At 38.3% G+C, this 288,358-nt stretch overlaps 1 protein-coding gene across 1 annotated transcript; it reads left to right on the top strand.

The window, feature by feature from the left end:
- Nucleotides 1-74,961: 74,961 nt before the first annotated feature.
- On the top strand, nt 74,962-195,394 carry PAPSS1 (3'-phosphoadenosine 5'-phosphosulfate synthase 1). Its single transcript, XM_036920939.2, has 12 exons — nt 74,962-75,228; nt 97,178-97,292; nt 109,682-109,917; nt 115,415-115,553; nt 126,515-126,633; nt 138,553-138,666; nt 141,121-141,232; nt 142,899-143,104; nt 146,079-146,214; nt 158,502-158,770; nt 172,911-173,140; nt 194,680-195,394. Exons 1-12 carry the CDS (start codon nt 75,034-75,036, stop codon nt 194,816-194,818), a joined length of 2,010 nt encoding a protein of 669 aa, XP_036776834.2. The 5' UTR covers nt 74,962-75,033; the 3' UTR covers nt 194,819-195,394.
- The last annotated feature ends 92,964 nt before the right edge of the window (nt 195,395-288,358 follow it).

Here is a 288,358-nt window from a genome sequence, read left to right as displayed (position 1 = left end):
CTGCTGTTTTCTTTGTTAAATAAGAGGTTGAGTTGTGAGAGAGGCAGGATCTTGGTATAGGGTCTTCAGAGAAAGATGAAGGTTTGACTACCACTTCAGCATTTTATTAAAAATAATAATAATAAAGAGAGAAATGTGGTATCCACATATAAATCAAGTATAAAAACCAAATGAGTATTCATATTTGAACTGACTGTTTAGAGTTCATAATGCATGAGCAAAACCGAAAGTTTCTGTGATGACTGCCCTTGTACTGTTCACTATGTAACTTATTCATTATGTAAGAATTTGTTCTACATGTAAGAACTTGTTTGTTATGCCTCAGAAGATTGGAGACTGACGAAAATTAGGCTTGGGGTGGATTAATGATTGTGCATTGAGCATTGACTCCCCTATACAGAATTATATTGTCGTTAACAACCATTTGATCAATAAATATGAGAGATGCCCTCACAAAAAAAAAAAAAAAAAAAAAGAAGGACAGACTTCCAATGGTAAAATAAATAAGTAACCGGGATGTAATGTATAGCATAAGGAATATAGTCAAGATATTGTAACAGCTTGGTAGGGTGATAGCTGGAACCTAGAATTATGTATATAAATGTTCTACCACTGTGTTGTACACTTGAAACTAATGTAATGTAATACTGTGTGTCAACTACCCTTCAATAAAAAATAATTATTAAAAAAAAAAAAAAGATGAAGGTTTGAAATATCTGCTATCAGAAATGAGAAAGGAAGCTGGCAAAAGATAAGTAAACATTTTGCCAGTGTTGAGAGCCAAGCTGAGAATGGAGCTTATAAATTTATAATGAAATTAATCAGCAGAGCTATATGTTTAACTCAGGTGTGCCAGGACACCTGGGTGCTTGAGTAGAGAGTGGTTAGATGGAAGAGCAAGTTTAGTAGAAGGATAAGCTGGCAAGAGAATCGAGGCAGCTGGTAATAAGACAGGTAGAACTTGAACTTAGAATATGAGCGCTGCCTCTTTTGCCTTGTTCGTTGCTGTATCTCTAGTATCTGGAGCAGTGGTCCTTAACTTTACCTGTGGATCAGCATCACCTGGAGAGCATTAGAAATTCCTAATGCCTAAACTGCTCCATGAACCAACTAAATTGGAATCTCTGGTGGGTCCCAGGCATAGTATTTTTTAAAGGTTTCTGAATGATTGCAGTGTACAGCCAATGTTGAGAACAACAATGTTTAGCATAAAATAGAAGCCTAATACGTTTAATTTAGCAAATGAAGGAATGGAATTCAGGTTAGATTACAGAGCCCCTAAAGCTAGGAAAAGCATAAAGACCATGAACTTGAAATGTACGTACTAGGCCAATGTTTCCAGGGAGAGGGATTTGTAAGTTTATTATTTTGGAGTGGGCACAGTCCCAAGTGATATGACTTAGCCCAATTCTGGCCAAAGGGAATTTTTGCCTAAGTACCATGGGGGTGGAGCTTACTATGGCAGTGGCAGTTAAAAATCTGACATTAGGCTTTTAGAAGGTTTGTGAAGTTAAACGTTCAAGTTGCACAGGGGACTAAAGGAGGAGAGGAGGGGAGGAAGACTTGCTGTTCCTGGCTCCCAGACTGGACACTGACCTCAACTGAACTGGTTTTTGACTTCATCTCTTGTTATCTTCATGACCCCAAATTCATGTTTTTCAGCAAATTCCTCGGGCCTTCTGAGTCTAAGGTCACTTTGGCTTCCTGGGACTGGGTCCACCTTACACTAAGACACACTGAACTCTTATTGTGAATTAGTTCATTCATTCTCCTGCTTCCAAGGAAGTAGCAGGTGAAGGCATTGAAGACTGCTAGTGCAAAGAGTGGTGCAAAGTGGAATGTGCTGTCCAAATTCACCCCCTTTATGCAATATTTTGCTTGAGGCTATTCTGATCAGGGTTTCTAATGAGCAAAGATGACAACAGAAACAAAAGCAAACCATGCACTTTCTCCTCCCCGAATCCCATAATGGCTTAGGAGAAAAAAAGGCCAATAACTTCTAAAATGGCTTTTCTTTATTTGAATAAGATATTTATTGTTTGCTTATCTTATCACAACCCACAACCTCTGTATCAGATTATGCCGAGTCACATTGAACTCTGATGGTGAGTTAGGTGATCAGCGTAGGTTGGGCTCCTATGAAAGAGCTAGCTTACACATTCCCCACTGCCCAACACCTAAATTATTTCCAAGGAATTACTCTGAAGTTAGTTTGTTAAGTGCAGTCAGGCGGTGAAGAAATTTGTATTTCACTTTATTTTGTGAAGAAGTACTTGCACTTCTCATCCTGGCACAGTAAACATTAACTTTCTAGGTGGAAAACTGCAGTCCTAATCATGTCTGCAGCACACGGTCACATGACCCATCTGGGGGAAGCTCCAGATGGCAGCATGCAAAATGAATGGTACGAGCCTCAAGCAATACTGGATTAAGAATTATTCACTCTGTGGGAGCAGCACGCAAACTAGCAAACGCTGGTGAAGTTTCCTCCAGCACCTGCTGCTGTGGCAGGATATTTTGGGAAGTTTCAGGACAAAGAATACCCCTCCCTGCAGGTAACAGGAAGTGAGCCAAAGAAACCATCACAGTGCAGCCTATGTACGAAAAAGAAAATTCCCAACTGAAGACGTGGAGTGCCCATCAAAGCAGTAGCACTGAGGAAGGACACCAGGTCTCTCCTTCCCATTGTCTCCCCGCTGTCCTAGGTCCCCACCTTCCATCCTTCACTGAGAACCTAGATCTGGCAGCAGCTTCCCAGCTGATGTCCTGCCCCCAGGCCTGGTCCCCTCCATCCCCTCCACTCCATTCTGTATCCTGCAGCCATCAGTCAGGCTCTTTGGAAAATACCATTTCTGGTTTTATCACTCCTCTACATGAGCCCATTACATGGCTTCTCATTTCTCCCATTTCTCAGGATAAAGTACCCCTCTAAGTACAGCTGAAAAGGTGTATTATGACCTAATTTTTGCCTACCACTCCATTAAAAAATTTTGCAACTCCCAGCTCCCACTCTTCACTATATTAAATTTCTCATTTGTTTAAACTGGTGAAGCTCTCAGGCTTCCTCTTCTGGGAATCTTCTTCCTCTTCTTCTGCTGCCTAACTCCTCTTTATTTATCAGGACTCAATATAGATATCCTAGTGGGTTCTCCTGTAACACCCTAAACTCCTCCTATTCTAAGTTATTACATCCCATAGGCTGTTTAATAATCTGCCTTTCTTGCTAGTTAATATTAGCTCACATTAAGTTCTTAATATTCATCACACCCATTAAGCATTTTCCTTGGCATATCTAAGTGATTCCCACAGCAATCCTGTGAGGGAGACACTTGATTACAAATAATTAAACTGAGGTTTATGTTAACATTTGCTTAAGTCCCACAGCTAGAAAGCTCCATAGGGTAAGATGGTCCTGCCTATCATTTGATCCCTAGCAACAAAAGTACACCTAGTCCCTAGCTATAGCTAGCCTTTACATTGCACTTAAAGTGTACTGGGCGTATCTCAAACTTATATGGCAACAGTATAGGGAAACTGAAGGATAAAGGCTAAGTGACCTGCCAGGGTCACACAGCTAAGGAGCAGCCAAGCTGGAATTTAAACCTAAGCATCTGACTTCAGAACCACTACACTGTTCTTCCTTTGCATGAATAGAAATGCTTCAAATTACAGAAACATTAAGAAATGAATGAAACAGTCAATGAAGCAAAGCAAATTGAGACCACCGTTCAATCAGGTGGTCCTTAAGACTGCTCCCATGAAGTCTTCCACAGTACCAATGACCAAAAGGTAGATGCATAGTTCCAGCAAAATGAAAACATGTCTGAAAGAATTATTTTTTATCTTGGGGCAACATGGCTTCACCGAGTAATAGTGATAAAAATTTTGCTCAACTAAAATTTTCTTCATCTTGGGGGCACCAAAATATGCACTCAAATGACATTCTCTAGAAAAAACAGGGAGAGAAATCCAATGTGATTATGATGAAAAGCAAAAGGCAACCAACTAGAAGAGGACTGCTGTGGTCTGGGAAAAAAAACAGAAGAATGGAAATATCCCTGCAGTTCCCAACAAGGCAAAAATGTTGTTTGGCCTTGTCCAGTACAAATAGAACTTGGGTGGTAGAGAAGAAAAGCGAAGGAATGCTTTAATAGTTGTGTTTTTCTCTCTCTCTCTCCAAATGGAAAATTTTATTGCTGTTGCTTTTGATGTTTGTATTGTTTTGGTGGTTTCCACCACAATGAATTGTTTTAAAAGATCATTCAGCATTCCCCCCCAGCACACTTTTTATAAAATAGAAGAAAACTGAATAATTAATGGGAAAATTTTTGCTTTTTTGGAGGCTGGTGACTTGAGGTATACAAAGGCAAAGAGTCTCTGAGTAAGCGATCTCCCCCAATCATCAGAAGATATGTCCCTGTAGCTGTTGGGAGCTGCAGTGCAGGAACCCCTAGTAATTGTCACAGATTTGATGCCAGGACCTTATCTGATTTGTTTGCTATCTTTTTTTTAGAAACAAGAGACAATGGTTGTTGACTGAGGATGATGGTTTATAGATGAGGAGGAGCTCACAGATTAGGGATAGGATTTATGAGGATTTAGGGAGGAGGTGATAGCAAAGGAGGAAACAAGCATGACTTACAGGTGTCTAGCCTTAGCTTCTGTGCAGAGTCAATTATTGACCTAGGGAAGACTGCAGGGAAGAATAGATTTAGGGGAGAAAATTTAAAAATTCAATTTTGTATATGTTAAGTTTGAAATGTGTTCACTAGGGTCCCACTTGATCTTCCTTGTGTCACTGTGGATAAAATGAGAGTTCCTGTGGCCAGGATTCTCACCCGGCCCTGGTTGACTAGCTCACTGCACACCTGTGGCCAATACATGGCTGTTGACTCTATATAAAGAGCTCCGCCCAGTGCTCTGGGTGTGACATGGTGGCAGGGCTGCAAGACTGCAGGAGAGCAGAGCAGAGGCTGGAGTGGTGGCAGCACCGAGGACAGAAGCCCTGAGGACGGCTGTGTGGGACAACTGTGCAGAGAGGCCTGGAGGATGGCTGTGCAGACAGAGGGGCCCAGAAGCAGAGACCCGCTTGCTGCATGCAGACTCGCTCTGAGTGCATGGGATTCTAGTGACTGACCTGCCACCTGGACATAAAGTTGGGTATAACCCTTTCACCCCAAGAACGTTTTGCTGTCAATTTCTTTGGTCACATTGAATCCATAGTGAACTTTCCCGGGGCTGAAACCCATTGGCAAGACAGTCACTAATATGCCATTAGAGTACCTATTCACTACAGCAAGAGAATCCTTAAAATTGAAACTCAGAGTCATCCAGTGACTCCACGTTTTACTGAGTAAAGGCCAAAGTCATTGGCTCATCTACATGCCTCCTTGCTCACTCTGTTCCAGCTGTGCTGGCCTCCTGGCTGTTCCTTGACTATGTCAGGCACACTCCCACCTCAGGCCTTTGTAGTGTCTCTTTCTCCTGCCTGGAATGTTTTTCATACAGATACCATACATATCTTCGTGACCTTTCCTCTTTCAAGTCTTGGCCCAAATTTCAGTACCTCAGTGAGGTCTATGTTCACCCTGTTTAAAATCACAACTGCTCTTCCAACCCCAGCACTCCATTTTTCTTTTTTTTCTATAACCTTCTATTATACTATGACTCTTTCAAGGTTATTGTTAATCTTTGTCTCCTCTCACCGGAATATAAGCATCATGAATGAGAGACATTTGACACTAATATATTCCAAGAACCTAGATTATCCCCTGGAAAATTGTAGGTACCCAATAAATATTGATTGAATAAGTAAAAGTAATTACTAGATGTGTAGAAGATGTCAATAGGCAGTTGAATAGATGAATCTGTAGCTCAGAGGCAAGGTGAGGACTGGAAATATAATCTGGGATTGGATAGTAGTTAAAACTATAAGAATGGATGAAATTACCCATGGAAAAAGCATGAAATTACTCAGGAAAAAGAAAAGTTCCAATATTAATATCTTGGAAACTCCAACATTTGACATCATGTAGACATGGAGAAGCCAATAAGGAGGCAGATAATTAGGACCAGTAATGTAAGAGAAAACCAGAAGAGGCTGGAGAGGAGTGCTGTGTGAAGGAGAGGGGGTCACCAGGGTCACCTCCCACCATGCAGCTGGGTAAGGTGAGGCTAGAAAAGCCTCTAGCATGTTGGCAACAATGGGGATCTTTGCCAACCTTGGTAAAAACACTTTCTGGGGAGATGGAAACTAAGATTGAGTCTGCCAAAGTGGCTTGAGGATATACTAGGGGACAGCACCTTAAAACGTCTCCACCAAATCAGAAAAGAGGACTAACGGGAGATAATCACCCACAGGGTCAAAACTAATGGGAAAGGAGAAAACAGTGGCTAAACAATGTCAGTACAGTTTTGGAAGATGGAAAGCACACGGATAAGTAGAAGGTGACTTGACTCGGCAGAATGAAAGGATATACACCTAGTACCCACAGGCAATGGCAGGGTTGAGGAATTTTGATGAGGAACAAGTCAGATTTCCATGTAGAACTCTTTAGATGTTCTGCACTTGGATTCAGCAGGTGCTGCAGAAGGTGGAGGGAATGTGCCTGGATGAAAACAGCTGAAAGTTTTTATGCAATGATTGAGTTCACTGATCCATTTCCTTACATGACCCAGTCAGAGGACTACATCGTCATGTGCCTCCAGACTGCCCAGAGAGTTTTATTCTCTGGAGAAGTTTGATTAGAGAGAGACTCTTGACTTTGGGACCCCAAGCCCAGTGAAAGGTCAGGACAAGGCATGGAGTCATAAAGATGGGGATTAAAGGAAAAGTTTCATAGTGAATTATAGTTCTTGGACTCCCTTCCCCTGCTCTATTCCTGGAATTCTGTCAACACAATGGATTGTAGATTGGAGGATCTTTCTTTGGAGAACCTAAATTAAGAAAAGATTGACAGATACTAATATTTTCAGAATCACCCATAAAAAGGTACTACCTTAGTCCTGCTCAGGCTGCTATGACAATATACCACAGACTCAACATTTATTTCTCACAGTTCTGAAAGCTGAAAGTGTAAGATCAAAGTGCTGGAATATACAGTATGTAGTGAAAGCCTTCTTCCTGGCCCTGACAGCTGCCTTTGCACTGTATTCTCACATGTGGGAGAGAGATCTTTCTCTTTTCCACTTCTCATTAGGCCACCAACCCTATCCAATTAGGACCCCACTCTTATCACCTCATTTAACCTTTGTCACCTCCTTAAAGCCCTGTCTCCAAATGCAGTCACATTAGGGTTAAAGCTTTAACATATGAAGTTAGGGGGGAACACAATTCCAGCTATGGCACTGAGCAAGAAATAAAAGTTGATACTGTGCCTTTGCATACATTTTGAGATTTGTTGATAATAGTAGTTATCCCACCCTGATTAATAAAAGGCGGATCCCAACAGAGAAGAAGAGCCAGGCACCAGGCCTCTCTAGATGGCGGCCAACCTCCCTCAGCTGAAGCAAAAGTCAGAGGGCTTTAGGAGGGGCCATTGTGGGAAAAATGGACCTGATGTGTTCAAACATTTGGTGAAAATTATTGGCAGAGGTCCACAGACATATTAGGACATTAAGAAAAAAAAATAAATAGTAGACATATGGGAAGTTAAGAAATAGAAAAATTTCAACGCCAGAAAAAATAAAATGTATGAAATAATTATAATGTTCAACTTGGGTTGAACAGTGAATATTTACTGATTATAATATGTAAATGACTGTTGACTTATCCAAAAATTATAGTATGGCTATATTGAAAGGATGAAGAAGACAGGGAAGTATGTGTGTGAGTATGTCTTTCATGACACGAAGTGTATAGAGAACGCTTTAGACAGATCAAGAAACAGCAGTATAATCCCATAATTAAAAAATATGTAAATAGTAGCAACAACAAAAAAGCTGAAAGTGATTTTTCTCCTGGGAGGGGCTGGGGAGGAGGATTGTGGGCTGGCAGAGGAGTGTTAGTTCTCCGTAAAGCCTTTTAGTGACAGTTGAATATTTAAGAGCTGTGTGTGTATACTGGATAAAAATCAGTCACACATTGTAACTTCTAAAAATACATTGAGTGGGAGGTGAAAGGGGGAGATGTGGGAAAAAGGGAAGTGTGGAAGGCTCTTTTGGGAAGTTTTGCCTGCAAAGGGGAGCAAAGGTTGGGCAGCCTGAACATTCAATGGTGCATTTAAACATTAAAAAAAAAATTAAAGTAATAAAACTCCCATAACAAATTAAAATACTGCAGGGTTTATATTGAAACGCTAAGTTTCCTGCCCCACCCATTTCAACTCATCACTCTCCATTCACTTAACAAACATTTAAATGTATGGCTTCTCTGAGCACAGTACACGGGAACATGGTTTCCTGTCCTGGGAGAGGAAGGCAAGGTTTAGACAGCATTTCTGCACAGGCAGAGGAGTGTCTGCCTAGCCTGTGAGCCAGTCAGCTAACACATTGCTCTGCCCAGGCCTTCAGAGGCAGGGAAGCTAGGAAGTGTATAGCTGGGGGTGTTTCTGTGGCACAGTTCTGCAGAATCCTATGATCTCTCAGAATTACAGGGTCCTCACCAGGAAAATGCCTGTGCAAGTGGAAGAAAAAACCAGTTCTATTTGCAGCATAGCTTAAGGCTGTGAGGTCTGAATTCCATCTGGGGAGTGAAAAGAATGATTTCCTATCTCTGTCCCTCTTGAGAAGAAGAGAAAAGAGGCTCACAAAAGCTTTCTGTAGGTATCTTTGTCCAGACCTTGTATGACCACATTTATAAAGATGCATAAAAGAGTTCTTGTGGTCACACCACTACAAAGAGTACTGTAGGTAGGGGTAAATTTTTTTGCACTCAAATGCCTATAATGATAATGTACAGTGTTTGCTTTCTGTACATTAATGAGACAACCATACTAGAACAGAAGAATAACCAAACGTACTATATTTCAAAAGCAAATATACAAAGTTCCTAGGGAAAATGACTTAGCTGGCCTGCAGATCATATCTGATGATTTTTAAAGATTATGCTTTAAATTTCTTGGTATCCTATGCTTCTCCTTTTCCCAGTGTATTTAAGAGAATGACAGATCTGCCGAGTTTAATGTGGTATAATCCATTATCAAATTCCTGAACTCAAATGCTATAGGCAGGGCTAAAGCACAGACATATGCCACTATCCTGGAGACGGAATTTATTTTGGAAGGAGGTTGTGGTAACTAACTTGGAAAGAATCAGCCAACCATTTCCAGAGGGATGTTTCGTAAGTATTCCCCATCAAGGACCTAACTCGCTGATACCATTCATCTTACTGACCTGTTGACAGGGAGCGAAGCTGCCGCATCCTTTAGCTATGACCTGTGGTTATGCCAGCCAAGAGGAGAAACTGATGCTTCCAGGGCCAGACAGGTAGTTAAAGTGGGAGTGATGGTGGGACCCAAAAATACATGGATTAAATTAAACCTTCATTTATACAAACATATATACATGTACATGCACACCAGCTACACTGTGCTGGCCAAACAGAAGTCCTTTGGTCACATTCTTCCTAGGGGCTACCAATTTGTGATTTCTGCTTGGCTGTAGGAATAACGCCCCAGTGCAAATTCTAGGATCACTATAGACTTCTAGAGTCTCCAGGGTTTCTGATCCCATCCTGGAGCAGAACTGATTTAGACTTAAAGTAGTTAGTCCAGAATGATTGCTTGAAGTTCCATCTATCCTTCAAGGCCTGCTCAAACCCCAACTCCTCTATGAAATTGTTGTTTTTCCCTCTGAGACTGAACCTTTCCTTCTGCTGACCTTGTGTTGTGCCTCTGGTGTAGCTGTCTTGTATTGCAATGGCTTCAATATGCATCAGCTTCAGCTCCTGTATCACAAGGCCCTGCCTTACCTATGTAAACATACATAACTCCGTGTAAAATTCAAATGAAGATATTTTTGAGGATTTTGATTGGCATACAGAAAATTTTAAAATCCTAGAACTGTATTAAAAAAAACAGTACCACCCACCCGAAATATTCTCTTACAGTCTCCCAAAGTGGTATTCCTCAGAACACTGGGCCCAAGAGATAATTCAAAACTGCTCTGTGTCAAATGTTGTACTCCATATGTTAATGGAGTCATAAGGTACATTTGCATTGTAAAAGTTCTGAGAAAAATCAGGAAAGATTAAATAAAAGTTTACTTTTTTTCACCTAGGGTTCTCTTTGTATATTTGACCATGAGATGCTTTTAAATAGAGCCATTTAATGGCTTGCTCCTTGAAATGTAGCCTTTGCAGATGCCACAAGGACAGACTCTGGCCTCAGGCCACCTACAACCCAGTCCCAGGATTCCTTATCCATTTGTGAGTTACTTCATCTCTTCATGACTAAGGAATGGGCTTAATAGGACACACCCTGATAGGACTGTTATGAAGGTTAAATGAGTTAATACATGTAAACTAGGTGCCTCAGCCTACATTTGGAGTTTAGCTTAGAAAATTAGGCCTGTCTCACTACTTCAAATTCAGAAACAGTTGAAAAATAAGACACCAATCAGATTATTAGCTTTATTACCAATAAAAGCTGTTTAGAGAAGGAGGCTTGCTAATGGGTTTGTTAATAGGACCCACCCCCTCTGCCTTACCCACCTCACCCCCATTTGATTCAAGCTTGTCAGTCACAGGCTAAGATGGACATGCAGGCTTTCTTTGTAGGGGCAGGTCATTTACAGCAGAGTGAGCAGAGAAAGGGTTTGTCTTGAGTATTAGTTTACTAGCGCTGCTGTAAAAAAATACCTCGAACTAGGTGTCTTAGAACAACAGAAATTTACTGTCTCTTAGTTCTGGAGACTAGAAGTCTGATATCAAGGTGTTGGTGGGGCCCTGCTCCCCTGAAACCTGCAGGGGAAAGGTCTTTCTTGCTCCTTCTGGTTTCTGGAGGCCTGAGATGTTCCTTGGCTGTGGCAGTATAATTCCCATCTCCGCCTCCATAGTCACATGCTGTTCTCCCTGTCTCTTCACACGGCCTGCCCTGTCTGTGTGCTCATCTGTGTCTAAATGTCCCCTTTTATAAAGACATCATTCACATTGGAGTAATGATCCCATTAATGACCTCATTTTAACTTGATTATGTTGGTAAAGACCCTATTTCCAAATAAGGTCACGTTCAGAGATACTGAGGGTTATGTCTTCAATGTATCTTTTTTAGAGGGACACAATTCAACCCATAACATCCTGAGACCAGTCATCTAAAATAGAGGAAAAGAAACTGAAGATAAGTTCTGATCCTTCTTCTGCACATCACCAATCAGAGACATCATTTCTCCTTGCTGGGGGAGGGTGTTGGGGGGTGGTGAACAGGATCCAGAAGGGTTCCCAGTCCTTTCTATTCTCCTAGGGCTGGAATTGAGAAATTTCCCTCCTCCCTATAGAAAATGAGGAAGTGTGAAAATGCCCCCACCCCATCCCCAAAATATAGCCCAAGTTGGCTTTGGTATTAGATAGGTCTTTGAAACTGCTTGGGATCCTGCCTTGAAATTTGCCAGTTGGAGTCCCTGCATCTCTCCTGGGGCTCAAGGGTATAGCTCTGTGTACTGAAAGAGCCGGTTACCTAGATGCTGGGAGACTTGAGTGCTCCCTGGTGTTGCACTTGGGGCCACTTCCAATTGGCCATGCCCTTGGGACCTAGGCTTTTTCAAACCTGATTTGTTATTTTTTTGGAAATATCCTCATTAGTCTTGGAAACAACTTTCAGCAGTTAATGCACAACAATAATATGCGGTTAGATTTTTAATAAAGACTTGGGGGAGGAGAATAAATATCCAATAATGAGGAAAAAAATGGAGTTACACATGGGGCAAAGTAGTGTTTCAAATAGTGATAGAACAAGTCAGATATCTTAGTTTGTGGGGAGGAGCTAACAAGTGTTAAGTATTTACCAAGTACTTGACCTGTATTAACTCATTTTTTTGATGCTCATACTTTATGAGGCTTGATGGTGGGCTGTGGGGTGGGATAATCTGCCCTCAGAGCTTGCACTGAGCTAACATAGCCACCTTTGTGTGAAATAGAGGTTGCTCTTATCTTTCTGCTTTGAGAGCAATTTGTATAAATTCTTCAATAGCACTTAATTTATTTGGAATTATTCCTTTTTAACTGTGAGTCCCTCCAGGACAGAAACTGGGTCACATTCACCTTTATCTCCTAATTTGTTGCCTGCCACTTTGTAGGTACATTTTTAGTTAAATGAATGAATATTTTTTTTAATCAAAGAACCCTTTGAAGATTTTTCTTTTCCATACAGTTATTATAGTCTTGATAGTCATATGATTTGTGAATTGTGATTGCTTTACACTCAGAAACAAAAATATCCAGGCTAATGATCTATATCAGAGAAGTGACTCTATGTTGACCATTCTTTTTCATTACTTAGAACTTTCCCCACAGTTTAAGTTGAGAAAGCCCAATTTCTTCTTGAGACTCTTTGGGAAAGGGTCCAGGGAATGGTGCTCGAAGCTGGATGCCTTGGTATCTTTGGAGACCTGATGAGCAGTCACTTACACAGGCTCTTCCTAGACTCAGTGGGATAAGGTGACTCTCAGTCATTGTTGGTAGAGAACCCCAGACTAATTAGGTGTCCCATTCAAACGTGGAGTTCATTTACACCATGGATTTTGTAATACAAGGAGTTGATTGATCTTTGTTTTACGTCTGCTTCCGAGGATGCACCTGATTTATGGAGCCTCTGAAGTACAGTTTTGGTTTAATAAATTCACAGAAAGAAATGCATAAATTGAAAGAGTCTTAAATCAAAATATAACATTAACTGACTGTGACTTGCTTTGGGAAATGGAAAGGAAGGAACCCCTGGCTAATTAGCTGCTTATTTAATCAAATGCCCCAGTCTTTATGCTACTCTAGACAATTTTCTTTTTTTTTTTTTATTATTATTATTATTATTTTTATTATTATTATTTTTTTAAATAATTATTTTTTATTGAAGGGTAGTTGACACACAGTATTACATTACATGAGTTTCAAGTGTACAACACAGTGGTAGAACATTTATATACATAATTCTAGGTTCCAGCTATCACCCTACCAGGCTGTTACAATATCTTGACTATATTCCTTATGCTATACATTACATCCCGGTTACTAATTTATTTTACCATTGGAAGTCTATCCTTCTTTTCTTTTTTTTTTTTTTTGTGAGGGCATCTCTCATATTTATTGATCAAATGGTTGTTAACGACAATAAAATTCTGTATAGGGGAGTCAAAGCTCAATGCACAATCATGCACAATCATTATTCCACCCCAAGCCTAATTTTTGTCAGTCTCCAATCTTCTGAGGCATAACAAACAAGTTTTTACATGTAGAACAAATTCTTACATAATGAATAAGTTACATAGTGAACAGTACAAGGGCAGTCATCACAGAAACTTTCGGTTTTGCTCATGCATTATGAACTCTAAACAGTCAGTTCAAATATGAATACTCATTTGGTTTTTATACTTGATTTATATGTGGATACCACATTTCTCTCTTTATTATTATTATTTTTAATAAAATGCTGAAGTGGTAGGTAGATACAAGATAAAGGTAGAAAACATAGTTTAGTGTTGTAAGAGAGCACATGTAGATGATCAGGTGTGTGCCTGTAGACTATGTGTTAATCCAAGCTAGACCAGGGCAATAAAACATCCACGTATGCAGAAGATTTCTCTCAGAACGGGGGGGTGAGGTTCTAAGCCTCACCTCTGTTGATCCCCAATTTCTCACCTGATGTCCCCCCTGCGACTGTGCCTGTCTTAGGTTGTTCCTCCCTTGAGGAATCTTACCCGTCTCTGGCTAACCAGTCATCTTCCGGAGCCATACAGGGAAATGTGAAGTTGCTAAGTGAGAGAGAAGCCTTATTGTTTGAAAAGGTTAGCTTTTTACTTCTTTGCATATTTATGCCCTGTGGCTTCTATGCCCAGCATTTGTCTTGAGGTATCTTTACCACTTGGAAGAATTATGATACTCGGTAAATTTGATATGAGGCACGAATTCTATTTAAGGGTTGTAATTAGGAAGGAAGAAGAAAAGCTATAGAAGTAGCAGGCGGAAGAAAACATGGGAAGATTGATTATTTCTTTGACAAATCTTCTTGTAGAGTAACTTCAGCATATATAGGTTTTAAGCTACTACTTAAATTGCGCACACACATTAACATAATAGGAGTATAGTTACATAACCAAAGCATATCTGTAATTACCAGCCATCTGCAGTGAAACCAAGAAAACCAGTTAGGCACCTTAGGCATTTGTGAAAACTTATCTATGATATGGTGGATATTGTCCAACTGAACTTGAACAGTCAGAGAAATCAGACAAATTAAAACAACCCATTCCTGGGGACTGTTCACATGCCATATGTTCTTTTAACAGTAAATAGTCTGTAGTTGTAAGACTTTGGAGCGCTACAATTTGCACTTCTCCAAATTCTTGGTTGAGTTCCAACAGTATAGATCCAGTCAAATTTGTTGTTTTACTGTATGCACAGGCCAGCTTAGATATCTCCTTCCTCATTCCCATGGCAAGTCCAGGAACTGGTGGGATGAGTGCATCTACAGCTGTAGCAGTGCGTGGATCTTTGTTGGGGTTTTTTGATGATCATCTTCTGGCATGAGTCTTCCAGAGAGTGCAGATGTTGGAAGTTCTTTTTCATATCATATCTTAGTTCATTTTCGGGTTAGCACAATTAGGCTTTGATCCTCTGTATAAACACAAACAGACCCTTTGCCTACACTTTTATATGCCCTTTATACCCTTGTGTAGAACTCGTTGGAGGTTACCACACAGGAACTGCCCTTTTTTTTTTTTTTTTGCTATCACTAATCTACACTTACATGACGAATATTATGTTTACTAGGCTCTCCCCTATACCAGGTCTCCCCTATAAACCCCTTTACAGTCACTGTCCATCAGCATAGCAAAATGTTGTAGAATCACTACTTGCCTTCTCTGTGTTGTACAGCCCTCCCTTTTCTCCTACCCCCCCATGCATGTTAATCTTAATACCCCCCTACTTCTCCCCCCCTTATCCCTCCCTACCCACCCATCCTCCCCAGTCCCTTTCCCTTTGGTACCTGTTAGTCCATTCTTGAGTTCTGTGATTCTGCTGCTGTTTTGTTCCTTCAGTTTTTCCTTTGTTCTTATATTCCACAGATAAGTGAAATCATTTGGTATTTCTCTTTCTCCGCTTGGCTTGTTTCACTGAGCATAATACCCTCCAGCTCCATCCATGTTGCTGCAAATGATTGGATTTGCCCTTTTCTTATAGCTGAGTAGTATTCCATTGTGTATATGTACCACATCTTCTTTATCCATTCATCTATTGATGGACATTTAGGTTGCTTCCAATTCTTGGCTATTGTAAATAGTGCTGCAATAAACATAGGGGTGCATCTGTCTTTCTCAAACTTGATTGCTGCATTCTTAGGGTAAATTCCTAGGAGTGGAATTCCTGGGTCAAATGGTAAGTCTGTTTTGAGCATTTCGATGTACCTCCATACTGCTTTCCACAATGGTTGAACTAACTTACATTCCCACCAGCAGTGTAGGAGGGTTCCCCTTTCTCCACAGCCTCGCCAACATTTGTTGTTGTTTGTCTTTTGGATGGCAGCCATCCTTACTGGTGTGAGGTGATACCTCATTGTAGTTTTAATTTGCATTTCTCTGATAATTAGCGACGTGGAGCATCTTTTCATGTGTCTGTTGGCCATCTGTATTTCTTTTTTGGAGAACTGTCTGTTCAGTTCCTCTGCCCATTTTTTAATTGGGTTATTTGTTTTTTGTTTGTTGAGGCGTGAGAGCTCCTTGTATATTCTGGACGTCAAGCCTTTATCGGATGTGTCATTTTCAAATATATTCTCCCATACTGTAGGGATCCTTCTTGTTCTATTGATGGTGTCTTTTGCTGTACAGAAGCTTTTCAGCTTAATATAGTCCCACTTACTCATTTTTGCTGTTGTTTTCCTTGCCCGGGGAGATATGTTCAAGAAGAGGTCACTCATGTTTATGTCTAAGAGGTTTGTGCCTATGTTTTCTTCCAAGAGTTTAATGGTTTCATGGCTTACATTCAGGTCTTTGATCCATTTTGAGTTTACTTTTGTATATGGGGTTAGACAATGGTCCAGTTTCATTCTCCTACATGTAGCTGTCCAGTTTTGCCAGCACCACCTGTTGAAGAGACTGTCATTTCGCCATTGTATGTCCATGGCTCCTTTATCAAATATTAATTGACCATATATGTCTGGGTTAATATCTGGATTCTCTAGTCTGTTCCATTGGTCTGTGGCTCTGCTCTTGTGCCAGTACCAAATTGTCTTGATTACTATGGCTTTATAGTAGAGCTTGAAGTTGGGGAGTGAGATCCCCCCTACTTTATTCTTCTTTCTCAGGATTGCTTTGGCTATTCGGGGTCTTTTGTGTTTCCATATGAATTTTTGAATTATTTGTTCCAGTTCATTGAAGAATGTTGCTGGTAGTTTCATAGGGATTGCATCAAATCTGTATATTGCTTTGGGCAGGATGGCCATTTTGACGATATTAATTCTTCCTAGCCACGAGCATGGGATGAGTTTCCATCTGTTAGTGTCCCCTTTAATTTCTCTTAAGAGTGACTTGTAGTTTTCAGAGTATAAGTCTTTCACTTCTTTGGTTAGGTTTATTCCTAGGTATTTTATTTTTTTTGATGCAATTGTGAATGGAGTTGTTTTCCTGATTTCTCTTTCTGTTGGTTCATTGTTAGTATATAGGAAAGCCACAGATTTCTGTGTGTTGATTTTGTATCCTGCAACTTTGCTGTATTCCGATATCAGTTCTAGTAGTTTGGGGTGGAGTCTTTAGGGTTTTTTATGTACAGTATCATGTCATCTGCAAATAGTGACAGTTTAACTTCTTCTTTACCAATCTGGATTCCTTGTATTTCTTTATTTTGTCTGATTGCCGTGGCTAGGACCTCCAGTACTATGTTAAATAACAGTGGAGAGAGTGGGCATCCCTGTCTAGTTCCCGATCTCAGAGGAAATGCTTTCAGCTTCTCGCTGTTCAATATAATGTTGGCTGTGGGTTTATCATAGATGGCCTTTATTATGTTGAGGTACTTGCCCTCTATTCCCATTTTGCTGAGAGTTTTTAACATGAATGGTTGTTGAACTTTGTCAAATGCTTTCTCAGCATCTATGGAGATGATCATGTGGTTTTTGTCTTTCTTTTTGTTGATGTGGTGGATGATGTTGATGGACTTTCGAATGTTGTACCATCCTTGCATCCCTGGAATGAATCCCACTTGGTCCTAGTGTATGATCCTTTTGATGTATTTTTGAATTCGGTTTGCTAATATTTTGTTGAGTATTTTTGCATCTACGTTCATCAGGGATATTGGTCTGTAGTTTTCTTTTTTGGTGGGGTCTTTGCCTGGTTTGGGTATTAGGGTGATGTTAGCTTCATAGAATGAGTTTGGGAGTATCCCCTCCTCCTCTATTTTTTGGAAGACTTTAAAGAGAATGGGTATTATGTCTTCCCTGTATGTCTGATAAAATTCCGAGGTAAATCCATCTGGCCCGGGGGTTTTGTTCTTTGGTAGTTTTTTGATTACCTCTTCAATTTCGTTGCTGGTAATTGGTCTGTTTAGATTTTCTGTTTCTTCCTGGGTCAATCTTGGAAGGTTATATTTTTCTAGGAAGTTGTCCATTTCTCCTAGGTTTCCCAGCTTGTTAGCATATAGGTTTTCATAGTATTCTCCAATAATTCTTTGCATTTCCGTGGGGTCCGTCGTGATTTTTCCTTTCTCGTTTCTGATACTGTTGATTTGAGTTGACTCTCTTTTCTTCTTAATAAGTCTGGCTAGAGGCTTATCTATTTTATTTTCTCGAAGAACCAGCTCTTGGTTTCATTGATTTTTGCTATTGTTTTATTCTTCTCAATTTTATTTATTTCTTCTCTGATCTTTATTATGTCCCTCCTTCTGCTGACCTTAGGCCTCATCTGTTCTTCTTTTTCCAATTTCGATAATTGTGACATTAGACCATTCATTTGGGATTGCTCTTCCTTTTTTAAATATGCTTGGATTGCTTGGATTGCTATATACTTTCCTCTTAAGACTGCTTTTGCTGTGTCCCACAGAAGTTGGGGCTTAGTGTTGTTGTTGTCATTTGTTTCCATATATTGCTGGATCTCCATTTTGATTTGGTCATTGATCCATTGATTATTTAGGAGCGTGTTGTTAAGCCTCCATGTGTTTGTGAGCCTCTTTGCTTTCTTTGTACAGTTTATTTCTAGTTTTATGCCTTTGTGGTCTGAAAAGTTGGTTGGTAGGATTTCAATCTTTTGGAATTTTCTGAGGCTCTTTTTGTGGCCTAGTATGTGGTCTATTCTGAAGAATGTTCCATGTGCACTTGAGAAGAATGTATATCCCGCTGCTTTTGGATGTAGAGTTCTATAGATGTCTATTAGGTCCATCTGCTCTACTGTGTTGTTCAGTGCTTCCGTGTCCTTACTTATTTTCTGCCCAGTGGATCTATCCTTTGGGGTGAGTGGTGTGTTGAAGTCTCCTAGAATGAATGCATTGCAGTCTATATCCCCCTTTAGTTCTGTTAGTATTTGTTTCACATATGCTGGTGCTCCTGTGTTGGGTGCATATATATTTAGAATGGTTATATCCTCTTGTTTGACTGAGCCCTTTATCATTATGTAGTGTCCTTCTTTATCTCTTGTTACTTTCTTTGTTTTCAAGTCTATTTTGTCTGATATTAGTACTGCAACCCCTGCTTTCTTCTCACTGTTGTTTGCTTGAAATATGTTTTTCCATCCCTTGACTTTTAGTCTGTACATGTCTTTGGGTTTGAGGTGAGTTTCTTGTAAGCAGCATATAGATGGGTCTTGCTTTTTTATCCATTCTGTTACTCTGTGTCTTTTGATTGGTGCATTCAACCCATTAACATTTAGGGTGACTACTGAAAGATATGTACTTATTGCCATTGCAGGCTTTAAATTCGTGGTTACCAAAGGTTCAAGGTTAGCCTCTTTAGTATCTTACTGCCTAACTTAGCTCGCTTATTGAGCTGTTATATACACTGTCTGGAGATTCTTTTCTTCTCTCCCTTCTTGTTCCTCCTCCTCGATTCTTCATATGTTGGGTGTTTTGTGCTGTGCTCCTTCTAGGAGTGCTCCCATCTAGAGCAGCCCATGTAAGATGTTCTGTAGAGGTGGTTTGTGGAAAGCAAATTCCCTCAGCTTTTGTTTGTCTGGGAATTGTTTAATCCCACCATCATATTTGAATGATAGTCGTGCTGGATACAGTATCCTTGGTTCAAGGCCCTTCTGTTTCATTGTATTAAATATATCATGCCATTCTCTTCTGGTCTGTAGGGTTTCTGTTGAGAAATCTGACGTTAGCCTGATGGGTTTCCCTTTATAGGTGACCTTTTTCTCTCTAGCTGCCTTTAACACTCTTTCCTTGTCCTTGATCTTTGCCATTTTAATTATTATGTGTCTTGGTGTTGCCCTTCTTGGATCCTTTCTGTTGGGGGTTCTGTGTATTTCCGTGGTCTGTTCGATTACTTCCTCCCCCAGTGTGGGGAAGTTTTCAGCAATTATTTCTTCTAAGATACTTTCCATCTCTTTGCCTCTCTCTTCTTCTTCTGGGACCCCTATAATACGGATATTGTTCTTTTTAGATTGGTCACACAGTTCTCTTAATATTGTTTCATTCCTGGAGATCCTTTTGTCTCTATGTCAGCTTCTATGCGTTCCTGTTCTCTGATTTCAATTCCATCAATGGCCTCTTGCATTCTATCCATTCTGCTTATAAACCCTTCCAGAGTTTGTTTCATTTCTGCGATCTCCTTTCTGGCATCTGTGATCTCTTTCCGGACTTCATCCCATTTTTCTTGCGTATTTCTCTGCATCTCTGTCAGCATGTTTATGATTCTTATTTTGAATTCTTTGTCAGGAAGACTGGTTAGGTCTGTCTCCTTCTCTGGTGTTTTCTCTGTGATCTTTGTCTGCCTGTAGCTTTGCCTTTTCATGGTGATAGGAATAGTCTGCAGAACTGGGACGACTGGAAGGACTTCCTTTCTTGTTGGTTTGTGGCCCTCCTCTCCTGGGAGAACAGCGGCCTCTAGTGGCTTGTGCTGCGCAGGTGCGCGCAGATAGGGTTCCTGCTTCCTGCCCGGCTGCTATGGAGTTAATCTCCGCTGTTGCTGTGGGCGTGGCCTGGCTCGGGCAGCTACTCCAAAATGGTGGAGTCGCGTTGGAGCAGGAGCTGCTGGGAGGCTATTTATCTCCGTAAGGGGCCTCCCTGCTCCCTGCAGCCCAGGGGTTAGGGTGCCCAGAGATCCCGGATTCCCTACCTCTGGATTAAGTGACCCGCCCTGCCCCTTTAAGACTTCCAAAAAGCACCCGCCAAAACAAAACAACGACCAAAAAAAAAACAAGAAAAAAAATTTTTTTAATTAAAAAAAAAAAATTTTTTTTAATTAAAAAAAAAAGGTGGTCGTTCGTTTTTCTTTATTCTCCGGTGCCAGCCTCAGGCCTCTGCTCACCGGTCTTTCTGCCCTGTTTCCCTAGTATTGGGGTCCCTGTCCCTTTAAGACTTCCAAAAAGCGCTCGCCAAAACAAAGCAGCAAAAAAGCAAAAAAAAAAAATGGTCGCGCACTTTTCGTATGTCCTCTGTGGCCCAGCCTCCAGTGCCTGCTCACTGTTGTTGCTGCCCTGTTTTCCCAGTATCGAGGGCCCTGCACTCTGGCCCGGATGGCTGGGGCTGGGTGTTCGGCAGCCCTGGGCTCCGTCTCCCTCCCGCTCTGCCTGCTCTTCTCCCGCCGGGAGCTGGGGGGAGGGGCGCTCGGCTCCCGCGGGGCCGCGGCTTGTATCTTACCCCCTTCGCGAGGCGCTGGGTTCTCTCAGGTGCGGATGTGGTCTGGATATTGTCCTGTGTCCTCTGGTCTTTATTCTAGGAAGGGTTGTCTTTGTTATATTTTCATAGATATATGTTGTTTTGGGAGATTTCCGCTGCTCTACTCACGCCGCCATCTTCCGCCCCTCCTACAATTTTCTTTATATATAGAACAAATGAAAGAACAAGGGGAAATAATGTGTTCATGGGAAAATAGTGACTGAAGGCTGGGTGGGAGTCAAATGGTGGGAATGGCGGCAAAGAGTGTCTCTTCCATTTCCTAGACTCAAAGAAGAGAGAAAAATGAATATTACTTCTTGGTCTGGTAGTCTCTAGGGGACCTGGATCTTTAAATACTTAATTAAACATTTGTTCAGTAGCTTCTGTTTCTTAATTATTTATTAGTTTATCCATTTACTAATTTATTCAACAAGCATTTATTGTGTACCTACTGTGTGCCAGGCACTCAGTATACCCCTGAGAACATAGAGATGAATGAAACCTATTGTCTACAGTCCAAAGTTTAGGGACAAATTTAAATGTGGATGTGGAGTAGACCAAAAACACCTTGAAAGCAGGGGTGGAGACTTATTCATTGTGGTAATACCAGTATTTGGCATGGTTACTGGCCCATAGTACGCATTTAATAAATGTTTACTGAATGACTTAATGAAGGTATTGGTCACACATTAATAAAGCAATTACACATTGTAATGTTAAATTACCAAATATATGTAACATAGTCAAAGACTTCAATATACATATAAAAAAATATCTAAAAAAAAGACTTGTGTGGTAGTAACTTAATTAGATTTTCTGGTTGGAAAAATATCCCAACAAAAATCCATAGTGTCTTTAGTATATTGAAATCTCAACTGTCCTACAGTACTGCTGAATTCTAACTATGCTTTAATTTACTCATCCTGGGTTAAAAGTCCCAGGGTAGAGTATTCTTCCTGAACACTAGCTAATACTTCACTCAGCTGTGACTCAACCTGAACAAAACAACTGACATAAAAAGGACATCAATTGTTCTAGTTATGTATATGAAAAAGCACGGCACGAGATGACAGTTGCTGTGAGGACGTTTATAACAGGTGCTGTGTTTATATTCTTATTGATTTCTGATAGCACTTTTAAAATAGAAGCCATAAATTATGTATGGCCAAGACCTATTAGGAACTGCAAGGGAACTATACTTAAAACAAATGGCCCAAGAACTGTAAAGTCAGCTGGCTTAGAGCAAGAATTTCTAATAATAATTTATTTGTAACTGCTACTAGGCTTGCAGGATGCTAAGGGGTGTCTCTTGTGTGGCTACAGCTCTGGGTCAGAAGCCAGCTGTGGACAGGGAACGCGTGACCCAGTGCCTGCTGAGGACTAGGAGTTATTAATAGGAGCAGTTCCAGGGTTATGCTCATCTCCACAGATGACTGCCCACAGAGGGCCATGAAGTTGCTCTCACAGGTTGTGTTCTTTATAACTGAGCAGCATTCTCCTTAGGTTATGATATGGGCAGAAATTTCAAAAAAGAAAGAGACAGGGTTCCATGTTTTCAATATCAGCCTTGCGACACTGTTAGCTTGAACATGCTCCAGCTATGTTTGTCCCTAGCTACATAAGGTCTTGAGGCAACAGCTATCCTGCAACAGAGTAGTGGTCTGCACATTAAGCTCTCCTAGTTACAGAACTGTGTAGATAAAGGATTGGATTTGGCATGTATATAATGTGATCTCCTAGTTAGAGAACTCTGTAGATAAAGAAACGGACCTGGCAATTATATAATGTGGTCTCCTTGGAGTTTAGGCTTAACAATATATGACAATTTGATTTGAGACATTGCAAATGTAACATTCCTTGTCTCCACCTAACAACATTTGAAGACATAAATACAGTTATTGGGAATCCTTTAATGTCTTCTAATTGTACAAGTGGAGGAAAGTGTCTATAAGAAAGTGAGGAAAGTATTCAATCCATGCAGAGAACAGAAGGAAGTATACAAATATATTCTGACTATAGGGCACAGGGACTTTCTGACTCCCTATACCTAGCCTTCTCCTGCTAGGCAGGGAAACAGCTAGTTGTTCTTCTGAAGAATGGTTGAGTGACCAAGACTAGATATCAATATCTGGGTATAAGCTGGCTTCCATGAAAATTAAAAGGCATATCTTGGCCCTTTTCAAAAACTTCATCATAGGCTAGTGAGAATCTGGAAAATGTTTGCCCCATGTTCTGAGACTTTTCCTCTTGATGTGCAATGTGGAAATGAAGTTCATTCTTTCAACTAGTAATTATATATTGAGTGTTTGCTATATGCTAGTTGGCAAGATTTACAGTGGTGAGAAGACTCAGACTACCTTGGTGGAGTTTGCTTTTAACCTAGTGAGGGGAAAAAGCTTTAAAACAAAGTTACAAAAGTAAACAAATAATTTCAAATAGTGATATGGGTTGCAAAAGAGAAATACAGAATAACTGTAGGCATTTTTATGGCTGAGTCTCATTTAAATTTGGAGTTGGGGAAGTCCATATGTTGAGTAAATGACATTAAGCTGTGAGTTGAAGCCTGGTGTGGGAGATAGCACAGAGAGAGAGTTTGTGGGGTGGGGGTTGAGCACTGGGGAGTTGGGAAGTATTCTGGACTGAAGGAACAGAAAAGGTCTTGTGGGAGAAGCTTGGCCCTTTCAAGGAACTGAAAGAAAGTCAGGGTGGTTGTCCTGTGGTGCCTGAGGTGGAGATGGTTATGCGTTGAAACTGGAAATAGGTAAGGGTCATGCCACTCAGGGGTTTGTAGGTCAGGTTGACCATTTGTGATTGTACCCTAAGGATAGAGCATGTGTCATAGTGATCTATAGGGGGCAGATGGATTGGGGTGTGCCCAGCTGCCAACCTGAATGATAGTGCTTCTTAGCAGCGGCTCTTTAAAGTGAACAGGGATTGGAGTGTGACCTTGGTGCAATGACAGAAACAAGGTTACATTTCAGGACACATTTTGTAGGTCATCACTGATGGTGACAGTGTTTTATCAAGGTTGTGAGAAAGGAATGCAATCATGCAGGCAAATAATTCATGTAGATTGGATTTTCCTCTGACCTCAAATAACATCAACACATGTGGAAACATCCAGGAAGGCAGAGCCAGATACCGTCCCTGCTGAAAGGTGACTCTGAAGGTAGTTGTTCGCCCAACATCTTGCCCTAACAGAACTTCTTTTTGCAAGCTCTTCCCTCCCACTCCCAGGCACAAGAAGTAGGCAGGGAGTTTAAATAACTCACTCGCTGGACACTTCTCTTAAGCTTGAGAAAAAAATTTTGCCTACATGTTTCTTTGGAAAAAGTAATCAAAATATACCAAGCTATAAAATCTTTAACACTGCAAAGAATGCCTGTGGTGCTGCCCACATTTGGAAAGCCTGGGCTGTGGTTTTGTTTTTGATAAGATCCTAACAATAATCCCAAGGAGCAAACGCCTCATAAGATGCTTTTTGTAAGTACGTAATTCACCATGTTTTGCATTTCACCTGGGAGGTCATTTCTTTTTCTTTTAAATTTGGTGTGTAGGAAGTAAAAATACCATTATGTGTCAAAACCTATAACCCCAGTGAACCAGGGGAAACCTCAAGGTTTAGTAGAGAAAAGGGTTATCATTTCAAACTATGTTTTTATGAGTTCAACCATCAAATATTTAAAATGGAAGTTGTTGTCTTAAAGCATTATTTACAGACTACCAGATGGGTTATATGATCAGATGTATTAGGTCAGAAGAATAATAAATTCTTGGCTTTGTGTAAATATTACAGATCACAACCACAAACTGAATCTGAATGGGTGGGAGAGGCAATGGACTAATTGTTTCAGAAGATTGAGAATGAGAACAAAAATGTGCTAGGAATGCCCAGTGTATGTGAGTGAACTCTGCACACTGCTCAAAAGATGACCGACAGAGTCCAGTTCTAAAAGAGTAAATCTGAATTAAGCACATACCTATTATGTGCTTATTTCACAAGAAAATAATTTTGCTTTCCTCTTAAGAAAAATGGGTAAATAGTAATAACCTACTTAACATCTAGAAGTATGGTTACAAAGACAAATGATTCTAAAGCCAATAGCAGATGGGGACTGGATCCATCAAACTGTACATGTTTGAACAAATATTTCTCAAGTCCCATTTGCCAAAGTATTGTGAAGCTGGTTGTCTAGACATCACAGTCAGGCCATTCATATACCCAGGCTAGTCTTGGGCCATGGAGAGTGGATATAGCCAGTTAGACTAGTCTCTGTAATCATAAGATGTGATATAAACAAAACCACTACAGACCAAGGGTTACATCAATATTTCATCATTCTACTGATTCTTCATTGCCCACTGAATCCCATTTTAAAAATCCAGATAATTCTGTACAAGAGTACAAGGAAAATGAGCACTTCTCAGCTGTGAAAATGGCACAGAGGTAAGAAGGTAAATTTGATTACCATTCAAAGCCCAAATGATTACAAGTGCATTGTATTATGTTTAATTGTTTCAAAATTAACTTATTTTTGAAGTTACTTAGTTTTTAAGAAACTTAAGGACCCATTTAGATAACCTGCTAATATTTTAAGGAATGAATGATCCCTAAAGTGTTGTTCCAAGAGTTTATTAATTAATATTCAAGAAGTACTAAAAAGAAGTAAAGTGTTTGCCCACACTAATCATTTTATTTAGCATTGCATAGAGATCTCTTCTGGTTTTTGCAGTTTGTGTTGGTGCTTTGTTTGGTGTTACAGTTAAAATATATTAGAGTATCATTGAAATGGAAAACGCTCTTTAATTTCTGTTGTTTTGAGTCTTACTGTATGTAAAGATTCTTTATAATCTCCCCAAAACAGGTTATGATGCCCTTAAAAATAAAAAGTAAATGCTGAGAGCATCAAGGTGTATAGTTCAATAAACTGAGATTTCTTATATAGCTATAATCAGGAAAAGAAACTTCTAAAATAATAACTAAAAATTAACTTTGTATATCCTATATGTTAATATTTTGCATATTAATAAGTTAAAATCAAAGGAAATCCAAGATTTAGTTGGTTATCTAAAAAGTCCCTTCAAAAGGAACTTGAAAAAATATCTAGAAGGTGATATATTTGGAGTTATGACATTTATTAGTTTTGTGTGTATAATTTACAGGCCCCATCTTCCACTTTTTCCCACCAGCTGCCTTTATTTAAATACACTTCATGGGATACAGTGAAAAGTGGAGGAAAAGCAGTTGATTTAAAATTATTTCTTTGGATTCTTTGGCAGAGTAACAAACATACTGCATAAAATATAAATTCTTGCAGTGAGGCAATAATAAACCTTTCTGATATGAACCATGGTTATTTTCAGGTATTAATACATTTTATTTGCTGAAAGAGTAGGCCTCATTAACAAATGCTTTTTTGTGTTATGTTACTATTTTGACACTAAAGAACATAAATTCTATCTGCTAACTGTGAGAATTAACTTCAATTAAGTGATTTTAAAAGACTTAAAAAGATTAAGTGTTTTAAATTTTACACAAAGCACAATAATGTTATTTCTAGTCTTTCTGATTAATTTCAATACCTGAGATTATGTTTCCTGCAAAGATCTATGCTTGAACTTTGGACTGTAGGTTTTCCACACCCTATGCTTCTACATCATCCTGTTCTCTGGGGGTCATTTCATAGATGTCTACGACCCATTAAAAGAAGAGTTAGTCCATTGTTTTGTTATTTTAGGAGTTCCAGAAATTGAAGAGGTAAGAATAGAAAACGCAGTCACAAATTTCTTTCATTAGACAATCTCAGGGATTTTCACCCACACTTCTCTTTCCCTTTGCTCTCAATATTATTTTTGCATAGCTTTTGCAGGTTGCACTAAGCAATAAAACAATAAAAGTCTGAAGATACAGCCCATGTATTCTTGGCAGTTTCTGTCTAAAGCAATTAGTAAGAATATCTGGGACATGGCAGAGTGTTTCAATTTCAAATGGGATTTGCCTTAAACATACTTTAATGAGCAAAATGGTGATCAATGGCTTTTAAAATACTCTTCTGAGTTTGCACACTGTTGAACAGCTTGGTCTACCTTCAACCTGTAATTTATTTCTGGTATTCCAAAATGGGTTGAGTAGTCATTCTGGATAAAATGAGCTATGTAAATAACAGGTAAGGTAGAGAATGCCAGTTGTCCACCAAATTCTGTTCCACCCTTCTAAATTATAGAGTTGTAGGTGGGCCCGTGGCTTATAAGCTAGGAGTGCCATTTCCAAACCTCCTTACAACTACATATGGCCACATATGTAAGGTTGCCCTAATAGACTATAAATGGAACTGATGTGTGTAATTTCCCGTTTCAGACCCTGAAGCACTACACATATATTCCTCTATTCTCTTTCGCATTTCTGGGTGCTAAACATGGGCCATCCTGGGACCAAGTCTCAACCATGCAGGTAAGAAAAACACCCTAGATGATGGAGGTTAAACAAGAATTATTCATTATTGCAACTAATATTACTGAGAGTCTACTCCATACAGGTAGCATTCTAAATGCTTGGGGATACATCAGTGAACAAAATAAACCAAAATTCCTGCCTCACTTAAGCTCAGATGAACAATAAAAAAGGTAAATAAGTATAATATATAGTTTGTTAGAAATAAATGCCAAGGAGAAAAATAAGGCAAGGAAGGGAGATTTGAAAGGTTGACTACATATTAGACAACTATAAGGAACTAAACGAGACCAAATAGTGGTATAGACAAGCAACAGGAGAAGAAGTTGTGATATTCTGGATGTATGTTGAAGGTTAAACCAAGAGGAGTTGCTTAGGGACTGGATGTGGGGTGGGGAGAGAGAGAGAGGGAGGGAGGGAGAGAAGAGAGTCTAGGATAACACCAAAATTTTGGCTTGAAGATCTTGAAAAATGGGGTTGCTGTTAATTTAGATTGGGAAGACCACTGGAGGGATTGGAAGAAAACATCCAAAACTCAGTTTTGGACATGTCAAGGTTATGATACCCATTGGATACCAAATGAGGTATTAAGTGGCCATACTGTATGCTAAGGAGGGAGTCCATTCAGTCTGCTAGAAAGAGGTTATCTATTCATGTTGCCAAGACTGAAGGGATCAAAGGCATTTCTCAAAGCCCAGCTTGTGTAACCAGAAATGTGAAATTTGAGAGGAGACCAAGGGCAGTGAGTTGAGTGCTGTCAAGAAGGAGGGAACATTCCAAGGAAATTGTCTAGAGCAGGTGTTTGCCAGAGACTACTATGGGCCAGATGTGGGATGTTCCTTTGGGGTGTACACCCTTAATGAGACAATAAGATCTATCCTATTTACATTGATTCTTCCTTTGCTTATACACTTATTCATTCATTTAACAAACACCTTTATATAAAAAGACACAGAACTAGGAGTGGACATAAAATGTTAAGCAGAATAGACGTGATTTCTTATCCTCAGGGAACTTATAATCTAGTGGAGACCACAGATTTTAATCAAATCATCTATTTAACTTACAAACACATAATGCTTGGTATTTTAGTTACATTGTTGTAATCACTTTATAAATATTAACTTATTTACAACTCATAACCTGTGAGGTAGGTACCATTGTTATCTTCATTTCATAGATGAGGAAGCTGAAATATAAAGAAAACTTGCAGAAAGTCACATGGCTAGTACATGTTAGAGCAGGATTTGAATCTGGGCAGTCTAGCCCCAAGGTCCAAGCTCTTAAGCATTTATTCATTAACTCTCATTAGTGTTCTGTAGGAAAAATAAATGGTAGCTATAATAGTTCTACCTAGGGGACCTGACCTAATTTGGAGGTGATGGTGGAATGAAATTAGACCGAAGTTCAAAAAATGTGTGGTCACTAATGCCAAGTGCTCCAGGTACTTCAGACAACATGGAATTCAAAACAGGACACTGATTCTTTGCAGTAGGGAGGTCAGTGGCAAACATGGTAAGCACCGTTTCACAGGATATATTTCTGTCAGCTCACACTTAAATGTTAGAGCTGCACAAGGAGGAATGGGCAGCTGTGGGAGGTGGGGAGTTCCTCCTTGTGGACATGTTCCTTAGAATAGGCTAAAATCACCTATTACAAACTCGGGACATAGTATGTGCTCAACAAATATATGCCCACTAACTGGTGGGAATGCTATAGAGTGTTGGACAGTTTGACCAGATAAATTTTAAGATCTTTTCCAACCTTAAGATTCTACATTTTCACTTATTTTGAATTTGTGGTAATACAGTAGATTTGGTGATGCTGACGTGTCCTTTTGCCCTATCGAAATGGTTTGATATAGAAATGTATAGCGGATGTAAGATATTAGGGGTTGTCCTGGACAAATTGTTTTCAAGCTCTGGGAATCCAATTTGCATATAGTTAATGCCTTAGTCTAAAATGGGATATTCTCTATTCTTTGTTAAAATTTTTAGCATGATTCTTATGTTAGTTACATATAGATTACCATATAAAATACAGTAATAATAATGTATTTGTTTAAAGTAAATATATAGCCAAACATTGATTTTTATTTGATCTTTCCCATCTTCCCCTTTAGTGAAAGGGGTAGACAATTTCTAGGAAGTGCACACAATGACTGGCTGTAATCCCTATTCATAGATTTATAATAGATAATGCACCATTCCCTTCCAAAATCTATGTTTTGTTCATGTAGAGCATGAGACCCTTTGGACTGAAGAGAAGATTCTGCTCTTCTCTTAATTACCTAGCAAAATCTAAACTGGGGCTTTCCAGAAATAAGAGTTATCACCAAAATAGTTTATCTGAGTGAGCCGCCCTTAAGGCAGGGCAAACATCTAGTCACCAAACACCTGCTTTTCTCATTGCCCTGGAATTGCCCTCCTCCCCTTTGACGCCACAGGCCCCTGTCCCATTTCTTAGCTCAGGATGGCACATATACCTCCTTTAACCTTTCTGCTTTGAACCTCTCACATATGCAGGGTCCCCAAATGTATGAAATTTAATTTAATTTTCTCCTGCTAATCTCATGTCTCATGTCAATTTTATTCTTAGGTCAGACAGAAGAAGCTTTGAATGGCAGAGAAAAAATTTTCCTCCCCAGCAGTCATGTTCTGAAATGTTTGATGTTCAGTGTATAGCATGTACTATAATCCCCGTCCCAGAACCTCTCTGCTTGTGGAGAGAGACTATGGAGAAATTTCACTCTTTGACACATGCTTCCATAATTTCTAAAAGCTAGGGAAGTTCTGGAAGGACCCAGAGTCTGGTGTTTTAAAATATGATTTGGATAGCCAGCTGCCTCTGTCATTGCAAGAGAATCTAGAAGGTAGAGGATGTGAATTCCTTGCCACTTTGGGAAGAGAAAAGCATATTTTAGGAGCTCCTTTAGAAAAAAGTTTTTTAAGGTGCATTTATTTTATGGTACTCTTGGAATATTTAAACAAAACAAATAATGAACCAACTTAGCTAGTCCTCCATTTATTTTTTCTGCTATGCCAGCATTTTTAAAGAAAGCTAATTTTATGATCTGTCAGTGATAGTATCTGAGGTAGCAAAGGAGTGGTTCCAGAAAGCAAACTCAGAGAGTGTGCTTTAGACTAAGACGGCTACTGCTCGGTAAGTTAGACATCTGCTGGAATAAAACGTCACGAGGGCAGGTACTGCTTCTGTGTCACCTACAATCGTTCCTGACTGAGGGACACACAAGCAGTTTCTAGTTTTTCTCAATTATGAACAATGCTCTATCAATGTCCTGGTACATTCTTTTTAAGTACTTTTTGAGTAGGTGTGAAGAAAAAACTTCTAGAAATAAGACTGCTGATTAAAGAGTAAGTATACTTTACATTCTTATAGCTATTTCCAAAATACCCTTCAAAGAAGTTACAGCAATCTATACTTGCTGAAATTTGTGTTTCAGAAATATTGACTCAAGAAGAAAGTCACTAGGGAGACAGTTATAAGCTCTGTGTGTATGTGTATTTATTCGAGACTAAAGCATACTTCATTAGATTCTTATTGAACTTTAAAGATTTCATCTTGCATGTGATCCATTTCCCACAGACTTGGGTTGATGACAACTTGTAACTCAACACTCTTTCTCTACACTCAGACCTGAGATATGGGTTCTCAATGATTCTTCATGTTACTTTGGTGTGTTTTGAAGAAAGCCTTGGTTTGTCTGGTCATTTGGATTCTGCGTATTTTCCACTACCAGTTTTTTGATAAGGAATAACAGGCCAGAGGCAATGGTGATCATGGGCAGATAGGAAGGGAGATGTAATTCCCTAGGCATTTGTGCGCACTTCTAACTGGAGCCTAGGTATGGGGGACAGAGAACAACCAGGGCACCTCTAAAAAAGCAGACTTGAATACACACAGAGGGAAGCATAGAGGTGTAGCAGAGCTTGGTGAATAAGATCACAGACACTGGTGTAAGGGCACAGCAAAAAGAAGGGTAGGAAACACACTGAAAATTCTTCAACAGTTATCCTTCAGGGCAGTCTTTTTATTCTTTTTGACTTTTCTGTACATTAGAATTTTCCTACAGTAAGCATATATTATTGGAATGTCTTAGATTTCCAAATTGGAAAAAAATTAAAAAGAAAAAGAAAACGGAACACATTTGTTTTTAGTTCTCCACTTTCTAATTCTGTCACCTTGGGCAAATTTTAAAATCTTGCTTTGCCTCAGTCCTCTCATTCTTAAAAATATGAAAAATAAGTTAATTGTGAAGTTAAGTAAGATAAAATATAAAACGTTTAGTATACATTAAGGACCTAGCATATAATAGGGCCCAAGGAATTGTCTCATCATAATCATTATTATTACTAGCAGTGCTGATGGTAGTAAACAACTTATATATACGAGTAGTGGACTTATTCCAAAGTTATTAGATGATAAGAACTCCTTTAGCTAACCCATAATTGAAAAAGCATTGTAATTCTCAAGAAATCAAGTGCAAGGAGAGTAAATATAAATGCTACAGGTTTCTCAAAAAGAATGATTTTTTTACAGGTGGCCTTTGAATAGAGATTACTTTTAAATCAGAGGAAAGAAAACTTTCTGTATTTTAATCAATATTGTATAACGGGTGATATGTACTCTACAGATTTTCTTCATGAAACATAATGATTAGCTCTAACTTTGGAATCAGACCAATATATATATATGTTACTGCTGGTTGTAATGCCAGCAGTAGTATTTATTATTTGGAAATTCAAATAAAGTCCAAGATATTGTTTATGCTTTTTAAAATTAACCTCTCAGTTTTTGTGAAAGCACTCTTTTAAAGGATCAAATTAACTTTTTAATTAGTTTTTTAATAATCTACATATAATTTCTTTTAACTTTGGAGTATGTTTTTAAAACTGAGATACATACAATAAAAAGCACAGATCTAGTGTACAGCTTGTTGCATTTGGACATATGTATATGCTCATGCAACCTCACACAGATCGAGACAGCAGATATTCTCACTAGCTTTTCCCCCTTCGTCTGTGCCACCCATCCTCAACCCACCTCCCTATGGCTACCACCAGTTTGTTTTCAGCATCTGTGAGTGTATTTCCATTTTGTTAGTTTGCTTGCTCATTTGTCTTGTTTTTTGGATTCCACATATAAGTGAAATCATATGGTATTTGTCTTTCTCTGTCTTATTTCACATAGTATACCCTCTAGGTCCATCTGTGTTGTTGTGAATGGAAAGATTCCATTCCTTTTTATAGCTGAGTAATATTCCATTGTACACAGGTATGACATCTGACCCATCCATCTATTGATGGACATTTAGGTTGTTTCTGTATTTTTGACTATTGAAAATAATGCTGTGATAAATATAGGAGTGCACATATCTTCTCAAATTAGTGATTTTGTTTTCTTTAGGTAAATTCCCAGAAGTAGAATTGCTGGGGCATATGGTGTTTCAATTTTTAGTTTTTTGAGGAATTTTCATACTGCTTTCCATTGTGGGTGCACCAATTTACAATCCTGTGAGCAGTGTACAACAGTTCCCTTTTTTCCACATCCTTGCCAACAGTTGTTATTTATTGTCTTACTAATGTCAGACATTGTGACTGGTTTGAGTTGATATCTCTTTGTGGCCTTGATTTGCATTTCCCTGATGATTAGTGATATTGAGCATCTTTTCATGTGTCTGTTGGTTATCCGCATGTCTTCTTTGGAAAAATGTCTATTCAGGTCCTCCACCTCCAATACATTAAACTCCTCTTGGTGATTTTTAAAAATGACAGTGCTCAGGCCTCATGGTAGGACATTAAGACAGAATATTATTTAAAAGCTTTCCAGGTGATTCTAATGTGTACTGGGGCTGAGAAACACTTATACAGGTCAGATTTTTGGAAATCTATGTTGACATTCATCTGATTACTTTTTTTTCATTTTTCAGTCACTGCATTAATAGCTAATTACCTAGGCTTCCTTTGAGGTTTAATGTAGACACTTGAGCAATCTTTTATAAGCCAAGAGAAAAACAGTTTCTCCACCTTCTCCTCCTTTCCATTTTATTTAGCACATTTAAAATTTAGACATGAGAAAGACAGAGATCTTGAAGAGTTTTGTTCTCTTGCATTTGTTCTACCTGCTTGGTTTATTATGACCTTATCCTTTGGTCACTAGTATGGAAATTAGCTCTAGAAATGGTAGTTGGCAAGTACATACACATAATTAGTGAGGGGCCTCACTTACAAATGCTATTGTAACCCGACAAATAGTGGCTTTGAGATTTGAAAAATTCAGTAAGAGAGTAGAGTTAAAATTTACAAGCTGTTTAAAGTTTAGGGAGTTTTTGCCTTCAAAGGCAAAGCAAAGCTAAATTAAGGTGTCTAAAATCATAGTAGAAGACTTACTTTTGTAGCAGTTTAGGGTATAGTTTTGCCTAAGATAAACATTGCCTTCTAATCTTTTCTCTTCATAATCCTAGCCTGTTTTTATGTCTCAAGGGTAAGACATATCAGAATTAAAGGGCTTTTGGTGACCTTTTGTAGTAAAACACTGTATTCTTTCCATGGTAAATGATACAGCCACAATAATTATAATCCCACTTGTCAAATAAATATATGGGTAATTAGAGTGGTTTTAAAAAGAACTATCCCACACAAGAATATAAACAAGAATATGTTTATTTAGTGAATAAAAATATTCTGAGAAGTACAAAATTTTGAGAAACTATTTGAAAAAATCTTAGCAAATATTTGTTTTATAGGGATTAGCATTACTGGGAAATCATGAAAATAGGTCACTTCAGTTTATAAACAAGTACCTCTGTACTAAGTTTATCAGGTGCAAGGTGAAGAGAAAAATTGACTATATTATTAAGGGAAAATCTAGTCAGCAGAACTAGATCATTTAGACCATTCAAATTCATTCTAATTGGATTTAGTTAAATTAGTAGGATAATTAGCAGTTTTTAATTTATTTTTACTATTTATATTTATATTATCACTCTTTTTATTACTCTGTATGATTATATTTTCACAATCTAGTAAGCAGTTGAGCCCCCCAACTTTTTTCACTATCTTAAACAAAATTGCAATCTTATTGTCTCTTAAGATTATAAAACTTTTAAATCAACAAATTAAGCTACTTAATTGTTTAGTTAATATCAACTCATGGAAAAAGTTTGAGGTTAACACGTCTTAAAACTGAAGTGAATTAGCCTGTGTACATGAGCTTAGGTTTCTTCCTTCTGTTTTTTCTCACACTCTTCAGTGTTTGTGTGTGAACTAAATGAATGAAATGCTTTAAAATTTTGAAATGTTGATTAGAAAGCCTGTCTTTCATTTATTCAAACTGTTATGATTGTATGATTGTACATATATGTATCAAAACTATTAAATAAGTAGATTCAGAAAAATAACAAGTTACTTATTGCATTAATAGAAGAGTTCTACTCCCAAATATGAAATCATGACAGATTGCTGGATTTGTACTCCTGACCATAAATTTTCTGATTTACTACTTTCTTTTCTTCTCTTCTCTTTTCTCTCCTCTTCCCCTTCTCTCCCCTTCTTTTCTCTCCATTTTCTTCTTCCTCCTTCCCTCTTTTACTTTTCTCTACACTCCCTTCCTTTGTTCATAAAACATGTAGTGAATTCAGGCTAGGCACCAAGTATTGTTCTAGCTGTGGGGATATGAGAAAAATGACCTAATCCCCACTTAACAGGCATGTTATATTCTTAGTTGGAAGACTTACACAGATAATTGGAAAACTAAATCAGGAATTGCAGTAATATTAGATAATAATAATAAGCCAGTATTTTCTGTGTCTATGTTGTTCAAATCATTTTACTTTTATTTTCTGATTTATCCACAACAACCACATGAAACTAGTAGTGTTGCTTCCCCTCTTCTACAGAAGGTGTAACTGATGCTCTGAGAAAGTTAAATAACTTGGCCAGGATTGCAGAGTTAGTCAGTGGTAGGAAGTATGATTCAAATGCAGGGAGTCTGACCCCAGAATTGTGGTCTTAACCACTGAACTACACTACACACGAGATAAATTCTTCAGTTTAAGAGAAGGGAACAAATTAAGCAGTTTGGTTGGTTTATTTTGACCATAAAATTTTTTTTAAATTTTCTGTACCTTTTATATAGTTTTAACCTGGCTTAGCAGTGAACCTTTCATCTTGACTATGTGGTTACTATGGGCTGTTTTACTAAGGTTTAGTTCATAGTTATGTTTTTATATATGAGATCCAGTTGTGCTTGAAAATATGCTCTACATTTTGACTGTAGGACTGGAAGGTGTCTTGGATTTGAAGTAGATTGATCAACCAACCTTCCAAATGAATGCCTGTTCAAACGGGTTTGGCAAGGATATTGGTATAGTGAAGATAAATGTGATGTCTAAGCACTGGTAAAGTGTTCCCTTAGGAGAGATGGTTAATGCTGCACAACTAGTATTTCCTATGGCAATTTTGAGATAAATAAGGGAATCTTTCAGTTGGGGAACTGATGTGCTATCTACAGCTACAGCTTTATCCAATAGCTCATATTTCAGATTCTAAAGATAGAGGCTTCACTTATAGTGTGTGTGTGTGTGGCTTCTACTTTTTTCACATGTAAATGTGTCAAATGATCCTTGAGGGGGAAAAAGATTTCTTTGAATATTTTGGATAACAATTTTTTATAGATGTGTCTTTTGGAAATATTTTCTCACAGTCTGTAGCTTGTCCTTTCATTCTCTTGATGTAGTCTTTTATACAGAGTAAGTTTTTAATTTTAGTAAATCCAGCTTATCAATTATTTCTTCATGGATTGTGCCTTTGGTTTTGTACCTAAAAGTTCATACTCAAGGTCAATTAGGTTTTATCCTATGTTTTCTTCTAGGAGTTTCATAGTTTGCATTTTACATTTAAGTCTATGGCCTTTTTTAGTTAATTTTTGTGAAGGGTGTAATTTTCTGTAATTTTCTTTTTTTGTGGTGTCTTGTCTGATTTTTGTATTAGAATGATGCTGGCCTAACAGAATGAATTTGGAAGGCTACATATTATCTTGAACTACCTGCCACTTTACTCTCCTATTTCTGTGAACATTGAATTCACTATAAAATAAGATGTTTAACCAACAAGGTCATTTAAAATTGCTATTATTTTTAGAGTGACTGGAAATAAATGAAACTTCTCTGTGTTCTTTCTCCTACTCCCAAGAATTTTTTAAAAATAGGCACAATTTCGATGTCACTTAGTTATCTACTAACACATAGATTTTGATTATTTTAGCAGGATAGGAAAAATAGCTGCTCAGAAGTTTTGATCTATCTTTTAAAAAAAGAACACATGTTCATGAAACCTTTTTAAACCAAATTATCTTTTTTAAAATGTTTGAATAAATACCAGTAGAAAAAATTAAAAATCCCTAAACAGCATCCAGTGTAAACTATGTTTTCCCAACCCCCAGTCACATCTTTGCCCAGAGGAAACCACTGTCACCAGTTTTCTTATATGTCTTTCCAGAGATAGTCTACAAATATTATATTTTCACAAATGATGGTAAAGATGATGATCACAAATAACAACATTTATGCCAGACACTCTTCTAAGCATTTTACATAAATCAATTCAATCCTCACATTACATATGATAATCTACTTACCCCATGACGGTATCTTTTGAAAATAAAGCAATGGAAGAACAGAGAGATTAAGTAATTTGTCCAAGGTTACACAGCTAGTTTGGAAGAACTGGAATCCCACCCAGACAGTTTGACTCCAAAGTCTAGGCTTTTTATTTATATTCATATTACATACTCGACACACTGTTTTGGACCTTTCATTTTTCACTTAATATTTTGTCTTAGAAATAATCTTTATCAATACATATAGAATCAGTTCATTCTTTTTGGTGGCTGAATACTATTGCACTATATCAGTTCCCAACTGGGGACAATTGGCAATGTCTGAAGATATTTTTTCGTTGTCACAACTGGAGGTGAGGCTGGCTACTAGCATCTGGTACGTAGAATTTAAGGACATGCTGCCCCATCAAAGAATTATTTGGCTCAAAATGTCAATAGCACTAACCTTGAGAAACACTGCAATATACCTTTATTTAGCCTGTTACATATTTTTCTGAACTAAAAATTTAAGCTAAAAATATTCACAGTCAGAAATCTGATTGTGCACAACTGTACTCTAATTTCCATGCAATGAAAAATTAGAAAAAAGAAACAAATCTAATATTGACACTAGATAATTTTGAGTATTAATAGAAACTTTTGCCTATTTGTAAAACCTTAAAGGCTTTTGAAAAGGGCAACATTGAGAAGACCTAAAGTCAAAGCCATATTTGATTGATCTGGTTAAACGTCTTTGTTACTTGACGTGATAATACATTAAAGTACAAACTTGACTTTCATTTACCTAATGAGCATACTGATGATTCAGAATGAGTTCAATTCCAGAGAAAATTGGGCTTCCTCATTTCTCCTTCAGTAGAGAGAACTGACCAGCCTGGCTGAGTCTTCTCTTCCTGCCAGAGCAGTTTTTAAAAGCTGCCACAGTGAACCATCAATGAAAGATAAAATTATAATTCACTAATGAGTTTTATTTAGATAAATTATATTTTTTGTTTTTCAAAAATAACAAAAGTAACACATACTTCGGAATTCAAATAATACTTTAATAAGGAAAAAAAGTAAGCTCCTTTTACTGCCCAATCTAATCCTACTTTTTAAAAATAATCACTATTGAGAGTTTCTTATGTAGTCCTCCAGATCTAGTTCTTATGTATGTGCAAACATCTCTATATATTCATTATAAATACACACGCATAGTATTTTTCCTTTAACAATTAGCTCTATTTATCTGAAAGTTATTTTCCCATCCAGCCCCATCATTCATCAATTTATCATGTATATCCTCCAAGTCAACCCAAACAAAACTAGCTCATTATTTTTGATGACCATATAATATGTTTCACATAAGTATACCAAAATTTATTTAGCTATCACTCTATTGTTGATAATTAAGATCATATCCAATTTTTACTATTAGATAATGTAGAAAATAGAATATATATGTTTACACACTTCTGTAATTACCTCTTAAGGATGGATTCTAAGAGAGGTAGATTTGCTAGGTCAGAGGTCTTGTGCATTTAAAATTTGCTAAGTATTGCCAGTGTATAACAGGGCCTATTTACTCACAGCTTACTAAAAAAATTGCAAAGAATTATAACTGACTGAGAGACACACAAATAATTATGGTACTGCAATAGATGAATTATTATACAGATACTAATGGATTATTGCAAAAATACTAAAATGTATTCAAGAAGGTTTTACAACATGAAAATATTTATAACATAATACCGAGAGTAAAAAGTAGAATGATTTGTATGTAAAATTATGTATGTATAGGGATAAGAAATGAAAGAAGACATGAAAAAGTAAGAACAGTTGGGTGGTGGAAGTACAGATAATTTTTTTCCTTTTTCTCTGGTAGTATTATTATTATATTTTTTGTGCAATAAATACAACAAAAATGGTAACCTTTAAATAACCAACAGGTAAGATCAATATAAAAATACATTTTTATCATATTTATTGACTTAATCTTGAGCTGGCTTTGATTTGCTATTTATCCCTTCAAAGAGACAATGACAAATTCTGTATGTGTTCATACTTTTGGGACTAGGTTCCTTAAAAAGATAGTCCTTCTTTGACAGAGAATGCCATAATGCTGGAAAAAAATCACTGGTGTACCATGTTGTGAAAATTGCTGGTATTATGCCAACCCAATAGACTTAGCACAATATTTGAATTTCTTTAAATTTCAGTTCTAAAAATTTCCTTTTGCCTGAAAGGTCATAAAGGATGACTTTCATTCACTCCTTTTTCTCCTCTGTGAGAAGTATTTTCAAATTTTAATGATAAAGTTCCAAAGATGATAAAATAGCAGAATTATGATAAGAAATGTCTGTCAATCCTGAAGCAGGTTTTGAAGGACAAGAAGGCCTTGACCAGGTACAGAGGTATTCAGGTAACATTTAGGTATTCAGATAATAGCTTGACCCAAAAGATAAAAGCAGGATGGCCCAGGGTATGCATGGTTCTGAGAGATCCATCTAGCTTGAACAGACAGGGCCTGTTGTGATGTACTGGAGAATAAGGTGGCATAGGTAGGTGGCTAGGAGATAGAAGAGCAGGCATTGAAAGCCAGGCAGAAAAGATTTTGGTTTGAATGCATTACATTTTATTGATTGAAAAAAGGAGACATGCTAAGATCCTCAGTCTGGAAATGAGAAAAAGTGAACAGTTGTGTTCTTTATGAGGATGGGAGGCATGTTCTTACTTAATATGGGAGTAGAGGCAAGAGGGGCATGTTTATTTTGAAAACAAAACAGCATTTTGTCTCATTGCTTTAAACTGTTTTTAGTCACAAAATTTGCTTTATTCAAATCTCCAAATAATATTAAATGAATACATGATTGTTGATAATTTGTTTTGTTTTCTGTTTGTTTTGGTTTATCACATGCAATCAAGGGCTAAAACTTGTTGAAAAACATGGAATATAAACCCATGTATAAACTCTTCACTTATATAATTAAAATAATGGGATTTAATAAACGTAATTTTTAAAAAATGACCCACATTCCAGTGCCCAGTCTCACTTCTCCATTTCTAATCCTTTCCCTGTGTTTTCTGGTATTTATCTTATGTTTAAGAATGCTATGTGTATGCTGTGTATATTTGGATGAAGTGGCTGCTCAATACATATTTGCTTCTTTTCTCCTTGTTGCTTTTTTGTAATTTGTTTAAAACTGTTAGTATGTAAAAACTAGGTAAACTATAGCAGAATTTATCCAACAGGTAGGCATACATCATGTAAGAATTATTTTTTATCTGATGGAAAAAGGTAGGAATGAATTCACTTATCCTGTACCGGAAAAATCATTATTCTGCTAGTTATGCTTTCATACACTCTCTAATTAATCTCCTAAATAATCGTATTATTTTATATCTTCCACTCTCCCTAAACAGTGGTGCCCTTCTCAAAATTTTGGATAAGAGAAAGCTTACTTCCGACACAGGATGTCCTGACCGATTATATCTGCCCCACTCTCAGCAGCCCTTTCTGCTTCACTGACCTTTCTCTAGACCTTCCAACAAAAATATCTGGGCTCTTTTTCCAAGTCTTATGTTCAGATTATGGAGTGCAGCTAGGAAAAGTACACAAAGTTCACTGGCTCAGTAACTATTTAATGATTTCCAATTTTTACTCTATTTTACTCCCTAGATGATTTCCTTATCAATTGGCCATAAAGCCCATTCTAAACTTCTATCACATTTAGCAAGCCTACCACTGTAAGTGTACTCCCCTTATCTCTGTCCTATCGGAAAAAAATAATAGCGGCTGCCACTTAATAAGCATGTACTGCCAAGCACTTTACAACGAAACTACACAGTAGATCATTTATTTTCTTTTTGTAACTGAGGAAACTGAACCTCAGAGAAGAAAAAAATCATACTCAAGGGTACACAGGTCATTCATACACAAGCTCATTAGATACATATGATTCATGCCTTGTTATCTTTTTTCTTTGTTTTTCCCTTATCTTTTAAAATATAATTCTTAATTTGTCAAAAATAAATAATGTATATGTAATTGTTAAAACTAAGTAATAACGTGAATGTCCACAATCCTATCATCTAACTTCCTCCCTTTCCCAACTTCTGGCCTCCTCTCACTCCCAGAGATAACCATGTTTTCAGTTTTGTGTTTATCATTCCCTTGTTATTAGCTTTTTATTTCAAAATTATTTAAAGCTTAAATAACCTTACAAAAAAATCCCTGTACACCCTTCACCAAATTTAACAATCGTTATCATTTTGCCACATTTGTTTTCTTGTCTCTTTAAGAATGTTGTTATTGTTGTGTCTAAATTGAGAACAAATTGCAGATATCATGCCCTTGTGTATATTTTCTAAAAACAAGATCATTCAGTTATCAAAATCAGAAAATTTAACACTAATACATTAATATATATATATATTTCATTTCAAATTTCACCAGTTATCCTAATAAAAAATGCTTTATAGCCATCCTACTGCACTCTCCTTTCCCCCTAACTCGGACCCACTGCCACTTATTTGGCTTATTTGAATATTACAATTAGTTTTCTCTTTAGTCTCACTTAATCTGGAATAGTCCCTCAGACTATATTTGTTTCTTAATCTTGAAATTTTTTAACAGTTCAGGCCAATTTTCTTGTAGAATGTCCCTCAGTGTGGATGTTCTTCATGGGACTTTCTTCATAATTAGATTTAGGTCATGAATTTTTGGCAGGAATGTTATATAAGTAAGGTTGTGTTCTTTTCATTGCAATGCTCAGGAAGCATATAATGTCAATTTTCTCCATTTCTGGTGATGCCAACTTTGATTACTTGGCTAAAGTAATCTCTTTCAAGTTTATTCATTCAAAAAGCACTGTTCCCCCTTTGTAATTAATAAATAATTTGTGGAGAGATACTTTGAGACTATGTAATTATCCTATTCAGATTTTGACCCAATAGTTGTGGTATCTAGTGACAATTTTTTCTGAATCAATTATTTCTATGATGATTGCTAAATGGCAATTTTTCTTCTTCATTAAAGATTCTAAAGGGGGAGGTTTTCCTTGTTCCCTAGTAATTTATTATCAGTAGAAACTCACCTGTTGTTTGATCTCAATATGAACTTGCCTCACTGATCAGTTTTGCCACCTCTGTCATGTGTCAAGCTTCCTTATCTTCTTGGATCTTTCTGGGTACTCTCTTTTGTTCAATTGGTCATTTGCCCCCACCCCTATCCTTCGGCCCTACGCCCCATTCCAAAACAATATTATCTTAATTATCATGGCTCATGATTAGTTTCAATGTCCAATTGGCCCAACTTCCTCTTTCTGTTGAGGAATGCCTTGGATATTCTTGCTTTTCTATATAAATATCAGAATCAGCTGTCATGTGCACAAAAACCTCTGTTGATATTTTGATAGGAATTACATTAGCTCTGTAGGTCAATTTAGGAAGAACTTACATGTGTGTGTGTGTTTTAATCCAGCTTTCCTTTCCATAAACATAGCACATTTCTCCATTTACTTTAGTATTCTGAGCATCTTTTTATAATGTTTTGTAGTTTTTTTCTATATAGATCTTATGCATCTTTTATTAGATTAATTTTAGATATCATATGTTAGAACTATTAAATGAAATTCCTTTTTAAATTATGTTTTCTATGGGCTTGTTATAGAAATCTTTGCTGAGTATTTAAATTTTATAGAAATGCAACTGAATTTTGCATTTTGCTCTTATGATAAACTCTTAGTATTTCTAATAAGTTATCTTTTAGATTTCTAATAGAGACTATCATATCATTTGTGAAATAGTGAAGTCCTTTGTCTTCCTTTCCAACCTTTTGTCTTTATTTTTCTTGTCTTTCAGTGTGAGATTAATAAAGTAAGTGGAAGAGCCTTACAGACCTGGCGCTGTTGCTTCACAATCCAATTCCATCTGAGTCCCCACTACATTTTGGCACCATCTGGTGATTGTCCACTCCAGCATACCTACTAACGGGAATGACTCAGGGTCTGTAGTTGACTGCGTTTTAGGAAAACATCAGTGATTCCAGGAAATTCCTAGCTAGACAACACCACTGAGCAAACAGGATTCAAACTCAACTTCCCCTCTGGGTTTTGTACTATTTTTCCTGCCTCACTCCCTCCTCCACTCTGTGTCTTTTTCATTCTCTAACCTCAGAAGATAAGTTCTTTTCTTACCCTTCATTCTGCCTATGGAATTGAGTGGTAGATGGTAGCAAATCATCCATTCTATAATCTCAGAATTCATGATATCCTGGGTGTATTTTTAGAATTTTATTGAGTTTATTTGTAGTTTCTCTCTCTCTCCTTTCGTTGTAATATAAACTTCAAAAGCTTGAGATTTTTATTTCCTAGCATGGAGTTCCTAGCATTCAGGCACTCAAAAATACTTATTGAATAAAATTAGTGAATAGATATTAAAGCTTTCATTATGTGGTAAATTTGTTAATATCTTCCAATAATTCTATCAATTATTGCTTTATATTTTTAAGGCTCTATTATCAGATGCATACAAAATTTAAATTGCTATAGCTTCTTGATGAGCTTAGTCTTCCTTAATAATGTTTTGGGTTTTTTAAAAATCATGAAACCTATGTCAATACTAACATGCCACCATGGTTTCTTTTGGTTAGTACCTGCCAAGTATATTTTCCAATTACTTTTATTTTCAACTTTAAATGTCTATATGCTCTATATCTCTCTCTTCTAAACAGTATTGAATTTAGATGGATTTTAAAAAATATAATTGTATGACTTCTGGGAGAAAAAGATGGTGGAGTAGGAAGGCAAGGCAGAAACCTCCTCCCAAAACCATGTAAAATACAAAAATACAGCAAATACAACTAAACCTGAAAATGGCCTAAAGACTGCAGAACAGACTACTTACATCTGGAGAAGAAGAGAAGACCTCACAGAAAAGGGTAAAGTGGCAAACCCATGATCCAGTGGGCCCCCAGCCCTCCCCCAACCCCAGCCCACAGACAGGAGAAAGAGGAACAGAGTGGCGAGGGGGTAGGAGCCCAGGACCCTGAACACCTGGCTCTGGAGATCTCTAAGAGCATAAGCCCACATTACATAGGGTTCTGGTGTTTAGCAGGGTTGGACACCAAGGACAGGTGGAACACTCAGAGAGGCTGAGATTCCAGCCAATTGTGGAGAACAGGCATGCTCAACTGGTCCCCCTGAGACAAAAACAAAGTGGGCAGTCTGAAAGATTTCTCAGCAGTGGGAGGGGTGCCAGAGTGTTGGACAGAGCTCTCTTCTCAAGAGAAAGGGCAGGTGGATAAGACCTCCCCAGTTCTCCTTCAGCCGAACAGGTTGGGAACTCTCAGGAACCCCAGACACTCCATCTCACTGGCAACACAGCCCTGAGGCTTCTCCCAGTGTGTGCTGCTGGCAGACAACCCACTTTGCTGCCTGGTAGACAGAGGGACACTCTCCCAGCTTTCTAAGTTCCATTTCAGCCCAACCAGGGAGGTATCTGCAAGAGCCAGCCCCAAGAGCCCCTTCCTCCCTGCAGGTGTCCAAGCCTCGTGTTGCACATTGGGCCTGGATAGAGCCATACATCAGCCCGCTCACCCCATTAACCGTGCAGCCCCACCACTGCTGTAGGCCAGACAGAGGGTGGCCCATCCACAGCCATTCCCAAAGAGACTTCTGTGCTGATCACAAAGGTGTGGCCAAAGCAAACTGCCCAACCAAACTCAGACTACTACAGAAGCCGGACAGAAAGGTGGCCCCACCCACTGCACACCAACAGCTGGGGCTCCCACACTGGAGAGTAAAGAGTCTTGAGCTTCTGAGCACCAGAGGATGCTTCCTTCATAAAGCTATTACTCCATAGGCCAGAGAGCATAGCAGAGCCATCTAATACAAAGGAACAAACACAGAAATCCTAACAAATGAGGAGGCAGAGGAATATGTTCCAAACAGAACTACAAGACAAGACTGCAGAAAGAGGGCTAAATGAAACAGAGATCACCAATCTTCTTGATAAAGATTTCAAAGTAAAAGTCATAAACATGCTCATGGATCTACAGGAAAATATTCAATATCTCAGTGAGGATGTCCACAAAGAGATAGAAGATTTGAAAAAGAGCCAGTCATAGAAAACAGTATCTAATGAGACATACAATGGAGGGATTTCAGAGTAGATTATTGCAGGTTGAATAAACTGTGAATGAAGTAGAAATTAGGGGAACAGGAAAACAATGAAGCTGAAGGAAAGAGAAGAAAGGATCTCTAGGAATGAAACAATATTAAGAGAGCTGTGAGGACAATCCAAATGGAACAATATTTGCATAATAAGATTACCAGAAGGAGAAAAGAGAGACAAAGGGATAAAAAGTCCCTCTGAAAAAGTAATTGCTGAAAACTTCCCCAATTTGGGGAAGGAAATAGATACTCAAGGTCATGAAAGCACAGAGAGCCACTAACAAAAGGAACCCCAGGAAAAAAACACCAAGACATATAGTAAATAAGAGAGCAAAGATAAAAGATAAGGAGAGAGTATTGAAAGCAGCCAGGGAGAAAACAAAAGAGCACTTATAAAGGAAACCTCATCAGGCTATCAGCAGACTTCTCAGCAGAAACTTTATAGGTCAGAAGAGGGTGGTATGATATATTTAATGTAATGAAACAGAAGGACTTCTACCCAAGAATCTTCTACCTGGCAAGATTATCACTTAAATTTGAAGCAGGGATTGAACAATTTTCAGATAAACAAAAATTGAAGTAATTCATCACCACTGAGTCAACCTTACAGCATATGTTAAAGGGACTGTGCAGATAGAAATGTTATTAAGGCTAAATAGCTTTCAGTAATGAAAATAAACCCACAGTAAAGGTAGCAGACCAATTAATTACCAAGCAAGTACAATATTAACAAAACAAAAGAAGCAAAATCAGCTACTCACAAAATCAGTTAAGGGATACTGAAAAAGTACAGATTATGACATTTAATACATAAAATGGAGGAGGAAGAAGAAGAAGAAAGAACCTTTAGATTGTGTTTGAAATAGAGCAATCAGCAATTTAAGATAGACTGTTATATAGTAAGGAAGATATCCTTGAACATTGGTAACCACAAAACTAAAGCCAACAATAGATACAGTAAAAAACAAACAAGTAGAAATCCAATCACAACACTAAAGAAATCCATCAAATAACAAAAGAAGAGTATAAGAGAGGAAAAAAAAGGAGCAGAGAGGAGCTATAAAAGCCAGAAAACAATAAAATGACAATAAGTACATATCTATCAATAATCAGCTTAAATATAAATGGACTGAATGCACCAATCAAAAACAATACAATGAAAATAAGTACATATCTATCAATAATCACCTTAAATATAAATAGACTGAATGTACCAATCAAAACACAAAGAGTGGTGGAGTGGATAAAAAACAGGCCCATCTATATGCTGCCTACAAGAGACTCATTTCAGACCCAAAGACATACACAGACTAAAAGTGAAGGTATGGAAAAATATATTCCATGCAAATAATAGGGAGAAAAAAGCAAGAGAACCAGTACTTATGAAAGGAAAAATAGATTTCAAAACAAAGAAAGACATTACATAATGATAAAGGGATCAGTCCAACAAGAGGATATCACCAATATAAATATTTATGCAACCAATATGGAAGTACCTAAATATGTGAAACAAATACTAACAGAATTAAAGGGAGAAACAGACTGTAGCACATTCATTTTAAGAGACTATAACACACCAACCATATTAATAGATCAACCAGACAAAAAATAAGGAAGGAAACAGAAGCACTGAACATTATTTTAGATCAGATGGGCCTTCCAGAGATCTACAGAACATTCCAGCCAAAAGCAGCAGAATATTCATCTTCTCAAGTGTACATGGAATGTTTTCTAAAATAGATCACATACTAGGCCACAAAAAGAACCTCAATAAGAAGCACTACATGCTTGTAAATAATCAATGAATCAATGACCAAATTAAAACAGAAATCAAGCAATTCATGGAGACAAATGAAAACAAAAACACAACAACCCAAATCTGTGGGATGCAGCAAAGGCAGTTCTGAAAGTACAGTATACAGCAGTACAGGCTTACCTCAAAAAACAAGAACAATCCCAAATAAGGAGTTTAGACTCACAATTAAAGAAACTAGAAAAAGAAGAACAAATGAAGCTCAAAATTAGTAGAAGGAGGGACATAATAAAGATCAGAGTAGAAATAAATAAAATAGAGAAGAATATAATAATAGAAAAAAATCAATGAAATGAAGAGCTGGTTCTTTGAGAAAATAAACAAAATAGATATACCCCGAGCCAGACTTATCAAGAAAAAAAGAGTGCACTCATACAAACAAAATCATAACAAAGAAGGAATAATCACAATGGACACCATAGAAATACAAAGAATTATTAGAGTACTATGAAAAATTATATGCCAGTAAATTGGACACCTAGAAGAAATGGACAACTTTCTAGAAAAATACAACCTTCTAAGACTGACCCACGAAGAAACAGAAAAACTGAATAGAGTAATTACCAGCAATGAAATCAAACTAGTAATAAAATCTATCAAGAAACAAAACCCTGCTCCAGATGGCTTCACAGCTGAATTTTACCAAACATTTAAAGAAGAGCTAATACCCATCTTACTTAAAGTATTCCAAAAAGTAGAAGATGAGGGTACACTTCCAAAGTCATTCATAGAGGCCAACATCACTCTAATACCAACAACAGACAAAGACAGCACAAAAAAAGAAAATCATAGACCATGAACACAGATGCAAAAATCCTCAACAAAATATTAGCAAACCAAATAAAAAAATATATAAAGAACATGATCCATCATGACAAAGTAGGATTTATTTTAGGTATGCAGGGATGGTAAAATATTCACAGATCAATTAATATCATATATCACATTAACAAAAGGAAGGATAAAAACCACATGATCATCTTAATAGATGCTGAAAAAGCATTTGATAAAATTCAACATCCATTCATGATAAAAACTTCTAATAAAATGTATATAGAGGGTACGTACCTCAATATAATAAAAGCCATATATGACAAACTCACAGCAAGCATCATACTTAACAGTGAAAAGCTCAAAGCATTTCCTCTAATATCTAATAACAAGACAAGGATCCCACTCTCACCATTTTTATTCAACATAGTACTGGTGGTCTAGCCACAGCAATAAGACAACACAAGGAGATAAAAGGCAATGATATTGGTAAGGAAGAAATTAAACTGTCATTATTTGTAGATAGCATACATAGAAAACCCTAAAGACCATCAAAAAACTATTAGAACTAATAATTGAATCCAGCAAAGTTGCAGGATACAAAATTAATACACAGAAAGCTATTGTGCTCCTGAACACTAACAATGAACTAGCAGAAAGAGAAATCAGGAAAACAATTCCATTCATATTTGCATCAAAAAGAATAAAACACCCAGTAATAAACCTAACTAAACACATGAGAGAAATTAAAGACACCAATAAATGGAAATCTATCCTGTGCTCAAGGATAGGAAAAATCAATATAGCCAAAATGGTCATCCTGCTCAAGGTAATTCACAGATTCAATGCAATCCCTATCAAAATACCAATAGCATTCTTCAATGAACTAGAACAGATAGTTCTAAAATTCTCACAGAACCACAAAACACCCTGAAGAGCCAAAGCAATCCTGAGAAAGAGAACAAAGCTGGGGGGCATTATGCTTCATACAAAGCTCTACAACAAAGCTACAGTGATCAAAACAGTATGGTACTGGCACAAGAACAGACTCTTAGTTCAATGGAACAGAACAGGGAGTGCAGATACAAACCCACACTTACATGTTCAATTAATACATGATGAAGGAGCCATGAATATACAATGGAGAAATGACAGCCTCTTCAACAACTACGAAAACTGGACAGCTATATGTAAGAGAATAAAACTGGATTATTGTCTAACTCCATACATAAAAGTAAACTCAAATGGATCAAAGACATGAATGTAAGACATGAAACCATAAAACTCATAAAAGAAAACATTGGCAAAAATCTCTTGAATATAAGCATGAGCAATTGTTTCCTGGACACATCTCGTCAGGCAAGGGAAACAAAATAAAAAATGAACAAGTGGACTATATTAAACTAAAATGCTTCTGTAGAACAAAGGACACCATCAGCAGAACAAAAAAGGCACATCCCACAGTATGGGAGAACATATTCACAAATGACTCATCTCATCAAGGGTTAACATCCAAAATATATAAAGATATCATATACCTCAACACCCAAAAAACAAATAACCCAATTAAAAAATGTGCAGAGGACCTGAATAGACAATTCTCCAAAGAACAATTGGATACAACACAAATGGCCAACAGACACATGAAAAGATGCTCCACACAGCTGATCATCAGGGAAATGCAAATTAAAACCACAATGAGATATCACCATTTTTATTCAACAGTTAGCATGGCCACTATCCACAAGACAAGAAATAAATGCTGGTGAGGATGCAAAGAAATGGGAATCCTTCTACACTGTTGGTGGGAATGTAAATTGGTGCAACTGCTGTGGAAAGCAATACAGTTCCTCAAAAAACTAAAAACAGACATACAGTATGATACAGTAATTCCACTCCTAGGAATTTACCTGAAGAAAACAAAATCCCTAATTCAAAAAGACATATGCACCCCTATTTTATTGTTGCATTCTTTGCAATAGCCAAGACATGGAAGCAACCTAAGTGTCCATCAATAGATGAATGGATAAAGGAGAAGTGGTACTTATACACAATGGAATATTATTCATCCATAAAAAGAAAAGAAATCCTCTCATTTGCAATAACATGGATAGATCTAGAAGGTATTATGCTTAGTGAAATAAGCCAGGCAGAGAAAAACAAATTTCATATGATTTCACTTATTCGTGGAGTATAAAAACATAGCAAAACAGAAGGAACAAAATAGCAGTAGACTCATAGACACTGAGAAGTGACCTGTGGTTACAAAGTGGGGGGCGGGTAGGGACAGGTGGAGGTGAAGGGTGAATTGGATAAAGTGGCACAGTAATTTGCAATCACAATATAAGTTGGTCATGGGGACTAATACAGCATGGAGAATATAGTCACTGATTCTGTAACATCTTACTATGCTGACAAATAGTAATGGCACTAGAGGGGTGAGGATTTAATAAAATGGGTAACTGTTGAATCACTGTGTTGTATATTTCAAACAACATAATATATAGTATGTCAACAATATTTTAATAGAAAATATTTATGTAACTATACAATCTGTCACTAATTAGTGAGTTTAGGTCATTTATGTTTATGATAATTATTGATATATCTGAATTTATTTCTATACATCTTTAAAACCTATTTAACCTACTTATTTTTGTAAAATTTTAACAATTATATTTCTAGAAAGTCCTTTTGGTTATTTTTCAAGTCAGTTTATTCATGTTAGTCTTGATTTACCTGCTTATCTTAAATTACACTGTATTTTAAATAATTCCATTGTTTATTTCTGTAATATTCTGTATTCAATCCTTCATTCTATAAGTAAAGTTATAATAGTTATACTAGGTAACATTTATATAGTGCTAACATAACTGCTACATAAACACATATGTGCTAGGTACTCTTTCAGAAAAAATTTTAACAAAGCATTTTATTTAGCCCGGTATTCCCAAAGTGCTATCATTTCAGTGAGGTGCTCTTTTAAGAAATTTAATGTACTAACCCATTTAACACTCTTTTTCCAGGCTGGCCCATTTTGCAGATTAAGAAACTATAGTGGAGGGGGGCCAAAAAGTTTGACCAAGTTCACATAGCTAGATAGATTTCTGAGCTGGGGCTTAAACTCAAGCTGTTACTATTCTCTAATATTCAGCATTAGAAGGAGGGAAACCAAATATTTTAACAAAAGAGCATTTAATTTTTGCTTTTGCTAATGCTTGTGATTTTCAACCTTCATGTGATAATTGACTTTTTGCATTTTTAGTTTTTTATTCATAGCCTTTGCCCATTTTTGTTTTGGAATCCCAGATGAACTTTGTATTAAAAGCCCCTTTCCTTAACTACAATAAAATGCATTTTTATTTAATAAATTTTACAGTTTTACCAGAGATCAAGTCCCAGCTAACATTTTAATTTCCTAAGGAAAATTAGACAGAAGATTTATATAATCCCCTTTTCAAAGAAAACGCACCTCTGTTCTCCCTCATCCTCACAATCAGTAAATTCTCAGCTATTACATTTCAGTCCCTGAGCTCAAATTTCCATAAAGAAAACATACACCAGAAGAAAAAAATGTATGCATCCTTCCATTACATATATCATGTAAAATATCATTTCTGGATCTCTGAAATTAAGTAAACATTTATTAGTTAAGTCAAAGAACTAAATTTACATTAAATGCCACAAACAGAATATGGCATAGCTAATAAATAGACACAACTAATATTTGTTATTTTAGGGGAAAAATGATATTTGATTTTTTTTTTAGTGGTAAAGATTAGTAATCATGTAATGTATGAAAAGAAATACCTTATTTTCAAGAGTGTGCCACTGTAGAGTTCCTTTAATGGAGAGATCCAAAGACTTATTTGATTTTTTAATCAAAATAAAAAAAATTTAAAGATATTATTCAACTATATGTCAATGAAAAATGAGAAATAGTAGAAATTAAAGATTTATATACTCCCATTCTGAGATTTTAAGCATTTACCATAGTTAAAAACCATTTAAGAAAACTGCACCGTTTAGGAATAGTGCCATCTAGTGTGCACCTTTGGAATTGGCCCCATAAAATTAGTGTTAATATAAACAGATTATTTCAAAATGTAGTTAAAATTTGGACTCTTTGAAATTATAACCCATATCAAGAGAGACTTTCCTGAGGTAACTTAGCAGTTTTTAAAATTAAGGAAAGAAAGGAGGAGTCACTAAAGATGTATGTATATGTACATGTGAGGACAGCAATGAAGGAGAATAGAAAATAGAAAAAGAAAAACAGCAAATGCACAGGATCCTTTAGGGAGAGTAAAGCAGATGAGGAGAAGGTTGAGAGTCAAATCTTTGAGGTCGTAGGAAAATAGTGCAATTGGTCATTAAAAATACTGGATGGGAAATGTAAAAATGAAATGTATTTTACATTTTCAAATTTTGAAGGATTTTTGTTTTACATAAAAAAAGTTTCTATTTGTTGGGGATTTAGTGAGTGCCAGATATTTTAAATACCTTGCATGTGATACATATTTGGCTTTATAATTTCATTTTAAAGATGAGAGAAATGAGGTTACAAAACTGACAAGTGGAAAAACTTATTTGTCTAAACCAAGAGACTGGCTCCAATGTTCATGTTTTTAATCCATGTACTATTCTTCCTCCTAAAATACATACAGAACTTAGACTGTAGTCACTATATAACATTATTTAGACTGTTTAGTCAACTATCCCAATAATTTTGACCAAATTTTATTATTTTTATTATCTGGATCTGGTGTTTGCCCTGAAAAACTCATGTAACAGTTACTCAGTTTTTCCCTTTTACATCTGTGCTATACTCTGAATGAAATTTAGTACATACATTTGTCTCTCATGTAAAATTATTACAGCACTCTGCCTTCATTTGTAAAGTGTGTTTATTGACTGCTTCTTTGGTGGTAATGGTAAATTTCTTTTCTTCAACTCTTGGTTCTCTTTCTAACCACTGGTACAACTATGCACTATTCTGGGCTGAGTTATGTCCCACCCCCAATTCATATGTTGAAGTCTAACCCCCAGTACCTCAGAATGGAACTGTATTTGTAGATAAAATTTATAAAAGGTAACTAAGTTAATATGAGATCATTAGGATGGAGCCTAATCCACTAAGTCTTATGTCCTTAGAAGAAGAGGAAATTTGGACACAGTTAGATAGGAAAGACAGTGCGAAGACACAGTGGAAAGATTGCACCAGTAAAGGCTCCAAAGACATTAGATGCTGCAGTGCATGGCACTCACTCTGGACATGAGATGCCAGGACTTCTATCTTCTGACCACAAAAGATGACATCTCAGCTGCTACCTTTGCCAAAAAAATAAAGCATTTCTAGCAGTCCTTGCCTTGTCATGTGGCTCAATTCTGGTTTGACGTCTCACATGGGTGTGATTGGGGGCGCCTAGGTTCTGTGCCTACAACCTGGCTGTGAATGAGCATGCGAGAGTGAGTTTTCTGGCTTCTGCCACGTGGGGGTGGATCAAAGGCAGGAAATTGCCCAGACAGGGAATGGGTGCTCAAAAGGTGGTAATAAACCAAAAGAGGCACATAAAGGGAATCACCTTTAAAACTTCAGTAGTATGATTCTTTGACCAGCTGCTCAGATGGTACATTATTTTGAGACTTATTTGTTATTTCCATAGTACTTAAACTTTTCTGGAATCTCTTTTAATTTTCACTGGATAAGTCTCATTCAGAATTCAAGTAACTACCAAGCACTGCCGCCTTGTTGTGTATCTTTGTAATAAAGAAAAAATTAAGCAGGTTAATGTGAAGATGTTGCTTTCCAAGTATTCATTTATTCTTCCTTACACTGGCAAAGGAACCCCCGGCTTTCCTCAGTGAATCATCCCTTCCCCGTCTTTCCTGTGTTTATGCGATAACATCCTCTGCCCTGCTACTCCTGCCCAAATTCTAGAAGACTTATGGCTCAGGTTGGCCAATAAGAGCATACAACGTACTATCCTTCCTCCCCAGCTCTGATTTGTTCTAGAATTGGTAGGCCCACTGTCCAGACCGATCAGTGAGGCTGAGGCCCAGGACATTTCCTAGCGGCACACTCGCATCTCTCTGGTTCTCCTCTTTATGCTGTGGTTGCTACAGAAACCCGGAGACGCTGCTAACCAAACCGATACTCTTGGTAAGAACTTCCCTGAGGGTAAGGAGGATATAGACGAGAGGAGAGTCAAAGGATGGAAAGAAACAGTGCAAATATCCCCTGAGTATCTAGAACCAGCTCTGCTTGAAGCTTGTACTGCGCCTGGACTTATCAGTTCCCTAAACCAGTAAGTCATTTTCAGCTGAAATCCACTTTAATGATTTCAACCAAAAGACTTTCCGCTTATCTTATTGGTTAAACAAAATACAGATTTTCACCTAACAATTCTGCTTTAATAAACATTTATAGTACTGCTACCTTGATGTCCAAATGAAAAAAGTTGGCCTTATTTTTTTTATACAGGTATGTAACACACAAAAAGAAAATGGAGTAAAATTACCAAAGATTTTATTCATGTTAGTTTTTTCCTCTTTTTTCATTAAGATATCATTGATATACAATCTTATGAAGGTTTCACAAGAAAAACAATGTGGTTACTACACTCACCCTTATTATCAAGTCTTGCCCCATACCCTGTTGCAGTCACTGTCCATCAGTGTAGTAAGATGCCACAGAGTCACTACTTGTCTTTCCTGTGCTACACTGTCTTCACCATGACCCCACACACACCATGTGCAACAATCATAATACCCCACTATCACCTTCTCCCTCCCTCCCCACTAACCCTCCCCCACCCCTCTCCTTTGGTAATTGCTAGTCCCTTCTTGGAGTCTGTGAGTCTGCTGCTAATTTGTTCCTTCAGTTTTGCTTCATTGTTATACTCCACAAATGAGGGAAATCATTTGGTACTTGTCTTTCTCTTCCTGGCTTATTTCACTGAGCATAATACCCTCTAGCTCCATCCATGTTTGAACATCCATGTTCAAACATAGGGGTGCATATGTCCTTCTGAATCTGAGAACTTGTTTTCTTTGGGTAAATTCCTAGGAGTGGAATTCCCTGGTCAAATGGTATTTCTATTTTTAGTTTTTTGTGGAACCTCCATATTGCTTTCCACAATGGTTGAACTAGTTTACATTCCCACCAACAGTGTAGGAGGGTTCCCCTTTCTTCACATCCTTGCCAGCATTTGCTGTTCCTAGTCTTTTCAATGCTGGCCATCCTAAATGATGTGAAGTGATATCTCATTGTGGTTTTAATTTGCATTTCCCTGATAATTAGCGGTGTGGAGCATCTTTTCATGCGCCTGTTGGCCACCTGGATTTCTTCTTTGGAGAATTGTATGTTCATATACTCCACCCATTTTTTAATCGGGTTATTTGCCTTTTGGGTGTTGAGATGTGTGAGCTCTTTATATAGTTTGGATGTTTAACCCCTTGTTGAATATGTCATTTACAAATATATTCTCCCATACCATAGGATGCCTTTTAGTCCTGCTGATGGTGTGCTTTGCTGTACAGAAGCTTTTTAGCTTGATGTAGTCCCATTTGTTCATTTCTGCTTTTGTTTCCTTTGTCTGAGGGTATGCGTTCAGGAAAAAGTTGCTCATGTTTATATTCAAGAGATTTTTGCCTATGTTTTCTTTTAAGAGTTTTATGGTTTCATGACTTACATTCAGGTCTTTGATTCATTTTCAGTTTACTTTTGTATATGGGGTTAGACAGTAATTCAGTTTCATTCTGTTGCATGTAGCTGTCCAGTTTTGTCAATACCAGCTGTTGAAGAGGCTGTCATTTCCCCATTGTATGCCCATGGCTCCTTTATCAAGTATTAATTAACCATATATGCTTGGGTTTATATCTGAGCTCTTTAGTCTGTTCCATTGCTCTGTCAGATCTGTTCTTGTGCCAGTACTAAACTGTCTTGATTACTGTGGCTTTGTAGTAGAGCTTGAAGTTGGGGAGTATAATCCCCCCCTATTTTATTCTTCATTTCTGGATTGCTTTGGCTATTTGGGGTCTTTTGTGGTTCCATATGAATTTTAGAACTATTAGCTCTAGTTGAAGAATGCTTTCAGTATTTTGATAGGAATTGCATTGAATCTGCAGATTTCCTTAGGCAGGATAGCCATTTTGACAATATTAATTCTTCCTATCCATGAGCACGGGATGTGTTTCCATTTATTGGTATCTTTAATTTCTCTTAAGAGTGTCTTGTAGTTTTCAGGGTATAGGTTTTTCACTTCCTTGGTTACATTTATTCCTAGGTATTTTATTCTTTCTGATGCAATTGTAAATGCTCTTTTGGCTAGTTCATCATTAGTGTATAGGAATGCAATAGATTTCTGTGTATTAATTTTGTATCCTGCAACTTTGCTAAATTCAGATATTAGATCTAGTAGTTTTGGAGTGGATTCTTTAGGGTTTTTAATCATGTACAATATCATGTCATCTGTAAACAGTAACAGTTTAACTTCGTCTTTACCTGTCTGGATGCCTTTTATTTCTTTGTGTTGTCTGATTGCCATGGCTAGGACCTCCAGAAATGCATTGAATAAAAGTGGGGAGAGTGGGCATCCTTGTCTTGTTCCTGATCTTAAAGGAAAAGCTTTCAGCTTCTTGCTCTTAAGTATGATGATGTTGGCTGTGGGCTTGTCATATATGGCCTTTATTATGTTGAGGTACTTGCCCTCTATACCCATTTTGTTGAGAGTTTTTATCATGAGTGGATGCTGAATTTTGTCAAATGCTTTTTCAGCATCTATGGAGATGATCATGTGATTTTTGTCCTTTTTTGTTGATGTGGTGGATGATGTTGATGGATTTTCAAATATTGTACCATCCTTGCATCCTTGGAATAAATCCTACTTGATCATGATGGATGATCTTTTTGATGTATTTTTGAATTTGGTTTGCTAATATTTTGTTAAGTATTTATGTATCTATGTTCATCAGGGATATTGGTTTGTAATTTTTTTTGTGTGGTGTCTATGCCTGGTTTTGGTATTAGAGTGATGCTGGCCTCGTAGAATGAGTTTGGAAGTATTACCCCCTCTTCTACTTTTTGGAAAACTTTAAGGAGAATGGGTATTAGGTCTTTACTAAATGTTTGATAAAATTCAGCAGTGAAGCCATCTGGTCCAGAGCTTTGGTTTTTATGTAGTTTTTTGATTACCAATTCAATTTCCTTGCTGGTAATTGGTCTGTTCAGATTTTGTGTTTCTTCCTGGGTCATCCATGGAAGGTTATATTTTTCCAGAAAGTTGCCCATTTCTTCTAGGTTATCCAGTTTGTTAGCATTTAATTTTTCATAGTATTCTCTAATAATTCTTTGTATTCTGTGGAGTCTGTAGTGATTTTTCCTTTCTCCTTTTTTTTTTTTTTAGATAATTATTTTTTATTGAAGGGTAGTTGACACACAGTATTACATTACATTAGTTTCAGGTGTACAACACAGTGATTCAACATTTATATACATGATAATTCTAGGTACCAGCTATCACCATACCAAGTTGTTAACAATATTTTGATGTTCCTTATGTTATACATTACATCCCGGTTACTTATTTATTTTACAATTGTAAGTGTGTACTTTTTTTTGTTGTTGTTGTGAGGGCATCTCTCATATTTATTGATCAAATGGTTGTTAACAACAATAAAATTCTGTATAGGGGAGTCAATGCTCAATGAACAATCATTAATCCACCCCAAGCCTAATTTTCGTCAGTCTCCAATCTTCTGAAGCATAACGAACAAGTTCTTACATGGAGAACAAATTTTTACATAGTGAATAAGTTACATGGTGAACAGTACAAGGGCAGTCATCACAGAAACTTTTGGTTTTGCTCATGCATTATGAACTATAAACAGTCAGTTCAAATATGAATACTCATTTGATTTTTATACTTGATTTATATGTGGATACCACATTTCTCTCTTTATTATTATTATTTTTAATAAAATGCTGAAGTGGTAGGTAGATACAAGATAAAGGTAGAAAACAGTTTAGTGTTGTAAGAGAGCAAATGTAGATGATCAGGTGTGTGCCTGTACACTTTGTGTTAATCCAAGCTAGACAAGGGCAATAAAACATCCACGTATGCAGAAGATTTCTCTCAGAACGGGGGGGGGTGAGGTTCTAAGCCTCACCTCTGTTGATCCCCAATTTCTCACCTGATGGCCCCCCTGCGACTGTGCCTGTCTTAGGTTGTTCCTCCCTTGAGGAATCTTACCCGTCTCTGGCTAACCAGTCATCTTCCGGGGCCATACAAGGAAATGTAAAGTTGGTAAGTGAGAGAGAAGCCTTATTGTTTGAAAAGGTTAGCTTTTTACTTCTTTGCATATTTATGCCCTGTGGCTTCTATGCCCAGCATTTGTCTTGAGGCATCTTTACCACCTGGAAGAATTATGATACTCGGTAAATTTGATATGAGGCACGAATTCTATTTAAGGGTTGTAGTTAGGAAGGAAGAAGAAAAGCTATAGAAGTAGCAGGCGGAAGAAAACATGGGAAGATTGATTATTTCTTTGACATATCTTCTTGTAGAGTAACTTCAGCATGTATAGGTTTTAAACTACTACTTAAATTGCGCACACACATTAACATAATAGGAGTATAGTTACATAACCAAAGCATACCTGTAATTACCAGCCATCTCCAGTGAAACCAAGAAAATCAGTTAGGCACCTTAGGCATTTGTGAAAACTTATCTATGATATGGTGGATATTGTCCAACTGAGCTTGAACAGTCTGAGAGAAATCAGACAAATTAAAACAATCCATTCCTGGGGACTGTTCACATCCCATATGTTCTTTTAACAGTAAATAGTCTGTAGTTGTAAGATTTTGGAGCGCTACAATTTGCACTTCTCCTAATTCTTGTTTGAGTTCAGCAATATAGATCTAGTCAAATTTGTTGTTTTACTGTATGCACAGGCCAGCTTAGATATCTCCTTCTTCATTCCCATGGCAAGTCCAGGAACTGGTGGGATGAGTGCATCTACACCTGTAGCAGTGCGTGGATCTTTTTTGGGGTTTTTTGATGATCATATTCTGGCATGAGTCTTCCAGAGAGTGCTGATGTTGGAAGTTCGTTTTCATATCGTATCTTAGTTCATTTTTGGGGTAGTCCAATTAGGCTTTGATCCTCTGTATAAACACAAACAGACCCTTTGCCTAAACTTTTATATGCCCTTTATACCCTTGTGTAGGACTCATTGGAGGTCTCCACACAGGAACTGCCTTTTTTTTTTTTTTGGTATCATTAATCTACACTTACATGACGAATATTATGCTCCTTTTTAATTCAGTTTATGTGTGTAGACTCTCTTTTTTGTTGATAAGTCTGGCTAGGGATTTGTCTATTTTGTTTATTTTCTCAAAGAACCAGCTTCTGCTTTCATTGATTCTATTGTTTTATTCTTTTCGATTTTACTTATTTCTGCTCTAATCTTTATTATGTCCCTCCTTCTACTGACTTTGGGCCTCATTTGTTCTTCTTTTTCTAGTTTTGTTAATTGTGAGTTTAGACTTTCATATGGAATTGCTCTTTTTCCTGAGGTAGGCCTGTATTGCAATATACTTTCCTCTTAGCATGGCCTTCGTGGCATCCCACAGATTTTGCGGTGTTGAATTATTGTTGTCATTTGTCACCATATGTTGCTTGATCTCTGTTTTTATTTGGTCATTGATTTATCGATTATTTAGGAGCATGTTATTAAGCCTCCATGTGTTTGTGGGCTTTTTTGTTTTCTTTGTGTAATTTATTTGTAGTTTCATACCTTTGTGGTCTAAGAAGCTGGTTGATACAATTTCAATCTTTTTGAATTCATTCTCCCTTGTAGTTGCATCAAATAACTTTTTCCATCCCTTCATTTTTAGTCTGTGTATGTCTTTGGGTTTGACGTGAGTCTCTTGTAGGCAGCATATAGATGGATCTTGTTTTTTTATCCATTCAGTGACTCTATGTTTTGATTGGTGCAGACATTTACATTTAGGGTGATTATCAATAGGTATGTTCTTATTGCCATTGCTGGCTTTAGATTTGTGGCGCCAAAGGTTCCAGGGTAATTCCCTTACTATGTAACAGTGTGATTTAACTCATTTAGTATGCTATTACAAGCACAACTTACAGGTTCTTTCTTCTTTTTCTCTTTTTTCTTCCTCCTCCATTCTTTATATATTAGTTATCATATTCAGTATTCTTTGTCTATCCCTTGACTGACTTTGGGGGGAGTTGATTTGATTTTCCATCTGCTTAGTAATTAATTGTTCTACTTTGTTTACTGTGATTTCATTTCCTCTGGTGACCTTAGGAATACTTCCAGCTATAGAAGTTCCTCCAAAATACAATATAGAGACAGTTTGTGGGAGGTAAATTCCCTCAGCTTTTGCTTATCTGGCAATTGTTTAATCCCTCCTTCAAATTTAAGTGATAATCTTGCCAGATAAAGTAATCTTAGTTCCAGGCCCTTCTGCTTCATTACAGTAAGCACATCATGCCACTCCCTTCTGACCTGTAAGGTTTCTGCTGAGAAGTCTGATCATAACCTGATGTGCTTTCCTTTGTATGTGATCTTATTTCTCTCTCTGGCTGCTTTTAACAGTCTGTCCTTATCCTTGATGTTTGCCATTTTGATTACTATATGTCTTGATGTTGTCTTCCTTGGGTCCCTTGTGTTGGTAGATCTGTGGATCTCCATGGCCTGAGAGACTATCTCCTTCCCCAGATTGGGGAATTTTTCAGCAATTACCTCCTCAAAGACACTTTCTATCCATTTTTATCTCTCTTCTTCTTCTGATATCCCCATAATGTGAATATTGTTCTGTTTGGATTAGTCACACAGTTCTCTCAATATTCTTTCATTCTTTGAGATCCTTTTTTCTCTCTGTTTCTCTGCTTCTTTGTATTTCTCTTCTCCAATTTCTATTCCATTTACTCTCTCTTCTCCTACATCTAATCTGCTTTTAAATCCCTCCATTGTATTTTTCATTTCAAATACAGAATTTTTTAATGATTGAATCTCCATCCTAAATTTGTCCCTGAGTTCTTGAATATTTTTCTGTACTTCCATTAGTGTGTTTACAATTTTTATTTTGACCTCTCTTTCAGGAAGATTGATGAGTACAGTTTCACTTGGCCATTTTTCTGGAGTTTGTGGGATTTTGCTTTGAACAAGGATCGTTTGATATTTCATATTTGTATGTGGTGCCCTCTAGTGCCCAGAAACTCTATTCTCTGGAGCTGTTCAGCCCCTGGAGTGATATCCGGGGTCACAGGGGAGTGGCACTGGTGGAGGAAAGAGCTGTTTCCTGCTTCCCAGTTGCTGTGCCTGTCTCCATTGTCAGAACCAGTCAGCTGAGCATACAGGTATAAGTCTGTGCTTTGGATTAGTAGCTGCTGTAGGTGGGGCCTCCCCCTACCTGGCCTGACACCAAGGCAGGGACTGCCGGCTTGCAAGCGGGTACCTGTTGGCCAGGAGGAAGGTGCAGCAGGCTGCGCATCATGGTGGGGGGCCTCGGAGCTCAGTAGCCAGCCAACATATGAATTTGGGGGACACAAACATCTAGAACATAGCAAACACTGTGATACACCAGTTTGAAGAGGAGAGCCTTTGTCTCTGATGCTCCACAATGCCTTTCTTTTTTCTAGTTTTTCCTTTAACAACATTAACTTTGCATCTCATTGGATATGTTATTTAGTGTGTCTTTTCATATTATCTTGAAGTGTGTTTCTGTAATTCCAAAGTAAAAACACTCCTAAATATTTAAATTCTTATTCTACAATTCTGTTTTGTGAGTTTCACTTACTATATGGATTAAATTCTGTGTGATTATCTAAAAGTTGTGTCCAATAGAGCTGACCAAAAGTACAGCTTTTGTGTAAGGAGTGGAGAGCTGATTTGGGATCCTGTGCATCTTCTGTTGCTAGACTACTCCACCTAGAAAGCAGCAAGTCCTAAAATGGGGAAGATTTCTTGGTATTCCAACATAGTAGTGCAACATTGGGGTTTCTGACTGTCTTGTCTGAAATGAATGCAGGGGTTTCTCAGAATCTCGCTTCACAAAAACCCAGACCAGTGTAACCTACTTAGTATTCTGGACATTCAGGGAGAAAAGGTTTAGGGGTGAAGGGAAGGGTGGACAGAAGGGAAGAGGAAAAGGGGAGGAGAGAAAAAGACATTTTACCTTCTGTAGAGTACGTAATTAGCATACCCAAGCTTGTAAATAAAGGGTGACAGTCCCTGACTGAAATTAGAATCTTGTTTTTATGTTAGCAATTTATAATTTCTTAATTGCTATTGATGTTTGTTGCAGTCTAAATGAGTAGATATGTTTTTAAATTAGATTTTTCAGTTATAAACAAATGGATGTCTCAAGTTCAATCCAATTTTTCTTAGTGCCTTATTGTATGAAAGCATTTTAATTTTGTTTACTGTAAGAAATATGCACAATTAAGCTGGTTTCTCTGTAATTAAATATTTCATAGCTTCATTTGATTTTGACTTTTTACTGATATAGCAGTTATTTTAAAAAATAAATGAAAGAAACTGTAGTAAACAGTGAAATTATTTAAGTATTTATAAATAAAAATGTGGGTCATTTCTGAAACAAGTATGTATCTATAAACATAATTTAGGGACAATACATTAAGTTTATGCAATTTTTCCAAAACAGTTTGTGTATTTTTTATTTACCTATTATGCCTAACAAACTAGTTCAAAACTTGGTGGCTTAAAACAACAACTATTTTATCATGCCTCACAGTTCTGTGGAGTAAGATCTGGTCATGGCTTGTTTATTTCACTACTGGAACTGGAATGTGTAGGCCAGCTTTGTCACTCATATGTCTGTTACTTCAGGTAAGATGGATTGAATGATGGATCTGGCTGAGAGAGCTCTACTGGGGTCAGATATTTGGGGGTCTGTTTCTCCCTGTGGTGGATTCGTTGGTCTTTTCCATGTAGTATCAGAGCCTCTTTCTCTCCAAACAGCCTCTTCACTTAGTTTTTCAGGCAAGGTAGCCAGACTTCTTAAATGGTCAGGTGTAAGCCTAGAACTGACAGGCAGTCACTTCTGCCACAGTCTGCTAAAGTCAGTGACAGGATTTGCTGGATTCAATGTGAAAGAGGATTCCACAGGGTGTGAATACCAGGAGGGGGAGATTCATCAGGTGAGAGGAGGTACCTTGTACAGACTAGTCACTGCAGCACATGTATTTGCTGACAACTTCATTTCCTGGATCCTCAATTGTGGAATTGTGATTTTGAGTGTTTCTCAGGATGTATCTTTTGTAAAATCTGAGGCTTAAGAAATGCTTTTCAGAAGAAGAACACCCAGTTTCATAAATCTGGAGACAGTGGAAACTATAGCCCTTCTCTTGAGTTTATAATAGCTAGCTAAAAATAGTAAGTATTTTACTGTATAGAAATTTACTTTGTTTAACCTGCCTTTTCCAAATACTACATAGAACTGTGCTTGGCACTTAGGAATCACTTATAAATACTTATTGAATCAGATTTATCCCAGGACCCTTTTTCAGAAAACACACATTGACAAAGAATTGAAGTCCAATGGAAGAAACTTTGGAAAAACCAGGTCTGTTATGTAAGAGAAGAGTATGTCATTCTGAGGTTCTTCCTGAACTATAACCCCCATCTAAGTGCTTCCTAATGAATTAATTATTGTATTTTAGACTACAGAACCCAATCTCTGGTCACAGGTGATTAGACTCCAGTTGGGCACCTGACCCAAAGCAACTATCTTTAGGCTGGCCAGCAACTTAAAAGATATCCTGGTATGAGAGCTTCTATCAATAGGGATAGCCTAAATTGGATTGTGGTAGGCAGACCAAATTAGATTCTACCACTTGGGCCATTTGTGAGAAAATCATTCAGTTAGTTGGTAGGGGTAGGAGCAATAAAAGCAGAGGCAGAGAATGAATGAGTTTCCATTATATGGATTCCTAGGGTGTTATTTCCTCATTATCCTAGTTGTATGTCTGCTGAAAACACTCCCTCTTTCCCTTTCCTCCCCCATCTTTAGAATAAAACCTCATTAACTAAGGTATCCCATAGACAGTTTTGAAGAGTACTGGTCAGGCATGTGGTAGGTTACCTATCTATTGGAATTTGGTGTTTTCCTCATGACTTGGCTGGGATTATGGGTTTTTAGAGGAAGATCACAGAGGTTAAGATGTCATTTTCAATATATCACATCAAGACTACATACTACCAACATGATTTATCACTTTTGATGTTCATTCTGATTACCTGGTGGTTGTATGGTTCATCAAGTTTCTTCACTGTGAAGTTACTTTTTTTAATCTCCATTCCTATAATGTCTTATTTGGAAGGAAGTGTGCACAGCCCATGTTTAAGGGGTGGAGATTTATGCTCCCTCTCTTTGAGAGTCAAATATCTATATAAGTTACTGGGAATTCCTTTACTTGGGATATTTGTCTCCTCTCCCCATTTATTTATTTATTTATTTATTTATTCAATCACTTATTTATATCAATATGGGCTCACAGATATTTCCTACTAGTGATAATTCAATACTTTATTTTTTTGTTGCTCAAATTGTTCCAGCTTTGGCAATTGGGATCTCTTACATTTGGTTTCTATGTTCCTTTGACAGACCTGCATTAATGTTATGTTTTATTGTTTTGTTTTGCTTTTGTTTTTTGTACTTCACGATTTTCTGACACTAAGATGTTCCAGGCTCATTTTGTATGTTTTTTTGCTAGTCCTAGAACCAACCATTTCTCCAAGAAACACTGGCTCCTTTCATTGGAAATGATATTAGAAAATGATAAAGATCTGGGCATTAAATGTACTCATGGCTACTGGAGTGTTTTGTCTTTTGCACTCTCTCAACTGACAAAGAAACACATATGTGCGTATCACTTCTGTATATATTTCTATATGTAATAATCTGCATCTATATTAAGTTAAACATGAGTTCTTACTAATGTCTCCAATTCCAATCTATTGCCAGATGAATCATTCTAGCCTCCTCCCAACTCCACTCCTTGCTTATCTGAATCCCACTTCAACAGTGAGAAACTTGGCTCTTACTTTGTGCCACCCACTTTCTTGTTTGATTCTGTTATACATGTCCAGCTGCATCAGAATTGTTAACCTGTAGCCTCAAAGGTATCAACTAGTACAGGCTTATGTGCAGTTCCTTTTGCTTTTAGTTACAGATTCTACTCATTTCCGAGTTTTCTTAGGTCAGCACATCATTTCCCTTTAGTAGCACTGTAAGGAAATGAAAAGGATGGAGGAGTAGATGTACAGATTAAAATCATTTAAAAAACATATTATACTTCTTAAATTGTCATGACTAAATTACACTGTCTAGGGATGTGCATTTCAGTGGTGAAACTTTTTTAAAAAAGCAGAGAAGTTACTACTATGAAGGTAACCACATAAGGAAGCAACTTCTACCTCTGGCATCAAAAGTATCAGAGAGGGGATATACTCTCCTACCTGAAACACATGAGAAAAACCAGCAAAATACTATATGAAACAAGGGTTGACAGACATTGGATGCCAGGCAGTGCAGCACAGTGATCCCGGAGACATGGGGAAATAAATGAGGAAAGCCCTAGAAAGCTTACTGTCTGGAGAGAGTTTCCTGGCTACAGTGCAGGGAGGGGGAATCCAGAGAGAGACCAGTGGTCTCCTGAGTTAGGAAAGGGGAGCTGGGAGTCTGGGAGTCAAGGCAGAGTACTTGGGAGGAGAGGGCTGCCACAGAGAAAGCTCCAGAGATGGCAGATAGTCCACCTGAGCAAAGGCAAGCCAGGAAACTAATGTAGGACAGAGAAAAACACTACTTGAGAGAAGCAAAGGAAAAAATGCCCGGAGCTCACAACCAGCAGAAAATAGATTGTGTTCCCAGTAGCCAGAGTGGAAAACCTTGGTATTGGGAAAAATACTTAAAATGGTATTCTGAGTGGTGGGCCACAATTAGTCACAGACTAAAGTCTACTCTGGTATCACCTAATAATGCTAAAAACAAATCTTGGAAGGATCAAACTATTTCCAAGTAACTTAAGTGATGTAGAATAAAGCTCCAGATCATTTATAGGAATACAAAAATATGCAGCATTCAAAGGTAAAATTCACAATATCAGGGGTCTGATGAAAAGGAGGAAAGGTGGGTGGGAAAGAAGGACAATATGACCCATAATGAGAAAAATGAATCAACACAAAGACATGTAAACACAGATGATAGAATTAGTAGATAAGGACATTAAAATAGTTATTTCACCTATTTAAACAGGTAGGGGAAAGATAGCTCACATTAAATGGAGGAATGGAAAATATATATTTTTTAAAAGACCCACATTAAACTTTCAGAGGTGAAAAATAAAATGTTTGAGATGGAACAGAGAATTTTCAGAACTTAGTAATAAGAGAGCAAACAATTCAATTAGAAAATGGACAAAAGATCTGACCAGAACTTTAACCAAAGAAGATATACAGAGAGCAAATAAGCATATGAAAAGATGTTTAACATCATTAGTCAATAGAGAAGTCCACGTTAAAACCAAAATGAGATACCGTTGCATACTCCTCCAATGACTAAAATTAAAGAGACCAACCATAGCACATGTTGGCAAGGGTGTGGAACAACAATTCTCATACACTGCTGGCAGGAATGTAAAATTGTATAACCGCTTTGGAAAATGGTTTTGGCAGTCATTCAAAAATTAGATTATGCCCACCATGTGGTGGGAATGCCCAGCCATTCCCCTCCTAGATATTTGCCCAGGAGAAAGGAAAGTGTATGTCCACACAAAGATTTGCATATGAATGTTCACAGCAGTTTTATCTACAATAGCCCAAAACAGAAATTACCCAAATATCCCTCCACAGATGAATAAATGAATTATAGTATATCCATATGTTGAGAGTTTAGCTAAGCCACTCCATGGTATTGCTGTCTTGATACCCATTTTGTTTGGCCTGTGGGAGCTTAAACTGACACTAGGCCCCCTGCAACCACATGCCCTAGGTAATAGCCCCCAGGGTCACAAGCAAACATAAGTTCCTGATATGATTTCCCCAATAGCCCTTGTGACCCACAGTCTCTCTGCCTCCCAGGACTTCCCTCTTGTATCCCCTTACATGACCCCCATGGAACTTACCAAAATCTTACTCTTTTTGGTTTGAATTGACCAACCTGCCCTTAGCTTGGGAACCCCAGAACAGTATACCTGTGAACCCTAATAAAGGCACGTGCCCCAGGTCTTGCCTCTCTCACTCTGCACCCTGCCTTGTCCTCCCCATGTGGCCCCTCAAGGTGCGCCAGGTACATCTTCCAGGACCTATAAGTAATAAAATTCTCTATTTCAGTTTTTCTTGTTGTCTGTTGTTGAGCCGCCGTTCACCATATAGCACCCTGTGCTCTACTTAACAAATGTTAATTTAACAACATCTTAAGCACAATGGAATACTAATCAATAAAATGAAATGAACTATTAATACAACAACATGGATGAGCTGCATCATAATTATTCTAAAAGATCTAGGGAAAAGAATATATGCTGTGTTTGGTGTTGCTTCCCATTACTTACTGCTTAGCTATTTTAACATATAGAAATTATCAACACAATGTTTTACATATAGTAAGGTGCTTATAGATAAATTGTGGTTTTGAGTATTATTTTCAGGTACAAATGATATTTACATTAAGAACCTAGAATAATTTTAGAACTGAAAGAATCTATTGAGATAAGTTTATCCAACCAACTCACCCAGAGGTTAAGTGACTCACTGGAGGTCATATAATTAGTAGAAAACCCAGAATTCAAGCACGTTATTTTCATTCATTGTGAAGATCTCCTTTGAATTATGGACAGTCATAATTTTACAATATAACAATTTTAGTAATTTACTGGTCTTATGAAATTCACTACTTGAGAGCTATTTCTTAAAGAAAGAACAAAAAGGAAATCCTTTAGATGAAATTGATAAATGATGTTTCAAGGATTCTTTCAGCTCTGTTTCTCTTATCTTGTTCTTTGTTTAATCATATACCCCTGGTGGATTAGATATGCCTTTACATATCTTTATATATCCTCTCCACACATGCAAAATGTGGAGAAATGGAACTGTCTTAACTAGAGGGATAATTTTCTCTACAGACTGACTTATGGCAAGTTCTAGAGTCCTGAAGTGAGTAGGACTAATGGAATTTTCCAGAATCTGCCATGATTCCTTCCAAATGGAAATCAAATATCCCTGTCTGCTTCTAAATCATCACACCAGTTTCTCAGCTAGTGGGAATTTAACAATATCGAGTGTGAAGGGTGAATGAGATCCTAGAGACCATTAATCTCTAGCTTGTGTGGCATCTTTTTAATTCTGTTTATCTTAGATGAATTTCTGAGTCTGATGCCCCAATATTACCAAAGTAAGTGACTTACAGTATTACCATGATTACTTACCTAACTATTACTATGCTACTGAGAATACCTCTATAACCAAAAAGGTATAATATACTTTGCTCTGGGTTTCCAAATTTTTATAGCTCCTTAGTTTAGCTTAAAATATTTAATTTGTTCTTTTTAGTTTTGATGACTTTTGGAACATACAGTTAAATTATGAAGGACAGTATCTCAGTGTTTTTGTTAAATTACTCCTAGATATCTAGGAATGCCCATTCATTATTTAGAGCAGTAGTTCTCAGAGTATAGTCTTTTCTCACTGAAGACCTTGCTTCATACTTGAATGATACAGTAAAAGCCCTCAGTGAAAATTTCTTCATCTTCCCACCACCTATATAAATTGGCTGGCATTTGTGCCATTTTCTACTTTTACTTTATTTTGCAGGAACTGCCTACCTCTCAATAAAAGGCCCATCATCAATTGTACTCTGGATTCCAACCCTCAACGAACTCCGTTCATCAGTTATCTTCTCGCTCTCTATTGGATCATTCTCATCAGCATGAAATTTGCTCTTGCTTCTCCTTTCTTTTTTAAAATATCTCATCTTGATTCTGTATTGTCCTTCAGCTATATGTCATTTCTCTTTTCCTTTTTTAGGACAAATATCTTAAGCATTGTTCTCACATGCTAATTTCACTTGACCTTTAATTCACTCTTATTTAAAAAAGTTTTTTGTACATGTCTGTCAAAATTATATATCCAACTAGTTTCGAGTCAAATAATTCTATAAGGAATTTTAAGATAAAGAGCAAATCACTGGTCGTCTTTCCCTTCTCACCCAATTCTCCTTCCCTAGATGCAGCAACCACTCTTAAGTCTTTAAGCTAATTGTCTTGGTATATATTTCCATATCTGGAAATAGGTGTGTATGGCTATTCTTGTCTTTATGTTTTAAGCCATATCTATTGGTTTCTCAGTGTAGATAATGGACACTTATCCCTCTTTCTTCTCCTATCACTAACACACACACACACACACACACACACACACATCCCTTTCATCCCCTCAACTTCTTCATCTAGTCATACTGTAATTTTGTTAAGGTTTATATTTATAGTTTACATTATTATGACTAAGTATGATATATACTTATATGATATATACTTTATAGATGGTTATAACAAACACTCTGGTGCTCTATCCATAGCCCTTCAGCCCTTACTATTGTACAGCATGCCATTCTGACTTCCACCTGTGAATATACTTCCATCTCTTTGCAAATGGGCTTTCTTTTGAACCAGTGCTCTCTCTACCTACCTGCATTACAATCCAAAATACCAGGGAATAAACACCCTGGCAGTAGTCCTTGAATACACACACACACACACACACACACATACTCAGGCAATATAATCTGAAGCACATGTTCAACAAAGTTTCTCAGAGTGCCCGAGTGGTATTAAGTTCCAGTTACCCCAAATGGCTGTCTGATAACACACTCTTTACTAATTTCCTTCCTGTTTCCTGTATTGCTTTCCTATTCCACTAATGGTGTTCCCTGGGATCACCTCCAAAGTAAATGACTTGTACTCAAATCCTTTTCTCCATGACTGTTCTTGAACAACCCAAACTAAAACAATTACTGCTGAGTATTTCTTATTATATCACATTTTAAGGTACATGATATCTGGTGTCCCAGTTTTAGAGATGCTAAGATTGATAAGTGGATGCAGGTGGTGTCAGCCTGATTCTTCCATTATAAAATTCCTTTTCCTACCTGTATTAGTCAGGGTTCTCCAGAGAAACAGAACCATTGTACAGACACATGATAGATGATAGATAGATAGATAGATATTTATTTATTTATTATAAGGAATTGGCTCACATGATTACAGAGCCTAAGAAGTCTTAAGATCTACATTCAACAAGTTGGAGACCCAGGAGAGGCTAATGGTGCAGTTCCCGTCTGAGTCCAAGGCCTGTCTGAAAGACCCAAGAGCCAATGCTGCAGTTTGAGTCTGAAGGCAGGAAAAGAACAATGTCTCAGCTCAAGACAGTAAGGCAGGAGAAGCTCCCTCTTACATGCAGAAGAGTGATCTTTTTGTTCTACTCAGACCTTCAACTGTTTGGATGAGGCCTGTCTCCATCAGGGAGGGCAATCTATTTAGTCTACTGATTGAAATGTTAATCCCATCCAGAAATGTCCTCATAGATAGACCCAGAATAATGTTTAACCAAATATCTAGGCACCCTGTGGCCCAGTCAAGTTGACACATACTATTAACCATCACATTACCTTTTATCTAATACACTTAGTAGCCACTAATGATTATTGCCTATATTGCCTATATAAATCACCTCATCAGATATTCAAAATAGTGATTTTTAATACCAATATTCCTTCTGAAATTCTGTCAGTATGACCTTTCTCTCATAGATTATTTGATTACCCTGAAATGTAGTGTGTACAGAAAGGGTATGATAAATGTGTCCTTTTTGATGACTTAGTTTTCTACTAGTTAACACTGATTTAACCCCAAACTCTTTGTCAGGTGTCTGAATCATTTTCAGTATGGTCATTCCCATCAGATGTTCTATCAATTTCTTTTTCTTAACAAAGCTCTCCAGGGGTCTTCCAACCTCTTGGGGAGCTTTCTGACTGATGTTCCCCTAGATCTGGTACATGGCAGTCATCCTGGGATCTCCCTTCACCATCACTCCAGGAATTACCTTTGGCTGTTTCTTGTTTGGAAACTCCTGGTTTCTGGATGCCAGATCCTATTCTTTCCATTTAGGTAGAACATACCCTCCAGTATTTCTTTGAGAGAGGGTGTATGATAATTCCAATTACTAGGTTGGAAATGCTTTTCTTTTGGAGCTCTGAAGGTATTGTTCCATTTTTCTTCTAGCTCTTGGTGTTTTTCCTGATATTTTCATTTTTCCTCCTGGTTCTTTGTGAGCTCTCCTTCTTCTCTTTGGAAGCTTGTAGGATTTCCAAACAAATTCAGAACACTGGGCAACAGTATTCTGAAATTTCCTAACATTATGCTTTGTGCATTCACCTTTTATCTGTTGAGCTGGATATTCAGGGAAGGACTCAAGTTCTTCAGATCTAGGAAATTTCGTTGAATAATTTCCTTGGTCACTTCCTCCTGTGAGTTTGATCTTTCTAGAACTACTAATATTTGGATGTTGGATTCCCTGACCTGAAAACAGTTTTCTATTTCTCACCTTTTTGGATTTGCTTCCTGGGAGATAACTTCACCGTTTTCCCACTCCTGCTATATTGCTTTTAATTTCCAAGAGACTCATTTTGTTTTTAAATACTTATGGCATTGCTATTTCACTGGTAAATCTTTCAGTATGTGTTTCTAATATTACTCCTTTAAAAAAATGTAGCAATGGTATTATCACATCAAAAACAGTAAGTCTTTAATATCCAGAATCCATAGACTCTTCAAATTTCCCCTATTGCCATACATTTTTATTTTTTTATTTTGGTATCATTAATCTACAATTACATGAGGAACATTATGTTTACTAGACTCCCCCCATCACCAAGTCCCCCCCACATACCCCATTACAGTCACTGTCCATCAGTGTAGTAAGATGCTGTAGAATCACTACTTGTCTTTTCTGTGTTGCACAGCCCTCCCCATGCCCCTCCCCACATTATACATACTAATCATAATGCCCCCTTTCTTTTTTCCCCCCCTTATCCCTCCCTTCCCACCCATCTTCCCCAGTCCCTTTCCCTTTGGTAACTGTTAGTCCATTCTTGGGTTCTGTGAGTCTGCTGCTGTTTTGTTCCTTCAGTTTTTGCTTTGTTCTTATACTCTACAGATGAGTGAAATCATTTGGTACTTGTCTTTCTCTGCCTGGCTCATTTCACTGAGCATAATACCCTCTAGCTCCATCCATGTTGTTGCAAATGGTAGGATTTGTTTTCTTCTTATGGCTGAATAATATTCCATTGTGTATATGTACCACATCTTCTTTATTCATTCATCTACTGATGGACACTTAGGTTGCTTCCATTTCTTGGCTATTGTAAATAGTGCTGCAACAAACATAGGGGTGCATCTGTCTTTTTCAAATTGGGCTGCTGCATTCTTAGGGCAAATTCCTAGAAGTGGAATTCCTGGGTCAAATGGTATTTCTATTTTGAGCTTTTTGAGGAACCTCCATACTGCTTTCCACAATGGTTGAACTAGTTTACATTCCTCCCAACAGTGCAGGAGCGTGCCCCTTTCTCCACAACCTCACCAACATTTGTTGTTGTTTGTCTTTTGGATGGTGGTGATCCTTACTGGTGTGAGGGGATATCTCATTGTGGTTTTAATTTGCATTTCTCTGATGACTAGTGATGTGGAGCATCTGTTTTATGTGTCTGTTGCCATACATTTTTGAAAGGTATTTTTTGTTTGAATCAGTGTTCAAATAAGTTCCATATATTTAAAATACTGGCTATTTCTTTTAATTTTTAGTTCTTCCTCAATTTTCTCTTGTAAATGAATTTGAATTTTCAAATACTCAGGTCATTTATGATGTAGAGTTTTCCACAGTTTAGATTTGGTTGATTGTATTGTGATGACTTTACATCTTCCTCTTTCCTCTGTATTAATGGTAAACTGATAATTAGACCTTAAGTCTCGATTAGGATCAGGTTTGATTTTGAGAGGGGTGGACATTAATAGTTCATCAGGAAGCAAAAAAGTTCTGATGTTGTTTATTTTCATGATGTGCACAACTGCTGAGGACCACTGCCTTTATCTGTTATTTCATTAAAATGGTGTAAGATGATAATATAATTCTGTCTTTGCTTCTTCATTTATTAGCTGTACTTCTACAAAGAGAAACTTTCCCTCATCAACTTTTTCAACACCTGACTTGCAGTTAGTGCAGGTAGCAGGGTAAATGCTTAATTTTTTCCCTTTATTTTTCAGTTTTCAAAATAATGAGTTGGTTCACAGGCATCCAAGGGTGATGGGTTCTTTTTAAATTGTCATTATTATGAACATCTGGATTTAAACATATTTGACTTGTTTCAATATTGTATAGCTGTATACCCTTTCATACTCTAGTTGTGCCCTCTTTGACAAAATTGGGAAGGTTTTTCAAGCTGGTGACATAATCCTAGTGGTATTCAATAATTTCCTTGTTTCTGGTTTGACAAGATGTTTCAGGTTCATTTGCATAATAATGTCTGGAATCATGAATTTGATTTGACAGTATCAGTGTAAATGCATGATGTATTTTATCTTAAAAAATCTTCCACTGAAAAAGCCCAGAAACACAGACTAACTCAAAAGTAATGTGCACTCCTGGAAGTTCAGACTGTGATATCTAAATACCTTTTCTCTCTAAATACCATTTATTCTCTAAGAGTCCCAGGACTCCTGGGAAAAATGGCTGATTCCAATTGCATCTATGTCTTACCATTTGAAGCTTGAGCTCATCTTCCAAACTCATTCCTGTTATTGGCAGAATTAAGAATTATATTAAAATTCAGTTGTATACAGACTCTATAGAGAAATACAGACTCTAAATTAAGAATCCCCTAAGAAAAAGCCACAGGCAACCACTGACATCTTAAGTGATTAAGATAGGATTGCCATTTTAGAAATAGCACTCTGACAGCATTATCAAGAATGGAGTGTGCGACCCAGGTGCTGGCAGTGGCTGCACTAATGGGAAGATGACCAGCTAAGGAATTGTTATTCATCTTGGATATGGGGAAGGTCTAATATAAGACAGTAGCCGTGGGTAAACAGGGGATTGATTTGTTAGCTATTGACTGTTAGCTTTAAGTCTTAGTGACTGTGGTGCGTGTGTGTAGGTGGGTGTTGCGTTATGGAAGAGCAGAGGCTCAACCAACTATCTTGGTGTCAGGGCAAGCTGCGGAAAATTGTTTGGAGTAATGGAGTTGTGAGGGTATGTAACTTGTGGATGAAGCACCCGCGTACTCCTAGCCCATCCTCCTATGATCTAGCCCTGTATTAGGTGAATATGAAAATATCCTCCACAGATGGGCATTCTACCCTGTGGTAGAACGCACTGAAGGAGGAGGAGCGTTACGCTTGGCTGGTAGGATACCCAGCGGCCCTTCCTGGATTTCAGTCCTCTAAGGGTTTCCTGGGAAACCAGTGTTATAGAGGCCCTTTTTGGCCTAGTTGTTGAGAGGTATTGCACAGAAAACTGATATGAAGAGGTCCCCAAGTGGGGAAGGAAGCACCTTGCAAATACCCACTAGATATCCAGGGGTGGAGCTTATTGACTTTTTTCTGAAGTTGAGCGTTGAGCATAATTTTAAAATCAAGGGTAAAGTGTGGAGAATGAGCTGTTCCGTAAATCAATTCTTCTATTTGCGAGTCTGGAAAATCCCTTTTTAAACACTGGCCAGGCTGACACAAGGACAGATTGGGCGGACAGGAGCCTGGTGACTCGGTCTCTGAGGGAAAAGCGAGAGGGGCGGGATATCACGGGAACGTTTGCCAAGCGGCAACTTCCGCAAGGAGCTCGGAAAGCCAAGCGCCACACAGCTTTCTTGCCGAACTCTAGGTGGGGCGCCGAGGAGTCGTTCTAGCCTCTGCGCCTGCGCAGGCGTAACGCGTCCCAGGGAGAGGGAGAACGTTCCACGAATACCTTCCCAGGGCCCGCCCTTTCCTCAGAATCAAAAGGAAAGAGCGTCTTGCGCGCTCGCGTCAGCCCAGAGAGCCCCACCCTCAGCTCGTCTCGGGTTCTCGCGCGCAGCCTCTCCGCTCCCCGACCTGCCTCGGCCCCGGGCTCCTCTCGGTGGCACAGCCCACAGGCCGAGCAGTCGGCGCCACGACCACGAATGCGTGCTCACGTCAGCGCGCGCCGGTCCCAGCGCGAGGAGGCCCCGCCTATCCTCCCGCCCCGCCCCCGCCGGCCTCCAGTGCCGCGCTCTGGGCAGCGAGAATCCTGGCACCCGCGCGCGCTCGGTATAGCAATGGAGGTTCCTGGGAGCCTGTGCAAGAAAGTCAAGCTGAGCAATAACGCACAGAACTGGGTGAGTAGGGGCAGAGGAGCAGAGGCAGCTGTGGAAACCTTCGGCTACAGTTCGTACGGGAGCTCCTGTCTTTTTCCCTCCTCCTCCTTCTTTCTTGGCGCGGGGGTTGGTATCCGAGGCGGCGGCATCTTCCACTGGGGCTGTGGCTGGTGTCGGGCGGGGGTCTAGAGCTGGCCGCTGCGTGCGGCCAGACCCACCGTCAGTGCGGAGGACGCCTTCTCCAGCTCACATGAAACCTCAAGGAAAATCTTTCGGGATGGGCTGGCAGCTGCTGAAACCTGCACCCCTGGGGGAGCTTTCTGCATTCTCCGGAGTGGATGGAGATCTGCAGAGGAGGAGGCAGCGGGCGCCTTACGTGCGTCCCTGGTTTGTTTTTTTTTGGCTCTGCCAGTGCAGTTAGCCCAGGTTTGGATCCATCTCCGTGTCTTCCCATTTCTGAATTGCAGTGTGAAGGGAGAATACTCAACAATGTGACCATTCATGAGCTGAGACTGCCCTGAACTGAGGTTCTTTGTGGTTACGTGTTAAATAGGAATGTTTGGAGTTTCAAAGACTGGATTCCTGGAGACAGTAAGGTGTGGGAAGACTAATGGTTTATCACGTTATCAAGGACTGCCATTGGTCAAGTGCCATGTCCTCAGAAGGTTGCTTCCTTAATTATACATTGATAAGCAACAGCTTTAGCTTAAAATTTTGTAAGTTCAGAGCTGGTGGGGGTTGGGGAGGTTGTGTTCAACTTTGGAATCAGGAAATGGTTTTAGGTTTAGATGGAAATTTTTATTTCACAGTGAACAAAATCATGTGGTCTTGTTGATAAAGGCAGCCTTGCAGATCATTGATTGCCCTTGGTGAGTCAAAGGAAAAGGAAGCTGTGTCTGACAGGTATTCCCTTCAAGTTGCTAATTTACCATATCTGTTTTTACCAAGGATTCTTACCCTGTTGCTTTCTCCTTTTAGTAGTTTAACTCTTCCTTAGGCAATAAGGAGGGAAAGGGGATAAAAGGTGAATTAGAACATTGGAAAGAGCACTGTTACTGGCCTCATTTCTAGTTCCTGCTTTGCCATGTAGTAGCTGTGTGATCTTGAAGAAAAACACTAATTCTTTAAACCTCAGATGACTTTTGTAACTCAGGAGTGGGGATGGAGGGGGAATATGTCCCCAGCCTCGGGCAAATAACCTTTGAAGCTGGAATCTGTGAAAGGGAGAATTAAAGTGGGAGAAACCCATTTATTGCTTACAAGCAGTCGTTTACCTCTTGTCCATGTCTCTTGTGTCCTGGCTGCAAAAGGACCCCGTCACACCTCTCTGGTCCAGATAGGCCCTGCTCCCTGCTGTAATCACCTATTGATACAGAGATGACTAATTTTTCTCCACCCCTTGGGAACACCTGTTGATATGGAGATGCACTAAGGCCAGGCAGAAGTTCTGGAAATATTGCAGTTTTACCCACACTGTTAAGAAGCATATAATAGTGTGTACTTCACCAGGTTGTTGTGAGGCATAAAGAACATAATGAGTTTGAAAGTGCAATGAAACCAATGCCATGAAACTATTGTTACTGATCCTGATATTGAGCTGTTTCTTGATTAGGAAATAAGATTTAACTAAATTAGGGTGATTACAGATAATTTCAGTTACGATATCCACACTTCTTTTATTTGCTATTTCATTTGCCAAATAAGTGCTCATTCTTTGCAGAGACCTGTGCCACTCATGGAGATAAAAAATTAGCAATTCAGTGCTTGCCTTCCAGTTGATCTTGATCTGGTTAGAGTTTTCAGTGGTTGAATGTATCGCTATGGACCATAGTGAATGGAGTAAGGCAGAAGTTTTGTCACAATTTAGAGGAGAGATTAGTTTAGCCTAGGTGTTTTGGGGAGGGCTTGTGGAGGAGAAATATACCCAGATCTCTGAGGCAGAGGGCAACTATACAAATAAAGGCTGGCTTTAAGCATTGGTAATATATTATTAGTGTGTACTCCAGGAACAATGAAGAGACTTGTTTAGGTACTCTGGAGAGTTTTTGTTAAGGAGTGGTGATAAGACTGAATAGATAGCATGGGGTTAGGTTATGCAGTTGTTAATGTTGGATGCTGAGTTAAAACAGGGCTCTGGGAGATTTTCGATGAGGCTAGAATTTTTTATTTTTGGGCCTTGTAAGTCTTTCTTCACCCTAATAGGGAATACTTGTCATCTTTCTCTCTTATATTTTGATCAACTGATAGGCACAAGTGTGAAGAATCCGTACACCTTTGAAGTTCCCATCGCATGATAAAATTGACATTCCAGGAAGACCTGCTGAAGAAATTAGACACTGTTAGAGCTCAGGTGTGGAAGTCCTGAGGAACAGACAGGGCTATAGTGAGTTTTAAATGCATTAATGGATTTGAAGCATGCCTGATACTTAATCACTATTTAAGGTGTTCTTGTTATTAAGTTGTCTGGTGTGAGGGTGGGAAGGGCTGGGCAGATAAGGTGGTAGTGGGAAAAACGAAGTAGATGCATTGAAAACATTGAAGGAAGAGTCAGAAGGAACTGACTAGAGTTAGGGGATGCAAGAGGGAGATGTGTTAAAAGATAATCCTGAAGTTTTAATCCTGGGAAATAGGGAGAAACATTGTGACATGCAGTGAAATGGGAAAGTAGGTTGGAAGCTGGAGTAATGGTGGTAATAGTTAAACACTGAAGGTGAGTTTACTCTGTGCCAGGTATAGTTTGAAATGTTTTACCTAAATTCACGTACTGAATTTTTGCAACATTTCTGAGATGGGTATCCTAAGAGACACTGGTTTGAAGCAGGGACTCTGGAGCTGACTCCCTGGGCTTGAATCTGGGCTCCACTATTTACTAATCATGTAACATTGTGCTAGTTGCTTAATTTTTCTGTGTCCTGTTTGCTCATCTATGAAATGGGAATGATAGCCTCACAGGGATAGTGTGAAGATTAAAAGAATTAATACATGAAAAATGCTTGAATTAGTGTTTGGCATATAGTAAGTGTTGTGTGTTAGCTCTTACTGTTACAGTTATATTCTTTATTGTAATTAGTATCTCCATTTTATAGACAAACTGAGGCACAGAGATATCTTACGCTTCTTAGTAGTGGATCTAGTTTTAAGCATGCTGCATGTGAGGGGCAGCCTTAGTACAGATAATCTATAGAACAGTGCTGTCCAATATAAATAAATTATGAGCCACATATGTAATTTAAAATTTTCTAGAGATCATATTACAAAAAGTAGAAAGAAACAGGTCAAAATAAATTTTAATAATACATTTTTATTTAACCCAGTATATCTAAAATATGTCATTTCAATATAAATGTAAGTTCAATACTATCATAATCAATATAAAATTATTAAGATAAATTACCTAAGTATATATTTTATACTTAACCACACAGTTCAATTCAGACAAGCTACATTTCAAATACTCAGTAGGGGCATGTGGACAGTACAACTATAGGAACTGAATTAGGTTAAGTTTGCAAATAAAGATTTAGCAGTTAAATTTGAGTTACAGAATGTAAAGAAAAACTTGAGAGACCAAGTACTAAGCTTTGGGTGATACCTCCTGTTAAGGAGCGGGTGAAAGAAGTGGATTCTTGGTACATATAAGCAAAGAGGGAAATGCAGTGTTATGGAACCAGGAAACATTGTTCATTATAACAAGATGATCCCTCTCTGTGTCTACAAGAACAGTAAAGAAAAATCAAGAATGAACTTGCCTCTTATCTCAGTCTGACAAAGCATCAGATGTGATAAACATCATTCTCCTTCTGATCACACCTTTCTCCAGTGGGACCAGTTTTCATCTGCCCTTGGGGTGTGTGAGTTGCGCTGAGGGAAATCTGGGCACTTTGTTTAGACCCAGGCGTCATTATTCACCCATTTTGTAGATTCATATTGGCTGAATCTCTTTCTTGGACCTACCTTAACAGTTGAGTTGGATCCTGCTTCCCACAGCAGGATCTGAAATCTGACATGATGTTCAGAAACACATACAGTCTCTGGTTTGCCTATCCATTCCCCTCTCCCCAATCACTCTTCGAATTTCCATAGTTCTGTATCCCCAATCCCAGCTTGCCTTCCATGCACAAGTCTTTCCTTCCACCTGGGATACCTGTTAACCTTTATCTCTGCTGAAATCTTCAGGCTGTGGGCTTCTTTACCGTACTAGTGTGCCCCAGTTATGCGCATGCATGCTTACATATGGGCTGCATTGTTTGTGTACCTTTGTATTATGTTGTACTCTGCTGTAATCATATTTCATTATAGATGTTTTATGTGTACACATAGCTTCTCCTGATAAAACAGGATGGGGAGAAGGGGTAGGATGCAGAGTAAGCTTGGGTGCCTCTGATATAAAAGCCTTAGGTAATATTTTTGCACAACTTAAGTAAGAATAAGCTCCATATGTGGTAGGAATCAAATTATAGTTTTGCCACTCACATGTATGATCTCAGGCACACTACCTAACTCCTCTGTGCCTCAGTATCTTCAAATGTAATAATGTGGATAATAAAATATACCTTATAATGATGATAGTGTGTGCCTCATAGTTTTAGTGAGGTTTAAATAAGTTTGTATTTTAAAGCACTATGGTGCCTGGCACATGAGCACCGTTTAAGGTATTCTTGTTATTGTTCATTCATCAAACATTTAACACCTACGTTGTACATTCCAGGTCCTGGGGCTGCAGAGCTAAAAAGAGTCCTGCTCTCATGAATGTTACATTCCACCTGGGAGAAATTAATTTAAAAAGCAAACAAATTAATGAGATACTTTTCCCTTTTACTATTTCTACTTTTTCTAAACAATTTATTCCTTTTACTGTTAGATACCTTTCATAGAAGACTAGTAGCCCATTCTGGATTTTGGGAAGACTGAGGTGGTACAAAATGGAACAAGCGTGCAGAAATGGAGCACAAAGAATGTGAAGAGCCCAGTAAGAGGCCAGTATATTTATTCTTCAGAGCACTGGCCTGCTGTGGTCAGGGGCAGGTATTGATCTTCTGACCCTGGAAGAGAGAGATGCTGCTAGAAAAATCGCCTAAAGAAGAGGGAATGATGGACTTCTACCAAGAATGTACTCTTAATGTTGACTAACAGCAATAAGAAAAATAAGGATGATAGCAAGGTCTGCATCTGCATTGTACAATCCAGTAGCCCAGCCTCCTGTGGCAACTTAAATTTAGTTACAATTAAATAAAATAAAAAATTCAGTTCTTCAGCTGCACTTGCCACATTTCAAGTGCTGCATTGCCACATGTAGCAAGTGGCCACTGTATTGTGCAGCACAGTAGGCAATGTTTCCATCACTTATAAAGTTGTACTGGACAGGGCAGGTCTAGATAGTAACTTTGCCAACATTCTTTTCTACTTATCTATGTATTTATGTATTCATATATTTATTTTTACTTTTTTCCCAAGGCAAGGAAATTTCAGTAGATAGTGGCTACTCTGGGATCCTGGTTTTGGGCAGTTCTGCAGCCCTGGCTTCTGGCAGGGTACCCAGCAGTGTGAGCCTGCCTTTAGCATAGCCGGTTCTCTAAATTTGAAATGTGAAATAAGCTTCCGCAGTCTGGTTATGGTAACACTGAATTTTGAGGAGTATTTTTCTCCTCTGGTGGTTTTCCATTTGGTAAAATTTTACCACTTGTAGGGGGATGTTTGGCAATATCTGGAGACATTTTTGATTGTAACATTGTGCATTGGGTGAGATGGTGAATTAATGCTGATACTTTTCTTCTCTGCTTAGAGTAAGAAAAAGGGGGGAAAATTATATAACGGGAACACAAAGGTAGCAATTTAAAATAAAATCCAATTGATAATCACATTTTCTCATCCACCAGCCTAGAAGTGGCCATCTTTTGCTCTGAGATATATGTTACCCATACTATACCAACAACAAAATAGTTAAACTGCAACCCTGAGTTGTTTTGAAAATAAATTACTGATTAGTTCAAATGAAGAGAACAACTCTTTTTCGTATTTACCTAAGTGGTAATTATTTCTGTGAAGTATCCTTTTTTAAGGCCACAGTTTTTTACAATATGTTTTAACTGTAAAAATAGTGGAAATAGTAGACATTATGTGTAGAAGTCCATTTTCTAATTTTAGATGAATCAGCCATGTTTCTCTCATTCTCATTTCTTTGATGCTTGTATCCCTTCCCTATGCCTTCGTCTCGCATGTGTTTAAGTCTAAGTCATTGTTTTTTAGTGTATTCATAGAGTTGTACAACCATCACCATCATCTGATTTAGAGTATTCTCATCACCCCAGAAAGAAACCTTATACTCATTTGCAGACATTCCTTTTCTTCTCCCTACCTTCCTCTATAGTTACCACAACTGATAATCTACTTTCGTTTCCAATTTCCGTATTCTAAACTTTACTATAAATGGAATCATACAATAAGTGTCCTTTTGTGTCTGGCTTCCTTAACTTAGCATAATGTTTTCAGTCCTTAACTTAGTATAATGTGTTCAGTTTTCATCTGTCTTACAGCATATATCACTACTTTATTCCTTTATATGGTTAAGTAATATTCCATTTTATATGGATATACCATCTTTTTATCCATTCATCAGTTGATGGACATTTGAGTTGTTTCTGTTCTTGGTTTATCACATATAATGATGCTATGAACATTCATGTGCATAAGAGTTATTGTGTCCACTCTTACACAGTTTTATTTTATTTTATTTTTTTGTAGACAATTATTTTTTATTGAAGGGTAGTTGACACACAGTATTACATTAGTTTCAGGTGTACAACACAGTGATTCAACATTTATATACATGATAATTCTAGGTACCAGCTATCACCATACCAAGCTGTTACAATATTTTGACTATATTCCTTATGCTATACATTACATCCCGGTTACTTATTTATTTTACAATTGGAAGTGTGCACTTTTTTTTTTTTTTTTTGTGAGGGCATCTCTCTTATTTAATGATCAAATGGTTGTTAACGACAATAAAATTCTGTATAGGGGAGTCAATGCTCAATGCAAAATCATTAATCCACCCCAAGCCTAATTTTCGTGAGTCTCCAATCTTCTGAAGCATAACGAACAAGTTCTTACATGGAGAACAAATTTTTACATAGTGAATAAGTTACATGGTGAACAGTACAAGGGCAGTCATCACAGAAACTTTTGGTTTTGCTCATGCATTATGAACTATAAACAGTTCAAATATGAATACTCATTTGATTTTTATACTTGATTTATATGTGGATACCACATTTCTCTCTTTATTATTATTATTTTTAATAAAATGCTGAAGTGGTAGGTAGATACAAGATAAAGGTAGAAAACATAGTTTAGTGTTGTAAGAGAGCAAATGTAGATGATCAGGTGTGTGCCTGTAGACTATGTGTTAATCCAAACTAGACCAGGGCAATAAAACATCCACGTATGCAGAAGATTTCTCTCAGAACGGGGGGGGTGAGGTTCTAAGCAACACCTCTGTTGATCCCCAATTTCTCACCTGATGGCCCCCCTGCGACTGTGCCTGTCTTAGGTTGTTCCTCCCTTGAGGAATCTTACCCGTCTCTGGCTAACCAGTCATCTTCTGGGGCCATACAGGGAAATGTGAAGTTGGTAAGAGAGAGAGAAGCCTTATTGTTTGAAAAGGTTAGCTTTTTACTTCTTTGCATATTTATGCCCTGTGGCTTCTATGCCCAGCATTTGTCTTGAGGTATCTTTACCACTTGGAAGAATTATGATACTCGGTAAATTTGATATGAGGCACAAATTCTATTTAAGGGTTGTAATTAGGAAGGAAGAAGAAAAGTTATAGAAGCAGCAGGCAGAAGAAAACATGGGAAGATTGATTATTTCTTTGACATATCTTCTTGTAGAGTAACTTCAGCATGTATAGGTTTTAAGCTACTAATTAAATTGCGCACACACATTAACATAATAGGAGTATAGTTACATAACCAAAGCATACCTGTAATTACCAGCCATCTCCAGTGAAACCAAGAAAACCAGTTAGGCACCTTAGGCATTTGTGAAAACTTATCTATGATATGGTGGATATTGTCCAATTGAGCTTGAACAGTCTGAGAGAAATCAGACAAATTAAAACAACCCATTCCTGGGGACTGTTCGCATCCCATATGTTCTTTTTTTTTAGATAATTATTTTTTATTGAAGGGTAGTTGATGCACAGTATTACATTACATTAGTTTCAAGTGTACAACATAGTGATAAAACATTTATATACATAATTCTAGGTTCCAGCTATCACCCTACCAAGCTGTTACAATATCTTGACTATATTCCTTATGCTATACATTACATCCCGGTTACTTATTTATTTTACATTTGGAAGTCTGTCCTTTGTTTTTTGTTTTTTGTTTTTTTTGTTTTTTTTTTGTGAGGGCATCTCTCATATTTATTGATCAAATGGTTTTAACGACAATAAAATTCTGTATAGGGGAGTCAATGCTCAATGCACAATCATTAATCCACCCCAAGCCTAATTTTCGTCAGTCTCCAATCTTCTGAGGCATAACAAACAAGTTCTTACATGGAGAACAAATTCTTACATAATGACTAAGTTACATAGTGAACAGTACAAGGGCAGTCATCACAGAAACTTTTGGTTTTGCTCATGCATTATGAACTATAAACAGTCAGTTCAAATATGAATACTCATTTGGTTTTTATACTTGATTTATATGTGGATACCACATTTCTCTCTTTATTATTATTATTTTTAATAAAATGCTGAAGTGGTAGGTAGATACAAGATAAAGGTAGAAAACATAGTTTAGTGTTGTAAGAGAGCAAATGTAGATGATCAGGTGTGTGCCTGTAGACTATGTGTTAATCCAAGCTAGACAAGGGCAATAAAACATCCACGTATGCAGAGCTTCTCTCAGAACAGGGGGGGTGAGGTTCTAAGCCTCACCTCTGTTGATCCCCAATTTCTCACCTGATGGCCCCCCTGCGACTGTGCCTGTCTTAGGTTGTTCCTCCCTTGAGGAATCTTACCCGTCTCTGGCTAACCAGTCATCTTCCGGGGCCATACACGGAAATGTAAAGTTGGTAAGTGAGAGAGAAGCTGTATTGTTTGAAATGGTTAGCTTTTTATTTCTTTGCATATTTATGCCCTGTGGCTTCTATGCCCAGCATTTGTCTTGAGGTATCTTTACCACTTGGAAGAATTATGATACTCGGTAAGTTTGATATGAGGCACAAATTCTATTTAAGGGTTGTAATTAGGAAGGAAGAAGAAAAGTTATAGAAGCAGCAGGCAGAAGAAAACATGGGAAGATTGATTATTTCTTTGACATATCTTCTTGTAGAGTAACTTCAGCATGTATAGGTTTTAAGCTACTAAAATTGCGCACACACATTAACATAATAGGAGTATAGTTACATAACCAAAGCATACCTGTAATTACCAGCCATCTCCAGTGAAACCAAGAAAACCTTAGGCATTTGTGAAAACTTATCTGTGATATGGTGGATATTGTCCAACTGAACTTGAACAGTCTGAGAGAACTCAGACAAATTAAAACAACCCATTCCTGGGGAATGTTCACATCCCTTATGTTCTTTTAACAGTAAATAGTCTGTAGTTGTAAGATTTTGGAGTGCTACAATTTGCACTTCTCCAAATTCTTGGTTGAGTTCCAACAGTATAAATCCAGTCAAATTTGTTTGACTGTATGCACAGGCCAGCTTAGATATCTCCTTCATTCCCATGGCAAGTCCAGGAACTGGTGGGATGAGTGCATCTACACCTGTAGCAGTGGTTGGTCTTTGTTGGGGTTTTTTGATGATCATCTTCTGGCATGAGTCTTCCAGAGAGTGCTGATGTTGGAAGTTCTTTTTCATATCATATCTTAATTCATTTTCAGGGTAGCCAAATTAGGCTTTGATCCTCTGTATAAACACAAACAGACCCTTTGCCTAGACTTTTATATGCCCTTTATACCCTTGTGTAGAACTCATTAGAGGTCACCACACAGGAACTGCCTTTTTTTTTTTTTTTGGTATCATTAATCTACACTTACATGACGAATATTATGTTTACTAGGCTCTCCCCTATACCAGGTCCTCCCTATAAACCCCTTTACAGTCACTGTCCATCAGCATAGCAAAATGTTGTAGAATCACTACCTGCCTTTACTGTGTTGTACAGCCCTCCCCTTTCTCCCACCCCCCCATGCATGCTAATCTTAATATCCCCCTTCTTCCCCCCCCTTATCCCTCCCTACCCACTCATCCTCCCCAGTCCCTTTCCCTTTGGTACCTGTTAGTCCATTCTTGAGTTCTGTGATTCTGCTGCTGTTTTGTTCCTTCAGTTTTTCCTTTGTTCTTATATTCCACAGATAAGAGAAATCATTTGGTATTTCTCTTTCTCCACTTGGCTTGTTTCACTGAGCATAATGCCCTCCAGCTCCATCCATGTTGCTGCAAATGATTGGATTTGCCCTTTTCTTATGGCTGAGTAGTATTCCATTGTGTATATGTACCACATCTTCTTTATCCATTCATCTATCGATGGACATTTAGGTTGCTTCCAATTCTTGGCTATTGTAAATAGTGCTGTGATAAACATAGGGGTGCATTGGTCTTTCTCAAACTTGATTGCTGCATTCTTAGGGTAAATTCCTAGGAGTGCAATTCCTGGGTCAAATGGTAAGTCTGTTTTGAGCATTCTGATGTACCTCCATACTGCTTTCCACAATAGTTGAACTAATTTACATTCCCACCAGCAGTATAGGAGGCTTCCCCTTTCTCCACAGCCTCGCCAACATTTGTTGTTTGTCTTTTGGATGGCAGCCATCCTTACTGGTGTGAGGTGATACCTCATTGTAGTTTTAATTTGTATTTCTCTGATAATTAGTGATGTGGAGCATCTTTTCATGTGTCTGTTGGCCATCTGTATTTCTTTTTTGGAGAACTGTTCAGTTCCTATGCCCATTTTTTAATTGGGTTATTTGTTTTTTGTTTGTTGAGGCGTGTGAGCTCTTTATATATTCTGGACGTCAAGCCTTTATCGGATGTGTCATTTTCAAAGATATTCTCCCATACTGTAGGGTTCCTTTTTGTTCTATTGATGGTGTCTTTTGCTGTACAGAAGCTTTTCAGCTTAATATAGTCCCACTTGTTCATTTTTGCTGTTGTTTTCCTTGACCGGGGAGATATGTTCAAGAAGATGTCACTCATGTTTATGTCTAAGAGGTTTGTGCCTATGTTTTCTTCCAAGAGTTTAATGGTTTCATGACTTACATTCAGGTCTTTGATCCATTTTGTGTTTACTTTTGTATATGGGGTTAGACAATGGTCCAGTTTCATTCTCCTACATGTAGCTGTCCAGTTTTGCCAGCACCATCTGTTGAAGAGACTGTCATTTTGCCATTGTATGTCCATGGCTCCTTTATCAAATATTAATTGACCATATATGTCTGGGTTAATGTCTGGATTCTCTAGTCTGTTCCATTGGTCTGTGGCTCTGCTCTTGTGCCAGTACCAAATTGTCTTGATTACTATGGCTTTATAGTAGAGCTTGAAGTTGGGGAGTGAGATCCCCTCTACTTTATTCTTCTTTCTCAGGATTGCTTTGGCTATTCGGGGTCTTTGGTGTTTCCATATGAATTTTTGAATTATTTGTTCCAGTTCATTGAAGAATGTTGCTGGTAGTTTCATAGGGATTGCATCAAATCTGTATATTTCTTTGGGCAGGATGGGCATTTTGACGATATTAATTCTTCCTAGCCGTGAGCATGGGATGAGTTTCCATCTTTTAGTGTCCCCTTTAATTTCTCTTAAGAGTGACTTGTAGTTTTCAGAGTATAAGTCTTTCACTTCTTTGGTTTGGTTTATTCCTAGGTATTTTATTTTTTTTGATGCAATTGTGAATGGAGTTGTTTTCCTGATTTCTCTTTCTGTTGATTCATTGTTAGTTTATAGGAAAGCCACAGATTTCTGTGTATTGATTTTGTATCCTGCAACTTTACTGTATTCTGATATCAGTTCTAGTAGTTTTGGGGTGGAGTCTTTAGGGTTTTTTATGTACAGTATCATGTCATCTGCAAATAGTGACAGTTTAACTTCTTCTTTACCAATCTGGATTCCTTGTATTTTTTTGTTTTGTCTGATTGCCATGGCTAGGACCTCCAGTACTATGTTAAATAACAGTGGGGAGAGTGGGCATCCCTGTCTAGTTCCCGATCTCAGAGGAAATGCTTTCAGCTTCTTGCTGTTCAATATAATGTTGGCTGTGGGTTTATGATATATGGCCTTTATTATGTTGAGGTACTTGCCCTCTATTCCCATTTTGCTGAGAGTTTTTATCATGAATGGATGTTGAACTTTGTCAAATGCTTTTTCCGCATCTATGGAGATGATCATATGGTTTTTGTCTTTCTTTTTATTGATGTGGTGGATGATGTTGATGGACTTTTGAATGTTGTACCATCCTTGCATCCCTGGGATGAATCCCACTTGGTCATGGTGTATAATCCTTTTGATGTATTTTTGAATTCGGTTTGCTAATATTTTGTTGCGTATTTTTGCATCTACATTTATCAGGGATATTGGTCTGTAGTTTTCTTTTTTGGTAGGGTCTTTGCCTGGTTTTGGTATTAGGGTGATGTTAGCTTCATAGAATGAGTTTGGGAGTATCCCCTCCTCCTCTGTTTTTTGGAAAACTTTAAGGAGAATGGGTATTATGTCTTCCCTGTATGTCTGATAAAATTCCGAGGTAAATCCATCTGGCCCGGGGGTTTTGTTCTTTGGTAGTTTTTTGATTACCGCTTCAATTTCATTGCTGGTAATTGGTCTGTTTAGATTTTCTGTTTCTTTCTGGGTCAGTCTTGGAAGGTTGTATTTTTCTAGGAAGTTGTCCATTTCTCCTAGGTTTCCCAGCTTGTTAGCATATAGGTTTTCATAGTATTCTCTAATAATTCTTTGTATTTCTGTGGGGTCCGTCGTGATTTTTCCTTTCTCGTTTCTGATACTGTTGATTTGTGTTGACTCTCTTTTCTTCTTAGTAAGTCTGGCTAGAGGCTTATCTATTTTGTTTATTTTCTCCAAGAACCAGCTCTTGGTTTCATTGATTTTTGCTATTGTTTTATTCTTCTCAATTTTATTTATTTCTTCTCTGATCTTTATTATGTCCCTCCTTCTGCTGACCTTAGGCCTCATCTGTTCTTCTTTTTCCAATTTCGATAATTGTGACATTAGACCATTCATTTGGGATTGCTCTTCCTTTTTTAAATATGCTTGGATTGCTATATACTTTCCTCTTAAGACTGCTTTTGCTGTGTCCCACAGAAGTTGGGTCTTAGTGTTATTGTTGTCATTTGTTTCCATATATTGCTGGATCTCCATTTTGATTTGGTCATTGATCCATTGATTATTTAGGAGCGTGTTGTTAAGCCTTCATGTGTTTGTGAGCCTCTTTGCTTTCTTTGTACAGTTTGTTTCTAGTTTTATGCCTTTGTGGTCTGAAAAGTTGGTTGGTAGGATTTCAGTCTTTTGGAATTTTCTGAGGCTCTTTTTGTGGCCTAGTGTGTGGTCTATTCTGGAGAATGTTCCATGTGCACTTGAGAAGAATGTATATCCTGTTGCTTTTGGATGTAGAGTTCTATAGATGTCTATTAGGTCCATCTGCTCTACTGTGTTGTTCAGCACTTCCGTGTCCTTACTTATTTTCTGCCCGGTGGATGTGTCCTTTGGGGTGAGTGGTGTGTTGACGTCTCCTAGAATGAATGCATTGCAGTCTATTTCCCCCTTTAGTTCTGGTAGTATTTGTTTCACATATGCTGGTGCTCCTGTGTTGGGTGCATATATATTTAGAATGGTTATATCCTCTTGTTGGACTGAGCCCTTTATCATTATGTAGTGTCCTTCTTTATCTCTTGTTACTTTCTTTGTTTTGAAGTCTATTTTGTCTGATATTAGTACTGCAACCCCTGCTTTCTTCTCGCTGTTGTTTGCTTGAAATATGTTTTTCCATCCCTTGACTTTTAGTCTGTACATGTCTTTGGGTTTGAGGTGAGTTTCTTGTAAGCAGCATATAGATGGGTCTTGCTTTTTTATCCATTCTGTTACTCTGTGTCTTTTGATTGGTGCATTCAGCCCATTAACATTTAGGGTGAGTATTGAAAGATATGTAGTTATTGCCATTGCAGGCTTTAAGTTCGTGGTTACCAAAGGTTCAAGGTTAGCCTCTTTAGTATCTTACTGCCTAACTTAGCTCACTTATTGAGCTGTTATATACAGTGTCTGGAGATTCTTCTCTCCCTTCTTATTACTCGTCCTCGATTCTTCATATGTTGGGTGTTTTGTGCTGTGCTCTTTCTAGGAGTGCTCCCATCTAGAGCAGTCCCTGTAAGATGTTCTGTAGAAGTGGTTTGTGGGAAGCAAATTCCCTCAGCTTTTGTTCGTCTGGGAATTGTTTAATCCCACCATCATATTTGAATAATGATAGTCGTGCTGGATACAGTATCCTTGGTTCAAGGCCCTTCTGTCTCATTGTATTAAATATATCATGCCATTCTCTTCTGGCCTGTAGGGTTTCTGTTGAGAAGTCTGATGTTAGCCTGATGGGTTTTCCTTCATAGGTGACCTTTTTCTCTCTAGCTGCCTTTAAAACTCTTTCCTTGTCCTTGATCTTTGCCTTTTTAATTATTATGTGTCTTGGTGTTGTCCTCCTTGGATCCTTTCTGTTGGGGGTTCTGTGTATTTCCGTGGTCTGTTTGATTATTTCCTCCCCCAGTTTGGGGAAGTTTTCAGCAATTATTTCTTCTAAGATACTTTCTTTCCTTTTCCTCTCTCTTCTTCTTCTGGAACCCCTATAATACGGATATTGTTCCTTTTGGATTGGTCACACAGTTCTCTTAATATTGTTTCATTCCTGGAGATCCTTTTATCTCTCTCTATGTCAGCTTCTATGCGTTCCTGTTGTCTGGTTTCAATTCAATCAATGGCCTCTTGCATCCTATCCATTCTGTTTATAAACCCTTCCAGAGTTTGTTTCATTTCTGTGATCTCCTTTCTGGCATCTGTGATCTCCCTCCGGACTTCATCCCATTTCTCTTGCGTATTTCTCTGCATCTCTCTCAGCATGTTTATGATTCTTATTTTGAATTCTTTGTCAGGAAGACTGGTTAGGTCTGTCTCCTTCTCTGGTGTTGTCTCTGTGATCTTTGTCTGCCTGTAGCTGTGCCTTTTCATGGTGATAGGAATAGTTTGCAGAGCTGGGACGAGTGACGGCTGGAAGAACTTCCCTTCTTGTTGGTTTGTGGCCCTCCTCTCCTGGGAGAACAGCGACCTCTAGTGGCTTCTGCTGGGCAGTTGCACGCAGACAGGGTTTCTGCTTCCTGCCCGGCTGCTATGGAGTTTATCTCCGCTGTTGCTGTGGGCGTGTCCTGGCTCGGGCAGCTTCTCCAAAGTGGTGGAGTCACATTGGAGGGGGAGCGGCCGGGAGGCTATTTATCTCCGTAAGGGGCCTCCGTGCTCCCTGCAGCCCAGGGCATTAGGGTGCCCAGTGATCCCCGGATTCCCTACCTCTGGATTAAGTGTCCCGCCCTGCTCCTTTAAGACTTCTAAAAAGCACCCGCCAAAACAAAACAACGACCAAGAAAAAAAAAAATTAAAAAAAAAAAAAAATGGCAGCTCGTTTTTCTTTATTCTCCAGTGCCAGCCTCAGGCATCTGATCTCCGGTCTTGCTGCTCTGTTTCCCTAGTATTGGGGTCCCTATCCCTTTAAGACTTCCAAAAAGCGCTTGCCAAAACAAAACAGTAAAAAAAAAAAAAATTGGCCGCTCACTTTTCTTTTGTTCTCCCACGCCAGGCTCCGATACCCGCTCGCCGGTCTTGCTGCCCTGTTTCCCTAGTATTGGGTTCCTTGTCCCTTTAAGACTTCCAAAAAGCGCTCGCCAAAACAAAAGAGCAAAAAAAACAAAAAAAATGGCCGCTCGCTTTTCTTATGTCCTCCGGCACCAGGCCTCCGGTACTCTCTCACCGTTCTTGCTGCCCTGTTTCCCTAGTATCCAGGGCCCCGCGCACGCACTGTGTCTGCGCTCTGGTCTGGATGGCGGGGGGCTGGGTGTTCTGCAGTCCTGGGCTCCGTCTCCCTCCCGCTCTGCCTATTCTTCTCCCGCCGGGAGCTGGGGGGAGGGGCGCTCGGGTCCCGCCACGCCGGGGCTTGTATCTTACCCCCTTTACGAGGCACTGGGTTCTCGCAGGTGTGGATGTGGTCTGGATATTGTCCTGTGTCCTCTGGTCTTTATTCTAGGAAGAGTTGTCTTTGTTATATTTTCATAGATATATGTGGTTTTGGGAGGAGATTTCCGCTGCTCTACTCACGCCGCCATCTTGGCTCCCCTTACACAGTTTTATTTTAGTTAATTTTAGTTTTTGAGGTAGACTTTAATGTATTTTTGTTTGCCAGACTCTGGACCCCTTTCATTTGTGTAGAGAGGATATTGCTGTCACCATGGTGGGAGGCGGGGGTCTGTCACAATGTAATGAATTCTGTATCTGTTCATAGTTTGTTTCCTTCCCTGAAATGTTTTTGTTCCATTTTATCCTCAGTACCTAGAAAGGACCAGTGAATAAATTATGAATGAACAGGTAGTCTCAGACTCGTTTCTGACTTCAGGGAGTTACTTAGGGCTGTGCGTCCCAACTGGAGGTCATCCAGGGGCCCTCATTACAGGTATTGATGTTTTAAAATACCCATTAAATAAATATTTACATGTTCTTTAATCTTTAAAACAGAGTAGTTGGCAAGCCAAATATATTTGCAGAGCACAGACATGACATATGATCGCAAACAGGTGAGATACTAGTAACCTCGTTCTGATCAAGGAGGTCTGAGCAGGGCCTGGATGTGCTTCCTGACAAGCAACCAGATCATGCCGTTATTGCTGGGCACCACGTTTTGCAGTAGCAAGGTTTTAAGTACAGCCTTTTCAAATTTTCTCAACCTCCAGGAATGTATGATTGTCACTTTTGCTTATGAATGTTCAAAAGATATATCATTATCAGTATCTGAACTAGTTCATCAGTAATTCCGTGAGTTAAAATAAAAGTTTTTCCTCATTGTACTGTACCATCTCTCCAATTTATCCATATCATACTCTACCATCTCTCCATATTATGTGTGAGGACATAAAATAAGCATTCTTGTTACCATTTTGGGGATTCTCTTTGGAGAAATACACTGTGTAGCAGTCAGCTTAAAGTGGTGATGAGATGGGTGACTGGTATTGAGTCCAGAATTATGCTTGGTATTTGGTATGTGCTCTGTGCTTTTACAACTTTCACTTAAAAAATGCAGTTTTCTTGGTCATAATAAACTCACAAAGCATGAAATACTCAAGGTGACTTCATAGGAGAAATTAATTTGTCTCTTAGGGCCTAAAAGGTATTGTGTTGAGTGAAATAAGTCAGAGAAAGATGAATACCATATGATTTTACTTAAGTAGAACCTAAAAAACAAAACAGGGACAGATTTATAAACAGAGAACAGATGGGAGGGGTTTGGGAGCTAGCTGAAATAGGTGGAAGGAGAAAAAAAAATGGTGAGAATGTTTGATCTCTTAATCTGAGTGATGGTTACATGAATATATACACATGTCATAATTCTTTGAACTATACACTAAGATTTGTGCATTTTATTGTATGTACCACAACAAAAAGTGAAAAAAAAATTTTTGGCCCATAAGGAAGTGGATAAAATAACAAAACAGCCATGTGGAAATTAAGGTTGGTCAAAAGAGGAGCACCGGGCCACTTGTGTGGGTGATGACTAAAGTTTGTAGAATGTGTGAAAAATGTACACCACAAATATCAGAGGCCACTAGAATTACCCTAGTAATAGGGCTGATAGTCAGGATTTTAGTTCTAAGTGTAGAAAGTAAATGATTTCCTTTAGAATGACCTGGCCCTTTCTGCTAACATTTCTGAATGTCAATCATCATTTCATTTATACAGAAAACAAATCATACAAAATAAATGCTTTGTATCTACCTTTTATTGAGCAGTGACTAGGCATAAGAAAAGAGATGGGAGTTATGGAAAATATAGAGAACTGTAGGTCACTGTGCTTGACCTACCCTCCCAAGGAAGTCAACATACATATACATAAAAGGACAGCTTAAAGTGTAAAATTGTCCAAAAATAACAAATGAATCATGTGGACAGTGTTACAGGGACTTCCTGGGTGTACATAACCAAGCCAAATCAATACATCTACAATCACCCAGACTATTAAGAAAGAAACAGTGAGTCTGATTTTTCTGTCTTGTGGAAGGAAACTAGGCCATTGAAGACTCAGAATAGGAATGTAGTGTTAGAAGGAAATAACTCCCTCCTGGCCCCTATTGTGTCACTAACACTCCCCCGCCTCCCCCCAGCCTTGCCCCTGCAGAACTGTAGGAGGGATTTGGCTAGAGTGGGTGGAAAAGGAAAAGGGGAAAGGGATCTAGAAGAGTGTGTGCAGAACTGGCTTTTAGGTTTTTAGTAAAATTCAGACATACTTCCATCACCTTGTAGTTCCAGTAATTTAAAAAAGTGCTCTTTGATTTACTTTGAAAAACTGGCAGGAAATTTGACACATCTTTTTTTTTTAAGTTTGTTTTTGAATATGAAAAATATCAAATATACATAAACAATAGGCCTCCTTACACCCAGACTGCTGTATTTACTGCCAGAATTTTTTAAATGGAGGCAAGAAGTCCCAATAGAGTATTCTTTTCTAGCGATTAAAACAATCTCTGTGTATCCTGTATTTCCTCTCAACCATATTCTTTGCAGTTTATAGCTTTTCACATAATTTTTATACATTCTACTCTACTTTAAAAGAACAGCAGAAGATACTTTATAGGGCTAAAATGAATTAAAATTCATTAGATACATGTTTTTTCTTGTCCAAAAGCAAAGTAACTTGGACAAAAATCCCAAAACAGAATGACCAAACAGGTCCTGCAGGCCTAGGCAGCTGCCTTCTGTCTGCTTCCAGCAGATTCAGTTTTCTTCTCTCCAGGTGGCCTGGCTGGGAGCTGAAATGAATGATCTCAAGGGTGAGGTGCCCCTGATTCCCAAGAGAAGCACATGACTGTCTGAAACCCTGTTTTTGTTTAAGATCTTAGAAATGCAGAGCTGGAAAGTTATGTTTGCTTCATCAGTTAATTGAGAAGAAAAGAGTTTGGAGACTCACATTATAATTTTTTCCTAAGTGATTATTGAACATACAAGAACATAATTTTGTTGGAAATACATCTGTTAATGAGATGATGCTGGGGTTGCAGCTTCTGTGGTGTGCCTGTTAAAAGAATCAGCTTGTCCCTTTGGCCCCAACAGGCTTTCCCACTGGAGTGCAGTAAGTGGGATGCCCAGGGGCAGAGTTGCCTTTCTCCTGAACACTAGGAGGGCTTTGTAGGGAGAGGTGGGAAAGAGGTCCTGAACCTTGTAGAGACGAGCACATCTGGAAATTCAAAATCTGATGGAAGTACGTTCCTTTCCAGAGTCTATGCTTTTGTACCTACAAGAGTGTTTATTCCCATTTTGAAGACCCCCTGGGCCAAACCACAGCCCTGGCTGGGTGCACTGCTGTTCTGTGCCTCAGCCTGTGCCCCTGAGGGGGCTGTGGAAAGCAAGGCCATGGTGACTGGTCCTGCTTTAAGATTATGACCATTGACTTCAGACCAGTTGTTCAGGCTGCCCAGCAACCATTCTAGATTTCCCAAGTCCCTTTGTCACTTCCTTTGTGCTGCTGTTCCCTGTCTGGAAGGTGCTTCCCCCAGAGGTCATAGAGGTCTTAAGTGTCCTCCATTTGGTGAAGCCTTCCCTGGTTTCCTGTCTAAAACACCACTCCTGATATTTCACACTTCTTGCTTTTCTTAACTTTTTCCCTTGTTGATACTTATTCCCATTTGACTTACATAATTTACTTTTTATCTTAGTCCAGTGTTTCTCAAACTTGAACTTGCATCATAATCATTCAGAGGGCTTAAAATACAGACTGATGGGCCCAGCCCCAGAGTTTCTGGCTCAGTAGGACTAGGTCAGGAGCTGATGATTTGCATTTCTAACAGTTCCCAGGAGATGGTGAAGCTGCTGGTCTTGGGCCACACGTTGAACCGCTGCACTAGCAATGAGGACTACATGAGCCCTGTGAGAACAGTGATTTTTTTTATTGGACTTGTTCACATCTTGTTTCATCGGCACCCAGAAGAATGTCAAGCATGTAGTATGCATTCAGTAAATAGTTTTGAATGAATGATGAATAAAACTGTCTTGAAAAATAAAAGCTGCAAACAGTATCAAATACAAAAGCACTATCAAAAAAATGCTTGTACTTGTCTAGTTTATAAAGAAATACTTGTTGAAAGAATCTAAATTATGTTTTTGCTCCATAGGAAAAAAAATGGAGGCTATGTAATTTTTTTTTTAAGGAAACAGCTTTTTAAAGATATAATTTGCATACCATTCAGTTCACCTGCTTAAAATGTACATTCAGTAGTTTTTAGTATATTTACAGTCATGCAACCATCATCAATTTTATAGTGTTTTAATTACCCCAAAAGAGATTCCTGTACTGGTTAGCAGTCATTGCCCATTCCCCCCTAACCTCTCAGCCTGAAGCAACCTCTAATTATACCATATGTGGCCTTTGTGACTGGCTTCTTTCATTTAGCATAATGTTTTTGAGGTTCATCCATGTTGTAGCATGTATTGGTGCTTGATTCCTTTTTATTGCCAGATAGTATTCCATTGTATGGATATACCATGCAATTTAAAAAATATTTTGTCTACTTAACAATTGATGGACAATTAGGTTGTTTCCACTTTTTGGCTTTTATGAATAATGCTGCTATGAACATACATGTATAAGTTTTGTATGGACAAGTGTTTATTGCTTGTGTGTATATATCTAGGGGTGGTTTAGTTATATGGGAACTATAATTTAACATTTTGCAGAGGTGCTGTTTTCCAAAATGGTGTTATTTTACATTTCCACCAGCAAATATGTGAAGATTCCAATTTGTCCATATTCTCAGTAGAACTCTGGCTTTTTGAATATAGCCATCCCAGTGGGTGTGGTTATCTCATGGTTTTGATTTGCATTTCTCTGGTGGGCAGTGATGTTGAGCATCTTTTAATGTGCTTCTTCACCATTTGTGTCGTAGGAGAAATGTCTGTTTAGATCCTTTGAAGCCTCTGTAATTTTATGCCCTATTGTTTAATAAGAAATTTGGGAGAATAGCAGTTCCATTCCACTTTTTTTGTTGGATAATTGCAAATAACCAATGTTCTTCACTTTTTGTCACATGCATTTCAGAATACCTATGGGCATCCCTGCCTCACTTTATTCAGGAGTTTACTCAGATAAACCTGCCCAGAGGCCTTTCTTGATCATCCTATCTAAAGAGGTTCTCCTCCAGTCTCTCTTTCCAGTCTTACCCTGTTTTATTTTCTACAGTGCACTTGTAAGTTTGATTCAAGTTTTATTGGTTTGTCTCCCCAGGGGAGTGTAAGCTCAGTGAGAGTAGTGTCCCTGTTTGTTCACTTGGTGTACTAGTGGGGCCTCAGTAAATTCTGGTTGAATGAATGAAGGAGTGAAAAGATGGGCTGTGGCATCCATCACTCACTAGTTAGGGGAACTTGAGCAAGTTATTTAACTTTTCTCAGGTTTAACATCTTCATTTATATAAAACCATAGTAGTAAGAGTTTTTGCGTCCTTGGGTGGCTGTGAGGATTGAATTAATTGGTATATATAAAGCATTACACACCATGCCAGGTACTCTAAAGAAAAAAAAACCTTAAGTTTTCATCTTTTTTCTTGCTTTTGACATGTTATATGGCATAGTGTCTGTATGTTTGCCATGAATATGTGTTTACCTTTTAAAGGATGCAGGTGAACCATAATTCTTTCTTTTTTTGTCTCCTTTTTTCCAGGGGATGCAGAGAGCAACTAATGTCACTTATCAAGCTCACCATGTCAGCAGGAATAAGAGGGGCCAGGTTGTGGGGACCAGAGGTGGCTTTCGTGGTTGCACAGTTTGGCTAACAGGTATGGTGAAGAGTGAGAAACCAGTTATTTCAAAAGCATTGTGTATAGATAGCCTTGAACTAGGAGTAAGCATATTTAAAATTTGAGCTCTGTTTTTGTATCTGGAGCATCATAACATAACTGACAAAGTTGCTTAGTAGTAACATTTCCTTTTGGCAATTCCTTTCTTTTTTAAAAGAATTGCTGTTGAAGAGGAAAAGCCAGAAAGCATCCTAAAAACTACTTTCTCATTGATAACTGTATTATATTCTATAATCTTCTGCATGCAAATCAGACTTGATTCCGCCTTCAGGAAGCTAATAATGTAAACCACATGAAGAGAAGGACAGTGAGAAAGAGTTTCATATAATCAGTTTCTATCATTCAGCTTTCATTTTGGCCTGTTTGGCTCTTGTGTGGTTTTGCCTGAGTGTCTCTCTGGGCTTAGCCATAGCAGGCTGGTGAGAGGGTAAATTGGTCCAGATTTTGGAGGTAGATTTAAAATTGATGAATCCTTTTACTTCTAGAAATTGTATTTAAAGTGTTTATGCATCTCGTCATATTCCCCACTAAAATTATGTACCTATTTACTCTCCCACCAGCTGTGGAGGAAGGGATCCATTTCCTGATATCTTTGTCAACGTGAATATTACCAACCCTTAAAATTTTTGCTGATTGGCAAAAAAAGCAGCATTCCCATTTTCTATTTTTAGATTAAAGGTTTCAATTGGAGACAGGTCTGTCTGTTTCTATAGGAAAGAAGACCATACTCTTGCATTCTTTTCCTCTCCTCATTCTTGTCTAGATTGATAAATTGGTACCTTACATTGCTTAGGTTTGTAACACTAACATTCTGTTCTTAAATCTTAGATTTCCCTCATTGTTTGTATTTGAGTTCTGTAAGCAGTTTGATTCAGTACTACTTACCGGCTCACCATCAGTTCTTTTCTTAGGGCATGTTCATTCATGAGCTCTTTCTTTCAGTCAGGTTTTGATTTGTATTTCATTGTTGAGCAGATTTTGTTAAAATGTTAAGACCATTGTTTAGATTGTCTTCTGTTGAACTCTTAATTTCCTAAGTTTTTATGTTTGAGAGTGTCTGCTGTCTTTCACAACAACTTGGCTGGATAAAATACATACTTGGTTCATACTTTTTTGTCTTGAAATTCTGGAAACACGACTCCATTGTTTTCTGGTATTAAATATAAAGAAGTCCAAAACTAACCTGATTCTGTGTCTTTTTTAGGAGCTTTCCTTTTTTTATCTGGATGCCTGAAGAATTCTTTTCAGTATATATATATATATATATTTTAATATTTTTTATTGAAGGGTAGTTGACGCACAGTATTACATTACATTAGTTTCAAGTGTACAACACAGTGGTAGAACATTTATATACATAATTGTAGGTTCCAGCTATCACCCTACCAAGCTGTTACAATATCTTGACTATATTCCTTATGCTATACATTACATCCCGGTTACTTATTTATTTTACTATTGGAAGTCTGTCCTTTTTTTTTTTTTTTTTTGTGAGGGCTTCTCTCATATTTATTGATCAAATGGTTGTTAACGACAATAAAATTCTGTATAGGGGAGTCAATGCTCAATGCACAATCATTAATCCACCCCAAGCCTAATTTTCTTCAGTCTCCAATCTTCTGAGGCATAACAAACAAGTTCTTACATGTAGAACAAATTTTTACATAATGAATAAGTTACATAGTGAACAGTACAAGGGCAGTCATCACAGAAACTTTTGGTTTTGCTCATGCATTATGAACTCTAAACAGTCAGTTCAAATATGAATACTCATTTGGTTTTTATACTTGATTTATATGTGGATACCACATTTCTCTCTTTATTATTATTATTTTTAATAAAATGCTGAAGTGGTAGGTAGATACAAGATAAAGGTAGAAAACATAGTTTAGTGTTGTAAGAGAGCAAATGTAGATGATCAGGTGTGTGCCTGTAGACTATGTGTTAATCCAAGCTAGACAAGGGCAATAAAACATCCACGTATGCAGAAAATTTCTCTCAGAACAGGGGGTGTGAGGTTCTAAGCCTCACCTCTGTTGATCCCCAATTTCTCACCTGATGGCCCCCCTACGACTGTGCCTGTCTTAGGTTGTTCCTCCCTTGAGGAATCTTACCCGTCTCTGGCTAACCAGTCATCTTCCGGAGCCATACAGGGAAATGTGAAGTTGGTAAGTGAGAGGGAAGCCTTATTGTTTGAAAAGGTTAGCTTTTTACTTCTTTGCATATTTATGCCCTGTGGCTTCTATGCCCAGCATTTGTCTTGAGGTATCTTTACCACTTGGAAGAATTATGATACTCGGTAAATTTGATATGAGGCACGAATTCTATTTAAGGGTTGTAATTAGGAAGGAAGAAGAAAAGCTATAGAAGTAGCAGGCGGAAGAAAACATGGGAAGATTGATTATTTCTTTGACATATCTTCTTGTAGAGTACTTCAGCATGTATAGGTTTTAAGCTACTACTTAAATTGTACACACACATTAACATAATAGGAGTATAGTTACATAACCAAAGCATATCTGTAATTACCAGCCATCTCCAGTGAAACCAAGAAAACTAGTTAGGCACCTTAGGCATTTGTGAAAACTTATCTATGATATGGTGGATATTGTCCAACTGAACTTGAACAGTCTGAGAGAAATCAGACAAATTAAAACAACCCATTCCTGGGGACTGTTCACATGCCATATGTTCTTTTAACAGTAAATAGTCTGTAGTTGTAAGACTTTGGAGCGCTACAATTTGCACTTCTCCAAATTCTTGGTTGAGTTCCAACAGTATAGATCCAGTCAAATTTGTTGTTTTACTGTATGCACAGGCCAGCTTAGATATCTCCTTCCTCATTCCCATGGCAAGTCCAGGAACTGGTGGGATGAGTGCATCTACACCTGTAGCAGTGCGTGGATCTTTGTTGGGGTTTTTTGATGATCATCTTCTGGCATGAGTCTTCCAGAGAGTGCAGATGTCGGAAGTTCGTTTTCATATCGTATCTTAGTTCATTTTCGGGGTAGCCCAATTAGGCTTTGATCCTCTGTATAAACACAAACAGACCCTTTGCCTACACTTTTATATGCCCTTTATACCCTTGTGTAGAACTCGTTGGAGGTTACCACACAGGAACTGCCCTTTTTTTTTTTTTTTTTGCTTTGTTTTTGGTATCACTAATCTACACTAACGTGACGAATATTATGTTTACTAGGCTCTCCCCTATACCAGGTCTCCCCTATAAACCCCTTTACAGTCACTGTCCATCTGCATAGCAAAATGTTGTAGAATCACTACTTGCCTTCTCTGTGTTGTACAGCCCTCCCTTTTCTCCTACCCCCCCATGCATGTTAATCTTAATACCCCCCTACTTCTCCCCCGCCCCCTTATCCCTCCCTACCCACCCATCCTCCCCAGTCCCTTTCCCTTTGGTACCTGTTAGTCCATTCTTGAGTTCTGTGATTCTGCTGCTGTTTTGTTCCTTCAGTTTTTCCTTTGTTCTTATATTCCACAGATAAGTGAAATCATTTGGTATTTCTCTTTCTCCGCTTGGCTTGTTTCACTGAGCATAATACCCTCCAGCTCCATCCATGTTGCTGCAAATGATTGGATTTGCCCTTTTCTTATGGCTGAGTAGTATTCCATTGTGTATATGTACCACATCTTCTTTATCCATTCATCTATCGATGGACATTTAGGTTGCTTCCAATTCTTGGCTATTGTAAATAGTGCTGTGATAAACATAGGGGTGCATCTGTCTTTCTCAAACTTGATTGCTGCGTTCTTAGGGTAAATTCCTAGGAGTGGAATTCCTGGGTCAAATGGTAAGTCTGTTTTGAGTATTTTGATGTACCTCCATACTGCTATCCACAATGGTTGAACTAACTTACATTCCCACCAGCAGTGTAGGAGGGTTCCCCTTTCTCCACAGCCTCGCCAACATTTGTTGTTGTTTGTCTTTTGGATGGCAGCCATCCTTACTGGTGTGAGGTGATACCTCATTGTAGTTTTAATTTGCATTTCTCTGATAATTAGCGATGTGGAGCATCTTTTCATGTGTCTGTTGGCCATCTGTATTTCTTTTTTGGAGAACTGTCTGTTCAGTTCCTCTGCCCATTTTTTAATTGGGTTATTTGTTTTTTGTTTGTTGAGGCGTGTGAACTCCTTATATATTCTGGACGTCAAGCCTTTATCGGATGTGTCATTTTCAAATATATTCTCCCATACTGTAGGGATCCTTCTTGTTCTATTGATGGTGTCTTTTGCTGTACAGAAGCTTTTCAACTTAATATAGTCCCACTTACTCATTTTTGCTGTTGTTTTCCTTGCCCGGGGAGATGTGTTCAAGAAGAGGTCACTCATGTTTATGTCTAAGAGGTTTTTGCCTATGTTTTCTTCCAAGAGTTTAATGGTTTCATGGCTTACATTCAGTTCTTTGATCCATTTTGAGTTTACTTTTGTATATGGGGTTAGACAATGGTCCAGTTTCATTCTCCTACATGTCGCTGTCCAGTTTTGCCAGCACCACCTGTTGAAGAGACTGTCATTTTGCCATTGTATGTCCATGGCTCCTTTATCAAATATTAATTGACAATATATGTCTGGGTTAATGTCTGGATTCTCTAGTCTGTTCCATTGGTCTGTGGCTCTGCTCTTGTGCCAGTACCAAATTGTCTTGATTACTATGGCTTTATAGTAGAACTTGAAGTTGGGGAGTGAGATCCCCCCTACTTTATTCTTCTTTCTCAGGATTGCTTTGGCTATTCGGGGTCTTTGGTGTTTCCATATGAATTTTTGAATTATTTGTTCCAGTTCATTGAAGAATGTTGCTGGTAGTTTCATAGGGATTGCATCAAATCTGTATATTGCTTTGGGCAGGATGGCCATTTTAACGATATTAATTCTTCCTAGCCACGAGCATGGGATGAGTTTCCATCTTTTAGTGTCCCCTTTAATTTCTCTTAAGAGTGACTTGTAGTTTTCAGAGTATAAGTCTTTCACTTCTTTGGTTAGGTTTGTTCCTAGGTATTTTATTTTTTTTGATGCAATTGTGAATGGAGTTGTTTTCCTGATTTCTCTTTCTGTTGGTTCCTTGTTAGTATATAGGAAAGCCACAGATTTCTGTGTGTTGATTTTGTATCCTGCAACTTTGCTGTATTCCGATATCAGTTCTAGTAGTTTTGGGGTGGAGTCTTTAGGGTTTTTTATGTACAGTATCATGTCATCTGCAAATAGTGACAGTTTAACTTCTTCTTTACCAATCTGGATTCCTTGTATTTCTTTATTTTGTCTGATTGCCGTGGCTCGGACCTCCAGTACTATGTTAAATAACAGTGGAGAGAGTGGGCATCCCTGTCTAGTTCCCGATCTCAGAGGAAATGCTTTCAGCTTCTCGCTGTTCAATATAATGTTGGCTGTGGGTTTATGATATATGGCCTTTATTATGTTGAGGTACTTGCCCTCTATTCCCATTTTGCTGAGAGTTTTTAACATGAATGGATGTTGAACTTTGTCAAATGCTTTTTCCGCATCTATGGAGATGATCATGTGGTTTTTGTCTTTCTTTTTGTTGATGTGGTGGATGATGTTGATGGACTTTTGAATGTTGTACCATCCTTGCATCCCTGGAATGAATCCCACTTGGTCATGGTGTATGATCCTTTTGATGTATTTTTGAATTCGGTTTGCTAATATTTTGTTGAGTATTTTTGCATCTACGTTCCTCAGGGATATTGGTCTGTAGTTTTCTTTTTTGGTAGGGTCTTTGCCTAGTTTTGGTATTAGGGTGATGTTAGCTTCATAGAATGAGTTTGGGAGTATCCCCTCCTCCTCTGTTTTTTGGAAAACTTTAAGGAGAATGGGTATTATGTCTTCCCTGTATGTCTGATAAAATTCCGAGGTAAATCCATCTGGCCCGGGGGTTTTGTTCTTTGGTAGTTTTTTGATTACCGCTTCAATTTCGTTGCTGGTAATTGGTCTGTTTAGATTTTCTGTTTCTTCCTGGGTCAATCTTGGAAGGTTATATTTTTCTAGGAAGTTGTCCATTTCTCCTAGGTTTCCCAGCTTGTTAGCATATAGGTTTTCATAGTATTCTCCAATAATTCTTTGCATTTCCGTGGGGTCCGTCGTGATTTTTCCTTTCTCGTTTCTGATACTGTTGATTTGTGTTGACTCTCTTTTCTTCTTAATAAGTCTGGCTAGAGGCTTATCTACTTTGTTTATTTTCTCCAAGAACCAGCTCTTGGTTTCATTGATTTTTGCTATTGTTTTATTCTTCTCAATTTTATTTATTTCTTCTCTGATCTTTATTATGTCCATCCTTCTGCTGACCTTAGGCCTCATCTGTTCTTCTTTTTCCAATTTCGATAATTGTGACATTAGACCATTCATTTGGGATTGCTCTTCCTTTTTTAAATATGCTTGGATTGCTATATACTTTCCTCTTAAGACTGCTTTTGCTGTGTCCCACAGAAGTTGGGGCTTAGTGTTGTTGTTGTCATTTGTTTCCATATATTGCTGGATCTCCATTTTGATTTGGTCATTGATCCATTGATTATTTAGGAGCGTGTTGTTAAGCCTCCATGTGTTTGTGAGCCTCTTTGCTTTCTTTGTACAGTTTATTTCTAGGTTTATGCCTTTGTGGTCTGAAAAGTTGGTTGGTAGGATTTCAATCTTTTGGAACTTTCTGAGGCTCTTTTTGTGGCCTAGTATGTGGTCTATTCTGGAGAATGTTCCATGTGCACTTGAGAAGAATGTATATCCCGCTGCTTTTGGATGTAGAGCTCTATAGATGTCTATTAGGTCCATCTGCTCTACTGTGTTGTTCAGCACTTCCGTGTCCTTACTTATTTTCTGCCCAGTGGATCTATCCTTTCGGGTGAGTGGTGTGTTGAAGTCTCCTAGAATGAATGCATTGCAGTCTATATCCCCCTTTAGTTCTGTTAGTATTTGTTTCACATATGCTGGTGCTCCTGTGTTGGGTGCATATATATTTAGAATGGTTATATCCTCTTGTTGGACTGAGCCCTTTATCATTATGTAGTGTCCTTCTTTATCTCTTGTTACTTTCTTTGTTTTGAAGTCTATTTTGTCTGATATTAGTACTGCAACCCCTGCTTTCTTCTCACTGTTGTTTGCTTGAAATATGTTTTTCCATCCCTTGACTTTTAGTCTGTACATGTCTTTGGGTTTGAGGTGAGTTTCTTGTAAGCAGCATATAGATGGGTCTTGCTTTTTTATCCATTCTTTTAGTCTGTGTCTTTTGATTGGTGCATTCAACCCATTAACATTTAGGGTGACTATTGAAAGATATGTAGTTATTGCCATTGCAGGCTTTAAATTCGTGGTTACCAAAGGTTCAAGGTTAGCCTCTTTAGTATCTTTCTGCCTAACTTAGCTCGCTTATTGAGCTGTTATATATACTGTCTGGAGATTCTTTTCTTCTCTCCCTTCTTTTTCCTCCTCCTCGATTCTTCATATGTTGGGTGTTTTGTGCTGTGCTCCTTCTAGGAGTGCTCCCATCTAGAGCAGTCCCTGTAAGATGTTCTGTAGAGGTGGTTTGTGGGAAGCAAATTCCCTCAGCTTTTGTTTGTCTGGGAATTGTTTAATCCCACCGTCATATTTGAATGATAGTCGTGCTGGATACAGTATCCTTGGTTCAAGGCCCTTCTGTTTCATTGTATTAAATATATCATGTCATTCTCTTCTGGCCTGTAGGGTTTCTGTTGAGAAATCTGACGTTAGCCTGATGGGTTTCCCTTTATAGGTGACCTTTTTCTCTCTAGCTGCCTTTAACACTCTTTCCTTGTCCTTGAACTTTGCCATTTTAATTATTATGTGTCTTGGTGTTGCCCTTCTTGGATCCTTTCTGTTGGGGGTTCTGTGTATTTCCGTGGTCTGTTCGATTACTTCCTCCCCCAGTGTGGGGAAGTTTTCAGCAATTATTTCTTCTAAGATACTTTCCATCTCTTTTCCTCTCTCTTCTTCTTCTGGGACCCCTATAATACAGATATTGTTCCTTTTGGATTGGTCACACAGTTCTCTTAATATTGTTTCATTCCTGGAGATCCTTTTGTCTCTCTCTATGTCAGCTTCTATGCGTTCCTGTTCTCTGATTTCAATTCCATCAATGGCCTCTTGCATTCTATCCATTCTGCTTATAAACCCTTCCAGAGTTTGTTTCATTTCTGCGATCTCCTTTCTGGCATCTGTGATCTCCTTCCGGACTTCATCCCATTTCTCTTGCGTATTTCTCTGCATCTCTGTCAGCATGTTTATGATTCTTATTTTGAATTCTTTTTCTGGGAGACTGGTTAGGTCTGTCTCCTTCTCTGGTGTTGTCTGTGTGATCTTTGTCTGCCTGTAGCTTTGCCTTTTCATGGTGATAGGAATAGTCTGCAGAACTGGGAGGAGTGACGGCTGGAAGTACTTCCTTTCTTGTTGGTTTGTGGCCCTCCTCTCCTGGGAGAACAGCGGCCTCTAGTGGCTTGTGCTGCGCAGCTGCGCGCAGATAGGGTTCCTGCTTCCTGCCCGGCTGCTATGGAGTTAATCTCCGCTGTTGCTGTGGGCGTGGCCTGGCTCGGGCAGCTACTCCAAAATGGTGGAGTCGCGTTGGAGCAGGAGCTGCTGGGAGGCTATTTATCTCCGTAAGGGGCCTCCCTGCTCCCTGCAGCCCAGGGGTTAGGGTGCCCAGAGATCCCGGATTCCCTACCTCTGGATTAAGTGACCCGCCCTGCCCCTTTAAGAATTCCAAAAAGCACCTGCCAAAACAAAACAACGCCCACCAAAAAAAAAAAAGAAAAAATTTTTTTAATTAAAAAAAAAAAAAACTTTTTAATTAAAAAAAAAAAAAAAAAGGTGGTCGTTCGTTTTTCTTTATTCTCCGGTGCCAGCCTCAGGTCTCTGCTCACCGGTCTTTCTGCCCTGTTTCCCTAGTATTGGGGTCCCTATCCCTTTAAGACTTCCAAAAAGCGCTCGCCAAAACAAAGCAGCAAAAAAGCAAAAAAAAAAAAAATGGTCGCGCGCTTTTCTTATGTCCTCTGTCGCCCAGCCTCCAGTGCCTGCTCACTGTTCTTGCTACCCTGTTTTCCTAGTTTCGAGGGCCCTGTACTCTGGCCCGGATGTCTGGGGCTGGGTGTTCGGCAGTCCTGGGCTCCGTCTGCCTCCCGCTCTGCCTGCTCTTCTCCCGCCGGGAGCTGGGGGGATGGGCGCTCGGCTCCCGCGGGGCCGGGGCTTGTATCTTACCCCCTTCGCGAGGCGCTGAGTTCTCTCAGGTGCGGATGTGGTCTGGATATTGTCCTGTGTCCTCTGGTCTTTATTCTAGGAAGGGTTGTCTTTGTTATATTTTCATAGATATATGCGGTTTTGGGAGGAGATTTCCGCTGCTCTACTCACGCCGCCATCTTCCGCCTCTCCTGTTTTCAGTATATATTTTTAAGAAGTTCTGCCATTCTCATTTAGGCCCTTTATCCATCTGCAATTTTTTTTGTGTGTAGTGTGAGGGAGTTATCCATTTTCTTTTTCTCCCATGTGGATTGTTTGTCCCAGGAGCATATATTGATGAAGGTATCCTTTTTGTCATACATTAGGTTTCCACTTATGTGTGGATTTGTTTCTGGGCTCTTTGATCTATTCCACTGGCCTACTTGTTTATTCCTCTATTATTACCACACTGTCATAATTGTTATATATTTATAAGTCTTAAAATTCAGTGGACTATGTCCTCTTACCTTATTCTTCATCAGGAGTATCTTGACTGTTTTTGGGGGTAGTGAGGAGAGAGGCTTTTTGCATTATTGTGTACATTTTGTAATTGGTTTAACCAATTCTTCCAAAATCCTGTTGAGATTTAGTTTGGGTTTATATCTAAAGGTCAATTTTGGGGAAAACTGGTCTTTAGAATATTGTGTGTTCCTTTTCTTGGACATGGTATTTTCTGTTTATTTTACCACTAATGAGGCTTATAAACACTGCTTATCATATTTTTTGGTACTTGCTTTGTGGTTTAGTATGTGGTTTCCATGAATGTTTATTTGAAAAGAATATGTATTCTCCTGATGTGTACAGTATGCTTTGCTATGTTCATTAGATCAAGCTTTTTAATTAGGTTATCAGATCTTCTGTAGCTTTCATTGATTTTTTTTTTTTTTTTTTTACCATATTGTTGAAAATGGAAGTCAAGATTCCTTTTTTTGTGTGCAATTCAGTAGCTTAACCAGGATCTGTCAAGGTATTGAGCAGAATCTCTCAAGGTATTGAGTGTTTTGTATGCTATTTGCCTGGAACACAGTTTGCTTTCTCTCAGTTTTTATCTCAGGTAAACCTTGTTTTGTATTTTGGCATTGGTTGGGGTATTCATTTCCCAGGGCTGCTGTAAATAATTACTATAAAGTGTGTGGCTTCAAACAACAGAAATTCATTCTTTCACAGTTCTGGAGGATAAAAGTGTGATGCAGGTGTCAGCAGGGCTGGTCCCTTCCGTAGGCTCTGAGGGGAAGTCTGTTCTGTGCCTCTCTCCTAGCCTCTCCTGGTTACAGGCAATCCTCAGTGTTCTTGGTTCGTAGATGTAGCATTCCAGTCTCTGCTTTCATTGTCACATAGCCTTGTTGTAAGGACAACAGCCACTGGATTTAATGCCCACCCTAGTCCTATATGACCTCATTTTAATTTAATTATACCACAAAGACCTTACTTTCAAATGAGATCACATTCTGAGATTCTGGGTGTTTATGAATTTTGGGAGAAGGTCATTACACAATACAGCGCATTTAGTTTCTCTTAAGGCAGATGAATTTTTCTGTATTAGTTTTGGGTTATTGATCTTGCATTTTCTATTAATTATTTTAAGTTCATTTAATTTCCTTGCCTTCTTATCTATGTTCACTATACTCATCCCACTGAAACTTAGCAATTAAATTTTCAGTAGCACCTATTCTTTGTTTCACATTAAATACATATGTAGGATGTATATATAAACAGACAGTTATGTTGTGATTTAGGTAGTTTTTGTTGTATAAAAAATTTATTTTCAGGTTTCATTTTTTGCCCCCTGATACTTAGTGCTCAGCTGGTAGTTAAAAACCATGACAGGTGGAACAGCCTGCTTCTCCCCAACCCGCATCTCTTTGTTCTAGTTATTGTGGCTGGTGACAGATTACCCATTCTAATTTGCTTACCATTTTGTAGGGAAGGAATCTGGGGGCCCAGCGTAGGTCTGGCTTTGCTGCCTTCTGAAGGCTCCACTGGCTGGGCCTCCGTGATGCCTCACGCAGTTGCAGCTGCTGCTTGGCTGGGAGCTTAGCTGAAACACTGTGTGACCTCTCCAGCATGGTGGTCTCAGGATATTTAATAGCTGGCTTCCCCCACATTAAGTGTCCAGAGCGAAGCTGCATAGCCTTTTCTGACCTAGCATGGAAGTTGTTACACGATTATTGTTTTCACTACATTCTTTTGGCTACAGGCCAGTCCTAAGGCCACCCCAGGTTCAGAGCAGAAAATTAGACTCGGCCTCTTAATGTGATAGTAGTGACGTTACACTGTAAAAGAGCTTGCAGCATGGAAATTCTGTTGCCATCATCTTTGGAAAATACGGTGTGCTGTACTTGTATTGATAACCAGTTTTATGTGTAAAGCAACTAACATTGTATTGATCTTCCTAATATATCTTCCTTTTCCTTTATGTTTTTTTTCCAGTTAGCACTCTCTACTACCATAACTTCCTTTGAGAGCATCTGTACATTAGACTTCAGTATTTTATCTCTTGCCCCATAGCTACCTCATTTGTAAATGCTGTAATTACTCAGCGAAGTGGCAACTATTAGTACACAAATAGGCTTTTTTTCTTTTCTTTTACTTCTTGTTGTTTAGTGAATAAATGTCATTGGTACAGGAAGGTAGTTGTATTATAAATTGGCTTCCCAAGTACTTTTATTGTGGGGGTCTGTGAGAGGTGTTTGTCCTGGGATATATAGGTTACTTTCCAATGTTTATTTATTTCACTTACTTCTGACCTTTCTTTTACTTCAGCAGAAATAATTTGGGCATATGTCTTAAAATTGGCATGTAGCTTTAGAATAATAGCAGGGGGACAAAGTGAGTATGACTCAGCTATGACTGATACTTAAAAATGCTTAAGCCTTTGAAGCTGAGTGCTTTTCTGAGATACTTTTGGGCATGGACAGGAGTTAACTAAGAATGTAAATGGTTATTATATTTAAACTGCAGATGTTTGTAGCTAAGAGGTAAATCTTAAAGAGTAATATTGGATAAGAATGTTACTGAGAGACTGCTGTGAATAATGAATGTTCCTAGTCCTGTAACTAAAATTCTGTGAAGCTCTCCTTCCAATTTTATATGTGGAATTTGTTTGCATTGTTGAATTTTAGGCTTATCTGGAGCTGGAAAGACGACTGTGAGCATGGCTTTAGAGGAGTATTTGGTTTGCCATGGTATCCCATGCTACACTTTGGATGGTGACAACATTCGCCAAGGTCTCAATAAAAATCTCGGCTTTAGTCCTGAAGACAGAGAAGAGAATGTTCGACGTATTGCAGAAGTCGCTAAGCTATTTGCAGATGCTGGCTTAGTGTGCATCACAAGTTTCATATCACCTTATACTCAGGTATGCGTCTTCTGTGCTGTTGCTATTTTAATTACACTTGTTGAGAATGTGGTATCAGGCAGTGCAAATAATTTAAATATCAACATGTGTTTTGAGGCTAAATTAAATTGAAATAATTACCTACAGAATTTCTGTGCTGTGACTTTCTGAGTAACCTCATTTTTCATAAAACCTACTATAACCTGCCCCTCTCACCCACCTGCCCTGCTCTCAAAGTATAACCAAAATCACTGACCTCAAGCCAATGGCCAAATTACTTCAAGCTTGATTTTTCAGTTCCTCAGACCTATACTGAACAGTCAACATGAATCAGACACTAGGGAGAATATTGTTTTTTAACATGTGTCCTACAGTGGCTTCTTTGCTCGTACTTCTTGATTCTCATCTTTCACCACATTGTTCCTCTTATTTTAGAAACTATAGCAGTGCCACTTCACTTTTTTTTTTCTCTGCACACATTATATTGTCTCTCACCATGGGATTTTTGTTTCCCACTGCCTGGAAGGTACTCTTTGCCTTCCTCCTATCCTTCCCTGCTCACCGTCAGTTGCCTCCCATTTTTGTTTGGAGCCCCAGGGTGGGTGTCTCCTACTGAGCACCTTCCGTTTTTCCCTCAGGCTTTGTGGGCTGCCTTTTTTTGGTGCCCTGTTACTGCATCGTAACACAGTGTTTTATTATAAATGTCAGTCTACTGGATGGTGGTGCTAATAGCAATGGCAGTCATGGTAATAATGATGATAATTGCAGCTAATAAATTTTGGACACTTAACTATGCACTAGCAATTGTTTTAAAGTTCTTTTATCAATTCACTTATTTAGTTCTCATCACCCAATATGGAAGGTAGAGGTGAGGAAGCTCAGGTGTAAATTACCCAAGGTCACACACGCTACATGGTAGAGCAAGGATTTGTACCCAGACAGTATCACTGGAATCCATGCTCTTGCCCACCTTGCTTTGCTGCCTCTAAACTTAGCTGGCTTTTTGAAGGCTAGAACTACATCTTACTTATCTTTGGAATTTTGAGCCAAGCCTTGCTTCGTGAACACAGTAGATGTTTTAGTATTTGTTAAATGATAGCATAGACCCTTAGGGAGCCCAGATATGAAAGACAGTGGTTAATGGCAGGCAAGTTGGAGCCCGAAACAATGGGCTGATATCTCAGCTCTGCCAGTTACTGTTATGAGCTTGGTCAGTTTACTTAATCTTCCTAAACTCAGTTAATCTCATAGAATTGCTCTAAAGATTAGGTAAATCAGACATTCAAAGCTCTCAGCACAGTGCCTGGTGTGTAATAAGTGTTTAGTAAATATAATAAATAATAGCACAATTTAGTACTTACCATAAATTTGGGTGGTTGCTTAGACTTTTTTTAAACCAAAAACAAAATTTGAGCTGTAACATAGGTAAGTATCAGATTGAGTGTTAATCATACAGGTTCATGTAATGAACCATGGCAGGAGTCCTTAAGGGTTCCTGGAGGACTAGTTGCTTTCCTTTTTCCTGAGACATTGGGATTGGTGTCAATACATCAGTTTGAGGTATACTGGATAATGAAGTTTATAAGAGACTGAGAGTTGTTAGAGTTCTTGGATCCTTGGATGTAAACAGTTTTCATAGTAATATAGTTACAGTGATGTTCTTGCACCTTCTGGGAATCTTTGCCATTCATGGAAAAGGAGAAAGTATCACCTGATTTGGAGAGCTATCAGCTGACACACGGGTATCAAAAAGTATACACCGATTGGCTTTTTGGCCTTCTTGTTTCCATAGTGTGGGGCAAGATTTATGTTGGTCTCTTGTCTAAAAGCACTAAGAATGAGGATTGGACAGAGCTTAGGGCATGTCAAACTCTATGATAATATTTGGATCAAGCGTACAGTACAGGATCATTTAAAGTAGTCTCTTACCTCCAGACCATTCTCCTTCCAGGCTTCAAGGGTAACCTCACTAATGCAAACCCAGAGACACCATTCCCTAGTACTATCTCACTCTGTCAAGCATGTGTGGGGCAAAGGCCTGAGCAAACTATTTTCTATGTCAACACGGAACTTGGGTATTTTTGTTCTAAAAATAAACCTGATGGTTCCTAGGTAATCTGGTGGGAACATAGAGGTGTGAACAGGTACAATATCTTGAGGCTAGTAATTAGGTAAATGAATGTAAAAGGTGCTATGGAAGATTCACAGAGGAGGTGCTTGCTGCTTGAAATGAGTCATGGAGGATGAATCAAAGTGTCTCAGGCCAGAGGAAGAAACCTATTTCAGACAAAGGAGATGGTACAGTATTTGCACACGCTTGGAATTGTTAGGGACTTTGGTCTTTTAGGGAGCTGTAGGTAATTTGTTAAGACTGCTATGCAGGATGAACATGAGGCAAGAGAATGCTGGAGCAATTTGCAGAGGTCTGATGATGAACTCTGACTGCTCAGGACTTGGCCCCACATGTACTTGATAGCTTGAGATGGTACTAGGGAATGGTGTATCTGGGTTTGCATTTGGGAGGTCACCTTTGAAGCCTGGAATGAGAATGGTCTGGAGGTAGGAGACTAGTTAGGAGGCTTTTGGATTGATTTCAAGCAGCAGTAGTGGAAATAGAAAAATGGGGCACATTTGAGGGTGCTTGAGCCAGTAGCATTAGTAGGACTTGGCACCTGGGTGATTTGCTCGATGAGGGGTGAACATGAAGAATGGTGCTTTCTACACAGAAGATGGTATGACTGAGTTAGAAAGTATAAGCTGGAAAGGGAAGACATTACTGTTTCATTTTTGGTAGGTTAGGTTTTAAATGCTAGTGAATATTTAAGTGCAGAGGACCATTGGGTCATTGGAAAATTGGTTCTAGAGTTCCAGAAAGTTGTGTAGAATTGAGAGATAGATTTAGAAATCATTAACTTTATTAGTTGAAATTGAGATGAATTTGAGTATACAGAAGAGTAAGCTAATGAAATGATTTCCATGTGTCAGAATAAGATGTACGACAGAGGTACACAGTGATTACTCTGAGAACCTAGAGGAAGCAAAGGTTCTTGGTCAGCTTGGGCATGCAAGGTAGGCTTCCAGGAGGACTTCCCCATGAGCTGAGCTGTGAAGGAGCACGTTGCTTCAGCTGCAAGAGAGGGTTAAGTGTTTTTGGCAGGGTTGATAGCAAAGGTGTAAGGCCCAAACAGCCTGGTAGACCAGGCAGGTATTTACTATTAATAGACCATCAAGTGCAAGACTGAGAATGGTGAGATCAGATATAGAAGGTCTGATGCTTTGCACTAAGAAGCTTGGGTATTATCCTAATGGCAGTGGGGATTCTCAGAAGATGGTAGTGACATGGTTAAATTTGCATCTGCTTTCATCCTGGGGACAGTATAGAGGATAGCTCTGAGCAAATCAGAGCTTAGAAGCCAGCGGACTGATAGGAAGGTGGTGGTTCTGTCCAGACAGAAGAAATGAACTTGAACGAGGGAGCAGAGAAGTATTGCTTGTACTTGGTTGGTGTGACATGTAGAGGTAGTATCTGAAGGACTTAGTCACAAAATGCATGGGTGACAGTGCACAAAGGGAAGGAAACAGAACAGCTCTCAGAATTTGGGTGGATAGTGTTGTCATTCCTTGATAGGTGGGATGCAAGCTTAGGAGACAGAGAATGGATTCAATATGGGACATGCGAATTTTAAGGTACTTGTAGGATCTCCAGGTGAGTATATTTAGGAGTTGGAAATGTGTGTTTAATTTTAGGAGAGAGGGCAGGGCTTAGGCATAAATGCCAGTGAATATATTGTAGTTTACACTGTGAAGGCAGTTGAGAAAAATGCTCAAGGACTGCATAATGTGAGCAGCAGGCTCCTGAGCAATGTGGGCAACACTAGTCTTTGAGGGATAGGTGAAGTAGGGCAGCCTGTATAGGGATGAGTAGCATCATGGGATCATGTAGGGTTATTAATGAGAAACACAACAGAAAGTCCTGGAAGTACTCATGGTTAAGGAATTTTTGTATGACTTGTTTACTTGCTTTTAATGGATGAGAGTGACTTGTAGTTGTTTGTTGCCAGGGGAAGAAGTCAGTGGTGCTGGAAGAGGTTGAAGATGTCAGATGGAGTAGGGATAATGGACTGAGCAAAGTCCACTGGAAGGACAGGGACTTATCTGACAGAGATGAAGCAGGAGTGTCTTACCCATGGGTTTCAGCCCCAGGAAAGTTCACTGTGGATTCAGTGAGATTGGAAAACTAACAATGGAATGTTCTTGGGATGAAAGGGTTTATACCCAACTTTATTCCCACAGGGGCAGGTCAATCACTAAAATCCCATTCACTCAGAGCAAGTCTGCATGCAGCAAGTTGGTCTCTGCCTCAGCCTCTCTGCCCCTGCAGCCGTCTCAGTCTGTCCTCGGTGCTGCCACCACTACAGTCTCTGCTCTCCTGCAGCCATGCAGCCCAGAGCATTGGGCAGAGCTCTGTATGTAGAGTCAGTAATAGTGTATTGCCCACACGTGTGCAGAAAGCAAGCTGACCAGGGCCAGGTGAGAATCCTGGCTATAGGAACCTTCACTTTCTCCACAAGGAGGGATGGAGATAAAGATTGTTGGGGATGTAGATACATTTATAGAGAGAGGACATTGAGAACGTTCATGCCTGGGGATTTCCTTTTTGGTCATCTGTTGAGGGTGGAGGTAGGCCTACTTTGTCAGGGGCCGTAAGAAAGGTGGTGAATGCAAAAATGGGCTATGCGGGGATAGAATGATGGAAGTGCAGGAGCTGGCTTTGTGAGTGTTGGCCCTACTTTGTATGTACAGTATGAATGTAAAGCTTGCATCTGAGAATGGGAAGATGAGTGGATCCTCAAGGGAGAACATAGTTTTAGTTAAGACTGGAAAGAAGAGGTTGACTTAGAAAGGAGACAGTCTTTCCAGGTCAGGGTGGAGAGTTTAAACTGAGCAATGAAGAAGGTTACCAGAGAGTTGGGGGTTAGGTGCTGTACAGAGAAGTAAAGTTTTGGGAATGCCAGAGATGAGAAGTGGCTGCAGGAACTTGCATTTATCAAGCACAGAAACTAGCATCAGGGTTCCAAGTGGACGCCCTGTGAAATGAAGTTGCTTTCATGCCAGCTCAGCTGAGGATGAATGTGTTATTAGAGAGGCCTTAGGACACCTGCATTTGAGCTGAGCTCTGACTCAAGCTCCTCATAAAATTTCAGTGAAAGTTGTATGGGGCATCCATTGTTTTCCTCCTTGAACTCCCCAATATCTCAGATTTTTGCCTCAGAATACCTTTTTAAATTGTCCCGAAGAATGGATGTGTTAACGTAAGAATTTCTTTTTCAGTTTATATTTAAATGTATGTATTTAGAAAATATATATACATATATTCTAATATATGTATTAGAAATATATTTTTAATATATTTTCCATGAACTCAGCTGAAAAGCCCTTTTACTTGTCCTTGGTATTCACATAGCACCTTTGAATTGTATCAGCATTTTTCAATATGATTCTGTATCTTTTTTCTAAGGATCGCAACAATGCAAGGCAAATTCATGAGGGTGCAAGTTTACCTTTTTTTGAAGTATTTGTTGATGCTCCTCTCCATGTTTGTGAACAGAGGGATGTCAAAGGACTTTACAAAAAAGCACGGGCTGGAGAAATTAAAGGTAAGTAATATTTTTTTCCCAGTTTCTCTTTGCTTAGATATTTTATCTTACCATATCTGAGACTGAAAATGTTTTCTAAGAGATTGGGGGTATTCAAACAATTTGGAGCTCCTTGAGATGAGAAAATGGGTTTTATTACAGTGTTATTATATCTCTCAGGCCAACAGGAATAAGTACCTGGCACTATGTATACTCATTAATTTTTGTTGATCAGGTTGGAGTCTGTCTTGCTAACGGGTTTCAGCCCCAGGCCAGCTCACTGGTTTCAATGAGACCAAGGAATGACAATGGAAAGTTCTTGGGGTGAAAGGGTTTATTTATTTATTATTTATTTTTATTAAAGTATCATTGATATACACTCTTATGAAGGTTTCACGTGAAAAACATTGTGGTTAACACATTCACCCATATTATCAAGTCCCCCCCATAACCCCACTGGTGAATGGGTTTATACCCAATTTTACTCTCATGGCGGCAGGTCAATCACTAGAATCCCGTCCGCCCAGAGCGAGTCTGTGTGCAGCACGCTTGCCTCTGCCTCTGGGCCTCTCTGTCCCTGCAACTGTCTCATCTCTTCTGTCGCCCAGAGCACTGGGTGGAGCTCTTTATATAGAGTCAATAGCAACATATTGCCCACACGTATGTAGTGAGCAAGCTGACCAGGGCCAGGTGAGAATCCTGGCCGTAGGAACCTTTACTTTATCCAGAGTCCTACTGATACAGGGTTTTAGAGGATGGGAGCTTTGGGGGCTTGTGGACCTCCTTGATGTAATCAAGTGCATAGCATTAGATTAGATATCAATTGCTAACTGCTGCTGCTTCTGTTCTCTTTGTTCCAGTGAAAACATAGGAAATTGCATAACTAATGGGAAAAATGGCTAAATTACAAGCTCTTGAAAGAAAGAGCAGTGTCTGGTTCTTATTTGTACCCTAATGTTTGGTGTGGTCCCTTATTCATTATTTGTAAGATAGTTGAATTAGATTGTATTAACATCATTTCTATCAAGATACATACGCCTTGCTTTTTAGGTTTTATGGTTTGCACCCAGAGTTTCAACTGTGAGGAATATTTGGCCACAGAAAGAGACATTTAGAGCCCTGTTTCTGTGGCCTTTGATACCAATCATATTATTTATCTTCTAGACATCCTTCAGCATTAGTCTTCTATTATTACTAATAGAAACGGAGGGCACAACTTTTAAAAAAGAATCAAAGATAGATTACTCAGTCAGGATTGTTTAGGTATCAGTGATTTATGGGTGACGTTTGTTTGCTTTCCCAGGAGGGAGTGTGGTAGCCTGGGGCTCTCACAGGAGCTCTGTGAATTAGATTTTGACCTTCAGTTTCTGGTCCTCAAGAGGAAAAGGTGGAGTGGGAAGGAAGATGCTTGTTTTTCTGGGCTTGTCTGTATTCAGACCTGGGAATGTGTTAGCAGTTGGGGCAAATTCCACCTGGTGTGGTGAGATCTGGTTCCTGAGGCAAGGCTGGTTTAGCCCATTTAGCCTGCATTTTTTTTTTTTGTTACCATTAATCTACAATTACTTGCAGAACATTATGTTTACCAGGCTCCCCCTTTCACCAAGTACCCCCCCACAATCCCCATTACAGTCACTGTCCATCAGCGTAGTAAGATGCTGTAGAATCAGTACTTGTCTTCTTTGTGTTGTACAGCCCTCCCCATGCCCCCCTCCACATTATACATGCTAACCGTAATGCCCCCTTTCTTTTTCCCTGCCCTTATCCCTCCCTTCCCACCCATCCTCCCCAGTCCCTTTCCCTTTTGTAACTGTTAGTCCATTCTTGGGTTCTGTGATTACACTGCCATTTTGTTCCTTCAGTTTTTCTTTGTTCTTATACTCCACATATGAGTGAAATCATTTGGTACTTGTCTTTCTCCGCCTGGCTTATTTCACTGAGCATAATACCCTCTAGCTCCATCCATGTTGTTGCAAATGGTAGAATTTGTTTTCTTCTTATGGATAAATAGTATTCCATTGTGTATATGTACCATATCTTCTTTATCCATTCATCTACTGATGGACACTTAGGTTGCTTCCATTTCTTGGCTATTGTAAGCAAGACAATAGTAAATAGTAAATAGGGCTGCAATAAACATAGGGGTGCATCTGTCTTTTTCAAACTTGGCTGCTGCATTCTTAGGGTAAATTCCTAGAAGTGGAATTCCTGGATCAAATGGTATTTCTATTTTGAGCTTTTTGAGGAACCTCCATACTGCATTCCACAATGGCTGAACTAATTTGCATTCCCACCAGTAGTGTAGGAGGGTTCCTCCTTCTCCACAACCTCGCCAATATTTGTTGTTGTTTGTCTTTTGGATGGTAGCCATCCTTACTGGAGTGAGATGATATCTCATTCTGGTTTTAATTTGCATTTCTCTGATGACTAACGATGTGGAGCATCTTTTTGTGTGTCTGTTGGCCATCTGAATTTCTTCTCTGGAGAACTGTCTGTTCAGCTCCTCTCCCCATTTTTTAATTGGATTCTTTGCTTTTTGTTTGTTGAGGTGCGTGAGCTCTTTATATGTTTTGGATGTAAACCCTTTATCAGATCTGTCATTTATGAATATATTCTCCCAAAATGTAGGGTACCTTTTTGTTCTATTGATGGTGTCCTTTGCTGTACAGAAGCTTTTCAGCTTGATATAGTCCCACTTTGTTCATTTTTGCTTTTGTTTCCCTTGCCCGGGGAGATATGTTCATGAAGAAGTGGCTCATGTTTATGTCCAAGAGATATTTGCCTATGTTTTTTTCTAAGAGTTTTATGGTTTCATGACTTACATTCAGGTCTTTGATCCATTTCAAATTTACTTTTGTGTATGGGGTTAGACAGTGATCCAGTTTCATTCTCTTACATGTAGCTGTCCAGTTTTGCCAGCACCATCTGTTAAAGAGACTGTCATTTCCCCATTGTATGTCCATGGCTCCTTTATCATATATTAATTGATCATATATGTTCGGGTTAATGTTTGGAGTCTCTATTCTGTTCCACTGGTCTGTGGCTCTGTTCTTGTGCCAGTACCAAATTGTCTTGATTACTTTGGCTTTGTAGTTGAGCTTGAAGTCAGGGAGTATAATCCCCCCACATTTTATTCTTCATTCCCGGATTGCTTTGGCTACTCGGGGTCTTTGGTGTTTCCATATGAATTTTTGAACTATTTGTCCCAGGTCGTTGAAGAATGCTGTTGGTAATTTGATAGGGATTGCTTCAAATCTGTATGTTGCTTTGGGCAGGATAGCCATTTTGATGATATTAATTCTACCTAGACAAGAGCATGAGATGAGTTTCCCTTTGTTTGTGTTCTCTTTAATTTCTCTTAAGAGTGTCTTATAGTTTTCAGGGTATAGGTCTTTCACTTCCTTGGTTAGGTTTATTCCTAGGTATTTTATTCGTTTTGATGCAATTGTGAATGGAATTGTTTTCCTGATTTCTCTTTCTATTAATTCATTGTTAGTGTATAGGAAAGCTACAGATTTCTGTGTGTTAATTTTGTATCCTGCAACTTTGCTGAATTCCGATATTAGTTCTAGTATATAGATTCTAGTTTTGGAGTGGAATCTTCAGGGTTTTTTATGTACAATATCATGTCATCTGCAAATAGTGACAGTTTAACTTCTTCTTTACTAATCTGGATTCCTTGTATTTCTTTGTTTTGTCTAATTGCTGTGGCTAGGACCTACAGTACTATGTTGAATAACAGTGGGGAGAGTGGGCATCCCTGTCTTGTTCCCTATCTCAGGGGAAAAGCTTTCAGCTTCTTGCTGTTTAGTATGATGTTATCTGTGGGTTTATCACATAAGGCCTTTATTATGTTGAGTTACTTGCCCTCTATACCCATTTTGTTGAGAGTTTTTTATCATGAATGAATATTGAATTTTGTTGAATGCTTTTTCAGCCTCTATGGAGATGATCATGTGGTTTTTGTCCTTCTTTTTGTTGATGTGGTGGATGATGTTGATGGATTTTCGAATGTTGTACCATCCTTGCATCCCTGGGATGAATCCCACTTGGTCATGGTGTATGATCCTTTTGATGTATTTTTGAATTCGCTTTGCTAATATTTTGTTGAGTATTTTTGTATCTACGTTCATCAGGGATATTGGTCTGTAGTTTTCTTTTTTGGTGGGGTCTTTGCCTGGTTTTGGTATTAGGGTGATGTTGGCTTCATAGAATGAGTTTGGGAGTATTCCCTCCTATTCTATTTTTTGGAAAACTTTAAGGAGAATGGGTATTATATCTTCTCTGTATGTCTGATAAAATTCTGAGGTAAATCCATTTGGCCCAGGGGTTTTGTTCTTGGGTAGTTTTTTGATTACTGCTTCAATTTCTTTGCTGATAATTGGTTTGTTTAGATTTTCTGTTTCCTCCTTGGTCAGTCTTGGGAGGTTGTATTTTTCTAGGAAGTTGTCCATTTCTTCTAGGTTTTCCAGCTTGTTAGCATATAGGTTTTCATAGTATTCTCTAATAATTCTTTGTATTTCTATGGGGTCCATTGTGATTTTTCCTTTCTTGTTTCTGATTCTGTTGATGTGTGTTGGTTCTCTTTTTCTCTTAATAAGTCTGGCTAGAGGCTTATCTATTTTGTTTATTTTCTCAAAGAACCAGCTCTTGGTTTCATTGATTTTTTTCTATTGTTTTATTCTTCTTTTATTTTACTTATTTCTTCTCTGATCTTTATTATGTCCCTCCTTCTGCTGACTTTAGGCCTCATTTGTTCTTCTTTTTCCAATTTCGATAATTGTGACATTAGACTATTCATTTGGGATTGTTCTTCCTTCTTTAAATATGCCTGAATTGCTATATACTTTCCTCTTAAGACTACTTTTGCTGTGTCCCACAGAAGTTGGGACTTTGTGTTGTTGTTGTCATTTGTTTCCATATATTGTTTGATCTCTATTTTGATTTGGTCATTGATCCTTTGATAATTTAGGAGCATGTTGTTAAGCCTCCATGTGTCTGTGGGCCTTTTTACTTTCTTTGTACAATTTATTTCTAGTTTTATACCTTTGTGGTCTGAAAAGTTGGTGGGTAGAATTTTAGTCTTTTTGAATTTACTGAAGCACTTTCTGTGGCCCAGTGTGTGGTCTATTCTGGAGAATGTTCCATGTGCACTTGAGAAGAATGTGTATCCTGCTACTTTTGGATGTAGAGTTCTATAGATGTCTATTAGGTCCATCTGTTCTACTGTGTTGTTCAGTGCCTCTGTGTCCTTACTTATTTTCTGTCTGGTGGATCTATCCTTTGGAGTGAGTGGTGTGTTGAAGTCTCCTAATATGAGTGCATTGCATTCAATTTTCTCCTTTAATTCTGTTAGTATTTGTTTCACATATGCTGGTGCTCCTGTGTTGGGTGCATATATATTTATAATGGTTATGTCCTCTTGTTGGACTGACTCCTTTATCATTATGTAATGTCCTTCTTTATCTCTTGTTACTTTCTTTGTTTTGAAGTCTATTTTATCTGATGCTAGTACTGTAACACCTGCTTTTTTCTCCTTGTTGTTTGCGTGAAATATCTTTTTCCATCCCTTGACTTTTAGTCTGTGCATGTCTTTGGGTTTGAGGTGAGTCTCTTGTAAGCAGCATATAGATGGGTCTTGCTTTTTTATCCATTCTATTACTCTGTGTCTTTTGATTGGTGGATTCAGTCCATTTACGTTTAGGGTGATTATTGAAAGATATGTACTTATTGCCATTGTGGGCTTTAGATTCGTGGTTACCAAAGGTTCAGGTTAGCTTCTTTAGTGTCTTTCTAACTTAACTTGCTTATTGAGCTATTATAAACACTGTCTGATGATTCTTTATTTCTCTCCCTTCTTATTCCTCCTCCTCCATTCTTTATATGTTGGGTGTTTTATTCTGTGCTCTTTTATGTTTCCTTTAACTGCTTTTGTGGGTAGTTGATTTTATGTTTTGTCTTTAGTTAGTATTTGGTTGGTCTGCTTTCTTTGCTGTGATTTTATTTTCTCTGGTGACATCTATTTAGCCTTAGGAGTGCTCCCATCTAGAGCAGTCCCTCTAATATACCCTGTAGAGGTGGTTTGTGGGAGGCAGATTCCCTCGACTTTGCTTGTCTGGGAATTGTTTAATCCCTCCTTCATATTTAAACGATAATCATGCTGGGTATAGTATTTTTGGTTCAAGGCCCTTCTGTTTCATTGCATTAAATATATCATGCCATTCTCTTCTGGCCTGTAAGGTTTCTGTTGAGAAGTCTGATGATAGCCTGACAAGTTTTCCTTTATAGGTGACCTTTTTCCTCTATTTAGCTGTCTTTAAATGTCTGTCCTTGTCCTTGAGCTTTTCCATTTTAATTATTATGTGTCTTGGTGTTGTCCTCTTTGGGTCCCTTCTGTTGGGGGTTCTGTGTACTTCTGTGGTCTGAGCAACTATTTCCTCCCCCAGTCTGGGGAAGTTTTCAGCAATTATATCTTCAAATACACTTTCCCTTTTTCTCTCTCTTCTTCTTCTGGTACCCCTATAATGCGGATATTTTTCCTTTTGGATTGGTCACACCATTCTCTTAATATTGTTTCATTCCTTGAGATCCTTTTATCTCTGCGTCAGTTTCTATGCGTTCCTGTTCTCTGGTTTCTAATCCATCAATGGCCTTTTGCATCTCATCCATTCTACTTTTAAATCCTTCCAGAGATTGTTTTATTTCTGTATTCTCCCTCCTTAGCTCTTGCATATTTCTCTGCAAGTCCATCAGCATGGTTATGACCTTAGTTTTAAATTATTTTTCAGGAAGATTGGTTAGGTCTATCTTCCCAGATTCCTTTTTCAGGGGAGACTGTCTGCGTTAATCTGGTCTGTATCAAATTCTTCTGCCTTTTCATGGCGATAGAGATAGTTGTGGGTAGTTAGCATGTGTCCGCTGGGAGAACATCCCTTCTTGCTTGTTTGTGGCCTTCCTCTCCTGGGAGAATGGTGTCCTCTCACGGCTTGTGCTGGGCAATTGCACGCAGACAGGGTTTCTGATTCTTGCCTGGCTGTTGTGAAGGAAGCCCTGTGCATGGTTGCTGTGGCGGGCCATGCCGGAGTGGGAACGAGCGGGAGGCTGTTTATCGCCATGAGGGGCCTCGGAGCTGTGCTGCCGCCCTGGGGGTTAAGGTGCCCGGAGTTACCTGGGTTCCCAGCTGTTGAGCTGATAGTGCCGGGATGCCTCCGTCCAGCAGTGGGGTTCCTGTCCCTTGAAGACTTTCAAAAAGCACTCTCTTTTTTTTTTTTTATTTTATTTTATTTAATTTTATTTATTTATTTTTTATTGAAGGGTAGTTGACGCACAGTATTAAATTACATTAGTTTCAAGTGTACAGCACAGTGATAAAACATTTATATACATAATTCTAGGTTCCAGCTATCACCCTACCAAGCTGTTACAATATCTTGACTATATTCCTTATGCTATACATTACATCCCAGTTACTTATTTATTTTACATTTGGAAGTCTGTCCTTTTTTTTTTTTTTTCTTTTTTTTGTGAGGGCATCTCTCATATTTATTGATCAAATGGTTGTTAACGACAATAAAATTCTGTATAGGGGAGTCAATGCTCAATGCACAATCATTAATCCACCCCAAGCCTAATTTTCGTCAGTCTCCAATCTTCTGAGGCATAACAAACAAGTTTTTACATGGAGAACAAATTCTTACATAATGACTAAGTTACATAGTGAACAGTACAAGGGCAGTCATCACAGAAACTTTCGGTTTTGCTCATGCATTATGAACTATAAACAGTCAGTTCAAATATGAATACTCATTTGGTTTTTATACTTGATTTATATGTGGATACCATATTTCTCTATTATTATTATTTTTAATAAAATGCTGAAGTGGTAGGTAGATACAAGATAAAGGTAGAAAACATAGTTTAGTGTTGTAAGAGAGCAAATGTAGATGATCAGGTGTGTGCCTGTAGACTATGTGTTAATCCAAGCTAGACAAGGACAATAAAACATCCACGTATGCAGAAGATTTCTCTCAGAACGGGGGGGTGAGGTTCTAAGCCTCACCTCTGTTGATCCCCAATTTCTCACCTGATGGCCCCCCTGCGACTGTGCCTGTCTTAGGTTGTTCCTCCCTTGAGGAATCTTACCCGTCTCTGGCTAACCAGTCATCTTCCGGGGCCATACAGGGAAATGTAAAGTTGGTAAGTGAGAGAGAAGCCTTATTGTTTGAAAAGGTTAGCTTTTTACTTCTTTGCATATTTATGCCCTGTAGCTTCTATGCCCAGCATTTGTCTTGAGGTATCTTTACCACTTGGAATAATTATGATACTCAGTAAATTTGATATGAGGCACGAATTCTATTTAAGGGTTGTAATTAGGAAGGACAAAAAGCACTCTCTTTTCTTTGTCCCATGGGCGCCAGCTATGGGGACCCATTCACAGGTCTTACTGTCCTGTTTCCCTGGTATCCAGCACCCCACGCACTGTTTGTCTGCACTCCCAGTGCGGATGGCTAGGGCTGGGTATTTAGCAGTCCTGTGCTCCCTCTCCCTTCCCACTCTGACTCCTCTCTTCCTGCTGGGAGCTGGGGTGAGGAGCTCTTGGGTCCCACCAGGCCACGGCTTATATTTTACCCCCTTTGCGTGGTGCTGGGTTCTCGCAAGTGTAGACGTAGTCTGGCTGTTGTCCTATATGTTCTAGTGTCTCTTTTCAGAATAGTTGTATTTTTTGCATTTTCAAAAATATATACGTTTTTGGGAGGAGATTTCTGCTGCTCTACTCATGCCACCATTTTGGCTCCTCCAGCCTGCATTTTTTAACTCAGAAAAAATAGGCTGGCTGACTTGAATAATTTATGACAATGGGAGAAAAGCCAGTTTAGCCCTTTAACTTCTGTCTCCCTCTCTGTTGATGCACAGTTTTCATTTCAGTCTTTTGTAATAAAGATTGGGCAAAGAAAAACCAAGTGATGTGTCCAGAATCCTCAAGTCTAAATTTTGTACTTATTTTTATTGTAGCTGGTTTTGTTGTTTTTGCAAGGATGGATTTGTGAGAGAGGTAGATTTGTGTGTCCTGCTTGAGTAAGCTTCAAGGGAGCAGGGATGTCTTGAGCATTTTTGTGTCTTTAGAATTTAGTACAGTGCCTGGCCTTAAACAGTAATACCTGGCACACACATAGTAAGTGCCTGCTGGATGGATTAGAAGGGTGAGTGGAAATCTGATGTTGAGCACACATTGATCAATGCTGTTTGCAAGGTATATATTCAGTGCTTAGGCTACAAAGATGAGTAAGACTGCATCTAAAATACCTTGAGTCACTTCAGGTTTGCATTGCCTATCTGGGAGTGTATTTGTATCAGTTTAGTTTTCTATATGTTACTTGTTACTTTCCTGACTGATTTACTTGTTTAAATTTTTCTGAGTAGACACTGATAAATGTTCTAAAACATATATTCCAAGTCTGCAGCCCACTTACTTCATTTTGCTTCTATTTCATATTTCTAAGAATCACATGAAGTCCTGAACTCAGGGAGAAATTTTTGCATTACCAATATTCCCAAAAGTATTAAGTGGTGACTCACAATAAAATAGTTGGAAGAAAAAATAAATCTGGTCAAAACACTAGTTCTTAAGCTGATACTCAAATGTGGTATACACTAGATCAGCAGGTCCTAACACATGTTGTTCATGTTTACTTTCCTGACTGATTTACTTGTTTAAATTCCTCTGAGTAGACATTGATAAATGTTCTTTAGGTTAATTATATACATATGTACATGTGTACGCACAGTTATTTATTTTAGGTTTGCCCTGGTGGTAAGAGTTCCTGGTTGTAGAGTTGTTTGTTCCCAAGAATCTTTTACTCAGGATCTCTTTAACTCAGAATGGTGCTTAAAAAGTTACCTCTTGATGCTCTTTCACAGCCACATTGGTAAACCTTCAAGGGCAGATGAGATTGCACACATTCAGTAGACCTTAGGTTTCAGGTCTGTACATGGCATTTACTAGACTGTTAATGTATCCCTGTGTCAGCCATTCTGACACTTATTGACATGATTACTACTCAAGTAATCATTATCTACTTAAATATAAATGTTTTTCTTATAATAGAGTACATTTATTATAATCACTCATGAGATAATTTAGCTAGGAAGAGAATTCCTAGACTTTTAAAATGTTAAGCCAAGCCTTCTAACACCATGGTTCTCAAGCTTTGCTGCACATTAGCATTACCTGGGGGAACTCTAAAAATATGCAATGCTGAGGCTGTACCCCAGAATAGTGAAATGAGCATCTCATGGATATTTGGACCTGCTGATCTAGTGTATAGCCACATTTGAGCGTTAGCTTATGAACTAGTGTTTTAGCCAGAATTATTTTTTTCTGAGTGCTATGTTTTTTACATTTTTTTGCTTTTTGTTGGTGATTTTGCTGTTTAAATGTCCCTCAGGCATAGCACTGAAATACTGACTAGTATTCCTGCGTGCAGGAAGGATGTGATGTGCCTGGTGAAGAAAACGTGTGTTAGTTAAGATTCGTTCAGACATGAGTTATGGTGTGTTGGATATGGATTTAGTGTTAAAGAATCAACAATACATATTAAATAAGGTGTCTTTAAACAGAAACACATATAAAGCAGTTATATTTTAATCACTGTTAAGAATTTTATGACAAGAGGCTAGCTTCATAGGAATCCAACCCCATATTTCCTCTAGGAAGAATGGTTCAGTGTTCACTGAATTAGTATGTGAGGCAACTTTATTGAATATAACTACTGTGAACAATGAGAATCATCTATATGTGTATAAAGACAAAAGAGCAAAAGTTCAATTAGAAACCTTCTCCTAAGAAAGAAGTTTCAATACTGTAACCCTGTAACTTAGAAGGATCTTCATGAATATGAACCCACAGAGCAGAGACTTGCACTGAAGAAATAAACCTATTTTAATTTTAATTTCTACCCCGTTTTATTCTCTGGTAACTTTTATAGGTTTTACTGGGATTGATTCTGAATATGAAAAACCAGAGGCCCCTGAATTGGTGCTGAAAACAGACTCCTGTGATGTAAATGACTGTGTCCAGCAAGTTGTTGAACTTCTGCAGGAACGGGTAAGAGAAGGGCAAAGAGGGAATCATCAAAGAAAAATGATTTCCATCTCATTACCGTCCCCCTGCAAAAAGAAAAATATAAAAAGGTGGCAAAATGGAGTAACATTGGTATTTTAAATTCTTCATCATGCTAACAGTTTCTTTGTGTGTATGTCACTGTGTTAGAGTCAGTGTAAACCACAGGAGTCAAGACAAATAATCTTGGGTTTGACCAGTAATTTTATCACACAAATACCCAACAGAGAAAATTCAGCTTTGATTATTCAGCTGTACAGCTTGGCATTGTTATGTTTTTGAGTTGAAGTGCATACTGTAGTTAACTTTTCCTAGACATTTAGAGAGTGCCCAGATTTTCCCTGTGACAAGGTGATGGTGTCTGTGTGATTGAATTTTGGGAGGGAAAAGTTCCTGGTCATCAAGCCCTTTGTCTGGTTCCTGAGCATATGGGAGCATAAAGTGGCCTGATGTGATCCAGAGCACTCAGGCCCACTAGTGAGTACCTGATTCTCTCTGAGTTTAATGAGGACTCAGTGCAGAAGTTACTTGTCTTTCCTCCCTAGTCCTTATTCTACACTTCCCCTGTCCCAGCAGAGGGTCCCACAGTTCCCTAAGTTGGAGAGGACCTGGCCTTATGTGGGGGTATCAGTGGGTACTCTCCTGCCTAGTCACAGTGTCCCTACTTTGCTATGAGTGCTGCCCAGGGACTGCTGACATAGTGGTACACAGACAGTGATGGATCGTTGTACCTCATTCCATCCTATCTGTGCCTTATAGCATCTGAAGCCCCTCTTGATTTTTTAAATCCTGTTACCATAAAGCTCATTGATCTAGTATCTTTTACTGGATATATTAGACATACAGCTTTTTTTAAATCACCTGTGTCTGGATATATTTTTGAGTTTACTGATTCCTCGCCTTTATCCAGTATATATATATATATTGATTTGGCCATAGAAAGAATTCTTAAACTCTTGACAGTTGTTAAAAAAAAAATTCTGTCATCATTTGGCTCTCTTTTATTTATGTGTAGTGTATACCTCTCTGTCGAAATTCTCTATCTGTTCATGCTTATTTTCCACTTTTGCACCCGATCCTTTAACATATTAATGATAGTTATTTTAAAGTCCTGCCTGGTGGTTCCAACCTCTGGGCCACTTCTGGATCTTACTGTGTCTCTTAAACAGTGGGTAGCTTTTCTTTCTCTTTTTGGTGTATCATAATTTTTATTGAATGTTGGGAATTGTGTCTAGAAGAACTTTAGAGATTGAGTACATAGTATTTATGCTCTGGTCATTATACTCTTTCTGTCACACGGTTAGTGTAATAAGTTGAGTTAATTTAGTCAGAAGCTGGCTGGATTTGGGTTCCTTATTCTGTAGTTACTCTTAATGTACCAGCTTCAAATTTCTCCAGTGGTAGGCTTTCCTACCTTGTGCTTAGAGTGGGATCAAGCCCGCTGGAGGGTTTTTGTTGGTTTTTAGTGTTCTCTGCATGCCTGTACCACAGAAGGGCGGCACTCTCCTTGCTCTTGCTCTTCTCTCAGCAGTAAACTGCTGTTGTTTATTACCTAGTGCAAGGGAGAACAGAGGTTGTTCTTGGTTCTGCTGGCCCAGCTTCAGTATAGGGCCGGACCTATGCTCCAGAGTCTTGGAGTTGGTCTCTCTCAATGTCCCTGCCACTTCTTGCATGGTTGCCGACCTCCGCTTTGAACATGGAAGGTCTTGGAAGGTGAGTTGTCTGCTCCTCACATGCTTTAGCTGATCCCTGGTTTGTATCAGTTCAGGATCATGGGCCAGGTTTCTTCTGTGTCCTAATAGCAGACCTTATTTGTTTCTCTCCCTTCCCCGGAAACAGTGGAACCTGGGAGGATTTCCTGCCCTTTCCCATCAGCTTAAGGCTTTTGGGTTGTATGAGACAGCGATTCAGGGAGTGGGCAGAATTTTGTGCCTACACACCCCTAAGGGGAGCTCTCTCCCTCATCTCCAGACCTGCTTCCGAGCTGTCTTCTGAGCACCCGTTGTAGGCCTGTTTGTGAATGAGTATAGAACTCCTTGTGTCTGGGGTTCTCTGTTATACTAACCTATCCCACTGGTCCACACTCAGCCTTTAAGAGTTAAGAATATTTTAACTGTTCCTTTCTTTGCTGCCTTTATTGTGCCTCCTCTTCCTTCCATGTTTCACTAAAAGAAAACAGTTCACGTGTCTTGTCTTGTCTTTGGGGACTTGTCACTCTTTGGAAGCAGTTCACCTTACTGCTTTAGGACCTCAGCTCTGGGTTGGGTTTAAGAAAGCTTATGATTTTATAGATTAGCTGTTATTTCCTCTTGTCAGTGGAGTTCTGTTATGGAATCTGTTTCATTTTTAGCAGACTGTCTATTCTTGTTCTACTTTTACTCAGTTGGGGTTGTTTATAGTTTTCTTGTAAATTTGTATGAAATCAGTAGATTAATTCTGTCATTTGCATTGGAGCTATGTTTCCCATATTTTCCTTATTTTGATTGTAGTTTTGTTTGCATTTTTTGTACATTGAATCTATCTTTCTAACTTGTGATTTGTCATAGCAATATTAGAGTATTATACATAGTTTTATTTTCTGTTTAGGTTATCTATTTTTCATACCTAATTATTAGTGTTTCTTGAGTATTTGACCTCAGGAAAATACATAGATACCTTTATATCTAATTTTGAGGGACTTGTGAATCCCTGAAGCCATTTTATGGATTATAGACACAGATAGTTCAGACACTTATAATGTGTAATGCGTATAGCAGGTAACTCCTCTTCTTCCGTTCTTTCTTCCCTCCAGGTGGCAACCACTTCTTTGGGGCTCTACTTAGAATAGCTTCCTTTGGGTTTGATGCGCTGTCTACATAGAGGCTTATTTTTGTTTTTGTAGTGGGAAGATGATTTCTTTTTTTCAAAAACTTTATTTTGAGAACATTTTGCAACTCTTATGTAAGTCTAAAAACAGCAGAGAGAGTTAGTTTACATCCTTCACTTGGCTTCCTTTAATGTTAACATCATATATGACCATAGAACATTTCTCAAAACTAAGAAACTAACCTTGTTAAGATACTATAAACTAAAGCACAAACTTACTTGAATTTTACAAGCTTTTCTACTAATGTCCTTTCCTGTTTTAGGATTTAATCCAGGGTCTCACACTGTATTTAGTCTTAAGTTGGTTTTCAACTGTGATTCTACAAAATGAAAATATAGACTCATGTAGTGTCAGTCATGCACAGGGCTCTACATCTCTTTTTCCCCACCTAATGGTTAAAAATTGAGGGTAAACTGCCACTGTGTGACTTTAGGCTCACCCTACGCAATACTCCCTTAACTGGTCACCTTACCTCCAGTTCTGTATGCTTTTTATTCCATTGTTCACAAAGTCATCTTCCTAAAGTGTGGTCTAATCCTTTCTTTTTTTGTACTAAAAAACATTTATTGATTTTCCCATTGTTTATAGAATTAAAGTAATTTGTGTTCAAGGTATTCTGCAGTTTGGTTCCAAGCTGCGTATTTTCTTATTATTATCTTTATATGGCAGCACAGTATTTCTTTTTTCTTTTCTTTTTTTTTTTTTTTGGTGCCATTTCTTGACTTAGTCTCTGTTGGCTTAATTAATGTCTTGGTCCCAACTAATGGTTATGCTAATTGCTTTTATTTTTATACAGATACTAATTTATATTATACCTGCCAGTCAATATGATAATTGAACGATTTCATTTTCATTCATGGTTTAAAACAGAAGATAGATAAGATAACATTTACTGAGTTATTAGGGACATGTATGTGGGGGCTTTGTCTTTTAAATTATTTATTTGGTTGTTAGAATGTGGGGGAAAGTGGCCTTTCTCCTAGTTTAGCTTCTAACCACCTTTCACTTGAATCACTATGGTAGTTTCCCAAGTGGTCTGAGTGGCGAAGGTGCTTGGGTTATTGTGCCACATACAACACAACTTTTATTCTGAAATAATAAACCTAAGTAAACTTAATCTCCTCTTTGGTCCAAGTTTCTTACACTTTTGAGGGTTTCTTTTTTTTTTGTCATACTAACCAATTTTCTGATTCTCTGACACCAGTTGGGTGTCCAGCAATTCATTTCAGTTCTGCTACAAACTATCCAGATTTAGCTCAAATCCCACAGATCAAGGGCTCAGTCTCACAAGATTTCCTCTACTTCAGATGCCAGCTGCAAATAGGGTGCCCAGCTACGATTGTTTCTGCCTCACTGACTGCAAATTTGAGAGTTTCCCAGACCTCTGCCCATACCCACACATCAATAGTTTGACTCTCAGAACTTGGGACAGCCCTTTACTATTTTATTATAAACTTTACCAGTTTATTATAAGGGATACAACTCAGGAACAGCCAAATGGAAGAGATGTATGGGGCCAGGAGAGATGTGGAGTGTCCATGCCCTCTCTGCACATGACATCTTTGGTGTGTTCACTAATGCACCAGCTCTCTGAACCTGTCCTTCAAGGTTTTATGGTGGTTTCGTGGCATAGGCACCATTGCTTAAAGCTTTGGCCATGGTGACTGAACTCATTTTGTGGCCCCTTTTGCAGCCCAGAGGTCTGGGGAAGAAGCTGAAAGTCCCAGTCATCTAATTATGGTGGTCTTTCTGATAAGCCCTGCAGCCTAGAGTCATCTCATTATCATACCAAAGAAAGAAGACACTTACCACTCAGGAGATTCCAAAGCGTTTTAAGAGTTTGGTGCCAGGAACCAGGGACAAAAACCAAATAATAGTTCCCATTGTACCATAACTTTTTATTAGAGCAGGGAGGGTAGTGTTGTTTGGGACTTCCTGGAGAATGCAGGTGTCTGAGAAGTGCTGTCTCCATAGCAGTCAAGGAATTTTTTCTGTTTGAAGCTTGGTATTACTTTGGAGGGACTCTTCTGAAATGAATTCTACCAGGAATTGTTTCTTTAATGTTCTTTACTATGGCATTGGTTTCACTGTCCAAGAAAATGTTTTTAGTGTGCTGAACAATTGGTATCTTAGGATGGTGGGTGTTTTGGTGTCACATATCCTGTGTCCTCTCTGGATTGTTTTATTTTTCCTTCGATCTGGCCTATGTAATACAATTAGGATATGTGGTCATTTATATAAATAATTTCTCAATAATTTTCAGAGCACCTTTATTTTCTTGATGTGCTTTAGTTGGCATATTTTAATTCAAGAAAATAGAAGATGCTGAAAACCTATTGGGGATTTTTGGATTTCATTTTTTTCCCTCACCCTTGAATGGTCACTAGATGGCCTGCTGGTATTGCAGTTTAACTTGGTGTCTTATGACATAAGGAAGTAGGCTTCTTGCTGCTGGTTTTAATCTAAAGTGATATTTTAAATACTGTTTTTAAGTCTACTAGGGACTCTAGATTTACTAGCGCTATAAATTATTTAAAGGTTTGTCTTTTTATGAAATGGTGGTTTAGTGCTCTAAATGTAGTTTATACTGCACATAAAAACCTGACTTTGCAGCTCAGTTTTAAAGTGTTGCCAGAATGTCGTTTGGTATTCATGCTTTGGATGCATGTAGTTTAGATAATAGAAATTTAATAGTTACATAAAATATGAAATGAGCTCTAGTGCTCAAATCTGCTGAGCAGATTTGGCTCAGGAAGAAAGTGCAGAAATACTTAAAGGAAAACTGAAAGATAGAATCTCTATGTTTATTAACATGTTCACAGTTCTTTAGGAAGATTAAAAAGAGAAGGCAAGAACTATATTTTCGGGGAGTGAATGTTGTTCATCCTACCAGTTTCCAGATAAAAACAATTGTCCCTTTGAACAAAGATATGAATACAACATCTGTTAGGTCTTAGATTGCATTTAGTCAGTTGAGCAAAAAAAATGCTCATATCCATGTTACATTTTAAAATTAAATTAATATTTAAACATTTGTAACACTTAAATAGTTCTAGACTTACTTCAGCATGTGAGTTGTTTACTGACCCCCTCTGCACAGTACTCCTAGAAGCACCCCCATGCCTCCTTACCCTTAAGTGCTGGGTGACTGGAGCTCTTAAGATTGGGGGTCAGGGGTTTAGGTGTGAAAACACTTGTTTCTGGTCTACTTTGTGCTCCATCTTTGTTTAAAGGAAATTTCTTGAAATAAAGGGTTTTATAATGTACACATTGAAGAACAACTCATTGTTTTCTAATAGCTGACCATGTATCTGGAAATCCTAATGGATCCCAAATAAGATGAATAGCTCATGTGGCAGGGACTTCATGTTTTGCTGTCCACAGATCTTGTCTCACTTTGAGGTGGTTTTGCTTCTTTAAATGTTTAGTTGTGTTTTGGAAACTGAAAGGATTTGTCAGCAGAATGTGTTAAATTCTTTATGTATTCCTGATAGAGAGTCCTCTTCTCCCTACACATAGACTACATAGAACTCACTTCTTCTGAGAAAATGTTCCATGTTTCTCTTTATTCATGCTGTTATGTTTCTGTTAATTCCAAGAATACTCACTTTGTGCATCTTTTTAGGAGAGAAAAAAAAAGTAACAACTTCTTGAACTTTTATTTTGGCATTGGTTAGGCATTAGAAGAATTTTGTATCTAAGTTTTGAGGCTAAATTCATTTAAAAATATTGTGTTATGCAAATTGTAAAAAGGGAAGAATTTTATGAAATGTTTGTCATGAGAAAATTACTTTGACACAAAAAAGGGAAAAAAATTTCTTTTCTTGAAAAGAAAGTGATTATAGCTATATGTTCATGCATAAATGCAGCACATCACTAAAAATGCATTCATCTTAAAGCTTTGGTTTTATTAGAGTACAAAACATTAAAAAAATAATTTGGTTGGGCTTATAGATAATATTCTTTCATGTACAAACTAGTTTTCTTGGAGACACTTAGATTTGCTCACAAATTATTTGTATATTTTTTAACTTAGGTATGGTTGGAAGGAAACTAGACGTGATATATTGAAACATTTGTTTGTTCACAGTTCTTTAAAGATCTATTCAGAGGGTGTAGTTTCACATATGTGAGTGTCCCACCAGTATTGTGACATTCTGGAAAGGGGTGATTTCAGGGTGGAGACAAGGAGCACAGACCCAGCTGTTTGCCTGGAGCACCATGGTGGGCAGCGTGCACTGTTGCTGTTCATCCGCATTTGTCAGCAGAATCTAGTGATGCTGGCTTTGGAAATCAGTTAAAAATGCCCTGTTGTATCCAGGAAAGAGCAAAAGAGTAGTCTGTTGGATGCTCTCCTCTGGCCCTTCAAGATTGTTGACAGTTACCTACAGTAAACATGGGGGAGAGGGAGAGTAGTCAGTCCCCACCACAACATAAAATAAGATATCCCATCCTTACAGTAACGCAGGCTTCAGAGATGACAAAGAAAGCTTTATGTAGAGTTATTCATATCAGTGAAATTCTTCTGTTCCCTGGAGTCCCTAATGTCATATGTTCCCAGTTGTGAATTCTGATTTTTGAAGGCATAAGGGGTCCAAAGTGGTGAACATGGAGGTTTTCAATTTATTCACAGTGATGGGGTTTGGAAAAGTCGGATGAAAATCATTCATTTGTCCTTAATGGAAATGTTTAGGCCTAACTAAAATGTCATATATCTTTACTTTTTGCCTAGAACTTTATAAACACAGATCACATGCTGACCAGAAACTCTGGGAATTGTAAATGTTTAATAAACTCATGAAAATAAACTAAGAACACTTTTCATGACAAAATGTTTCATGACTTAGTTTTCATGGGAGAAAAAATAACATGGATTTTTATGGAGGAAAATAGTACTGGGAACTCAGTTGGAATCCCAGTTTACTATATGACCTTGTATAAGATAACCTAATTTCTCTGGCTTTCATTCTTTCGCCCGGGAAACAGGAAATACTAATAACACCTGTCTCAGAATTGCCCCAAGGAGTCTATGAGTTACTGTGTGTAGAGTGCTTAGCACAGCTGCTGGAATGTAGCAAGCACACTATAATTAGTAGTTATGGAGTATTATTGTGTTTTAAGTGCAATGAAAGATGGTATGGCAGGGATTAGGGCCCAGTTATTAACATCTGATGAGTTACACTTTCCTCCTCTGTTAAAGGAGGATACTTCTACCTTCATCGGTAGGATTACATGAAGACTAAATGGAATTAATTTATATAAAGCCCATAGGACAATGATGGTATGTATATAAGCATCTAGTTAATGTTAGTCCTTGTAGTTCAGAAATTTTAAGTTGTTTATTTCACAACAGCCCTGTAATATATATGCATGTGTATATATTTTAAGCAACCGAGGAGGAGACAAGTTCAGAGATGTTAGGTAACCTGTTGCACTGTTAGAATTTGAACTCAGATCTTATTTTCAAATATCAGGAATAATGAACCTATAGAACCCTGTTGCTTTCTTGTATCTCTTTGCTTTTGAAGATGTTCTTAATGTTTTGTGATTAATGTAAATACTTAAGTCTATTTTGTGAAACTTGATCATGTTCTTCCTCATCAAAGTCCTAATGAATGCCTGACGTTTTGTGTAACTTAATTTTAGCATTTGTTCCCAGTGTGGAAGATTTCAATTCTTAAATTTGCAGCTGGAAAAATGAGTATGTCTCAAAACATCTTTGAGAGCTTTATATACCCAAGAAGTGAATTGAACATGTAGGGTGTGTGTGCAGTTTTCTTAAAGTATGTCATATTATTCTTTCAGGAAAAGTTGATTCTAAATTTCTTTTTTCTAGCCGTGGAGTAGTAAGCTTTGTGTAGTCTGGTAAAACTACCAGTTGGCCTTGGATGAAGAACAGTTGGAGGGGAATATATAAAAATGACAATGATAGCCATATATAGGGTGTTTTGTTTTTCTCAATTCTCAATTCTCTTTACTGCTATTTTATAGTTGAAGATAAATGTACTAGAAATAATTCCTGGAATTAGAAAGTACAGAACAGACTACCTTATGCTGTTTCTCTTGCTAGAGTTTAAGCAGAGTCTTTTGTTTTTTTCTTTTCCAGTTTTATTGAGGTAGAACTAACACAGTGAAAAGAGTCCTTTCTGTGTGTGATTTCCTCTTCAGGTACACAGTAAAATCAAGTATTATGTATAAATTGTGTATGTTTACATATCATTTCTTTGACCCCCTTGTCAAAATTGAAGACATGCCCTCTTTAGCTTGGGCTCATTAGAAATATTCTGCTGCATTAATCACAAGGTTTTGTGGTATTTACATCTAGAAAGAGAAAATACAGGCATCTGGTAGAAGCTTTTTCCTCCTTCACCATTGTCCTTTAAATACTGCATGTCCTCCTGTAGTGTTTACTCTCAGTAAACACCATACAGAGCCTTCTGCCGTGGGGGCCTGCTGGCAGCTTAATTGCAGAAGATCTGGAAGGTCCATGCAGTGCCCTGTGCTGTGCAGGGTTAATGCTTCACAAACACGCTTCTCCACTTTCCTCTTGGGAGCCGTGGGATGTATGAGGGACAAAGGGGCTTCAGAATATCCCCTTCATATCTGCATTCCTGGAGCAATCAAACTGAACTTGGTATTGTAGCCAGTGGTGTTTCTTTATTTTCTGTCTTTAACTTTTATTATTTCGTTTTTCTTTTCCTTCATGTTTACTCTTATTTATTCTTGGGTTTATTACGAGAAAGATCAGAGGCCTTGAATTAACCAGGTAAGACAGACCTGGTTTTGGCACATGATTTAGCCAATGCCAAACTGTGTCTTATTTGTTGCTTCTTTGAGGAGAAATGTGAGAGAGTAATTCTTTATGGACTCTCAGAACCCATTGGGGCTGCTTAAGCAGTGGCTTACAGGCCTTTCATGAGGTCATTTAGCACTGATACACACATCTGAGTCCATTTTTTTTTCTCCTGCAGATTTTAATATTAGTCCAAATATAAGTTGAAGTTTCTTCCTAAACTTATTCATGCTAAATGGTAGAGAATGTCCTTAAAGATCTGGTTCTTCCATTGATATTTAATTTGAATTACTTTTTGTTGTTGTTATGCATTTTTTAAATGGACTTTATTTTTTAGAGCAGTATTAGGTTCATAGCAAAACCGAATGGGAAGCATACAGAATGAGTTCCCATACAGCTCGTGCATAGTCTGTCCTATTACCAACATCCCGCAACAGAGTGGGACATTTCATTACAGTCGATGAACCTGCACTGACATATCATCACCCAAAATTCATGATTTACATTAGGGCTGTATGTTCTGTGGGTTTTGGCAAATGTATAATGATACTTATCCACTGTTTGTAGTATCATACAGAACAGTTTTCACTGCCCTAAAAATCCCATGCTCTGCCTGTTTATCCCCCAACTCCCAAAACCTATAAGCACTGATCTTTTTATTGTCTCTGTAGTTTTACCTTTTCCAGAATGTCATATAGTTGGAATCTATATAGCATTTTCAGATGGGCTTCTTTCATTTAGTAATATGCATTTAAGGTTCTTCCATGTCTTTTCATGGCCTGATAGCTCATTTCTTCTTAGTGCTGAATAATACTCCATTCTCTGGATGAACCAGTTTTTATCCATTAATCTACTGAAGGACATTTTGGTTGCTTCTAAGTTTTGGCAATCATGAATAAAACTTGTGTAAACATCTGTGTAGGTTTTGTGTGGATATCAGTTTTCACCTCATTTGGGTAAATACCAGAGAGCACAGTTGCTGGATCATGTGGTAAAATTATGTTTAGGTTTTGTAAGAAATCACCAAACTGTTTCTCAAAAATGTCTATATCAGTTTACATTTCCACAAGTGATGAATGAGAGTTCCTATAGTTCCACATCCTCACCAGCATTTGCTGTTGTCTGTGTTTTGAATTTTGGTCATTCTGATGAGTATATAGTGGTATTTTATTTTAATTTGCATTTATCTGATGACATATGATGTGGAGTATCATTTCATATCATTATTTTTCATCTGTATATCTTCTTTGTTGTGTCTTGTCAGGTTTTCAGCCCATGTTTTAATCTAGTTATTTTCTTATTATTGAGATTTAAAAGTTCTCTGTATATTTTGGATAACAATCCTTTTTCAGATGTACCCTTTGCAAATAGTTTCTCCCAGTCTGTGGCTTGTCTTCTCATTCTTGAATGAGAAAGTATTGCTTGGACGAGACACACGTATAGAGAGCCCTTAATCAGTGCCAATTTTGTATGCTTATTAATTAGTGCCTGATAGTTAAAAAAAAAAGTCTTGAACATATTTAGTAATTATTCCTAGGGGTATGGCAAGTGTTGTGAACAAGCCTTGTAAAACTCACTTAATGGACAGTGTGTAAGTGGCTGTGGTGTGGTAATCACAAATACATACTTTTAGGATAAATGGGCAAAAAAAATCACCATCCACTCTTGTATAAATGTATAAATGAGTACTTGGAATTAGGATAAAACTTCCAGACTGCATTTCACATGGGATCAAAAAATGCTATTTCTCAGACCATGGTGCGAGGAAAGCTGATACTCTGGAGAACTGTGTTGCATTGCCTGTAAAGGTGGTTTTGGTGACACCAGTGATAAAGATGTTCATGAAAAAATGGTTTGATGACATCTTAAAGATAATAGTGATTATGTTTAGAGTGGTTTTGTTTGTGTCCAGATTCTTTTTATCATTACCTCTTCTTTGATGCCACCTCTTTGCAGTTGCCTGATTTTGACATGACGTAACTGGTGCATTATAGGAATTTCTTTCTTTTTATTATATAATGGGACATTATGTTTTGTGACTTCTTGTATGTGGTATGTTATTGGCTTGATAGTAGACCAGCTGACATTAGGAACATTGATTGGGGAGGCACAGCATTTAAAGCCCTCTTTAAACTTCCTTTTTAAAGTCTCATGTTGAAATGTTGTTTTTCTTCATTAAGATACCCTTTGGTGAACTCTAAATCGTTGAATCAAACATTAAATTTGTACTTTTGTTGTTAAACAGGATATTGTACCTGTGGATGCTTCTTATGAAGTAAAAGAATTATATGTGCCAGAAAATAAACTTCATTTGGCAAAAACAGATGCAGAAACATTACCTGCATTGAAAATTAGTAAAGTAAGTGCTTTGTTGTTTTTCATACCAAGTGATTTAGCCTTATGTACAGTCATTAGTCTGTAATATTTATGATTCTGTTTTTGAGCACATGTGTGGTGGTGATCATGAGGGTAGTTGGTTTTTATCATAATTCCCAGAGATGGGAAATGTGTTTAATTTGTGAAAACATACTCTCAAATTACCATGGCTTTGATGTGCTTTTAGTCATAATATCTATTTATTTTGAAATAGCAAAGAACAAAGATGGTTTAAGATTTATAGGCTTATCAGAAGAAATGGGTTCTAAAAGATTAAAAAAATACTAAATATAATAATTGAACAATTTTTCTTTCCTAGTCCCCTACCAAAACCCTGAATCTTTCCTACACTGATAAGAATAACTTTGTTCTATATCTTAGCTCTAATGATAATCATTAGGTGTTTTTCCCAACAAGAAACTGTTGAGTTAAACTAGATATGATGACAGTAGAAACTATAATTTATTGTTTTCAAATCTTAGAGAATTTAACATTTTGTCATATAGGTATACTTAAAAAATGAAGAGATTAAGAACCTCGACCAGGCGTTGAATTTCCCAGCCTTTCTTTTGGTGTAGTAAAAATCCAGAACACCCAAGGAAGTTCCAAATCTGAAACTAAGGAGAAAGAGGAGGACAAAAAAAACAACCAAGATACCTAGAATTGTCATGTATATAAATGTTGAATCACTATGTTGTACACCTGAAACTAATGTAATGTAATACCGTGTGTCAACTACCCTTCAATAAAAAAATAATTATCTACAAAACAAACAAACAAACAAAAAAAACAACCAAGAAACTTCTGGACTTGGAGAAAGACACTTAGAGTAGTTACTCAAATCCATACTACTCACATCACTAGGAATACATTAGTATTTGGCATGCTTTGTGTGAGCAGAAGCCAAGACATGCTGTGGGGAGCAATGAGGGGGAGTCGGAGAGCAGAGCCACGGAGGAAGCTGTTGCAAACGAACGGCAGGTTTTGTCACTGACAAACTTTGCATAGAATGAATACACACCTACACACATACACACAGAAAAAGAATGAGAATGAATGAATATGAATCCAGGTCACTCAGACTATATAACCCAGAAAGACAGTAGCTTCTTTAATACAGTTGTTTGTTCTTGTACAGCCATATGAAAAGTAATTAAGAAATTAATCTTAAGTCAGATATTAGCTTGGGCTGCTATAACAATAGACTGGATGGATGGCTTCAACAACAAAAATTAATTTTCTCACAGTTCTGAAGGTAGGAGAGTCCAACTTGAGGTGCTGACCTGTATGGTTCCTGGTGAGACTCTTCCTGGCTTGCCGACATTTGCTCTCTTCCTCTGTCATAATGGGATGGAGAGTGAGGTCTGGCATCTTTTCTTCTTCTTGTAAGGACACTGGGTCTATTGGATTAAGGCCTCACCCTTACGACCTTATTTATTTTAACCTCCTCACAGGTCCCATCTCCAAACAGAGTCACATTGTGGGTGAGGGCTTCAACATACACATTTGAAGGGGACACAGACATTCAGCCTGTAACAGATATTTAGAATTGGATTCCAATAGAGAGAAATAGTGTTCACTGTGAGAGGTGGAGGAAAAGTTAATGAGTAAAACTTAAAGTATGTGAAACAGTATTGAATATGATGGGAATATAATGTTCCCTGTGAATTGAAGGAGGGGAATACCAGTTATTTGATTTTGCAGTAGAATATATTGGCCAACATATTTTGGGAAAAAATAGTAGTAAATAATAAAGAGTAAGCTGCATTTTTACTGTGTAGTGTGTGGCCTTGTACTTCAACTTTTCATACTGTTTATCCCAACATATATGTATATATATGTTATACTAATGATACAAGTCCATCAATTCTTTAATGTTCTGATGGGATGTGCTAGAAATCTTAAAGAAGTAACGAATCCTTGTGAAATGAAGGGTACTTTGTTATAATAGAGGGACTTCTTGGTAAATGTTTTTATATGAGGTTTGTTTTAGTTTAGGACAGTAGTTATCAGAGAGTAGCTTCCTGAGTTATCATTGTTAGCATTTTCTGGGAACCTGTTAAATACACAAATTCTTGGACCCCACAGCAAACTGATTGAATTAGTCTTACCTAAAATTACCCTAAGGGGGTAGAGCAGTCTTCATTTTAACAAGCTTTCCCAGGGTTTCTTAAAACATACTAAAGTTTGAGAACTGGTAGTTTAGGAGATGCTATCCTTACTCAAAATGCTTAGAAGCCTAATGTCACTTAAATTTATGAGGAAGAAATGCATATTTTCCTAGTGCCCTTAATCTTTATTAGATCTGTATAATCTAGAATCATTCTTGAGATGTTTGTTTCCACTGCTTTCAAAATTAAATTTCTAGAGATTCATTACTGCTTTTGTTCAGAAGTACATGAAACAGAAAACTTTCCTGCACTGTCTCGTTTACTAGGTGGACCTGCAGTGGGTGCAGGTTTTGGCAGAAGGTTGGGCAACGCCACTGAACGGCTTTATGAGAGAGAGGGAGTACTTGCAGTGCCTTCATTTTGCCTGTCTGCTGGATGGTAAGACATTTTACATTCAGTAGTGCAGTGAGTGTGGGAGAGAAATCACAGATTCAGGGCTTTGGCACTATATATAAAAAGCAGTGGTAGCATCTTTATTAGAAGTAGCATTTTAAGACTAAGTTATATCAGTACTGAACATTTCAAGTGAACTGTGAGGTCTGTTTTCCATTTTTTATGTTCCAAATTGTGATTTATTGCAGGGGAGAAGGAAAACCTGGGGACTAGGGATGAAAATGGATGGAATAATCAAATTCAGTTTTCGTATGCCATACCCAGCTGATCACCATGGAAAGCCTCTCTGAAAAGTTCACGTATATATTGAATTTTGCTATAGCGAAGCCCAGGCTTGAGTGTTGTAATGAGGAATCAGGGAGTCCAAGTCAAGGAGTCCTGAAATAAATGGTTAAAAGGATGGTTCTTTCTATTCTTTCAAAACACTAAAATAAAAAAAACAAATTGGCAAAGAAATTGATGCATGGTGTAATTGTAATTCAACTACCTTAAACTTTGTACACTGTTGGTGAGATTAATTTATAACATTGAAGACAACTTTTTAAATGTCACAGAGCCCTACCAAATTGCTACCTCACTCTTTCATGATATGACTCCTTTTAATTGAAGAGTAAAATAGGTATAGAAAAGGTAACTCCCAATCACTCTTCTCAAGAAACTGAATCACAAGAACAAAAGTGTTAAATATTACTTTCTGATTTTCTTTCTTGGAACTAATGGGAAAGCCTTTGTGGACTGCCTCCTTAGGAGTGATTTGGTCTTGGGTTTGGTACAAATCCACCTATTAATTTTCCCTTTTAAGCTCTGCCTACTGGTGGTAATTGTAAAGCAGGCAAGCAGTTATCATTGATTTTGTTGACATCTTTTGCCCAAAGGATGGCTTGCCATGATTTCCAAAAAATATGGTTTCTATTTGGTATGTAAATAAGATTCACATGAATTTGAGAGTACATTTTATTTTTCTCACTTATGCACAATGAATAGGAAAAAAGATGTAGAGCTTGAAAACTTGGAAACTGAGAATGTGCCATTGGTCTCACTGAGAACACAGTTTGGTTTAAGTAGAGCCACGATAAGAGCCTTTGGTTCTTGGCTAGTGATAGCTGACTTTAGTTCAATTCTGATTAAAAGTCAAGACAAAAAAAAATTGGGGGGTGTTTTTGTCTTCTTGTCTCAAGGATACACAAATACCCTAAGTATACTTAACTTGCTACTCAAAACGTAGTTGTTAGAAAGGATTTACATTTTTTCCTGAAAAGGCCGTAAAATATAGTTGTCTTATTTATATATTGGAGATGCTGAGTATGTTTTTGGTGATGTGAGGCTGAACCAGCTCATTCTTCCATGTTAAGTAGTTTGCTTTTACTTCTGTGATTTATCCCCAAAATTTCCCCCCAAAGACAGTTTCCTGAATTTTTGTGAGAAGTCTTGCTGCACACAGTGTTGATGCTTTAAATTTTTGCTGTTTTTTAAATCTCTGGGGTTGCTGCTTATTCTCTTTCCTGATTTTCTGTGCCAGGTACCAATTGAACACTGTTACTGGACCCATAAAGCTTTCGTTATTTCAAGAGTGTCCACTGAAGAGCAAGGTGGATCTAAGGCCTGTTGAGTAATCCAAGCTGTGTGCTTTATGTTCTTCTGTGCCCTGCAGGGGGTGTCATTAACTTGTCAGTGCCTATAGTTCTGACAGCTACTCATGAAGATAAAGAGAGGCTGGATGGTTGTACAGCATTTGCCCTGATGTATGAGGGCCGCCGTGTGGCTATTCTTCGCAATCCGGAGTTTTTTGAGCACCGGAAGGAGGAACGCTGTGCCAGACAGTGGGGAACAGCATGCACGAGCCACCCCTACATCAAGGTCTTGAACAAACCCTGCTGCGTTTTGTCTTGATTTGCCAATAATCTTTGTGCTGAAATGTGGGCATTACCTTGTGTCAGTTATTAACCTATTCCATTAGAATTAGTAATAATTTGCAGAATTGAGATTGGATTAGTATGATGAACATATGGTCTTGTCATTTTGGTCCAGATAAATTTTGTTCAACAGATATTTTTTAATCATCTACTGTACACCAGGCACAGAGCAAGGTGCTAGTGCTGGGGACGTAGGGCTGTATATGTGGCAGGCACAGTCTTCATACAGTGGGAGCACACTGTCTGGTGGTAGAGTAGACCCTAAGCATGTACGCAGATAGGATGTGAGGGCAGGGTGTTGGGGAAGCCCATAGTGGCATGATTTTATCCGGGATTTTAATTCAACATTGTGTCTCTGGTATGAAAACAGTGAAATATAATTAGTCTCCCCAAAGGCCCTCATGTATTTTATGTGTAATATTATCATCAGAGTCAAATTTCTATCATTTGTTGTTTTAAAATAGGCTTTACGTTTTAAAAGAAGCTAACTTAGGTGAAATTTTAGTTGCTTTATTATCTAGAAAATTTCTATAACATCTGTTTAGATCTTGGCAACTTGCTAAATGTTATTGTCTTATGGAGGAGAAAAAAGTGATAAACTTTTAAAAATAGGGAAATACATTGTTTTAGAAAATAAGGAGGTTGAACTAGTGATGTCAGGCATTCCTTCAGCATTGAAATTCTACAGGTATTTATAACAAGTAGTATAGTTTACAGAACATGCTTATGTAAATTCTTTGAACCACATAGCAAACCTGTAGAATAAGTAGAATTTCCATCTTACACAGGGAGAAATTGAGACTTACAGGAGATAAATGTCTTGGCCAAAGTTATGCAGTCAGTAGGTGGGATGAGGGTCTGATGTGAATCCAGCATTTGAGGCTTCAGAGCCATCTTCCACAATCCCTAGCATAGAGTGAGTATTGGTATACAGGCAGCTTCATATACTATGTAACCCATAACATTAGAGAATATTTTTTATATGACTTCAGTGGAGAAGATATTTATCTTTAAATCACTCTACAAATGTGTGTGCTGTTTAGACTTCTGTTGAGAGTAATCTATAAGATTTCTTAGAGCAGTTGGTTCTTGATATTGCAGCCTTGAGGACCCAGTAGGATTTGGATAGTAGGGAGCTGTGAGAAATGCACTCTAGGTGTCTGGAACAGGAGAAGCAGTGAGTAGGTATGTGTGAGAAAGAGCTGGTTGTTGAGTGGGAGAGGACCTTGGGAAGATAGGGCTTAGCATTCTACCCTAGATATTAAGATTTTGTTCTGTCATAATAACAGCATACATGTATTTATGCTTTTTCAAACTGCATTTCTGATTTTCAGTCCTTGTAGTGACCCTGAGAGGTAGACAGGGCTGTCTCCTTGATTCTGAGGAGCCTTAGAGTGGGCCAGCTGGCCCAGACATGCAGAGGTATCAGTCAGAAGTCAGGATTTGAGTCTGTCTCAGGTCTTCTGTGCTCTTCCCACTATGCTGCTCTGCCTTTGAATGGAAAGGTCAGAGGCAGGTTTGGAGCCAGAGAGGGTCACAAACAAAGCGGTGCCTCTGGACGGGTAGTCTTGTGTGGGGTGTCCCCATTTCAATCCTAGGGCGTCCTAGCTCTCTAGGTCCCTGGACTAGATTTGCAGTCATGTGGTGGGAATCCCACTTCCTCTCATACCCTCTGCAGTCCATTCTCAGAGCAGCCAGAATGAATCTCCTGAAAATATCAATCTGGGCATATCACTCTATCATTTAAAACTCTCCAGTGGCTGCTTATCATTAGAATAAAACCTAAGTGCCTTCAATAGCCTGTGTGTTCAGCTGTGACTGCCTTCCTCCTGATCTCTCTTACTCTGTCTCTGCTCCTCTCCATGCTTTGACCTTTTTTGACCTTCTAGCCACATGAGCCTCTGTTCCTCAAAACAAAAAACCTGTTTCTGCCCCGAGACTTTGTACTTGCTGTCCCTCTGCCTGAAATACTTTACCTCCACGATTGGTTCCTTTTCGTCATCTCAGGTTAAATGTCACCCTCTTCAGAGAGGCCTTTCCTGGCTCTGTTCTCTTAAATTTCATTCACTGTATTCCCTGAGCACTTTGTTCCATTGTCCTCTTGATTTTCTCTTAACATTTACTACCAGCTGTTGTTTCTCTTATTTCTCCTTTGTCCTAGTAGAGGATAAGCTACATTAGAGTAAAATGTTTTTCTCTTTTGTTTTCCTCTGTATTCCCCAATGCCTAGCACAGGCCCTAGCACTTACCAGTTACTCAGTAAATATTTACTGAATGAGTGGTTTGATGATAGGGAGAGAACTAGTGAGGAAGACAAGGTAGGAAGTGACCACAGTAGTTTAGGTGCATTATTAACACATAAACTGAAGCAGTGGAGGGAAAAGCATGAGCTTGTGCTGTATTTTGAAAATGGACAGTCCCAGAGGGTAATACCTCTTCCTCTCAGAGGCAGGGAAACAGGATCAATGACTATGTAAGAAATTTGAGGTGTTATAGAGATGGAAGGCGTGCATTTGTGTCCAGCTCTATCATTATTGCTTTCAATTCTCAAAATTTTAGGATTGGAGAACACAGAGGGTGGGATAACCCAGGGTTACAAATTTTTCTGTTAGTCAACATACAACAACAATGAAAAGAATGCTTTGTTGCCTAAGAAGGCATAATTATTCATTTTGGTTTTGTTTGCCTTTCATATGTAAATATAATAGTTGTATCACAAGTCCTTTGAGAAGTTATAAATATATTCTAATTCCATAGCATCTCTAATCCCAACTCAGTTGATAAGCCAAATGGATTTACCATTGACCTTAAGATGAGAGTAGTTTACAGCTAGATTTAATTTATATGAGAGAAATGTTCTTTGTTATTTTGATATTCGTTTCTGTTTAAAAAGATTTTTTTCATTTTCTTCCCATTAGATGGTTATGGAACAAGGAGATTGGCTGGTTGGAGGAGATCTTCAAGTCTTGGACCGAATTTATTGGAATGATGGTCTTGATCATTATCGTTTTACTCCTGCTGAGCTAAAGCAGAAGTTTAAGGATATGAATGCTGGTAAGACATGGACCTTACTTACCTACCATGGGACTACTTGGACTTTGTGCTTGATGGGAAAGTTCTAGATGTTGTTTTCCAATGTTCACTAAAATGTGAAACAGAATGAGTAAAGGCAAATGTAGCAGTGGAATATGTAACGAAAGGTAGTTGATCTTGAGCAACCTATATAGTTTTGTTATGTCAATATAATTTGTTCTAACATTATTTCATTATTTTGTATACTTTGTGGAAGAGGTTGCTAATAAAATGACCTTCTACTTGTTTATTATAAAACTCATGTTAAAGCTGAATAGGATTATGGAAAATAAATTATTTGAATAATTTATTCATGTCAATAAGCTTTGTATTTCAGTGTCTTATATGAGTGGAATGTGTCACTGCAAAAAAATAGTAGAACAGTATCGTATTTGCTACTCATTCAACAAACGTTTGTTGTGCATGTTTATATGCCAGATGCCAAGAGCTGAGGATCCATAAATAAGTAAGACAGGAGCTCATTGTGTGGAAAAGAGGGATATTAAATAACAGAAGTTGTTGAGGAGTAAATTAAGGATTTCAAATCTCTGGATTAGGAAGAAATGCAGCAGTAAGAATGGAGAGTCTATAGATTTGGTTCTTTATACTCTTACAAAGTACTGTAGAACAGGGATTTTTATAGCAGACACTTGTGATTAGCAGGTCTTTTATATAGAGGTAGATATGATGTGTTTACATTGGTGCATCCACACTCACAAATTCAAGGTTCCATGTCAGGGGCCAGCAATAAGTATAGTTTTGAGGAGGCTTTTTTAAGATTGGAAGAATTTAAAACATCGTACAGTCATGCTACTAATTAATTCTCACCCACTACAGAATTGGTAAAGCAGCCTTGGTGCTGCCTTCTTTACATTTTCTGTATAGAAATCGAGTAGATATGGTTGAGAAAGTCAGGTAAATGTGGCTGCTTCTTAAATAACTAGCTGGCCACCCAGCCATATTTTTTAACCAGAAGCCCCACTTCCCAAGTGACTACAGAATCTGGGCAAGGGCACCTGTTTCGTCAATTGTGTTTATTAGCCTCTGTGAAGCCCAGATCCTGGTAATCATTCAGAGTCCATGTGCACACCATCCCCAGCTTCACCACCTCCAAGTTACGTGGTTGTGGGGCAATTGCTTCCCTTTCTAAGGCTCAGTTCCCTCATCTGTAAAAATGTGGACAATGATGGTACCTAATGTGTAGATTTTATTTCAAAGAGTGAAATGAGATGAAATGCTTAAGGCACTGTAAACAGTGCCTGGCACATAGTAAGAGAGCATGTTGTCATTTATTCTGTTACGTGAGTCTGAAGCTAGTCCTACCTGTATGTGTGTAAAGGTCAGAGAAAGAATATCTGTTTATTCTTAAGCTGTACCATAGTTTGCTGGTATTTGAAATGAGGAGAGTTTGAAATGGATCAGAACTGGAGGCTTCAGATGGACCACACACTCTAATTTATTCACAATTCCTGCTTGGGTCATTTAGAGTATTTGAGTGTAGGATCCTACTCTCCCTTCGGAACTGTACTTCTCTTTGAAGTTGAAGCATATATTTGGCTTTAACTTCCTGTGCAGGAATTTCTCTGAATGCAACACTTGGTGCTTGCCTATGCATCAGTTTATTTTCTTCTTCTTTCTTGCTCATATATTTTGGGCCCAGGCACAGGGAACGTATGATTTCTGTAAGTCAGTGATGGTGCCTCGTTCTCATCAGTGTGTGATTTAAGGGTCTATGCGTAAATCAGTTCTGGCCATTGAGATGTCAGAGATGGTATTCTGGGAAGACCTTTCCTTCCTGACAAGAAACTGGTTTAGGACAAAAAGGTATCTTTTTTCCATCTCTCCTTTTCTTCATTTTTGGATGCTGTCATGTAAGGGTGCAATGTGTGGAGCTCTGGTAGCCATTTGCTATCCAGGAGAAACCATGAAAATCTTACACTGTTTGAATTTCTGATCCAACCCTAGAGTCCTCTATATCCAGACCTCTTATTCAAAAACTTAATGCATGTTTGAATTAGTTAAGACATTTCTGGTTGGGCTGTCCTTTATTTGTAATCAGAAGCATCTGATAGTTTAATAGATGAACACTTCTCTTTTTTTCTTGTCAACAGGAATGCATTAAATGGGGGACTTGCTCAGACCACCTCATTTATTTTAATTTTTTGCCAAAATTCGAATTCATAACTGGAATTCATGTTAGTAAAGTAATTGTTGGCACTGTTGAGGGGTCTTATCAAGGAATTATCATTCATAATTGGAGACTTTAATATTACATCTGTTTTACATTCTCCTTTGCAAGCCAAACATTTTAAGTCATTTAGAGAATTTGTTGCATGAGTGATTGAGACTCTGTTTAAAGTAGTTGAGAGCCAGTTATTAGCTCCACATCAGACAACAGAGATCATGAGTAGGATTTTGTTTACTTTTCCATTTTAGACTGAGGCACATAAGCAACAGACTGGGGAATTTCCTTTGTAGTTGTTGTTCACTCTCTCTGGAAGCCAATAACAAGTCATCTACTGTTGTGGACAAGACCTAGTTCAAGGAGAAAAAACAGAGAACATAATATATATTTTTCTTCTACCTGGGGTTTCTTTTCTTACTGCTCCTTCCTTCTCATTCCCTCATCTTAGAAGAACTTTGATTACTCTGTGGGTTATTGACCTGTGCATATTAATATGATTAGTTTTCTGTTTCTAGACCATTCTGTAGCTAGGATTGAGAGGTCTTGAATATAATACCCACACCAGTGATTGCCAGGTGACACAGCCCCAAATGGCAGGTTCTTTGAATTACTGACAGTTGATCAGTATCCTGGAAAGGAAGAATGAATTTCACTTGAACAAAGTAAGAGCTAGTTAGTATCTATTGTGCACATACTATTGGTGTCCTGCTAGATGACAAGGGAAAAGGTTGACATTAACATCTTTTAAGCTGATATGTAGTATCACAGTATCATGTAAGGCTGAGGAAGCTTTGTAGAGTTTTTGAACTACAAACTATATTGAATGAAGCGGTAGACATTAGGTATTTTAGGTGGAGTTAGAAACGATACGTGAGAAAGCTGAGGCAGAAGTAGACAGCTCGTCTCTGAAGACACTAGGCTTCCTTGACCAGCAGTGCAGTGAACTAGAGATCATTGTGGTCTGAAGATGGGCGAGGGGAGCCTCAGTCAGGGCACGGCACACTCGGATGAGGCTCTGAACATGAAGTGTTTGAAGAAGGGTGGTCAGGGTTAAGGGAACCCACAAGGAATTTGGAGGCATCCAAGGACTCACCTCTTTGGGTAGTGTTACCGCTCCTGAGGCCAGTATGAGGAGCTGGAGCAGTGAGGGGGGCCTCTGGCAGCAGCAGGTTGTAGGGGGATGTAAGCGCAGCCAGAATCACAGCACCAAGGCAGGATGTTCCTGGGGCAAGAGTTCCCCCAGCTTTTTCTCCCTCCATCCTGGTGCCTGCTGATGTCCCCCAATCGTGGTGGCAAGTTCCCTTAATGACCCCACCCCAAACAGAAACACACAGGCACGAAACAGAATAGATGGTAAGTGGGAATGGAGAATAAGCACAAAGCCTGGTTGGTAGAAAGCTTTATAGTCAACATTATTTTTCACTTCAATTTGAAAGCATTTCTAGGCTTGAGAATTGAAGACAGTTTATTGTGGCTATACTTTGGGGTATGAGAAGTTCTGATTGATATGTACCTATTTACTCAAGAAGCTTATCTCTTTCTTACTGATTCTTACCCCTACTTCCCACAAGCAGTTTAAGTAAAAGAAACACTAGTGATTTATGACGGTCTAGAGAGAGGAGGGGAGATCAAACCCTTTCTTACTTCAAACTCTCTTCAGAACAACTCCCATAAAAACAAACATTGTGCACACACACACACACCCTCTCTCCCTCCCTCCCTCCCTCCCTAACAACCCTAGAACTATTCTCAGTACTCTGTTCAGCTACTATATTGATTAAGGACAAATCAGAAATGCCTTTTTTTACGGCTTTGGGGTACATTAAAGTAGCAGTAATAAAGCTGGGGTAGGATGGGAAGAGGAGACTTACTAATTGCTGCTGTATGTAGGACAGTTTTGCAGAGAAGTTGAAAGGAAGGAAGTGGGAAGATGTTGTAATTCTGTTCAGTGGTTGGGATGCATACCAGGGCTCTGACTGTGGGCTAGGGAGCTGAGCACAGTTCTGAGAAATCTGGGGGAAGGATGACTAGGTGTCAGGAGCTCATCGCCTCATTCGTTTGCACAAAACAGCCCTGCTGGCAGAACTGAAAGTATCCATGGGCACTTGGCTGAGACCCTAGAGAGCAGGGGTCAAACCCAGGTTCTTTGCACTGTGGCACAACAGTGTTTGCTGGCTGTGGTACTAGATCAGGCAGTCCGTGTCCTCCACGTGTCCAGGGCCCATCCTCCACCCACTGTCGGGGAAAGCTAGTGGTTGTTCTTCCTTTTCTCTGTCACAGAGCAGCACATGCTCAGAAGAACCTTCTCCACTTTCTTCTTCCTCTTCTACCTGCTAGAAGGAAAGGGATCAGACTGTACTTGTTTCCATAGTGTGTTGGCTCCTGGACTAGACAGAGAGAGCCTGTCCTACTGGGCTGTTCCTTTAATTAGATGTGAAATATAGGAGAAGAGTAGGTTTTGAGGGCTAGCTCTGCTTTTGGCCTGAGATATGACAGTAATAGTGCAGGTGGAAGAATTGAAAGGGTGGGAAGACAGTAATGAGCAATATATATTGAAATGTTTTCAGTAATAAGCCTCTATAGTGGGTGAATTAGAAGGTCAGGACTTAGAGATGCAGCTAACAGGAGCCATCTGTATGTACATAGTAATTGAATCCAGGTGAAGGGGTAAGTTTCCTGAATGAGTATGTAAGAAAGAATTTCATAGGACCCAGCAATGAACCCTGTTGCTCCAGAAGGACTACACGATGTCAGAAACAGGTGATTAGACCAAAATGGCCAAGCAGTATGAAATGTCATACATATTTGATTACAACTGTATAAAAATACAGGCATAAGAAGAAAAACTAGGACACTGCAGAAAAACAAAAACACTAACTGGGTTTTTCCCTCCAAAAATATTCTTCAGTGTTTCATGGTTTTTATTTTTAAAAAGAGTAAAGAGGCAGATGAATAGAAAAGGTTAGTGCTGTGGTCAGCAGCCTTTAAGGCTGTGGAGACAGCGGGTAGATTTTTTTTTTGTCAGAGGCAGTAGAGAGGTCAGGACCATTTAACATGGGAAAGTGCCTTTGGATTTGGCAGGAATTTCACACTACCTCTGTTACAGCAGGAAGGACTTGACTGAAGGAATGAATCCGGTCCTATTCTTTTCTTCCATCACTCTCCTTCACACTGTCACCAGACTTACTTCTTATCTTCTGAAAACAAAGACTTAAACCTGTCCTGTTGGAGTTGAAGGATATATATTTCCTTTAAACACATTTGTTCTCTGATTAGTTCATGTTTGCATCTCATCTAACTAGACTCTGGGCTCTTGGGGACAAGACCGTTTCCTCGGGACAGCAAATCTAAAACGGAATTTTCGTTTTGTCCCTATCAGGTTTTTTGCTTGCCCCTGCCTGCTTCAGCAGTTGTCTGGAGTCTGGGTGCAGGGAAAAAGACCAGTTAGTAGACAAGTGTCGTGAAGAGGGGATGGAGCTGATGTGTTCATTGGTAGTGAAGAAAGTAGGGCTGCAAGGGTGCACAGTGGGACAGCCTCTTTGTTACAGGTGGATGAGGGCAAGGCTGGCCTCTGGTGGGGAGTCGTACCTGCCCTGTGCCCCCAGGGAGTAGAGGCTGCAAGAGGTGCGCCTGCAGGCTGGCAGGAGTCAAATTTGAGGTGCCCATGGGGTAGTAAGAGGCCATTGGAGGGACAGTTTGGAGCTTAAGAGAGAGTTTTGGTCAGAAGAGAGATTTGCGAGTCACTAAAATATGGGGCCTGCTCATATTTTATTTCCTCAGCCAGTGGGGAATGGTTTCAGGGAGCTGTTAGTGCCTGTCACAGTGTGATGCCGATCTCCAGGGTGTAGGTCAGTCAGAAGGGCCTGTCCATATCCTGAGGGAGAAACAGGTTAAGTGGGTGGAGAGAATGGAAAAGAGTTGGTAGAAGTTTTATTTTGTATGGAAATGTGGGAATATGTTCCTCAGCAACAGTCTGCTCGTTTTGCTGTCCTTCCATTCTACCTACTTCCTCTTTCCCCCTTGTCAGTCCTGCACGGCCCTGTTAGACCAATTTTCTGTAAAACATTACTGATTAACTCAGTCACAACGTCTGTTTGGTACATAGTATCCTTCCTAACCTGGCTTTCAAAATTCCACATAACAGTCTTGTGACAACTTTAACAGAATGGATGGTTCCGTATCCCTCAGACATCTCTGCTTTGTAGTCTCCACACTTTGCTCACATCAGTTGGATTGCTTGTGATGTTCTTTTAGCTTCTATCAGCCACATTCCATTTGTCATTCAGAGGTCAGTAAATTGCAGCCTGCAGGCCAAATTTGGCCTGCTGCCACTTTTTGTAAATAAAGTTTTATTGGAAAACAGCCATATTCACTCATTTACATATTGTCTATGGCTGTTTTTGCAGTAGTACAGCAGGGTTGAATGGTTTCAGCAGACACTCCTTGGCCTACAAAGCCTAAAATATTCATCTGGCTCCTTATGGAAAATGTTTGCTCTCATGCATGATGTCAGCAATTTCTTAGTGTACTTTCTAGAAGTCAAGATGATGGAATTCCTGGTCCTGTCCTAGGAACAAGAAGATAGAGGGCTAGAAAGAAATGGAAATCATAAAAGCTAATACTAAATTTCTGTCGTCTTGTAGATCATCTCCATTTTCAGTTGAAACCATGATCTTAGGTAAAGCAGTCTTAAACTAAACCGTAAGGAATTCTAAGTGAAAAGACAAATATTTTACATGGGCTATAGTGTGACAATGGGGAAATCACTGTCCTTTAGAAAATAGGGATGAGAATGTGAGACATTAATGAGAACTACTTTGTCAGTGACTCCAGATCCATAGGGTCCCATTATTCTTTTTTCATCCTTTATGGAAAATTGATGGAGGAAAATTTAATAGTGATGCTTTGTATTAGTTGGGACAATACCCTGGGAATGGAGCTTCCAGTGGATCAGGTCCTCCTATTACACCATCCATCTGAGTAAATTCTTTAGTGGAGAAATCAGATGGTAGAGATGAAAATACAGCCTGGAACTACAGACAGTAAAAGCCATTTGTGTAATTCATTGATAAATAGGTACAAGAGATGGAGAAGGGTAGAAGCTTAGGAAAGACCTGGTAATATTGGCAAGAAAAAATGGGCAGACAGATCAAATAGTCATTGGATTTCTGAGTGGAACTGATAGCATGGACATAATTCTACCTGGAAGAAATTTTGGCAGTAAAATCCTTTATATGCTCCTAATGTGAACTTTTATGAAGACATTCATCTTAACTTTATCTGTTAAATGTCCAGTGTGGAACTACATTAATTCTTTTTGGAAAGAAAGCCTAAATAGATAAACTATTAGAATTTGTGAAATACGGGTATCTGAGAACTTATTTTTATCTTTCCTTTTGCACATCCTGTCAGATAAATAATCTTGCTAAATGGTGATTTTATAAAATCAGATTTGACCTGTTTGAAGTCTAGGAATGCAGTCATCATACACCTAAGATGTAATACTCAGGGGTCCTGTTCAAAGATAGGCACCTGTTCCCGATTAAGGAGGACAAAAGCTGTGTCTGGAAGCACGGAGCCAGTGCACCCTCATCACGGAAACACTCCCTGGGAGTGTTATTCACACTGGAGGGGACCTTGAGCATCCAGCAGAATCGTGGGTTCAGTTTCCTGCCAGGAATTTTTAGATGTTTTGCTTTGGTTTTTGTTTTTTAAGAATGAATTGTCTTAAGGAACTTAGACTTACTGAGTGACTGCAGTGTGCATCTTACTATCGCGTTCGCTCCTTGTGGCGGTGACAACAGCGATACGTACACAGACCTGGTTCACTTCAGTTCTTTATTGTTGCTCGGAAGGTCGGGAGAAGGTGAGTGAGAAGAAGCAACAGCCGGAGGGAGCGAGTGAGAGGAAGAATGAGAGGAGAGAGACTCTCCTTCTCTTTCCTGCTTATGCCTTATATAAAGGAAGCTGGCCTATGGTGATCAAGATCATGCGTGACCTTTAAGCTGATTGGTAGCATGCCTTCTGCATGAGTTGAGCACGAGCGCGGAAGCATGGGGCAAGCCTATAGGAGCAACTTCCTTAAGCTAATGCCACCAAACCAGGAAGGGTGGCGCCCAGGAAGCGGGCGCCATCTTAGGGCGTTGGTCAGCTACAGTGGAAGGGCGGTGTTCAGCCATAGTGGGACTCAGCCTCGGCCGTAGGCCGGCCCCTACATCTTACCATGCAAGGGACTTTATATTATTTTGTCTTTATAACAGTTGAAGTCTAGGAATGCATTCATCATCCCCTAAGTATCATCCCCTTTTCAAAGATGTAGAAAGTGAATTTCAGTCCTTAAAGTCCACAATCCATGGCTAGGAACCGGTAGACCTATTATTTGAACCCATGAATATCCTATTTTAAATCAGTGCTTCTTCTGGTACCCTACATATGTCTTCTCTTTTAAAACATATGGAAAATATCAAACATACACTATATTTGCAAGAAGAGATAATAGTATAATGAATCCCTATGAACCTCTAAGCCAGCTTCAAATGATTATCAACTCTTAAGTAAGCTTGTTCATCTGTACCCCAACTCCTCACCCCTGCATGGCGTTTTGAGGCAAATCTCAAACGCCGTACCATTCCTTCTAAATATTCAGCACTTTATCTCTTAAAGGTAAGGACCTATAATAGTGCAAGCATGATACCACTCTTGCACCTAAATAATAATTATAGTCTCTTAATATTATCAAATATCCAGTCCTTATTCAAATTTCTGATAATTTCACAGTGGTCACTTTTATTTATGGTTTGGATGAATCAGGATCTAAATAAGATTCACAAGTCTCTTGTCATTGTAACTTTTTACTTTGTTTTTTAACTTTTTATTTTGAAACAATTTGAAATTTACAGGAAAGTTACAAACAATATCAAGAACCTCTGCATATTCACTCCATCCCATAATTATTAGCTTTATGCTCTGTGTGTTTCTTATTCTCATTCTCCTTGACAGTGTGGACGTGGTGTGATGCCACATCACCTTGTAGTATTTCCACATGCATGCTAAAAATAAGGACAGTCTCCTTCCTAAGCACAGTGTGCTCATGATAGTAAAATAACTGTCTAATCCACACATTCTGTTCCAGTCATGGCGTTGCCCTAATGTGTCATAAGCCAACACAGCAATGAAGTCTTCTCAACCACTTTCCCTTCCAGGGGAGGATGTCTGTCACATCTTCTTATCTGCTTCAATCTGGAACAGTCACTTAGTCTTTATTGTGTCTTTCACAGCCTTGACATTTTTGAAGAGTAAATGTCACTTACTTTATTGATTGTCCTCAGTTTGGGTTTATCTGCTGTTTCCTCATGATTAGATACTGGCTTCACATCTTTGTCAGGAAAACTGTAGGAAGCAATTGTGAATTCTCAGTGCACCATAATCTGGTGGTTTACAATTTTGGTTGGTCCTGTTACAGATGAGGTTAACTTTTTTTTTAAACTCAGCTTTTGTCACTTGTTTATGATCATGTTTGCCAGGCTTTTCTGCTGTAAAGTAAAAAAATATTTTGTATTCATTAACTAATAGCATGTTAGGGGAGAGATTTTGGAACTCTGTCCTGTTGTCATCAAACTACTGCCTCCTGGTTTTAGTACACTATAAATATGGCCAGATAGTGATTTTCTAATTCCATCATTTCTTCTGTGTTTATTAGTCAACCCTCTATCATAAGGTAGAATTGTCACTTCTCCTCCATTGGTTTACTTATTTTATTCTTTATGGACTCACAGATTCCTGTTTTACTCAGTGAGTTACACTCCCTTCCTAATATTACTTATCTTGATGTTTAGCTTGTCCTGAGTAGGCCAGTGGGGCCTTGTCTAACTGGTTGCTATATCCTTTTCACATGTCCCCATCATTCTTTGAGTGCTTTATTTATGACATAAAAGATGTTCTGGCTCATGTTGTACTTTACTTCCCCTACCCCTAGAATCAGCCATTTTGTCAAGAAGCCCCAGTTGATTTAAGTGAAGAATGTTATTTAATGTGAAGTTTAGGCCTTAGCTGCTCATTAGCCCTGGGTAGTAGTTTCCTTGTAGGACCTTTCAGTGGACAGAACTAAGAAACGTGCAGCCATATATGCACACATGCACATTTATGTCTATTCCTGTATCTGTTTGTATAGCTGAAAACTGTGAAGTCCTGCTGATATTTTCATTCCTAATCCAGTACCATGTATCCTATCCTAGCCTTTCTCTTTCCTGTATTTATGTCTTCCATCTCATGCAGTGAGAATCCTGGTACCAGTTACCCTCAATATATTTACTTAGTTGTTCTTCCTCCCTGTAGTGAGTGGTCCCCAAGATGGGTTGCCTTTTTGGCCCAGGCCCTGTTGGCCTCAGCCATGCAGGTATTTCCTTGGCCCTCATGCTGCAGGCTTGGGCTGGGCCAGAGTCTCCCTACCATGGTGCAGGTATGGAGCCTGTCCCCCGACTCCCAGTGGTGCAGTGACTCACATGAATGCAGCCTGAGAATAGGATTTATTCATGCTTAGTAAGTGTCTCTGTTGTGATTCAAGGCTCCTTGTAAGGAATGGATAGCAAGGAAGAGAAGAGAACTGAGGGTGAGATTTAGGCCAGAATCAGGGTGGCAGAGTAAGTTCTAGCCACAGTCCCCTAAGTGAAGGACTATAAATGTCTATACATTCAGGAGACACTTTTTGTTGGCTCTCTTTTAAAGGACTGGAGTACAGTAGAGTCGGGAAGTACAATTGCTTCTGGGTCTGGGAAGGCTAGTCTTGGAGTTCTACTTAATGGCCAAAAGGGGTGTTTGGTATGTTTGGATATCCATATATAGAAAAAAATTTGAGGTGATTTCAGAAGGATAGAAAAACTTTGTGCCCTTCCTTCCATCTCCATAAATCAGAAAAAATTTAAATGCTCATATACTTGTATCAAGACTTTCTTGTTCTTTGTACCTTATGTCATATTTGCTATTTCTTGGATGAAAATCAGCCTTGTTCACGTATAAATGGTAACTTGAGAACATCAGAGCATAATGATAATGCTGTAAATGTGGGATATAACAGGATGTGGGCCCCCTCACCCCCAAAAAAACAAACCCTAAAACCCTTGTCAGGTAGGTGCCACCGTTTTCCTCCTGTGCCTTTTGTCATAGTGATAAAAGAGGGTCAGAACTGAAAACAGATGGGAGAAGATGTTGTATTATTTGTCTTAAAATCATTAGGGGAGAAAATGTTCCTCTCTCTTGAGTCAAGCTTGGATCAGCACGGCATGATGCTGGGCCAGCTGTTTGAAGGCAGTAAAATACAGAGCTCTTCTAACTGGGCTGTTTCTCTTTCTCTGAAATTAGTCTATCACTCCAAAGAGCCATGCCTTTGGAAAAAGGTCTCCTGATAATAGGCCCCATGTAGGAATGAAGCCAAGTTTGCAAGCAGGAAATAGAGAATTAACCGGTTGAATTAATCTAGCAGTTTTCGTCATTTGAGTAATAGCAGTGGCTCTTATAAGGAATATTACTGCTGCTAAACTGTAGTCCAAAATCCAGACCTAGCATCACAAAGTACCATAGGATTCCAGTCAAGCAAAGTAACCAGTATAGATGAACATATTTGGATATTAAGTACATTTTTTAAACTACACAGTTCTCTACCATTCTATCTTCCTTTAATAAAGCGGTCTTGGTTTCTACAGAGGGATGACCTACCTGGTGGATAATTAAGGCAAAGCCTAGAATTTATATCCCCTGTAAGCAGTTGAAGTAGGATGTTAAGACCAGAAGGTCTGATTGTTGTTCTGAAGTTTTCCATGAAGGCAGAAAGTAATTGTTATAAATCCATCACTGTTATGTTATACATCCTCAGGGATGTAAGAATTATAAAGTAAAAGTATAGTAGGAGTATGTCATGTTACCGTGAAGTAAATGGCCAAAGCAGTACATGTTTTTCCCCAGTTTCTGATTCTGAGCATCTATGTTTTGCTTAATCCTGACATCAAGCTTTATCTTTAATACTAAACATTACCTTTGGAAGGTAATCTGGTAGGGTTGTAAGTCTCAACTTGGAAATTCTCTTTTTCAGATGCTGTCTTTGCATTTCAATTACGCAACCCGGTGCACAATGGCCATGCTCTGTTAATGCAGGATACCCACAAGCAGCTTCTTGAGAGGGGCTACCGGCGCCCTGTACTACTTCTTCACCCTCTTGGTGGCTGGACGAAAGATGATGATGTCCCTTTGGTGTGGCGCATGAAGCAGCACACTGCAGTGCTGGAGGAAGGGGTCCTGAATCCTGAAACAACGGTGGTGGCCATCTTCCCGTCTCCCATGATGTATGCTGGACCAACTGAGGTAGGCTACTTTCAAAATTTTCACTGTGGCTGTGTTGAAACCACTCTTACTAACACAGCTAATGTCAGCAGTAGACCTGTCTACTGATTTTTCTCGGAGCTGTAGGTCTGTTCCATACATTCGGCATGCCTGGAGTACTTTCCTGCACTGTCGGGGGTGTTCTCCAGAGGTGGCCCCAGGCAGCAGCCTTCCAGGAACAGGAGCACAGGGAGAGGTTTCTCTTGCTTTTATTATGGCTCTTGGTCCCAGTTTTGTTAAAGAGGGAACATCCCTGCAGACAGAGAGCTGGGTGAGCTTGGGAAGCTGTGGCACGGGTCCTCCTATAACTACTGGCCATGTCACAGACACAGCTGTGACAGCAGTCATCTTACGCCTTTAACACAGTCCTGGGTCACTCTTCCCAGGGAACAGATTTGATCTGATTTTTGCTTCTTCCGAATTTTGGAAAGGCCAAAGGTATTTCAGTGGGAAGAAAAACGTGGTATCCTTTAAAAAAAATGTTCAGAAGACATTCCTCATCTATTCTTTCATGAAGGACTAGAGCATAATAAAGTGAGGAATAAAATTGCTTCTTGACTTGGGTAGGGGAGGGTGGATTTCTATTTTTTGATCAAAAGGGATGTTCAGAGATCTTTTTATAACCATACATAAAGAAGAGGACGTAATTAGGTTTTTGCTCAAAGGCAGAATAATAGGCTTTCAAAAATACTTGTTGAATGAATGAATAAATCAGTGAATGGCCTAGATAAAAACAGTGTGTGGAAGATTCCTGGCCAGCTTCTTGTTGAGTTTTCGAGATAAAGAATGGAATGCAGGTTATCATTGCATTCTCTTTCATTCCTGTCATGAAGGGAGCTGAATTTAGCTGAATTAGAGTTGTTGGGAAGCAAATCCTTTTAAAAAGGATCTAAATAATTTAGTTGTATATATTTTGTGATGTCGTCCCCCAAAAGAAAAAGTTTAAAAAGGAAATCCAAACATGTTTGCCTATTCTTTGGGATCGAGCCTAAACATTTCTACTGGAGCGTCGCTGTGGAGTTGTACACTCTGTGACCTCTTTATCCAAGAAAAACAAACAACAACCTACAAAATTAAAATGTATTTGACTTTCCTGGACGCAGCCTAAATCATGCACTGAAAATGTCCACAGCAGGTAAAACTGCTCATATTCTTTCCTCTGTTGATATAAAATGTTCATAAGATTCAGGCAGTGGTGGCCCTTTGAGTTGTCTAGAGACCACCATGACCTTTTGGAGATAAGGTAACAATTGTGTTCCTATAAGTCCAGCCTCTTTTGGTGTCGTGGTCATTGTCATCACTGTTTTAACGTCGTTTGGTGTGACGTTCTCCGTAATCATAGGATGAATGGTTTCCAATGTGGAAATGGCCCCAAGTGAGTGTAGGCTCAGAAATGGACTTATGACTGATAACCTCATTGAACCACCTAGGAAAGGGAAGGATTTTACCTTCTCTGTTTCCCCATTAGGGACATACTGTGTCTTTTTTTTTTTTTTTGGCTTTGTGTTTCTTACTCTGTATTAAAACGGGAAGAGAGATGAAATTCTGCTAACTAAAAAAATGAAAAACTGCTTTTAAAAAGTTGGGAATGAGAGGGTGGATAAATAATGAAAATAGCTAGCCATAGAAAACAGTAAATAGTTTCTTCAGAGGACATCACAAAGGGTCAAGTGTGCTGTTTTATCTACATTGGAAAGATTTCTGTGTGTTCTTATTTCAGTGCCAGGTGTGTTTCTTATGAAAGATTTGATCATAAAGGTACCTAAAGGTGCCTTGGGCACTTACATGCTGGCCTCCTTCTGAGCTCTGCGTTCAGGGCAAAGCTGGCGAGTTGGAAAGCTGGCTGCAGCAGACCCTTCCTGGGCCTCAGGTCCACTGCCATTGCTGCCCACAGTCTGGTAAAAACAACGTGAGACTGTTGCTGAGAGCCCTTCCATGGTGCTGGGCCTGGTTTGTCAACAGCTGTGATTTGTAGTCTCAGACCTCTCTGGGCTGTGTTTAAGTGCACAGTAAATGGTTGTTTAAAGGATGCACAAGGTGGTGGAACTAAATGTTCTTTAAGGTTTTGTCCCATTCTGATTGTTTTCTAATTGTCTTATTTTCTTTTAATTTCTTATTGAAGTATAATATAATAGGAAAAAGAGCACATTTTGTAGGTGCACAGGTAAATGGATTTTTCCCATTTGAACCAAGTCAGACAACTGATCCAACACAGATTTTTTAAAAGGCCATTTATCAGCATCCCAGGGGCTCTCCCTCCTGCCCTTTCTGTGCACAACCTGTCCTCCCCACCACCATCACCACCATCCTCGCTTCTGTCATGGATCCAGTTTGCTTGTGTTGAAGTTTGGATCCTCTGGGAAGTAGACTCTGAGAGTGAGATTAGGGCTTAGGGAATCATTAGGGCGAACCCTTGGGATCAATGCTGTGAAAGAGAAGAGATGGGAGGGGAACGGGAGCAGGACTGGGCAGAGGGAGAAGCTGGGCTGCAGTTCAGCCTCAGTGGAAGCCTTGGGACCCTGTGTGGAGTTCTGGAATAGCCCCTCCGAGGGATGGTCCAAGTTCACAGTGAACAAGCGTCTCTAGCCCTGTGCCCAGGGAGTGAGCAGGCCTTTGGGGGCTTCTGCTCTTCTCTGCGGAGGCAGTTTCTAAGGAGGCCCGACAGCTGCCAACTGTGTGCTGGCAGCCCTCCTGGGAGCCGGGGGCAGTCCTTCCTTCCTGAGGGGGCCTGGGCGTACATCACAGCGTCCAGTCCCGCCTGTCCTAATACTGTTCATAACTGAAATCATATGCATATACTCTTGTGTCTGCTTCTCTGACTTTACATTGTGTGTGTGAAACAGCCTTGTGTGTAGGTAGTTGTAGGTTGGTTGTCCTTTGTCCTGTGGACACTCTGTCGTGTGATGACACCCAGTACTGAGGGGCATTTGGGCAGCCCCTGTTTTGTACTGCAATTAAGAATAGTGCTGGTGTGAAGGTGTTTGGGCGTGCCTTTTCATGGGCATTTCTGTTGGTTATGCACCTAGAACAGCTGGGTCTTGTATGCATCTGTTCAGCTCTAGGAGATGCTGCCAGGCAGTTTTCCAGTGTGGTTGTACCATTTGACACACTCATTGTCAGCGTATTGCCTCACATATACTAAGTTATATTTTTCATTTTAGCCAGTTTGGTCCTTTAGCCCTGTTTAGTTAAGCATTCATTGATACTTTCACTGTTTCTTAGCCAACCTCAAGAATTTTTTCATTGAACCAGTTTCACTGAAGAGGAAATTGAGAAGTGGTAAATGAGTTATGTATATGTACAATGAGTAAGAATATAATAGCCATTTTTATTGAGATCTTAGTGTATTTGCCAGGCAATATTCCAAATCCCTTATATGAATTAGCTAACTCAGTCCTTAGAAAAAAACTAAGAAGTTAGATACTATGATTATTCTCAATTTACAGGTGAGGAAGCTGAGGTAGAAAGGTTAAAACTTGTTCAAGATCACATAGTAGTGTATAGGTGGTCTGGCTCCAGAACCATTGGGATCATTAGAATGCTTTTATCTTATAAAAAAGTATGTGGCCACGTACGTTTTGAAAACAGACTGGAAATAAACTTTTTAAATATCCTAAAGGAGTTCCTATTAAATAGTTAGGATGGCCCTGGCTGGCATTCATCAGGCGTGGAGTCTCTGGCACAATAACTTTCAAACTTATTTTTTGGTTATTATAACCTAGTTTTATAGGTTGTGATCTAATTTGTTTGATCTGTATTCTTAATTCTTTGTATTATTATGATACCTGCCTCATAGTATTAGTAATATTTGCCTATGTTTTTGTTGTTGTTAGAAGTGAATGGGATACACATTGTCTAGCTCATGACAGTACATGATAATGAATCTCAAAACAAAAACTACCTAAAAAAACAAAAACTACTTAGCTGCAAGTTCTCAACATCCCTAGGATTCTGTCCCTTTTTCAAGGGAGCGGTGTATACCTCAAGGCTGTTTGTCAATATGTATAAAGGATTTTGACTGTGGCAGAGACCCTGAGATGACCTACTCCCTTATAGACTTCATGTCAGAGCATGTCTCTGATTAGGAATGTCCTTTAGTGTTTGACAGTATAAGCTAATATAAAGAATATGACAATAATAATACAAAGACAATGAAAATAGGCATTTTTGGCTCTGTGTCTATCACTGAATGGATACTTTGCATATATTATATAATCTAATCCTCATAGCAGCTTGGTGAGTTGGATTTTATTCACATTTTACAGATAAGGTTAGAGGCTCAGTGGCCAACTAACTTAACTGGGGTCTGTCAAGGAACATGAGAGCTGGAAAGTAGGTAGAGCAGTAAAAACAGACTTTATTCAGGAACTGGGAATAATAATAGGGGAAAAAGCCCCTCCAAACAGAACTGGGCTCAATTCTGAATATAGTATAGACAAGTCAGGATTTGTAGCCAAGGAGCAGAGGGAGTTGGGTTGGTTAGGGGATAGACAATTACTTAGAAGTAACATCAGAAATCATGGGTTGGTTTAATAGACCTAGCAGGATTTACTGAAGGCAGGCCAGCCCCGTCAAATACCGCTGGGAGGATGAAGAATTAGATCAGATGTTGAGGATGGGAGTTCTCGTTAAACTGAGCAGGGGTTTTGCTCCAACTGGGTGGTGCAGGCCCTACAGGGATGGACCCTGAAGGCTGAGGCCTAGAGGGATTGCAGGAGCCCAGGTAGTGTTAGGTCAAGGAAGGAGTCTTTGTCAGATCTTACAACCAGCAAGACACAGAGCTGGGACTGGAATTCAGGCCTGGCTCAGTGACTGGCATGTTCTTCTCACCAGGGTTCCTTGCTCCCTGGATGCCCCTATGGGGCCTGTGTGCTGGTAGTCTGTGGGAGGGCAAAGGAGGTAGGTGTCTTAGCTGCCTAGGCCCAGCTCCCAGGCTCTCTAAGGGTATAAACTTGTATCTGCCTATAGCTCTGGACTGTTAGGTGCTAAGAGGTATGTTCTTGTCAAGAAGCACCAGATCTGGTGCCTGAGCACAAGGCAGACTAACTTCTGAACTTTGGAAGAACAAACTTTAGAAATCTTGTTAGCTTCTTCATATTTTAACCCATTAAGTGTTTTAATGTTTATGACCTGGCAGGATTGATTGAGTGGCTTATGAAAAGTACCCGTTTCTTTTTCTCAAGTTGCCTCACTTACATGTTTGACTTAAGTAAAGATTTCTTTGTAATTAAAAAAATACTCATTTTTGTAGCTTTTCCAGTGACATCAGGAAAAAGTCTGCCAGTAACGCTTATTTGCCAACTAATAATAATAAAAACGACTCTTCCTTTAATCATTCTCAGTAGGTCATTTAGAAGGCGTTGGTACCAGATTGTTTCCCTAGCACAAATGCTTTTTCAGAACAATGAGCAGCTGTGAAGTCTTGTTTGGTTATCAACAGGATGTCCCTGATTTTCCAGTCTGTAAAGATTTAATGGCTTGATTCCTGAATTCCATTTTAGGAATTGGGTGCGTGGGGCTGCTGGCATGTGGAGGGAGTTTTTTCTAATGCTGAAAAGGTGTTCTGCAGTACATTTTTATTTTTGTGAGGTATAAATTGATTGTAGGAAATTGTGTTTGTCCCATCTTACAAAATACTACATCAATTTCTGTAAAAGACTAATAATGCTTTCTAAGACCTGTTACGTCAAAGTTCCAGGAGTAAAATGTATTTTGGAATGTGAATATGTACACCTAACAGCTTTTTTTCTGGGCTTAAGACCTTTGAATGAGAATTACCAGTTGAATTTTGGAGAAAACACATTGTTGGAAGTAGAGATTTTTCTTTGCCATGGAAGTTATCCACGCATTGGTAAGTGACTGAGTAGAAACTGATTCTGTGAAGTGAGCAAAAGTCCTTAAAGAGGGACAATAGGAACATTCTGCCAGCTGGATGCCAGTACAGTTGTTTAATTAGTCTGTGCTTTACACCAGTGTCTGCAGCAGTAAATAGCGTATTAACCTGTTTCTCTCTATAAACACTTCCAGGAGTTCTGAAAACCAGGAATGACATTACTTTTTGAGATCTGAGGAGCCTAGTTATAGGAGCCACAGACTCCCAAGTTTTATTAATCATAACCTTTGACATTGTTTGGGGTCTGAGGTAATTTTGTCTTTTGCTGATTTATTTTATTCATGTTCTGGAGTAGTGTTTCTTCATGTTCTGGAGTGACACAGATTTACAATGTCTTACCCCAATTCTTTGGGGTCATGTGTTATTTAATTTTCCTGGTGGGTCTGGGACATAAATTACATTAATATTTCTATAGCAGACTGGTTTTCACACTAAGTGGGATTAGTGAAGCCCATAAATAACTTTTAATGTCTGTCTTAATCAGATTTAGCTACTAACTTAGTTTTTAAAAACTAAGTTTTTGGATTTCAGATGGATATGTTAACTAATCTTATTGTAGTCATTTTGCAAAACGTACATACAGTGTATCAAATCATCACATACTACCCCTTAAATTTACACACTGTTAAATGTCAGTTAGATCTCAAGCTGGAAAAATTAGATTTCATATTTTTGGATAAGGAACTGTGGGTCTGTATCACAAAAGCATTTAGAATCTGCTGATTTATTTGGAAGTGATTTTTAAGATCTGTATAGCATGATATTTTATACTTTTCATATGTGTCCTAAGAATGGAAATCACTAATTTACTTCAGAGACATTAGATTTTACAGGTGTTTTAGGATGCTTTTCATGGGGAGAAAATGTCCCTTTTTTTTCTCCTGGGTTTTCTGTAGATCTAGTCTTGTTTCTTTTGGAAACAGCATCAAATTCCAGTTTTGTCTTTCAGTCTAGTTTTTCTGGTTTTTCTGCAATTAGGTAATCTATACTGTTTCTTTCTAAAATGTAGTACTTTTATTTTTCCTTCTGCTCTGTCTTATCAGAGGGCTTGACACAGTCTAAGAAGCCAAGTAAGAATAGGTATGCACGGACTTGGGAGTTAGACCCAGGAATAATACTCAGTCTTTCAGTTGTTTATTTTGCAGCCTTGGACATGTTACTGAAATTCTCCAAGTCTTGGTTTTCTTGAACAGGAATAGTAACTAACTGCTTTGATATAAACATTAAATGAGATAATATTTATAAAACACTTTGAACAGTGACCGGCATATTAGGAAGAACTTAGTAATTGGTACCTGTTATTATCTTCTTTTACCCCTGTAAATAACTTCATGCAATGTTTTCCAGAACCTTACTACCACAGTTGCCTTCCATTAGTTCCTTAAAATAGTAATTGGTGATGGGGTGGAGAGGCAGAAGAAAACCAAGCACTTCTTTTGTGCTTTTATCAAAAGTAAATGTTGGGCCCTTTGGGCTTGGGAGGCAAGAGTGGGAGGGAGAGGCTGGACCACAGTGGAAATGCTCTCTACCCACTGACCCTTTCACTCTGAGACTGGGCTCAGCCAGGGCAAGGTGATTTACAAGAATAAAATCAGTTTGGTGTCTGATGGCTCTGAATAAATAACATCTCTTGTGTTTATATGTGTTATATTATTTTGAAGACTCAGACAGCTGAGATTCCTTAAAGATAAAGGAAATCTTTGGGAAAATCTGTATTGTGCCTATCAGGTCTCAGTTTCTTGATTTGCAGAATGGAGGATTTGGATTCCACAATTTAAATTCCCTTTCAACTTTTAAGATTGTGTGATGAGAGTAACTGAAGATGAGTGTAATTCTCTTTTACAAGTTGGAAAATGTAAACATCTATGTAGATCTCATAATTTTTGCATTGCAAATCAGAAATGTGACTCTTGTGCCAGCTACCTACTCTTCAGTGTCTGTGAGTAATAGAAACTGGTAGAGCATTTAGAATACCAGTCATACAAAGAAGATTGAAGCCCAAAGTACCCGGAACCTACATGATGGGAAGGATGAATTTCCTCTTTGATTCGGCCTCTGGATTTCCCTAGTCAGCTTGAAGAGTTTAAAATGATTCTGACTGCTCAGAAATCAAGAGGCAGGCCATTGGGATTGACAGTTTTCAGAAAAAAAGATGAATACTAGAGTGATACGATGATATCCAAAGAAAAGAGGGATATTTTAAAATGGAATTCATGAGATGAATGGAGGTATAGATGTTTACCCAACAAAAATAGGTAATGAATTTTATTTTCTAAAGAATATTTGTAGTATTAAGGTAAGTAATTTTTGATACTTTGGAAAAGAAAATTTGCTCATTTACATAAAATAGTCTGTGCCTTAAGTTCTTTTATAGACCAGTTGAGTATATGAGTTTTGCCTCAAAGAATGTAGACTTTAATAAAATCTACTATACTTACATAAAAGCAGATATTGGTGTGAATTATAAAGAAATAAGTCACCATAATTGGTCTATTCATTATCCTCAGTATTTTTATATAAGGAAAATTAAAAATATGTATTTAATCTACCAAGCTTTCTGGACAATGGAATTTCTCAATTAGGGGTGGGGAGATGATGGTAATATAGTGGTGTTGTGTGTAAGTGGTGTGGTCCTGTTTTATATTTTCATAATGTAATTTAAAATTTTGAAAGTAAGTTGTTTTAGTTTTAGAAACTTCTGAAAATAAAATTTACCCAAATCTTTGCCAGGTTTGGGAGTGGGGAGATGATGATAGATTTTTCTAGTGGAATCAAGGAGCAAGTGAGACTTTGATGTTTATCAAAAGAGGCATCAATTAAAAATGGGTAAGAGGCTCTCTTATAGGTAATATGCCATACTGGGTTGAATCAAGAATAAGTTTAATTCTGAAGAATATATTATACATAATGTTTAGGGAAAGAAATGATTTAGGTTCCTACCTGTGGATGTCTTTTGGTTTAATAGTCACACAGTATCTTAATCTGTGATGGGTGGCAGGGAGAAGTCATTGTAGGATTAACATTTGCATAGATAAATTTGCATAAATTTCTTTAAGAGTTTATTATAATATGAGTCATGAACTACTCCCCAGTTATCAGTTGGGTGGCAAAACTTAACTGAGCCTTACTCTACTACCCATGCTGTAGAAGTTAAAGATTTGAATAGACCTTATCTCAAAAATGTAGCTGGGGAGGATATTCTGAAACAAATATCTATTTTAGCTATAGTTATTGATCCTAAGTAGCCAATATTCTGTGTAACATTTTGATAAAAGCAAAAGTTCTGAAACCTTAATTGAAGGTGAAGTGAGATACTGGTGAACCTCATTTAGCATTTATATTTAGCCCTCCTGTAATTCCTCACTGCTCCCCTCACCCTTCTTTTTTCCTCAAAGAAAGCAACAAGACAATTCTGTACCACACAGTGAATCAGGTCTGCCCTGGGCTTCATTATTCTGTTCTGGAGTGTAAAACTCCACTACTGTGCTGGGGACAACCCCATACCTCCCAGCTGCCTTTGGTGTTTTGGAATTCAGCCCCCTGAACATCTTCATTCCCTCCTTTGTTTTGAGTTGCATGCTTTTAGCAGTTGGTTCACTAATAAACCAAGTCAGTAATTTTCCAAGATCTAGCTCTGTAGGACATGCATAACTATGATAGAAATCAAAACCTGAAGTCTTTATTTCATTTTCCTCCAGCATTTCTGTATGTATTTTGCTTTCTGTTTTGTAAAACTGCTTCTTAAATGTTCTATATTATAAATATCTTTCCATGTAAATTTAAAGTCTGATTATTTTTAAAGACTGCATAGTTTTCTAATGCTAGGAAATTAATTTAATCAATACCCATACCCCATTGCAAGATCTTTGAGTTGGTTTCTGTCTTGATATTTTACCTGAAGTGAACATCTTTGCCTACTTGACTCAAAAGTAATTTCTGGAATTGGAATCTCATAGGTTTCTGACATGTTGTCAGCATCCATTTTAAACATTTTATACCAGTTTTCATTCACAGGAGTAGGATAGTATAATATTTAAGCAGGTGATCACTATGCAAATAAATTTTCTTTAGAAACACTGCTTGGGAGACAGTTACTTCAACTGGCATTGTCAGGGAATGTTTCACAGAATACTACTAACAGCAGTGTTTGTAACTGCCCTTTACTGAGGGCCAGCTGCTATCCTGAGTTCCCTCAATCTCCCATCAATCTTATGTATTAATAATCATTATAATTCTCATTTTTATAAATTTGGAAACTATGGCTTATATAAGGGAAATGGCTCAGGGTATTCAGTTAGTAAGGAGCAAAGTCAGGATTCAAATCTGGACAGCCTAACTCAAAAGCCTTAACCAGATACAGCAGTCACTGTGGGCTGACTTGGATTTTTTTGATTAAAACACAATACGTTGTCAATAGGTTATAAGTTGATTCATGCCAGGAGTTCTTGGAAGAGTTACATGTGATTCGTCTATTCACAGCTGTTACAGTTTTAAAGGATTCTCAGAGAAACCATTCACTGAAATGTAAATTGACATCAGTTGCCTGCAGGATGTTGACTGCATGTTTGTGTGTTTACATTTAATTTACTCATATAACCTCTAGAAGTCAGAGACAATTTAATTTTCAAGACAAAATTAGAACTGGCCACTGCCACCGATATGCTTTGTGCTGATTTCTCTGGGCTTCAGTTTCCCCTCTTGTTTTAAAAGGGTAGAGGAGGTGGATTAAATGATATGAGCTTCCCTACCTATTAAAATTAAACCATACATCCCCAGTTTATTGACCATTTGGTACTTGAATGATATAAGCATCTAGATATAAATACTTTATGAGCAAAGTAAGTTCATCTAAATATAGAGAAATGAGACTTCCCTTTTAATCAATTCTGTAAGCAGTAGCTAATTTGCAAAGGGCAGAAAAGATTTTCTGTTTAAATGGAGTTCAAGTAGTTAATTGATGATTGATTCTGACTCACCTCTTGATAAAAATTCTGAGTCTCAGACAGCAAAGGTCTCCTCTGTTTCTCCTGTGAAGGGGTAGAGGGGAATGAGCAGAATTCTCATGAAGAGTCGAATGTGAGGGTGGGTGGAGGAAGAGGTGGCATATGTTGCCACAAAAGTCTTTCAGCTTGTGCATTGCATCTTGTTCATACAGAACTGTGGCAGCTCCATGCAAACTGTAGTTATGCTATAGTAGAAAAGGTGTAGTTACAGGACCTTGGGGCCTCTCTAGCTGGCATATGGGGAAAGAGAAGTAGGACGATACTCGGGAGGGTTTTTAACAGTCCACATTAGGGAGTAGCACACATCACTTTTACTTTTGTTCCTTTGGCCAGAACTCTGCCACAGGGCCGCACTGTAAGGAAGACAAAATTATGTTGAATTGTGTGCTCAGGAAGAAGGATGGAACAAAGTACATAGAAACACAGGTTTGTGGGATAAAATCAAAGTAATTGTTAATTCTAGAAAAAATAATTGTACAAGGAGGGGAATAAAATAAAGATAATAATAATGGGTAATATTTATTATGTACTTACTCTGTACCAGGTACTGTTCTAAGTCCTTACATGCTTCATATTAATCTTAAAAATTCTGTGAGATAAATATGATTGTAATTCCCATTTTACAGATAAATTTTGATTTCACTAAAGTGTTGATATCAGTGTGTTTATAGATAAACGGGATAGGAAATGAGAGTGGAGTAAGAGCCCAACATTATCTTTTATAGTAGGAAATATAAATAATCTGGAAATAACATCTATATTATATAATATCTAAAATTAAACAGTTGGTACAACAGTGTACACATGTACACTGTTTAGAAATGAAGAAGTAGATGGCAGCAGGAACAACTTAGCTGAAACTCCTCAGCATGACCAAATTCAAGTATAGCTGTCTCACCTGAGTATTCCAGCCCCAGGTAAGTTCACTGTGGATTTGGTGAGCCCAAAAATTGACAGTGGAATGTTGGGGGCAAAATGGGGCTCATACCAAGTTTTAGTCTCAGTGGCAGGTCAAGCTTTAGAATCCCATCTGCACCTGGCAAGCCTGTCTCAGTCACTGCTCTCTGCTCCCTGCTCCCCAGTCTCTGCTCTCCTACTTCCCCCTGCCCTGCTCCAGTCTCTGCTCTGCTCTCCAGGCTTCTCTTCTTCTGCTTGGGGCTCTGCTCTAGGATCTGGAGGAGCTCTTCCTCTAGCCAGCAGGCAGTAATGGCTTATTGCCTCTGGGTATGTGCCTGTGCAGTAGGCTAAGTATTACATCATTGTATGTACACAATGTGTACACAGGTGAGGATCATGGCCATGGAACTTCCATTTTCCCTACAGTAGGGTAAGAGATTACTCTCATGCTACTCACTTTCTAAACTATGTTGATGAAAATATGAGTACTTGGTATCAGAAAGCTGTCAAGAGAGAGCAAATGAAAACGATCATGTATACCTTATTTTCATGGAGAACAGAGGTGGTTTTGTAAATCACTAAATGATGAAGCCTTACACTGAAAGGGAGCTGAGACCAAATTTCTAGACCTGGGTTTGTTCAGTCCTGTACTTCATTGGTCCAAGTCACTTAACCTCTGGGGGGTTCACTTTCTTCAAATTTCAATGAGAATGGTGATCTCCTTGAGTTACTTTAACTTCTGAAGTTCCACAGTTTAGGTGTTAGACCAATTTCTGTTTTTCAACAGGTCTTTATGTGAAAGTATAGGCGTCAAAGCTAGTTTTACATGTAACATGGCGGTTTAGTAAGAACCAACACCTTGTTTTATTCTTACCTAGTATGTTGCCTGGTAGTCACGTAGCTATATGGTTTTTTTGGTACCAGTTTATTAAATATTCATAACAAATAATTTTCATCCAGTAGTTTTTAATGTATTAAATTATAACATAGAGAAATGTATATAGTACAATGAACTTTCATAGTGAACATGCTCTATCAGATACTGGATCAAGAGACAACACTACCAGGACTTCCTAGAGCTAATATCAAAGTGGATTAGGTACAAGCTCTTATATCCAAAGTTGGTTAAAGGATACAAACTTGCAGTTACGAATAAGTTCTGAGGATCTAATGCACATCATGGTGACTATAATTAATAATACTCCATTATATACTTGAAATTTGCTGAGAGGAGATCTTAAGTGTTCTTCCCACACATACAAAAAGGTAACTATGTCAGGTAATTTATGTGCTGATTAACTTGATTGTGGTGAATAAATAGTTTACAAAGTGTATGTGTATGTGTGTGTGTGTGTGTGTTTGTATATATATATATATAAAATCATCATGTGTGTTTTAAATATATACAATTATATTTGTTAATTATACTCAATAAAACTAGGAAGAATAAAACAGAACATTGCCTTTATTCTAGGAGCCCTTTCCAATTGTTCTCCTCAGAAAACCAACCACTAGCTTGAATTCTAACAAATAGGTTAGATTTTGAACTATAAAAAGTGACACCTAGTAGTTGTGTAAAACTGTACACATAGACACATATGCATGTTCACATATCTCTTAAAAGTAACAAAATATATAAATACATATGCATAAACATCTATACACATTTATATTTTTTAGATTTTGGTGGGGGAAGAGGTTGCCAATTTTATTTCTGGCTTCCCAAGATGATACATTTAAATTTGTTGAGATTTCCTACTGATAGATATTGATTGTATAAGAATCAAGTTAGTGATGGAGTTGTATCCTGATTAGTTGAAAATATCCTAATTCAAAAATGCATTTTATACACCTAACCTACTGAACATCGTACTTAGCCTAGCCTACCTTAAATGTGCTCAGAACATCTGCATTAGCCTACATTGGGCAAAATCATCTAACATAAAGCCCATTTTATAATGAAGTGTTGAATATCTCACATAATTTGTTGAATACTGTACTGAAAATGAAGAACAGTGGTTGCAAGAGAATCAGTTATTTGACCTTGTGATCACATGGCTGGCTGAGAGCTTCAGCGTGTGGACACTGCCTAGAATCACAAGAGGGTATTGTACTGAATGTTGCTAGCCTGGGAAAAGATCTAAATTCAGACTTTGCAGTATAGTTTCTACTAAATGAGTACAACTTTTGTACCATTGTAAAGTCGAAAAATTTTAAGTTGACCCATTGTAGGTCAGGGACTGTCTGTATATGCATTTATTATCAATTTACTACTTCCAAGTACCAGTCGTAACAGTATAGTAATCTAATAAGAAAACTTTTATTTTAGGTCCAGTGGCATTGCAGAGCACGGATGGTTGCAGGAGCCAATTTTTACATTGTTGGACGAGACCCCGCTGGCATGCCTCATCCAGAAACAGGGAAGGATCTTTATGAGCCTACTCATGGCGCCAAAGTGCTGACAATGGCCCCCGGCCTCATCACCTTGGAAATAGTTCCATTTAGAGTTGCAGCTTACAATAAGAAAAAGAAGCAAATGGACTACTATGACTCCGAACAGTAAGTTTACATTCTCTGAACAAATCTATGAATTATCTTCTGCTCTGAGCTGCTCCCAGGCCTTTAACATATTGTTATCTTTACAACTTTACCAATGACAAGCTTTTGTGGTACCCATTATGGAGAGAGGAAACTAATTACTCAGTATTCCAGAAGTTAGAAGTAAAATTTAATATGGTTTCATGGTTCATCATTTCATAAAAGTAATGACATTTCTGTGTCTGCCATATCTGCTGTAGTACTGATCATGTAGAATTGGTCCAAGGATGTAGTGATGATTACTCTGGTAAGCTCTGCAAGTCTGTGTGGTAAGAGAGTTTAGTATTTGTGTAATCACTGTGTGACAGACAGGCACTGTCTAATTGCTTTGCAGATATTAAATTAACTATTCCCCACAACAATCCTATGAGGTAGGTGCTATTATTATCCTCATTTTACAAATAAGTAGTAAGCTGAGGCATACAAAGTTCAAATAATTTGTGTAAGGTCACAGAGCCACTAAGTAGCAGCCCTGCAGTTGAACCCAAGTAGTATGGCTTCAGAAGCTGTGCATTTGACCATGAAGAGTACAGCTTCTTCCTGCAGAGATCTTAGGAGGAGAAAAAAAGTAACAAGCCTCTGTACAAATTTATAAAAAGTCCAGATTATGACAGTATGGAGCATGTGTCTATTTCCCTTTGAATGACAAAATTGTATTAATTTCTATCTATAGGTAATATCAGTAGTAGTACATTATAAATTCAGAGTGGCAGTGTGAGGCTCTGGAGATTAGAAGTTAGGGGTTCTATCCCTGGTCCTTGCTGTGTAACCAGAGAGTCCCGTGTCATTTTTGACCTTCTTTCTTCATTTTTAGATGATGGCAGTGGAGAGCTGATTCCCTCATAGCTCAAAATCTGTAGTTCATTCCATGATCTGTAGCATCTTTTTATTTCTATGTCTCAGTAGGCGATTGCTGTTTTGTTGATTAATGATTAGTATGTAGTACAAATCACACCTACTTATTTAGTATGCCTGCTTCTTTTTTAGTAAAAATTACAATTTATGTTCAGCAAGTGAGGTGTTATTTTTTATTTACATTTTTTCGTTGTCACCTATACTGAGGGGTATCAATTGAAAATTAACCATGGACTCATACACCTTTGATCTCAGAGCCCTCAACCTTTTCCATGATACTTTACAGATGTCTCTGTGTTTAGGAATAGTGTTCTTCCTGATCCTGATCCTGTGTCCTCATTTAATATGGTGGGGACCAGAGAGAAGAAGGAACCTTTTAGAAATCAAAGCATTTTCTTTTTTTTGAAAAGGGGCATGAAATTTGGTGTCATTTAATTTCTTTGAGATGAATGCTAAGTTGTCTGGATAAAGAAATACTACTAACAGTGGAGTTTCTGGGATTTGTTGGCTTCTTACTTAATGTCATATGTAATTCTTAGGAAAATGTACAATTTTAGATGACAGCAGGCTTTTCTGAGTGATAAACTGTGTAGCTAAAATGTGGGGAAATATTAGGAATCTCTGAAGAGAAAAGGCTTATCAAACTGGTGCTGGCAAGTGTAAAAGAATTCCTAACTGCCCCCTGTGGCCCACATGTGGAATTCAAGACAGGAGCAGTTCTGGACTGTTACTTTCTGAAAATCTAAAATTTGGTCCAGATTCCATTTTACATCTGAAACATGCCATGAGAAGAATTTGTAGTAAACCAAAATGTTTTTACCCTTATGCAAAATCAGAGTTTGCTAATGCCTATAAATAGTTCTAAACTGTGTGTATGTTCATATGTATTATGCATGCATATGCATATATAGTTATATACACATACACTACACTGTCTTTAAAACAGTGCAGCTGTAAAAGGGATGTGCTGACAGTTTTGACTTTTTCTACCAAAGGGATGCCTTAGCAGCTTTAAAAAAAGAATATTAAGAAAAATAAAAGCAATTACAGTAAACCTTGAACTGTATTAACACAAAAGCTGATGAAAACTGAAAAAAATAAAGAGTAAAATAAAAATGTTTCTAATACCGTCCTGTCCTTTTATGGTTAAAATTATGCAGGGCCACCGTTAGAGATCTGAATTTACTTAGTCTGGGGAGAGGTTTACACGTTGGCATTCTTTTGAAAGCTGAGAACCCCTGAGGAGGGTAGCATTCTATAGGAATAAATCTATAAAACATACAGTGTCAGAGATAGAGTGCTAGGGTGGGCAACCCTTTGCTTCTCACCCAGCATGCAATCTGTTTGTTTAGTTTGTGTACAAGGTGCTATGAACATAATCTTCTTCTGAAAGTTAATGATTAGTCACTTAAAGAACAAGGAGAGAGAGAGAGAATCATTCTACTACTGGGCAAATAGTTAAAACTTAGGTGACTTTCCATTCTGATGAGTTAGGGAAACAAAACTAAATAGAGTTGAGCTTTTCTTTTACACTTCTGCTTGTGCTTACATGTTTCATTACTGTGGTTTCCCTGCATGATCAGGTGATTTAATCACACACAGGGTCCTACAACCCATCTGTATGTGGTGGGCTTATGTGCTGGAAAGTCCTGGATACCTTTCATGTTTGTTAAATCTGTGTAGTATTGCTTTAAGTCTCTCTTTTAATCATTCAAAAGCTAAATAATTACATCAGTTCTCATAAGATTTTCCAGTGATGAATTCTATATTAGTTGCATGAGTGGCTCATTTTCTTGGAATTTTTTTTGAGTTACCAAATCTTAATAAATTGTAACTGGGAAGTTTTGAAACTGCCTTAGTTTTCTAATCTTTTATATTTGTGTTCAAATATAATTAAGTTGATGGGAATATGTTGGAAAGTGACTAAAATTTGAGGAAAGGCAATAGTCTTTGATGTAGTGAGAAAACAGTTATTAATTATGCACATATGAGGTTGTCTTATGTTTGATTAATGAATGTTATTCAATGCCAGCTTTTATGCAATTAATGATTTTGCAGCTTTTGATTTGATTAAATACCAGTGTAAGACAAGGCTCAGGGAGAAACAAACTTCATGAAGATTTTAGGCAAGATATTATTGATAGGAATTATGATAAAAATCATCTGTTTATACTTACAAAGTTAAGTTGGTTCTTATTAGCTGTAATAGTGACTCAAGGAAATTTAGTTTTAAGACTACAAGATTAAAGCCCATTCTTTCAGCTATTAGAACCAAACTTTTAGAGATAATTCAGTTACTTGTAATTTTTTCTCCTTTATGAAGTAAATCTTCTTTGTACTTCGGTAGGTAAATGCAAGATTGTGGTTCAGATTATTGAAATAGCAACCCAACAGAAAGAGAGCCCATGTGACTGAGGGAGGACTTTTTGGAAATGGGTGAATGAAGGGACATGTGCATGTAAATGTTCGCTGTCTGGTTATTTCTGCATTATCAACAGAGTATTTCTTTTGTTATTTCTAATCCTATAGTCATATACTATTCGTGTCATTTTTTAAAAATATAGTAATCATAGGTATCCTTCAGGCTTTTTCATACATTCTTCCCTTCTATATAATTTCTGCAGGAAATCTAATCTATTCTAGTGGTTTCTGTGCAGTGACCCTTTAATGTTTTCAAGTTGCTAATTGTGTTAGCTTTCCATTGCTGTATAATGCACTACCACTAATTTAGTGGCTTAAAACAATATTTATTTATTACCTTACAGTTCCTTAGGTCAGAAGTTGGGATGGGCTAGATGAGATCTTATGGCTGGGCTAGGTTCTGGGAAGAATTCACTTTCAAGATGACCCTTACTGTTGGCAGAATTCAGTTTCTTAAGGTCGTGGGACTGAGGTCTCTATTTTCTTACTGGCTGTTGGCTGAGGGTTGCTCTCTGCTCCTAGATGCTACTGTTAGGTCCTTCCTTATGGGCTCCTCCATTTAAGTAATAGAACCACGCTTATAGCGAATCCCTCTCATGCTTCAAACCTCCCTGACTTCCCCTTCTGCTGTCAGCTGAGAAGAGTCTTTGCTCTTAAAGGGCTCGAGTAATGAGGTTAGATCACTCAGATAATCTCACTATTTTAGGTTAGGTGATTAATAATTAACTACATCTGCCATATGCTGACATATGGCAGTGACTCCATGGGGTGAAGGTCCTAAGGACTATGTTAAAGAGGTCAGTGCCTGTCACACTAATGGGCATTTCTGCTTAAGTTTCTTTATGTTACTTAAAATGCCTGGAACCAACTTTACCTTTTTATTTGATTAAATACCAGTGTAAGACAAGGCTCAGGGAGAAACAAACTTCATGAAGATTTTAGGCAAGCTATTATTGATAGGAATTATGATAAAATTCTATGATAAAAAGAAGGGAAGAATATATGAAAAAGCCTCATATCTCAAATCCCAAATCTCCTCAGTTAATTTTTCTTCCCATCATATAGAATCTTGAGGTCTTTTGCTCTTTGCCTCACTCTTCACATCTAACTCTTGTTGTGTTGACCACTGAAATATTTCTTGTGTGAACTCTTTTCTTTCCCTTTCTTGTGGCATACATAGTCTTTGCAGTACACAGATATTTCTCTTAGAGCACTGGGGAACTGTCTTTTCCATTAATTCATAAAAATGCTTTGTTTATATTAATTTTGATGTTTCTTTGAAAACTTGTAGAAGTCCGACTGTAATTGCGTGAATTCACCAATGAGTCTTGTCCTATGTAGATTTTGGACATATTTTATTGTGGAAAGTTACTGCATGACCATTAATAGGTAAAATTTCATTTAAAATCTTATATTATCTTCATTTTACTTTATGTTTGAAATAGGGATACTCTAAGATGTGTATTTTTGAAAATCAAATTATATGTTTTCTGTGTATTGTGTCTTGTTTTAAAGTCAACATGTTAATTTGAAATTAGTACAAAACTTTCTGACTTTGCCATGCCTTATTCATTTATTAACCATTTACTGAGTCTTTACTATGTACAAGCCATTGCTTGGTGTGGACACTGTAGTTGGAAATAGACAGATGTTGTTGCTTACATGGACTCATATTCCAGAGAAGAGAGGCAGTAAACCACCACTAACACAGTTAATGAAGGGTGATTAGTGCTCTGCTAGCACTTGCCTGACCAAATCTGGGTTATCAGTGATGGATTCCTGGAACAAGTGACATTTGGGCTGAGCTCCAAAAGATGAGTAGGCATTTTTTTGGTAAAGAGGGCAGTAAAAGCATTCGGGACAAAGGGATAAGCACATGCAAAGGTCCTAAGGTAAGAAGAATCATAGAGGGCTTGGAAAGTAGGCCAGAGTGGGGTAGACAGAGAGTGAAAGGAGGAGGATGAGATAGACAGGGACCAGATAAGCTGGTTCTTTGGAAGGTAGAAACTGGAATAGATTTTTGAAAGATAGCAATGTTGTCATGCCTTAGGAAGTATGCTTTAGATACTAGGAAATTCAGGTTTTTGGTAATTAGGTTACATTATACAGATTGATTACCCCAACTAAAAATGCTGGATAAAACAAAACATTTTCGTAGAAGTAGTGTGACACTGATAAGATGATAAGAACTGTAAGGCCAAACTATTAAGTGAATGAAGGCCAGAACTTTAGGTAAGCTGGGTGTTGAAGCTGCTTTTCTCCTGGTGGACCTAACAAACTTGAATATTGATTTTTATGGCCTGACCCTAGGTGGGGAGTGCAACAAGAGACAGGCTGTCAAGATGGGGCTCCCTCCCACCTTTAGTGTAAGGGAGAACCTGAAGTGAAACCAGCCCATTCTCCTAGTCCAGGAGAATGTGTGCAGAGTTCTGAGCTTTTGAGCCTAAAGTTCATATTACCTGTGGGGTATCAAAACTCAGGTTATCTGGGTGGTATCAAAACAACCAACCAAAAGTCTTCAAGTCATGAAATTAGTTTTAGGTGGTTCTTGACTAGACATGTCTCTCTGTTCAGCAGAAGCAAATGTATACTCTCCCAAGAGCATTACACCTTTGTCCGAGGCCTCAACTCAGTCCCGTCAAAAATGATAAGAATTATTACAACTATTACAAGCTTAAAGAATAATTTCAGTAAAAAAATGGTAAAGTTTACAATGAAACAAAATGGCAAAGCAAGAAAAAAAATGGAAACTGCAGTCAGCCGAAGCAGACTGCAGAGACTTCATGTACTAGTATTACCAGACACAGATCACAAAATATACTTGCAGTGCTTTTAGAAACCAGACAAGTTTGAAACTATACAGCACATGGAAGTATAGAAATGAGGTAATAATAGAGAAAAGAGAATGATGGGAAAGGAAATCATTGTGAAGGTGTATCTCATACAGTAAACAGTTTTTAATGGTAGCTTAGGTTTGAGCAATTTGCAACATGGAGATTGGAAGAAATGGATTGACTCCAAACATCTTTAGGAGGCAACAGTCATTGGGACTTAAAGTATAATTGCTACATTAAATAAAGGCTTATTTTTTTCTTACTAAATATATAAATCTAATATCTCCTCTGATTCCCTCCCCCATATTTCAAAACAAACAAGGAAACATTTTAGTTCATTATTCTCTGGAATTCCGGAGGTAAAGGGCAGGGGATTTAAATGGAAAGAATTGAGAATTGGTGGCATAAATGTGGGATGGAATTAGTGTAAGGATTGTGTTTTTAACATCATTATTGTATACAAGGTAAATTTTAAGTTTTCAGTATTATAAACTTAACCTTGCTCAATTATGTTATAAATGAATGCACTGAAAAATAATAAAAGCAAAGCACATGAAAAAATGGGTGTTGGTATGTGTTTTTTTCTCCTTTTAAACACTTTCATAACAAAAAGAAAACAAAACATTTATTTGTTATTGGTTGGCCACTGGGTGAACTCATCCCATTCATCCCTTATTCACCCAAGAAAGCATCAAATGTAGGGTATCTCACTCACCCACGAAGAAGGAACATTCTAAAAATGAAGGTTTTAAAGACTGAGCCCCCATGACTGAGGCCTATTTTCCTTTCACCAGGCTGAAGTATTAGGGGCCAAATGTTTTGATTCTGAAAGTGTTCTGATGGAAAGGTTCTGATTTTACATTGCATAAAACAGTTCATAAATGAAAGATTTTGTGTATTTTGCTCCCTTAAGAGTTGTTTAACTACCAATGAATGATGATCATTTTCTCCTAATTTTATGGCAAACTTCCTTTGATCAGTAATGAAATAGATGACATGGAAATGTACATTATTTGTCTTCATCCTTTCATAGACCCCTCTTTTGAAAACATTCTAGAGAAGCAAAAAATTTCAAAAAAATTGATTTTTTTCCCCTAATAGCTAATGATAGATAAGACATTTTAAGGAGATGTATTCTCATAATAAAACTCAGCAGTAACCATGTCCTGCATTTAATCAGTCAAACCATCTGGGAGAAGCACAAGGTAGGGGAGAGGGACATGGATTGAGCAGTAACTAACCATGTAGGGGCCCCAGTTAGAACTCTTGTCAACTGGGATAGACTCCCGGGAAGGTTTATTTTTTTGATGCCAGGGAAGACAAAATAGCCTGAACCCAAAGAACGGCAAAAGTCTGTTCCTTTTTTCTGTGTCTCAAAGCCCTGACCATATTTGAGTACTCTTGTGGTGTGAAATGAGCACATCTAGAACACTAGAGAAAAAGTCGAAAGAGCAAATGAAACCGTTTTTGATAAAATAATTCCCCCAGTGCTTAGGGTAGGGTGGTCTGAGTCTCCCAGTAGAATAGTACAAGGTGCCCCTAATACTTCAGCCTGGTGAAAGGAAAATAGGCCTCAGTCATGGGGGCTCAGTCTTTAAAACCTTCATTTTTAGAATGTTCCTTCTTCGTGGGTGAGTGAGATACCCTACATTTGATGCTTTCTTGGGTGAATAAGGGATGAATGGGATGAGTTCACCCAGTGGCCAACCAATAACAAATAAATGTTTTGTTTTCTTTTTGTTATGAAAGTGTTTAAAAGGAGAAAAAAACACATACCAACACCCATTTTTTCATGTGCTTTGCTTTTATTATTTTTCAGTGCATTCATTTATAACATAATTGAGCAAGGTTAAGTTTATAATATAGTAGAATTTTATTTCCTCCTCTTTATTTATTTATTTACTTTTCATGAACATCTTTCCATGTTATTAGAAGTTTTCTGTACACGTTTTAATCCTCCTTGATTGCCAGTTCTGGTACTGAACTGTGCCACAAATACTGTGTGTGTGTGTGTGTGCGCGCGCGCGTGCGTGTGCCACACTGGATTGAGTGATGGAGGTTGTGAAGGCTCCTCCACGCTCTGGAACCAGACTGGCTGGAGAGGCCTCCTCACAGCACAACACATTCGGGTCCTTAGTTATCACTGAGGGTGGGTAGCAACTGTCTGTCCCTCCTCTTCTCACCCCTTTCCCCTGAAAACGTGGAGTATAGGTTTTCTCTCTCTGCCTTCAAATGCTGCACTCTTGAGCTCTGGCTGTGATCTCCCCTCAGACTGCAGAACTGTGCTGTGTCCAGTCACTGACCTATACCACAAAGCGTTCCAGCAGGAACTGGCCACAAGTCCTGTGTCTCCTGTCTTGATTTTGATTTTCTCTATCTGCTTTCTTTTTTTCTTTCTGCTGTCTTCTCATTTTTCTTAGGTTCTCTGCCCTTTTGGGGTGTGAGTGAGATTTACTGTTTATAACAATATCAAATCAGAATTCCTTCCTTAACAACATGCTCAGCCTTGGCACTATTGACAGTTGGGGGCAAATAATTCTTTGTTGCAGTGTCTCTATCTCCTGGGCATTGTAGGACATCTGCCCTGTGTAGGGGGGAGGTAAGGTAGCAAAAATCACTTCCATTGAGAATCAGAGGTTTATAACAATATTGGCATATTTGGGTACCTTATGCTCTTCTTAATTGTTTCACCATTATTCACAAGTCAAAAACAGGCTTAAATTTTTTTAAAATTATTTTTTACTCTACGCACTCTATTTTACTTTGATATCTGGAGCCGATGTAGGCGTTTTGAGAATAACAGAAGTTCTGGTTTCTAAATAAATGAAGATAGCCACATGTTTCTCAAAAGTAGAAAAGTAATAATAAAACAAATTCTGGTGACACATATAAAGGGAATTGTTCAATATAGTCAGAGCAATCTCCTTGTTATCTAGAGTACAATACTTGTGTTTCCTTAATTTTCTGGTTAATTGATGGATAATTAAGCTGTTTGAGTTGCTACTTTTTAAACCCTTTTAAAGATATATCATTTCTGCCTGCATACCCCCTTAGTTGCAGGTCTTTTACAGGAAGCCAACGCAAGGACATGAGTGTGCTGGTCAGAACAGGACACACAGTCTGCCAAGAGGGACTTCATGCAACCGGAGTTCAGCCGTATGCCTCATACTAGACAACTGTATTTGAATGATGGACATTTGAGAGCTTCTGGGGTTAGCTTTCTGATTATTGGGATCCATTCTGCAGTGATCTGAGGCATTTTTCCGAAGCCCTTCTCCAGTTGAAAGCACAGAAGCGCCGAATTTTGCCCATCAAGATATTACGGATCCTTTGGAAACCTGTCCATTGGCACAGTTAAAAATCTTTGTTCTTCTACCCTGTGGTAGATTATAGATTTCCTGTCCCGGTGTTGTAAAGAAAATGGAGTTGACTCTCCTGTACACTTCAGGGCATCCCTGGAAATTCATTACTTGACTGAAGTCTGATAGGAGCTGTTCTTTAGTTTTTATTTAGAAGACTGGGATCTTGGGGGGGTGGAGGAAGGGAAGCATGATTTAATTAAGGATTTTTATTAAGTAGGTTCTAGATAATTAAATTTTTCATGTATTTCAACAGGTCTTTGGTTTGGAAATAATTAAATTTCTCATGTATGATGCCAACCAGAGCTTTATTTCCTTGAAAGAAAGCCATAAATAACCATTTATAGTTGTGAAGAGATGACTTTTTAACCTCATTCCTAAGAATTCTTAGTGCTTTGATGTGCACTATATTAATATAAGCCTCTTCCAAGTTGAATGAATAATTAGGCCCCCAAATAGTTAATTAGGTTGACTTTTTAAGTTACCACCATTATTTTTAGTTCTTTCAGTGAAGAAATTCCCATTTGCTTCTCTGCTTATCATCTAGTTAGCATTTTTTAAAAAGCTGGTCTAATTGAATATGAACCTTCAAAAGATATGCTTGAAGCTCCATCTGCTGACCCCAGCTCTTGTCCATTTGGACAGCTTGTTCTGGTGGCCCTGATGGCCACATATGTGGGCTGAGAGGTAGCAGATGGTTATAAAGATTTAAAGTCTTCAACAAGTGGCCAGAGTCATTATACTCTGGAATTAGTCAAGATGTGGGCCACATGTAGTTAACGTGTCCCACATGGGACAAGATGCTGGTCCCAAAGGGTCCCACATAGCTTTCTAGATGGTAGCTGTCCTAACCCCTGCCTCCTTTGATTTTTTAAGAACTGTGGGTTAAAGGAATCTATGACCAAGTGGCATTGAGAAGGAAAAAAACACACATATTCGTGTTTCTTTTTTCCGGTGCCATGGCATGTTGGTTACCTAGGGTAATTCAGTGGCCTGATTAGAATTGCTTTGTAGGGAAAGGCTAATAAGGTCCTTTATTTAGTAACCTTTTCTGCTTCTGGAAGATTCCTGATTACTCACAGGTAAAGTTCAAAGCCGATTTTTAGATCATTCCCGAATGCCTCGGTTTTTACTTGATTTAACTGTTTCTGTAAAAATGTCCAATTAAAGATCAGTTGTGAAAAATAGGAATTGATTACAAATAGTCATTCTTGTGTCAAGTCCTTGCACCTGACTTCTGATCAAAATTAAAATCCTTATGTGACAGTGTAAGTATGAGGCAGAGGGAAATAAATGTGTTTTCCCTAGCCAGGGTGGAGTGGACCCACCACCACATGGAAGCAGAAACTCCCATTTCATGTGATGAAATGCTCGTGGCATGCAGTGCAGATGGAGTGTGAAATAGTGTCAGGAAAAGAGGTACCCAGGGACCTTGGTTTTAAAATGCAATTTCAGAAGGAATGCAAGCAAACTTCTGGATTCCAGACAGTTTGGCATTCTGGGGAAAGAAAGGAATTAATTGGTCTGGCTTTTTTCCTTTAATCGAATAGATGACAGAGTCATCTAGCAGGCTGCTCTCACTTCTTTTTTGGTGCCATCAAAAACAAGCACTTTGTGCATGTGACACCAGGTTTTCTTTGTTGAAATCAGAATTTAAATTTTATGTGGCCAGAAAGCTCTAGGGTCAGAATTTTCCTCAAAGAAGTTTAGTAGGGAGCCTGGTAAGTGCACTGCCTAAGGAACTGAAACATTCAGTTAGTGTTTTGTGGAATCATTTGCAGTTAAACTAACCAGTTTTACATCAAGTTGGAGCAAGGATGTTTGGATATAATTGGAATGCTATCTGGACCTCTCCACTCTCTTGACTTCTTCTCAGTCTCATGTTTGCTTAGCCCTGCCCTCAGGTGTAACCTCACTGAACTGGAGATCATCAGCTGGGTGGGTGGAATTCTGTTATAAATTCATTCCCACACAGCTTCCTGTGACCCTCAGAAGGCCGCCTTACATCTTCATTGAGAAGGTTGAGACCGTCCTGCATGAACCATCTCGTCTGTTCCTCACTCCAGATCATCACTAGTTCTTTTCCTTATCTTCTGCTACTAGTCCTTGTCAACGTCCGTCTTCCTGCATTCTTCATTCTAGACTCTCCTCTCCATCTTTCATCTTTCTACTGTTCTCTCTCTCCTGCCCCTTATCTCATTCTTGTCATTTATTTTCTTCTGCCCATATACTTGCTAAAACCTCCCTTTTTCTTTAAAAAAAATCATATTCTCTTCATCTGTATATCTATTTTACCACTCCATCTTTTTCCTTCCTTATCTACTAAACTCTATTAAAGAAGATTTAAATTACGATTTCTAAATCCAGGTTTTTTTTTTCATAGTCATCTTTCTTACCCCATATAATGGCCTTAACATTTAAAAATTTCTACTCTTCCATGACTTCCCTATATTCATACTGGTTTTTCTTCCTATTGCTTTTCACAAACACTTTCCTTTTTACTTAATCTTCTTTCTTTGGAGGACTTACCTGTTCTCTCAAAACCAGTTTTCATTTTAGTGTTGATAAATGTATATGTTTATGTTTCTAACTCCAACCTTTCTTGAGTTTTTTGAAATCTCCTCTCATGGTCTTGCTTCTTTTCTAGGCCTTTCTTACATGCAATCAATTTCTTTTTCTCCCCTGAAGTCATTTGTGTAAGAGAAAGATGATAGCTTACTTCATGTATCAACTCTGGGGACCAGCCCACCTGCATGGGCTAGTACATTATAGTATCTGACTTTTCTTGCACATTGAACAGATGACAGAAGTGGGAGATACCCTCTAGATTTAAACTTTTTGAATCTGTCTTGCTGAACCTTTCCTTTTCATCAATCATCTTTGAAAATTAGTACGGACATTTAAAAGATGATTTACCTAAGAAGAAGAGAGCTGTTGAAATACTGAGTTGAATACATATGCATATCTTTGTGTCTTTCTGGTAGTTCAGGAAATAGGAAGAGCAGACAGGGTCACTAGGGGACGATGTTGCAGCCTGAATTAAAGTGGTGCCTTTCTGCTTAATAGTAACAGTTGATACTCCTGTGACTGATTAAGTGACTCACACTGTTTTGCATTTATAAAACTCTTAAGACATTTCAGAGGGGAGTGAGACAATCAGTAAAATCTGGGTATCCAACTGGGGAGTTGGAATAGCCAGAACTAGGGCCAGCAGAAAATCTAAGAAGTAGAACTAGATTCAAGACAAGCGTGAAGTTCATCTTAGGAACTAACAGTAGTGGTCTTGTGTAGGGCCAGGCCAGGTGCAAGAGGCATTTAGGTGGTACTACAAAGAGGTCTAAGGTTCAGAAGCCCAGTGAGCAGTCATACACCAAGCACACAGATAATGAAAATCAGAAAAGCAGGAGAGACCAGAAGGTACACAAGCTGGGTCATGAGGAAACCACAACATTTTTTTCTTAGTTTGGAGCCCGAGAGCTCATAGGTAGACCAAACGAACCAGGATAGGAGGATGGTGTGTGGGTTCCCCTGATTAAAGTGGAGGTGCGTAAGGTCAGAGAGAAGGCAGATCTGAAGATGATTGCTGAAGATAGCATCCTGTAGGACATGTAGAGATCTCTGGTGTGAATAATCTAGATTTAGATAAGAAAGGGACTGTATAAGTAGTTCAGATGAACCACAACAATAGAACCCTGGTCTCCCTTTTTTGTGGAGGAAGAAGAGTAGTAACTTGTTATGACTCTGAATGGTTCTCTATTGAACCCTATTTTTTTCTCTCTCTCTCTGTAACCTATTCATTTTATATTTCACCAAGTGCTTGAGTTCCTAATTAGAAAGCTATTAATAAAGTACCCAGTCACTGGGCAGTAAATATTTATTGAATAGGTTCTGTGTCCAAGCACTATTCAGATACACTGTTTGCTGCTAATGCTTGCCATTTAAGTGTGAATTAATAGCTTTTAGAAGTACTGTGAGGATAAAGAAGTAGGTCTGGGAGGGGAAAAAGATGGCAGCGTGAGAAGAGAGGCAAAAACCTCCTCCCAAAACTATTTATAACATGAAAATACAGCAAATACAACTAATCCTGAAAGAGTGACCAGAAAGAAGACTGCAACAGATGGGAAGAGAGAAGACTTCATGGAAAAAGGTAAAATAATAAAGCTGTGATCTGGCAGGACCCAAGCCCTTCCCCAATCCCAGTTCACTGGTGAGAGGAAGAGAAATGGAGTGGGGAGGGAGTAAAAGCCCAGGACTGGTAAATACCCATCTCTGGAGATCTGCTGTGGGAGCACCAACCCACATTACATGGTGCTCTGTAGATTACAGGGATTGGAAAGCAAAGACAGGTGGAATACATGGAGAGACTGAGATTCCAGCTGCTTGTGGAGAACAGGTACCCAGCACTGGCCACTCCAGGACAAAAGAAAGGCAGGTGCATTGAAAGACTGCCCAACAGCAAGAAGGCTGCTAAAGGGGCAAAGATTACACAGAACTTGCTGCTCAGTAGAAAAGACAGGTGGAAAAAATCATCCCACACACTCAGCCCAGCAGGTTGGGAACTTTCAGGGGCTTCAAGCACTCCATCCCCCCGAGCTGGCAATGCAGCGCTGAGGCCCCCAACTGTGATATGTAGCCTGCTGCTCCTTCTTCCGGGCTGGCACCCGCTTGCAAACCTGCTTCCCCCACCATCATACCAAGCCAGCCAGAGGGCAGCCCCGCCTATGGCACCTACAGAGGTGTAATGCAGAGGCTGTGCCATCCATGTGACTCAGTGGCCCTTGTAGTGGAGGCAGGCACTGTGGCTGGGAAGCAGGAAACAGCTCTTTCCTCCTGGCAGGCACCAGTGCTACTCATCTGTGACCCCCACCATTGCACCAGGTGCTGGGCAGCTCCAGAGAGTAGAGCTTCTGGGCACTAGAGGGTGCCGCCTACACAGTTATTATTCCATATTATTCATTAGGAATATGAAGTGGCCAAAGAGCTTTGTTCAAACCAAAATCCCTCAGATACCAGAAAGAGGACTCTGAAACTGAAATCATCAATCTTTTGGTAAAGATTTCAAAGTAAAAATCATAAACATGCTCATGGAGCTACAAAAAAATATTCAAGATCTCAGAGACAACTTCAAGAAAGAGATAGAAACTTTGAAAAATATGATATCCGAAATGAAACATACAATGGAGGGATTTAAAAGCAGATTAGAGGAGGTAGAGGAGACAGTAAATTGAATAGAAATTAGAGAACAGGAATACAAAGAAGCTGAGGAACAGAGAGAAAAAAGGATCTCTAGGAGTGAAACAATAAGACAACTCTACTACCAATCCAGATGGAACAATATTTGCATTATAGGGGTACCAGAAGATGAAGAAGAGAGAGGGATAGAATGTGTCTTCGAGGAAATAATTGCTGAAACTTCCCGAATCTGGGGAAGGAAATAGTTTCTCAGGCCACAGAAGTGCACCGATCTCCCAACACAAGGGACCCGAGGTAGAAAACACCAAGGCATATAATAATTAAAATGGAGAAGATCAAGGACAAGGACAGAGTATTAAAAGCAGCCAAAGAGAGAAAAAAGATCACATACAAAGGAAAACCTATCAGACTATCATCAGACTTCTCAGCAGAAATCTTACAGGCAAGAAGGGAGTGGCATGATATATTTAATGCAATGAAACAGAAGGGCCATGAACCAAGAATACTCTATTCAGTAAGAATAGCATTTAAATTTGAAGCAGGGATTAAACAATTTACAGATAAGCAAAAGTTGAGGGAATTTAACTCCCACAAATGTCCCTACAGTGTATTTTAAAGGGACTACTCTAGATGGAAGTGTTCCTAAGGCTAAATAGCTGTCACCAGAGAAAATAAAACCACAGTAAAGGAGGTAGACCAATTAATTACTAAGCAAATGCAAAACTAAAATAGCTACCCACAAAGTCAGTCAATGGATACACAAAGAATACAGAATATGATACCTAACATAGGAAGAGAGAAGAAGGAATAAAAAGAAGGGAGAAAAAGAAAAAAAAAAAGGAATCTTTAGATTGTGTTTGTAATAGCCTAATGAGTGAGTTAAGTTAGACTGTTAGATAATAAAGAAGCTGCCCTTGAACCTGTGGTAACCGCAAATCCAAAGCCTACAATGCTAATAAGTACATATCTATTGATACTTACCCTAAATGTAAATGGTCTGAATGCACCAATCAAAAGACATAGAGTTACAGAATGGATGAAAAGGCAAGACCCATCTATAAGCTGCCTACAAGAGACTCACTTCAAGCCCAGAGACATACACAGACTAAAAGTGAAGGAATGGAAAAAGGTATTTCATGCAAATAATGGGGAGAAATAAGCAGGTGTTGCAGTACTTTTATCACACAAAATAGACTTCAAAACAAAGAAAGTAACAAGAGACAAGGATATGACACAATGATAAAGGGGTCAGTCCAACAAGAGGATACAACCATTATAAATACCTGTGCACCTAACATAGGAGCACCTACCTATGTGAAACAAATACTAACAGAATTAAAGTGGGAAATAGAATGCAATGCATTCATTTTAGGAGACTTCAACACACCACTCACTCCAAAGGACAGACAGATCAACCAGACAGAAAATAAATAAGGAGACAGAGGCACTGAAAAACATTAGAACAGAAGGAACTAACAGACATCTACAGAACTCACCACCGGAAAGCAACAGGACACACATTCTTCTCAAGTGCACATGTAACATTTTCTAGAATAGATCACATACTAGGCCACAAAAAGAGCCTCAGTAATTTCAGGAGGACTGAAATTATACTAACCAACTTCTCAGACCACAAAAGTATGAAACTAGAAATAAATGGTGCAAAGAAAACAAAAAAGCCCACATGGAGGCTTAACAACATGGTCCTAAATAATCAATGGATCAATGACCAAATTAAAACAGAGATCAAGCAATTTATGGAGACAAATGAAAACAACAGCTCAACACACCAACTTCTGTGGGATGCAGCAAACGCAGTTCTAAGAGGAAAGTATCTAGCAATATAGGCTTAACTCAAGAAAGAAGAACAATCCCAAATGAACAGTCTAAACTCACAGTTAATGAAACTAGAAAAAGAAGAACAAATGAGGCCCAAAGTGAGTAGAAGGAGGGACATAATAAAGATTAGAGCAGAAATAAAATTGAGAAGAATAAAACTAGAAATACTGAAACCAGGAGCTGGTTCTTTGAGAAAATAAACAAAGTAGATAAACAACTAGCCACACTTATCAAGAAAAAAAGAGAATCTACAGGCATAAACAGAATCAGAAATGCAAAAGGAAAAACTATGGACACCACAGAAATACAAAGAATTATTAGAGAATACTATGAAAAATTATATGCTAACAAATTGGATAACCCAGAAGAAATGAACAATTTTCTAGAAAAATGCAACCTTCCAAGACCGACCCAGGAAGAAACAGAAAATCTGAAAAGACCAATTACGAGTAATGAAATTGAACTGGTAATAAAAAAACTACCTAAAAACAAAATTTTCTGAACCAGATGGCATTACTGCTGAATTTTACGAAACATTTAGAGAAGACCAAATACCATCCTCCATAAAGTTTTCCAAAAAGTGTAAGAGGAGGGAATACTTTCAAACTCAGTCTATGAGGCCAGCATCACTCTAAAACTAAAACCAGGCAAAGACAACGCAAAAAAAGAAAATGACAGACTAATATCCCTGATGAACATAGACGAAAAAACACTCAACAAAATGTTAGCAAACTGAATTTAAAAATACATCAAAAAGATCATCTATCATCATCAAGTGGGATTTATTCCAGGATGCAAGTATGGTACAGTATTCAAAAATCCATCAACATCATCCACCACATCAACAAAAAAAAGGACAAAAACCACATGATCATCTCCATAGCTGCTGAAAACACATTTGACAGCATTCAACATCCATTCATGATAAAATCTCTCAACAAAATGAGTATAGAGGGGAAGTACCTCAACACAGTAAAGGCCATATATGACAAATGAACAGCCAACATCATACTTAATAGTGAAAAGCTGAAAGCTTTTCCTCTAAGATCACAAACAAGACAAGGATACCCACTCTCCCCACTTTCATTCAACATAGTACTAGAGGTACTAGGCATGACAATCAGACAACACAAAGAAATAAAAGTCATCCAGATTGATAAGGAAGAAGTTAAACTGTCACTCTTTGCAGATGACATGATATTGTACATAAAAAACCCTAGAGAATTTGCCCCAAAACTACTAGAACTAATAACTGAATTCAGCAAAGTTGCAGGATACAAAATCAATACACAGAAATCTGTGGCATTCCTTTATACTAATGATGAACTAGCAGAATGAGAAATCCGGAAAACAGTCCCATTTACAATTGAACCTAAAAGAATAAAATACCTAGAATAAACCTAACCAAGGTGGTGAAAAACCTATTCCCTGAAAACTAAAAGACACTCATGAGAGAAATTAAAGAAGACACCAGTAAGTGGAAATACATCCCATGCTCATGGGTAGGAAGAATTAATATTGTCCAAATGGCCATCCTGCCCAAAGCAATCTACAGATTCAATGTAATCCCTATCAAAATACTAACAGCATTCTTCAGTGAACTAGAACAAATAGTACTGAAATTCATATGGAACCACAAAAGACCCAAATAGCCAAAGCAATCCTGAGAAGGAAGAATAAAGCAGGGGGGATTATGCTCCCCGACTTCAAGCTCTGCTACAAAGCCACAGTAATCAAGACATTTGGGTACTGGCACAAGAACAGACCTATAGATCGATGGAATTGAATAGAAAGCCTGATATAAACCCACACATTTATGGCCAATTAATATATGATAAAGGAGCCATAGATACACAATGGGGAAATGACAGCCTCTTCAACACCTAGTGTTGGCAAAACTGGACAACTATTTGTAAGAGAATGAAACTGGATTATTGTCTAATTCCATACACAAAAGTAAACTCGAAATGGATCAAAGACCTGAATGTAAGTCATGAAACCATAAAGCTCTTAGAAGAAAACATAGGCAAAAATCTCTTGAATATAAACATGAGCAACTTTTTCATGAATGCTTCTCCTCAGGCAAGGGAAACAAAAGCAAAAATGAACAAGTGGGACTACATCAAGCTAAAAAACTTCTGTACAGCAAAGGACATCATCAGTATAACAAAAAGGCATCCTACAGTATGGGAGAATATATTTGTAAACAACGTATCTGATAGGGTTAACATTCAAAATATATAAAGAACTCACATGCTTCAGCACCCAAAAAGCAAATAACCCGATGAAAAAATGTGTGGAGGATGTGAAGAGATAACTCTCCAAAGAAGAAATTCAGATGGCCAACAGACCCATGAAAAGATGCTCCACATCACTAATCATCAGGAAAATGCAAATTAAAACCACAATGAGATATCACCTCACAACCAGTTAGGATGGCCAACATCCAAAAGACTAGGAACAACAAATGCTGGGGAGAATGTGGAGAAAGAGGAACTTCCTCTTACACTGTTGATGGGAATGTAAATTAGTTCAACCATTGTGGAAAGCAATATGGAGGTGCCTCAGAAAACTAAAAATGGAAACACCATTTGACCCAGGAATTCCACTCCTAGGAATTTACCTGAAGGAAACAAGATCCCAGATTCAAAAAGACCTGTGCATCTCTATGTTTATAGGAGCACTATTTACAATAGCCAATATGTGGAAGCAACCTAAGTATCCATCAGTAGATGATGGATAAAGAAGAGGTGGTACATATACATAATGGAATACTATTCAGCCATAAGAAGAAAACAAATCCTGCCATTTGCAACAACATGAATGGACGAAAGGGTATTATGCTCAGTGAAAGCCAGGCAGAGAAAGACAAGTACCAAATGATTTCACTCATTTGTGGAATATAACAACAAAGCAAAACTGAAGGAACAAAACAGCAACAGATTCACAGACTCCAAGAAGGGACTAGATGTTACCAAAGGGTGGTGGTGGGGAGTTGGGGAGGGCAAGTGAGGAAGGAGGGAGAAGGGAATTAAGGGGTAATATGATTAGCACACATAATGTAGGTGGGTTCACAGGGAAGGCAGTGTATCACAGAGAAGACAAATAGTGGCTATAGCATCTTATGCTGATGGGCAGTGACTGCAATGGGCTGTATGTGGGGAACTTGATAATATGGGTGAATGTAGTAACCACAATGTTGCTCATGAGAAACATTCATAAGATTGTATATCAATGATTCCTTAGTAAAAAAAAGAAGTACTGTGGGGTCAGAATGGAAGCATAATCTTCTAGCAGCACCATATATATCTGCTTTCATCAGAGGCAGTGTTCAGATGATAGAGGTTTCAGGTTAATTAAAGCTATGTTATTTAAGATTATTTAAAATCACTTCAGATATTTTAAAAATAAGCTTTAATTCATTGTAAAAATTATTGACAATTGATAATTTTAGTTGTTATCTTGATATTGATAATTGGTGAAAATCATCATTTTAGGAAAACTGCAGAAATCATGATGAACAAATTTAAAAGCACCTGTGATACCACTGCATAGAAATAATGGTGGTTAACATTTGACGTTTTTTTTTACAGCTGCTCTGTCATCCCCTATCCCTCGTATATTTTAACAAAATTGAAATGGTGTGGTATATGCAGTTTTGTGTCCTGATTATTTCACTAACCATTAATTATATAATGAAGATTTTATCTCATCCTTAGCTATGTAATTCTACTCAGGGCTGTACCATAGTTTATTTACAACCTTCAACCTTTAGGTTATTTACAATATTTTACTATCATAAAACAACCTTCACTATCTATCTTTATAATACTGTGTCTGCATCTCTGATTATTTCCTTAACATAGGTTTCTAGAAATGTGATTATTAGAAAAACATACTTGGCAAACCTCTAGAAGCAAGGGTCACTTGGCATTTATGGCCTCATTGTACCCCCAGGTTAACACCACGGATAATGAAGTGGGGAGGACACATATAGCTGCTTACTAGGAGTAAACAGGGTCTGTGATCTTGTGACTTGAGGGACCCAGAACCCTTGATGGGTCCTGGTGCGTTATCTAGGTTGGTTCCCCTTGTTTGAGGGAAGAGAGTGAAATTACCAGTAGACAGTATGTGTCATAACCACAGGTGCTCTGTGCTCAATAGTCAAAGGACTTTTGTGTGTTTTTGAATGTGTGAAGATGAGAAAAACTAGCACTGCTTTTGTGGTATATTACCAGTAGAAAAATATCTATTGCTACTTACTTATTGTTACTGTAAAAAAAATTCCACTTTTTCTAATACACATTTAGCCTTTCAGATTCAAACTTCCTAAGGAAGTTTTCAATTTGTGTTAGTTAAATTAGATTTTTTTTTTTTTTTTGTTGTTGTTTTTTGATTCCTAATTCGAAATTAGTGGTTGCTTGGGACTAGGGAGGAGGGAGGGAAGGAGGGGGGTGAGTCTGGCTATAAAAGAGCAACCCGAAACATTGTCATGTTTTGGGAACTGTTCTATATCTTGGTGGTGGACACAGGAACCTACACATGTGACCCAATCGTATAGGAATAAATAAACACAGACAGAATTGCATATGGGTAAAACTAGAACAATCTGAATGAGGTTGGTGGATTGTATCCTCGCTGGCACTCTGATTGTGACATTATGTTGTTGTTTTGCAAGGGGCTACCATTAGGGGAAAATGGGTAAAGGATACATGGGATCGCCCTGTGTTGTTTCTTAACAATTGCATGTGAATCTTCAATGATCTCAGTAAAATTTTTGATTAAAACTTGTTTCCTGGTTCTAAAAATGGGTCATTTCAATAGCATGTTGTTTCATATAAATGACAAATTTGAAACTAGTTTAATATTCACAAGTACTATGTTCTGTTCAGACTGTTTTTCATTAAGCTTAATTGCCATGAACAGAATGAGTGCTTTTAAAATTTCACTGTAAGTTTCTAAAAGTGTGAAATAATTTTCTCTTTCTTTTCTCTTTCAGCCATGAAGACTTTGAATTTATTTCAGGAACACGAATGCGCAAACTTGCCCGAGAAGGACAGAAGCCTCCTGAAGGTTTCATGGCTCCCAAGGCCTGGACTGTGCTCGTGGAATACTACAGATCCTTGGAGAAAGCCTAATCTGTTAACCCAGTCACTCCACCTTTGACACTTACTGAATACCAAGAGGGGACCACATATTTACTGTTGGCATTTCTGTGTGGTGGTGTCTGTCTGGACACGCTTCATAAAAACAGGCCATTTTCCTTAACTAGCATCAGTTAGTCTGCCTTATGAGTTCTGTTTTGAACTAGTGTAGCACTGCTGGTTTTAATGTATCTTTCCACTTATTTTAGTGAATATTCCTACAATACAATTTTAAAATCTTGTCCTTCTATATTACATTTATGCTTCTGTCTCATGATTTTTTCAAGCTGTTGTATTATAACCAATAGGATACACATTGAATCTCATTTTATCCCTTGAAAAAAGAAAAAAATATTCACTAAACAAATTTGGCTAGAACTCATTTTGGGAATTTTGCAAGACATCTGTAATAATCAGACTTTTTTTTTATACATTGAAAATTAAACTGCTTTCTTTCTTTCAATCAGCTATTGATCTCTCAGCTATTAAAATCTAAAGTATTCTTATGATCTGTGTAAAACCCTGAATTAATTTTCTTTATTCAATAAAGTTAAACTTTTTGATTTCTTATTTTTGTGATACTTTTTTTTAATTGTTTTGTTTGCCCATACTCTTTCCTTCTTGGGAAAAGTTTCTGATGGAAGAAGGAAAATATATCTTTCATTATTGGAATCTAATTTAGTTTCTAACACTGTTTCATAGTGTCTTTTTAACTGGGGAAATAATCATTCTCAGTCTATCCAAAAATGCAACTAGTTTCCCCAAATATCTCTCTAATAGCCTTAAACATCTAAGATGGTGGTACCAGTTAATAGAAACATGACAGAGGGAGATGGGAGGTGTCAACCAGTCCATTTTGGCATGAGGGAAGGTAGGGGCAAAAATCAAGTTTGCTTTTGTTGATTATCCTCAAGTAGAATATTCAAGTGGAGATGGCTAATTTAGGAGCTTGATATCAGTTTTCTTTGATAAACCAGCATTTTTTTATTTGCAGTCATACTTTCTATGATGAAATAATCTTGCATGTTCTGGCCTTGAAAATTCAGCATTATAAAGAAATGGCAGATTATATCAAGAGATGGTATATGGTCATTAAGGCAAATGGGAATAAAATACCTCTAGACAAAGATACAGAAGGAAATGCAAAAAAAAATACAGGATTATAGAATAAGTAAGTCACTTGATAAATAGAAAAAAATGGAGAATGTGAATAGATATTTGCTAGTGGATAGATTTATTCACTAGTGGATACTGAATATCTGTGTATGCAGAGGCTATATGGATAGACATGTTGATGGGCAAAATAAGATGTTAAAGTTGATACTACTTTTTCGGTGTCACATTGTTCAGATCTATTTATTTAGGGAGAACTTGATATAAGTCTACACAGCTTGAAGGGCACCATAGATCCTCGCCTTCCAACCACACACACCTAAGGTGTGACAGCACCTCCACTCATCTAAACTCCCACCTGAAATGTCGAATGTGTAGGGACTGATGCAAAGATACAGAGGCAGAATAAATCATGGTTTTATGGTTGCAGTAATAGAGCTGAGATTCTCGGGGTTGTTAGTGGCAAATGGAGTGGTGTCTGCAGCAATGGGGTCTTACATGCAGAAGTAGTTATGCTATCTAGAATAAGTGTCATAACCTTGGATGAGTCCCCTGCTACCAGCTCCTTTCATTCCTGACCATTTTCTAAGCCTCATTCTCTCACTTTCCATCAATTCTGTAAGATACCCAACAGCCTTCCCATAAATTCCTTTGCTGCCCAAATTATCTGGAGTTCCTATCATCTGCCACCAAGAACCCTGATGGTAACAGGTGGCATGTTAAAAAATGGGTATTTTGCATAAAAATCTTAACACTGCTAAACTTCAAGATGATTTAACTGTCAGCAAAATATTTTAAAAGTTAAAAATATAGGAAAAAAGCATTTAAAAAATATTTGGCACTCAGAAAACTTACTGTCCTTTTGAAACTACAAAAATGTAACATCAAGAAGATAAAGAAGAGAAAATAAGATTAACAGCATTAGGGAGAAATGTGGGCTAAAAAGTAATTTTGTGTTCTGTCATATAATTGTCCTTTCTGAGTCTAGTCCTTGTGTGCCCCCTGGCCTTCAGCCCCCCAAAGAGGAACATGATGAAAACATGATTCTAGATCTGTGGGCCCTTGGGATTGGCCATCCACTTGTGTGTTCAGAGAGAAGGGGAGGAAAAAAAAAGGCCCCATGATTTCTTCCAGCCTGCAGATTGGCATGTGTGTTTTTAATCTCAAGTCTGATACATGTAGAAATCTAATTTTTCCTTTTCCCAGGTCATAAAAATAAGCCCAAACCAATCTTTAAACATTCAACCCTTACACCAAGTCCCTACTGCCAAGTGGTCTTGGAAATCGCAGTGCCATTTTTTATCTATCCATCAGCTGGAAAAGTGAATGGAAAAATAACTTTTTGTTTTTAAAGGAAGGAGGAAAGAAAAGTTCAATCATCTTTGCAGAAATGTAATGTTTTAAATCTGTCAGTTCTCTCTTCCTCTATGATAATCAGGACCACATATTTGAATTTCATTTCCATCCAAGAGGGGAACAATTATGTCTATCTCTTGGAAGGCAGTATTCAGATACTTTATCAGGAAAAATTCGGAAGTCATGCTTCCCACATGGTATAATTTTATTAGCACATATGTATCCAGGGGTGGGTTGGCTCACAAAGTAAGGAAATATTTCCCACTGGGCCTCTTTTATGTGTGGGGGTGTATTTCTCAGAGGACCTACAAGACTTTGGTTATATTTCTGCTGGATTCCATTCCCTACGCTACACAGTCTTTTCCTGAATATAATTATGTATAAACTGTGCAAATACATCCTGCCCACCTAACTCCCAGTCAGTCTCTTCTGGACTGAAATAAAAACTGGCCTCTCTAAAGATATGTACATGAGGACTGATTGAGCAAGGCTGTATTTAGATTGAAGCTTCCTTACCTGACTTCCTGCCTTCTCAGATTCCCAAGGAAAATTACACCAGAATTAGGGCCAGTACTTGAAGAACTGAAACAGGAGACATGAAAGATACCATCATGGGCCTTTATCTCCTGGACCTGCATCACAGATCTGAATGCTCTCCCGTTGTTAAGAAAAGGAAAGTATCTCCACTGAAATGAATCAGAACACTGACTCCCTCTGCTTTCCTTACAACAGCTTGGGCTTATCCTCTCTGAGAAGTGTTTGTTCTCTCCAGGAGCAAAACCAGTCCTGTTGCCCAAGAAAATGTGTAATCTGAGGACACCTGCCTATTATGTTCTACATAGGTGCAGATATAGGTGTATGCCTTTTGATGTGTGAAAATTCCAATGGGCTACTTGCAGCTGTAAAAGAATTTTGAGTAAGAAATAAGTTAAAAGTTACCTTGGAGATGTTTTGTCTTAAGCAGAGGCACAAGCTTAAGGAAGAGTATAGTTCAGTGGTTAAGAATTCTAGCTCAGAAGTCAAACCTCACCAATTCCATGTTGATTGTGTGACCTTCAGCTTCTCAAAGCCTCAATTTCCTTATCCGTAGAGTGAAGGTTATAGTCAGGAATTATATGAGGTAATGCATATAAGCATTGCTCTATTATTATATTTATTACTTAAATATGTAGTCTTTTGCCCAAGAAACACAGTGATACAATACTTATGAGACTAGACCTTGAAACCTTTGCTTCATAATTCCATTCTCCAGCCCTTGAGCAAAGTTACTAAATACAAGTGTATGTTAGATGCAAATCTAAAGGCATTCAAAACATAGTCTCCCTGGTCAGGCCATACTTTTCCCCTTGCTCTTTCCTTGTGCCCACCTTCTGTGCTTCTTAAGAGTAGGAAAATGAGTACATTTTTGCAAAGAGAAGAAGCACTAGAATTCTTAACCAATCGAACTATACTCTTCCTTAACAGTATAGACATTTGCATAAAGCAAATCTGGACTAATTGAAATGCAAAAGAAAAAAAATCATTGAATAAAATGACAGCACTTTGAAGAAGTGGAGTGAAGTGGAAGATATGTCTTAAAATATGAGGAGTGAAGGACTTGGATTAGAAAAGTTTATTCTCAACATTAAATTTAATGAAGAAGGTCTGCTTTAATTAATGTGGTCATTAGTTATATTCAAGCTGCATTTTACAACTCAACACTTTTCATATACTAGCTGAGTTCAACTTGTTGACTGATCGAAGCATAAAATCTAAAATATATTTAACTTTCAGAATTGAACCATAAGCGGTGCCTCACGTACTAGCTAACCATTTGTATCTTCTGTGGACATAACAGATATCAGAGTCTATTAGAATATGAAATAATAATTGTATACTGTTTTCCCAGAGTTTCCACACAGGCATATTTTTTCTTGTTCTTGTAGTCAAAACATCTCAGCAAAGAGTAGAAGGATGAATAAAGAATAGCATAAAATTTAATCTTTAATAAGCATAATCAGTATCTTAATAATAGCTAGCTTAATATCTTAATAATATAACTTAATAATAACTTCATATCTTAATAACAGCTCTTAATAATTGCTGACTGCTTACTATTTGCCAGACACTGTGCTAAGTGGCTTACATTTGCTTAACGCTTGTAACAGCACCTGGCATAATAAGGAATATTAGTAAGAAAGGAGAACACAAAGTTCTAAAATGAGAATTTAACATCTAAAAAGATGTTACAGAAATAAAAATTGAGTACTATAATTTTGTCAGCAGAGAAATTAAAAGTTAAATTTAATAGGTTGAATATAAGATAAATACAAGCAAAAACCAAAAGCACATAAATGTGCAAACACCAAAATGCATTAATAACAATTGAGTACAAATGACAATATCTGGTGGAGGAGGTCATTGAGAGGACATAACTGCCAGTTGATCCAAGAAAAAGACCTGTGTGATCAGAGGCTCCCACCCCCTCCCCTGCCCTTGGAACATAGGTTCTGCTGCCATTCCCACAGTGAGAACCTATCCACACAGTCTTTTTTTTTTTTTATTGAAGTAACTATGATATACAATCTTTTTTTTGGTATAATTAATATACAATTATATGTATATGTACCACATCTTCTTTATACATTCATCTACTGATGGACACTTAGGTTGCTTCCGTTTCTTGGCTATTCTAAATAGTGCTGCGATAAACATAGGGGTGCATATATCTTTTTCAAACTGGGCTCCTGCACTCTTAGGGTAAATTCCTAGGAGTGGAATTCCTGGGTCAAATGGTATTTCTATTTTGAGTTTTTTGAGGAACCTCCATACAGTTTTCCACAATGGTACATTCCCACCAGCAGTGTAAGAAGGTTCCCCTTTCTCTACATCCTTGCCAACATTTGTTGTTTGTCTTTTGGATGCTGGCCATCCTAACTGGTGTGAGGTGATATCTCATTGTGGTTTTAATTTGCATTTTTCTGATGATTAGCAATGTGGAGCATCTTTTCATGTGCCTGTTGGCCATCTGAATTTCTTCTTTGGAAAAGTGTCTGTTCAGATCCTCTGCAATTTTTTAATTGGATTATTTGCTTTTTGTTGATGTGCATGAGCTCTTTGTATATTTTGGATGTCAGCCCTTATCAGATATGTCATTTATGAATAGGATGCCTTTTTGTTCTATTGATGGTGTCCTTTGCTATACAGAAGCTTTACAGCTTGATATAGTCCCATTCATTCATTTTTGCTTTTGTTTCCATTGCCCAGGGAGATATGTTCAAGAAGAAGTTGCTCATGTTTATGTCCAAGAGATTTTTGCCTATATTTTTTTCTAAGAGTTTCATGACTTACATTCAGGTCTTTGATCCATTTTGAGTTTACTTTTGCTTATGGGGTTAGACAATAATCCAGTTTCATTCTCTTACATGCAGCTGTCCAGTTTTGCCAACATCAGCTGTTGAAGAGGCTGTCATTTCCCCATTGTATATCCCTGGCTCCTTTATCGTATATTAATTGACCATATATGGTTGGGTTTATATCTGGGCTCTCTATTCTGTTCCACTGGTCTATGGGTCTGTTCTTGTGCCAGTACCCAGTTGTCTTGATTACTGTGGCTTTGTAGTAGAGCTTGAAGTCAGGGAGGGTACTATCCCCTGCTTTATTCTTCCTTCTCAGGATTGCTTTGGCTATTTGGGGTCTTTTGTGGTTCCATATGAATTTTAGAACTATTTGCTCTAGTTCATTGAAGAATGCTGCAGGCATTTTGATAGGGATTGCACTGAATCTGTAGATTGCTTTAGGCAGGATGGCCATTTTGACAATATTAATTCTTCCTAGCCAAGAGCATGGGATGAATTTCCATTCATTAGTGTCCTCTTAAATTTCTCTTAAGAGTGTCTTCTAGTTTTCAGGGTATAGGTCTTTCACTTCCTTGTTTAGATTTATTCCTAGGTATTTTATTCTTTTTGATGCAATTGTGAATGGAATTGTTTTCCTGATTTCTCTTTCTGCTAGTTCATTGTTACTGTCTAAGAATGCAACAGATTTCTGTGTATCAATTTTGTATCCTGCAACTTTGCTGAATTCAGATATTAGATCTTGTAGTTTTGGAGTGGATTCTTTAGGATTTTTTATGTACAATATCATGTCATCTGCAAACAGGGACAGTTTGACTTCTTCCTTGCCAATCTGGATGCCTTTTATTCCTTTGTGTTTTCTGATTGCCATGGCTAGGACCTCCAGAGCTATGTGACTAGAAGTGGGGAGAGTGGGCATCCTTGTTTTCTTTCCAATCTTAGGGGAAAAGCTTTCAGCTTCTTGCTGTTAAGTATGATGTTGGCTGTGGGTTTGTCATATATAGCCTTTATTATGTTGAGGTACTTGCCCTCTATACCCGTTTTGTTGAGAGATTTTATCATGAATGGATGTTGAATTTTGTCAAATGCTTTTTCAGCATCTATGAAGATGATCATGTGGTTTTTGTCCTTCTATTTGTTGATGTGGTGGATGATGTTGATGGGTTTTCAAATGTTGTACCATCCTTGCATCCCTGGGATGAATCCTACTTGATCATGGTGTATGATCCTCTTGATGTATTTCTGAATTCACTTTGCTAATATTTTGTTGAGTATTTTTGCATCTATGTTCATCAGGGATATTAGTCTGTAGTTTTCTTTTTTTGCAGTGTCTTTGCCCGGTTTTGGTATTAGAGTGATGCTGGCTTCATAGAATGAGTTTGGAAGTATTCCTTCCTCTTCTATTTTTTTGGAAAACTTTAAGGAATATGGGTATTATGTCTTTTCTAAATGTCTGATAAAATTCAGCAGTGAACCCATCTTGTATGGGAGTTTTGTTCTCCGGAATTTTTTTGATTACCGATTCAATTACATTGCTGGTATTTGGTCTGTTTAAATTTTCTGTTTCTTCCTGGGTCAGCCTTGGAAGGTTGTATTTTTCTAGAAAATTGTCCATTTCTTCTAGGCTATCCAGTTTGTTAGCATATATATTTTCATGGTATTCTCTAATAATTCTTTGTACTTCTGTGGTGTCTGTCATAATTTTTCCTCTCATTTCTGATTCTGTTTGTGTGTGTAGTTTCTCTTTTTTTCTTAATAAGACTGGCTAAGGGTTTATCTATTTTGTTTAGTTTCTGAAAGAACCAGCTCTTGGTTTCATTGATTTTTCTATTGTTTTATTCTTCTCAATTTTATTTATTTTGTCTCTGATCTTTATTATGGCCCTCCTTCTGCTGACTTTGGGCCTCATTTTTCTTCTTTTTCCAGTTTCAATAATTGTGAATTTAGACTATTCATTTGGCATATTCTTCCTACTTTAAATAGGCCTGGATTGCTATTTACTTTCATCTTTGAACTGCCTTTGCTGTGTCCCACAGAAGTTGGGGTGTTGTGCTGTTGTTTTCATTTGTCTCCATAAATTGCTTGATCTCTGTTTTAATTCAGTCATTGATCCATTGATTATTTAGGAGCATGTTGTTAAGCCTCCATGTGTTTGTAAGCCTTTTTGTTTTCTTTGTACAATTTATTTCTAGTTTTACACCTTTTTGATCTGAAAAGTTGGTTGGTAAAATGTCAAAGTTTTTGAATTTACTGAGGCTCTTTTTGTGGCCTAGTATGTGGTCTCTTCTGGAAAATATTCCATGTTTACTTGAGAAGAACGTGTATCCTGCTACTTTTGTGAGGAATGTTCTCTAGATATGTGTTAGGACCATCTGTTCTAATGTGTTATTCAGTGCCTCTCTGTCCTTACTTATTTTCTGTCTGTTTTATCTGTCTTTTGGAGTGAGTGGTGTGTTGAAGTCTTCTTAAATGAATGCATTCCATTCTGTTTTCTCCTTTAATTCTGTTAGTATTTGTTTCAGGTATGTAGGTGCTCCTGTGTTGGGTGCATAGATATTTATAATGGTTATATCCTCTTGTTGGTCTGACCCCCTTATCATTATGTAATGTCCTTCTTTATCTCTTGTTACTTTCTTTGTTTTGAAGTCAATTTTGTCTGATACAAGTACTGCAACACCTGCTTTTTTCTCCCTATTGTTTTCATGAAATATCTTTCTCCATCCCTTCACTTTTAGTCTTTGTAGTCTCTGGGTTTGAAGTGAGTCTCTTGTAGACAGCATATAGATGGGTCTTGCTTTTTTTTATCCATTCTATTACTCTGTGTCTTTTGATTGGTGTATTCAGTCCATTTATATTTAGGGTGATTATCAATAGATATGTATGTATTGCCATTGCAGGCTTTGGATTCGTGGTTACCAAAGGTTCAAGGGCAGCTTCTTTACTATTTAACTGTCTAATTTAACTCACTTATTATTCCATTATAAACACAGTCTGATAATTGTTTATTTCTCTCCCTTCTTTTTCTTCTTCCTCCACTGTTTATATATTATGTGTTTTATTCTGTACTCTTTGTGTTTCCCTTGACTGATTTTATGGATAACTGATTTTATTTTGCATTTAATTAGTATTTGGTTCTTCTACTTTCTTTGCTGTGATTTTATTTCTCTGGTGACAGCTATTTAGCCTTAGGCATACTTCCATCTAGCGCAGTCCCTTTAAAATACACTGTAAAGATGGTTTGTGGGAGGTAAATTCCCTCAACTTTTGCTTATCTGGGAATTGTTTAATCCCTCCTTCAAATTTAAATGATAATCTTGGTGGATACAGTATTCTTGGTTCAAGGCCCTTCTGTTTCATTGCATTTAATATATCATGCCATTTCCTTCTGGTGTGTAAGGTTTCTGCTGAGGAGTCTGATGATAGCCTGATTAGTTTTCCTTTGTAGGTGATCTTTTTTATCTCTCTGGCTGCTTTTAATACTCTGTCCTTGTCTTTGATCTTTGCCATTTTAATTATTATATGTTTTGGTTTTGTCCTCCTTGGGTTCCTTGTATTGGGAGATCTGTGGTTTTGCAGGGTCTGAATACTATTTCCTTCCACAGATTGGGGAAGTTTTCAGCAATTATTTCTTCAAAGACACTTTCCATCCCTTTTTCTTTCTCTTCTTCTCCTGGTACCCCTATAATGCAAATATTGTTCCATTTGGATGGTCACACAGTTCTCTTAATATTCTTTCACTTCTAGGGATCCTTTTATTTCTCTCTGCCTCAGCTTCTCTGTATTCCTGTTCTCTGATTTCTATTCCATTAACAATTTCTTCCACCTCATCCAGTCTGCTCTAAGTCCTTCCATTGTTTGTTTCATTTCTGTTATCTCCCTCCTGAATTCTTCCCTTGGCTCCTGAATATTTCTCTGTAACTCCATCAGCATGCTTATGACTTTTATTTTGAAATCTTTTTCAGGAATATTGGTGATTTCAGTCTCATGAAGCCCTCTCTCTGGTTTTTAAGGGATTGTGGACTGAATAAGGTTTTTCTGCCTTTTCATGGCAATGGGAGTGGTCGCTGGTGAGTGGCGCCTGTGTCAGTTGGGAGAACAAAATCCCTTCTGTCTTGCTGATTGCCTTGCCTGTCTCCGCTGTGCTTGCCATTTAACCACACACAGGGATCAGCGTCTGGGTTATTCCCTAGGCTTCTGTGGTTGGGGCAGCCCTTTGGATGGCCTAGGGTGATGGTGGGGCCTGCAGGGCAGGAGCACATGTGTCTGCCGCAAAGACAAAGCCCCTTCATGGTTCCTGGACTCTGAGCCCATCTCCTCTGTCTGTGCCAGTCAACCACTCACAGGACGCAACCTCTGGGTTAATCTCCTAAGCTACCATGGGCAGGTGGCCCTCTGGATGGTATAGGGCACTGGTGGGGCTTGCAGGTGAGTGGCGCATGTTCTGCCATGAAAACAGAGCCCCTTTGTGCCTTCTGGACTCTGCGCTCATCTCCACTGTTTGTGCTGGTCAACCGCGTGCAGGGAGCAGTCTCTGGGTTTATCCCCTGAGCTGCCAGGGGTGGAGCAGCCCTTGAGATGGCCTTGGGTGCTGGTGGGGGTTTCTGGCCAGTGGCATGTGTTCTTCTGTGAGAATAGAACCCCTTCATGCCTTCCAGGCTCTGTGCCCATCTCTTCTGTCTCTGCCGATCAACCATATGCAGGGAGCAGCCTCTGTGTTAATCCCATAAGCTTCCATGTGAGGGGCAGCCCTCAGGATAGCCTAGGGCACTTGCAGGGGTTGCAGGTGAGCCGCACATGTTCTGCTGTGATAACAGAGCCTCTTTGTGCCTTCTGGACTCTATAACTGTCTACACTGTCTGTGCTAGTCAACTGCACACAGGGAGCAGCCTCTGGGTCTGGGCCATTTAGCCGCGTCAGGGAGAAGCCTCTGTGTTAAACTGTGTGGTTGCTGTAGGCAGGGCTGCTCCCTGGCTGTTCTGCAGAAATGGTGGGTTAGCCGGTTTGCTTGCAGTGCTGGTGAGGGGGAAGGAACAGCAGGCTGCTTATCACCGTGAGGGGCCTCAGAGTTGCCCTGCCAACCAAGGGATTAGGGTGCCTGAAGTTCCTTAAAGTTCCCAGCCTGCTGGGCTATGTGTGCCAGCACGATTTTGTCTACCTGTTAACCCCTTGTCCTTTTCAGATTTTTAAAGCGCCTGCTTTTCTTTTGTCCCAGGGCAGCCGGCTATGGGAACCTGTTTGCAGTCTTAGTCTTGGATTTTGCTTTCCCTTTCCTCTAATATCCAGAGCACTGTGAAATGTGTGTCTGTGCTCCTGGGGCAGATTAGTAGGGCAGGTTATTTAGCAGTCCTGTGCTTCCACTCCCTCCCCACTCTGATTCTTTTCCTCCCGCTGGTGAGCTGGGGTGGGGAGAGTGCTCGGGTCCCGCCGGGTCATGGCTTTGTATCTTACCCTTTTCCTTGAGATGTGGGGTTCTTGCAGATGTAGCCTGGCTGGTGTACTGTATCTTCTGGTCACTCTTTTAGGAATAGTTGTATCTGCTGTATTTTCAAAATATATATGGTTTTGGGAGGAGAGTTCCACCACCCTACTCATGCCCCCATCTTTTCTTCCTCTGATAAACAATCTTATGTTGGTTTCAAATGTACAACACAGTGGTTCAACTGTTATCCATATTATTAAATCCTCACCCACTCTAGTGTGGTTACTATCTATCAACGTAGAAAGATGTTACAGAATCACTGACTATATTCTCCATGCTGTACTACCATTCCTGTGACCAACTTATAATGTGATTGAGAATTGTTGTGCCTCTTCATTCCCTTCACCCTTTCCCCAACTGGCCTCAACCCCTCCCCTTGGTAACCTCACAGTCTTGAGAGAGCCATGTGTTCTTGAGAACATCAGGATTCTGTATGTGAGTGAATCCCATTAAGGCCTCTATAAAGACTCTTAGGATTTAGGTGAGTGAATGCAGAGATTTAATCTTGCTGTAACTCAAGACAAGTCTCGTAAGGAAGTCTTTTTGCTCATTAAACCTGTCACCTACTAGTCTGGAGGGGCCTGTCACTTTCTTCAGTCTCTCCTTGCCCTCTGTGTACCAGGCTGGTTTCAGGTGAGTAAGGAAATTCCCCGGTTTTCGAATCAACTATGTCCCGATAGCCATGCAACCTGTAAAATGCCTGGGCACAAAATTAAGAAGAAAAGAAACAGGATCTACTTGAAGAAAACAAAAATATTTTATGAAAAGATATAAAGTGAGGTCTAGACAAATGTAACAGTATACCATGGTCCTAGATGAAAAGACTTAGTATAAAAATGTCAATCTTCCTAAAAATTGTGTTTGAGACAAAGAAAACTTCAGTGAATTTTTTTGGGGGGGTGACTAGATAAAATAATTTTATCAGTTCATTTGGAATAATAAATACAAGAATAGGCAAGGAAATTATAAGAAAGAACTGAGGGGAGACTTAATTTACCAGCTGACCTAAATGTGCATGAAAAATTGTACGTTGTTTTAAGCTACTGGGGTGCTTTGTTATACAGCAATAACTAATTAAAACAGGTATTACAGCTCATGTATCCTAAGTCAATTGTACTCATCAGCTGATGATGGCAGGGGAAGTCTGGGTTGTGCTAAAGGTAAAGAAAAATAAAGGAATTTGGAGTAGGAGCTAGGAGCCTTATGATTAGAAGAATAAATGATAGAATCACTTAGAACAGTGGCAAGATAAACAACAGATCAGGCAATAGTGTATACTAAAACAGTAGTGTTACTGAGCTAGTCTTGACAAAACAAGCAAAACAAGTGGATAAGCAGACTTCTCTAGACCAGGAGTTGGCAAACTGTGACCTGGTTTGCTGCCCATTTTTGTGAATAAGTTTACCTTAGAACATGGTTACCTACATTTGTATGGCTGCTTCTGTGCTCCAACAGCAGAGCTGGCTTGTTGAGGCAGAGACCCAATGGCCTGAAAAGCTGAAAATACTTACTCTCTGGCCCTTTACAGGAAAAGTTTGCTGACCCTTGCTCTAACTGACAATTACTTTTACAGCATGGAGTTCCCACATCAGAGTTCACACTGAAAGGAGGAGACAGGCTTGGGGATAGAGCAATGGCTACAGTATTTAGTCTGTATACCTCACCTTGGCATTCACTTCTCTGACTACTGGAGAGGAGCAGGAGGGTGGGGGGAGATGGCAAGGGGGAAGAGACCCAGACCCTTCAGCTAATTTAACCCCATGAGGTCAAAGAAATCATGGTGGTGTATGCTCAGTTGCCTCCTGTTATGGGAGATTGGATGTTTATGACAGTAAAATATCCAATTAATTCAGTTGTCAGATATCCAGTCTGACTTGATTAGGAGCTGTGCTTCTGAACTGTTTACTGAATAGACCAAAGTTTTTAACATCTTGTTGACCCAGCAACGTTTCTCCTGGTAATGGGACTAAAAATTTGTGAATAAAAATTGTATTTATATTTTAATTATATTTTAAGATAATTATATTTTAAGTAGATGCAAAGAATGAAAATAAATGTGAAATTTAATAAGCAACAAGTCCAACAGTAGTTGTTTTCACTTTTATACTTTCAATGACTGTCTAGGCAATTACAGATTTACAAAGGTTGGTGACTTGCCTGTCAGGTGTTTCAGCAGATGTACCAACTGTGTAGTGCTGACCGCCATCATGCATGTGGTTAGTTAGGGTACATGAGCTAAGGTTCCTATGAGAACATTTCACCCATTACATTTCCTGTCCATGTTTTCATTTGTATCTTGTGCATTATATTAACATTTTTATTTGCATTTAGTTTCCTTTTAAAAAATAAGAACGAGAAAAATTTTAATATCCCATTCTCTCAGGGTAATCACTGTATACCATATAATAGCTGCATTGAAGTCTTAAGTTATTTATAGTTCTTTTATCTTTGCAACAACAGGGAAAGGATTTGGTTCCTTTTATTCATATGTCTAATGGATTAAAAGTATTGTGCTCAAAGTTTGCATAAAATTGTTTCCCTTACTGCCAGAAACCAACAAAAGACAACAAATAACCTCATTAAGGAAAAAAATATAATACAGCTTAGAGTCAAACTTGAAAACTCTGTTTTATGTCATTAAAATTACACTAAATGGAAGTTTCAAAACCAGTCTTTTTAGAAAAGGGTTTGGAGTGATAATTTCTCTGGTAACTCTGAAAGAGAGCAGAAGTGATAAGGTTAAATCAAAGATGCTCTGTTTACAGGGGAGTTTGGGATATTATGTTAAATAAGATTTTTTAAAGTATGAAATTGCTTGTTCTAGAACTTTCCATATAGTAGCTACTCAACATATGTTTGCTTCCTTTTGTTTCAAGATAGAAACTATAAATTGTCTAGTCTTTATTCCACCTTCTTTCCAGACAGGACCCTGATGTGTTGAGGTGGGATGGGTCATGAAGCACTTAGACCGATCATGACGAACGTGTTCCCAGCTTCCCCAGCCTTCCTGGCTACTATCATTGGCCATGGCAACAATTTGGGCCAAGGAAACCTGAAAGAAATTCTGCTGGGGTGGGGGATTTGCTTTTCTCATAAAAAAGAGAGAACACAGCTAGCCATACAATATTTCCTTTTTTTCTCCATCTGGTAGGCAGACAAGAATGCTTCCTTAGCAAGTTCTGTAATAAGATATGATGGATGGTATTTAGCAAATTCTGTTCAGTTGTATTTGAAAAAAAATCTAAAGAGATGTTTTCCAAATTGTGGCCTCGAGCCATCTGTATTAAAGTTACCTGGGCTGGTATCTCTAGGTTGAACCCAAGAATATGCATTTTGAATATGTGTTTTGCTTCATTCTTATGTATCCTGAAGTTTGATATCTAGGAGCAGAAAGACTGATGTGGATAATTCTTATGAATCAGTTTGTTGAAAAAGTTATGTTTTGATTTGGATATGCATTCCAATTAAAGACTTTAATAAGCTTTGAACTTGACTATTAGCTCCAGAAGTGAGGGTTATGGAGAAGTTATTGTTTAGAATCACAGAGTAAAGCCCTGGTTCTTTGGACATTTTGAGAGTAATGGCCATATATTCAACTAGAGCCGGAGGCGGAACAAGGATGGTCTTCTCCTGATCTAGGGCTTTGATAAGTCTTTTCTTCTTTGCTAAAAGGTAGAAACATATTTGCTTTACCATAAATAATTCTCAGGGATTCTGGAAATACTAAGGACCCATATTCTCTTTTTAAGAAATAGAGCGAGACCACCACTAACAATAAGAAATGATTTATTTGAAATGATTTTTTCAAATCTTGGGTTACCTCTTCAAGTGTTTGCAGTCTGCTTGGTAAACGACTCCATCCAGGAATTGACAAAACCCTCTCTAAATAGCTCAGGCTCCTTAGCTGAGAGCCTTAAAAACTATTAAATGGGAAAAGTTAACGGGCATTATGAGATAGGTATAAACATGTCCAGATTCCCCCAAAGGTGATCCTACCACAGAAGACCTTCCAAGAGCAGGGAAATAAACGGATGTAGCCCCACCTTGTGGAGCGCTTCCCTTTGCCCTCTCACTGAGGTGTTGGGGACCCAGCGCAGGCATTTTCTCTTCAGGGTCAAGCCAGTCTCCCATCTTCTCCATGTTCTCGTTTCTCTTTCTCCATGGCAACTCTACCACAATGGAAAGGTTATAAAATAGGGAAGAAGGAATATTTCAGTCTCAGAAAAATGCTCAGTACCAAAGGCCTCTAGGCAAGCTTATCAGTGGTTACAGTTTTGTTTTGTTTTGTCTGGGTTTTCTCCATGCTCTGCATGCAGCCTGGGCATCCCCTTACCACTCTGATATCACTCTGCCTCTTCGCTGTCAGGAATCACTTGCAAAGGCCCCTCACCCTCCAATCCTGAAGGAGATAGGAGAGGAGACACCGACGAGCAAGACACAGAGGGGCGGGCTGACAGGGTTGCTGTTTCCCAGGCGAGGGGGCCAGGAGGGTCTGGCTTAGGCGGGAAGGAAGTGATGGAGAAGGGAGGGTGCCTATGCCATCTTCCTCCAACACTCTCTGGGTCTCACAGCTCTGACCTGTTCTTTGGTGGCCACACACACATTAACTTCACTGTTCACTCACAGATGAGCTTTGATAATACGAGTCCAGCAAAACCAAATCTGTTCCTTTTGTTGCAGCTCCAAACGCCAGATGGGTCTGCTTTTAGGGTCTGTGCCTCCGGAAAGCCTCAAGGGGCCCCTTTTATCCCTCATGTCCAGGGGGCCTTCCTCTAACTGTTCCATTAAAATTGTCACAGTACAGTACACTCCCTGCATATACTGAACACTTGTGATGCGCCTTTCCTGGGTGTTTCTAGGTTGTTTCTTGGAAAACTGCAAGTGTCTTTTCTTGATTGGAATTTCAGGGTTTATGAGAAAGAGCCCTGAGGAAATAATGCTAATAGGTAATATTTGCTGTGGGTTATAACGTGCCAGGCATTTGGTGAAGGGCTTTGCATACACTAACTCTTCTAATTTTCATGACCCTATTCTATGAAGTAATACTATTGTCCCTGTTTCACAGATGCAAACACTGAAACCTAGGTTACGTCTCAGGGCCACATGCTGATAAGCGGTAGAGTTGGGAACAGGAACCAAGGTGTGTCCAGTTCCAGAGCTAGGCATTGTCTGAGATTTCTGGAGTTGTCCAGAAATATAAATTAGCCCTTTAAAGGAGTAAGTACTTAAAGATAACAATAGAAAGAATGAGACAAGAATAATCAGTAGCTGGTCATCTACTGTGTATCAGGTTCCCATCTCAACTTATCTCATTCTTGCAGTATACTTAAGAGTTAGGTAAAATTCCCATTTTATAAATAGGACAACTGAAGCCTAGAAAAGATAGGGAAATTAAGATCACAAAGCTAGTAAAATGCAAAGTCAAGATGAGATTCAAACTCAGGAATTCTGCAAAGGTGGTACACATTTTAGGCTATGAGTGAACAACAGTTCATATGCATTTTCTGATTTTTGAAAAATGCTTGGGATTAAGGCTGCTCCGTAGTTGAGACTCACAGAGTCCTGAATCAGAATTGCTTATTGAAAAAAACCTGGGCTCAGTGAATCAGAATCTCTGGGGAAGGGACACAGAGATGTGTATTTCTAAAGCCCCTGCTTGATCACTTGGTGGCTGAGTTCTAAGAGCAGGAACATGCAGTACCTAGAGACCCAGATTTGAAGCTTGCCATGTTCCATTGGCTGAAATAAGTCACATAGCTGCCCAGATTCAAGGCGAGGGGAAGTCATCTCTATTTCTTGATAGAGGGAGCTGCAAAGTCAAACTGCAAGGCCACATTACAAAGGATAGCAGGGAGATATTTTGTGGTCCTTTTTGCACTTCATTACAAGCAGGAATCCCACCAAACAGGGGCTTGGCGGTGCCCCTCACTCTCTCATTGTGGGGAATCCTATCCTTAAGTATTGCCTTTTCCATGGTGCACAGGATACTGATGAGCTTAGTTTTACAGAAACAAAAGGAAATAGTGAACTTGTACTGAGATGGGAAGAGGCTGTGAAAAATCTTTTGTATTTATAACATTTCACTGCATTTCTCATGACAAAGTACTAAACAGTTGTTGAATTCTCTATTTTTGCATTTCATAATTGACATAGTATTATACTGTAATGGATACATATGTAAAATATAAATGACCACACCCATTAAGTTGGCAATTATCAAAAAAGAAAAAAATAGCAAATGTAGTGAAATTGGAACTCTGTTAAAATTCTGTTGGAAATGTAAATGGTGCAATAGCTGAAAATAATATGGTGGTTCCTCAAAAAGTTAGAATTACCGTATGAACCAGCACTCAGTATTTATGTACACCCACAAAAGAATTGAAAATAGGGACTCAGACAAATGTTTGTGCTCCAATGTTGACAGCAGCATTATTCATAATAGACAAAGGTGGAAACAATCAAATATCCATCAACAGAAGAATGGATAAACAAAATGTGGTATAAACATACAATGAAGTATTACTGGCCTTAAAAAGGAATGAAATTGTGATATATGCTATAACATGGATGAACCTTGAAAACATGCTAAGTGAATAAGCCAGACACAAAAGGACAAATATTTATATGACTCCACTTACATGAGGTACCTAGAATAGACAAATGCATAGAGATAGAAAGTATAGTAGAAGTTACCAGGGGCTGGAGGAAAGTGGGGAATGTAGACTTATTGCTTGTTGGCAGCTTCTCAAAAGAAAAAAACCAAATGTATAAACCAGGAATGAGTGACAGAGTGTCATACTGGTATTCTGCCAGAACCTGAAACATGCCCTAGGGCTTAATGATCTATAAATTTGTGTAATGCTTTGCTAGGATTTCAAAAATTATTTTTTCTACTTATTTTTTTGCCAGAATTAAAAGACAGAACAATATGAATTTTCTTGCTATATCATAAGAATAAGCAAAGCTAACTGCTGTAACGAATAATCCCAAGATTTTTTTGACTTAATACAAGAGTAGTTTATTTCTCACACTTATCACAGTCAGCAGGTAGATGAAGATCATTCCATTTTCTTACATTGTTACTTCCAATCTGTGGATTTCTTCATCAGTGTGGAAGAAAAGAGATAACAGGTATGGTCACACCACCAGGGCTTTAGGGCCAGACCTGAAAGTGGCCTGTATTGCTTCCTGTCCACATCTCATTGGCCAGGGTCAGTCACATGACTCCAAACTAACTGCATGGAAGGATAGGAAATGTAATTTCCCTGAATTTTCAGGAAGAGTTGAAGGGACTATTGAGCATTTAGCTAGTCTTTGCCACAACTTATAAAAAAACACAATTCTTGATGTTTTTCCAAAAAGATTTGAGATAGGATTCATATGAGAAGACATGATAAAATAGTAACAGAATGAGGAAATTAGGACAATGAAAAAATGAAAGCAAGAGATATTTTATCCTAAGTATTGTCTTTTATAAGCTTGGAACCCTTTTCTTATTTATTATATATCCAAAGTTGCTATTCCTTCCCTAAAGGTACCAGTTCAGAATTCATACTCCAAATCAATTTATCTGAGCCTGAGCCAACCAACGTATCAAAATAGAAACTCTGTTTAATTAACTTCATCCACACAACTTACTTTTGCCCTAAATATAAATTTAGGAAGTAGGAAGAGTGTGATATTGCCTTCCCCATTTTATACAAAACTGAAGCATAGACACCTGAGGTAAGACTGTCATGCAAGCAATTGTCATAATGCTTAATTCCCAGGACACCTAAAGGGTGGTTTTGAGAGGGATGCCTTAGCAAAGTTTTGTTGGGGGATCTTGATCTCAAGCTCATAAGTTGACAGTGTCCTTGATTGTATGCCATGGTTGGTTGTGATTAGAAAGCTTATTTCAGTATGACTCTGAGCCAAATGCTCAATTTGCCTGATAAGAGTCAAGGCCAAGGGTATCTTTGGGACAGTCCCTTCATGTCTCTGAGCTTCAGTTTTCTTGCCTATAAAATGGGAGCCTTACAGAAATTTTGGGCTTGGTATGATAAAATATTTAAAAGCAGTTAACTCCAAGTTTGTACACCCAGTAAGGGATTCATACACGCTCATTCTGAATTTTATTGTGGTCTTCCCATATTTTTCAGTCAGAGGCTGTGTTCCCCTCTGATGTGGCACTAGGTGGGCAATAGGTATGTAGACCATGGCTGCAGAGGGAACAAATACCAGTTTCAGCATTATGACCTGGTTCCCCAACCTCATGCTATATATAGCAGAGGGAAGTCAGCTTGTTCTATAACATGTGGGATTCTAGATATTTATATTTATAACCTTAAATGTCACCAAGTTTTAAATTGGCTTTTCAGTTTGGTGGTGGGGAGAAAGAATAGTAGGGTGGGGAGCAACATAAATAGGCTTATTGTCATAATCCAGTGAGTATGTTTGGGATAATGAAAGACTATGGCAAACATACATGAGTGATGTCTGGTCCAATATGATGTGCTGGAAGCTTCCTGGCAAGCGTGGCATGGAATATGTCAGGGCCCCGAGGTCTCCTTTGTTCCCCTCTCCAAGTATCTCAGATCTACTTGCCAGGGAAGATCTGAGTGAGAGAGGTTGGTCTCATGCCTGGAGCTGTCTCAGCAGCTTTGATTACTGGATTTCTGTTTTCATCCATCTGGGGCCAGGACAGCGCACAGGGAAGAAGTAATTGCAAAGAAAGCCTTCTAGCTTTTCTTTATATAATACAGAGAGGCAGTAGAGATTTATCCACTGGTCTTGATGTGTTCTTTGTGACACTTCCACCTATCTGGGTATGGGAAGGAAAGACAAAGATCTGCCATCCTTGAAAACTTACAGTGGACAAGCAATGGTGCCATTGCTAGTGTCTTCATGGTGGGGTTTTATGGAAGCTTAAGGAGAAAAAAATTTTGTTCTAGCTTGTTTCTGCATAATTAAGCTGTATTTTTTCCAGCCATTCGGATCCTCAATGCAGTAGTTGCTCTCCAGAATTCATGCTTATTTAGGCAGGGGTTTAAAACCAGGGATATATGGATAGGGTTCACAGATTTTCACGAGCCTCCTCAAATTATATGGACAAAAAAACTAGACACGTATGCACGCATGTGTGTTTTTTCTAGCTTCCAGCAGATTCTCACAGGCATCTGTGTCTTTCCCCCTGGTACACTGAGAATCACTGTAAACATGATATCTGCCTGGGAAGTCTAGATTTCATTATTGGACATTGCTACTCTGTTTTTCAGAGGGGATTAGTTACTCTTTTTCTGATTTATAGCTAATCTTATTTGTGTAATCTTACATGTATGGATGGTATAATTTAATGAATTTCAAAATTTTGAATTAAGGCGAATGGGTTCAGATTTTGGCTCCCCTACTTCCTGATTATATGGACAAGGACAAGGACAAGTTACTTAAGCTCCATGTGCCTCTGTTTCTTCCGTTGACCAAAGAATGAATGGTAATCCTTTTTTGTAACGTTCATAGGTGGCTTTGAAGAAGCAAGCCTTTTGAGACTCCCAAGATATTGCATAGTCAAATATAAATGTCTTAAGTTACGATTATATAAAAGGTCATCCCAAACTGAGTAACAGTCTGCTTTTTTAAGTGCTAGCTAGAGAAAAGTAGACAAATCAGGTAAAACATGGAGAAGAGAAATCATCTATAATTTCACTACCCAAACTCACTGTTGACATTTTATTGTATGTCTTTCAAGTCTTGTTTCCATGGATAGAATTTTTAAAAAATACAGTTGTAATTATACTACATTTATAATCAGATCAGATAGCTACAAACAGAATTTATTTAACACATTTTCCTTATTGTTGGATTTTAGGTTATATAAGGCATTTAAAGTGGCTTTATCTAGAAAGTAGATTTCCAAAGATGGAATCTGAACACCAGAGAATATTAGCCTTTTTTCTTTTTTTAAGGTTCTTGACATACAATTACATCCATGAATTATTCTTTTCCAACTTTACATTAGGCAATGAAACACATTTACAGAAAAGTGCACACACCCATGAGCACAGTTCATTTCTCATTTATTGATTACAAAGCAAACACCAATTTACTTGCATTGCTGATGCTCCAGAAATGCCCTTCATGCCCTCTCCCAGGCATCATCTCATCCTTTCTCCACAAAGGTAACCACAATCTTTTTTTTCATTTTATGGAAGAGCAGAGAGTTGCTTCCTTGCTTTTATTTATAGTTTATCATTGAAGCATATATCCCTAAAACCTAAATACTTGGTTTTGCCAGATTTAAAGACTTGATATATATGCCATCATACAGTGTGTATTCATTCTTTTGTCTGGATTCTAATGTTTGTTTTTATGCTTGTGAGATTCATTCCTGTTGCTACATGTAGCTGGTAAGTTGCTCATTTTCACTGCCAGAAGGTCTCCTGATCTGCGTAGCAGTTAGGAGCTGTGATCCTCTCTCATCACCTTGCGATAACTGAAAGGATTTTATATTTTTATATTTCTTTATAAAGAAAGGAAAGAAACATTTCAGTGTCTAGTTTAGATACTACAAATCTGTATGTGGAAGAAGAAAGTGTGTTATGAACATGTGCTTCAGTTTTTATATGTGGAGTGCTCAATAAGGGAAATAAATAATCTATAACATATGGAAGACAATCTATATCCTAAACACTTGTTCCTTAGTTTGAAAATACAAGGTTATATAGGTATATGTGTGTATGTTTGCTTGGATATCCATGAAAACCTCTTTTTTTTTCCATGGACAGAAAAAACTACGTTTCTTTCAGAGAGTAGATTGTCAGCCCCTTTTTAAAGTGTGATGAATGTTTTTTTTTGTTAGGATACCTTATTGTGCTGATAGGACTAATAGGAATTTGCTTTGTTACAAACTTAGACCAGTCATAATCTTCCCTCCCCAGGAACAGAGATAACAGAAGATATAATTATTGATAAAATCCATTAAATCACATATATTTGATTAAAAAACACAAACTTTTACATTGATAAAGTAGAGATTTTGAAGCAGATGCCTTCCTTATCTTTAGCATGTCTCAGGCAATCCATAATTACACACTGATTCACTTAAAAATAGGCCTTTATTCAGTTCACATGTTTGTGAATGGAGGCGCGACAGATCTTAAGAAATATCAGCACCTCTACTATCTTTCTCTTCATGTATGAAGAATAGTTTTTTGTATATTTGACAGCATCAAGGTCTAATTAGAAGCATCACTGAACAAAGATCCAGCAACTTTGAGCACATTTCCATGCTTCTAATTCACAGAAGTGAACCTGATTTATTCACAAACTGATGAATATGCCTTTTTATGATAAAAAAAGAAGGTCTTGCAGACTCTACATCCAGTTATTCAATTCTGAAAAGCTGACTTAGTACATGTACACATTTGTGGGTCTATTTTTCACTCCAAGGGAAGAGGAATCAGGGTTTTCTGTTTATTACCTGCATTGAAATAATAAACACAATCTCAGTACCTGGTGAACATTCAGTAAATATTTGGAAGTTGTTAATTACTTTATGCTACTGAGTCCTGGCAGCCAGCATCTGTGCAAACTGTTTGTTACGGCAGCCACAACCTTCCGTAGGAGTTTTGGCAACATTACAAAGGCCTTCCTGCCACAAAAGGCCTCCTTGCTGACAAGGAGTGGAAAAAAGGAGTGACCTCCTGACTTTGTTTATCCAATGGGATTAAGTCTCCAAATAAGGAAGCAATTAAATTTGCTGATTTCCTGGGTGTAAGAAAGGAAAAGGATACTTTGTATTCTGTTAAGACAGGGTAATCAGTAAATCTTCTCTGCCACCAGAATTATTAAAATAAAATTACACAAAACCTTTTTAACATCAGAAACTCATTTCTGAAACTCCAATGTTCTGTTAAATAAATATTGACTTGGAGCTCATTTCCCATTCATTTAAGTAGGAAATACTGCTCCCTCCCTACCAATTTCCTTAAATGGAACTAAACCAGTAATTATGTATATTACCTATATACATAAGTAATAGATTACAATAAGTACATGTTTACTTTACAATAAGTAATGCTTACAATATTCCTTCTTGATCACCAAACAATAGAAATATTGGTTAATAAAATAGTTGCTTTGTATGCAGTAACATTCCATTTCCCTTTGTCAGCACTGCTCAGCTTTAAAAAGTTTGTGTAGAGTCTGACATTTTAGCAGTTGCATTTGGAATTCCAGAATTTTCGTATACACTATTTTATTTAATATGTTGTAATGAGTGTGATGGCTAATTTTATGTGTCAATATAACTGGGATGACGGATGCCCAAAGAGCGGGTAAAACATTATTTCCGGGCATGTCTGTGAGTACATTTCTGGAGGGGTTTAGCATTTGAATTTGTAGATGGGTAAAGATCAACCTCACCAGTGTGGGTGGGCTTCATTCAATCCCTTCAGGGCCTGAATAGGACAAAAAGGCAGAAGAAGGGCAAATTTGCTGGGTTTGAGCTGAGACATCATCTTCTGTGCACTGATAATGAACACTGTTGTTTCTCTGGCCTGTGGACTCAGACTATGGCTTACAACTGAGTCCCTGGTTCCCTTGATCTTGAGCCTTTGGACTGGGACTTAAAACAATCAGCTTCCCTGGTTCTCAGGCCTTCAGACTCAGACTGAACACCTCTAGCAATCCTGGGTCTCTGGATTGCTTACAGCAAGTCCTGGGACTTCTTGGCTTCCACAATCACTTGAGTTAATTCCTATTCTAAATCTCCTCTTATGGATATATCTATATGTATCTTATTGATTCTGTTCTCTGAGAGCACTGACTCATACAGTAAGTTTTAGGGATATAAATACATCCTTTCTTTGTAAACATCCACCAAAATAAGCTGTACTAAGAGATACACGTGATCCATGAAGGTTGGTTATTGAAAACCAAAAGATATTCCACCATAAAACAATAGCTAGGGAGATGTTCTGCAGGGTATGAATGTACAAGACTCTCTTTTAATCAATTAAATACTGATATCTGAGTGTACACAATCACTGATCCATCTGTTGGGATACATTGCTGTGTAACTGTGGTCTGTGGGATCTGTGCAGTGGTCTGTGGGGATTGTATGGCAGCAATGCCAGGGCTGTTTGATACAGGAGTGAGTTCCTTTTCTGTTTCTCTTCCCCTAATCTTCAGAGTCCTCTAACCTATCCACAAAACTGAAGTAATGCATCTTGACATATTGTTACTTTTACTCTTCTACGGGCAGATGGGGACAACTGTGCACTAACTAGAGCATGGGAGGACGGAACCGGGACCTGGCCCTGTGCAGCATTTCTCATAGGTTTTTAGGAGCCAATCTCTATTTGACTGATACTAGGATAGCAAACATCAACAAATGATTGTTCCCAGGTGTGGGTAGATTTAAAAAAGTACTGACTTTGAAGCCAAACAGATCTGGTTTCAAATCCTAGTTTCCCCACTAAACTAGCTGTGTGAGCCTCTAAGATTCATTTTCTTTGTCTCTTAAAAGAAAATGGTTAGTATGCTAACTTCAGAGGGTTATATAATAGGGACTAAATGACAGTTAAATTTTAGATACCTATAAAAAGCAATCCTATAATAGACTGTGATGATTAATTTTCTGTGTCAACCTACCGGGTGTTTTGGATGAGATTAACATTTAACTCAGTGAATGTGGAGTAAGTAGACTGTCCTCCATAATGTAGGTGGGCCTTGTCCAGTCAGACAAAGGCCCGAATAGAACTAAAAGGCCAACCTACCAAAAAAGAGGGAATTCTCCAGAAGATTGCCTTTGGAAATCGTTTGCACCATTGGCTGTCCTGGGTTCAAGTCCACAAGCTCACACTGCAGATTTAGACTCACCAGCCTCCATAATTGCATAAGCCATTTCTTTACAATAAATCCCTTTCTTTATATATACATCCTATTGGTTCTGTTTTTCTGGAGAACGCTCACTAATACATAGACCACCGGGCTCCAACAGGGAGTTATCTGGGGTTAGCATCTGCATGGTTATAGCATAAAGCCACCAACCAATATTAATAAACACCCACTAGTTTGAGTGTATAAAGTATTTTTAAGAAGGAATAGATCCCACAAATTGATAAACTATTAAATTCACACCAAGATGATTTACAATTGTTTCCTTTCCACTTAATGCAATTTTCCTTAGATTACAGCAATAATGTTTTCTGTAAGGACAGAGATCTGAGCAACTCTCGTTTCTAAGAGCAGATGTTTTTAATGAAAAGGGAATTAGCATTTCTTGATAGACTATACTGAATTCCTTGGGGCTGAAGACTGTCGTATCATCTTTGAAACTTCAGAGGCTGATGGCAATGCTTGATGAATAAATCTATCTCCTAAATCTTTTAAAAATTAATAAAAATAGATCTATGGAAAGTGGAGGTCACTGGGCCAATGATGTTTGATAGTTTTTGAATCTTTTTATCTATAGTAGATGGAACTACCTACCCAGTGAAAGTCTGGCTCTCAGAGTTAAAAATGGGTTCCCTAGGAATGGGCTGCTACAGTAAAATTTTGCTTATTTGGGAAGAATGGGATGGGGTGCTCTGCACTGTGAAAAGTTGGCATTATAGAATTATGAGAAATAAGTTTTTCCTACATTCATGAGTAACTTGGGCTGGGAACCATCTGCAGCCTTTGCTTCTGTCTCATGGAGCTTCTTGCCAACAGCTGGTGGTGGGGAGTAGAACGGGACATTGAGTCTGTTTCTGTGGTCCCTTTGCTGTTTCTGATCACCAGTGGAAATGCTGCCTGGTAAGAGACAGTGGAGGAATAATGACCTTTTCTCTCCAACATGTCCTTAATCTCCATGAAAGCCACCCGAGCATGGGGCCATTACCCTCCTTTTTCCCAGTTGACTTACCCAGACCAAACATCCAAGGGACTAGAAGGAAGATGCAAAAAGTGATTTTACTGATGGGTTAGCAATCTCTCTCTCTCTCTCTCTCATTCCTCTTCCTCTTTTTGTACGCTTTTAGTTTCAGCCCTCAAATCCTTTCCTCTGGGGAACTTCTATTCTTACAGGGTTTTGCAAACTCCAGTGGCTTTAGTTTTGGTGGCCAAGCTTAACTGGTTTTGAACAGGAAGAGGAGGATCCAGGAGGTGTGAGCAAAAGAAGACCCTGGACTAAGGAAGCCTTATGCTTTGGAAGACTCTGTCACAAATATACATGCACAAAGTGGGTGAATAAAGTGTGACTGTGTGTCTCTGCTGTCAGGTTCTGGAGCTCAGTGCAGTTACAGCACGACTCATGGCCAGGGAAATGCTTCTCTACCTCTTTTGCCCTCTGTCCTAGAAACAAAATGTGGCCTTGTCCACATGCCATGTGGCTCTGCTGCTGTTGTGATCAGAGATACATATCAATAACTTCAGCATGCAGAGATTCGAATGGCAAAAATGCTTAGGTAAGAGAGAAGACAAATTAATTAACTCATCAAACCCCTCCATCTCAAAATCAGCCTTTTTGTTGGCCTAAATGCATTAGCTTCTGGAATGATGAAATATCGTTTCCCAGTAGGGCTGAGAGTCCATTTTCTTGTCATGTTTCAATTTGTGGATCCAGAGATATTCATGAGTTAGCAAGGTATTTTTAACAGTTTCTACATGGTTGCTTAAGATCACCTTTCAACATTACAACTCCTATCACTTACATTTTATAGATATAAGTCTAACAAAATAATCAGGAAGAGTGATAGCAATTCTTTACATTGGCAATTGAATGGGCATCAAATACTAGAATCACAAATAATTTGTTTTTTATAAATATATTTAATAAAATTTATATTTTTAAACTACTAAATAAAAAATTTTCTTTTTATAGTTTTTATTTGATATTTTATTGTTCTATAATAATGCTAATTTTTATTTTGTCTTCTGATTTCTGTAATAATTTTGAATACATTAGAAGAAGATCATTATTTTTGAAAATAAGACAAATAATTTTAACTTGAAAAAATTTTTATTCCTGTTGTTGAAGGTATATATAAATTTTGTATATTTTGAATATCATTGTTGTATTTTAAATTTATTAGATTCTTACTGTTGACAGAACACAAATTATCTAAAAATCTTCATTGTGACAACATAGTTAATGGTTTTTCTGAAATGTGCACAATAATATTTTATGAAATAAATATATAATAATTTATGAACCATATAGGTCTTATTAGTCATATAAACATTATTGTCTCATCAGTAGGACCTTTGATATGCAGGACAGTAATTAAATAGAGTCTTATAAAGTATTTTGCCAACTTCTGGTCATATAAAAACCATAGCTTTACATAGTTTTTCAGTTTTGTTGTTATGAATATGTTTGTCAAGGCAGGAGGATAGAATATGCTTTATTCAACAGGTTGATTTTTAACTTTTAAGTATTTAGGTAAATGATATGTGGGCTTTCATCTGTATTGAGAAAGAGAAAGGCAGCCCCAGAGCTGAGAGCCAGCTCATTGCTAGGCAGTGGTGTTCTCAGTGGACACCGAAATTTCAGGAGCACCAACATCTGCCAAGGTCACTCTGTGATCATGATGGGCAGGAAAGAAAAAGAGCTGCTTTGGAATCACGTTGAGTACAGAATACCTTCCAAACTGAAAGATGGCCAAATACCCACCTCTTCTAGTTATTTTGAGAGAGACTATTTATGAGTACAACTTAATTTCCACTCTTTTCTTCTCATTTGCTAGATAAAAATATTAAGATTGCTACCTGTAAATTAAGATTACAAACATTTCCTGATGGCATCCACTCCTAAGCAAAATCCTACCTTAAAAAATTTTCCTTGAAGTCACTTAACACAAGCCCAATTCCTATAAGTCCTTTCTGAGTCCCTCTGAGTAAGAAGGTCCACGTTTCCCATCCTGAACATTCCCCCTTGCTGCAATGAGTCCATCGTCCTAGCACACTACACAGGCCTCCCTGGTGGTCTTTGGCTGGAGGGCCTCCTCAGTACTCTTGCTCTGGGTCTTGCACACATTAAGGGAGGTCCTGCATGGGATACAGATTCCAATTCCAGTTCAGCTGCTCAATTAACTGGAGTCGGTGCTATTTCCTCATTAGTTACCAAGGACCAAACATATCTCTAGGGTCATGATCAATCCCATCCTGGACAGCACAAGAAGAAAGGAAATTCCTTCTGTTAAAGGAACTTCAACTCTATTTCTAATGAAATGATAAAGCTGGTGTTGTTTAATTAACCATGGAAGAATTCAATAAATATTTATTAAGCACCAGTTGTGTGCTAGTCACTATTATAGTTCCTGAGGACACAGCAGTGAATAAATAGACAAAAATCCCTGTGTTCATAGCACTTACATGCTATGGAGCATTCTGACTCTTTCCTGTGTTTGGTTTATATTAACTGAGTCTTTATATTAGCTACAAATCGCTCTTTTTTAGTCATTCAGGATGGATAACACCAACTGAATGAGAAGCTTTTTGATGACCAGTCTTACTCTTCTCTATCCCATCCTTCATCCTGTGTCCCACCCCCGTACTGAAGACTGGGGAGGAGGGTTTATGTTTGAAAGCCCACAAAGTTGAGGGCTACATTCTCTGAATGTTGGCCTGTTTTAGTAGTTTAGAGTTATTTGCTATCAGCAAAATGTGTTTGCATACAGTTAACTTATTAAATTAAAAAAAATTGATTTCAAATTAAATATTCCCACTTTCATCTCTAGCATTTCACTGGCATTACCTAAGGAAATCAGAGCTTTACTGTGTAGTTAGAAAAGATAACCTTAATCCTAGCATTGGTGAGTTTTATCAAAAAATCTAAAATAATGAAATCCACATTTAATTTGTGCTGAGTATCTTCTGTAAGGAAGGATAGAACCTTACTTTTATGAAGGTTAAAATACTTTGCAAACGTTAGTGGACATTTTCAAGATAATGCCTAGATCTGATCTCTGTAAACTTGTAGCATACAGTATATATAGCGGACTGTATATATAAAGCAACATTTTAAGTAATGACTCATATATAATAGTGTCTGCAATGTGGTTTCCATTATAACTCTAGTCCTCATCTGCTAGTAACTTTCTCCAAATTTAATCTTTTGGGTTGAAATTTTCCATGCCTGGTTTAAGTTCAAAGGTATTTAAAAAAATTATTTTTTAAAGTTGCAGGGCAATTCCTTTGGCTATCATATAGACCTCTTCTAATTTAAATGTAGGCAAGAGGAAAAAAGGGGGAAAGATTTGAGTATTCGGTTATGGTATTTGTGTGTTCAACTAGAACCATGGAAAGGTCTCTGCAGCCTAGACCTAAGATCGTTTCACTCAGTTCATTTCCTGATGTAACTGCAGCAGGCTCACTGTTACCTGGGAGGCCTTTATCATTGCAAGAACTATTCCTCTACATGGAAACAGTGGGTAAAAAGATCCTTAGAGATTAGATTCCTGTGGCTTTTAAATATGTGATTAGCTGATTATTGTGATGAATTTCATGTAATACCTTTTCTCTGAGGGGAGGGGAGGTCAGGCCTCCATCATGTCCTTTCCTCCCGTTCCCTGCTCCGTGTACCAAATGTGTTATTTAGGATATCGAAAGTGGGTTCTCATCAGAAAATACGGATTATTATAGCCTTTTTTAGGTGTTTATATGTTGACAAAGATATCTTTTTGGTTTTAGTTGTGATAGTCACATTGCCAAACTTGTAACTGGTCTGCAGACATTGTTTTAGTCTTAGGATATCTATAAATGTAGCTGTAAGTACACCCTCCCTGCTTATCCAAAAATAAAGAATAAGCATGCAGCCCTCATAGAGGCCTTTGGTGGTAGAGACTTACTGGTGTATGAGCATAAACAGCATTCTTGAGGACAAAATAAAAATGAGGGAACATAATAAAAACGAGGACAAAATAAAAATTTAGAGAACACAGACAGGAATCTCTTTTGGGGCCCACACAAGGTAAAATGAAATACCCCATATTTTACATTCCCATGTGTCTTGAATCTTCACCTCACACTCTATTTAAACTTTATTCTCATCTTAAATATGATTAAAAAATCATCAGTTTTGAAATTGTGTAGCTTAATCTTTACCTCAAAAAAATTAAATTTCCCTGAAGACATTTAAAAAGATGACATCTTAAGTATCCTTTTTCAGAAAACACAGCCATCTATGTCTATATGCATAACTGGTTTGCGTGCCTGCCTATTCTCTTTCTGTAGCTCTCCCATGTAGACATATACATATACATCCGTGTAGATTCAGAATTTTCCACAGGAACAAAGGGAATCTCATAATGAAAAGCAACATTTTTTATGGACCCATGCCAAGGTACCGGATCCTTGTTCTCTTCCAGTTGATTTATCTTAATGATTCTCTGTCAGGCAAGAGCCTTTATGCATTCTGCATAATGTCCTATTCAATTACAGCAGCATGTTTCCCTCGGCTTTGCAAGGCTAAGCTTGGGATGATTCTTTCCTTTAAGAATCTCTCCCATATTCAGTGACAAAATGAGAACAGTTACTGCTGGAGGAATGCAATTAACAAAAAGTTTTCTATTACAAAGACAGACTTGGGCTTAAGGAAATTATACCTGGATAAGTGTAAACAACCTTATTTTGTTTTCGAAGCTGGTTTTTCATTTCTTTCCTCTGCTCATTTAGGGATAGGTCTTAGAACTGTGCTTTGAATTAGTTTTATGTGTAAGTAGACAGAATGTATTGTCAAAATGTTCCCTCTCAGCCTCGTCAGAGAAGCACAGACAGAGCGCTGGGTCTCTCTGTAACAGTGATGCCTGATAGAACTTTCAGTGGTAATGGAAACGTTCTATAATCTGCTCTATGCAATATGGTAACCACTGGCCACTTGTTGCTGTTGAGCATTGGAAATGTGGCTAGTGTCACTGAAAAACTGAATTTTAAATATTACTTAAATTTAATGAATACAAACTTAAATAGTTGCCTATGGCTAGGGGCTACTCTCACAACACAAGTCTGTAGAATTTAACTCTGGCAGAGTGCACTGAGAGTTTGGAAAATCCTATCACTGTAACAAGCCACCCTGAAGTTAGTGCCTCGAAATAACGATTTGTTATTAGTGCTCATGATGCAGTTGGTTGGCTACTCAGCTGGACACTTCTCACTTGGGGTTTCTTGTGTGGTTACAAATGTCTGACAGAGTCATCTGAAGGCTCAACTGGGCGAATGTTGCCCAAGGTGGCTCCCCATTCCCTGCCAGGGTGTATGGGCTGATTTATCTGGAACAGCTGGGGACTGGCCAGGCATCTCTGTATGCAGTATCTCCAAGTGGAGAGCTTGGGTTTCTCATAGCATGGCAGGCTCAGGAAGTCGGACTTCTCACATGGTGTTTGGCTGCCCTCAGAGTGAGTGTTCAAAGAGACAGGAAGCTGGAGCTGTTGTGTGCTTCCGGTGTGGAAGCTGGCCCAGCATTACTTCTTCTATGATCTGCTGGTCAGCTGAATAACGGAGCATTCCCAGATTTAAGAGGGGATGTCTTAGACCCTATCTGTGGATGGGGAGGAGATACAAAATTTTGTGGTCGTTTTTAGATTTCCAGAGCGATTCTGTCAGTTGTCAAATTCTCCTAAGTTCTGCCAGTAGAAAATGTGAAAGCAAATGCCTTTACTTTCCTTCTCTACCTGACCAGTGAAGTAATTTCAATTGCCTATCTTAGGACCAAGAAATGTCAAGTGCAAATAATTTTGTGCTTTTCATGGGGCTTTTGATGATGTCTAAACTAAACCAGAGACCTCACGTGTGAGGAGAAACTTAGTGACTTTATCTAAACACAGGACACAATTTCATGTGAGGATCAAACACAATCAGCTGAGATCTTTATGGTTCTCAAATGATTGAGAACACAAAATTCTGGCTGAAAGTCCTCTCTACACTGGATGTGTGTAAGAGTTGTTTTTACCTGTGAATACATAAGGATGGTTTTAACTTTTTGTTTTGTTAATGTAGCCTCAGTGGTTGGGATTATCTTTTTACTAGATCCTTTTTCTGCCACATTCAGCATCAAGTTGATCTTTTCTTAAAAAAATTAATAACCTGATGTTAACAAAAACTCATTAGCTCCTGTAAGTGCAGAAGCTTGTTGTATCTTTGGATGTCTCATGTTTCTCTACAGATAAGTTTGCTCATTTGGTGTGTGTTTCATTATACATTCAAAACATTTCTTTAGTTTAACATCAGCTTTCTCCACCTTTGAAACATCTGTATGAATATCCTGTTATCAGCCAGTTTCCACCTGTCTTGTCCAAGAATATTATGTTCAGGTGAATATTGCTTTTCTCCTTGAAGGCTGATGGCATTCCAGGACCACTGCTAATAATTTTGTGTTGCTATTCACGTTAATCAATAATGTGCACATGGCACATGACTGGCCTAGGTCTAGGTCTCTGAGCTGTATGGAGGGGTACCAATTCCATGTGATGTAAAGCCTTCAGTTTAGTCTTGGGATCGTGCCCCTATCCAGCTGCTGCACTGCCAAACGGCCTCCTCGAGGACCTTCCCTTCCAGTATTTCATGTTTTATTTGGGTTTCAGCTCTTTGTTCCTTAGATCTTCATTGCCGAGAGTGTTTCTTATGTAACTGACTTCGGCAAGGCTTTAAGTTCCATCTTGCAGAAGGAAACGTGGCTGTCTTGGTGCATACAGGGTAGGTCTTCCTTGGTGCATACCACAGTGTGTGCAGGCGCGCTCTTCCCATCACTGCTGGTGGCTGACGCAGTGGTGACGGGCAATCCCTGTTCCCTCTATGCTTTTCCCCTCCCCTGCTGTCACCTCCATTCTGACCCCATAGTAAGTCACTTAACCTTATTCCTGCAGGTCTTGCATTGGTCTACTTCAGTGACATTTACTCTGGAAGCTACAGCAGAAGATCTGGCCCTCTTATTACCAACAGCCATGGCTTCTGGTACCTGGCAGGGCTCTGTTAGCACAGGGAGAATGGGATGGACACTGTGGGTGGTTTGGGGCTGTATAATTTGGCAGAATAGAAAAACCAAGGCCTGGGAACTGAAAGACCATTTGTCACTCCCATCAGGGGACCACACCGCTCCATCCTCACAACTACCATCTAGTCCAGAACTCCCATAACTCACCCATTCTTCCTCCGCTCCTCAGCTGGAGTGATTGAAAATACGTATCTGATCAAGCAGGCCCCTTGCTTTCATTACTTCCCATCGCCCTCAGCACAAACTCATATGTCCTCCCCAGGATCGGACCAGTGACCACTTGTCCAGACTCATCTCTCACATCTCTTACACACTCACTCAGCCCTGCTGGACATTTGCAAGTAACTTGGACACACAGCCCCTTTGCTTTTGCCCAGGTACATATTCCCTCTGCCAGCAAAACCCCTCTCCTCAGTCTTGTAGCTTGCTCCAACACTTCTGTCCCCAGTAGGTGTTGGTTTAAATATCACCTTGTCCAGGATATCATCTTCTCTGGCTCCGCAGCCGGGGTGGGCCCACCTGTTACATACACTCGTTCCTTTGTCATCACAGTCGCTGCACTCACATCATTGATGCTGTGTTTGCTTTCTCCCAGAGAGGAAGTTTTATGCAGGTAGGAATCGTGTCTAACTTGCCTACCTTCATGTCCTTGGCCCATAATACAGGGTCTGGATCAGAATAGGCACTTAATCGTTACTGAAAAATTGAGTAAGCTCCACATAATAAAAACATCTCTGATCTTACTGTTGAGCATAGCTCTCACATAAAAAATTGTAATGCAAATAACTGTCAATCTGAAACAACTCTGTGGCAAGAGATTTCATTTTTATCAACAGGAGTTATCATATATCCCAGACCGTTAGGTTCAATGCTTGCAGCAAGGAGTAACAGTTTATCAATTCAAAGTAGAGACACTGCCTGAGATACTTTTAGATAATCGTAGGACCTAGGTACAAAGAAGGGCATAAGTCAAAAGTGACAAACAGGAAAGAACTCTTCTTTTTCAGAAAGCCTTGATCCTCACTTCACTTCACTGGATTTTGCTGGGTGCACATGGTGCCCGACCAACCCCAGCTTTACATGAAAGGGGTTTGTCAGCTTTTAAAAAAACCAATAGTAAAAACATCTACACATATTTCTTCTGATACCTTCAGGCACTGCTAAGCAGCTGCTATTAATGAACAAAAATGGCCGGTGAAATCATGGTATATCATTCTAGGAAGGAACAGTTTACGGTCAGGAGAATTATAGATTACTAGGCAAGAACACACAGAAATAAAAGGGAGGTGTGATTTCTGCATTTCATCTGGATGTGGCCACCTGTACTGCTTAAGGCAATACAATGCTGGGCTGATTAGCAAGTGTTAATGCTATTTCTACTGATGGTGATCCTGGGAGATGAGATTAATACCTTCAACACTTATCAAAAGTATTTCAGAGTCAATGTCCCTAACTAAAGCCTCTGGGGGAGCTATGAAGAGAGCCCCTCGTTAAACAGCAACAACATTTTGTAATGTTGTTTCTTTAGATTTTCCATCTTTCTTTGCAGAAAACATATTTATTTCCTCCCAGTACATAAATTAGAATTTTTATTTACATACACAATTCCTATTATAACCTTTTAAGAGACTCAATTCTTACCATAACCCAGATGTAGGAATTTTCCCCTCTCTGCATGGGATCCTTTCCAGCTTAATACAGCTTTGATGCAAAATTCAGCCCTTTTACCAGGTTCCACAAAAAAAATCCAATCATACTTTTTGGTAGTTTTGGTAGTTTTCACTTTATTCTGTATTTCACTTAGCAACAGCCTGGTTAATATAGCTCAGGTGTTTTCTTTGGGGTCCGGGCCAGCAGTTCCCTCTTCTCCCTTACGCTTTGCCCAGGCTGTGCTCAGTCCCTCTGACTCCTCTTTCTCTTTCACATTATTCATAGCAGGGTCCCTGCTGAACAGGAAACCTGGCTGACTCTGACCCGTAGGCTTAGAAAAGAGTTTTTACAGACAAAAGTTGTCAGCCAACTATAGATATAAAAATTTTCTCTAATTCTTACAGTAAAGAATGTTGGAGTTAGTGTTTCCTCTTTCTTTTCCTGTTGTCTCTTTTTATTCCTGTCTCTTATTTGCTGCCAATTTGTTTTTAATATTTGCCTTGGATGATTTTTTTTTGTAGTTTTCAGAAATAATAAAATAAATTCCCTAAAGGGAATTTGAATGTGAGGCTTTTCCTTCTTAATATAGTTCTTGAATAGTTGGAAAAAATTATAAAGCAATTATCCTCAAAGTACGTAAGGTGGTTCTTCACGCACATGGGTGTGGGATTGTTGATGGTCTCCGGCCCATGCAGCTAGCTGTCAAGAGTTGCACCTTCTTCTTTGGAACCTAGACTGTTCTGGGATACTGCAAAAAAAATTATCCAAATGGACAGGAAAGATAGGAACCAAACACAGTCTCAGAGTTTGGACAGATATAAATTCCACGGAGGAGTTTTCAGCCTAAGTCCTGAGTATTGTTGCAGGGAATTTCTTATCAGATGGATGGAAAGGACAGTTATGTTGGCTTTTGCATGGCGGCTATGAATAGTGTTATAAATATTTTAGCTTTTATTATTACTGTTATTATAAAGTACAATAAAGAAATTTTTGGAAACACAGCCAAGTAGAATCCAAAAAGGTTTCTAGAGATTTAGAGTGGAAGCTGAAGTCGAATTGGACAATAGATTTATGGTAAGAAGATATAGGACTAATGGGGAAGGCAGTACAGCACAGAGAAGACAAGTTATGACTCTAGAGCATCTTACTACACTGATGGACAGTGACTGCAGTGGGAGGGTGAGGACTTGATAATATGGGTGAATGTTGAAACCACAATGTTGTTATGTGATTGTATATCAACAATACCTTAATTAAAAAAAAGAAGAAGATAGAAGACTAAATGGCTGGAGCTTAGGGTTTTGATGTCTATGGAGGAAGAGAAGTCTAGGTTGAAGGCCCTATGGTATTGAGTGCTAGAGTTGAGTATCCTAAACATATAATAACAATAGCCAACATTTAGTGAGCACCCACCATGTACCAGAAACTTTTTGAAGCACTATAATTTTAAAAACTCTTAGTACTTTCAAGTACATACTTATGAAGTATGAAGTACATACTATTGTTATGTTGGAAAGCCAGGAGTCATGACAGATTTATTTGAGGAAAAAAAATCTCTGTAGGAGAGTTAAATATTAGACTAGACTCAGTTGAAGGGAGAACTAATGAATTATAAGTTTTATCTGAGAATATTACACAGTAGAGACAGAGGAAATACAAGTGAAAAAATGTAAATGAAAAAGTTATGCAAATACAAATAAAAAATTGAGAGACATGGAAGGCAGAATGAGAGAAACCAATACACATACAATAGGGGCTCTGAAAGGAGCAAAGAGAGAAATAAAAGGAGAGTTCACCTAGGATAATAATGATCACTCAAATACAGACCTTTCTGCAAACCCTTTCCCAAAACTTTAAAGTAAAAAAGGAATGCAGTGGAGCCATACATGGCCCATGCTTGTAACATAATTGGGAGACAGAATATCACACACTTTAACTTACCTGTAAGTAGAGAAATAAATACCAATTCAGGCAGAGCTACCAACAGAGTTCCCACTGGCAGTCTGTAGGAACCAGGGTGGGAGAGAAGGGCATGGAGGACATGGATGTAGCATAGGTAAAACACTTCTACCCAAAACAAAGTCTGACATTGAGGGCTAAAATTTTGAACATAGGTGTGCAACTTAGTTCACAGCAGCAGCTACAAAAAAGAGGACTTGAATGTAAATAAGATTGGCGGTAACAGCCTTGCAGAAACATGGCTTCTGGAAAAAAATAGGTAAACAGAGAAAATGATTTTCTCTGTAGAAGTAACAAAGAAGGAAAAGGAAGTAAGAGGGAAGAATTAAGAATCATATAGAAATTAAAGTAAAAAGAAAACACACCAATCCTCCCTTTCACCCTACCACTAATGTCATCCATGAAAGAAACTGCCCTTCACTCCGCTGATAGCAGAGGGTGATCTTGAACTAGAAATCCTAATAGAAAGCCTAACAAGAAAAATCAGATTCCAAGAAGAAGATAAAAGTGAAGATCAAAATATTTCAACTGATAAAATTTCCCCCAGGGAATCAGTCAATAAGTAGAAGAAAACTATAATATAATACTCCACACTGAATTTAATGTCAAGCAAGCATTTAGAGCTACTAAAGAATTCAAGTTATAATAAAAAATTCAAGTAATAAGAAAAGAAATGGTGAAAAATGTAAGAAATGTAATGAAGATTGATTGAAATTGGGAAAGAAATTAAAGGAAAAAAAATCAGAAATGAAGATTAAATTACAAAGTGCCCCAGTGGAAAATACTTAAATGACAAGTTAATATGAAGGTATTTTTAAAGATAGGAAAACAGCCAGGAGGAAATAATGTTAAGAAGGAAGTAAAAGGGCCAGCAAAAGTGAGTTTATGAAAATGAGAGAAAACTAAATCTAACGTTGAAAGGGCCCATTGTGAATCTGGGAAAATTGATTTGAAACAACTCTATGATTTATTCTTGTAAAATGACTGGACTCTTAAGACTAATTAAAAATCTTTAGGCCCAAATTATTTATGAGCATAAAAATTAAATTGGGATTAGGTTTATCAAAACAAATTAAGGTATCAACTGAGCAGCATTTTCAAGAAACTCACAAAAAAGAAAATAAGACAAGTTTTCCTATCCAACTGAGTTATATCTTACTTAAGTGCTGTATTAGTTTCTTATGGATACCTTAACAAATTACTGCCAACTTGGTGGCTTAACATAACAGGTATTTATTCTCTCATGACTCTGTAGTCCTGAAGTCAGTGTGTTGCAGACCATCCTCACTCTGAAGTCTCTAGAGAATGCCCTCGCTGCCTCTTCTTAGTTTCTCATGGCTTTTGGTGATCCTTGGCATCCCTCCACTTACAACTACATCATTTCAATTTCCACCTCTGTCTTCAACTGACATTCTTCTTTCTGTATCTCTTTGTATGTCCGTGTCCAAATGGTCTTCTTTCTTTCATAAAGATGCTGGTTATTGGATTTAGAGCCCATCTTAGATCCAGGATGATTTCACCTGGAGCTTCTTGACTACTTACATCTGAAAAGACTCTATTTTTAAATTGGGTCATATTCATGGGTATAGGGGTTAGGACTTGAACACATCTTTTTTGGGGGACAAAATTCAACTCACTACAAGTGCCAAAGCAAAAAAATAAGATACTTCAGTACACTGCTCACAATACAAGATAGAGCAAGTAGACAAAAGGTAAGAACATAGAAGAGCTAAAGAACATAATCAATGAAGCAGATCTTTTAGATATATACACTGATAATAGAGAACAATTAAATTTACCAAAATTGATTCCAGTAAAAAATGGTGGTTTAAATAGGCCAAATGTAAAGTTATTAGTAATAGAAGAAATAGAGAAAGTTATTATGGAGTTAACATATATGAAAACACCAGATGAGAAGTAATTAAATGTATTAAATCCTAAGGGTCAGATAAGCTAAATGCTACCTAAATTGTCTTAGAGTATAGAAAATAAAGAAAATGAGGGAAAATATCCAAATTATTTAAATGAAGTGAATATAACATTAATACTTAAGCCTGATAAACATAGTGATATATATCACTTATGAACACTGATACAAAAGACCTTAATAAAATATTAGTGAAAAGACTCCATCATCACAGTAAGTAAACAATAAGCCATGTCCAAGTGGGATTTATACCAAGAATGCAAAGATGATTCTATATTAGAAAATCTGTTGATATGATTCACTACATAATATGTCTCAGGGGAAAAAATCATTAATATTTTCATAGTTTTTGAAAAAAGCCTTTGACAAAACTCCATTCTAATAAAAACACTTGAGAATATAGGAATAAATGAATAAATCCTTATTATAATAAAAAAATCTATATCTAAATCCTAAAAGCAGCATTTCCACAGAGGCCAGGAATGTAACAAGCCTACCATCTCTACTGTTATTTAACATTGTATTGGAGTCACAAGACCATGTGACTAGACAAAGGAAAACAATCAGGGACATAGGAAGTGGAAAAGAAGAAACAACTATTTGCAGATAGTATATTTAAAAAATCCTAGATAATCAAGATAAAACTAACTTAAGCATTAAACGAATTTAACAGGTAGCACCATATAACATTAACAGGCTAAAAGAATTAAGCTTCATATACACAAATATCAATTATATAGGACTTATGCTGAAAGGGAAAACCCATTTATAATAGCACCTGCTCATAAAAAAGATAAAATACTTAGGAATAAACTGAAGAAATATGCAAAACTTATATGGGAATTATAAAATACTCCTAATAATACAAATGGAACATCTGTAATCTTGGATAAGACATTTCAGTATCATTTTCCTTAAGTTAGTTTATATGCTAGTGATCTCAACAAATATACCATTCAACCTTTTACCTGGGGGTAATCAAGTTGATACTAAAATTTACATGGAAAAAGAAGCAATAAGAATAGCTAGTAAACACTGAAAGGAAGCACTCTGGGTTTTTGGTGTTGGGGACTAAAACGGATCTCTATAAAAATGTTTTCATTAATTAAGGTAAATCAACAATTAAAATAATGAGGTGATGCTATATAAACACTCAGATCAATGAAATAGAATATAAAATTCTAGATATATCCAAGAACATAAAGAAATTTATCATAGGATAAAGGTAGTATCTGCTAAATTTGCTGGGGCAAGGATGGATTTTTAAATAAATGGTATTGAGACAACTGGGTAGTCATTTGAAAAACTGTTCATCTGTTCCTCACACAATACACAAGAATGAGCATCAAATGGATCAGAGATGTAAATGTAAAGACTGAAACTGGAAGAAAATATTGGTGAATTCCTCTGTAACCCATGTATAGGGGAAGATCTTCTAAATATGACTTAAAATCCTGATGCAATAAAAGAGAAGATTGATAAATTTTACAAAATTAAAGAACTTTTTCATGGAGAACAAACACCATTAACAAAATCATAAGACGAGAAAAAATCTGCAATGTATCACAGATGAAGTGCTGATATCTCTAATACATTTTTAAAAATTAACATTTGAGGAAAAAAAGATCAAAGGTTTCAAATTGGAAAGTGAGCAAGAGGTATGAACTGACAATATACAAAAATGATATAAAATGGATCTCTAACATGTGAAAATATGTTCAACTTTGGTCATAACAAGAAAAATGCAAATCAAAAGTATATTGAGATAACATTTCTCACCTACCAGGTTGACAAAAAGTTAAAAGCTTAACAACATTCTCTGTTGGCCAGACTAAGGAAATAGCCACTCTCATTCTTTGCAGATTGGAATGCAAAAACCTCTATGGAAAAGAATTTGGCAATATCTGACAAAACTGCATATGCATTTCTTCTATTCACCTAGCCACCCCACTTCTAGGAATATACTCTTAAGATATACCTCCCAGAAGATGAAAATATGTACAAAATCATTCACTGAAGTGTTATTTGTAACTGCAAAATATTGTAAGTGGCCTAATGTTCAGGCATTAGAGATTGGTTGACTAAATTATGGTATTATTTCCACATTTGGAGTACTATTCAACTGTAGAAAAATATACAAATCAAACCTATAAACTCATATAGAGTGTTTTTCTAAGTGGAAGAATGATTGAAGAAAAGTATTGTATTAGTTTCAGGTGTACAACATAGTGATTGGACATTTGTATACCTTACAAAATGGTCACCACAATAAGTGTGACCATACAAAGTTATTTACAATGTTCCCTATGCTGTGCAATACATCCCCATGTCTTACTTTACAAATCAAAGATGTATCTCCTAATCTTCTTCACCTGTTTCACCCATCCTCTACCACCCTCCCCTGTGCAGTCATCAGTTTGCTCTCTGTTTCTATGAGTCTGTTTCTGTTTGGTTTGGTTTGGTTTGGTTTTTAATTCCACATATAAGTAAAATCATATGGTATTCATCTTACTCTGACTTATTTAACTTAGCATAATACTCTCTAGGCCCATTCATATTATTACAAGTGTAAAGATATAGTATTTTTATGGTTGAGTAATATTCCATTTTATCTATTTAGAACATCTTTATTTATTCATCTATCAATGGATATTTAGGTTTCTTCCATATCTTGGCCATTGGAATAACACTGCAATGAACATAGGGGTACGTATGTCTTCTTGAATTAGGGTTTTTATTTTCTTCAGATAAATACCTAGAAGTGGAATTACTGGATTGGGTAGTAGTTCCATTTTTAATTTTTTGAGGAGCCTCCATACTGCTTCGTATAGTGGCTGCATCGATTTACAGTACCAACAACAATGAACAAGTGTAACCACATCCTCATAAACACTTGCTATTTCTTGTTTTTTTTTTGATATTAGCCTCTCTGACTAGCCATATTAGGTGATATCTCATTGTGGTTTTAATTTGCATTTCTCTGTTAATTAATGATGGTGAACATCTTTTCATGTGTCTTTTGGCCAGCCATTTGTATGTCTTCTTCTTTCATGTGTCTGTTCATGTCCTCTGCCCATTTCTTTTTTTGTTGAATTGCTTGAGTTCTTCATATTTTTTGGATATTAGCCCCTTATTGGATATATCATTTACAAATATATTCTCTTATTCAGACTTTTCATTTTTTTGATGGTTTTCTTTGCTGTGCAGAAACTTTTCAGTTTTATGTAGTCTCAGTTGCTTATTTTTGCTTTTGTTTCCCCTAGTACATATCCAGAAAAAAATTTATAAAGCCAATGATCAGGAATTTTTTGCCCATGTTTTCATTTAGGAGTTTTATGGTTCAGGTCTTACATTTAAATCTTTTGAGTTTATTTTTGTATATAGTGTAAGAAAGTGGTCCAGTTTCATTCTTTTGTATGTAGCTGTCCATTTTCCCAACACCACTTATCAAAAAGACAATCTTTTCCCCACTGCATATTATTGCCTCATATGTTATAGATTAATTGACTATGTAAGTGTGGGCTTATTTCTGGGCTCTGTATTCTGTGTCACTGATCTCTGTGTCTGTTTTTGTGCTAGTGTTATACTGTTTTGATTACTACAGTTTTGTGATGTAGTCTGAAACCTAGGAAATGGTACTTTCAGCATTGTTCTTCTTTCTCAAGATTGCTTTGGTTATTCTGGGCATATTCTTTTAAGGATATATTGTTAAGTGAAAAAAATTAAAGCACAAAAAAGTATACTATCTTGTGTAAGAGCCAGGGGAAATCAGAAAACATTTTTGTATCTGCTTACATATGCAAAGAGAAATAGAGGAGAGATACAGCCAAAACTAATAAAATTGCTTATATATAGGGTGTGTGAGCTGTCACAAATAATAGATCAGTAAGCCAAACTTTAGTAACTACATAAAAATTTTAATACATTTAACAGTCTTTGTTTAGACATCACTAAACTAAAAAATTAGAGAACATGTAACAACACATGGATTATGTATAAAAGTCGTCCAACGAATTGATTTCTTGAAGACCATACACCTTGTCCAAAATATTGTTGATTATATATCAACAGTAAAAAATTTTTGAAAACAATTCTTATACATTTGGAACCTAGAAAACATGATTATAAATAAACTAAGGGTTAAAGAGGAAATAGAAATTGGAATTTTGAAATAATTATAATAAATAATAAAAGTGGCACATATGAAAATTAGTGAGATGCAGCTATAGCTGTACTCAGAGGGAGATTTATAACCTAAGATGAATTTCTTTAAAAAAATTAATGTAAAAAGTAAGCATCCAACTCATAAAGCTAGGAAGAGAATACAGAAAAACACAAAAATGGTAGATGAAAAGAAATAATAAAGATGACATAAAAAGCAAGCAAGCAAACAAAAACCAACAGAGATCATCAAAACTGAAATCTGTTTCTTTGAAAACTTTAATAACATAATAACTTTTATAACATGGACAAGTTTCTGGAAAGAGTGACCATGAACAATAAGCAGAAGGAATAAATACTAACAACTAAAGGGCTCTAACTGCCATAAAGGAAGGAATGACGATGTGGTTATGGAGCAGAGGTCATGCTTAACATTCATTCAAGTGCAGCCCAGATGCTGACTGCTTTCATAGTAAGTCCTGCCTTTCTGTCTTTTAGATACAGGTCTTTTAGATACAGGCTCTTAGTCTGGCCACTTTCCTCACTAATTACATACATTTTCTTCCCCACAACCATAGAAATCCACTTGTCCAAATCCCTAACCTTAAAGACCTCTTTTCTGTTCTCTTGGTTCTCTTAAATTCATTGTTTTTGAAACACAAAGCCAAGATGAACCTCCCTCTGAATCTCTTCTGCTGTACCTGTTCCCTTCACTCTGCAATAAGCAAAAGAAAGAATTGTTTTGGAGCACAGGTTGGGAGGGGAAAAAAGTAAATCACTAAGAGAAAAAACCTAGTTAAGATCTGAAAATACTGTCAACCACGTATGTTTTGTACATGCAGATAATTCCCTACTGATAATACAGGAGCCATCTTAGGCGCTGAATCTCAGCCATGGTGGGAAGACAAATATCTATCTTACCTGAAACTCCCATTTCAGAATGGAATTTTGTTTTTTGTAAGTGTGTACTGGGGTGGTACCCTAAAGTGGAGTACTACAAGGGAATAGATTTGACCCTTTGCAGAAATTATAAATGCAGATAACTAATGGTGATGCTCAAATTCTTAACATATAGAAATTTACATATAGGTATATTAGCCTTCCACTTAGAATAAAGTCAGCTTGCTTTCCTCTATCCTGTGAATTTTTCTTTCAAACATTTGAATTGTTAAACTCTCCATGTGTCTCATTAGACACTTTCGCCTGTAATACTTTAAAACCATGTGTGACTTAATCCATATGCTTTTCATTCATTTACAATCAAATCATCAAAATAAAGCCTTTAAAGAGCTATTTGATTTCAAAGAACATTTTTAATAAGCATTTAAAGCCCTTTGAGAATAAAAACGGGATGCCACATTTTCCCAAGAGTAAACACAGCACAACCAAAACCACACTCATGCCCAGAGTAGTCTCAGCTTCTGCATTTTTATTCATTTCCATTTTTGCCTAAATGAGCCATTCCCTATTTCCTTTTAAGTGCTGGTGAAGCACGAAGTGTTTTGAGATGAGGAAGGAGGGTTTTTCAAATTATTGTTTAAAAGTAGGTTTAGCTACTATTTGAGCACTTCTGGAATGACCTTCTGCTTCTCTGCTTCAATTTGCCTCAGTTGTTCTATGGCAGCAATTCTTAAAAGGTGGTCCCAATCAGAAACATCAGCAGCATATAGGAAATTTCTGGAGATAAAATTCTGTAGCCCTACAGCAGATGTACTGAATAAGTAATGGGGTTAGAGCCCAACAGTCTAACAAGCTTTCCAGGTGATTCCAGTAAACACTCCAGTTTGAGAGCCATCGTTCTAGGGCCCTGGTTCACTCCTCTCAAAGACACGTTTTCAGGAACGATTGTGAGCTCTGTCATTCACACCTTAGTTTGAATGACTTTATGTATAGTATATGTGCAGCCTATTTTGCATCTGTATTAAGGATTTATGACATTCTAGGTATTATGAGGAGGAAGATTTTTAAGAAAGGAAATCGATAATCTTCCCACTGGCTCTGAAACTCAGCCACTTGGAATGATATCTCTTCCATTCCAATCAGAAACATCCTTGAAGATTTTTTTGGTGAAGACATCAGGAGTTACAAACTTTTATATCAAATTAGGAACTCACAGTTCATTTGTGGATACTAATTTGTGTTGAGTATTTTGAGCATTTTAAACAATGCTATTTTCTGGTTAGCACCTTTATTTCATGATGGAATATTAAGATGATGTGAAACTATAAATAGTGAGGTGTAATATTGTAAGGTTTTACTAGATATTTGTTTATTATAGTAGACCAAATTATATTTGGAGGTGGCTTTGTAACCAGAGGCACCTGGGTCTGAATCTAACACTTACAACTTACTACATGTGCATACTTGGACAAGTTGCTTAACTTTTGTAAAACTGCCTTGTTCCTCATCTATGCAGGAAAGGAAAAAAAATTTACCTTTTTTGTTGCGACGTTTAAATGAGATAAAATATAGGAAGATTTAGCCTGGTGCTCATTATGTGACAGTGATTATTATTTGGTAGAGTAGGACAGCTGGTGACCGGAGACAGTATGTGTGTGTGTGGTGGTGTTGGTAGCGGTGGTGCAGTGGATCATGACGATTGTTCAGTACTTTATAAAGAGAAACACAATTTTGGTTAGAAAGGGATGTGTGGGGAAGCTGTCTGACTCATAGTCACCAGCTTCCTTTAGGCCATTGTATTTGTTTCTCTGTCTTTCTAACTGAGCAATGTCTGCTACAGCTCTGGAAAGAAATTCTCAGTCCTTATCCTCTATTTCTTTACCCTTTAAGAGAGGATGTCAATGAGACTGGCAAGCCAGATGATTGACTTAGTGTGTGTTTACAGCATGAGCTGCCTGGAAACCTGATTCCTTTTAAGATTACAGAAAATGTCTTCCCTTTGCTTCCACAGAGATGCCCACGTAAGGCTTCTTGGCCCTTTGCTCCAGCTGGATGGAGGTAACTTCTAAACTCCTCTGTAATGATTATTATGCAGTCAGTAGTAATAGTGACTGACTTCATTGTCCACCATTTGATTGAATTAGTGGTTAAATTTAGTCATTGTGTGTATAAACCGACAGTTCAGAGAGTTTATCAGGGAGTTAAAAAATAAAAAGCGATACACTTGTTTGAGTTTGTTTTTGGGGAAGAAAACAGCTTTGACTGGGTGCCTTCCCCAGCCTTTTGTTGCCTCCTAACTTATTTTTTGGGTTGTTAGATCCTGGGGCTCCTCGAGGAGAGAGCCATAGATTGGGCTAATCTGTCAACCCCCTCCTGAAGGCCTGCACATGGGAAACTGCCCCGTCATTGTCCCCCGCTGTCAGGGAGTTACTCAAAGGAAAGTCCTTCAGACATGAAAGGCAAGAGTAATGCGCCAAAATTACAGTTCGGGGACTGTTTGGCGAGGAAAAGTCTCACTGCACACCCTGGTTACAGGCTTCACATTTTAGTTTGTCTTTCAACTTGTTTCAAGGGGTGGTGTCAACATTTTTTAAAAGTAGTTTAAAAAAAAATCCTGTTTTTCATAATGACTTTTCAAAAACATGGAAATTATTTTTATACTAGTTTTGTCCTTTTCAATTTGGCAGAGAGGGCTTCGAGTGCTTCTCATGGAAATTTTGATCACCATTTTTTGAAAGACTGTATTGACAATCTCAATCACAATGGAGACCCAGCTTTCAGTTCAGTGTCTGTTATTTGCTGAGGCATGCTAGTCCACCTTGCTTGTACTCAAGGGACAATTTCGCCTAATGGAGGCACATAATGAGAGGCCTGTGTTGATCAGAAGGCATGGTCAGTAAAATACTGCTCGAAAACGAGGGCTCTCTGGGAGTATGTGTAAGCTTGAGACCAATCCCCAAATCTGAATCCTTGAGTGATTTCGAGAAGGAATGTCTCAAAAAATTTTTTTAAAAATTCTTGGAGATATGCAGAAAGAAAGCAGGTTGTAAAGGTCTGTGAGGTCATATGATGAAAGTTTAGTCATTACATCCTACAGCTGTGCAAAAGTTTGCTGACACTGAGAACTTTATTAAGCTTCCAGTCCTATGGGCCTACTATATTTGTGCCTTGAAAATTTTCAGGTACTTCTGATGTCAATTTCAAATAGAAACTTCTATACGGTACTGATGAGAAGTGGATGCCGTAGTACTGCATGAGAGGAGGGGTTGTATCAAGCCTAGTTGATAAAACGGGGGTGAAACTAAAATAAAAGTATAGTCTAAGGAAATTTCAAGTCACACTTGGATGTGGTAGAAGGTTTTATGAAAGACATTGAGAGCTGGCTTCTTAATTTTAGTTTCATGTTGAATTAATAATAATACATATATTGGGATGGAGATTTTGAGTGGTATTTTTAGCAGTAAGAGCTATCTGGCTAATGAGTTAAAGAGCAAGGGTTAGGTGCTGCTTCTGGATACTTGTATCCCAGGAATAGGATGAGTGGATACTTGGGTTCAATCAAGTTGAGTCCAGGTTACTACAAAGACTTAACTGTGCCTGTACCACTCTCAGCTGGCTTGGCATGAAGGCATTTTCCTTATGTAAGTCATTTTATGAAGAAATTATTTTTATGTAAATTAATGTATTAATGTCAGAAAAGATGTGAAACCTGATTAGGTTAGCTCCATGTTGAGGGAAATTTGGCAAAGGCAGCTCAGAGAGGTTTATGTAGCTGAAGAAGATGAGAAATCATGGGAGATAGACCTGGGGTGTGTGTTCAGGTTTATTGGGTCTGTGCACCAAACTGCTTTAAACTGGTTACTGTGCCTGCTGCCTGCCTCACCACTGCTGGGTTGAAACCAGTATAATCAAGGGTTTGCAAGTCTTTGCTGCCTCCCTTGTTCAAGCTGTCTTCCTTGTTCCCTGGAAGGGGCCTCACATTGAAAAATGAAGTTCACTCTCCTGGTGGCCTGTGTGATCTGGCGTATGGCTGGAGCCATTGCTGTTCTCTGGTCTTTAGACTGACTTGCTTGTTGCTTGCAATTACTCAGGAGGGTTGGCACTGAGATAGGAGTAGAGGGAAGAAGAGCAAGTATCTGTTCAAAAGAAACCAACACCTAGAAATGTGCATTAGAGAAATAAATCAGATTAGAACCTCAGATCTGCCTTTTAGCATCTATGTGACCTTGGGTAAGTTAGTTTACCAAACCCAATCTCCTCACCTATAAAATGGTAATAATATCTCATATTTATATACTCTTACTGTGTTCCAGGCACTATGTTAGACACGTGCCAAATATTATTAGTATAAAGGAAGGACTATTGTCCCCTTTCACAAACATGGAAGAAAATTTTGGAAAAGTTAAATGATTTGCTTTTGGTCATGTTGCTTAGAGATTTTAGAACCCAAAGTTTCTGGATTTGAACCCAAGTGCTTGGACTCTGATGTGTTATCTTGACTACCATAGTATACTTCATGAGAGTGTTGTTTACAGATTTAAGCCTTACAATGTACAGATATGCAAACAGTGTAAACCCAGTAAACATGCAATAATCAGCTGTTATTACTACTGTATATTAAATACTATGTGTATTTTAATGTACACAGCCTTTACCCTAAAATTAAAATTATCAGATAAGAAAGGTGGGAATCAGGATGAATTCATGTAGCTGTTAAGAGACAGACCTGTAATTTGAACCAGGATTTCTGAATTCAGAAACCATGTACTTTCTCCTCCACCACAGTTTGCAACATGTAGTATGAGGATTTCTGGAGGGCCCAGAGTTAGTATGAAGGTTCTACAAATCCATGTTTATACTAAGCTTATTTGTAGATTGAATGTATGAGATATTTCACATACATGTACTATTTTAGGTGTATGCTGTGATTAATATACACAAGCCTACTCTTGTAATTAAGAAAGCATAGGCTCATTAATGGGACTTCATAATCCATAATATCTTCTTGCCATTGATGTTTCCCCATCATACCAAAAGTACAATTATTCATGAGTTGAAATCCATGAATATTTTTGAAGTTAAAAGGACTTTCACATTTGAAAAGTTTTGGGCATAATAGATCACATGAGTTCATAAGCCTCCGTGATTAGTAAGACTATGCCTATTATACATGTAGTTCCTAGTACATATTATGTACCAAACAGAAGATGATTAGTGTGAAGAAACTATAGGGCTATGGGCAGACACAGTGGGAGGGGGAAAGGGAAGCTCTAGGAGTATCTTATCCATGGATAGGCATCATGAATATCCTACAACAGTTTTAAAGGAGGGAGAAAAACATCCAAAGGAAATTAAAAGCAACAGCTTTGGCTCTGGAAATGTGAATACCTAAATTGCTAAAGTCTTTTGTAAGGTTTGCAAAGTGTGATTTCCATTAGGACAATGGGAATCACACAGCCCTCACCCTGAGAAAGTGTGTGAGAATTTCTCCCTCAAGGGTTGGATGAGTTATAAGCATTTGAAAAGAGGGAATTTAGAGTTAATTTTCCAACATGCCATTACACTGGGGACTGTGGAAGAGGAGAAAATCCTATTTACTGACTCTGTAGGGCTGTGCAGAAGTAAAACTAAGCAGGTTTTTACCTGTGTCTTCAGTGAAGTGTTGCTTGGTGAATAAACAAATTCCTACTCACTTCTCCCCAGTGTCACTCATTTAGCTTAAAGCCTACTTCTAACTTGAATTATGTGTTGCATTTATAATTTAATTTTGCCTGGTTTTAATGATTACTTAAATAAAATTTGTTGACTTGTAGAATTATAGTGAAAAGGACTTGAGTGCAGAGTGAGTCACTGCAGCCTCTAAGTCTTCGTTCAGGCCAAGGATTTCACATTTTCTTTTAGCCTAAGAGCATTTCAAATGAAATCTGTTGGAGAGTCCAGTGCATAAAAGGATGGCAGTGGAACTTCTCCGACTGGAGTAGAATGCACCCCCATCCACCATCCGATTCTCTCTCTAGTCCTACTCCTCAGTGGCTTTTGAGACATCTTTGAGGACCCCCCAGGTCTGGGTATGAGTTTAAAAACCACTGTTCTAGAACCTTTGAACTCTTTTACAAGGATATATTTCCTATGTAGTCATATCCCAGACAGATTTTCATTCTCATAGAAAGTTTAATGTGCATATTCCTTTTCTGCCTTCTTTCTGAAGGAATGATTAGTTGTCACCCAAGAGGTAATAGTTTTCTCATGGTCTGTCATCTCCAACTGACTGTGAGAAACTCCTAAGAATTTAATGCTTTCTGTATGTCATTGTACTTCTCTGCAATGAAAGAATATTGAAGGAGGATAGAAAAATTATAGTAATATAAATCAAAACATACCTAATTGAATTGAAAATACAAATAATAAGCTACCGTTTATTGAGCACATAATATATATACAAGGCACTCTACCTACATTTTTTAACTCATTTCTTATAGCATCCCTAGGACCTGGATATAATTATGTCCTCTGTATTAATAAGGGAATTCAAGTAAATCCCCTTGTCTTTACTTATGTGCTGATTTATATATTCTACCAATGTCTTTCAAATATGTTTGTATGTGTTTAGAAGAGACATATATCTCCTTCAAAACAGTGCTTATAGTAAGAAAATTATATTCACATTGATTGCACTCTGATCAAATCTCATATTATAAAAGTGAACAGTCATGGCATTTGCAGCTGAAATTTTAGCTTTAAACTTATTTTGGTGTATTTCTCATGATGACATTTTTAAGGATTTCTATAATAATTCGTATTGTTAATGCATTTAGTGTCCCTGGGAAGTAAATTAACTCTTTAGGTTAGGATATAATGTAAAGAAAAGTATTTATACAAAGTTAAAGATCTGATTTAGCATTACTAAATTAGTCAGTATTTGGGAATTTGAGTGTGTGTGATATTTGCATGCTAATGCAGTGCAATACGCAGTGCAGGATTTATCTTTGTTATTGTTTTTGAATTTGCATTGGACATTTATTACATTATAATATCTCTCATCTTAGAGAAAAGCACCATTCCTGATCCCATTTCCCCTGCAGCCAACACTCCATTTCTCTGCTGGAAAAATTCTTGGAAAGAATCTCTATTCCTCCACTGAAACAACTCCAGCATGCCAGATTGTATGGGTAATTCTCAGTCCTCATTTTATGAGGTCTCGCAGCATTATTTGACACAGTGCATCACTTCTTCCTTCCAGAAACCCTTTCTTCTCTTGGCTTCCATGGTGCTACACTCTCTTCCTTGTTGCTGCTTCCAATTCTTCCTGAGAGGACACCATCCAGCTCTTGGCTAATTCTCCTGTCTTGTTATTTATCCCTCTCTCTTCCTGCTACTCTGCTCCAACTTCACTGGCCTTGCTGATTCTTGAACACACCATGCTTTTTCTGCCTTAAATCCTCTGTATTTGCTTTCCCCTCCATCTCACTTACACATCTGCATGGCTCACTCTACCCCTTCCTTCAGGTCTCTGCCCAAATAGCATTTACTCCATCCTCCCTCCAGAGTCATTCCAGAGTCCAAATTCCCTCCCTCTGCTCTATTTTTCTATGATCTGAAGTTATATAGTTATTTCTTTGTCCAATTTGTCTGTCTACCCTGCTAGACTATAAGCTTGAGAGCAGGGACTTGGTCCACCTTACGCATCACATTGTCCTTAATTATCAGAACAGTGCTTCACATTTAGGAAGGCCTCAAAAATATTTAATAGTATATAATACATTTATGTGCTAAGCAGCTCTAAGCAAAATGACAATGCTTTCAATTAATTTTATGCAGATTAGTGACATTCTTGATTTTCTGACTTTCATTTTGTTCTTCAGTGACTACTTTAGACTTACTTAATATATGGGATTTGTAAACTTAATCCTGCTTTTATAAGCTCAAACATTGACCCTTCAGGTTTCAGTTTCCCCTCTTCCTGTGTGTATGTGCTTTAATGTGATCGATTCACATTGGAATAATGTGGATTTATATTCCTACATACATGAATCTGCCATGATATGTTTGGGCTAGTTATGTATGTGTTTTACCCAAGCACAAACACACACATACATTCACTGGGGCATGAAGCCCATGAAAAAATTGAAACCAGATGACATACAAGGGATTCCCCAGAGGTAAAACACCAAATCCTTCATCCAGGAGCAATAATTTCCATACTGAACAATGAATATACCTATTGGCTTCCACAGTAGCTCAAAGCTACTTTTATTGTTTTATTGTAGATGGATTTAATTGTTTTTTTAATATAAATATAACTAGGAATTTACTCACCCACTAATAGTGCTTTAAGTAGGCAATTAACCAAATTAGGACTATCTGTTTAATTAGTAATACTGTACAAGGTAGTCCTAACTAACTTACTAGGTATTTCCTTTTGTAACAGAGTGGCCAACTTGTATATTTTTTTTCCAATAAGGTAGCTAAAGTCAATCATCAGAGCTTTTCTTGGAGCAAGGTCACAATTTATTGATTCTACTCCATTGGAGACTTAAGTAAACAATTGAATAAAAAATGCAAAAGGGAGTATAAAAGAGAAAGAAGTTTTTTCACTGCTTTGGAGAAGAGCATTCAGGTGTGCCCATAGGTGAACATTTTTCTAAATCAGACATGTTGATGCAACCTCTCTAAAATAGCTGGTTTCGAATGGTCCTTTGGACTCATCCCCTTTGAAATGGTGATAGCGTAATTTTTCTTTTACTAATATAATGGGTGTAACAGGTATCTCTGGTCATCCTTGGTCCTTTTTCCATTCTCTTTTTATTTTATCTAATCCTGGAAATTCCTTAAGTATGAATTACTTTGGTAAATAGAAAATGAGAATTGAGATAACTGCTAGAAAATAGATTGATCATTTCCTGTGTAGGAGTCAATTGTAATTCAAATATCCTCCCCATCTCAGTGTGCAATATATATCCAATCAAATCAAGTTTGCATAATGAGGAAATCTCCAAACTCAAGAGTTATCCACAACTGCGTTCTAAAAATGTTCAAATGGAAAACAGATGAAGTAGCATTTTTATGCACATACTTTTGTTTATTCATGAATGTAAAGGAGTATGCCTATTGTAAATTTAGCAGACTGTTTAAGATATAAGTGAATTCTCAGAGAATGAGCAAGCAGTTTGCTATGAGAGATGGATGGCCCTTGTTGAGATGAGTAAGTGTGGTAAATATATAACTTCTGGACACATAGTTTGTCTGCCAGACGATGCCTAACCTCACCCCATCCCTCATTCTCAACCCATCTTTGACCCTACCTCATTCCAGACCTCTACTTAATCCTTGCTTCACGAGGGGGTGGGGATCTGCAACTGGGTAGGGTTCAAGGTTGTGAAGAGATTTTAGAATGGGAAAAATATGTCTGTTTCACACATTACTTGTTAACAGAACCAGCTGAAGGCTTAATGGTTTGTTTTTTGGGCAGTGTTTAAAAATCTGCATGAAAACAGTTGCATCCATGCACAGCTGTGTTAAAATAGCCTTGTCTGAAATGTCATGTGTAAACGTATTTTTTTCTAAAATTATATTGGACAAATCATACTTTTCTATGTATTTCTTTTCTCTATAGGAAATTGTCTATGTATATTTTATGGCATATGCCTGGCAAATAAATATATAAGATATAAGGTTAAAAATCTGATGCACATTTAATACATTACTGTTCAAATTAAATCATATTATCACTTTTTGGGACTGTCCACCTGGGATATTTCAGGTCACAGTCTATGTTTCTGGCTTTATGGCTTTGATATTTAGAATGTAATATGCAAATCTCAAAAGATTTACCTTTCCCTCAAAGAGGATCCGTTTGATGAGTTTAGGAGATGAGAGAGCAGATGCATATACCAGAGTGGAAAAAAACCAAAAATCATATTTTATTTAGGATGTAACTATAAATTCAATGGCCAATAATCACCCTTCCCCATCATTTGCAATACGATAAGCTTTTGAATCCCTACTGCTTCCTTTAATATTTTACATTATAAAATGGAAGTCTGTGCACTGCATTTTAATCTTTTTTACATTTTAAAGTTGGAGCAAAAGGAGTCAGGGACTCTTAATTGTTCAGTACCAAATTTTATGATTTGGATTTTTAGGATGGAATTTGGAAGTTTATGTTTAGTGTTACTTCTAAATTTTGAATGTACACAAACCTGCATAAGCACTTACTTACTGTATAGGAGAATTAAATTTGGTAAGCATGTAAAACAGTCAATGCAGGGTCAATACTCAACCCTAGATGCCACTTAATCACCCCTGAGGCCCTGCATCTCTCATTCGTGGTCTTGAGTGGAGACTCCCTGTGTCCCTCTTCCCGTTGCTAGGAGCTTTCAATCTTTGTCCCCGGTTTGTCTTGGAGTGATCTGATTGCCACATGGGAGTGTTCTAGGGTAGATAAAAGCGAGGCCCAAGGACTCCCATGCTCCTCATTTCCAGCTGAGACAGAACAGCTGGGAAGCAGCCAACTGGACCCAGGCTCACCTAGCCCCTCAGCAGGCTCAGACCATCACTCAGCCTCGCTGCTGTAGGGGTTGCTCCACTAGAGCAGGACTGACTGGAGACCTTGCTGGACACACAGCCTGGGTGTCACCATCACAGCCCCTGTATCTTCTGATGCCAACCTAGATTCCATCTGTAAATATGTTAGGAGAGAGCCTATAGTTACACAATTAAAAATAAAAGCTGAAGTGCAGTTTAGTATCACATTGATGTGAATGAGATACAGAATGAGAACAGACAAAATTCAGAACTTTCCCCATCTTCTTACAGAAATCATCTTAGGGTATGGGGCCTGGGTAGAGTGGGGTGGGAAGGAGGCATCTGAAATGATTTAGAGAAAAGCAATAAATAGGAAGACTGGAAGTTCTTTACAAATCCAATAATATTACCATGATCTGCCCTATTTGTCTTCAGCTAAAACAGAGCCTGTGAAAAGGAGCTATTTCATATCATGTAAAGGAAAATAGAAATTTTGCTTGCTTACCCCTTTATACTTGGAGATTATGAACATTTATTTTACACTAAATATTCTAGAGTTTCTGATTGGCACTAACTCAGTGAAAGGTCTCACTGGAAGATTAATAGTTATTCTGTTTGATGGTTTAAAATTGAAGAATGCCCTTCAGTTGAATCAACCTTCTTATTTTTGATGGCTCCTACATCAGATGAGCCTGTATCAGTGCGTTCAACTTTGACTACCCAATGGGGAGCTTTAAAAAAAAAAGAAAGTGTTGATCTCTGGGTCTCAACCCCTGAGATTCTAAGTCTGAGCTATGGCTTTAAGAGGAAGAGTTTTAAATTTCCCTAGGTGATTATAATATTTAGGCAAGGTTTAGAGTCACTGGTTTAGATTAAGGATTAATTTATAGGCAAAGCTTATAATTTATATAACCTGGCAAAATTCTCACTTCTACTCAATTCAGTGAAGACTATTGAGAAGCCACTCTCTTCAAGGCCCTTTTAACCCTATGTTTGCTATATTGTCAGCAGGTATCATTAGAAAGAAAATAACCAGAATCTTACAATTTTATTGTTTGAATTGTGGCTAATGTCCATCAGTAGATGAATGGATAAAGAAGATGTGGTACATATACACAATGGAATATTACTCAGCCAGAAGAAAAAAACAGATCCTACCATTTGCAACAACATGGATAGAGCTAGAGCTAGAGGGTATTATGCTCAGTGAAATAAGCCAGGCGGAGAAAGACAAGTACCAAATGATTTCACTCATATGTGGAGTATAAGAACAAAGGAAAACTGAAGGAACAAAACAGCAGCAGAATCACAGAACCCACGAATGGACTAATAGTTACCAAAGGGAAAGGGACTGGGGAGGATGGGTGGGAAGGGAGGGATAAAGGCAGGGAAAAAGAAAGGGGGCATTATGATTAGCATGTATAGTGTGTGTGGGGCACGGGGAGGGCTGTGCAACACAGAGCAGACAAGTAGTGATTTTACAGTATCTTACTATGCTGATGGACAACGACTGTGAAGGGTATGTGGGGGGGACTTGGTGAAGGGGGGAGCCTAGTAAACATAATGTTCTTTATGTAATTGTAGATTAATGATACCAAAATAAAAAAATTAAAAGAAAAAAGAAATCGAATCCAAATCTATTATCCTACAGAGAAGTACCAGTTGGTGAGAAAATTCAGAAACCCATCTTCACAACTGAGAGAGAGAGAGAGGGAGAAAGAGGGAGAGGCAGAGAGGGAGGGAGAGAGGAGATAAAACAAAAACACACAAAAAATTGGATCACTTTCCTTAGGTCAGTAGACCGCATTTTTTTTAATGTGGTAAAAAACACACAAAATAAATTTAGTACCTCAACAATTTTTAAGTGTATAGTAGTGTTGTACAATAGATCTCTAGAAAATTTTCATCTCTCAGGACTGAAACTCTGCACCTATTGAACAGCTCCCAACTTCCCCCTCCCCCCAGCCCCTGGCAATTCCCGTTCTACTTTCTGTTTCTTTGACTTTGATTACTATAGGTACCATATGTAGATGGAATCATGTAGTATGTATTTGTCACCTGTACAATTGACTCCTAAACAACATGGGATTCAACTGCTTGAGTCTACTTTTATGCATATTTTTTCAATAACTATATTGGAATTTTTTTTTGGAGATTTTCAACAATTTGAAAAAAAATTTTCTTTCCTCTAGCTTACTTAAGAATACATTACATAATACATATACAAAATATGTGGTAATTGACTACGTTATTGGTAAGGCTTCTGGTCAACAATATGCTTTTAGTAGTTAAGTTTCTGGGGAGTCAAAAGTTATATGCAGATTTTTGGCTGTATGGGGAGTGGGGTGTGGTCAGTGCCACTAACCCCAACATTGTTCAAGGATCAACTGTATTTTCCTATATTTTGTTGTTAATATCGAATCAATTTATTTTAAAGAATTCAGACTAATTTACTCAGAACTCTACAGTATGAATGAAATAGACCTAATTAATATAGTACCTAAGGTTTCTATAAGAGTACCTTTTGCAAAATAGATTTCAATAGTCAAATACATGATTAAAAGAGTGTATGTAGAATAAAAACAAATTCAAATGTTCTAAGAGTTATTTGTAATCTAGAAAATGATGTTCAAATAAAGATGAGCAAGTTAATTGTATGTTTTCAACAACAGCAACTTAAAAATTATTTACTCTGTATTTTTGTATTTCTAGGCATTTTCCGAGACCTACCTTAAAGCCAGTAGATTACTGAGCAGTCCAGCTGGTACCTGCATTTCTGAAGGTCATAGAATATAATCTCTTCAGCTCATAATGACAGGACAGATTTTGTAGTAGAATTTCCTCCACATATCAATACATGGGCGATACATTATTTTCCTTCTTTTATCCCCTAAGTCTTAAGGTGTTATTTTCCTGGGTCCAGATGAAAATTTCTTGGATGTTGGTATTTAGTTGTGTGTGTGTGTGTGTGTGTGTGTAAGAGGGGAGCATGATATATGTAAATGACTCTATAGCTAGAAATTAAGCTGAAGTTTCCCCCTTCTCTGAACAATACTTTGAAGTCATTTTGTCCTCTCAGAGGAGAGGGAATCATTATGCTGTACTTCACGTTGGACATGGCCTTATGTGTCTGCAAATTGAACTATTGGGAAACATTAGGATCAAGAAAACATGGGCTGATTTTACCTTGTATTTACTTAACAACTTTCACATGAGAAGAGGACCTCACATTAGAAAGTATGATTAAAGGCAAAAGCTGAATAGAGAGGATTATGTTAATGTCCTCCAGAATGTGGGATAGAGAGTCTTTTTTTGTTGTGTTTGAAGGTTGCCCTTTTTTGTTAAATTCTTTTTGGTTTTACATGTATTTTTCTTTCTTCTCAATTCTTCAAAATGGAGACATAGTCAGTAAATTTTGTCTGATGGAAAAGACACTCATCTGTGCATGGTAGTAGTGTGATGGAAAAAAACCTGAACTGGATGCCTTTTTCAGGATTAACCTAAAGGATTTTCCACTTTCTTAGGCTGGGTAAAATAGTACTCAGAAATAATACATACATAGGAGGAAATGGAAAGTTTATTAATAGCTAAGAAATACATTAAGTGAGACATGAACATGAGCTTGCAGGGAGAAACATGGAGAACAGAGCTCAGGGGTCCTCACGCCTGGACCTGTCCCCAGGAGACCAGGTACATGCAGGGAAGAAGCAGCAGAAACCCACAGACGCCTGCTGACTTACATCGGACTTTACAAGACGGGCTTCGAAGGCCTGCCTTGCCTTCCTTCTTGGCCCGGGCATGGGTAAATTCCTCAAGTGTCCTATTGAATTTCACATGTTTCTTCTGAAGAATATAGGTGGCTTTGCCCGCTTGTTTCACAAAATGAAATGTAAGCCTTTATGTAGAATGCTTGCAGTAAGGGCAAGCTGGGAAGCGGGGCATTGTATGCTAAGAATGATTTTTCTTGTACTTATTAAAAACTTAACTCTAATACTGGGTTAATAGTAAGTAAGAGGATTTTTTGGCTCCTGCTACTGAACAAACTCCAGTGGTAGGACAGGTTGCAGGGGACGTTTAGTCTGGACTCTTGCTGTGTTTCTGTCTGATTTATTCAGTTTGTCCTCCTGTGACTCACCTTTGCTCACATATTGGCTTTGTCTGCACCTTCTCTTGCTTCATGGTCATGAGAGGGCCTTGTAACCTCAGAATATAATGTAGGTGACTGGCATCTATGTCCTGGATTTCCTTGCAAATATTTGATTGTGTCTGTGTTTGGCCCAGTGTGGGCCCCATGGCTGCCCATGAACCAGCCATTGTGTCAGGGGAATGGAATGCCTTAATCGGGTTTATCTAGGGCCATGGGAGCCAGTCCTGTAGAAAAATAGAGTAAGGTTCATTGGAACCGCATGGATTTCCAAAAGACCCTGGGGATGATTTTTAAGGGGCAAGAGAAGAATGGCAGAAGCAGAGGAAACTAACAAAGCCCTACTTTAGATATTTCGGATAAGAACTGTCACTTTTGCCCCACGATAGCTACCTTGAGCACTCTGCCTCTCTGATACTTTCCAGAGGCCCTACTTGCTATCCCTCCTTTCACTCTTCAAATGAGTGCATTTGATTTCTGCCTTCACCATTCTGTTGAAACAGCTCTTGTTTTCAAATCCAGTGGAGGCCTCTAAGTCTTGAAATGCTTGACCTTTGTAGTATCTGACAGTTTGATGATGTCTTCTTCCTTGAATTCTTTGACATCATTACTAGTCATCATTCACACTGATGACTTGTGATTATTTAAATGCCTAAAATGGACTTTGATGAGTTCACAATATTATTTTATATTATTGAACATTCCCTTCAGTTTTTAAATGAAAAAGGTTTTTTCTCCCATAAAAAGTAATTATTATAGAATATAATTATATACCATATAATATGATTATATAATGTTTTATAATACCACTATGGATGATTTAGAAGTTCAGAAAAGAAAAAGGAAGAAAATATATATCTGTAGTCTTTCAACACAGATATAAATATTATTACCATGTCATTTGTTATAAGTATTTAAAAATATGTATGATTTAATGATATTGTTCAAAATACCTTAAACTATTTAAATTATTTTTCTATATACCAGGATCACTGTAGAAAAGTTGAAAAATATAGAGATAAACTTTGTCCTTTCAGAGATAGCCACAGTTAGCATTTTTGCATTTCCTTACTATGAGATGGCATGAAGAGGTGCTTGGAAAGTTAACATCTGCTGCAAGAGGTTTTACTCTTTTACAATGGAAAAAAATGCAACAGTTTTGTCTGGCCAATATGGGTTTTAATATTAAAGAAAATCAATTAAGTTCCTTTGCAATGGAAATAATCATTTTGTTTCCCTATCTCGTTCATTTTTGGAGGTTAAGGAAAAATATTTTATTTATTCTCTCAGCACAATGTCTAATCATTTAAATACTTTCTTCATTATTTGCAAGGAGGTAATAAGATAGGATCTGATATGAGCTGTCAAAACTAGTAGGTTCCATGTGAACTGTGAAGGGTAGAACAAGGCAAATTCCTGATCTGGGGAAGGCAAGGAAGCAGCAGGTAGAAGCTGAAGGAAGCAGAGTCAAGTTTTCCACGTCAGTGCAGAATCCACCTGACCATGCATCGTCAAAGTATTTCTGAGTTAGAAGAACACAGAAATCCTCCTCAATGGCAATTATCTCTTAATTAATTTATATTTGCTGGAAGAAGTCACTAAATAAGGTTTTCCAGGAAAATCTTTGAATAGTGTGTTTTCTAAACTCTTCTATCCTTAAGAATATATTTTGTTGTCTTGATACACTGGCTAAGTGTAAAAGTGGTGATGCCCAATCTTTCCCCTTGTTTTTTTTCGGCATTTAGTGCTTTATTCATTAAGTCTAATGACCCCCTGAGTTTTATTTTTTCAAAAAATATCCTCCCTGTCCTTGTAGATATTTTTATTTTTCTGTGCTATTCGAATATTTTGGCAAGTGATTTTAGCTATATCCTTTTATAGAGTTTACCAGGACATGCTGAATGTCTCTTATTGTGAGAACTCAGGTTTTATTTCCAATTCTACAAAGTTTCTTCAATTATGTCTTTAATTACTGTATTACCCAGTTATTAGAATCTCCTTGCTTAGGATGCTAAAATTCTTACTTTAAATCCTAATTTTCTTTGCTCTGAATATGCCATTCTTTTATCATTAGATCTTTGTCTTTTTAAAAATCTAAACTTTGGTAAAGCATTTCTACTTGTCCTTTATAATACTGATTTGATTTTTTCACAGTTTCAATAATATATAACTGTCTACTATAAGGAAATAAGTTGTATTATTAAATTTTAATTTCTTTTCATCCTTTCTTATTTCAGAAATATTCTATCTTATTTTGTTGTCTTTCAATCTCAACTCCCTATTTACTTTCTTCTTTCTGTTAGAGACAACATCTCACTATCTAAAGGATACCAAACTATCTAAAATGCTCCCAGTCTCCTAAAGTATGTTTTGTCTGAGTCCTCATTAAAGTTTCATTTCCTGTAGACAAAAGATTTTTCCCTTATAAGGCTTTGTATTTTTTCTGCTTTCTCAAAAGACAAATCTATCCATACTTAGTGTTTCACAAAACAAGGTGTGTGGGTTGCCCTGGGCCCTATTCTCTGCCAGTGGTTCTAGAGAAATCTCCAGTTTGTCAAAGGCAAGTTAATGTGCAGAGCTAGCCCATTTCTCAGGGCTTGAAAGCATTCAGCTGATTCCATTTGGTTTTGCTGAAATAAACTCTTCACCTACTCCTAAGCTCAAGTAATTATAGGACAGGGGGGAAACAAACCTACAATTCTATGCATTCACTGCAGCTAAGACTTTCCTTGACTCCCAGAAAGCAATGTATACCACTCATTCCACTCCCCCCGCCCCCACTCTCTCTCTCTCTCAGTGGATTCTTGGAACTTACTTCCTTGATTAGACTGTAGAAGAGTGAGGAGTTGATAAAAGGGACCATGTGTGATTGCAAGTCTGATTGCATGCCTAAGTGGTTGAGTTGCAATGGGAAAGCACTTGAAAGACCAAAGGGAAGACCTGGAGATGGCACTGAGACATGAGGGTGTGTTGGGACTTCTGCATAGGGAGTCCAGGAGCAGGTGGCTGGATGAGGTTGCTCACCGCTATTGTGGACAGAAAGGGAACAGTTTATATGGGGTAAGAAGGCAAAGACAATGTGTGTGCCAGGGCTGAGGGGGCAAGGACTACTGCCATGCTAGGAGGGATCATTCTGGGTCAACAGTGCCCCAGGGAACAAAACCATGGACAGAGGGGTCTGCCTCCCAATAAGATGCTGCCATAGACAAGGTGGACCTGGATTTGGTCAGCCTTGGCCATCAACATAACATACTTACCATACCTCCCAAAGGAGGGTGCCATGTGGACACATGGTTATTCTGGGGTAAAAGGTTACAACTGAACAGTGTTTGTCCCCAAAGACCAGTAGTTTGCTTATCCATAAACCAATGAGTTGGTCTTACGATTTTGATTTCTAACTTTCTGTGTGCACTTGAGGGAAAGTAGGAAGGTTCTCCCTGCTGAGTTTTGGGCAGGCAGGTAAAAGTAGGTCTAGCATCGGTGGTCTATTTTGTGTGTGCAGCTTTGTCTTAAATAGATATATTTCCTAGATTCTGAAATTAGGTTGATTTTTTGGCCTACTTTAAGGCACTGAGTTTTGTATCTTTTTATGTCTTCATGGGTATTTCGGTAAGAAATTATAAAGGGTCAGTTTCTCAGGAGCAAAACTTCTTGGCATCCTGGATGACATAATTTGCTTCCACGTTGCTACCCTCAATGCATCTTTCACTCTCTGTGAGTGTTATCCCTAATCCTCATTTTTAGGTACCAAAGGCAGCTGGGCAGCTGGGTATCTGCTCCCAAATGTCTCATATGTACCTCAAATCCAACTGTCAATTTCACCCCCTCAAGAAAGTCTATTCTTTCTCCTGTATCTCCTATATTGGTGTGTGACAGTAATATTCACCCCATCAACTAAGCCAGAAACATGGGAGTCTGCCTAGAATTTAATTTCCTCTCCTTAATTCCTCACATCTAATCAATAATAATGTCAACTAATTATCTAGATTTATCATATGCTCTTTAACCTATAAACAGTGCTCTTAAACACTTTGCATATGTTAATTTATTTAATCTCTATGATTACCTTAAGAAGTAGGGATTCTTTATCAGGGCTGGGACTGGCATGACTCAAGTGAGGCAGCTGAGAACAAAATGTAAGGAAGCACTCGCTCTTAGGCTTATGCAAGTGCATGCTTCCCTTGCTCTGCTTTACTTCCAGCTCAGCTCTTTCTTGTACCCATTTTCTAGATGAGGAAACTAAGGAACCAGAATGTGAAGTAAGTCATCCAAGCTCATGCAGTTGGTATGTGACTGAGTTGGCTTGGAATCTGCTCAATGTGATGACTCCAGAGTCCACAGCTTACCTGTTACACCACAATGCTCCAACACATCACCTCCCCTCTTCTTCCAGTTAGCTCTTAAGTCTGCCATTCCTATTGTTCAACCCCTCATTATCTCCTGGCTGGGCAGTTGGGGAAATTTGTTAACTTGTCTTCCTGCCTTTGACAGAGCTTCTATCAGATATGTAGACCTGATCGCTTTTGGAGTTATTCCTCGGTCACTTGAGTAACTGAGAGATAGCTTATTTCAGTTCACCCTAGCCCACAATCATGGTTTGACCAAGTTAAGGGCTCTTTACTCCAGGCATTTAAAGATGGAAAAGAGGCCTACTTGTTGGTTCAGAAAGACATAAATGGGAAAACTCTGAATTGATATTAATCATCATTTCCTCTATACTCCCATTCTTTCTCTTGTGATTCCAGGTTAAGAGTCTTTTTGGAAATAAGCATTCTTCCCTATAGAATTGTTCACAGCTGGGATGGCTTAAAGTCTCCTTCCAATTTATGGCTTCATTTGTGTAGGTTCCTACATTTACTGACCAAAGGGAGTGAGTTTGGGTACTGGCCCTCCCTTCAGCATGTGGGCAGCACATCCAGCGCAGGAGTCCCATCCTCGCACGGGGAGGGGCCCAGTCGCATAGATGGCTCCTCGATTTTAGCTCCATCCTGAAAGTCCCAGGCTAGCTTTGTACTGGCCCATCCATGTCCTCTCAAGCTGGCATTAGAAGGGAGTATCTTCATTTCCATTGGCTTATTCATCCCAGGACCCACACAGAGGAATTAGAGCATAGTTATTTTTATCCTCAGTGATTAATCTAATTTAGGGAGAAAACTTTAGTGATGGATGATATAAAGACATTTCTTTGGTAAGGTCATGCTGACCAGTATCACTAATTTCTAATCTGTTGTATATTTTCAACCCCAGACATATTTACTCTCTGATTCTGAACAGGTCATTGTAACTTTGTATTATTCATTCAAGGGGAGGAAAAAATATAATTTCATTATAGATAGTTTTCATACAGTCCAACACCTGCCTCATACTTTCATCTCAATCTCCCACATCTATTATGCATAGATCTTTAAGAAACACCCATAGAATTACCTTCTGAATTAGAAATCTGATTGTAATATTCACAGCCAGTATCTATTGAGAAATTTCATTGTGCCTGCTACTGTTCTAAGCACTTTATGTGCACCAGCTCATATAAATATTTGTAAGAGCTCTAGGAAATGGATTCTATTATTCCCACTCTAGAGATGAGGAAACTGAGGCACAGAATGGTGAAATGTTTTCTCCAGATGACTCCTGGAAAGTGAGAGCCAGGGTTTGGTCTGGTCAGTCTGGCTTCAGAGGCCATTCACTCACCTACTCTCCTCATCGGCTTAGAAGTAAGACCTGTTGGCGACAGGATAAAGAAGTCAATGTTCCTTAGCACAGAATATACCCTCTCTAGGTTCCTTCAGTGTCACATTTATCAGTACCAAACAGCTATTGTTACCTGTGAATACCATGATAATCCATGCCTAGTGATGACATGCTAAGTGTTCCCTCTTCTTAGGTCTCTCTCCCCTGTCTCTGTTGTCCAGATGGTGACCTGATCCATCCCACAAAAGATTTCTGTCCTAGGCTAATTCTTTTGCTTCTGTTTCTTTTTCCTTCCCATCCCCTCCCTCCATTCCTAATTGTTAGGCTGGAGGAAGGAAAAACAAGGACATGCAAACAGAACAGAGAGATACCATAAAAGGAGAACAGACCAGACCCCAAGGTCCGTGCCTTATATGGAAAGGGGACAGCTCTTCCTGAATTCCATCCTTCTGATGTGCCAACTAAGACCCAGATGTCAGCCTCCTCCCTCTTGAAAGGAAAAAAGTTTCTAGTTGTCTATTATGTCACCTTTAGCCAATCATACCTCTCCACACCCCCTAGGATAGCTTGCCCACTCCTCCCCCTCCTAATCCCTTATAAGCCCCCACCTCCCTGACTGGGTGTGACTTCCCTGGCCTGTAGTACCCAGACCACAGAACATCACCCGGGAGTGGCATTCAAATAAACTACCTGGCCCTTTGTTGCCTCTCTTCACCTGCTTATTTTGGTTAGAATTTATCTTACGCTAATGAAGAGAAAGTATTATCTCAGGAGTGTGTGGTGTTTCCTTCAAAAGTGAAGATTGTGTTACAGCATGGTAGATAGCCAGACATGAGCAAGGGGTTTGCTGACTTTGGCGGATGTTTACATTTGGTTAGATGCTTGTTCATATTCTAAACATTCCATGTACACTGTTCTCTTGGGATGTGGGGAGGGAGGGTATAGGTAACAGACCTGCCAGAACTGACTGGTTCCAACATGGAGGAGAAGTTGACCCTGACTTCACCTCAAAGTACATTATATGTTCATTAGCATACTAACAATCCCACTGCTTGGTGCGGTGCCAGTTCTGAGGCAGACCATCTAAGGACAAAAAGAAGGTGCCACCCTATTTCCTGGAAATGCCCTCCCTATTATGAGAAAATCTCACCTATCTTGATAAATATTCCACACCCTGCTTAAACTCCAGCTATAGACCACCGAACCCGAGTCCCACCCTGCTGCCCACCTCGGGAGCACACCTGTCCTGCCCCCTCAAGTGTGTACTTTGCTTTATAAAATGACTCTTTGCTTGTACCTGCTCCACCTGCTTGTGAATCTTTCTCCATCAGAGTAAGAACCCTTTTCCAGGTTGAGGTCTCACCTAGTGCACAGGGAGATCTCCCCAGATTGGATGGCCCGACAACAATGTGTACAGTGACTGATTTAAAAAAAAGAATGTGATTTATAACTGTGACTCAACACAGTCCCCTTAAACAGACTTCTCCAACTGTCCTTGAATGTGTTTTTGATTTTTGGAACCCAATCCATCCTTGAAATTATCTAATTATCTAATCATTGAATTATCTAATTATCTTATTATTTTACTGTAAATATAAGGAAACTCAGTCCTAAGGAGGTTGACTTGGCCAAGGCCACACAGTTAGTGACAAATTTCAGATTAAGTTTAAGTTTGACTCAGAAGAGTAGTCTTCTGTACCTTTTAAGGCTAGTTGGGTCACAGAGAGAGAAGGGGAAAGTATTCTTGCTTTACTTCCTGTTCCACATTTTCCCTCATGGCAACAATCCATTTTTCCCCTTTGGCCTAAATTTGTGATAAGGTATCTGCCTCTTTTTTAAAAGGGTGCCAGGCAGATACCCTTAGCTCTCCTCTTTCTTTTCCTTTTATCTCCCCCTCAGGCTACCTCTTTTTCTGCCTTGTCTGGAATCAATACCTCTGATTGCTCATCAGAAAACTTTATGCACACTATTGTCTTTGTTAATCTCTGAGGTATTTACTCAAATACTAGTACAGAAATGCAGGAGTCATGTGCTAGTCATGTGGATGACATGTGTACTTTCATTGCCCATCATTAAAAATAAAATGTTACTCAAGGTTTATTTGTGTGTGTGCAGTAAATAAGACAACTTGACCTTGGTGAAAATAGAAATGTAGATTCATCTAAGAGGTGGTGTTGTGGACATGCTTCCTTTCCCATTAAGATAAAGCAGTAAAAACTAACAAGGACCGTATGTATGGACTTGAATATACAGACATGTATGTGAGTACATGGCCGCAGTGAGAGGTACCCTAGGTAGAGGTCACAGAAAAGAAAGAAGCTTCACAGACATCAAGGAAATAGCAACTATTTACTGCCAGCCAGACATTTCAAATAATAGCATCGATACTAGAACCACTTCAAAGGGAACTGGTCAGGAAATAGACAAGTCATGAATTTGAATTCTTTTGAGATTCCGGAAATTCAAAAGCAGAGCCTTCAGATATTTGCATTAAGGTAGATCATGAGCAATTATTTCATTTCTGTAAATTGCTCAAAGCCTTTTGTGAAAGCAGAAGACTAAGACCATTTTCTGCCTTTAAATGATGCTTGTATACTGTTAGAAACAGGGGCATGTTTAACAAAAGAAACCCTGAAATCATGAAATATGTATTTTGTTCCTCAAACATAAGGGTTTTTCTTTGGAAAAGTAGCATTCCATGAATTATGTTCTCAAGCAGACTTCATTGATTTTTTGATCATTGTAACTAAATATTTAAAAACAAAGTTAATGTTATGTTTGCTGCATAGTAAATGGATGGCCTCCCTTTTGTAATTTTTGATTTTTTGGGACATTGATCTCAGGATCATATATTCCCCATAAGTAAATTAAATAAATAAGAGCTTTAAAAAAGTTGTATGTTTTATAGTAAAAACAAAACAATTAGACTGTGGTTATTTCATTTCTTGGTCCTGACATTTGCGAAAATCATTCCAGTAGTACTATTTTTAAGTGGCCAAAAATGTTTCTACTCCAAATCCATAAAACTGGTCATCCATCTTTCAGAAAACAAATCATCACACTGGCACCATTCAGGGACTAGTATTTGTGAGTGGATTTCCGATATAAACAGACATAAAATCTAGCCACAGCCACTTTAAAATTGTGTGAAATTGGATTTGCTTTTCTTTAGGCACATCCTTACCCAGAAAACCTCCCACAGGGAGGCAGTGTGGTCTAGAGAATAACACCCATATTACCTTCCTTTTAGTTTTGCCCTTGACTTCTATTGGATCACCTCCAAAGTTTTGTTGTTTTTAGTTTCCTTTTGCCATTCTAGCAAAAACGTCACCCTTTTCTTATATGTGAAACTCATCTACTCTGATTAACTAGATTTGTCTCTTAATTAGAAATATGCTTGTATGAGAGATGAGGAAAATGCCTTATCCATGTGTAAATGAGTGATTGACAACTGCAATTAGGAATGTACAATAGTTATAGTATCCAGCAGCAGTTGATACTTAACTTGTCAAAGCTCCCTAAATCGTGGGCTTGTTACAGGTGGGTAGAGGAACATTGAGCATGTTGGGCTCATTTACTTGTTTGTTCAAATTCTTCTGAGAGCCTATTAGGTTCGAGGCACTGTCCTAGATTCTAGCGATATGGAGGTGAAAGACACAATATCTGATTTCAAGGAGTTCACATCTAAAAGGTTAGAAAGACAACTCTGAGGAAAAGAAGGTAGCATGGTAAGTTCTCTTGTAGAACTCTGCCGGCACAGAGAAGGAGCACTTGAAAATGTGAGAAGGAGAAAAGGAGAAGTAAAATTTTCTGGACGCATCAAAAAGGCATGTACAAAAGCACTGTGGTATGAGTGCATATTTGGGAAAATACAGGTTAGTGTCAGTGCTGTGTAAAGTGTGTAAGGGGGGCTGGCACAAAGTGAGTTTGGACTTAAGATTTTAGGCAAGGGAAGGACATGATTATATTTGCATTTTTGATACCTTTGCCTGCTGAAGCCCAGATGGGAAGGAGGGAGGAGAGCTGAGGTTGCTATTTAAATCCATGTGAAAAATGATCCAAGGGTCTCAACTATGGCAGTTGAAGTGAAGACAGAAAAAGGGTCATATTTGGAAACATTTTGAGGCAGATTTTAAAATGTCATCTAACTAGTTGAATGTGTGGTCCAGTGAAAAAAAGAAGCCTAGGTTGACCCCTCTTCAGTTTGTGGTTTCAGTGGTTGGGTGGGAAAGTGGAGCCATGCAAGGCATGAAGTGTGTGTAAGAGGAGGTAGAGTTTAGTGGGTAATGAATGACAGAGAGCTAAGTCTGAGGGCTTGGAGCTTTGTAAATGCTCAACAAATGTTAGTTCATTCTTCTCTCCTGTTTCTTTTCCCTATGGAATATTTGAAGATGCCTAATAGGCACTGGACATGTGAGTCTGGTTGGAAATAGGTCTGCAACTAATCAACATGTAGATGGGAGTTTCAGCTATGGAAATGGATACAATTACCCAGAGACATGCATGTAGAGTAAAAGAAAAGGAGGCAAAGGACTGAACTTTGGAGCAAATCACTATCAAAAGGACAGAGGGGTATAGAACTATTCAATATGTTGTTTTCGATGTTACTTTCTACCTGCATATTTCAGGTGGATAGAAGATTGAATGTTTAGAATTTGGCTTGAGAAACACACCAGTGGTTTTGGGAAACACTGGTTTTATTCAGTGGAGTCCAGTCATGACATAATTTTGTCATAAATTGTTTTTTGAAGCACTACAAACACAAGGGAAACTGAAGTGTTGAATATTTTTCTTCTAAAAGTGTACCTACTCATAAACCTAAATTCTGAAGTGATGCATCTCATGGAATGTGTTTAAGCCATCTATAGTAGAGAATAGATTTCCTTGCTAGGTCTCAAATATGCAAATGGATTCTCCTCCCTATCTAGAGAAATTAGATCATGTTTTTGTAGTTGTTCTTTGCTTTTCCACCATTTGCAGTCTGCTCTGTGCCCACTTGGGTCCTCATGCTGTCCTCATACTGCCTTCTGACCTGCCCAGCATTTGGTAGGAATCCCATGATGACTCCTGGTCACATGGAGACATCTTTCTCTGGTTTTCTTCTTCCTTTGCCTCTTTTCTTTATGGAAACAAATTTTATTGTAGTTCTGCCTCCTTACCCCCATTTCTACTCTCAAGCCATTATGTGCCTGAGTAGGTATCCAGGTTGTTAACCCTTAGTTAATCTCATAAACATATCTATACTAATATGTTCACTGTTAGGAACTAGAACTCTAGGGTTCTCTATGCATAACAAGAGAACAAGTTAATAGAGATAGTAGCTACTGAGATACAGTGAACTTTTATGTCTTATCAGATAGGATGATGACTTTATAGGTAGACATGTCAGGGAAAGGTATAAAGCCATGGCAGCTGGGATTGTAAGATGGTTAGCTGATTAATTTGTTTAAGCAAAAACTCAGACCTTTCTCAAGTCACTCTTGTGTTCAGAAAATTTCATCAGAATTTCACAGACCAAGCCCACATGGGTCAAAACGCAGGAAGTTAAAATTGAACTATAAAATGCATGTTGAGGAAATTAAGCTTATGGAATGAAGAGAGTAAGACCCACCATAATATGTTAACTTACCTAGCTCCAGACACACCCATTAGCTTCCTTCTTTTCCCTGCATACAACAAACATACTCGTTTCAGCTCTGTACTTGTGCCATCAGCCTGGGTGCTCTCTCTGTAGATACCCACCTGGTTCTCCCTCTTTTCCCGTGCCTCTCACTTCCGACCACCCTATCTAAAATTGCATCACTCCCGACACTCATTATCCCCAGTTGTATTTTCTTCATGGTACTTATTGAACAATATATATTTATTTGTTTATTATTGTCTGTTTCTTTTAGAAGATTCTCCAGGGATTTGCCTACTGCTGTATCCCCTGAGCCTGTGTTTGCTTCACAGTAGGAAGTCAATACATATATTTTGAATGAATGAATAGTGGAGTTTAGCATAGCACCCATCTCTTTGGAGTGCGGTCCAGTATTCTTTTCACTATATCCAGCCAGTTTTCATATGGTTTAGTACTCATCTTTTGAGGACATTCTGACCTTTTTCCTTGTCTTCCATGTAAGCATTTTATACCTACACCAGCATAAATGCATTTACTAATCACTTTTAGGGAGATTTCCTCAGTTGGTGGTTTCCATTCTTTAGAGCACATTGAAAACAGCAGGGAATCCTCACAGTTCAGATTTCCAGGCTTCAGGATTACGCTCTTGATTCCATAGGCTTGAGATCCACCTGAATCTGAGAAGCTGCATTATTAACAGGAGTTTCTGAAACTAGTGGTCATGTAGTCACTTTTAAGTGACGTTTGAAGCTTAAGTGGTACCTTTTAAGCTACAACATTGTAACAGTGACTTTCCTCGGGCTCCATTAAAGCCCCTTTTTTGAAGTTTCTACCTGGACCAATTGGACTTCAGACACTTCAAATTCTTGCTAATTCTGCTGTAGAATTCATGTAGCATTTGCTACTGCTAGGGGCCACAGGCAGGATAAAACAGAAGGGAGTGATGGCTGGAGCAGAGGCTGGAGAGAATCTGAATGACAGTGTGTTGGCATGTGTGTGTCATTATGTCTGAATGCAACATGGGGAGGTCAAAGCAGAGGGCGGTCATTCCCAGGCTGTTAGGAGAAAGTGCTTTCGAGCCTGTAGATCCATAATCACTTTGGGTCATATTTCTAAGATTGTGATGTTCATTTCAGTGGTTAATTACAAGAGAGGAAGACTGGGAGAAGACATTGAGCAGCAATAAGGGAGGCAGTGGCTACAAAAACTTCTGAATCCATAGCATTTATCTGGGAAGGGGCATAAGGTTTTCAGGAATGCAGGTAAATAGCTGACTTCAAAGAACATGAGGCATCAGTACCTACTTCTTAGTGCTGTTTTGTAGATCAACTGAGATCCTGTATATAAAACACTTAGCAAAGTGCCTGCAAAATAATCATCATGATAAATGGTAGTATCTATTATTATTAATACATGTGGGTATGGCTAAGCATGTAATCTCCATGCTTCATTCTAACTCATGGATTTCCCAAGTTTGTTCAGCCTACAGTGAAGAAAAAAAAACTTGTACAACATACATAAAGTATGTCGAAGTCTTCAGAAGAAAGCAGACAACACTTATGTGACCTGTCAAGTTTCTTCTCCTTGGTTCTTCTTCCCACCGGAAAAAAGAACTGAAAGGCAGAGACACAATAGTGAAGTAGAGTTGAAGTTTTATTTGCATACACTCCAAGGGAGGATGGCCAGGGTCAAGGTAGACAAAGGCCCCATTCTTTAGACAGCAGGTCTTTTTATTACATCCTGGCTAGGAGGCACCTCTTTGATTAACAAGATGAGGTCATCTGATTGACAGGTCCATTTATGCAGCCATCCCAGTGTGCATGTCATTTCCCAGAATGCACTCAGAAAGCCCACCCAAGGGTGGTGGGAGACTGTATTTTATTTTAATGAGGCTTTGATGAGGTGTGGGTTGGGCAGTTCTTAGTTTTGTTCGAGTGCCCAGGCCTTGTGATTGGTTGGGACTGGTTGGGCCTGGTCTCCACAGGCCAGGAAGTTACGTCCCTGCAAAGCTTTTGTTGTCTTCAAGTGGGACCCCAACCTGGGCAGGTTTGGGTGGGCTTTTTAACTTGAACCTTATCTTCTCCTTCCCTGGCTTCTCATATCTTTCTTTCTAACACTTGATAGATGATGTAACATCTTGTAAATGATAGTAGACTAATTTTTATCACCATTATCATGGATTTATTGTGTACTTTCAACCATTTTCTTAAAGGCAAACTCAGTGAAGTCCAAAATATATTTGGCTAAATGCTCTTTTACTTCGTTTTTGAAAAGCTATGTGCTTGGAAGAAAACTCACTCACATGTTACTAATTCTTTTGCATGTAATTAAGAACTTCCAACCAGTTAAAAAGCATTTCCAAGATTTCTTTTCCTTTAGAAATTGGAGTTGCCTTTGGTTTCATTTTGGAGTGGAAACACTTTATTCAGGCAGGAACAACACCTTTTTTTGCTTATCCATGTATTCCCAGTAATTAGTAGAGGGCCTGGCACAATAGCAGCTCAATATTGATTGGATGAATGAACCATCAGGTGATTCAGATTTTGTGACCCTCGTAAGTATTTGCATTCAAGGATACTGGCTTGAGTGTTTCCTTCCTAAATAAGTTCTATGTAATTTCAGTGGGTTTATTAGTTTCCTGTTATTGCTGCTGTAACAAATCTCCACAAACTGGGTGGCTTAAAACAGAAGTTTATTCTCTCATATTCTGGAGGCCAGAAGATCAAAGTCAACATTTTGGCAGGTCTGTGCTCCTTTGAAGATTATAGGGGAGAATCCTCTCTTGGCTGTTCCAATTGGTAGTGGCTCCATGCGGTCCTTGGCTTGTGGCTACTTGACTACAATCTCTGCCTCCCTCTTCATGGGCCTTCTCCTCTTCTATCATGAGGATGCTTGTCATTGGATTTAGGACCTGCCTGAATAATCTTGGATGATTTCACCTTGAAATCCTTAACTTGGTTACAGCTGCAGAATTGCTTTTCCAAATGAGATCAAATTCTGGGATGTAGTCATACCTTTTCGAGGGCCACCATTCAGCTCACTACAGTGAATTAATGGAAAATTTCAACGTTTTTTTTACTGGAGTTATCTTTCTCATTACGCCATTGTACACAGATGTTTTTTAGTTTTTGTAGCTGAGGAGGTTGAGGACCTGGTTTGCGTTTCGGTTTAATTTAGGATAGGATGGGGTGGGGGGCGGGGGGGGTAACAAAGCAACATTTCATCTACAGATGGGAAAAATAGAGTGAATGACGAAAACTGGTGGGTGGAGAGAGGAAGTTAAATAAGTGCTTAAGAGGTAATGTTCTGCCCAACCCAATGATGTCTGTGTGATATATTAGGGATGGGCATTTGAAACGTAGTGATCTGAGTGATGAGAAATGCAAAAGAAAAGTGGTTATGAAAGTATAAAGGGGGCCATTTTGTAATAATCTCGGAGTTTTACCCTTTAAGAGGGAAAGGAGCTTTGAATAGAGAATTGGGAAGTCATAAAGACAAGGCCGGAGACTCCTGGGTTCAACAGATGGAAATGAAAGTCCCATGAAGAATACTGATCAGGAGAGACGTGGGGTCAGTTGTGGCTTCTACACTGAAACCATCTGCATTTGATTTGGCAGTAGTAAAATGCAGTCTTAGATTGTGTAGATATCAAAAGAAATAGTGCATCAGTGGTAAGTTATTCCAGCATTAAATAAGGAGCCAGTGAGAACACATTCAGAATTATTGTAATTTTGGTCAGCATTTTACTGAGAGAAGTTGCAGAAAATGAAAATGTTCAACAGGTGGCAACCATAGTGATTTTTTCTTTTTTGCCAAGTGAGGATAAAAATTTTGCTGAAAAATGAGTCACTTTTGCTTAAGTGAGAGGATTCTTGGAGAAAAGGAAGAAGCCATGAAGTAAAAAATACCCTGAAAGGATAGGGTTATCTATTTCTAACTGAATAGTTGAGCACCACAGGAAGACCTTGATGAATAAAACACTCAGAGTGCTGGTGAAGAACCCGGTAGTAATTGGAATAAATTCCTTTTGTTCTAAGGCTTAATCATTGAAATGGGATTTTGATGCACAGCTTTTTATGAAAAATGAAATAAGTAAAATTTACTTATAACATCCAGTGGTAGACAAGTCATACAAAAATGTTTTTGTAGAAATGGAAAGCACCTGCATCTTTGGGGGTTAAGAAAAACTGAATTTATTATTTGGGCTCTCAAGGGAAAACTGTAAATCTATCTCTTCCTGTCACTGGAAATTCCTTTTGGTGAATTCATTATGAAACTCAGGCAGTTGAAGTCAAATAGTAAAAATACTATTGAAGATATTGGGGATTTATGCAGAAATGAAGCTATGCACTTGCCATGTGAAAGTCCTTAGTCTAGATACAAATGAAATAGATTCATTCCATTCAATTTATGTCCTTCAAAATGGCTGAGATAATAATATCACCATAACTCCAGTTTCTGTTTATGCCGTTCAGGCTCCATTATTTTTCTTTTTGTTTTACTTAACCATCATTCCCTTTTTTGTCACCTCTGGCTAGACATGGAAATCCAGCTTTTTGTTCATTCTGACAGCATCTACATTATCAGTCAAATTGTCCCAGCAAGTATATTTTCTGGGTTTGTTTGGTATTTAATATTAAATAGAAATAAATTTTAATATATATTATATAGAATTCAAAAAATATCCTTGATTGCTAAACAATATAATAATCCTATTAATTACATGACTTTTTGAAATTTTAATTGATAGTGTGAGAATGAGTTTCTGATTCTGTCCCCATGAGGAACAAATCGACTCATTGCTCTCATGTTCTTTTTTTCTCTCAAATATCCTGTTACTAATTCTCTGACGTATTTTGTGGCCTTGACGATTTACTTATGAATTTTTAAACTCCCAGAGCAATGGTCTACTATTAGGTCTACTATTAGCACAGGAGAATCCATGATAATTAACTGAGGAACAGGAAGAAAGGAACAGAATTTTTATTTGTATATATTTTTATGTAGGCAAAAAAAAAAGAAATTAAGCTTTACTATTACACTGTTTAATATATGGAATGGTAATACATGTATATACTTTATAAATAAATATACACACAATGTGTATGCATTTAAAAGAATCCCATTGATGCTTTAACATGTATTTCTTCTTTATATTTTTTAGCATTGAACTTTAGACTTCAAAATAACTCTTAAAAATAAGCAACTTATTCATAATATGTCAGAACTTTGAACTTAGGTTTTTCCTATATGCATTTTTCCTCCTGAAAGTTTTCCCTTTCTGACATATGAGGAAGCAGACTACATCTCTAGGTCTCCTAAGCTCTTTGTCAGAATTTCTTCTTGCTGAGGTACCTGGACGGTGAACAGTCCAGTATAGTGCCAAGATCTGTATGTTCTCTTCCTGATAATTACACTGATATTTCTGATATTGTGGTTTGTCTTTCTGCAGCAGTTTGTCAGTCTCTGCTTATAACATAAATTTTAGATTATAGCCCATTTAAAAAAAGACACCTACTAGTTATCAGTAAATGTGGTGATGCAGGCAAAGCGTTAACATTTTTTTCTTACTGTCTTCTCTGCCCTTAAACTTAGTCTTTCTTAGTCAGAAAAAGAAAACCCCTTCTCTAAACTATTTGAAAACTTAATTTGTCCTTACTTCAATTTAAAAGTAATTATTGATCATGTACTGTATTCTAGGCACTCTGGTAAGGCATGGGACATGGAGCAGTCATCAGAACAGACACAATCTTTGCTCCTTAAGGAGTTTATATTTATTGAACAATTCAGACAATAAAGAAGTTTTAAAAGAAGAACTTAAAGGTGCTGTGAGACTGCCCTTTTCATTTCAGGTATACAGCATAAAGGCTCGATATTTGTATGTACTGCAGAATGATCACCACAAATCTAGTTAACATCTGTCCTCATAGTTACAGAATTTGCTTATCTTGTGATGAGAACTTTCACAATTTATTCTCTCAGCAACTTTCAAATATACAGTATAGCATCATTAATAATATTCATTATGCTGTACATTACATCCTTACAACTTATTTATTTTATAAATGGAAATTTATAGCATACCTTTTCACCCCTTTCATCCTTTTCACTCACTCTTTACCTCTCACCTCTGGCAACCACCAATTTTTTCTATTGTTTGGCTATGGGCTTTTTTTTTGGTTGTTTCTGTATTTTGGATTTCACATAGAAGTTAAGATTTATGCTATTTGTTTTTCTCTGCCTGACTTACTTCACTTAGCATAATGCTTTCAAGGTCCATCCATGTTGTCACAAATGGCAAGATTTTATTATTTTTTATGGCTGTTTAATATTCCATTATATACCACATCTTTTTTATCTGTTTTTCTGTTGATGGACACTTAAGGTTGTTTCCATATCTTGGCTATTGAAAATAATGTTGCAATGAACTTAGAGGGGGGACATTTTATCTTTACAAGTTAGTGTTTTTATTTTCTTTGCATAAATGCCCAGAAGTGGAATTGCTAGATCATATGGTAGCCCTATATAAAAAAAATTTTTTTTAAAATTAAGATATGATTGATATACACTCTCATGAAGGTTTCACATGAAAAAACAATGTGGTTACTACATTTACCCATATTATCAAGTCCCCACCCATACCCCAATGGAGTCACTGACCATCAGTGCAGCAAGATGCCACAGATCCACTATGTGCTTTCTGAGCTACACTGTTCTCCCCATGATCCCCCACACCATGTGTACTAAACATAATACCTCTCAGTCCCCTTATCCCTCACTCACCACCCGCCCTCCCACACCCCTCCCCTTTGGTAACCACTAGTTTATTCTTGGAGTCTCTGAGTCTGCTGCTATTTTGTTCCTTCAATTTTGATTCATTGTTATATTCCACAAGTGAGAGAAATCATTTGGCATTTGTCTTTCTCCACCTGGCTTATTTCACTGAGCATAATGTCCTCCAGCTCCATCCATGTTGTTGCAAATGGTAGGATTTGTTTCTTTCTTATGGCTGAATAGTATTCCATTGTGTATGTGTACCACTTCTTCTTTATCCATTCATCTACAGATTGACACTTAGGTTGCTTCCATATCTTAGCTATTGTAAAACGTGCTGTGATAAACATAGGGGTGCATATGTCTTTTTGAATCTGAGAAGTTGTATTCTTTGGGTAAATTCCAAGAAGTGGGATTCCTGGGTCAAATGGTATTTCTATTTTTAGTTTTTTGAGGAACCTCCTATTGCTTTGCACAATGGTTGAATTAGCTTACATTCCCACTAGCAGTGTAGGAGGGTTCCCCTTTTTCTGCATTCTCACCAGCATTTGTTGTTCTTAGTCTTTTCTATACTGGCCATCCTTACTGGTGTGAAGTGATATCTCATTGTGGTTTTAATTTGCATTTTCCTGATGATTAGTGATGTGGAGCATCTTTTCATGTGTCTCTTGGCCATCTGAATTTCTTCTCTGGAGAACTGTCTCTTCATATCCTCTGCCCATTTGTTAATTGGGTTATTTGCTTTTTGGGTGTTGAGGCGTATAAGTTCTTTATATATTTTAGATGTTAACCCCTTGTCGGATATGCCATTTACAAATATATTCTCCCATACTGTAGGATGCCTTTTTGTTCTGTTGATGGTGTCCTTTGCTGTACAGAAACTTTTTAGTTTGATGTAGTCCCATGAGTTCATTTTTGCTTTTGTTTCCCTTGCTCGAGGAGATGCATTCAGGAAGAAGTTGCTCATGCTTATATTCAGGAGATGTTTGCCTATGTTGTTTTCTAAGAGTTTTATGGCTTCATGACTTAAATTCAAGTCTTTAATCCATTTCGAGTTTACTTTTGTGCATGGCGTTAAACAATAATCCAGTTTCTTTATCTTGCATGTAGCTGTCCAGTTATGCTAACACCAGCTGTTGAAGAGGCTGTCATTTCCCCATTGTATATCCATGGCTCCTTTATTGTGTATTAATTGACCATATATGCTTGGGTTTATATCAGGGCTCTCTAGTCTGTTCCATTGGTCTTTGGGTCTGTTCTTGTGCCAGTACCAAATTGTCTTGATTACTGTGGCTTTGTAGTAGAGCTTGAAGTTGGGGAGCATAATGCCCCCAGCTTTATTCTTCCTTCTCAGAATTGCCTTGGCTATTTGAGGTCTTTTGTGGTTCCATATGAGTTTTAGAATGATTTTCTCTAGTTTATTGAAGAATGCTATTGTTATTTTGATAGGAATTGCATTGAATCTACAGATTGCTTTAGGCAAGATGGCCATTTTGACAATATTAATTCTTCCTATCCATGAGCATGGGATGAGTTTCCATTTATTGGTATCTTCTTTAATTTCCCTTAGGAGTGTCTTGTAGTTTTCAGGGTATAGGTCTTTCACAGCCTTGGTTAGGTTTATTCCTAGGTATTTTGTTCTTTTTGATGCACCTGTGAATGGAATTATTTTACTGATTTCTCTCTCTGCTAGTTCATTGTTAGTGTGTAGGAATGCCACAGATTTCTGTGTACTAATTTTGTATCTTGCAACTTTGCTGAATTCAGATATTAGATATAGTAGTTTTGGAGTGGATTCTTTAGGGTTTTTTTTATGTACAGTATCATGCCATCTGTAAACAGGGACTATTTAACTTCTTCCTTGCCAGTTTGGATGCCTTTTATTTCTGTATGTTGTCTGATTGCCGTGGCTAGGACCTCTAGTACTATGTTGAATAGAAGTGGGGAAAGTGGCCATCCTTGTCTTGTTCCTGATCTTAAAGGAAAAGCTTTCAGCTTCTCACTGTTAAGTATGATGTTGGCTGTGGATTTGTCATGTATGGCCTTTATTATGTTGAGTTACTTGCCCTCTATACCCATTTTGTTGAGAGTTTTTATCATGAATGGATGTTGAATTTTGTCAAATGCTTTTTCAGCATGTATTGAGATGTTCATGTGGTTTTTGTCCTTTTTTTTGATGCAGTGGATGATGTTGGTAGATTTTTCAAATGTTGTACCATCCTTGCATCCCTGGAATAAATCCTACTTGATCATGATGGATGATCTTTTTGATGTACTTTTGAATTTGGTTTGCTTATATTTTATTGAGTATTTTTGCATCTATGTTCATCAGGGATATTGGTCTGTAATTTTCTTTTTTTGTGGTGTCTTTGCCTGGTTTTCATATTACAGTTATGCTGGCTTCAGAATGAGTTTGGAATTATTCCCTCTTCTTCTACTCTTTGGAAAACTTTAAGGAGGATGGGTGTTAGGTCTTCACTAAATGTTTGATAAAATTCAGTGGTGAAGCCCTCTGATCCAGGGTTTTGTTGTTAGGTAGTTTTTTGATTACCAATTCAATTTCATTGCTGGTAATTGGTCTGTTATGATTTTCTATTTCTTTTTGGGTCAGCCTTGGAAGGTTGTATTTTTCTAGAAAGTTGTCCATTTCTTCTAGGTTATCCAGTTTGTTAGCATATAATTTTTCATAGTATTGTCTAATAATTCTTTCTATTTCTGTGGTGTCCATAGTGAATTTTCCTTTCTCACTTCTGATTCTGTTTATGTGTGTAGCCTCTCTTTTTTTCTTGATAAGTCTGGCTAGGGGTTTATCTAGTTTGTTTATTTTCTCAAAGAACCAGCTCTTGCTTTCATTGATTCTTTTCGATTTTATTTATTTATGCTCTAATGTTTATTAAGTCCCTCCTTCTACTGACTTTTGGCCTCATTTGTTCTTCTTTTTCTAGTTTTGTTAATTGTGAGTTTAGACTGCTTATATGGGTTGTTCTTCTTTCCTGAAGTAAGACTTTATTGCAATATATGTTCCTCTTAGCACAGCCTTGGCTGAGTCCCACAGAGTTTGCAGTGTTGAATTATTGTTGTCATTTGTCTCCATATATTGCTTGATCTCTGTTTTTATTTGGTCGTTGATCCATTGGTTATTTAGGATCATGTTGTGAAGCCTCCATGTGTTTGTGGGATTTTTCATTTTCTTTGCATAATTTATTTCTAGTTTCATACCTTTGTTGTCTGAGAAACTGGTTGGTACAATTTCAATCTTTTTAAATTTACTGAGGCTCGTTTTGTGGCCTCATATATGATCTATTCTTGAAAATGTTCCATGTGCACTTGAGAAGAATGTGTATTCTGCTGCTTTTGGGTGTAGAGTTCTGTAGATGTCTTTAGGTCCATCTGTTCTAATGTGTTGTTCAATGCCTCTGTCTCCTTACTTATTTTCTGTCTGGTTGATCTGTCTTTCAAAGTGAGTGGAGTGTTGAAGTCTCCTAGAATGAATGCATTGCATTCTATTTCCCCTTTTGATTCAGTTAGTATTTGTTTCACATATGTAGGTGCTCCTGTGTTGGGAGGATAGATATTTATAATGGTTAAATCTTCTTGTTGGATTGACCCTTTATCATTATAGAATGTCCTTCTTTGTCTCTTGTGACTTTCTTTGTTTTGAAGTCTATTTAGTCTGATACAAGTACTGCAACTCCTGTTTTTTTTCTCCCTATTAGTTGCATGAAATGTCTTTTTCCATCCCTTCACTTTTAGTCTGGGTATGTCTTTGGGTTTGAAGTTAGTCTCTTGTAGGTAGCATATAGATGGGGCTTGTTTTTCTTATCCATTCAGTGACTCCAAGTCTTTTCATTGGCGCATTCAGTCCATTTACATTTAGGGTGATTATCGATAGGTATGTATTTATTGCCATTGCAGACTTTAGATTCATGGTTACCAAAGGTTCAAGGTTAACTTCCTTACTATCTAAGAGTCTAACTTAACTCACTTAATATGCCATTACAAACACAATCTAAGGGTTCTTATCTTTTTTTCCTCCTTTTTCTTCCTCCTCCATTCTTTACATATTAGGTATCATATTCTGTACTCTTTGTCTATCCCTTGATTGACTTTGGGTATAGTTAATTTAATTTTGCATTTGCTTAGTAATTAGCTGTTCTATTTTCTTTACTGTGGTTTTATTATTTCTGGTGACATCTCTTCAACCTTAGGAACACTTCCACCTATAGCAGTCCCTCCAAAATAGACTGTATAGATGGTTTGTGGGAGGTAAATTCTCTCAGCTTTTGCTTATTTGGAAATTGTTTAATCCCTCCTTCAAATTTAAATGATAATCTTGCTGGATAAAGTAATTTTGGTTCCAGGCCCTTCTGCTTCATTGCATTAAATACATCATGCCACTCCCTTCTGGCCTGTAAGGTTTCTGCTGAGAAGTCTGATGATAACCTGATGTGCGTTCCTTTGTATGTGATCTTATTTCTCTCTCTGGCTGCTTTTAACAGTCTATTCTTATCCTTGATCTTTGCCATTTTGATTACTATATGTCTTGGTGTTGTTTTCCTTTGGTTCCTTGTGTTGGGAGATCTGTGGATCTCCATGGCCTGAGAGACTAACTCCATCTCCAGATTGGGGAAGTTTTCAACAATTACCTCCTCAAAGACACTTTCTATCCCTTTCTCTGTCTGTTCCTCTGGTACCCCTATAATGGGAATATTGTTCTGTTTGGATTGGTCACACAGTTCTCTTAATATTCTTTCATTCTTAGAGATTCTTTTTTCTCTCTGTGCCTCAGTTTCTTTGTGTTCCTCTTCTGTAATTTCTATTTCATTTATCATCTATTCCACCATATCCATTCTGCTTTATTACCCTTCATTGTGCTCTTCAATGATTGGATCTCTGACCGGAATTCATTCCTGAGTTCTTGAATAGCTTTCCATACCTCCATTAGCATGTTAATGATTTTTATTTTGAACTCCCTTTCAGGAAGAGTCATGAGGTCCATGTCATCTTTCTCAGGGGTTATATTAATTTTACTCTGTGCCAGGTTCCTTTGGCATTTCATATTTGTGTATGGTGCTCTCTAGTGCCCAGACGCTCTACTCTCTGGAGCTGCTCAGCCCCTGAAGCAATGTCAGAGGTTGCAGGGGAGTGGTATTGGTGCCTGGGGGGAGGAAAGAGCTGTTTCCTGCTTCCTGGCTGCTATGCCTGTCTCCCCTGCCTGAACCAGTGGGCCGATCACACATGTATAAGCTTTTGTCCCAGAGCAGCTGGATATGGATCCCTGCTTTCCACAAGTGGCTGGAATCTCAGTCTTTCCAGTAATTCTGCCTGTCTTAGCGTTCCAACCCCGTAATCACAAGAGTATCATGAAAGCATCATGAAATGTCAGTTTGTGCTCCCAGAGCAGATCTCTAGAGTTAGGTATTCAGCAGTCCCAGGCCTCTACTCCCTCCCCAATCCGTTTCTCTTCCTTCCACCAGTGAGCAGGGGTGAGGGAAGGGCTGGGGTCCCGTGGAGCCACAGCTCTGGTGCGTTACCCCTTTTGGTGAGGTCTGCTCTTTTCTCCAGGTGTGTGCAGTCTGATGCCATCCTCTTTCCTGTTGCTCTCTCAGGATTAGTTGTATTAATTATATTTTCATATTATATGCGGTTTTAGGAGGAAGCCTCTGTCTCACCTCTCATGCCACCATCTTTAATCCTCCTAACCCTATTTTTAATTTTTTGAGGATCTTTCACCATTTCCCATAGTGGCAGCACCATTTTATATTTATACCAACAGTGTTCGAAAGTTCCCTTTTCTCCACCTCCTTGCCAACACTTGTTATTTCTTGTCTTTTTGATACTAGCCATTCTGACAGGTGAGAGTTGATAGCTTATAATGGTTTTAATGTGCATTTCCCTGATTAGTGACTGTGAGCATATTTTCATGTACCTATGTGCCATTTGTGTCTTCTTTGAAGATATCTATTTATTCTGTTGCTTCTAATCAGTTACTATTCTATAACACCAAATCAGAGGATCTACTCAAAGCCTCTTCCCATTTTAAAATTGGATTGTTTTCTTTGTTATTGAGTTGTATGAATTCTTTATATATTTTGGATATTAACACTTTATCAGATATGTGATTTGCTAATACTTTCATTCAGTGTGTTCCATTTTCATTTTGCTAATGGTTTCTCTGCTATGCAGGAGCTTTTGTTTCAGGTAGTCCCACTCATTTATTTTTACTTGTGTTGCCTTTGGTTTTGGTGTCAAATCCAAAAAATCATTGCCAAGACTGATGTCAAGGAGCTTACTGCCTGTTTTCTTCTAGGAGCTTTGTGGTCTTAGATTAAGACTTAATCCATTTTGAGTTAATTTTTCTGTATGGTGTAAGAAAGCGGTATAGTTTCATTCTTTTGCAGGAATCCAGTTTTCCCAGAACCACTTTTTGAAGAGACCATACTTCCTCTAATGTACATTCTTGCCTCCTTTATTATATTTTAATTGACTGTATGTGCTTGGGTTTATTTCTGGGCTGCCTATTCTGTTCCACTGATATATGTCTGTTTTCATGCCAGTAATGTACTGTTTTGATCACTATAACTCTGTAATATAGTTTTAATTTAGGAGCATTATGCCTCCTGCTTTGTTCTTCTTTATCAAGGTTGCTCTGGCTATTTGGAGTCTTCTGTGGTTTATACAAATTTTAAAATTATTTGTTCTATTTCTGTGAAAAATACTATTGGAATTTTGATAGGGATTGAATTGAATCTGTGGATTGCTTTGGGTAGTATTAACATTTTAACAATATTAATTCTTGTAATCCATGAGCACAGAGTATCTTTCCCTTTATTTGTGTCATCTTCAATTTCTTTCGTCAACGTCCTATAGTTTCAGTATATAGGTCTCTCACTTGGTTAAATTATTCCTAAGTATTTTATTCCTCTGGAAGCAATTGTAAATGGGATTGTTTTCTTAATTTCTCTTTCTGGTAGTTTGTTATTTGTGTATAAAGCCCAGCAGATTTCTGTATATTGATGAGAGTGCCCTTTTAAAAAAGCATTCTATAATCATATTTCTAGTAGAAGGAAGCCAAGGTTTCTGGGCCCTGGATTTCCTACCTTGCTTCAGCCCACATGCTCCTGCCACCACATTCACAGAAGCAAAACCATGATAAAGAGGCTGATGAAAGTACTGCGTACTTCCCTCTGGTTCTTTTGATCTTTTATCCAGATCTAAAAGTGGAATCAATTTTATATTATTTTAAAGCAATTTTTGTGGATGTAGTTAATTAGTTGCACTGGGAATGTGAAAAGTTTTGACTTTTCTTTACAGTTGTGATTTAAAAGTTTCATAGATCCGGTCTCTTTTTACTATTGTCTCAGGCCAAGGGCATTGATAAAGGTGATTTGGATGTGAAAGTTCTAGGTATGATAATTTGTTTTAGCACACCAATAAAAAGTTAAAATTTGATAGTTTCTGGAACTACGTAGTGTTTGTAGTTATATCTAATGTGAAGTGAATATTTTGCAGATACATATTAAGATGTGTAATGATCTTTCAGGAATCTTCCTGTATGCATATATCAATTAGCTTATGTAATTAAATTAGATGATTTTACAGCTGTCAAAGCAAGATTTTTTCACTGAACTCACTTCGTTACATACATACACATCCATGTGAGTGTTTGCACATGCATGTCTGTATATAATTAAAAATATCCTTATAGAATCTTGAAACTATATTACATCTGAGAGACAGAAGTAGTACTAACATCAGAAATGCTTGCTTTCTAAATGCATAGATTATCTTAATAGGAATAGTTTTTAGAAAAAATATCCTTGTAAATGAAAAAGGAAAAGTTAGGTAATCCTGGTCATGGATTTATTTTCCTGATTTGTCCTTCATACGGGGCTTTCATATTTTATATATATTTAACAACCATAGTACAAAATAATCTTACTGGTTATAAATAGCTGAGACAAAAAAAGATGAGACACCGAGTTAGAGAAGCATGAACAAGTAGATATCAGAGCCAGGAATAGAATTCAGAGCTTCATACTTTTCAGTGTTTAATTTCTAGGGCCATCCTGCTTTTCTCAAGACATTAGGAGAATAATTCTTCAAGAAATTGCTAGTGAGAAAGCTTTACAAACTCTCTTAATTAGATTGATTTAGGACATCATTTTTGTGGGTTCTTTGTTCAAATTTAGTATTACATGAAATGAAGTAGGTTTCTTTACTTTAGGACTTCTCAGAATCTTTCAGGTTTTTAATGTGCCCTGTAACTAACTAAAGGAGAAAAAATAGTGTGTTTCATTTTTTAATTTACTTAACCCAAACTATTCCTTTGAGGAACCCTTATTCATATTTCATGGATTGCAGTTTAGAAAACATTTATCTAGGATGATGGACCCCTATTGTTTGCCTTTCCACTTAATATAAAAATTTTTGTACCCGAGAGTCGCTTTAGAGTAAAGATAGGAAGACATAGTACCTGAGTGAATATTCCACCCAGCATGTGGAGAACAGAGATTTACAACTAAAGGATTTTCTTTGAATGCTTTTGCTATGGACTAAATGTAGGTGTCCCCCCCAACTCCACCGCCAATCATATGTTGAGACCTTTAACACCAATGTGGCTATATTTTGAGTAAGGAAGTAATTAAGGTTGAATGGGGTCATAATGGTGAGGCCCTTATCCTATAGGATCGGTGTCCTTATAAGAAGAGACACCAGAGAGCTCATCATGCCCACCGTCATTGCTTAGAGGAAAGGCCATTTGAGGACTGTGGTGAGAAGATAGCAGTCGGCAAGCCAGGAGGAGAGCTGTCACCAGAAACCAAACCCTGCTGGAATTTCATCTTGGATTTTCTGCCTCTAGAACTGTGAGAAAATGAATTTCAATAGTTTACATCACCCAGTTTATGATATTTTATTATAGCAATCTGAGCAGGCTAAGACAGCCTTTAAGGCTGAAAAACCACCAAATTTTGTCTGAAGCAAATGAGAAAAGTTATTCATTAGTGGAAGTTTCTGCCAGATGAGATATTTCATAGATGAGTTGAATAGAGACAAAGGAAGTTGCTCTCAGGAATGGGGGAAATAGAAGTGAAGGGAAGCAAAGAAACTTCATAAAAAAGTCTTCCTATTGTGGGCCTTGAATTACCTTTATTATCAAGCCATTATCCAGGATTAAGTGGCAACGTGGTGATGGGGGAACAATGATGACAAAGTGGCGATGGGGAGCGTAAAGGCAGCATATATTGAGCATGGAGCTGTCCCCTCACATCACCACAGCCTTTGGTGAGCCCTGCTTCCTGGCTACTAGAAAAATCAGAATCCAAACCTCTGACTCCAACCTCATTAATTCCTGCTTCCCGAATGGTCACGTCAATGGTCCAGCACCGTGTATGTTCACAACGACGGAGGCCCAGCCTGACTCCAGCTTTCATCTCTTCTCCTCTCTCATGCGGTCAGGCACTACCAAGTCAGATGTAAGAGAGCAGTTCTGGAGCTTGTTTCTTTTCTTTCTTTGGGAATTTACCAACATAAGGGGGAGAGGTCTCACAACCACCCACCTTGTTGCAGACTTATTTGGAAAACTTAAACAGAAAAAGAACCACAGTCATTACATATTTCTCTAAAGGTGACGTGTGTGTGGTGTATGTGAGGGGTCCACTTACACTGATTTTAAATATGTGATTCAGTTGTAGAGATTTAAAGTTGCATGCTTGTAAGGTTATATTTTATTTATGAATCACATCAGTGTATTTAACAGGAACTCATGGTTTAAAAAATATCCATCATTAAACAAATATGCTGGCATAAAAAATCATTTGGTTTCTAATTTGATAAAGCACATGATTTCTCCAGGTGAACAAGATGGGCCATTTGAGTGAGACTCCAAAGAGGCCTGAGTCCATGGAAGGGTTGCTTTGACTTAGACATTGCACAGACCTGTCTTCACAATGGAGATCTAAAACAGTGCATGAAAGCAGAGACACAGGTGTTGACCAGGCCTGTGAACCAAGCCTGCTTTGTTTGTATTACACGTAGTGACCTCTTTCCCTGGGAGGTCAGATTGCAAATGAAAACTGAGAGCAGCCTTTTGGAAACTAACAACCGCTGCTCTCTAGGTGATGTCCTTTTCCTTTTGGATGTGAGCTTGCTGTTTTTCATGAAGACGTCTTACCAGTGGGTTAAAGCCATTTGAAGTTTCCTTGCTTCCTTCCATGTCCTGACTTGTATACTTCAATTTCTTTTGTTTACTCGTTTATATCTAAGTAAAGCAATTAAACATGCACTGTGTAGAAAATTACTGTAACAGTCACATTTCAGTGCTTCCATCTGGTGTTACTTTCATCTTACAAGTTACTGCTTTATTCATTTGGGGAAATAATACTATAGGCTGGAATCTTCTTTCAGAACTACAGTGAAATCAGAAGCATCCAGAGAAGATGAGCACAAAAGGTTACCTCATTTGCAGCTGATAGCTCCACTTCCTTTTGCTTCATTCTGATATTTGTTACAAAAATGGAAAGTAGTAACTTGACAAAATACATTCAAATAAGGACTGTAGATCTTTTCCTGGAGGAATTACCTTTGAGTAATTAAGAAAGAGAACCTTTGGACATGGATCAAGCTGCCATACTGAAGTAGCAAAACTGAAGACCAGTGAAAGGTTAGTGCCAGTGATAATATCACCACCTGCTAAATATGCTCTCCTAATATAGTGATTTCAAAACCAAGAATGTCTTTAAAATCTGCTTTGGAAATCTTTTCCTTTCAAATCTTAGCAACTGAGATTTATTACCATCTTATAGTGCAATGTGACTACAATAAAACACTCGTGTATCCAAGTGAGAGAGACAAGTAACACAGTTCAGTCCTAGAGACTGAAATCACTTGAGACCCAGGAGATGGAGAGAGAGGCATGGAGGAAGGGAGAGAGAGGGACAGGTCCTCAACCAGGTTTTCTGTAGAATATTAAAGGTTCTCCTAGCCTGTCTATCTTCATTCTTTTCACTGAAATCATTCAGTTAGATGTAGAATTGACAGGACTTAGTCTTAGTGGGAGCATGATACCTAGAAAGCTGTCTTTGCCAGGATAAAGAGCTCAACGCAACTGGCTCTCAACACTATACAAACGTGGCTCAGTGAACCAAGGAGGCTGGGATATTAGTCTCCTGAGTACATTTCCAAACATTCCAAGGCCCTGCAGGTGAATCACACTCCCCAACTTCTTTTGTTTTTGTTTTGGTAACCTCCCAGGAACCATTCTCAGGGGATTTTTTTGAGAGGCCAAATTTAGATTTCAACAGGGTCAAGGTAGAATCTCACCACCTACCAGGGTAAAAATACTTCCTTACATGTTCAGGCCTCTTCTGTAGTGACCTAAGAGTTGAGGTGAATGGAGCAGGGGATCCACACAGCTAGGATTGACCTCTGTGTAGAAGGTGCTAAAATGGTATCATCTTTAAATCAGGGATTCCATTATACACTGAAAATGTCAACACGTGAATCCTGTAGCTCCGGGAGGAAAGGTGTTTCCTGCCTGGGGTGAACCCTCTATGAAACCGGTGAAACTGAAATAACTCAAGGGAATGGATAGATCGGGAGAAACCGTTTTTATTGCTCAAAGCCTGCTTGAATTCCATACCTAGGTCTGGCCCCCACCGTCTCCTCAGGCCACTGCTCATGCTCTGCAGCCAGGGAGAGCTCTGTACTTCCTGCCCAACCCATTCTGGGAGGAACTCCATTGGTGGGTCCTTGGTGACTGGCAGGTGCCAGACCAATTACGTACCAGGAATGGAGGAGAGGAGAGCATGGTCATTATCTCCCCACCCCTTGCCTGGGAGTTTGTGGGAGGCTGCGGAGACAAACTCCTATTGATATGTAAATGGAATAAGGACTGGTGGGAGATTCTGGAAATTCTGCCATTTACCCACAAGCCTTACATACCCTTAAGCAGATAAACAGCATCCTCATTTTCCATACATGAATAGAGTGGTAGCTAAGATATAGTGCTTTATATGCTTTGCATACTATAAAAAAAAGTTTAATCTTGAAATTTGGACCTCAAGCAAAATTTTTAAGAATAAGCATGCTTCCAATTCTCCAGCCACTCCATCCTATTTTCCCCTGATTAACCCTCCAAAATGTCTGCTTACCAAACTCTTTGGTCAGATTTCTGAATACAGACATCTCTATCGGGTGGAGTAAAGAATTAAGACGAGAACTCTGTCCCTGAATCTTTCAGAAAGATGAAAATAGGAACAAAAATTGTCAGAGGATATAAAAATCACTGGAATTGGGAATCAGTGCTCTGGATTATGGTGACTGGGAACAAAGAAAGTCTGTAAAGGGCAAACCTTGGGAGGAAGTTTCATCTTTCTGCTCTATCAGGTGCTTCTGGAAACAAAAGGACCTGGAGGCCAGGGGCACACGAGAAGGGCCCTTACGGTAGGTGGAGTGGGGAGGACTGCAGGACCAGGAGGGATTTTAGGAGTGGCAGTGGTGTTGGCTGCTCGCTGGCGGTGGCAGTGAGTGAGGGGGAGGAGGCGGAGGGGGAGCCCGCCCCAAGGGTGAGGCGATGCCTGGGAGCTGCTCTCCCAATGCTGAGCGCCTAGCCTGCTGGGTTGTTTGTGCCGAGAGGGTAAACCCAAGTAAATCTGAGGCTTATATTGCAGAAATAAGTCACAGGATCAAAGTTCTCTACTTTCACGCTGTCTAAATACAAATAGAAAATCTAAAAAAATTTCTCAGTAGAGCCAAAGAGAGACTGTTGATAGTTATTCCAAACCAAGGGAAGAGTGGGAATTTTCAAAATGCCTCCTCCCTCTTGTTTTTTCTGTTAGATTCAATGCGTTATTTGAATTTCATTTAGCCATGCATTTCCACACATTCTTTTATAATTCTCATAAAACCCTATGACATAGGTTTACCATTATTTCCATTTTACAGATGAAGAAATGAGGTTCAGAGGAGTGACTTACCTAAAGTGAGCAGGTGGTAGGATCAGAGTCAGCTTCAGTCCTTCCGGCCACCCTGCTATAGGCCGGGGTTCCAGTGACTATCCTATTACCTTCAATCAACCAGCACATTATCTTCTGTTGGTCAAAGATTAGAACAGTTTTCAGAACTGCTTTGGACACTAGTGCCACGAGCCTTATTCTAAGCTTAGATAACAAAATGACTTAGGTTAGACTTGTCAACCTACCACTGCAGAATTTTGAATAAAGTCATACTGAAAACTCAACAAACCATATTCTTGCTCAAAAAAAGTACTTGATAATTTTTTTCAAAAGCACATATTATGGCCATTAAAGGCCACTGAGAGAAACTCAGCTTGTTGACATGTAAGGGTGGGTGCACAGTGCACTAAATTTTTTATGGACTAAATATTCACACCAATACTATTTTAAAAGCCAGAGGCAAGTCAAATGGAAAAAAATTCAGACAAAAATGTGAAACACATTTTTACTTGTGAAATAATTCCCACAAATCAAAACAACTTTTTAATACTACTATATTTGGCAACATTTGGAATGTCCAAGTGTCTTATGGAGAGAGAGTGACTAAATGGCCATTTAGATTGATGGACAGGCAGCGGTCCTCTGTTAACAGACACTCAGGAAAACATGCTCTTCCCCACTGATGGGAGTGTTTACTCTGCATCAGTCTTTATTCCACACAGCACACACTCTCTCCCAGAGCAAAGTAGTTTATTACATGGGCCTGCATTTTACTACAATTTCAGTCAGCCATTCCGGGCACTGGCAAGGTCCTGACCATATGCTCGAAAATAAAAAGATCAAAGAGCTAACAAGTAGTGGTCAGCATGCCTGTACTCAGTACAAATGAAGAAACAAAACACAGCAGCTGTGTTTGTTTCAGCAACTGTACTAGGAAAGCCTCAAATCACTCCCATACCAGGAACTGCAAGAAATGCTGGGAGAAGTCTGTAAAACAGGCAGTAGGTCTGTTTCAAGACACCAAAAGCAAAAAACAAGCAAACAAAATCCACCCAAAATAAAACCAATGTCCTTGGGCATACCAACATCTTATTTATTTGGCAATTTTTAATACTAAGCTTAGAGAACTTTATCAGATTGTTTATTTTGAAGTTATCAAATGGGGAGAATCATTGGAGCTTTAAGGCAGAATCATAGGACTTTGGTCCATCTTGTTTCATAGGAACAGAAACATTGACAAACACAATATTTTACTTTCTGGGTCCCACTCTCTTAACATCTGCCTGATGTCTGGCCCCTGTGAAGTGGTACATGGCTTCTCTGCTCCACTCTATCATTCTCTCATGATTAGGCCTCTGGGGGTGATGACTGATGCCTAGGAATAGATCTCTTGGTCTTTTTTGGTGTACTTTTTAAGTGTACAACTGGGAGTGGATTACAAAGGGGCACCACAACGATGTAATAACAGATGTGTCAAACAACTAGTAGTGGAAAGGTTAAATAGAACAGAGAATACGATTTGGGTAGAATGCAAAGCTGCTTTAAATTACTCTGATTCAAAGGTTCCTCAGCTGCCTGATCTTGAAGGACCAGTGGCATAAACAAACAGCCAAAAGAGTGATTTGGAGGTTACTGGAGGAAAGGAGAGAGGGCAACAATGTGCTCAGGTCTTAATGCATATGTGGGTTCTAGAGTCATTTTGATGGACAAAAGAGATGGTGAGTGCCAGAGTTCTCTGCCCACCCACCCTGATCTGGGAAGAAAGCTGGGGAGCTAATGACTGTGAAATTTCTCCTGGGCTCTTGGAGTTCATAGGTCTGTCCCACAATGTCCACAGGAATTTAGCATCACAGAGGAAAGGACCATTGCAAACTCTACCAAACTGCAGCTTGTATTCTCACAGGGGCAGGGCTATATCCATCCATAATTTGTGTATTCCTTCCACTTGTATCTATGACTTTTTAATTGAAGGCACTGAATCTGGGGTTGGAAGGATAAAAGACACTGAGACACGTCCCCATCCCTGGCTAATAGAGAGTGCCTGCTCCGCTGGAGAGTGTTGGCCTGAGGCCACTTGGTCACTTGAATGTTGCCACGCACTCAGTTCTTCTGACCAGGTCCTGGAGCACCCCTTCCCAAATGCTGCAGTTCTTCTCTGCACCTCCCTTCCACCATGTAGAGCTTCTGTTTCCTGCAAAACTAAAGATGAGAAAATAGGCCTTATAGGTGCTAGCTCAGTAAAACCACCAGGTTCCAAAACCTGAATATTTGTATGAGCAGTCAGGTGAGGGGAAGAGCATTAATCAGGTCTAGATGTTTGCATGGGGAAGAACTCTACAGCCTTTTCCTGGGGTTGCTTAAGTCCATAAAAGAGTGAGATATTACTGGCTTCAGAATAATAAAGGTCACAAAACTCCCCCCTAAACAGCAAAATGACAGATTTTAAGAAGCTCCAAATTCACTGAAATTAATAAATAGAATTTTGTCTTTTGAATTGAAATCCATTTCAGGAAAACATGCATACCCATCCTGAAAATTAGCTGGCAGTGTGTTCTGGGAGAATGGCTAAACGCATGATGTTGGTGGAATACCTTATTCTTTTTATTTGTTTATCCTTGTTCTGATCTCCATCCCTTCACTTCCTCAGCTGCTCTCACCTGGGATGACCTATAGTCATCCTTCTGCATCTCCCCACACTTACTGACAGGATAGCCACAGCTCACTTGCTCTCCACGGCTGTTCTACTATATGCACATTGACTTCTCCCCTCTCTGAGCTTCTGGAACTGTGCTGCCCAATATGGCAACAACTGGCTGCATGTAGTTATTGAATATTTGAATATGGCATGTGCACAATGAGATGCTGTAAGAGTAAATACACACTGGATTTTGAAGATTTATACGAAAAAGAATGTAAAATGGCTAATTTTTAAAAATTAAGGTATCACTGATGTACAATCTTATAAAGGTTTCACATGAGCAACACTGTAATTCAAAATTTACCCATATTATCAAGTGCCTGCTCCCCAACACCCCATTGCAGGCACTGCCTATCTGCAGAGTATGATGCTATAGACTCACTACTTGTCTTCTCTGTGCTGTATGTCTTCCCCATGCCCTCCTCCCCACATTATGTGTGCTAATCATAATGCCCCTTAATCTCCTTATCCCTCCCTCTCCACCTACCCTCCCCAACCCCTTCTCTTTGGTAACTGCTAGTATCTTCTTGGAGTCTGTGTCTGCTACTGTTTTATTCCTTTAGTTTTGCTTCGTTGTTATACTCCACAAATGAGGGAAATCATTTGGTACTTGTCTTTCTCTGCCTGGCTCATTTCACTGAGCATAATATCATCTAGCTCCATCCATGTGGTTGCAAATGGTAGGATTTGTTTTCTTCTTCTTCTTATGGCTGAATAATAGTCCATTGTGTGTACATACCACATCTTCTTTATCCATTCATCTACTGATGGGCACTTAGGTTGCTTCCATATCTTGGCTATTGTAAATAGTGCTGCAATAAACATAGGGGTGTATATGTCCCTTTGAATCAGGGATCTTGTTTTCTTTGGGTAAATTCGTAGGAGTGGAATTCCTGGGTCAAATGGTATTTCTATTTTTAGTTCTCTGAGGAACCTCCATATTGCTTTCCACAATGGCTGAACTAATTTACATTCCCATCAACAGTGTAGGAGGGTTCTCCTTTCTCTGCATCATCACCAGCATATATTGTTCCTTGTCTTTTGGATGTTGGCCATCCTAAATGGTTGTGAGGTGATATCTCATTGTGGTTTTAATTTGCATTTCCCTGATAATTAGCAATGTGGAGCATCTTTTCATGTGCCTGTAGGCCATCTGAATTTCTTTTATGGAGAAGTGTCTGTTCAGATCCTCCACCCATTTTTTAACTGGGTTATTTGCATTTTGGGTGTTAAGGCATGTAAGTTCTTTATATATTTTAGAAGTTAACCCCTTATTGGATATGTCATTTATGAAT

This window comes from Manis pentadactyla, chromosome 5, assembly GCF_030020395.1.
Source record: "Manis pentadactyla isolate mManPen7 chromosome 5, mManPen7.hap1, whole genome shotgun sequence".
NCBI lineage: Eukaryota > Metazoa > Chordata > Mammalia > Pholidota > Manidae > Manis > Manis pentadactyla.
This window is presented reverse-complemented; position numbering and strand designations above follow the sequence as displayed.

Excerpts from the sequence above, each read along its gene's own strand:
- PAPSS1 (XM_036920939.2), top strand. The coding sequence starts at position 75,034 with ATGCGTGCTCACGTCAGCGCGCGCCGGTCCCAGCGCGAGGAGGCCCCG. Across the intron at positions 109,918-115,414 it reads TCATATCACCTTATACTCAG|GATCGCAACAATGCAAGGCA; the intron begins GTATGCGTCTTC and ends CTTTTTTCTAAG. Across the intron at positions 141,233-142,898 it reads TTTTGCCTGTCTGCTGGATG|GGGGTGTCATTAACTTGTCA; the intron begins GTAAGACATTTT and ends TGTGCCCTGCAG.